The sequence below is a fragment of the Chanodichthys erythropterus genome, chromosome 21 (genome assembly GCF_024489055.1).
Source record: "Chanodichthys erythropterus isolate Z2021 chromosome 21, ASM2448905v1, whole genome shotgun sequence".
In the NCBI taxonomy this organism is placed as follows: Eukaryota; Metazoa; Chordata; class Actinopteri; order Cypriniformes; family Xenocyprididae; genus Chanodichthys; species Chanodichthys erythropterus.
In genome coordinates, this window is record NC_090241.1 from 13258959 (window position 1) to 13491275 (window position 232317).

At 37.3% G+C, this 232317-nt stretch overlaps 8 protein-coding genes across 21 annotated transcripts; 4 read left to right on the forward strand and 4 right to left on the reverse strand.

Annotated features, from left to right (window-relative positions):
* Positions 1–7339: 7339 nt before the first annotated feature.
* Positions 7340–59697, reverse strand: setd5 (SET domain containing 5). 11 transcript variants are annotated; one of them, XM_067372788.1, is made up of 26 exons: positions 59605–59697; positions 59239–59492; positions 44845–45079; positions 39101–39203; positions 37760–38043; positions 36001–36059; positions 34267–34454; positions 34098–34136; positions 33572–33817; positions 24951–25099; positions 24000–24117; positions 23778–23887; positions 23429–23675; positions 23231–23308; positions 22167–22382; positions 21723–22067; positions 21041–21286; positions 20725–20848; positions 17302–17564; positions 17108–17164; positions 14888–15373; positions 13289–13381; positions 12379–12638; positions 11097–11242; positions 10917–10999; positions 7341–10817 (listed from the first exon to the last, which is right to left on the reverse strand). In XM_067372788.1, exons 3-26 carry the CDS (start codon positions 44913–44915, stop codon positions 10272–10274), a joined length of 4557 nt encoding a protein of 1518 aa, XP_067228889.1. In that variant the 5' UTR covers positions 44916–45079; positions 59239–59492; positions 59605–59697; the 3' UTR covers positions 7341–10271. The 11 variants fall into 11 exon arrangements, with proteins under 11 accessions (XP_067228895.1, XP_067228891.1, XP_067228889.1 ...); XM_067372794.1 differs by having other exon boundaries at positions 7340–10817; positions 17302–17396; positions 59239–59673; XM_067372790.1 differs by having other exon boundaries at positions 7340–10814; positions 59239–59673.
* Positions 59698–64149: 4452 nt separating this feature from the next.
* On the reverse strand, positions 64150–76443 carry si:dkey-19e4.5 (UBA_like_SF and PTH2 domain-containing protein). The gene is made up of 7 exons (XM_067373189.1): positions 76038–76443; positions 75603–75685; positions 75335–75406; positions 73902–73976; positions 68183–68280; positions 66286–66400; positions 64150–66016 (listed from the first exon to the last, which is right to left on the reverse strand). Exons 2-7 carry the CDS (start codon positions 75681–75683, stop codon positions 65930–65932), a joined length of 528 nt encoding a protein of 175 aa, XP_067229290.1. The 5' UTR covers positions 75684–75685; positions 76038–76443; the 3' UTR covers positions 64150–65929.
* Positions 76444–80517: 4074 nt separating this feature from the next.
* On the reverse strand, positions 80518–146439 carry plxnb1b (plexin b1b). The gene is made up of 38 exons (XM_067373272.1): positions 146142–146439; positions 120171–120242; positions 116873–118019; positions 115117–115299; positions 113618–113746; positions 112017–112117; positions 111492–111624; positions 111113–111269; positions 109888–109996; positions 109481–109589; positions 107765–108685; positions 107390–107524; positions 107186–107308; positions 106214–106304; positions 105442–105599; positions 104017–104168; positions 103777–103882; positions 102790–102926; positions 102508–102684; positions 101661–101856; positions 100819–101061; positions 97090–97272; positions 96571–96719; positions 96202–96302; positions 95066–95283; positions 93659–93837; positions 93496–93562; positions 93052–93198; positions 90019–90184; positions 89768–89871; positions 88796–88880; positions 88125–88291; positions 87521–87681; positions 85342–85489; positions 85182–85246; positions 85020–85095; positions 84803–84877; positions 80518–82205 (listed from the first exon to the last, which is right to left on the reverse strand). The coding sequence occupies exons 3-38, from the start codon at positions 118007–118009 to the stop codon at positions 82101–82103; spliced, it is 6693 nt and encodes a 2230-aa protein (XP_067229373.1). The 5' UTR covers positions 118010–118019; positions 120171–120242; positions 146142–146439; the 3' UTR covers positions 80518–82100.
* Positions 146440–149595: 3156 nt separating this feature from the next.
* On the forward strand, positions 149596–157177 carry thumpd3 (THUMP domain containing 3). The gene is made up of 9 exons (XM_067373836.1): positions 149596–150005; positions 152301–152378; positions 152897–153349; positions 153668–153798; positions 155169–155238; positions 155353–155468; positions 156071–156175; positions 156304–156427; positions 156688–157177. Exons 1-9 carry the CDS (start codon positions 149844–149846, stop codon positions 156874–156876), a joined length of 1428 nt encoding a protein of 475 aa, XP_067229937.1. The 5' UTR covers positions 149596–149843; the 3' UTR covers positions 156877–157177.
* Positions 157178–157412: 235 nt separating this feature from the next.
* Positions 157413–170394, forward strand: si:dkey-156n14.3 (zinc finger protein ZXDC). Its single transcript, XM_067374759.1, has 9 exons — positions 157413–159824; positions 159914–160066; positions 160142–160220; positions 164887–165017; positions 165273–165443; positions 166248–167125; positions 167276–167530; positions 167614–167715; positions 169778–170394. Exons 1-9 carry the CDS (start codon positions 157955–157957, stop codon positions 169862–169864), a joined length of 3726 nt encoding a protein of 1241 aa, XP_067230860.1. The 5' UTR covers positions 157413–157954; the 3' UTR covers positions 169865–170394.
* A 173-nt stretch (positions 170395–170567) lies between these two features.
* cfap100 (cilia and flagella associated protein 100) lies at positions 170568–187917 on the reverse strand. Of its 2 annotated transcripts, none has more exons than XM_067374760.1 (14): positions 187777–187917; positions 186800–186888; positions 186013–186184; positions 185838–185905; positions 185493–185656; positions 185208–185288; positions 184914–185119; positions 184615–184711; positions 184502–184535; positions 184035–184189; positions 183807–183942; positions 171703–171905; positions 171384–171477; positions 170568–170793 (listed from the first exon to the last, which is right to left on the reverse strand). In XM_067374760.1, the coding sequence occupies exons 1-14, from the start codon at positions 187802–187804 to the stop codon at positions 170680–170682; spliced, it is 1641 nt and encodes a 546-aa protein (XP_067230861.1). In that variant the 5' UTR covers positions 187805–187917; the 3' UTR covers positions 170568–170679. The 2 variants fall into 2 exon arrangements, with proteins under 2 accessions (XP_067230861.1, XP_067230862.1); XM_067374761.1 differs by having other exon boundaries at positions 187732–187859.
* On the forward strand, positions 172175–180289 carry LOC137011689 (uncharacterized). 2 transcript variants are annotated; one of them, XR_010893510.1, is made up of 2 exons: positions 172175–179283; positions 179722–180289. XR_010893510.1 is itself a non-coding variant. In XM_067374758.1 (2 exons), exon 2 carries the CDS (start codon positions 172975–172977, stop codon positions 179068–179070), a length of 6096 nt encoding a protein of 2031 aa, XP_067230859.1. In that variant the 5' UTR covers positions 172175–172359; positions 172798–172974; the 3' UTR covers positions 179071–180289. The 2 variants fall into 2 exon arrangements, 1 of the variants encoding a protein (XP_067230859.1); XM_067374758.1 differs by having other exon boundaries at positions 172175–172359; positions 172798–180289.
* Positions 187918–191521: 3604 nt separating the features above from the next.
* On the forward strand, positions 191522–227378 carry aldh1l1 (aldehyde dehydrogenase 1 family, member L1). 2 transcript variants are annotated; one of them, XM_067372747.1, is made up of 23 exons: positions 191522–191647; positions 211293–211438; positions 211818–212052; positions 214070–214235; positions 214450–214551; positions 214663–214752; positions 214850–214990; positions 217616–217741; positions 218536–218627; positions 218751–218898; positions 222236–222355; positions 222453–222580; positions 222949–223099; positions 224273–224343; positions 224482–224587; positions 224696–224783; positions 224954–225047; positions 225369–225468; positions 225588–225686; positions 225851–226016; positions 226096–226201; positions 226395–226594; positions 226727–227377. In XM_067372747.1, exons 2-23 carry the CDS (start codon positions 211309–211311, stop codon positions 226780–226782), a joined length of 2715 nt encoding a protein of 904 aa, XP_067228848.1. In that variant the 5' UTR covers positions 191522–191647; positions 211293–211308; the 3' UTR covers positions 226783–227377. The 2 variants fall into 2 exon arrangements, with proteins under 2 accessions (XP_067228848.1, XP_067228849.1); XM_067372748.1 differs by lacking the exon at positions 191522–191647 and having other exon boundaries at positions 226727–227378.
* The last annotated feature ends 4939 nt before the right edge of the window (positions 227379–232317 follow it).

Genomic DNA, 232317 nt, shown 5'->3' on the forward strand with positions numbered 1-232317 from the left:
GAAGCCACTCCATTATTTTAGCTGTGAGCTTAGGGTCATTGTCTTGTTGGAAGGCAAACCTTCGGCCCAGTCTGAGGTCCTGAGCACTCTGGAGAAGGTTTTCATCCAGGATATCCCTGTACTTGGCCGCATTCATCTTTCCCTCAATTGCAACCAGTCGTCCTGTCCCTGCAGCTGAAAAACACCCCCACAGAATGATGCTGCCACCACCATGCTTCACTGTTGGGACGGTATTGGACAGGTGATGAGCAGTGCCTGGTTTTCTCCACACATACCGCTTAGAATTAAGGCCAAAAAGTTCTATCTTGGTCTCATCAGACCAGAGAATCTTATTTCTCACCATCTTGGCAAACTCCATGCAGGCTTTCATGTGTCTTGCACTGAGGAGAGGCTTCCGTCAGGCCACTCTGCCATAAAGCCCCGACTGGTGGAGGGCTGCAGTGATGGTTGACTTTCTACAACTTTCTCCCATCTCCAGACTGCATCTCTGTAGCTCAGCCACAGTGATATTTGGGTTCTTCTTTACCTCTCTCACCAAGGCTCTTCTCCCCCGATAGCTCAGTTTGGCCAGCTCTAGGAAGGGTTCTGGTCATCCCAAATGTCTTCCATTTAAGGATTATGGAGGCCACTGTGCTCTTAGGAAACTTAAGTGCAGCAGAATTTTTTTTGTGTGCCTTGCCACAATTCTGTCTCTGAGCTCTTCAGGCAGTTTTTTTGACCTCACGATTCTCATTTGCTCTGACATGCACTGTGAGCTGTAAGGTCTTATATAGACAGGTGTGTGGCATCCTTAATCAAGTCCAATCAGTATAATCAAACACAGCTGGACTCAAATGAAGGTGTAGAACCATCTCAAGGAAGATCAGAAGAAATGGACAGCACCTGAGTTAAATATATGAGTGTCACAGCAAAGGGTCTGAATACATAGGACCATGTGATATTTCAGTTTTTCTTTTTTAATAAATCTGCAAAAATGTCAACAATTCTGTGTTTTTCTGTCAATGTGGGGTGCTGTGTGTACATTAATGAGGGAAAAAATGAACTTAAATGATTTTAGCAAATGGCTGCAATATAACAAAGAGTGAAAAATTTAAGGGGGTCTGAATACTTTCCGTACCCACTGTACATTACTAGAATAGAATCTCTGAATTTTGATTTTATAATTTTTTCCTCAATTTGTAAAAAAAAAAAAAAAAAAAAAGTTTAGTAAGTGCACACGAGAAAACAAACCAAACTTTTTTTTTGTCAGTCCCTGTGGCTTATTAACTTGTGTTAAGTAATAGAAATCTTAAAAAATGAATAGCATTTCACATGCATGCAACATATTTTTGTTATTTTTATAATTACATTTCAATGAACAGCAAGAATGTATGCAGTACTAAGCCCTTTATTAGTGACTATCCTGAGCTGTGATGTCAAAGCCAGCAGACAGACAAATATATGTCCATTTCAGGCTTTAAAAAGCAATCGGTCACAACAAAATCATCTGCTATATTATCATGAAAATGTTGTGATTTAAATGTTGCTTGGAAAAATTTTCCCAGAATACATGGCTGTCTGGAAAATGAGAATGGTTTACTAAGAATGGTGCAGTTATGATATCTACCAGCAGGGGTTAACAGAGACACCATGGCACAGACCACTGCAAAAAGCAGCCTTGTGCTATTTGTCACTGTCCCAAAAAAATTTGAGAACAGACCGATGATAGTTGTTAGTGAGACTAGATAGGCCATTTTTCTGCTATTTACTGCTATTATAAAAAATACAATATTTTAAATTGGAAAGAATTCACAAAAAATATTTGAAATTTAAGACCTTGGGTGTTTGGAACCAACATACAAAACCACTGTAGATAGGAAGTTACTAAAATATATTTCTTGTGACAATTAGCCCCAGACTGCCCCATTTTAAATATAATTCTAATATAAATGTATGGATTAGTACACTTCCTAGCAATGCTGTGATGTTTTGATTGTTGCAACATATTGCACATATATTGCAGAGAACATGAGTAATGTTAATAATGTTAACAGACCATTTGCCTGCTTTCAGCTTGTTAGTTAGGATATAAATAAAGTATTTTCAGTATTGTGTGGCAGTTTACCTGTGCTTCATTATGGCCTGAAAGTGTTGACAGAGAAGGCATCTTTCCACAGTATAGATACTGTCAGAAACAGCTGAGTGCCACCAGAAAATCAATGCTCCCCCAGTGACTTTGACCCCATTATCCTGGAACACCCAGCTGTCAGAGCTGTTGAAGAAGCCATCAATATACAACATTTCACTTGAAGTTTGGTAGCAGCACATTGGTGAGCCAAATATGTTTGTCATTGTGACGAGCAGGGCGGGCGAGAGCCGTGAGGGAACGGCGCGAGGCCGGTGACGCGAGTGATAATGAGCGTCACCTGCGATGCGTGCCGGCCTCGAGTCTCTCACGGAGGAGCTCCGGAGGCATAGGAGGAGGAGCGACTACAGTGAAGGACGAGAGAGGACCAGGCCTGGACTTTATGTTATGTTTTATTATGTTTGTGTGGCCGGCAGACGTCCGCGAGGGTCTGCCGGCATTACTTTCGTTTTGTTGTTTGTTTATTTTGAGATTAAAGTTTTGTTGAATGTTCGCCGGTTCCCGCCTCCTTCTTCCCACATCTACTGACCTCGTTACAGTCATGTTTCTAAAGTCTCATTGTTGCGTTACTCATTAAACTAAAACATTGCATGATGAAATACACATGTAAATGGCCACCCAGATTCAGATTCCCTATTATAAAATGTCAATGACAAATTGTGTTTCTTTCCACCCAAATAAATAATGTACTGGCTAAAATAGTGTTGTTGGCTGTAATCGGACACAGGTGACACAGGCTTGTTCAACCACAAGATAATAGAGGGGGAGCTTGTTAATATTATTTATATATATGGGTGATTCTTCAATTAGGGGAACTTTTATGTCCCCAGATTATACATTCATGTTAAAAATAATATATTATAAAATAAATAGTTTAGTTATGTCAAATAATATTTATTGCACCACCAAAAAATGTTATACACAAAAATCAGTATGATTTCCATGTTTAAAAATGTTTTCATCACTAATATTTGGCTACTCAAGCCTTGTCCCCAACCCAGACTTTAAAACTTGTCTGCTCTGAAAATGTGATAAAATGTTATCAGTTCATTAAAAAATCACAATATATGTTTAAACAGTAACTTAAAAAGGCACTTGATGCATAATTTGGGTTCATATCTGTGCAATTTGTGAATATTTTTAACAATTTAGTATTGTCCACAACAATACTGTCATTACCGCGACAGTCTATGATTACAACAAGGATTTTTTTGAGGGTAAGACTTGTTTATGCCGTAACCATGGAAATGAAGACCAGCAAGGGAGCACATGTCAGCCATGGAAGAACAGTGACATTTGATGTCTGAAAAAGTAAGTAATTTAATCATGAATTCCTTCTGATCATTGAGTAGACTTATTCAGTGTCATTACCATTAATGCTGTAGCGGCAATATTGTGATAAATATATGTATATATTCACATGATTTATGTGTATTTAAAGTTCTTTTTGTACTAGCTGTTGAGTGATGTTAGCAAATCCATGACCTAGCATCTTTTTTTCCTGAAAAACAAAAAAAATGTCATTACCGCAACACGTCATTACCAACACACAACTTGTTGTGATGGTAATGACAAGTGATGGTGGTAATGACATGTTCTGTGTCACTATCTATATCATATTATGTGTTTATAAATTAAGTTAAAGAAGCATAATAGTGTTATTTTACAATGAAACTTAAATGAGATGCCTTACTTCCTAAAACTATTTTTTCTTATTTTTTAACTAGAATGGCTCCCAAGAAATCAGCTGAAATGTCTAGAGATTAAGGAAAAAAATTGAAGGAAGATCCTGTAAAATACATGTTTGAAAGCAAACACATTTCATTATACACTGTGTGCAGAATTATTAGGCAAGTTGATTTTATGTTCATAATTATTTTCCAAGAAAAGTTTACCAATTCCAATCCACATCAATCTTAATAACTACTATTAATATTGTTTTTAATAATTTATAAGTGATATATAATTGTTCATGAAGGCTGGAAATGAAAAATGCCTTATATTCAGGTGTGCAGAATTATTAGGCAGGTTTTCTTTTACAGATAAAATGAGCCAAAAAAGAGAGGGTCATACAAAAACAGCTGGAAAAGAAAAGACACATGTTAACTGCAAAATAATTAAGAATTAAGGTGAAGAATTAAGTGTGAAACCATTAGGAACCCTTTAGTCTCCAGCGCCACCATTTCCCAGTACTGAAACCTACCTGGAGTCTTCAGAAGTGTGAGGTGTCAGGATCTCAGAGACTTAGGTTAGGTGAAGAATCCTAAAAAATGACCCGCTCTTAATAAGAATCACAAGCTGAAGTGTTATAAAATACATGAAGACTGGGTTTTTATAGGCCTTATAGACAGACAGCTTGAGAGTGACTCCTGAAGGACCAGCACCACATCCTCTTGTACCACTGTTTGAAGAGTTTATCTTCCAGAATCTGGCAGTAAGGTGTGGGAGTTCACTTTTAGTCCATCTCTTATCCTGAAATGTCCATCTTGCAGAGATGGACTAAATGATCTTCCAAAACTTACTGCCAGATTCTGGAAGATAAATTCTTCAAACAGTGGTACAAGAGGATGTGGTGCTGGTCCTTCAGGAGTCACTCTCAAGCTGTCTGTCTATAAGGCCTATAAAAACCCAGTCTTCATGTATTTTATAACACTTCAGCTTGTGATTCTTATTAAGAGCAGGTCATTTTTTAGGATTCTTCACCTAACCTAAGTCTCTGAGATCCTGACACCTCACACTTCTGAAGACTCCAGGTAGGTTTCAGTACTGGGAAATGGTGACGCTGGAGACTAAGGGTTCCTGATGGTTTCACACTTAATTCTTCACCTTAATTCTTAATTATTTTGCAGTTAACGTGTCTTTTCTTCTCCACCTGTTTTTGTATGACCCCGCTGACCCAATGAGCATTTCACTGTCCAATGGTCATGCTTTAACTTTGCAATTTCTAGTATTACATTAGTATTGCGTCCTTCTCATGAGTATTTAATAATTTTTGACTTTTCAGTCTGAGTTAAATCTCTTTTTTGGCTCATTTTATCTGTAAAAGAAAACCTGCCTAATAATTCTGCACACCTGAATATAAGGCATTTTTCATTTCCAGCCTTCATGAACAATTATATATCACTTATAAATGATTAAAAACAATATTAATAGTAGTTATTAAGATTGATGTGGATTGGAATTTGTAAAATGTGCCTGGAAAAAAATATGATCAGAAAATCAACTTGCCTAATAATTCTGCACACAGTGTATGCATTGTTAGTTTTAACCCAATGCAACTTTTATGAGTTTGAAAACTTTTATGTTTTCTGTTAAAAACTTTTATGTTAAACGTTTATGTTAAAAACTTTATTTCACCTAATGGTAATAGTCATAGTTATGAAATGTTTCTGAAGGATATTTTTATGCTGTTTTATCCCATTGTGACAATTGATTCTCTAGAAAATATTGTATGGTTTCTTCATGATTGAAATAAACATGTTCAAGTTGATGGTTGTGTCATATTTATATATATATATATCCTCACATCTGTCCATTTCTTTCAACAACACTCATCAGAAGTCATTATTTAATCCTTTTTGCTTTATGTATCAGTGCACTTTTCATTTATGTCATTACCAAAACACTATGTCATTACCAGAACAGTATGTCATTACCGCCACGTTGCTTAATTTACAGAAATCATACCTTTAAAACCGTTTTATGTTCAATCTTGAGGTGCTACATGAAAAGCCTAATGAAATACTCATCCACCTATTCAAAGAAAAAACATCTCAAATTAATTTTCCAGAAATTAAACAAAAGTGTGCTTTGATGAACACAGAAAAACACATTTTGATGGTAAGAACAAGAAAATATATGTAATTCACTGAATGGAAACATTTTGTTTTTTATACGTATTGTTGAAGGTTAACAATGTTTACAAGATAAATGAGTTTAAATGATCTCCTTGATACATTTTTTGCATTATGATACTTTTTGATGTTGTGATGGTAATGACGTTTTGCAGTGCCAGTTGGCAAATAGATATAAAATACTCAAATTATATTTAAGCTCAGTCGTGGCCATTATTATATCTTTACATCAAAGCATGTAAACATTGTCATGACATAATTCTAACAAAATTCAACCAAATTTCATTCATCAAAATGGAAGATGGCAAAATAGCCCCCAATTGAAGAATCACCCATATATATATATATATATATAAGGTTGCTGTCAGTGCATTGTCAAATTGCATTTACCTCTGCAGCTTTCTAACAGTATATCCTAATCATATTCTCATATTCATATTCAAACACATTGGTTCTCATCTACAGTATGCAGACCTCTGTGTGGAAACAGCACCAGGGTCTCTTCTCATTTATAATCGGTTTCCTCCTGATGTAGTGTTTTCTGGAGAAGATGGCATTAGTTACCAATAACATGGGAGCAATTAATTTTTTACAAATAAATTGTTCATTTAAAGTTGACATGAAACAGAAGTTGCAATAGTCTTAATTTTCATTTTTGTATGAACCCTTTCTGTCATTTATTACTTACCCTCATGCCGTTCCACACCCTTCGTTAATCTTCGGAACACAAATTAAGATATGTTAATTGAAATCCAATGGCTCCATGAGGCCTGCATAGGGAGCAATGACACTTCCTCTCTCAAGATCTATAAAGGTACTAAAAACATATTTAAATCAGTTCATGTGAGCACAGTGGTTCAATATTAATATTATAAAGCGATGAGAATATTTTTGGTGCGGCAAAAAACAAAACAAAATAACGACTTTAGTGATGGCCGATTTCAAAACACTGCTTCATGAAGCATTGGAGCACAAATGAATCAGTGTATCAAATCATGATTCAGATCGCGTGTCAAACTGCCAACGGCTGAAATCACGTAACTTTGGCACTCCGAACAGCAGATTCGATACACTGCTTCAGGAAGCATCAGATCATAAATGAATCAGTGTTTTGAAATCGGCCATCACTAAAGTGGTTATTTTGTTTTTTTTTGGCGCACCAAAAATATTCTCGTCGCTTTATAATATTAATATTGAACCACTGTACTCACATGAACTGATTTAAATATGTTTTTAGTACCTTTATGGATCTTGAGAGAGGAAGTGTCATTGTTCCCTATGGAGGCCTCATGGAGCCATCGGATTTCAACAAAAATATCTTAATTTGTGTTCCGAAGATGAACAAAGGGTGTGGAATGGCATGAGGGCAAGTAATAAATGACAGAATTTTCATTTTTGGGTGAACTAACCCTTTAAACTTTCAGTGAAAATGTTTTTCAAAAACAAAGACTGAAAGAGTTGTCGAGTGGTGTAGTTATGACTTGACGCTGAAGTGTGAGCATGAGGTTCGTTTATAGCCTTTGTTTAGCTTTTTACTCTTGGTTGTATTTAGGCTTCAAAATTCATAAAAGTTGTGCTCATTTGTGAAGACTGTTACAATAAACAAAATGTGTAATAATAAGCTTTTGCTTGTCACAGACCTTATTTTCTGCAATAACCCAAAAGCCAATGAAAAAATCCTACAGGTTTTTTTTTTTGAAGGAACCAGGGTGATGCTAACTTCTGGGTTGGCCTTTAAAAACACGTCATCCCTGCACCATATTGTGATGTATATCTAAGTGGAAAAAACATAGGATAGGATTTGATTTCATCCTTCGGAAACTGATTTGATCATAGGAAGTTTGCTGTTGTGGCAGACATAAGCCCTTGTATTAGTGCAGATATTGACAGGTGAGTAGGTGGTACTTTGCTTCTGTTCAAACACATTTGACTACATGAGTATTTATACTGTGAATGCTATGAGATCACATTTTCTACCACCATTTTCTACCACCACCAAATTTAGTTGAAAGTACACAAACTTAGCATTCTGAACCCCATTTAGACCTGTAAATGTCCACTTGTGACTTAATTGCCCAACACACATCTTAATATCTGGCTTAAAAGGGGGCTTTCATGTACTACAAAGAGGCCATTTTTCTTCTATTTTTTAAGGCCAACTATAGACCTAATTTGAACTATTCGAAAGGGTGTTTTTCTTACGGCTACTTTCTCTCAATGCCAATATCTAATGAAAATTAGCTGTTATCATCACTCACTCTCAGCTCTCTTTTCATTCAGCAATGTTCAGCAAACGCTAAAACTAGTTATAAAAATGTTCACAAACATTTTATTTAAAAAGCAAAATGTGATGCATTTTATGTCATGAAAAGGGGAAGGGTTCAAATTAGGTAAAAAAAAAAAATACAACAAAAATATGTCTATGGATGCTAGAAAAGTGCCAAATGTTTGTGGGGTTAAGAAGAGGTGAATCTCAATCAAAACCGTATCCCAATAAACCCAACCCTAACTGTTACAATGACACATAAAAGAAATACCATGCATCAAATTTGGTGTACTATATTTCTCTGAGAACAGAATGACACTTCACCCAAGTACACATGATCATGTAGTTAAGGTGCTGGTAAATTTCAGATTACATAGTCTTTGTCTTTTTTTTTTTCCTTTTCAAGACCCTTCTTTGAAAGAGACATTCATATAAACCAGTGAACTAAGGCTGACCACATTAACCAATCATCTTTTCAAATTAGGGTAAAACAAAAACAGACATAGCCTAATCTTTTATATCGTTGTATTGTATAAATCCACCAAGCAGACAACTATGGTTCTCTAGATGCAACAGGGCATTGGTTTTGTTTGAAGTAGGGTCAATATCCCACTACTGTGGTCATCATGGCACATTAATTGGTGACCTCACTGTTTATAAAAGGTCCCATCCAAGGGAGATACAGCACTATGCCTATTTTGTTAAAAAAAAAAGGCTGTCCTGTGAGCAGCTTTTTGTAATTATAAAAAGGGGAAAACACTTCAATTTGAGAGACCACAGCAGCAGCACACTTGCTTTGTCTTTTTCACTGATCAAACCATTTGGCCACAGCATTTCTTTCCTCTCTTCCTTTCTAAAATGGTGGATGGAATGCAAGGACTGGTCAAAAAGGAAAGTAAATTAAATGAGAATGAAGTACATGAAGTGAGAGAAATGAAGTATACACTATACAGGATTGAAGGGCTTGGGAGGGTACACATACTTTTTAACGGAGTATAAACAAAAACATTTCTGCAAATTCTTTTCCGCAAAGTCTTTTGCTTTGCGAGTCACAAAGAGGGCCTTTTAACAATCATTGGAAACAAGTTAAAAAACAAAGTTTGAACTGACAAATGCATGTTTTTACCTAAAAAGGCAATCATGATCACATTGGGAAATAAAATAAACAATTCAAATGGACCAACTGAAGCACCATAAGATCTGCTTGTCAAGTATTATATATATATATATCAAGTGAGTAGTGATTTTATGACACTAACGAGAATTCAACAGGCCAGAGAACTGTCGGACCCTAACAATAGCTAGACACTGGAATGATTGAGAGTGAGGAAATAACTCACCGTTCATTAAGAATTGCTTTCATGTGCATTCAGAAACACTTTGCTCTGAGCCAAGCATGCCATCCATGAACGCACTACAAAACTGTGCTGATGACGACTACCGATAAAACTGAAAATCGGAGAATGTACTCCGAGTCAAGCGTGCAAAGCATCTCAAAGTAAGAGTTCCATTTCATATGGTCATTACACCATACATCAGACATGAAAGTTGAAAACTCATCTAAGATCAGCATGATCACTTTTACTCTTAGATAAGTCTTAAACATGAGAACCCTACTTTTATAGAAAGTTTTGTTTCACCACTGGTGCTTAACTTTCCTCTTAAATACTCGGCATGAACACATCATTGTAGCATTGGGTGATTTTTCAAAATACATTTAAATCTGGTTATATACTCCAAACTAGTTACTTTAATGTTCCATTGATTTGATTGTTATGAAGTCCACACTAAGTTACATGTAACTGCAGAAATTCAGTTTTTGGAAAAAGATAAAAGGAACTGGGAAAAGTAAAAAAAAAAAAAAAAAAAGTAGACCATCCATACAGAACTCAATACATCAATTTCCCGCTAACAACGCAGAGTTTCTCCACAGGTACAAGTGAGGAGGATATCACACACTTCTCTTTCTGACACACATACAAGCATACACACACACTCACAAGCACGCACGCTCACACGGTGGATCCTAAAAAGTCCCCGACTGTGTCCATACCCCTGAACCCTGTAAATTTCGTTGTGGATAGTGCTGTGCTCCAGAAGCTGTGAGATGTCTAGAGTTAGCCTGACTGGGTCTGTCTATTCTCTGGCTGTGCACTCTGGACGACTGGGCCAATCTGGAGCCATGAGCACCTTGTGTGTGTGGTACTGCAGTGCTGTCCATTTTTAGGTTGCCTAGACCTCTTGTGGGTAGAGAAAGAGCAGCTGACAGGGTGCTGTCCAACAGTTTAGTTTTAAGGCCTGAGGTGTCCATCCCACCTCCACTGCTGCTGTGAGGCTGTGGCGCACACATTGATGAGTCCACTGAGGAGATGGATACTGTAGAAGAGGGCGGGCTTTCTTGGGTGAGTGGGCTGTGTGTGGGCAGCTTTGAAGGATAGTAACTAGGCCCCCCAGAGCTGCAGCGGGGAGGGGAGGGACTTACAGAGGGACAGAATGGAGAAGAGGAGCTCTGCTGGTCGTAGGCGGGGCTTTCTGAGTGCTGATGGGATTCTGGCTGGAGAGGCAGCATCTGCTGGATGTTCATTAATGACAGATTTAACAAAGTTCAGACCAAACATTTGGAATAATTAAGTTTTTTTTTTTTCTCGGTTGTGCATTGTTAATTTCCTACCTGATGTGGGTGTACAGAAGGACTCTTTATGGGAGAGGCCAGAGATGAGCTCTGAAGATCATACCTGTCCATCTCAAGGGCATCTATCAAGACACAGATAAGTACTCAAACTCCACAGCTCACAGCATTCTCAGTTCAGTTATTGAAAACATGCAGGGAGGGGAAAAGTCCAATTCATACCAGAACTCTTGTCACGACTGCTGATTTGGTCATTCATTCCGGCATCTGCTCTTTTAAGGGCACGCTCTATGTTTAGATTACCCCTCAGGACACGTTCCAGAGCACCCTGTCCCTCCCTCAACCGCTCAACTGATGTAGGGACCATCCTGATAAACACACATAAAGTCACATTCACTACAACCGTTCACTAGGGATCTGTGAGAATGTGTATGAAGAGCTAATGTTAAGCAGGACCAAGGTTATTATCATCAAATAAAACAAAAAAAAACATTGAATTGAAATAAAGCTGAAATATAAATATTTGATAAACTTTTTGAAAATTAGAAATGTTGCCTTTGCAACTGAAATAAATTTAGATTGAAGCACTAAAATAAATGATTAGTTCACCCAAAAAGGAAAATTCTGTCATTAATGACTCATCCTCATGTTGCTCCACACCCGTAAGACCTTCGTTCATCTTCGGAACACAAATTAATATATTTTTGATAAAATCCAATGGCTCAGTGAGGCCTCAATTGACAGCAAGTTAATTTAGACATTCAAACGCCCAGCAAGGTAGTTCATGTGACTACAGTGGTTCAACCTTAATGGTTTGAAGCGGCGAGAATACTTTTTGTGTGCAAAAAAATAACGACTTTACTCAACATCTAGTGAAGGGTGATTTCAAAACACTGCTTCATGAAGCTTCAAAGCTTTACGAGGTTTTTAATCAGTGGTTCGGAGCATGTATCAAACGATCTCAAATTGCCAAAGTTACGTGATTTCAGTAAACAAGGCTTCTTTACGTAATAAGTGTTTCAAAATTTCAATGGTTCATGTGACTTTGGCAGTGCTCCAAACCACTGATTCGAAACAAAAGATTCATAAAGCTTCAAAGCTTCATTAAGCAGTGTTTTGATATCACCCTTCACTAGATATTGTTGAATAAAGTCGTTATTTTGTTTTTTGGCGCACAAAAAGTATTCTTGTCACTTCATAACATTAAGGTTGAACCATTGTAGTCACATGAACTGTTTTAAATATATCTTCAGTACCTTTCTGGGCGTTTGAAAGTCTAAATTAACTTGCTGTCACTGCAGGCCTCACGGGCCATCGGATTTTATCAAAAGTATCTTAATTTGTGTTCCAAAGATGAATGAAGGTATTATGGGTTTGGAATTACATGAGAGTGAGTAATTATAAAGACAGAATTTTCATTTTTGGGTGAACTAACCTTTAAATGACCTAAATCAAATTGACATAGGTTGGCTAGTGTGTCTGAATCTCTGTGTTATTTTCTCACCAGTGGTTGGACTCTGGTCCACCCAGTATTGTGGTCTGTGTGTGGCTCCCAGACCTGATGGCAGGAGGACTGACCTCCTCTATCTGTGGGAAAGTTTGCCTTTCTGGAGAGAACGAATTGTGCGGAGAGACTGAAGGCTGAAAATGAGCACGCGGCTGTCCTGGAGACTCTGCGCGAGGGGAAATGGAGCTGAGGTTTGTGACGAGGGGCGCTGGGTCCCGTGGCCCTTTCTTTCTTTCCCTGTACTCTAGCAGAGAGACCTACATGGAAAGAAGGTGTATAAGAGTGACTAAAAGATGCACATAGATTATGAACAGGCATGCAAGTTCTGTCCTTCAGTATAATTTCTTAGTTTACACATGCATTGTAACATTCACAGGTTCACATAAAGCAACACATGCAAGATCAATTGATGTATAATGACATCATCAATAATTTCAATGAGTATGTGAAAGATACAGCATGCAGTACCCAACGCTGCCATTTAGAAAAGCACCACAATAAATACCACCACATTAAATGCTCATATTAACCCATATTAACAAATGCTGTATAATAAAATAAATACATGTGCATTTTTTTCTTTCAGAGCAAGAACACTTGCAAATCTATCATCATACCATTAAAAAAACTAGGATAATAACTAGGATTATAGACTCTAGAACAAAAGCAAAGAAAAACCCACATACACATACAGACAAATCCACCATGAGAAATGTTTGTAGATTAGAAAATGAAAGCATCTGTGTCTTTGAATGAATACAATTGGCTCTGCAGCTGTTAACTTTTTTTTTTTTTTTTTTTTGTAAAGTTAAATTTGCTCAATACAGATGAGGGAGTACATCATCTGGAGATGCAAATGTTATGGACATGCACACTTCTAGATGGAGGCCACTTATTTCATATTCACCATGTTCTGCCCTGGCTTGAACTGGCCCCTTACAGCTAATGCCTGGTACCCAGACAAGCCAGCCAGCTGACTACCAGCACTCACCATGACCCTCTGCCTTGAGAAAAGGGTAAAAGAAAGATTTTGCAAGAATTTTAAGAGCGAAGAGAAGAGAGAAACAGGGAGCAAATCAAAGACAGAGCAAGAGTTTCATGCCAGATAGAGAACCACTATTCATGATTTAAATGTATGTGAGAAAAAGGAAGGTAAACAGCAGAGGTTTTCCCAAGATTTTAGATGAGTCCTATAGTACGGCAAGTCAAGAATTATCCTATCTGTTAATTGGATTTGTAACGGTAGAACCACATTGATAGGTAAACGGTAAGACGTTCGCCTGAATAACTGAACAGAACATCAAAATTTGTGAGATTTCATCTGAAAAATTTTGTATGGAAGCTTTTTTCCGCCACGGAATAAAAAGAAAATTAAAAAAGTTAAAAAGGTAAATATCTTGCATATCAAGCAATTCTGAGGGAAAAAAAAGTCAATTGTTAGAAGTCCCAATTACTTTTTTTTCTTTATTCAGTGGCGGAAACAAGTTCCATAGTTTTGAGGTAAAATAGTCTAATTTATTGTCATTGGATAACAGTAATGTGAGTGATCTGTTGGATATTAAATGTTTTAATGTCTGTTTGTGAATGGGTGATTTCTGAACAGAAGATGTCATTTAGATATGACATGGAAAAAAAAATGTTTTATATTTTCAAGTGAACAATTAAGTAGTTGGATACCCCCAACCCCCCAAATTACAAACAGATGACAGTTAGGATAAAGGCTCCAATATACTTTGAGCGAAATCACAGAAAAAAACTGATGTGATGTCAATTTGAACAAAATCAGACCAAAACGATGTTTGTTTCTGGAGCTTGAAACAGCTTGCCAAAGCAAACTTTATGGCAAAAAGTTTGAACTATCATCGATTCATGGCAATAATGCACTAGGTAGCTGTGCTTTGGGGTTTTTTGACGTGTAAATCTTCTCTAGTTCATTTCTGCAGTTCAGTCCATCAAGGTCAGACACGAGTAAAAACACACTGGAGAGTTTAATACTGTATGTTTAATACTGTAAAGCTGCTTGCATTAAAGCAATCTATTGTATAAACTGCTCTATAATAAATGTGATATGACTACTGGAGTGCCGAATTGCAGGGCTCGTGCAAACACGCACATCGCTATGATCAGATGCTTTCTTTACTGCCGTTTTCTCACCACTGTCATTTTTATTGTGCTTATTTTAGAGGAAAGCGCACAGCACATTTACATTTCCATCTAATCACTGCTCCTAGCAGTATGGGAGGGATCAGGATGTTTGCCATTTCTGCTCAGGTATTTTTATCCCTAAGCAAAGAGGGAGTATATCGGGGTCTTAAACTTACCCTTGGTGTCATATTACCACAGTGGTAGGTCAATAATATTGTGCTATAAGAACTTAAATTAAAAAAAAAACAATTTATTTCCATAATAATAGGAATATACAGGATGATACAATGTCATCCTGTAAATGATGAAGGAAAAACAAACAACTTGTAAATGGACAAACTGATGTGGCCGTAGGACTTGCCTTCTTCTTTTGTGGTGGATTGCTAGGGTGAGGGGATGTGCTGCTCTCTGAATATCCACCTCCAAACTGTGTGTCCAGATACAGTGAGAGAGAGCCGGACCCCGCCTCCATCAGCAGCCCCTGGCTGCTCATTGTGCTAAAATCAGAGTCAGCCGTGGAAAAGCCTCCCTCTGACTGTGGGAAGTGTCTGTCACTTACAGGACCAGTGGGTAGATTGGCATTGAGGGGAGAGCAGGTGTAAATGAGGTTAAACTCTGTCCTAAACGCCTGTTCTCGGGCCTGTGCCTCACTGGCATGTGAAACCAAGGAAGAGTCACATAGAGTGGACACAACAGCTGAGCTGCGGGGAGTCCCACCACCAGATCCACTGAGAGAGTCTGGAGCAGCAATTGAGAAGTCTTCTGACACAGGAGCCGGGCTTCCACGGCTTGTGGAAAAGTCAGGGAAGGCAGTAACCCGTGAAGTGAAGTCTGGTCGCAAACAGGGCTGAAATGAAAAATGAAAGAATGTGTCAAATCAGGAATATATTTCATTCTGTTCCAAGTATTTTAATGAAATATTTAATTCTAGATTTTTTTCAGGCCACAAGTGCCATATATTCCAAGAATGCAAAATATGTGGAAAGCACAAATTTAGATTCATGCCTAATAAAAGAGAGGTACATGAGCCCAAATTTATTTGTATAGTGCATTTCCCACATTCCAGTAGTCAGTTCCACTTTAAATACTCTTACTTAATCTTGCAGTTTATAATAAATTATAGTGGTATTTATTATAAACAACAATTATGTTTACTTCATACTTGCATTTTGCATTCCTGTTCTGGATACTATAGAGTTTATAATGTTTTTATCTACTGGTATTTTTACATTATTTCTGAATAAAACAATAAAATGTAATACACAGATGATACACAATGTTGTACAGCAATATATAAAACAATGCAGTTTTGAACTGGTTCGACTCTCAGTCAGGTGTGACTTATTTTCCAGACAAAAAATGTGCAGTCAAACCAAAATTTATTCAGAAACCTTGAACATTTCATTCATTAATACAGTTTATTCACTATGTTAAAAAAAAAAAAAAGGTAATAAAATCTCAGAGTTAAACTGTGTCAGAAAAAAATGTAGCTTAATTATGTCAGATAACACTTAAGCAAAACATGGTGTCTGAATAATTTTTGGTTCCGAATTATCATCAGTTTTCCTGGTAGTCCACTTTATGAAGAATTTTTGGGTATAATGTGTCACAGTTTACTTTAATTTGCTATCCGCACTTACATAAATGAACTTTAGTGTCCTGCACCCACTAGTAAAAATATAAAAAATGTCTGAATTTTTGGTTTGAATGTAGATACTACGCATTTTGGCACACCGTTTTCTTCATAAATAATCTAAACTTGGTAGTTTTCTTAGTCAAACTACTTTGTCAACACTTTCTGCACGACTCTCAGATAGGGATACAACAGTCTGTGCTATTTTTTTGTTGATGCGTGAATAAATAATTGTAGCACGCCTGCCGTCCAATAATAACAAAAAGCTTTGTTACTTTTAATATGAAGCAAAGTCTCAACTTTCAAATTCGAACAATAAATGTCATTTTGGTGCACTTTAACGCAGTGTGACAGATAACTGTAAAATCAGAACATCAGAACTTTCTGAACATCAGAAAGTATGTTGAAAGATACAACTTACCGAAATGAATCCTGTCTCATGTAATCACTCAGTGTTTCAACCAGGGAAAGACGTCAATAAAACGGCTTGTAGACTATACAATGTCAATTAACATTGCATTTACCTCAAGAAAGCTATTCAATTTCCATAAACTCATTAGTTAGCTATAAAAAAAAAAAAAAAACTCTAGAGAAGAGCACTTTGCTAAATATATGCACTGTGTTACATATTCATTATATTTTTACTTAACCTGTTAGTGATGTCTTCATTATACTGTATGGTTGCATAAATCTGTCATAAAAACAAGTTATTACAGTTTATTGTGGTTTTTAAAATTTATATTTCACCAACAAACTGGAGTAGAAACAATTCTGTTATTAAAAAATTGATATAAAAATTGCCTTATGTGCATTTAAATGTTTGCACAATTTTTGAATTAGCATTTCGGTGCATCCCTACTCTCAGAAATGGCCATTCAGCCATTAATCTTCCTATATTACAAGCAAGCATTAGCACATCCATGTGCATGTATGAGCATTGAAACTTACTTCTGGAGTCAGAGATTCTGATCTGTGCACAGGAGAAGCCTCAGGAGAAGAGATGTTCTGTGAAAAAGAATCAAGTCATATAAATAAATATTATATATATATATAGCTATTGTTTTCTATGACTACAGCAAATCACGACAAGCTGCTGTAATGAGATAGAGAAGTCAATTTTATATGTGTGTTTGTGTGTTCACCTCAAACTGTAAAGGTGTATTGCAGCGGCTGGTGGGCCGGGATGTGAGTGGCGAGTACGAATGCATGGTAGCATTTAGCTTCTCCACTTCCCCACCTAAATAAAGCGAGCAAGGATTTAGGAGCGAATGAAGAGGCGTCATTGGAAGTTCAGAGGGCAGAGGTGGGGTGATGGGGGACAATGGTCGTAACAAAAGTTCAGAAGGTGGAGCTGCTATTTCCGACGAACACTTCAATTTCCTCTTCTTAAATGGTCCTGTCAGCTCTGAACGAGAGAGGCAATATCAAAAAAAAAAAAAAAAAAAAAAAAAAAAAAACATTACTGATTGGTGTGAAACAGAATCTAAATCCTGTACAGCAACCTCTTTACAAGCTCAAGTAACATCTAGCTTACCTATTAAAATAACACAATATACATCAAATCTGGTTGTTCATTCCACTCTTAAAATATGGACTCTACGTCAGCATTTACAGTTAGAGAGTTAGTTCACCCCAAAATGAAAATTCTGTCATTAATTATTCACCCTCATGTCGTTCCAAACCCATAAGACTTTTGTTTCATCAAAAACATCTTCTTTTGAGTATTTGTGTTCCTGAAGATGAACAAAAGCCTTACGGGTTTGGAACGACATGAGGGTGAATAATTAATGACAGAATTTTCATTTTGGGGTGAACTAACCCTTTAAGACAAGCACTTAAATTTCAGAGCCCAATATGTAATAATCATGCATTCTTCCCTGCCAAACTAGACTCTGCACTTAAACAATGGTAAGTTAAGATTTTTTTTTTTTGTTGCTAGTTTTACTGATCTGCGTTCCAAATTAAACCTTACTCCAATTGATCTTTTTTGTCATTTTCAGATAGGTCATTTTGTGAAGGCCCAAAGCCTATCATTTCCATATATTCCCTCTAAGGCTCCTGCAGACTTTCTGTTAGGAGCTCCCCTCTATCTACAAGGCTTTATTTTAAAAAATATATACTATTTGCATGTCTTTAAAAAGTGTAGAAATGGACTAGAAATGGATGAGAGAAAGAGCTTGGAATAATAGTTTCAGAGGAATTTTGGAGCAGTGCCCTACATAGAATGGAATGGTAGTACCTCTTGTGCCCGATTGAGTTTAATACAGCTCAATGTTTTGCACTGTAAGCACCCAAGCAGAACACGGATTGCTTCTTTTAATCCTACTTTTGACAAGACCTGTATAAGATGTCACACAGGTGAAGCAGATCTGACTCGTGTTTTGGACGTGCACCACACTTAGTATTTACTGGTCAACCATATTCAATACACTTTCTAAAGTGTGTTGTGTGTTATTCTCCACATATAGCATGTTCTGAACCCTAAATACGTTTTGTCAGAAAAGCTTGTATTGTCCACTGTCAAGCATCGTGAGCTTTTGCTAAAAAACAAACTTTTAATATATACAGTGGGTACGGAAAGTATTCAGACCCCCTTAAATTTTTCACTCTTTGTTATATTACAGCCATTTGCTAAAATCATTTAAGTTCTTTTTTTTTTTTCTCATTAATGTACACACAGCACCCCATATTGACAGAAAAACACAGAACTGTTGACATTTTTGCAGATATATTAAAAAAGAAAAACTGAAATATCACATGGTCCTATGTATTCAGACCCTTTGCTGTGACACTCATATTTAACTCAGGTGCTGTCCATTTCTTCTGATCATCCCTTGAGATGGTTCTACACCTTCATTTGAGTCCAGCTGTGTTTGATTATACTGATTGGACTTGATTAGGAAAGCCACACACCTGTCTATATAAGACCTTACAGCTCACAGTGCATGTCAGAGCAAATGAGAATCATGAGGTCAAAGGAACTGCCTGAAGAGCTCAGAGACAGGGAAGACCAGAACCCTTACTAGAGCTGGCCGTCCGGCCAAACTGAGCTATTGGGGGAGAAGAGCCTTGGTGAGAGAGGTAAAGAAGAACCCAAAGATCACTGTGGCTGAGCTCCAGAGATGCAGTCGGGAGATGGGAGAAAGTTGTAGAAGGTCAACCATCACTGCAGCCCTCCACCAGTCGGGGCTTTATGGCAGAGTGGCCCGACGGAAGCAAGACACATGAAAGCCTGCATGGAGTTTGCCAAGATGGTGAGAAATAAGATTCTCTGGTCTGATGAGACCAATATAGAACTTTTTGGCCTTAATTCTCAGCGGTATGTGTGGAGAAAACCAGGCACTGCTCATCACCTGTCCAGTACAGTCCCAACAGTGAAGCATGGTGGTGGCAGCATGTGGGGGTGTTTTTCAGCTGCAGGGACAGGACGACTGGTTGCAATCGAGGGAAAGATGAATGCGGACAAGTACAGGGATATCCTGGAAGAAAACCTTCTCCAGAGTGCTCAGGACCTCAGACTGGGCCGAAGGTTTACCTTCTAACAAGACAATGACCCTAAGCTCACAGCTAAAATAATGAAAGAGTGGCTTCACAACAACTTCACAACAACTCAACAATTCTGTGTTTTTCTGTCAATATGGGGTGCTGTGTGTACATTAATGAGGAAAAAAAATGAACTTAAATGATTTTAGCAAATGGCTGCAATATAACAAAGAGTGAAAAATTTAAGCGGGTCTGAATACTTTCCGTACCCACTGTGTATAATGTGTGTGTATATATATATATTACACACTTTAATTTACTTTTTTTTTTTTGCTAGTTACCTGTATTTTTTGGAGTTATTAAATTGAATCGAATAGAGTCTGACTCAAAGACAACTTAACATCATTGCCTTATTGGCTTGCAGGCAGGTTTTATTACATTGGAAATCTACAAACCCAGCTAAAGCATCAGGTTTAATGTTATATCTACACTTGGAAAAGATTAAATATTCAATTAGAGGTTCTCATAAATTGTCTTATGTCTGGCAACCCTTATTATCATATTTCTCTGCCATAAATGTACTTCCTGGGGAGTAATGGGAGTCACATTGATATTTTCATTTTTGTCTTGTTTTGTTTGATGCTTAGGTACCTTTACGTATGTCAGTAAGTAGGGTTTATGTTGTTCATTGTTGTATCATTGTTGCACCTTTGATTGTGGTACCAAACTACTCTTCCCATTTTTTTATTTTTTATTTTACTATTATTAATTATTATTATTATTATTATTATTATTATTATTATTGTCATTATTTAACATTTGCATAATTTTTTATTTTATTTACATTTTCTTGTATCATTACTATTATTATTGTTTATTTTCATTATATTTTGTAATATTTCTGTTTAATTAACACCCTCTAAGGTAGTCAGTTCCGGGTTGGTTGGGGGGGGATTGAAAAAGTAAAAAAATACAGTCTTTGGAATAAACAGAGAGAGAGAGAAAAAGAAAAAAAAGAAAAAAAAAGAACCCAGAATACAATTCACATTCTACTGCCTCAACAGTGGAGAAAGAGCCATTACCAGGTTTAAACTGGAGAGAGCTGCTGGTGCTGCTGGTGTTACTTTTGTGTGAAGAATTGGACTCCGTTCCATCCTCCAACAGGCCAGATAACATGCTCTCATCCAGCGCTTGTTTCATCCACCTCTGCTCAGACAGACATACACAAAGGCATGCTATGTAGCCACAATAACAATAACATTGAGTCCACTAAGTCTTTGGGCAATTCAGCTACAATTCGATCTATGTCTAAAAAAACAAATATGAGCTGGAGATAAATTCATTTCCAGGGGAAATTCGAATGACACAATAATGCAATTCACTTGTTCAGTAACTAACCTTCTTACAAGAACCATATGCAGGGTCAATCATAAAGGGTCGTCGGCGTCTTTCAGGGTTAAAGGGTGAACCAAAACGAACATAGTGTTTGGGGGTAGTACAGATGAGAGGTGAATGAGATAGTCCTGGCAGCATGTTGAGGGTGGTGGCTAGAACTGTGGGGTCAGTGGTGATTCGTAAAGGGCGCTCCACAGACTCCTCCACCCGCTCTGGAACCTTGTCATTTAACCACTCCGTCACCAGGTACTTATAAAAAGAGAGAGAGAATCACTGTTAAATGACTACAATTATAGCTCGTAGCAATTTTTACCATGTTTGATTTGCTCTATGTATGAGTTAAAATGTGAATAAAAGTCTAAATTAAATCTGTTCATCATATTAAGTGACGCCTTTATGATCTTTTTGGATCTTATAAGTTTTGGTTACCTGGATTTTCAATGGAGGGATAGAATCCTCTGAGGTTTCAGTAAAAATATTTTAACTTGTATTTCAAAGATTAACCAAAGAGAGTTTGGAACAACACGAGGGTGAATAAATTACAAAATTTTAATTTTGGGTGAACTACCAATTAAAGCCACAACACTGCAGTTCTGAATAAGATTTATGACACCCACAGTAGAATGGCTGTAAGAAAAACATGTTCATTAACCCATAAAGGATTTAGCTTGTACAACGATCTTACCTTTTTGGTTTTTGGGTATCTGACATTTGTCTTATTACCCATCCCTGCTGCAGAGGCGGCTCCATATAGCTCTCCATCTTGAAGATGGCCATAGTTTGGAGCTCCCTCTCCCTGGCCCTGCTCCCTGAGGGCTGACCCCGCACTGCCCTCTTCACCTCCCACTAGAACTCCCTCTGCTGCTTGCTGGGAAAGAGCCTGCCGCTGTCTCCGAGCACGCTGGGCTGAACTGGAGCGGTACCTGGAGATACGGCTCTTAGGACGTGGTTTGGAACTGCGGGCAGGTTGCGCTTTAGGGGCAGGACTGGGTGTAGCAGGGGGCTTTTCAGAGTCAATGTCTGTTGTGTCCTAATGAAGAGACAAGTACAAATTTGTAAGAACATGCAGCCATTATGAGCACATGTGGCCATTATGAGCTAAAGTTGAAAAAAAAAAAAAAGTAACTACCACAGTGGCAAAGGAGGTACGCCGTGTGCTGACTCCTCCACCTGCTCCTGTATTTGGTACAACGTTTCCTGCTGTAAGTGAGGGCACTTCTGCCTCCACAGCTTCCAGTTTGGTTTCTTCGGCTGTAGCCTGCGCAGTAACCTGACCACGTTTCTTTCTCCTTTCAAGGTTCTCAAACATGTGCATTATGGCCTCTGCTTTGCGTTCATCACGAGACTGAGGGAGCAAAAGGGATGAGTGGTTATCAAAACCTGTTTTCCATTTACATTTTTCTGGATTCCATTTTAATAGTTTTAACAATTAAATAAATAAAATAAAAATCTGATCTAATTAATTAAAATCTTATACAATTTATCAACATCTCATTAAAGGTTTAACAAGAATTACTTTTATAGGTTCCTATGAAATCCATTTATTTTCTTCTCAAATTCAGTTTAATTCTTAACCAATTCCATGTTTTCCATTTTTAATTTCTGGATTGTGTTTTAAATGGTTTAATTCAATTTTAATAATCAAAAAGCATGTCTAATCTATGGAATTCTTAAAATTTATAATAATGGTATAATTTATTCAATTGAATACAATTATTATAATCTGTTAAAAGTCTTTACAATAATAGAAGCCTTTGAAATATGTAATTTTTTTGATGATTTATGAATTTATGATTCATAAATTCAGGAAAATGTAAACAAATTTATGAAAAATTGGTATTTATGAAAAATGGTAATCAAATGAAGGCATAAAACATTAACAATTGAATTAATCTTGTAAAAAAATTGTCAAATGAAAATGTAATTTATTTTATTTTATTTTTGAATAACACTCTCCAAGCGTCACTCATGCTTGAGTATGTGTAGTAGATAAAACTGACACTGGTCCACTATATCATTTTGATTAAGTGTACTGTCCTACTTTTGATTTATCCATCCAAAATTTGACAAATTCTGTGACATTTCACATTATACTGTAATTATAACTGGATTCCTATGTGAGACCACTGGCTTTGTGTTAGAATTAGAGAGTATGAACTGATTCATAACCGCTCTCCTCTGATGAAAGCTTACACGTCTGTTTGTTATTGGAGCTCCATTCTCATCTAACTCCTCTCCATTCTCCAACTTCACTCTGTCAATAAGAGCATCCTGTAGCACAGAAACAAGCTCAGCTTCATCATCATCATCATAATCATTATTATCATAATTTCTCAAAGTATCTGCAATAGAGAAGTAGATATTGAGGTCTATTTTTCCACAAACATGCACCTCTGTATCGCTAACTCCTTGTGTCTCATTTGAATCTTCCATCAGGTGGTTGCTTTCATCAGACACACCGGTTACGACCCTGTCCCCTTCCATCTCTCTGCGTCGGGCTCGTCTCCTCCTCGTTTCTGCTCCAGGCAGGGCAAAGTTTGAAGACTGAGGGGATGGTAGTTGGAGGGGGCGGAGATTGTGTCTCTGCACAGGACAGTCCTGATTGCCCTTATGACAGGCACAATCCACTTTATAATTACTGTGGGGAGAATCAGAGGAAAAGAGTCAATACAAACAACACTGAATCGAAGTTTATCTAAGACTCATACTAGATATTAAGAAACAAATTTAAGTGACTAACCAGCAGCTAAACTCGTAGTCAAAGCCAATAGTGACTTCAGAATCTTTTGAGATATGAGCAACAGCATAGATACACAGGTGAATCATCCCCTCTGCTATCATGTGCCGTACCTGTGTTAACATACACAGGACAAAAAGAACAAAATATGAATCAAATTTAGTCAGGCTGTCAAGCAACCCTACCACATCAGCAGTCATAAGACAACACCAGATTCATCCTCACCTCAGCATTGGGTGTGCATGATCTTCTGATAAACCGTGCATCATTGCCAAATGTCCGGGCATCCACGCACATCTCCACTTCGTTGAACTTGGAGTAGAACAGGACAAATGGATATGGCCTGGAGTGGAGATAATAGAAGGAATCAGGAAGGACAGTCAATTTGCGATAAACATTTTACAAATGCCCTATTAAAATGATATTCAACAAAAGTTTAGTTTAGTATAACTAAGATTTACAAAAATTAAAGGATTAGTTCACTTTAAAATGAAAATTACCCCATGATTTACTCACCCTCAAGCCATCCTAGGTGTATATGACTTTTTTTCTTTAAAAAGAATACAATTCCTATTAAATAAACACCCCGACACTATCAAGTTTTATAATGGCAGTGAACGAGGGTCACAAGTTTGACACTAAAATAAATAGCTTCCGGCCAAACTGCCATACGGATTTTACTTGTCTAAAGCATAACTTGCTAGATGCCATGACTTATAGCACATAGTACGTCATGGCATAGCGCAGTATGTACTATACATTATACGCGCAAGTTACGCTTTAGACATAAGTAGAAGCCGTATGGCCAGAAGCTAGTTATTTTACTTTACAATGTGTTAAATATGGATATTTTTCTTACACAAAACACGTTTCTTAACAGAAGGCCCCCCGGAGCTGTGTGGAGTACTTTTATGACAGATGGATGCACTTATTTGAGCTTTAAACTTGTGATCCCCGTTCACTGCCATTATAAAGATTGATAGCGTCAGGGTTTTTATTAATATTACTCTGATTGTATTAGTCTTAAAGAAGAAAGTCATATACACCTAGGATGGACTGAGGGTGAGTAAATCATGGGGAAATTTTCATTTTAATGTCAACTAATCCTTTAAGATAAGATCACGTAGATGTTGATAATATACAAACACACAGATACTCTCACACATACACACTTACTTTTTGAAAAAATGTCCGTTGACTTCAAACTGCTGTCTGAGCATGACTTTGCCTCTATACTCAATGATGAGTGTTTCAGGGTCTAAATTCCGTGCAGCTCTGAGAATCTTCCTATGTTTCTGCACACGTGTTACACGCCCCAGCTGTAACTATAAAAGAATTATATATACACAAAAAAAAAATTAACAAAACGGTACACTACATTTGGAAGCAAGTTTTCAATTCAGTAAATCAATTTTTTAAAGCAACACATTTTATATCACATTATCACAGATTAAAGGGACAATTCATTCAACAATGAAAATTCTGTCATTAAAGGTGCCCTAGAATTGAAAATTGAATTTATCTTGGCATAGTTAAATAACAAGAGTTCAGTACATGGAAATGACATACAGTGAGTCTCAAACTCCATTGTTTCCTCCTCTTTATATAAATCTCTTTTGTTTAAAAGACCTCAGAAGAACAGGTGAATCTCAGCATAACACAGACTCTTACGTAACAGTTGGGGTGTACGCCCCCAATATTTGCATATACCAGCCCATGTTCAAGCATTAGACAAGGGTAGGACGCCTGGATGTGCACAGCTGAATCAATCATCAGACTAGGTAAGCAAGCAAGGACAACAGCAAAAAATGGCAGATGGAGCAATAATAACTGACATGATCCATGATATCATGATATTTTTAGTGATATTTGTAAATTGTCTTTCTAAATGTTTTGTTAGCATGTTGCTAATGTACTGTTAAATGTGGTTAAAGTTACCATCGTTTCTTACTATATTCACGGAGGCAAGACTGTCGTTATTTTCATTTTTTTTAAACACTTGCAGTATAATTCATAAACAGCTTCATTCTTTATAAATCTCTCCAACAGTGTGTAATGTTAGCTTTAGCCACGGAGCACTGTCAAACTAAGTCAGAATCAAAATGTAAACATCCAAATAAATACCATAGTTACGCGATTAGACATGCTGCATGACTAACGCTTTGTAAAGAACAATTCTGTGAGCTCCGGGGGCAGGGAGCGTGAGCATTTAAAGGGGCCGCAGCCTAAATCGGCTCATATTTAATGATGCCCCAAAATAGGCAGTTAAAAAAAAAAATATATATAAAAAAAAAAATCTATGGGGTATTTTGAGCTGAAACTTCACAGACACTTTCAGGGGACCCCTTAGACTTATATTACATCTTTTAAAAAGACGTTTTATGTCACCTTTAATCAATCATCAAATCATCTTCTGAACACAAATGAAGACCTTTCTGTCCCTCCATAGACAGCTACGCAACTACCACTTTGATGCTTCAAAAAGTTCATAAAGAGATCGTAAAACTAATCTATATGAATTGAGTGGTTTAGTCCAAATTTTCTGATGAGACTCGATCACTTTATATGATGAACAGATTGAATTTAGGCTTTTATTCATATATAATCAATGACCATTACATTAACAGAAGCTCAACCGAACCTGCTTGACGCAAGAACAAACCTCTTGCGGAAGCTCAAACGTGCTGCATAACAAGAATGAACCTCACTGGTTCTCGCACGCGTCAAGCAAATTTGCTTGAGCTTCCGTTTAACACAACTGATGTGTTAGTTGATGAATGTTTATATGTGAATAACAGCCTAAATTCAATTTGTTCATCATATAAAGTGATCGAGTCTCATCAGAAAATTTGGACTCAACCGCTTTTTGAACCATCAAAGTGGTAGTTGTCTATGGAGGGCGAGTAATTAATGACAGAATTTTCATTTTGGGGTGAACTAACCCTTTAACAGACTGGGACACTTTTGTGGCCTTAACGCTGCTTATCAGTAAAACAGTATATATCCAAGTTTTCCACTAACAGTTTTTACACTATAAACTAAGTGAGATCATGGAAGATTAATTTTTAATTATAAATATATGGCATCTTATCTATACAATGGCTAGTTCTGGTCCTTGTATTTGATCGGCTGAGTGGCATTCCAACTAGTGTTAATTTCGTCAGACGAGACGAGACGAAATATGTTCGTCAACGACCTTTTTTTTCATGACTAAGACGAGACGATGACAAGACTGCACCACTGTGCAAAAACGCTGACTAAGACTAAATTAACATGCATTATTGTTGACAAAAAGACGAGACGAAAATGTTTTGTATAAAATAAAAACTAAGATAAAATCTCTCTCCATTTTCGCCTACAATCGTCTCTGCCATTTCATCAGCGGTTACGCCTTTAAAATATTCAGAACGAGTTCGCGGCTTCACGCTGTTGCTCAAGTTAAGCCTCGTTGAAGCCTTGTTTACACTGCATGTGTGTGCGGCTCGTTACGGCTCCGGCAAGGTGTTGTTCCGTCATCTGCGCGATGTCAACTCAAAGAAATTTCAAGTTTTTCAACTGCGAATCACTTGTCGTCAGTTTCTAGTGATGTAAAATATGAGCGGGAGTTTACACAGGGTGATTATTTTGACTTTGTTTTGTATTTGAGCTGCGCGTCTTGGAGGCGCCTATCTTTAGCAAAAGCGGCGCGTCGAGCCGCTTCTCAAATGCACCGCGGCGCGGCTGGTGTAAACACAAGCATTGACTAGAGTGGCCGTGTATCAGCTCCGGTAGCCGCGTCGCAGCCATAACGAGCCGCACACGCGTGCAGTGTAAACGAGGCTTTACAGGTTTTATACGCCTGTGGCTGCAACACGTGTGTTCAGCAGTTTCAACACCTAAGCGAACACGAATGGCGAGCGACGACGACATGCTAGCTTTTGAATTGTGTTGGTTAAAATAAAATACTCTTCAGAACAGGTTAATCATTTGTGAATGTGTCTCCTAAATCAGAAATTGAAAACCAGACACGTTTAACATTTGCATTCAACAAAAATCTTTCAACAAGTGTATTTTGTCAGGTAATTATGACATTTAACCAATGTTTGAGATATGTGAAACACTTTTTTACTGAAATGTTTAATAATCTCAGTAATAATGTGTTATTTAAAAAAAAAAAAAAATTTTTGACTAAAACTAGACTAAAATGACGAGACGTTTAGTCGACTAAAACTTGACTAACAAAAAAATATATGTGAATGACTAAATATTACTAAAACTAACAAGGACATTTGGCACAAGACTAAGACTAAGACTAAATTAAAAATAGGTGACGAAATTAACACTAATTCCAACAGTGCCGATATGACAGTCCAACAGCTCTGGGACTTTTGACTGTGTTCCAGATAAGCTGTCAGTATGTGCAGTAATGGTGACCATGTTTCAGTGACCCTTTCTGCAGGTTACATTGTTACACCAGTAGGTGGTGACTACCCATCTTTATAATCGAATCACTGACTCACTGCTTTATTCAAAAACACTCATTCATTCAGGAACAATACACCACTATGTTGTGTTGCTCATTCTGCACACAGGATGTGTGAGCCTCAACAGCGCAACAGTCAATAAATTATACAGTATGTTACTATTATCCACCATCAATCGCCACTTACACCAAATTAATGCATAATCATTCTCATGTTTTGATGATTCCATAGTTTGTTTGTGTTTGTGTGTGTGCACTGCTGCTGGATCTGAGCAAACGCAAGGTCCCCTATGCTGCAGATGGAGAACCAAGCTTCCTCGGTTTCCGGAAGAAACCTAGTGGAAAGCTGGACACTAGAGCCACGGGATTCGGAGTACGTTCGGATTGGCCAGATCTGAATGATTTGTGCAACAATAACAATATACAGCTGAATTGGGCACATACTGGCGGGGAGCAGGTGAATATCAGTCAGGGGCAGATTATGGATCCAAATGTGTATGTCGAGGCGACTATACATCACAATGGAACCAGCGAGAGGTTGAACAGCCGGACGTGCAGGTATGAAATTCTCCAATACTTTCAAGCACAACAGCGCGACTACTGGGTTAACTTGCGCCTTCAAGGAAAACTTGCATGCCTGCAGAGTGCGGATCATACGGTCTCACACTCTGCGTTACAAAATTCAGCAGTTAATGAAGATATCCTAAAATTTGTTTTTAAAGCTCGGCTGCAAACTCTCCCGACTAAATACAACCTCTCTTTGTGGTTCCCATAACACCATGAACCATTCTGTTTACTACACAGCGATAAGATAATGGAATCTACAGCGCACATACTGAACGGATGCCCCGCGTTTAAAGGACTTTACATTGCGTGTCATGATCGCATTGTAAACATAACGGCTCAAGAACTGCGCAAAGTGTCTGGACAAAGTGCAATACATACAAACAAAACTGTTAAAACTAGTTGGTTTTTAAACCTGAATGATAATAATATAAACTCCCTTAGAAGTTTTCTCAGAGAATACCCAAACACTCCAGACATCGTAGTTATCGATTAACTTTCTAAGAACATTTTGATTCTGGAAGTGGGCTGCTGTTTTGATCTTTACATGGACTTGTGTTTTTCTGAGAAAATGTTGAAGTATCAGGCATTAACCAATGCTTTGGCAGTGTGTGGTTACAGGACCAAACTGATTATTCTTATTTTTGGTAGCTTGGGATATGTGCACAGATTATGTGTCAGAAGCCTGCAGATTGCTGGACTGAGCAAAAAGATCTCTAAGCAAACAGCCAGATACTGTTCTGTGTCAGCAATTATAGGCAGTCTGCATGTCTGGAGAAGACGATGTCATCTTTATCCATAGTCTACTTATTAATGTGGTTGTGACTATTTGCATTGTCTGTATTGTCAGGAGAAACATAATAGGCTCTTTGTGAATATTTGGATGCTGTGTTGTTTTAATCAGTATTTGTCATTCCAAATAAAATAATCAAATGTGTGTGTGTGTGTAGGTGTTAGGGCTGCACGATTAATCGCATGAGATTGTCATGCGTGTCTCATCAGTAAAGCCGGTTCTGTGATTAGCGGTAAATGTCCATCACCTGCTTTCAAATGGAGCGGCACTTAATATACAGAGCCGTAGTTCGCGGACAAGCTACGCAATATCGTGTTCATAATCGAAGGCGATTCATCTGCGATTATGAACGCGATATTGCGTAGCTTTTCCGCGAACTACGGCTCTGTATATTAAGTGCCGCTCCATTTGAAAGCAGGTGATGGACATTTACCGCTAATCACAGAACCGGCTTTACTGATGAGACACGCATGACAATCGCATGCGATTAATTGTGCATCCCTAGTAGGTGTGTGTGTTTTTGACATTTAATCAGGCTATCGTCTGGTCGGGCAAGTAAAATTCTTTTTCACTTGATCCTTCAAAAATCCACTTGTCCTGGACAAGTCAATGTCGAGCCCTGTAAGTCCTACTTTTGATTTATTCATCCAAAAGTTTATAAATTCCATGACATTCCACATTATACAGTAAATTCCATTTTTTATGAATGGATTCTGTGATTCCGTACCCGTTTTCGACATCACGGAATTCACATGGCCTTGATTTCATGACATGATATTGAATTTAAGACTTTCTGCTCCAATTTAAGACATTTTTAAGGCCTTAAATTGTGGAAGGTCAAATTAAGAATGTTTCATACCTTTTTAAAACCCACAGAAACCCTGGGTTATATATGTTTAATAGTAAAAGGAGGATAGAGAATTAAGGAATTTAGGAATCGGATTGTTCATCATAACCCTAACCGAAGAAAATTTTTTAGAGAATTTATTTTTGCACTTAGCTCCTTTACTGAACACCATTACTACATAATTGAAGACTTTACACTGTTGTTGGATAGATCAAATTAAAATATCTTTTTAACGCATCTGACGGAGTTGACATGTTAAGTTCCTAAGTGAATAAGTATACTTTTTTAGAAAGAAAGAAAAAAATCAAATTTTCAGAAAAACATGTTCCATTACATGGTTTATTAGCTGAAACCTTTGTCTACAAATATATCAGTTAAAAATAATGTATTATAAAATAATAAAAACTAACTTCTAAAAACATGTTTTGTTTTTGTCAGTGTAAATGAGTTCACCCCCTTTGAAAAGTAACTTTTTAAACTATATCTCAATGAATACAAAAACTATTTCCAAAATGTTGACAAGACTAAGTTTAATATAACATCTGTTTAACTTATAACATGAAAGTAAGGTTAATAATATAACTTAGATTAAACGTTTTTCAGTTTTACTCAAATTAGGGTGATGCAAAAATGAGTACACCCCACAACAAAAACTACTACATTTAGTACTTTGTATGGCCTCCATGATTTTTAATGACAGCACCAAGCCATCTAGGCATGGAATGAACAAGTTGGCAACATTTTGCAACATTATCTTCTTCCATTCTTCAAGAATGACCTCTTTTAGAGACTGGAAGCTGGATGGAGAGAGATGCTCAACTTGTCTCTTCAGAATTCCCCATAGGTGTTCGACTGGGTTTAGATCAGGAGCCAATGAATCACTTTCACCCTGTTCTTCTTCAGAAATGTGTTTAGGATCATTGTCATGTTGGAAAAGTGCACGATGACCAAGGGCACAGGGTGATGGTAGCGTCTTCTCTTTCAGTATGCAGTACATCTGTGAATTCATGATGCCAACAATGAAATGCAGCTCCCTTAAAACCAGGCACCATGCATTTTTCTTTGTATTCCTCACCTTTGCGACGCCATACAGTTTTGAAGCAATCAGTTCCAAAAACATTTATCTTGGTCTCATTCCAGAGTATAGAGTCCCAATAGTCTTCATCTTTGTCAGCATGGGCCCTGGCAAGCTCTAGGTGGGCTTTTTTGTTCCTGGGCTTTAGGAAAGGCTTCTTTCGTGGACTGTACCCACACATGCCATTCCTCTGCAGTGTACGCCGTATTGTGTCACGGGAAATAGTCATCCCAGTTTGGCTTTCTACTTCTTTAGATCACTGCAGTGAACTTTTATGCTGATTTTCTTCAACCCTTCTCATCAGAAGACGCACCTGTCAAGGTGTTAACTTCCGTGGACGACCTGGACGTCTCTGTGAGATGGTTGCAGTTCCATCTTTTTAAAATTTTTGTACCACTTTTGCTACAGTATTCTAACTGATAAGTAAAGCTTTGCTGATTTTCTTGTAGCTTTCAACTTTCTGGTGTAAAGAAATTATTTTCTTCCTCAGGTCTTGTGACATTTCTCTTCCATGTGGTGCCATTGCTGACAGCATGAAATGGGAAGGGGTTTTAACACCCTTTTATAGTCAACTGTCTGCTGGACACCTGTGTAATGAATAATTAGGCCACATATACACTGCAAGTCTTAATGCACAGATCCGATCTTTTGACCATATCCAATTTTTTTGGACGACATGCTTACATTTCTTTTAAAAGTGACCTGTATCGGATGTCTCCTTTTTACACTGCACTTGGCGAAACGTACCAAAAATAGCCTATATGACATCACAAATCAATTTCAATGGTACATTGAGCTTTATTTATTGACATGAATTCATATAGAAACCCTTTTAATGCAATAGTTACACTCCCTACATAAAAATGGCCTAATACAAATTAGTATATGTATACGTACGCAGCTCCACTGGAAGCGTGCGAGTTGAAGAATACTCTGGTACGGGTAGATATTCACAGCTTCATGGGCTCGAATCCGCCATCCTATACTAGTTTTTTTGTCATTAAAACCAATGCGTTCATCATTGATTGTAATATCATATTGCAAGTTTGTGTGCTTTTTATTTTGTGGTTTCAATGGAACGAATAGTCATTAGTCTCCACAACTGGACTGAAGCGCGCGTCTGTGCACGAGCCGTCGTCACTGACAACAGCGGCAACGAGCACTCAGTGTGATTTCAAGAGCAACATTTCAACGTCAGATCGCCTTTTATTTAACACAAACAAATAAAATTAATAATCTACCAGTCAACTAGAGATGCTCTGTTTGTTATAGGTATGTCTGTACCGCGAAATGTAAAAAAAACTCACTTTTCAATGACGCAGGAGTCGCATTTACAGGGGAATATCCGATCTGTCCGCTTACACTGCAGGCGCAAACGCCCGTATCCGATTCATATCTGATTTATAACCACATATGAATGAGGCCTGAAACCGATCCATGAAAATCGGAATTCATGTGCTTTTTTCCTGCTTACACGGTCGTGACTCATATCCGATCTGTGCCACATGGGAGGAAAAAAAATCGGAATTGGGTCACTTGAACCGTGCAGTGTAAATGGGGCCTTAGACTACAAATGTCTCATTAAAGAAGAATTCAACCACAGGTGAGTCTAAAATTTAGCTTTGCTCCAGAGACTTTCAGTGGGGTGTACTCATTTTTGCATCACCCTAATTTGAGTAAAACTAGAAATTTTGTTCTCCAAGTTATATTATTAATCTTACTTTCAAGTTATAAGTTAAACAGATGTTATATAAAACTTAGCCTTGTCAACATTTTGGAAATAGTTTTTGTGTTCATTGAGATATTGTTTAAAATGTTACTTTTCAAAGGGGGTGTACTCATTTATGCTGAACACTAATATTATATATATATATATATATATATATATATATATATATATATATATATATATATATATATATATATATATATATATATATATATATATATATATAATATTATATCACAGCAGAGGCTGACTATATTATACTATTTATGATATTTATGACTTGACACAGTCTTAAGACTTAGATGATCCATGAAAACCCGTCTATACCTGCATTTGTGAGCCCAACACAGTGTTGTTGCAAGCCAGTTCTGTTCGGTTAATGGTGTCCATGGCGACAGTAGATGGGTTTGGGGAGGAGTTGCCATTGGCACAGTAGTGTTCAAGGAGGGTTTGTACATCAGCACTGTACTGGTTAGCCAGAGCTTCCTCATACTGGTCGGTCCACTGCCGAATTCGTGTCTCCCATCCTTCTGTTGTGTTCTCATCCAGAACACTGGCCTCAGATGCAGAGTTCTGCAACAATCAGAGGGTGAAATAGATTTAAGATTGATCTGATAACAAATGGAGGAAGATGATGATTTCAGTCTCTGGCAATTAATAGTACTGAAGTTAAATGCACAAGACTTAAGATTGTTTCACTGCACACAATTGCACACAATTAAAGACTCGCATGTAGATGCGCACACTTCACAACTGATCACCATCTATATGACATTGTCTATACTGTACATATCACATACAATAATATTTCCAAAGAAGATATACAAGTGGATTGTTAGATAACACTGCATACCTTCATTCTCATGGATTTTCTAGAACCCTCTCTGTAAGCCTGTAATGAGAACAGAAATGAGAACAGAGAGAATGGGAAAGCTCTGACAGATGTGACAATTAGTCAGTTACTGACTTTTCACATTCGTCATTTTTGTAGGCAAATATTGTGCAAATATTTGTTGTTGTACCTTAACTTTCTTGGCTTTAGGGGTAGTGCGCGTTTTCTCTGTGCTCTTCTTTCTCTTCTTGACTTTGTTGTGTTTGACTCTTTTGACAGTGAGTGTGATGCTAGTGGGTGTGTGTTGAGTGGCTGTGTACGACACAGCAGAGGCTGACATGTCCTCATCTCCACTCTCTGTAGCGCTGCTCTCGCCCACTGAAAAGGAAGATGCACATGAGAGCACAGTGACACTGGTGAGTTTGAGATTGAATAATTCCTCAGTGTGTAAATGTAGAGATATAAAAGAGAAATACCCAGAAAAACTCTTAAACTTCATTCCACATTGTGTCAGAAACGTCAAAATACAGGTATCACTGGGGAGGGAAGCGAGACATCTGAAACTAGCCACTGCTTTGATCATTATATTTAAAGAGTCACCCGTGAACATCTGTAACATTATTCTTAATGCTCCTTAATGCCTTGTTGGTGTAATTGTATCAATTTATGTATCATGTATAACTGCTCAACTATAATGTATTTGGTTTTACTCAATATTCACTCAATATTACTCAACATTCAACAGTCAAGACTCAACAGTGATTTGCCGACTAATGTTAACAAACCTAAAATCTGCTTTACAGTTTAAGAAGTTTTCTGGATTATGTACGGTTGATAAATGTTTCTATCCAATCTATTTTGGAATAGGAGGTTCTACAAGGGTTCTGTCGGTGTGCCAATCTTGGGAAGCCCTAACAGCACCTCAAGTATATTTAATTTTTACAGTGCATATAACTTTCATGTCACCTTTCTCTCTCTATCTTAACTATTTTAAAAACTTTGAGACAAGACTTTGTCAAGCAAACGTGAAATTTTTTCATGACAAAGTTTACCTATATAGTTTTACTGTCTTTACTGGTACCTTTTTTTTTAGCTTATTATTTATATATTTTTCCTGTCATTGTTTGTATCGTTTTTATTGATCATTTGGCAATATTGTAAATATAAAAAAAAACAATCTTGCTGATAAATACTTTGAAACTAAAACTGAGAATCAAAGTGATTCAAAGTAAATAAAAGTGTGTTGACTGTGGCCGTTTCTCATTCTTAAGCAATCTTGTGTGTTCTTGTACTACGTCATCATCAACTGTTGATGTTCAATTCCAATACTCAAGAACGCAAGTACAGAGGATGCATAAAAGTTCCCAGATGTGTTCTTGATATCAAGGATGCATTGAATGCAGACTTGAGAGAATCAAACGGAAGATGCTGCAGGGTACAAGGTATGGAAGCCTGTAAGCTTTAAACTTCTCGTTCTCACATAAGAGATTCCCCGTTGCAATTTTAATAAAAGTTATAAAGTCCTGCAGAAAGCCTGCGGTATTTTTATTGCCAAATATAAAAAGAATCTTAACATTCACAAAGCATGAAAGTAACATTAAACATACATACTCATTTTCACAAATACACGCGGTAAATTAAAACGATATAAAACACTATGGAAATAATGTCTATAATAATATGAAATGTTTTAATGTTATGACATTTGTTTGTGATGTTATGTTGTATTTACTGTGCATTGGCCACTACTTATAAGTTGGGACGGTCAGTTGAGCAACAAGATCGCAGCACATCTCAATTCTCACAAGGATGCGTTCTGTGTCCTTCCGAGTTCGTTCTTTCAAGGTAGCCTGGCAAGATGAGTCTCCACTAGAACGCATGTCCGTTCTTTGCGTTCTTGGAATTGAGAAACAGCCAGTTTTACCTGAAACATTCTCTGCTTTTCTGCGTTGCCCGTCTAGCCCTTTCTTCTTCTCCAGACCCCTGTAATAAGAACACAATCAGTACACATTCTCCAACCATTAGAGCAATAACTAATTGCCATGACTCGCAGAGAAGTTATTGGCCACAGTTCTTAGGAGGCCAATAAATGCTATGATGATTCAGCCCATTTACACAGAGCTGATTTAAGGTCTAGACATTTAAAGGTGCCCTAGATTCAAAAATTTAATTTACCTTGGCATAGTTAAATAACAAGAGTTCAGTACATGGAAAAGACATACAGTGAGTCTCAAACTCCATTGTTTCCTCCTTATATAAATCTCATTTGTTTAAAAGACCTCCGAAGAACAGGCGAATCTCAACATAACACTGACTGTTAAGTAACAGTCGGGGTGTACGCCCCCAATATTTGCATATGCCAGCCCATGTTCCCAACATTATGAAAGGGATTACACGTCTGGATCTCTGCAAAGCCGAATCATCAGACTAGGTAAGCAAGCAAGGACAATAGCGAAAAATGGCAGATGATGGAGCAATAATAACTGACATGATCGATGATAACATGATATTTTCAGTGATAATTGTGAATTGTCTTTCTAAATGTTTCGTTAGCATGTTGCTAATGTACTGTTAAATGTGGTTTCGTTTCTTACTGTATTCACAGAGACAAGAGAGCCATCGCTATTTTCATTTTTAAACACTTGCAGTCTGTATAATGCATAAACACAACTTCATTCTTTATCAAATCTCTCCAGTGTAGCATTAGCCGTTAGCCACGGAACACTATCAAACTCATTCATAAACAAATGTAAACATCCAAATAAACACTGTACTTGCACGATTAGACATGCTGCATGACGAACACTTTGTAAAGATCTATTTTGAAGGTTATATTAGCTGTTTGAACTTTTTTTATGTTGTTTTAGGCAAGCGTGAGCTCCTTGGGTGGGGAGCGTCAGCATTTAAAGGGCCACACACCCTGAATCGGCTCATTTATAATGATGCCCAGAAATAGGCAGTTAAAAAAATGAATTTAAAAAACTCTATGGGGTATGTTGAGCTGAAACTTCACAGACACATTCAGGGAACACCTTAGATTACATCTTTTAAAAAAAAAGTTCTAGGGCACCTTTAAGACTGGGTATGAACATGAAGAAGTCCAATAAAGTGAATCAAATTTTTGTCATTGGCAATTCATTTGTTTTTAAGGTAAAAACAACAACAAAAAACACAAAGCCTCACCAGCCAGCAAGATATAAGCTTAGGGGAACATGCTGACATTTTCCTATCACAACATTTCAATATATTGGTTATATTTCAGAAATGGACTCTGCTTCACATTAAATCAAGTGAAATCAGTATTTTAAATATTTATTTATTTATTATGATAGGACAGCATGTAGACAGGAAGCGAAGTGGGAGAGAGAGAGGAGGACGGGATCGGGAAAGGTCCACAAACTGGGAGTCAAACTCGGTTGCCTGAAGCGCAACAGTGCTATATGTCGGCGTGTTGCCCACGAGACTATTGGCATTAACAAAATCAGTGTTTTCATATGGCATACAGCATGTTCATGACTGAAGTGTACTTTAATTTTTTCAGGTATGTAAACTTTTCTAAGAGGGTGATAAAACTGCTTCATTCTCAGAGTAAATAGTTTTGATGAAAAAATGCTTGTCATTTACAGATACTACGAAAGTACAGTAGAATCTGAAATTAAATATTTGAAATATCGATCACTCACCTGCAGTTCTCACACTTAATGAGGAAGCCATCCTGCATTAGACAGCACTGACACCAGGGAGGTGGAACTGCGCCCTCCACAACCTCCTCCTCCTCCGATGAGCTCTCACTGTCGGCAGAGTTGTCTGGTTCATTGGTGGGGAAACAGGGTCGTGATCGTCCCAGAGTGCCATTGCGTTCCGTATGGGAGAAAATGGTCTGGGAGAGTGGGGAGGCAGGAGGGGTGGGAGGGGGTGGAGCTCCATAGTTATGATCCTGACAACACACAACGGAAGACTGTTGCATCTTCAAACAACGGTGTTCAGGCACAACAAAAGAGAAAAGGAAAGAGAGAGGGGGAAAGAGAATGAAAGGTGGGGAGCAGGGAAAAGGGGCAGGAAGAAAGAAGAAGTGGGAATGAAAAACTAAAAATGTGGCATTCAAAAGTGAACAATATTTAATGATGCTAAGAATGTTTGAGCTAAACTTTCTTAAAACTACAACCATAAAACAAAAGGAACTTCATGTAAGTAAACCTTAATTTTTGAAAAACTTATCCTGCATGATAAGACCCTAAACTCCTAGTGATGTTCCTCATTTGTGAGTTGCTTTGGAAGAAAGCATCTGCTAAATTAAATTGCAATTATAATATCTGCAGGTTGGTTTGTAGATATGTTCAAGTAAGAGGTATTCATTTTTTGGCTATAGGTGGTACAATAAACTTTTCATTGTAAAGTCACTTTAATTTAATCATGTGCACCAAAACAGGTGTAGCATTATACAAGAGGGTTTTTTTTTTTTTTTTTATATGATTCGGCACCAAGCATTAATGAGGTGCTAGTAGGTTACACCAGTGGTTCCCAAACTGTGGTGCGTGCCCAGCAGAGAAAAGAAAAAAAGAAAGAAAACATGAATATCTGTTGGTGCTCTGCTTTTTTAAAGCAGCACAGAATGCCAATTCTACTGAATTGTTCTTCAGACCGTTAATTTGTCACCATTATATATTGTTCATTAGAATATAACTTAATTATATTAGAATGTATCTTAAATGAAAAGTTATGTTCTCATTTATTATTCTCTTACTGATATAATTTTGCAGATTCAACAACATTACAAAGTGAAACTATCAGAACGTGTTTTTCATTGCACATTTTTCAGTTAAGAAATATTTAGTTAGTTTTTTTTGTGCAAATAATTTAGTTTTTTTTGTGATATTATTTAGTAGTCAGTAGGGTTGGGGGATGGGGGGTTGACCAGAAAAGTTTGAGAACCACTGGGTTACAAATGTATGCTAAAAATGACAATATAACTGACAATATAACAACATACATAAAATATAATAAAAAGAATAAAAACAACTTACAGCATAGGGCAGGCCACCATATCCATGATTCTGTGTGTTCCCACAGCTGCGACTTGAGTAATTTTTCTCGTTTACTGCTGGGCTTGCTTCAACTGACTCAGGACTGAGAGAAAGAGAGATTTTTTAAAAAGGTGTTGAAATAAAATGCTAGTTAGTTACATAATGTAACTGCTTCTGTAAACTCCAGATGACCACAAGAGGCAGTGTTTCTGTGTATTATTGCAGCACCTGTCAGATACATTGAGTGAAAACCAACAACAAGACATGTCACAAAATAGGCTGCACTCTGAGAATTTTAAAAAATGACAAAGATCTAAGGTGGTCACTTGGAATTCAGAGAGCCACTACTGTTTCACTCCTCCTGACTACCAGAGGCAGCTCTAAGCACTAGTAGATGACCCATACCAACACAAACACAAGGAATGCTTCTCAACTGAAAAGTTAAGGTCCACCATAGTGATCTGCTGAACTGAAAGAGTAAAATGAAATGGTGGAAGGAGAAGCCTAGTCTACCAAGAAAACTCCATAGAAGGTAGCCCAAGATAACGAGACAGTTCTAGTAGAATGACAAGTAATACCACAAGGTACGGCCACTAGGCCTTCCTGTAGATTAGCGTGATCAACACTTCAGAAAATGAAACTGGACAAGTGTGAATGCATCTGGTTATTGAAACCACATATGTAAATTCTACTCCTCCAAAAATAAAAAAAATACATTTAAGAGAATGTGAGTATCTCTTCAGCAAACCAAACCACAAACTGTCAAATTAAACAAGGTTCAGTGTCACATCTTGAAGCACAACACATTCATCATTAAAAAAGGTAGTGGGACTACATTATCTTACCAGTGCTGATGCTGCTTTCTCTCCTATTGTGGTCTATGATCTTGAAATTAGCTGATGATAAAATGCAGCTCATATCTGTTGCGTTCGTTGACATGAACTCGCACTCGCAATTTGCATTTAGCACAGGAATTGAAGATTGAATTTATGCTCATTTTACGGACACCCGTTTTTGTAGCCAAGTGTAAATGGAACCGTTTTACAAATCGGACAGCTATCCGATCAATAAAATCACATAAAATGACCAAGGTGTAAACAGGCCCATTGAAGGATAAGGACTTTTGGAAGGTAACCTGGATTAGGTAATGACACCTTACTCCAGTAACAAGCCTTCAAGCAACACTCAGTGTTTGCCATGGTCACACTAGACTTTGAGCATGCGGAATTTATATGGACATGAAGGTGTGAAGCAGGCCTTGTGGGATCACTGAGGAGGCAGCAGTCTGAATCACTATCAGTATAATCTGATCCATTCCGTGCTGTAAAGTCACTCTTAACCAGAATTAACAGGGTGGCAGACATTCCGAGAGAATCTGGAGGTTTCCCAATAAATATAATGGAATGGAACCAGGCGACTGTCTCGTTTACAGATAGACAAGCTTTTAAACATGTTCCAGAAATAGTCTGGTGCTGCAAATAGATGGCTGCATTGTACAGGCACATTTAACATCTCACATTGCTTCTGGTTAAACATTTAGGCAAAAAGAACCAAGAGACATCAAATTAAAACACCATATGTTCAATAAGTACTACAATCTAACAAGTGATTCTCTTTTGACTTTAAATTCAGATCACTGCCCTCTGCAGGTCAGGTTGAGTATCACAAAGCAGCCAAAGTGTGCATACACAAGAGAAATAACCACAGACTGAAGCTGCAACACATCAACATGGTTAACACTGGATATGTGTGAGATCAGATACTGCTGCTACTAGTTGACACTGAAAATGTGTGTGTGTGGGGGGGGGGGGTGGGGGGGTGGGGGGTGTTACACTTTACAATAAGGTTCATTTGTTAACATTAGTTAATGTTTTAACTAACCAAGGGCAATACATTTGTTATTGATGGACCTCAAAAACTAAAATTTCATTTGTATCTTTGTTCTACTGTATTACTGTACTGTGCTTGTAACTTGCTTTTTTATTTTATTACTGATTGTATATTATTACTTGTGTTAAATAATTGTGGGTTTTTTACTTAGCCTAATAAATAGTTTTTTTTCGGTGGCATCTAACATTATCATGGAATAAAGTGGCTCGTATAATGCAGCTCAGTCACAGAACATGTCTGCTTGATGTAAAACTCCAGACAAATCTTCTTGCGTGCCTCCGTCTTGACTGCCATACAGCCTGACATTAATGACAAACTGAGATCCAATAGTGTGACATGGCTTACAGTGAGGATCATGTTCATACAGTCTGACAAGCAACAGTCGTAAAGGACTACTCGTACAGTGTGCATCCAGCTTTAGCTGCAATCAACAGTAAGAAAAATCTCTACAAGGCATGAAAGTAAAAGAGTACTGAGCTACTGCATTTTATAATCTTTGGCAAGTCACCATGACGTTGTTGGCATATTTGATCTGGCTGGTGCCACAATGATCCACTAATGCTTAGCACTTCCTTTGGCAAACAGGAGTAATAAAACAGTACAGTGTTCAAAAGAAAAGAGGTAGTGGTTATGGAAACCATATTCAAATTGATCAGACCATAATCATGTCCTCTGACTGGATCAGTGGTCTCTCAATTCGGCCAATCACATAAACCAATCACAGTTTTTGTAAAATGTGTTGTAAAAAGATGAAAAAGGTGCTCCAAAAGCAATATAGTGTGGATGAACATCAGCCAAAGGTTCTAAGACCTGATTCAGGAGAGAAGAAAAATTCACTGAATAAATAAAAAAAAGCTTGTGTAACCCGCAACATCTCAGTTGTCTCCTTCATGCGCAAATACAAATAAAATAATCTGGGTTTTCACCCCAAAAGTAATTTTTAGTTTTGTTCCCTACAGTTTGTATGATGGTAGCAAGGTTGAATGTCTTAAGGCCGGGACACACCAAGCCGACGTGAAAGAACTAGCGGTGACAAAAGCTGACTGTGTTGTCGCCTCTTGTCAGCTGGTTCTCGGGCAAAAAGCTGTGCTTGAACACACCAAATAAACTAAAGGAAACGGTCAACTAGCATGTGCGTTCTGTGCCTGCGTGTAAGTAAATATCTGTTTATCAGCAAGTACCAATAGTCTATTTTCATTATTCAAAAGGGAGAACCAAAACTATAACTGCAGACATACAAATTGTAAAAAAGCAGCGTTTACATACCATTTTGAATAGAGATGCACCAATGTATCGGCCAACAATCGGTATCGGCTGATAAAAGCTATTTATCACCACTATCAGCCATCGGAGCCGATTATATCCTGTCAATCAAAAGGGTGTGGAAAAACGTGTTCAGTCTGCAACTCATACATACTGTGTGTGAAGAAAATCACTCGTGCTGAATTTTAATGCATTAACAGTTACACCGTAGGATCACGCGTAGTTCAAGCCAGGGTTGCCAGGTCTGTGTTTTTGTTTTTTTCTACATCAAATATTATTTGTAGTGCCTCCCATCCAATAAATCGCAAAAAGCTTTGTGCTTTGTTACTTCTGAAAAGAACAAAAGTTTCAGTTTTCAAATTCTGTCCATTTTATCATGAAATTCAAACAAATGCTGTTTTGACGCTCTTAAATGTGATGTGTCAGGTCGCTGTAATCCATCAGTTCAGGCAGCAGTGCAGATTGCGAGTCTTTTCTTCCTCTTCAATACAAGTTATATCTCGAAAAACATGCATGAACAAAGGTATGTTGAAAGATATAGCAGGCCTACAACTTACCAGAATGTATCATGTCTCATGTAATCACTTTATTTGTGTTTCAACCACGGAAAGACATGAATAAAACAGATTGTGAATAATGTCACATCATAAAGGTGGGACAAAATATTGATATGACGATATATTGTCGTCCTTCTCTGTGTGATACGAGAATCGTATCACTGCGCCAAATATTGATATATTTTTTTCTTTGATTTTTAAATTAGCTGATGGCCAATAAAATGCACCTCATATTTGTTGCTTCGGTGATGTGAACTTATCCGTTTTGCGGATAAAGTGAGAAAACCTTCACTGGCATTTTGTTTTCATAGTTAGACAGATATCGTACCTCAGGAATGTTTTCCACAGTTCCCTAGCTATCTATATATAAAAACACTAGAGAGAAGCTTATTTACTGTTAATTATATGTTTGTGTAAATTTGCCATGAAGACAACAAGTGCCAATGAAAACTACCTTTTGTGATACTAATACAAACATTTCAGTTTTTATTTGAGTGTAATTATTATATCTGAAAATAAAGAGCAGCTGAATATAATACCTCCGTTGTTAATTGTAACTTCTAATATTGTAGTGTACGAAATGAGAGGGTTCCCTGTATAGATTGCAGCATTATATGGGAGAGATTTTTCCTTAAGAAAAACCAATATCGGATATCATTCTTTATAATCGGCTATCGGTATCGGCAGAGAAATTTAGTATCGGTGAATCTCTCACTTTAAATATCAATCATGCTGATCACTTTCTTTATTCCAGTTGGCTCTTGTTATGAAAATATTTGTGCATTCGAATGCACAGGTAAGATGACGTAAAAATGATAACAGCCTTCTGTCTGTACCATCTTGACTTCTTAGCTCACTTTCACAACTAACGCTTTTATCTCTTGCCTTTATTGACTAATTTGCTAAGCTGAACAGCCAATCAGAGTTCTCTCTATCACATACGGACAGACGCCGATTGAACATGGTGAATCTGCCCAAAAACCCATATGGCATCCAATTAGAGCCAACAGTCCGTAACACCGAAAAAAACTAGTCCGACCAACACCCAAAAACAGCCCGACATTGCAGAAGACAGACTGTCGGCTTGGTGTGTCCCAGCCTTTAACAGAGAGAAATCAAATCTTGAGGGTTTGACATAGCACCTGTGAATTTGTAGCTTTGATTGATTGGCTTGTGATTGACCATTCAGGGCAAGTAATAATAATAAAAAAAGGTACATTTTATTGAAAAGAATGAAGTGTGTCCACTGCCCAGCTATATAGGTTAACATGCAAGACAAAATTATTCAGTCTATTTCTCTCAGTCTAAACTATTTTGTTTGCATTTGTCCACTGTAAATTTCACAATTCTCTCTGAATGAAATTGATACGCTTAACCATGGATAAACAAAATGCACTAAATAAGCAACCCTCATTACCCCTTTTCCATCAAAATGGTTCACATTCTGGTGCCAGATACCATTCTTGGCCAGTGCTCAGCCAGGCAAATTAAATCCTTTTTAAAATCCAGCCCTGTGTTCCCACACAGGGGCAGTCGTGGCCTAATGGCTAGAGAATCAGACTGGCAACCCAAAGGTTGCAGTTTCGAGTCTCAATACCAGCAAGAAATGACTGAGATGCCCTTGAGCAAGGCACCTAACCCCCAATTGCTCCTCAGACTCCACAGCAAAAATGTCTGCCTACTGCTCGGGGTGTCCACGGTTTGCAGTGTGTATGTGTTCAATGCTAACAACTAAGGAGTGTGCACTAACTGGATGGATTAAACAAGAGGACAAATTCTGAGTATGGGTTACCATACTTGGCATTTGTCCTGTCACTTTCCCAAACTTGACTTTTTTTGTTGTAGTATGTGACTGTCTAAAAACAAAGTGGCATGTTATGCAGTTATGTAGGCAGCAATTACACTTTTGTGTTGTCTTTGCTCGCAAGTTTTTTGGAGTGGGAGTGAAAAACTTTCTGCTGCGGAAACCTATGGAACAGTTTGACCCGTATCAGAACTACATTAGTGGAAAAAGTGCTCATAACTGAAACTTACTCTGATCCAGCGGCCATATCGGTGTAAGGTGTCTCAGGTGTGGTGACTCCCAGTGTGATTACTATGCTCATGACGTCGAGCGCAGCAACGCAGGGAAGGGGATGGGGGGGCAGGGAGGGGGTGAGGGGAGGGAGAGGAGAGGGGAGGGAAGAGAAGAATCAAGGGCTCCTAATGACAGCAGTGAAGCACTCCTCAGATGGGGAGCTGCTATACCACATCACGCACATCAGGAGACCTAAAAGACAACCACAAAAACAGAGAGAGAGGATTAAGTACATGTCCTATGTGTAAACGCAGCCTTAAAACTGTGCAAACTTTAGTCACTTTTCCATCTTTGGGAAGAACAGTTCTTAGAACAGTAAGGAACGGTTTCAGTTATATTTCCACTTGAGACTGGCACAGCACGGCACGATTAAAAATTCTTAGCATGGTTGGCTAACCGTGCTTGTAGAATGCGCATAGTGACGTCATTACTCAGGATTTGTCACTTGTCTGTTACCTGGCTACCAATTTCTCTGTAGCTGGCTAAGCATGCTATTTGAGCGAAGTAAACAAATAATAATAAAATTAAAAGAAATATCTGGTCATCCTCTATAACACTATTTACATCCAATATCGTCTGTTAACTATTCCGTTACCAAGGTAACAACAGACGCATTTGTATTACATTCCAAAGAGCGGCTGTTATCAGCCCCACAGTGGAAAATGAAACCATATCCGTACTGACTTTGCCTGATCAGCACGGAATGGAATGGTTAAGCAAAGAGAATTGTTTGGCCTGACGATGGAAAAGCAGAAAAGCACACAAAAATTAACAAAAATGCATCTAAATCGTGAAACACACAAAAATGTCAAAATGCACATCTAGGTGAATATTTATCTAAATCCCAGTAATGTCTTAAGTGAACAAACAGCTTGCACGTGGGTTGGGGTATCACATTTGTATAGTATATCGAATATGTACATTAGGTCTTAAAGTGACAGCAGCCTAATAAATTCTAGAAAAATCAGAAAAAGAGAAAAAAAAAAACAACTCACTGCTCTTGACTGAATATTTTTTGTAGCTGCAATAAGGATGTGTCTATATTTAATTCATACAGTGAAGATCAGTCAGTGTTTTATTTTATCTAACTTTAACTTTATTTTATCTAACTTGTTTAACTTTTTTAACTGTAGTATTAAATTTAAAACACTATTTTACTTAATTTGCATCTTTGTTCGGTTTTATTTATTTGTCCTAGTGCACATAATTTGTTCCTTGGCTCTTATTTTATTAGTGACCATTTACTTGTCTTTATTAATTGTTTGACAACTTTCCACTTACTAGTTAGCCAAGTATTAGTTTTTGCTGTAATATCGTAGAATTGTGAAATTTCACTGGTATCTAAAATTCTGGTATCATAACACAAATTGTCAGCAGAAAATACTATGTTGTGAGATATATATTAAACTTTAGATTTTGGTAATATTGCCCACTTCTAATAGGTCTTCAAAAGTGAGTGAAAAATCAGGTCATCAAATTTACTGAGAATTGAAGAAAAGCAGCAAGAGAAGGGAAACGAGCAATATAATAGGAAAGTGTTAAATAAAAAGCACAAACTAAAAGGTCTGAAAATATATCTCTTTTTTCATTCATATGACTCAAAACAATGATCATCACATTATAAGTAATTGTATATTCAAATATTAAGTGTACTACGTGCAAGTTAAGTAAAAGTGGGCCAGCTGAGTATTAGAAATGGCAAATAACATGAAAGATGTTGCCCTCAACTTATTAAAAAGCAACAATGTAGAAGTGAATATGGAATTACTTTATTATGTACAGGCAAAACAAAAAATCTCACAAAACATTTGTCCTTTGCTCATCCTGAATTATACATGAGATCAACAAATGTGCAACAAGCTATACATAGGATGAAATACACTTCTCTAATAATTTGAAGGAAACACTTTAGTCAAAACCGCAGTTAGCTGTTTTAAAAGGGAAAGTTGTTGAATGTCATCAATTATCCATTTTAAATTTTTTCATGACAGGAAAAAAAAAAAAAGAATTCTGTTGTACCCTGCTACACCAGCTTGAAAGAAAAATGCAACAATAATGGCAAGGTTTAATGCAGTAATGTTAATAAAATAATTTTCTATTTTCTTCTTATCAGGCATGTAATGCAATTGTTACTTACAGTATCATATTGGTATTGATACTAAGGTGTCAGCTTGGTATTGTACTGAAGGCAAAAATGCTGATGTTGAGCCAACTTTACAACAAATGCAGATCATTTATTAAGTAACAAGCCGTTTTGACACTCTTCAGCGTAATTAGGAATCTCCTCCATTGACTTTCATGTAAACAAAACCTTATCTTTTTAGGGTGTTTTCACACTTGTGGTCCTCTTTAAAGGGTCATGAAACATTTTGAGATGTGAACAGATATGTATAGGCTGCACATCAATGAAAACACTAAAAGGAAAAAAAAAAAAAAAAAAGTGGAAATTGGTTATTTTTGCAATTTTTTGAAAGTCAAAGCAACATCACAAAATCTGACATAGAAGCATGCCTCCGGAGTGTGTGAATGGCTGCTGGGGCTGGAGATGGATGATCTACGTCACCTGGTTCTGAGTGCTTCTCTGCATTTATTCATGAGAATGAACCAACTACTTATGTGAACCTTGTGTGTTTTTGACACTTTAAATGCAATAAGATGCTACAGATAATTCAGTTTAGTACATGCGTTGTGACAGCTGGTTTTCTGTGCATGCGCTTTAAGCGTGTTCATTCGTAAAACCGCATATAACATTTTTTAAACTGGCAAGGTGTGCAGCCACTTCTCTCTTACACAGTTTGGAAAGTGGTTGAAATTACAGTAAACAAGTGTACATTGTGAACAAATAATTTGATTTGAGAGAAGCAGCAGCCATGATGGACAGCCGATTACAAACTACATTGGAATTTGTGAATGGAAAAATCAAGTAAGCCCAGACTGATTGGTGTTCAAAGGTCATTTTTAGCAAACCGTACTGTTTTTTTAAACTTTGCTTTTAAGGGGTCTGAGGTCATTTGGAGTGTTCACATATGGGCCAAAAAAAACAAAAAAAACACAAGCCATGCTTCACTGATCATGTGTGAAGTTGGGAGAAACCTGCAAAAGGACAACCATCACAAAAAGACACCACTAATGTGGGCTTTATGGCAGAGTGGCCAGACAATAATGGAAAAAAATAAATATTATTATTAAATATGAATTTAAAAATCTGTTATGAGTACAATGCAGTCAGCATTTTTAGATGAAGTTAAATCTAAGATTTTTTAATATATATATATATATATATATATATATATATAAAAGATTGCATTTAATGCAATTTTTGTAGGACAAATTTTTTTGATACAAATTCTACAGTGACTGTCAGAAAGTAGCAACACGTGATCCCAAATAACAAGTACCGAACAGTCAATTGGCTCCAATTAAGTAAAACAACAGTGAAAAACATGCATTTTCTGTAAAAAAAAAAAAAAAAAAAAAAAAAAAAAAGGTCTCATGTTTTGTGTGCGTAACACACATTCGAAGCAGGCGCCCAGAAGCCACGACTCTGACAGGGCAGGAATACTGAACAGAGTTCTTGTTCATGTGTTCTTGCGCTTGAACAGACATATTCACACAAAATTGTGTCAAAAATGCTGTAAAATTCATAATGGCGCCCTGACTAAGGTCTATAACTTAAGGTTCCACGGTCTCTTAATAATTTAGAGGGAGTGGTTTAAATATTTAAAGTCATAAAAAAATATTTACTGTCCAAAACAAAAGACAGATTTTTAAAAGTCAACATTTTTAATTATTGTTATTGTTTCAGTAAAATATTGTAGTTATTGGTATTTGTAATGTGCTATTTATATCAAAATCTTTTTGTCTTACCAAGTGTTGTAGACTCTTGGATTTTTTTTTTTTTTTTTAGTGTTCTTCTAAACAACAACATACACTGATTTGCCTCGCGTTCTCAACAATATCTCATGAATTCTACGGGACTCTTTCAATTCTCTTGAATAAAAGTCTTTATTCATATCAACTTTTATTATCTCCATTTGCATCTTTTATAATGGTAATGTTTCTAAAGTAGAGAAACAAAATGGATCAGATACTTTTGTCAAATTGGTTGAATTTTTTTTCCCCCACTCAAACTTGTTTTTATAAAGTTGAAGTGATTGCTATAAACTTTAAGCTACTGTTGCTAAGATGTGGGACATGTTTGATACAGCCAGGAAATAAATCTTAATTTGGTACCTGCATTCTGTCTGACACGTACCTCCCCGTTTGTGCACTCTCTGAGACGGAGCAGAACGCCCAGCAAAACATACTTTGAGCTTAACTCGGGTGTGTGCCTAAATGATCAAAATACACACAAAGTGTGTGTATACCTCCCCCTTTCTGCATCTCTTTTGGACAGTTTTTTTTTTTTTTGTGGTATAAACATTTTTATATGAACTCTAAATCTTCAAAATCCATCGAATTATGTAATATATAAAATGCTTTCACACTACAATTTGAGAAGGAAAAAAAAAAAAAAAAAAAAATGCGTGCAATATCATTGATGAAAAAAAGATGAGACTGAAATGTGACTAAAAGACCAAAATCACTCTTTTGAAATCACTTTTTTGTCACAATACCTGCATAACTTCTGATGATTCTGCTGTGCAGCTCCAGACGTTAATACTGGCTTGTTTTGAACATGGGCTGGTATATGCAAAAGTTGGGGGCATATTAATTGATATAACATATTAATATAAAGATATTAACATATTAATGATTTCGACTGTTGTGTCGCAGTCGGTGTTATGTTGAGATTCGCCTGTTTATATGAAGGAGGAAACAATGGTGTTTGAGACTCCCTGTATGTCATTTCCATATACAGAACTCTTATTCAATTTCAATTTTAAATTCTAGGGCACCTTTAACCCTCTAATAACTTCCTAAAACATTTTTTGATACCTTGTGTAATTTTTGTGGGGGGTTTTTCCACATTGTAACACTTGTGATGCTATAAAAAAATTGCTTATAAATCTCTCATTATGCTACATCACCAAATATTGTATTCAATATTATTGTCAACTTGTTTTCTTTCAATTGGGACATGATCGATCATAGGCCTTATTTATCTGCGCTTATTTACCTCAGTTTGAGTTATTTGTGGATATTCTTACAAATTCATCAATTTTACATAAAATATGAAAACACTTGCACTGTTTATCACACTAGTGTGCTTTAATGTTTAACCAGTTTAACCATTTTGTACAAAATTGGATTCAATCCTTTTGTCAAATTTTTTTTCTTTAAATTAGGACAGGTTTTGTATTTATTTTTGAAACTGACTGATCGTAGGCCTCATTGATCGGAGCTTATATTGGTCAAAAATGACCGCCCATTGAAAATGAATGGGGGAAATCGAAAATCAGAGAAACAGTTAGCATAGTGTTCAGGAGCGCGATCATCATGTTCACATATGTACATGTGGGCTTACAAAAATAAAGGCCTTGGACCTGTGAATGTGTGGATACATGCATACTCGTGCATCCTTGTGCACACACACATTCATGTACACACAACCAAACTATTTTGAGTATTACAGGCTCTCTTTTTCAGAGATGAACTTTATCCTCAAATCAGTGAGGTTCAGATCAATGAGGCCTATATGATCAATAAGGTTGTTTATTTTTGAAACTGAACTGAAAGAAATCAAGTTGACGAAAAAAGATTTAATCCAATATTTGGTGATAAAATAACAAAACAAGTTATTTTCTGTAAGCTGGTTATTTTTGACCGGGAACACCATAAGTGTGACTTTGTGCCATTTTGTAATAAATAAAATAAAACCATTTCCTGGTTAAACATTAAAACACACTATTGTAATAAGCATAAAATGTATTAAAAGCTCACTGAGATTATACTGAGACAGGCATAAAGTTCCCACTCTATTCTTCATGCACAATCATAGTAGCAAAATATAAATTTCTCACTAGGACAAAAAAATTTGTAAAATCATTTAGTCACACTGAAAAGCAGACTACTGAGTAGATGAATTTTTCCTGTTAGGTGCTTTAATCACTGAAGTCTGTGAAGGTGTAGTCAGGACTCAGGACAGGCTATAAGACACGTTTGGGAGCAGACGTCACAGTTATGTACACACACTTGCAGCTGTGTGTGCATTGTGGTGTCAGAAAAACAGTGGTAACAAGTGGAGGACAATGGGCAAAGTCCACAGAATAAGAGGAAAAAAAAAAAAAAAAAAAAAGTATTGTTGTGCCTTTGGATGTCAGAATAGAAATGCAAAAAAAGATGGTCTTCATTTTATAGAATACTATCACCAAAAACACCATTTGAAGCTAAACGCAGACGTTTATGGTTACAAGCCATTAAACGGACAGACTAGAATGATAAAACCTGGGATGATTACCCAACTACTAATAGCATACATTTGATGTACATAATAGATCTACATAATATTTACATATGCGGTTCATATGGGACATAACGTATTAGTCATTCAGTTACAGCATGAAATAATATTCAAACCTATAACATTTATCTCACTATTCTGACTTCCTCGCAATTTCGAGTTTATATCTCCCAATTCAGACTTTGTAACTTGCAAGTTTATAGAAAAGAAAGAACTGACTGAACCGCTTAAACGAATAGTTAGGAATTCGAATCCCACTTCCGTGATGGCTACACATCACTGGGTAACATTTGCCTAATGCCCGCCTATGGTCTTCACTGGCTGCCCACGGTCTTCATTGGCTGCCCATGAACAATTAGCTGTCTACTTTGACCCGCCCTCAAACGCTGTAGATGGTGTGCGTTGTGTACATGTCAAGAAGAAGCCATTTTTGCTCTGCAAAAGCAAATTGTCTTTGTAAACACTTCCAAAGGATGAGGATGTGAAGAGTCAGTGGTTAAAATTACCACAGTGATACAAAAGCAGAATAACATTTTCACAATTGCTTCTCAAATCTCCATGAGGTCTAAATGGGACTAACAAAACAATTATTCATTAAAGATATACGGAGCCCCGGACATGACATACAGGGGGGAAGAAAAAAAAAAAAAAAATAGGCCAAATCGTCAGTACAATCCGTTCCCTTGATTTACTAAAACGTGCGTACGATTTACTATTGCGTTCCCTCGATTTACTAAAACGCACGCACGATTTACTATTTTGTATAAATCATGATTTGCATTGATAAAGCATGACTTATAAATCGAGGGAACGAAATAGTAAACTGTACGTACATTTTAAATCGTGCACATGCTTTAGTAAATCGAGTGAACGAATTAGTAAATCGCGCACACGATTTCATTTTTTTTCTTGCATGTCATGTGGGGGGCTCCGTAAAGATGGGACCGTACAGACTTTATTTGGACCAACTTGCTCCTCACAGCATGTAAGCATGATTAATTATTGATGTATACATTTTCTACTTTGTGCTCAAAATACGTAGTTTTGTGTTTTATATTGTGTATGTCTCCAGCTAACCGGCTAACTCACAATATTGCTGTCTTACTGAAATACTTCTGCAAATCAACTGTGGGCTCACTATTACCTAAGATTGTGTCCATTAATGCAGATTGTCTGTCGTTCTTACAAATCTAAGTAATGATAAAATATGGAGCAAGATTTGTTTTACAAACTTTAATGTTACATCAGTCACGTTAGTGCTTGGCTAACGTTAGCACTATTATTGATACAATTAAATGATACAGTTCCCACATGTGCACCGCAATAAATTAGAAAAATAGCTTACTCAGTTTGTTGGACATGCACTTCTTAATGCTGATGTAGAGGAATTAGTTGCAACATCTCACAATATACATCAAACTGAGAAGTGTATCACTGAGAAACTCATGCTCAAGTGGTTCTTGCAATGGAGGCTCGGGGTAAAATAACTAGTTCTTCCAAGGTTTCATCATCGGACTCGTGGTTGGATTGATATGGTAAAAATCAATATTATCCTGACTGTCTTTACAGTATAATCCCTTAGCTTTAGGAAGCCTTCGGAGCTGAATTAGTTATGGATTAGATTCCGCACACACTGTAAGTGATAGACCAATCACAACAGACTGGGCCTTCTGACCAATCAGAGCAGAGTAAGTTTGCGGAAAGGAGGGATTTAGAGAGACTGACACATCAGACGCTTCGTTTGAGAATCATTGAAAAATGCGTTGATGTTAGGGCTGGGGGATATATTGCATGCAATTGTCACGCGCATTTCGCTAAATCGCCATCACCTGCTTTCAAATTGAGCGGCATTTAATAGACAGAACCGTAGTTCACTGGCTACGTTTACATGCACCCAAATAATCCACTTGTAATCGGAATGACGGCTCAATCGGATTCAAAAACGTTCATGTAAACACCTAAATCGATCCGAATGAAATTTCGATCGGATTGGAAGGGGTGGTTTATTCCTTTTTTAATCCGATCCAACAGCAAAAAATGACCATGTAAACGCTTGAATCCGACTACTTTCTCAATCGTATTCAGAAGTCTCTGGAGCACATGCGCAATGCAGTGTTGACACGCATGCAGTGTGCAAGTTCACGTTCACTTCTTTAGTTGTAAAGATGTATCCCTTCGTCACAATATTGGAAATCTTTCGGTTTTAAAACAAGAAGGGGAGCCAATGGATATCACACAATAGTTATGCCGGTGAAAAAGTCTCTACCTCGGTCAGTATTCAAAGTGAAAGTAAAAAGTGAAGGAGCTGTCTGACGCTGCATTAACAGAGCATATCCTCTCAGACGAATTTCAGCATAAAATGCTGATAACGGTAACAGTCTTAATTTATTTCATTATTTTTCTTGTGTCCATACATATGGCTTGTAAAACAAATGAGAATAATAGTATTTCGTGTTAAACAGGTTGTTTTTTTAAGTCGGTGCTTGAAGTAAAGCTGCGCTAATTTTGATTGATGACTGCAGTGTTAGGAAATATTATAGCCTACACTCTTAATAATTTTAATTAGTTATAGGCCTATAATTCATTGTTTAATATATCTAAAAAATAGGGATGCTCCGATCAGGATTTTGGCAGCCGATACCGAGTACCGATTTCTTGTCATGGTGATCAGCCGATACAGAGTACCGATTTCAATGCTTCACTGATTTGTAAGCTCTTTGATCACCTTTTTTCCAGATAAAAAAATACTATAGATGTTGCCTTTATTATATTTTTGTTCCATTTTTATGGTAATGTATGTAATGCAACTATAGTTTTAACAGGGCACTAAATCACAACAATTATTAAAATATTCACTGTATAATGAATATGCCTTTAAAATGGTGTTTCTGCACAGAAAAAAAACAAACAAACAAAATGAAGCAGTCATACACTAGAGCATCTTGATTTGTGTTCTGAAGATGAATGAAGTATCAGTTGTGAAACTCACCGCAGTCACATTTTCGTGAAGGAGACTGTATGTGGCTGTAGACAATTTGATATAACTCTGGAAGAGCAACATCGGTAAAATATTTGCGCCGTGGCAGTTGATAATGGGGTTCAAGATGTGCTAAAATGCGTTTAAATCCAATGTCTTCTGTGACTGACAATGACTGATTGTCAATGCAAACAAATTCCATTATCTTCTTGGTTATATCCTTAGCTTTCTTGCTGTCTGGTGTGTAAAGTTCATGTTTTTTCAGAATGTCTGTAATGGATGGCTGAGTGAGAGTCGTATTACTAGTTGTTACCGTTGCCTTTTTTGCAGTTGCCAGTTTTTCATATTCAGCATAAGTCTCGCGGTGGCTTGTTCTCAGGTGCCGAATCAGGTTAGTCGTATTGAACATTTTGGACAATAACGTTACTCCTCCACGAGAGATTTCTTTAGAACATACACGGAAATTTGCGAATTTTTCATTGTTTCTCGCAACGTCATAGAAATTCCACACAGGTGACAACATGACTGCAGCGCTATGTTCCCGCGCGTCCTCACACTCACGCGCTGACGTCATCAAATTGCGATCGGTTCGTGAGATCGGCCAAGTTAGTGAGTACCGATCGAGTCCTAAAATATGATTATCTGCCGATACCGATCTCGGGCCGATCGATCGGAGCATCCCTACTAAAAAATGTTTAAAACATTTTCAAAGATAGCTAATAGCCTAATCTTTTATTACCCTCACAGCACGTAGTATAATATTAATTTAATAATACAAGAAACTGAACCTAATAGTAATAATAATAGACTAGAATGTAGCAGGCCTAGGCCTACATTAATTGGAAATACCAAATCCTCTTAATATTTCCAAGATTTGATGCCTTTGACAACATCTCTGGTTATCGTCGATACATGATCATCGTCTGTTGATGTAACCTGGGTTACCGCAAGTGCGATTGATATAACGTCACACACGCAGAGCGCGTGCGCAAAGGTTTTGATCGGAATGTATATAAAATACATATAAACGGATATATGAATCAGATTACAATGTTTAGAGTACATGTAAACAGATCTGCAATCGGATTCAATTCATTCGGATTGACGAAAATTGGTGCATGTAGGCGTAGCCATTGATAAACGACGCAATATCGCGTTCATTATCGAAATCGATATCTGCGATAATGAACGCAATATTACGTGGCTTGTCAGTGAACTACGGTTCTGTCTATTAAATGCTGCTCCATTTTTAAGCAGGTGATGGCGATTTAGCGGTAATCAGGGAACCGGCTTTACTGACGAAATGCGCGTGACAATTGCATGCGATATATCTCCCAGCCCTAGTTGATGTACAATGTATATTATGAGAAAATTAAAGCACCTTTGATGCATGTAAACCTGTTATAGGAGACCTCCAAAACAGAATTAAGAACCTTTAAAATAGTACTAACATTTTGTGCTTGTTAGCTAAAATGGAGGGAATTCAGTTCCACTTTCCCCAATAGCACAACGTCAAAGACAAATGTCTTGCTAATCTGGATGACAAGATTCACTCTTACAGCGGTCTACTACTAGTATCAGTCTTATAACTGCACAAAACAGGACATGACAGCATGACTAAATTTGGAAATACCCTGCTATCAGGAATACTGGAAATATCCTATGACGTCATAAGTTTTCAAAAAATAATTTTCAAATCCAATAGGATGTGTTATTTTTTTAAAGCCACATATACCCAGCAAAGTTAAAAAGCCATTTTTAGTGCAAAGGCTGATTGACAGGGGGGAGGTCGTTCTGTTGTCTGGGATGCAATGCATCAAGAAGCATTACTGTTCACAACACAAATTGGATTGTGGCCACGCACATTTCTGCCTACAATTTTTAAATGATTCAAACACAAGGATTTTTTTTATCTACAAAAGGCCGCTGGCTATTTGTGACACTATCACCAGAGAGTTTTATTTAAATACATTCTCTCTGCCAGCTCGTTTTCAAGATGACTGACCCACCCTTGCCAAATACCTGGAAGACTGTTCAGGAGATAAAATGGCCGCAAAGGGCGCACAGAAACAAGAGGCCAGAGAACCTTGACTGACAGAGTACATATGGATACCGCATTATGCTCTGCTCCCTTTCAGTTAGAAAACATTGTTTATGCTACTAAAAGCTGTTTTAAGACTGTGCTGCTAGTTGTTCCAAAGCACTGGTTAAGGAGGGGGAGGGGGGCAGAGAGAGAGAGAGAGAGAGAGAGAGAGAGAGAGAGAGAGAGAGAGAGAGAGAGAGAGAGAGAGAGAGAGAGAGAGAGAGAGAGAGAGAGAGAGAGAGAGAGAGAGAGACCAACAACACTCGAAAGCATTTGATTGGCTGAGGCTCTCTGTAACCATCCTATCAGGAAGCAGAAGAGGAGCAGGCATCACAGCAACTATTTTTTACTCCCATATAAGAGAACAAGAGCTGAAGGCCCCACAAAACTACACACAAACACTATTTTCTCCATGCATTTTCTACACTTAAACTTTTCTCTTTTTTTAATCAATACAAAAAGAAAGATTACACATATCCTTTCAAAAAGCATTGATCAGAATGAGCTATGATGTGTGCATGCACAGGTTTAGGTAAGAAATCACCCATCATGCCTAGAGAGGACAGAGCGCAGGTATCAACCAAACATCTTTTTGGAAGAAACAGACTGTCCTACCAGTTAACTAAAAAAAAGTGCAAATATAATAATAAAAAGTAGCCTATTTAACAAAATTATTCAAGTCACAACATTTAAAAACAATTTTGGCAAAGTCATTGGTAATATAAGGAATTGCATATAAAAAGATGAACAAACAAAACTAAATATTTAATGATTTTAATCAAAACAACAAGGACAGAACAGAAAAAAACAGTTGTGAAAATGCTTTGTCTCGATTTGTGGTACAGTTTCTCTTCATTCATATATTAGGCTAAATGGAAACCAGTAGTTTTGATACTAACATGCTTAAGGGCATTTATTTTATTTTCAAATCAGCTAAAAGTTAAGATTTTCCAAGCTTGTCTTTTGTCTCTGGACAAAGACACACGTTGACTTTAGATAACGAGTCGGGTGAGTCACAGAAAGATCAGGTTTCACATAGTTCAAGGCGGACGAAAATAAAACATGAAAACATACTGGGAAAATGTCGGACAAGCCCAATCATACACTTGCAGTTGCCATGAAGCTCTTCAAGAACTACAAAAAAGACGCTTCCTTTCTGTGGTCTTTAAAGCAAAGACATACATACAGCTGTTTGATTTTGAGAATAAAAATTTGTAGGTACATTGGCCAGTCATTATTTTTATTGAAGCTGTTAGACTATGTCCATTGGATAAGCATTAACAACAACACCACCACCACTATCTTGTATAGTTTAACAGTTTTCTTTAAAAAGTTTTAGTTTTACCTGATGCAGGCAATGCAAATAACATAACATTTCAATAAAATGTGAATTCTATCAGGCACTGTTATGGACACTCTTTGTTCAGGGTCCTGATGATATCAAATTTATCAGTGAACAGACAGTACAGTATACAGCCAGAGGACTGCTAAAATAATGTAATGTGTGAGTGTGTATGTATGTAAAATTAACCCCCAGTATGGAGTACGCGGCCTTGCCACAACAGCAGGCGTTTCCTCGCGGTTCATTTTACACGCTGGAAATAACAAAACAGCAAATGTTACTTATTTGAAGCATTCGAAAACCGCCACATTAGAAATTAATTACATATATATATATATATATACACATATACATATAATTTTATAGAGAGAGAGAGGGCGAAACTGGTTTAGTTCCATTCACTCTCAGTCTCCTTCTCTTCCTTGTCGTTTCCACTCACTTGTTGTTGAAATAAAAATGGAGGCTAAAAAAGGAAAGGCGAGTTCCCCTTAGAAATACCACCCATTTCTCATGGATCGAGTTGGGGGTTGGTTGATGGGGGAGGCGGAGGTGAAGAATGAGAAAAGCAAGTCACGGTTCTTGGGGTTCGCATTATTTTCGTTTCCCAAAGAAAACAGACCATAACAAGAAATAATAAATAAAGTTACCTCATAGTCAACAAGATGGAAGCAGGCTATATTAAAAATATAGATTTAGAAAGGCAGAGAGCAGAGCTCAACAGGATATCTGCTTTTCCCGACAAACTATCTTCTTTTAGAAAAGACAAAATAAATCTACTTTGTGACTAACAAAAGTACCTCCAAGTTATAGGAAGCTATGCAATACAGTTAAGCAACCGAATACATAATTTCCAATGTTTCCGGAAAACAGTCTATCAAATTCGATTCTGACAAGCACAAATGTTGTAAATACAAACTCTACCATGTCTGTTTTCACATATAAACTTGATTAACACAACAAGCCAACTAACACTAAAATGCCCATAGTCACAGTTTCTGCCACGAAACTCATTTCAAACATTTCTCCTCTTATTTACAAATCAAGATCCTTTGATTTTTAACACTTTAATGCATTTAAATCCTACTAGCTTTTAAGACAGCCTCTCTCAGCTAAGCTAACGGCTAACTAAAATGATACCTTTGCTCACTTTGATAATGTATTATGTTGAATGCCGTGAATGTGATATAGGTGCAAAAGGTAAGACAGGCAGCATAACAGTAGGCCGATCACTGAATGTTTACAGCAAAAAAACAGTTCTTAGCACGAGGTTCTTGGCAAAGTGAGATTGTGATTATGGCTACATCAAGCTAACATGCAAACCAACCAACACGGTGTTACATCATTTTAAAAAATATATATATTTTATTCATTAACGTGACAGCAGAAACATTCAACCAAGATGAGTTGAAAGAGGAAAGCTACAACTGGTGTTGATAAACAAGAGCTGATATACTGAGCTCCCAACTTCTGCATCAACTTTAACTAGTTCATTAAAAACATAAGCTATTGCCATCAAAACCTTCATAGAAATAACAAAATACCTTACCTACAGCGTCCTCCCAACGTATTTGAAATTCAAAAGCCTACAAAAGGTGTTTTGTGTTTTTAAAAAATCCAACATCAATGCGAGGCAGAACAGGAGGCCTTCTCTTGCAACCTCGGTGTTTCCTGTGAACTGTAGACCGCGAGGCACTCAGGCTATCTTCCAAACTTCTCAGTGTCCCTTACGCAAGAGTTGAAAGTTTCACATTTTCTCCCATTTACGACATTGTGCGGTCTTCAAATGTTCACGTTGAGTTGCTAAAGAATACATCAATATACAATGTTATTTCACAAAATTATAGTCGATATTTATATGGGTATGTACAGCACTTGGTGATTCAAGGCTGTGATTCAATCTCATGTCCTTTACATTTGCAGTATTGCCCATCCCCCTCTCTACACCGGCATCAACCGCGGCTCCCAGCGAAGCCTACACACAACCATAATACAGGGTTTCCTCCACAGCGGAGCAGGGGTTCATTATGAAGGCGGACTTTCAGCTTAGCTCGCGCCTTCTGGTTTGCTATAGGGCAAGAATGTGTCAATCGGTGTAACAAACAGGATCGCGCATATCCTGTTGGATCGTCGCGGAGCTTAATGTTGTCGTAGACGAAAAAGAGGCAGAACCTTGTTTTTTGGAGGTGCCTCACTTCTCTAGTCAGCATTCTGAAGCGTGAGATGGCGTTGAGAGGGCGGCAGGAGATGTAGGTTTCGGAGACGAACTCCTAATTAAACTGGATACTCTCGAAAGAAGTGACTAAGGATTTGGGAAAAGATGTTCCTAAATACACACGCTATGGAGTTCAATATTCTTTCATATAAGGGATTATTATTTTTCTTTTATCCGTGTAAAAAGGAATAACAGTGTTTTGTTATACAGCTGTAGCTGCACGGGGTCTCCTTGGTCGCTTTCGCAGGGACCGCGATACTAGAGCGTCAACAATACTGCGAGGGATATATGAGAGATCCGGGATTGGACTGGACGTATGATTTGGTGCAGGATTTTATTCCATCCAAAATTTTAACCTAGTTGGCGAACTGTGGTCCGCGATTTTAAAAAAAGAGGACTACAAGGGGACCAAACATATGCCAAAACAATAAACCACGCGTAGAAGACCGAAAACCAATTAAATCACTCCCACTGTAATGGTTGTGCGTGCGGTTTGCGTTGCTGATGATAAAAAAAAAAATTCATTTTAGGAATGATTTAAAACGGATTATTACAAAAAAAAAATGCACACTCGAGGTAGTAGTATATTTTAGAACTAACAAAGGCTTGAGCCGTTTCTGTGAAGAGAAAGCGTGACGGGTAACGTTACATGTCGTTTCTGTGAAGAGAGCGTGATTCATGCACGCCCTCCGCAGTTGGACGGCATATCTACAAAAGCGTAGTTACATTCCCATTAGTTAAAGAATATACATTTATTTTTAGTCACATAATTTATTAGTAGATTTTTTTGCCCATTTCAGGGTAGTCTGTTTAGTTCACAACGTCGTCTTTACCGACTTGTTAACCACAACATGTGACCGCAACATATGCAGGTACATTTGCCTTTAGATACACTACTAATAAATTTATTATATTTAATATATGCATAGACATATTTTTCAACAGGATTGGAAATGTCATTTAACAGCATGTGCCTTCCGTGTGCATTGCGCGCGCAACTGAAGAGGGCGGGCATCCAGGACGTGTATTATCCAGGATGTAAAATCAATTTATGTGAATACATGTTTGTCAGTGTCCATGTATCGTACGTGTTTTGATATTATTTTATATCTAGTCCTTTTTTATTAATACTGTGGTTTTGAAATACTTTTTAATAATATTTATTTGAAAGAATTTAAGGAATCATCAAACTACCTATCTAAAAGTGTAAGTGAATGCAATAGAAGACAACTTCAGAGGACAGCAACTGACATTAAATATTTCTGTGTATGCATTTTTTACTTTTAAGTAGTTTAATTACCATTTCTTTCTGGGACAAAGCCTTTGTCTACAAACGCTCTTGTTTAATGAATGTTTCTGAGGCCATTTTGATGATTCTTATATTGTAATAAAGTAACTTATTATATACCTTTTGAATCTGTTAAAATGAAATGAGCAAATATATATTTATGGTTTTACAAGCTAACCTTGTGGGGTACAAAACCCTAAAACACATTTTTGAGATGTTGAAATTAAACCACACATAATTTTGAATCAGCGGAAATGTTGTTTTTATTTTTTTATTGAGCCATTAAAAAAGTTTAAAGGAATGCACAGAATTTGACACTATATCCTGGTGTACAATTTGAAATGCAATTGACGGGCACAAATGTCATGTACAAGTAAGTTCTGTGGCCACTAGTTGTTTCTACTGTATCGTAATTTATTTTTTTTAAATAAATTAATTGAATTAATTATGAGTGCATTCACTATACTAACAGCTAAAATAGTTATGGGAAAACAAGCAAATTATCAAAAATTAGGATAGGCTGCAGAAATCCTTAAAAGTAAAAACACCAACACAAATATTAATCTACAACGTTACAAATATTAACTCACATTGTCACAAGTTGTGGCACCGAATCAAACAATTTAATTTTAAAGGTCTCGTCATAACACAAGCAGCTGTCTGCAAAAGATTGTTTATCAGACTGTTGCAGTTACATAACAGTCATGTATTATGGCTAGGGGAAAAAAGGATTTTTGAGATTTAGTGCTGATACAATTTTCTGTGTTTACGAATGTTTGTGTGTGAGTAGTCTTGATCGATGCCAGAAGTCTAGCATTGAATGTAGACAAGAGTAGGCAGCTGCGGTCAGTTGAGAAGACACCTCATTTATCATAGTAGACCAACAGGAAATCGAATGAGCATTCTTTGTTGCTAACAAAATGAATACATTTGAAATACAGACCAATACCAATGTTTGCAATCACTACATTGGTATGCGCATTAAATGGTGCCAGAAAACCATTTTAATGTTGCTGTTCTATGGAATAGACATGACATTTCTGTTACATGATTAAAATCACGTAATATCACAATGGAGGGAGTGTTCAGAATGGGGAGTGACGGATGAATATATAAGAATTAGGCCTGTGTGTCACCTCATACCATATACTGCAACAGGAAGTCACTCCCTGTGTCCAAATTAGTTACTTCCCTATTACAGTATGAAAAATGAGTAATATTCGCAGTATTTATAAACGGTAGGCTAAAATTAATCAAATAACCTACTGCTTCTGCCAAGAGAATATCCAATTAACACTTTATTCTTCCATGAAGTAAGAGTAGAGGAATTTTAATAAGTAACACAGCTGACTTTTTGGGTCAATAAAAACATGATTAATATGTCCCGATTTTTTTTAAAGGTACCACTTAGAAATTAGGTACAGGGATGAAATTAATTTAAGGGAAAAATGATAAACTGTACATTGGGTTTAAACTGATTTTATCATTGCAATAGATGTAAATGTTTAAATGTACAGTCATGTGAAAAAGTTAGGACATGCTATTGAATTTCAGGGTTTTCTGTATCAGGACATGAAAAAAAAATCATTGGTTTTTGGCAGGTCTTAAAATTTGGAAAATAAAACCTCAGATGAACAACACGACATATCACACCATGTAATTATTATTATTTTTTTTATTTTAAATAAAGCCAAGATGGAAAAGCCATGTGTGACAATTACAAACTTAGGACACCCTATGATTCAAATGCTTGCAGATCCATTTTTAGCAGCAATTACTTAAAGTAATAATTTTCTGTATGACTTTTTCAGCCTCTCGCATCATTCTGGAGGAATTTTGACCCTCTCTTCTTTACAACGTTGCTTTAGTTCAGGGGTGGGGAACGTTGATCCTGGATCCTGGGCCATTGTCCTGCAGAGTTTTGCTCCAACCCTAATTAAACACACCTGAAGCTAATCAAGGTCTTCAGGATTACTAAAGTTACATGCAGTTGAATGTTTTTTTTCAGGGTTGAAGCTAAGCTCTGCAGGACAATGGCCCTGGTTAATGCACAGCTCTCAACACAGCATTCCAGTCAGGATGAGGTCTGGACCTCGACTGGGCCATTGCAACACCTTGATCTTTTTCCTTTTTTAGCCATTTTTTAGATTTGCTGATATTCTTAAGATCATTGTCCAGTTGCATGACCAAATTTTGGCCAAGCTTTAGCTATCAGACAGATGGCCTCTCATTTGACTCTAGAATACTTTGGTATACAGAGTTCATGGTCGACTCAATAACTACAAGATGCCCAGGGCCCATGGCTACAAAACAAGCCCAAAATCATCAGCCCTCCACCAGCATGCTTGACTTTTGGTATGAGATGTTTTTGCTGATATGCTCTTTTGGTTTTCACCAAACTCTGTGCTGTGCATTATGGCCAAATATCTCCATTTTGGTCTCATCTGTCCAAAGGACATTGTTCCAGAAGTCGTATGGTTTGTTCAGATGCAACTTTGCAAACCTTCCTAATATGCCATACTTCTCCCATGTACTTGTCACATATGGCTTTTCCATTTTGGCTTTATTTTTGCTAAACAAATAATGACACGATGTGATGTGTTGTTCATCTGAGGTTTTATTTTTCAAATTTTAAGACCTGCCAAGCACTGGATGATTTTTATTATGTCCTAATAACAAAAAGACATTCTGAGGATACACACCAAATTGTCAAATTCCACCTAATAAGGGGAACTACAAAGAAAGAGAGAGAGAAATATGGAAATTGACATTTAGCATGTAATTTCTGCGAAGACTAGACAAAACCTGTGATTGAGGATTGAAAGGAATCGGTGCTTGGTTGCTAATAAGTTTAAATAGTATGTTATATAATAGTAATAGCGTTTATATAAATACTGTATCAGTATTTAGGCTTTGTCAAGCCAACATATTTACATAAATAGCTACACCCAGGCAGATTTTATCATCACAAAGGAATTGGGTACGTTTAATTGTAAACAATAAAAAATAACATTCACACAATAAAAAAGAAGAAACATGTTATACATTATACTTTTACAATGGCTATTTGATTTCACAAGCATCAAAACATTGGGTTCTACAGGCACATTAAGTATAACTTTTACATGTGATTATAATTCATTGTACATATTTTTATACACTGCTATTTAATTGACAACTCTCCTCTTTGAGAACTTTTTTTTAGCTCTATAGAAATTTAGGGACCTGTTGATAATATCAATTAGTTGTCTTCTCACATAATTTAAAAGCTTTAAAAATGCAATAATTTGAACATGTCTGTTGTTGTTAAACTATGTAGGTAGGTTTTTAATTTTTCCCCCACAGGTTCACTCAGTAATTTCTTCCTTCATAAAAAGGTATACAAAATAAATTAACTGTAATATTGAAAATATGTTTCAAATCACATACACTCACATAAGACTACAATAATTTCAGTGGCTTAATAAAAGCCGTTTTATTTTACATAGAGTGGGAGCCCTCATGTTGATTCGCATTAGCAGTCGAATACTACTCATTTAATCTCAGTAATCCACCTCCCTTTTGCTTAATGTGTATATTTCCACAAAGGTATTGATGGGGTGGGCGATACAAACAAAAATGTAACAATATCTAGACCAAATATATATGCATGCAAGTACATGTCAACTTATTCTACTACCCTGACAGTCCACTAATACTCTAATTAGAGTTAGTTGACATGTAGTTGCAAAGTTACTTAGAGTTAGTATATTGTCTAAAGTGAACTATCGAAATAAAGTCTAACCTCAAAAACTACAGAAAACAAGAGTCCTTATGAATCCAATTAATGTTAGATCTATCACAAATTTGATGAATTTAGATTTTTAATTTGAACAATATTTCAATGAAAGGTAATTAAAAATACTGTTTTCACTTCAAGCAATGAGTATGATGATACTTTCTTTTGAAGCCTCATCTCCATTTCACATTTTGGATAACCTTCCATGGCAATACTGACTAAATATAATTACCCAACATAATTTAATTTTAACTTTCCAACACAATTTCTGAAGTAAATTAATCTGTGTGATCGCTTCTCATAAGGGATTATGTGAAAGTTGTTTAAACATGCCTGGGTTTCTCTCAGAGATTGTGGCTTACGTGGTCATGTAAATGTATAAGAGACATTCTTAAATGGTTTAGGAGACCTGTGCATGGAAATATTACAAACATACAAAATGGTAACTACTAAATATGTGAGTTTTGTTGAGTGAGTCATTTGTTTGTGAATCTGACTATACCTCATTGTATGTTTGTTTTTGTGTGCAGCTTGCAATGACAACTCAATATCATTTTGCAGTTCACTTCCTTTTCACATCACATTCAATTCAAATTGCAAACTCACATTCATAATTGGGGTAAAATATAGTTTCTTTTATCGTAGTGCTGGAGATTCAGCACTGAAGAAAACATTGGCATAACCACAATAGAAACAATACTCAAATAGTTATACTGGTTGACAATATAATAGCGGAATAGCGGTATATCGCCCACCCCTAGGTATAAGTAACAGAAAACATTTGCTTTTGCGTGAAGATGCATTCACGTTGCTAGCTGTCAGTATAAGTCATCACAACATAAACAAAAAATTACTGAGTGCACCTTTATCTTGAGAACCATGCTACTGTGGGGAAACGCTGACCCCTGTTCTTTCTGTGGTACATCACACATCTACACTTGAAGAGTTTTTCCTTAGCATTACAGCAGTTTCAGACTGCCTGTGACGTTATTCACCATCTCCTCTTCTCCTATGATGGCAAGCACAGTGCATGAACCTGGCTCCACCTGAGCACACAAACACATACATTTCCAGGCTTCATCAATATAGTCACACAAAACTGCATCAGACAAAATACATCTTTAAAATGTCTTCCTCTCTGTATATTTTCCATTTTATGTCACATACATGTAAGAAATTAGCATATACAACCATAACCCTCTAATATTACTATTTTAGGTATTTTGTACTTATAAAAACAGAATAGTACAGTCCCACCATTTGCCACATTAAACAATAACCACAACTGTCATGAACGTTCGCATGTGCCGCTAACCTGTGTGTGTCCAGCATCCTGTACTAGCTTTGTAGGAAGACTGAGGCTCATAGCAAGAGCCTGCAATTCCAACAGGTGTGCCATGTTAGTGCCTTGTAACACAATCTTCTTAGATCTAAACAGCCACAAAAACATACAAATACATGCATCTTTTAACATAAATACTTTGATTCGGTGAGGATTCCTTTTTTTAATCTGAATACAGATTTGTTTAATAGGGCCTGTTTTACACCTGGTCACTTTGAAACACTTTCAAGATCACTCCATCCACTTAAGGGGGTGGTCCGAGACGCATTCCAAATGAAAATATATCTGGTTGTTGAAACCACTCATGTAAATTTTATTCCGCCCAAAATGGTAAAAATATAAACGTGCAAGAACATGTTATAGGCTATATGACATTTTACAGTCAGATATGAGAGCGCTACTGCAACACGCATCGCTACATATATGGCCCACCACAGTTGAGTATCTCTCTTTGCGATACGCAATCTGTCGAAAACGGAAGTGAAAATTCAGTTTCATTAAAAGTAGCAAAACTCAATTATCTTACTAGTGCTGATGCCGCTTTCTCTCCTATTGCGGTCTTTAATCTTGAAATTTGCTGATGATAAAATGCAGCTCATATCTGTTGCTTTCGTTGATGTGAACTCCTTAAATTTGCATACAGCGTGGGAATTGAAGATCAGATTTATATTAGTTTTGTGGAGACACATTTATGTGGCCAAGTGTAAATGGAAGTTTTAAAGGGGTCATCATGACACGAGAAATCAAATTTGCCTTGATCTTTTGACATACAGTACTTTGCAAAAGTCTTAGGCCCCCACCAGGTTTGTTGTTTTAGCAATGTTTTAATGACCATCCATATTTATTTTTTGGTCTTTATTACGACACAAATAGAAAATACAGGAAATATGTACACAAAATGTTGTTTTTTTAAATGGCTTCTTTAAGCAAAAAAAAAAAAAAAAATCAGTATTTAGTGACCTCCTGTACTACTTCCATTTTCTCAAAGAAGAAAATCTGAGAAACTTCTCATATTTTGAAAGTTTTCCTGGCCTTCCAGTCCTTTTCCATTCCATTTAGGTTTAAGAGGGCCAGGTTCCTGCTATTGCTCAAGTGTAAGGGGAGGTCACAAAAGACTTGCCACTTTAGTCTATAGAAGTTGTTTTTTTCCCCTGTCCATACAAATTTCCTGTATTTTCTGGTTATATTCTAATAAAGAGACTGAGAAATAATTATATATGGTCATTATACCATTGCTAAAACATCTAATGGTGGCCTACTGTATAAGAGGCCTTTGTACAATTAAAACATGGCAATTGTAATGTTACTTTGGAAAATATATTTTACATATTACCGTCATGGATGGCATCGGAGGATTATGTTTGTTCAGAGCATTTGTTTGTTTGGTAAATGTGGCACAGTGTAATGGAGAGTTTGCAAATAAACTTTTGTTGACAGATGAAGCAGCAGTAAAAACACATGAAGTGACTAAAAAAAAAAGTCAAAAACATTAATTCAGATATTTTTAAGATTTTAAGTCTCTTGTATTCAAAAAGGCTGCATTTATTTGAATATAGTAATATTGTGAAATATTATTACAATTTAAAATAACAGTTTAACTATTGTAATACATTTTAAAATGTAATTTATTTAGTAAGTTCAGATTTGCCACCACAAGAATAAATTACATTTTAAACATTATTAAAATAGAAAACAGCTCTTTTAAGCTGTAATATTTCACAATGTAATTTTGATCAACAACGCAACCTTGGTGTACATAAGAGACTTTTCAAAAACACTAAAAAATTTTAATTATTCCAACGTTTGACCAGTAATGTATTCTAAGAATCAGGCTAAGGCAGAAGGATGAAACAACAGTGATATCTCTTACCCAGCATGGTCCCATCTCCAGGCCATTTCCCTCCAGCTGTTTTTCTCCTGCAAGGCCTGATACAAACCCACTGCTGCATGACCCACCTGCGCCGCCACCTACAGGGACACACAGCTCATGTCAATTCTATTAAGGGACCATACACAGGACATTGTTCTCTAATAAATAATATTAGTTGCTAGATTGACAGTAGAATAAAGTATTCTATTCGGAATGCAACAGACTAGGAGGCAGAGATGGGAGAAGGCAGGCTTTTCAAAACTTCAAATCAATTGAAACCAGCTGCTTCAGAAAATAGCCATGTTTCCATCCACCAATTTTTATGCGAATTCTGGTACATAGCATAAAAAGGTTGGATGGAAACGCTACAAGCACTTAAAAAATGTGTGCTGAATTGAGACAGATAATTTTATATCTGATAAGACGACATGCGAATAAACTACGATAGAAACACATTTACTGAAATAAATCCCTTGATGCACAAAAAGAACAGAAAAAAAAAACTCACGTGACTTTGCCTCAACAGTGAATGTGACTGGATAACTGGACTAACCAACGGATTGTTTCATTGCACAGCATCTCAAATGTTGGTTTAGTTATTATGAAATGCCTGAGCTAAAGTCTGTCATCAAAATGACCTCCCAGATCTATCTCACATGATTGTGTTCACAAACATCAAAGCGCACTAGCCAGATGGGATTTAAAGGTGCCATAGAATGTTTTTTTAAAAGATGTAATATAAGTCTAAGGTGTCCCCTGAATGTGTCTGAAGTTTCAGCTCAAATTACCCCATAGATTTTTTTTTATTAATTTTTTTAATTGCCTATTTTGGGGCATCATTAAATATGCACTGATTCAGGCTGCGCGGCCCCTTTAAATCTCGTGTTCCCCTCCCCCGGAGCTTGCGCTTGCCTTAACCAGCATAAACAAAGTTTACTCAGCCAATATATAACCCTCAAAACGTCTAATCGCGCAAGTATGGTATTTATTTGGATGTTTACATTTGATTATGAATGAGTTTGATAGTATGCTCCATGGCTAAAGCTAACATTACACACTGTTGGAGATTTATAAAGAAAGTTTGTGTTTATGAATTATACAGACTGCAAGTGTTTAAAAAATGAAAATAACGACAGTCTTGTCTCTGTGAATATAGTAATAAACGATGGTAACTTTAACCACATTTAACAGTACATTAGCAACATGCTAACAAAACATTAAAAAGGCAATTTACAAATATCACTAAAAATATCATGTTATCATGGATCATATGGCAGTTATTATCGCTCCATCTGCCATTTTTCGCTATTGTTCTTGCTTGCTTTCCTAGTCTGATGATTCAGCTGTGCACAGATCCAGACGTTAATACTGGCTGCCCTTGTGTAATGCCTTGAACGTGAGCTGGCATATGCATATATTGGGGGCATACATATTAATGATCCCGACTGTTACGTAACAGTCGGTGTTATGTTGAGATTCGCCTGTTCTTTCCGAGGCCTTTTAAACAAATGAGATTTATATAAGAAGGAAACAATGGAGTTTGAGACTCACTCTATGCCATTTCCATGTACTGAACTCTTGTTATTTAACTATGCCAAGATAAACTCAATTTTTAATTCTAGGGCACCTTTAAGCTTTGTCGGCTAAAGACCCAAGTTTGGTTTGAAGATCAAAAACGTACCAAGCACACTGATCTCTCACCATTCCTGATTATTATGCCAAACTACAGGTTCAGGTTCAAACTACAGAATATTTTTGTCAGTCACGATAGTTACTGTGATTATATGATTTTGACTCCTAAAAATCTTGTGTCGTGGACAATAAAACATGTCAGACTACACGTTGCTACCTGAACATTCATCGCGTACTGTCTTTAACCGCATGCGTGCTGTCATCGAGAAGGCGAGACTATCGACTGACAGAAGGTGCTGTAAGCATAAACAAACAATGGCTAGCAGCATGTTTTGTTTTGTCATCAGAAAAGCCCAAAAGTGGACATCTGGATTGCATGGATATTTGGATTTTCTCCAAAGAGAAGGGAGGTAACATTTTTTCACTCTATCACGGTAACTTAGTCCCTTGAGGAAACATCATAAACGCAGAAGTATTGTTGCCATAGCTCCACAAACATTTCCTCCATTGTACATTCCACCTAGCAGGAACGATACCATTGTCTCTCTTTCGTTTCGGCATGTTTGCAAGCATGTAGGAAGGAGCTTCTGTGCTTCTGTTGGCCAGTGTCACACATGTGACGGAACTAGTTGTGGATGACCAAAAAAAATTAAACATGCTAGTGTTTCTGTCATGACATCGTAAAGCATCGCAGATGTGGCATCGGTTGTCGTCCACTATAACACACAACACAAGCTGAAACGATCCAATCTTGCGTCCCGACGCCCATTGTCGGTTACGAAATACGAATCCCCACGACACCCTACATCAAGGAGATCGTGGAAAAATCGGGCTAAAATTGTGTAGTATGAACCGGGCTCTCTGTATGTTTTCCCGTCGTCATGTGAGCATTCATATGTAAATTGTGCAAGCTTATTTTGTCCAATAGATCGAAAGATTAGGAAAAAAAAAAAACACCCATAGACCCTCCCCTCGAAGAAATCATAGTAGGTGTAAAATCAAAAGTGGACAAAAGAGACAGATTAAAGGTGCCCTAGATTCAAAAATTTAATTTACTTTGGCATAGTTAAATAACAAGAGTTCAGTACATGGAAAAGACATACAGTGAGTCTCAAACTCCATTGTTTCCTCCTTCTTATATAAATCTCATTTGTTTAAAAGACCTCCGAAGAACAGGCGAATCTCAACATAACACCGACTGCTACACAACAGTCGGGGGTGTACGCCACCAATATTTGCATATGCCAGATCATGATCAAGGCATTACACAAGGGCAGCCAGTATTAACGTCTGGATCTGTGCACAGCTGAATCATCAGACAAGGTAAGCAAGCAAGGACAATAGCAAAAAATGGCAGATGGAGCAATAATAACTGACATGATCCATGATTACATGATATTTTTAGTGATATTTGTAAATTGTCTTTCTAAATGTTTCGTTAGCATGTTGTTAATGTACTGTTAAATGTGGTTAAAGTTACCATCGTTTCTTACTGTATTCGCGGAGACAAGAGCCGTTGCTATTTTCATTTTTAAACACTTGCAGTCTGTATAATATATAAACACATTCTTTATAAATCTCTCCAACAGTGTAGCATTAGCCCTTAGCCACAGAGCATAGCCTCAAACTCATTCAGAATCAATGTAAACATCAAAATAAACACTGTACTTACGTGATTAGACGTGCTGCATGACGAACACTTTGTAAAGATCCATTTTGAGGGTTATATTAGCTGTTTGAACTTTTTTTATGTTGTTTAAGGCAAGCGCGAGCTCTTGGGGGCGTGGAGCACGAGATTTAAAGGGCCACACACCCTGAATCGGCTCATTTCTAATTATGCCCCAAAATAGGCAGTTAAAAAAAATTAATTAAAAAAAATCTATTATTTTGAGCTGAAACTTCACAGACACATTCAGGGGACACCTTAGACTTACCCTGCGTCTCAATCAGCTCCCTAGCTCCCTAGGTCGTGAATCAGTATATAATGAAAGTGAATGTGGCTGATACCCTGATCAGTGCCCTGACTACTGAACTAGGGAGCTGATTGAGACACACGGTTACATTACATCTTTTTAGAAAAAAGTGCTAGGGCACCTTTAAAATACCAGGCGTAAACGGGTATGTGTCTCCCTCCTCCGCTTGTGATCAGATTGACCAAAAAGCATCTTTAATACAAGATGGAAACAGGGCCTTGAACACATCAGATGGAAACTGTGTGTGCTTTTTAGAACTTATTCAGAGCAGCGCCATTGTGAGGGATAAACTTACCATATTTTCTTACTGAATTTCTTGGAAAGATATTTTTGCAGTGTTTCGTCTGCTGAACAATCCAAAAACACAGTAAATAACAGTACAACCCACTGAAGAGATATAGGACTATCCCTCGCAGCTTTCATTCCTGTTAAAAATCAAAGATGGCGCTGCTATGAATATAGTCTTTTCGCAGATGTTTTTTGTGATATTTCAATTTTGTGCAACTTTGGATGGAAGCATCAATTTCCTTTGGCTTGCAAATGAATCACTGTATCAAAGTGCTGAAAAATCGGCACACTGGCAACATCTGCTGGTCAAAGCCATGTAAATGCAACAAGAATACAAGGCACATTCTATAGATGCCTTTATTTACTTCAAAACCTTATAGTTTTCACATGGATTCACACATTTTAGGGAAAATAAATCCCATTATACATAAACCTAATAAAAAAAACATGTCATTTTATTTTGGTAATTCTGTTAGTTTCATTAGCTTTTACTTACATGCAACATAGAACACATTTATACCGTAATTGCCTTTCTCATTATTATGAGATGTTAAATCATTATTATTAGAAAGTTTTTATGAGATACCAAGTCATGATTATCAAATAAAATGTGATAATATTATTGGGGGGGGGGGGAATCTATGTCTTACAGAATCAAATTTTGAAACAATTTTGTGGCAGAAACAAGCTTCAATAATAAAACATAAGGCAAACCAAAATGTCTGCTTTGAATTTCAAAAAAGATATTCTGCAATCACTGAAGAAATGAAAATGTCTTGATGTTTATGGATGGATCGATTTTATTGATAACTAAGGACAAATTTAAAGGCTTGTGAAACCCTAAAACACATGTTGAGATGTTAATTATGTTTGAGCTGCATATTATTGAAAACAATACATTTTATGGTCACACTTTATATGATGTGTATTTAACTACTATGTACTTACATGAAAAAAATAAGTACAATGAACTTATTGTGCTGATGTATTGCAGAACACTTGTGCTGCTATAGAGGTGGGATAGAGGTACAGTTAGGGACAGGTTTGATGGTATAGTTAGGCTTAAGAGTGGGTTAAGGCGTAAGGGAAGGGTCAACAGTGTAATTGTTGATGTAATTAGAAATTATTTACAGCTGTATTTACATGCAGGTATTTTTTAATATAAGTACAATGTAAAAAATGTATGTACACAATAAGAGAATCATGTCAAAGGATTAATTTAAAGGTGCACTATGTAATATTTTCTGTCCACTAGAGGTCGCTAGAGGCCTATTCAAAACAAAGGCGTAGCTTGATGACGCCAAGTTTGAGTGCGGAATCTTGGGACGTGTGGTCTTAACATAACAGCCGGTGATTTGAGTGTGTTGAAAATGTTGTTATAACAGTACTCTGTGCGTTTGCTCTGTGGCTGCTGTGAGACACTTGTTGCACACTGCAGTAAGCTAGATCGATTTTAGAATATCACATTAATAAATGCTGGATGGCTTGTGTTGATGAATGGCATGCAATTATATATATGTATAATGTATTATATATATAATATATATATATATATATATATATATATATATATATATATATATATATATATATATATATATATATATATATATATATATATATATATATATATATATAATGTTTTTTTTTTTTTTGTTAAGTTATTTCATTCTGCTGGTTGTGAAATGTTAGTGTAAAGAGCACCCTCCTGATACATAAGATCACAAAACAAAGGAAAACTCAAACACACATACAAACACACACCTCCATCTCATTCATATAGGGAATGTGTTGTAAATTTGAAAATTGTAATAAATAATATCTACCTTCCCGACACCCATGGACAGCTCCATATTTACAACAAAAACCATTTTGAACATCAGGTCTTCATCACCTTCTTCCTGTAATTAAAAAAAAAAAAAAAAAAAAAAAAAAGGGTTGCACAATTAAAAAAAATAATAGTAATCAATTTATCATGGCTGCCTCAATTACACAATTACACAGCATTATATTTATACCTGTTGAGACAAAAGTTTCTATTTATTTATTTTCTTGCAACATTGAGAACTGTAACCAATGATTGCAGGAATACAATGGCCAATCAGAGATGTTTAAATCAGTCACTGCAACAAATTTGCTGAACTCTTTACAATTTTGTTCAGCTCAAGCTTAGAGTTCAGCACTCCTGAAAATGCTCTCATTATAACCAACAAATTGTAGACAGAATGTAAAAAAGAGATTTATTGTGTAGTGTAGACAACTTTACTGATTATTAATAGCTTCAGTTATTATAAAGGGAGTGCTCAGTGCTGTGCTATATTCTCACTTTCTGAATATATTATATTTACTTAAGTTTGAATAAAACCAGTTGCCATATATACACTGCAGTTTCAGGTATAGCAAAAGTGTTTATTTTCAGGATTAAATCTACTAAATAAGTGGTTCTTAACTAGTGGCCCAAAAAAAAAAAAAAAAAAAAAAATCACAGGGGCCCTTCCAGATATAAGGCTTAAAATGACTTAAAATTAGACAAAACGTGCTTTCAAAGAAGCTGAAACAACTAAAAATCAAGATCAAGATTTAAAATGGTCCCCTCAACAACTGTCTTTTTCTATATTTTACCCCCACAGCGCCCACAGTCTTGGAAAGCTGGATATATGAAGTGTGATTTCTAGACCTGGAAAGTTAGGAAAATCTTAAACCACAGGGGATTTATTTATATATTTACAATTATTATTTTTTGTATTGAACTTTTTTTTCTTTTTTTTGGGGGGGGGGGGGGTTAAATTGTGATTATTTTTTTTTATTATTTCTTATCCTATCTATATTCAGTACATTATGAACAACTTGTTGCACTCCTAGTTGCTGTAAATAAAACATTTGAAAGCAGATTTGTCTTTTGTCTTTACTAGAGGTGATATATTAGCCTATGAAATTTTTTTAAATCCAATGAAAATTGTCATGGACAATGGTGGGAACCACTACCATAAACTGTAACACGTACAATACTCAGAGTCAACCCCAAAACTGTAATGTCTGACAAAGTCATAATAACTGCAACATCACAACTGATTTATAAAACAGATGTTAACTAAAATATTAGTTAAGTATTTTATAGTAGATTCAATTAATCAACATTAATAATCACAATAATGAGGGTCAGTTGACAGTTATGATTTTGTCATATTTGTGCAGCGAGTCATACAGACAAATCTGTATTCAATGTAAAGTACTTTAAATATTGTATGCATGTATGTACCTCGTTCTCCAGTTTGTTGAAGTAATACATTGCAGCCTCCTCTGCAGACACATTCTGTGTGTGTAAGAGCGCCTGTAGCAGATAAATAAAAGCATCTCATTCCAAAAGACAGCAATCATGACCATAGAAGATTAGTCATAATCTAATATCCAGTATACAAACTGTTCTGGTGCTCAAAATGTGTTGAGCTTTGAGAAACAACCAATACTGCAAATGCACTGCCAGTTCATTTTAAGCAGGTTTGGTGTATGTGTAAGATTCTGTGTACCTGCTTGGCTGCCTCCTCAGGTATGTCCAACTCTCTGAGCTGCTGCAGGAAAACAGGGTTCACTTCCTGCTGGGACTCCATTTCTAAAATACACACATTATAAACGCCTTATACTGTTTTCTAACAGACTGTAAGTGATATACTGTCAGGTTTTAATTGAAGATAGCAGCCTCTTCTGCTGAAGCCTCTGACAGACGCATTTCAATTAGGTCAAAATGAACGCAATGCCTTTCACTGCCGACACATCCAGACTCATATAATATTAACTGAACGTCCGTTATATGCATTAATATTTTCATGCTACATCAAGTTTGTAGCTGCTAATGCTAATTCCAGTACTGCCACTCATTTTGGGAATTTTTGAACAATCTAAGTGAAAGCAGCTCAGGACATTTGTATTCTGTAATTTAGGGTGTTAACGATCGTGTCTCTTACCTGCTTTACTGAACTACTGAAAGCGATTATCCCCCAATGAGACTGTGAGCTTCTTAGCGAGCGATTGTTTCTTCTTCTCACTTCCAAATAGACATAGATTCATTTGTGTTATGCGCTTATTTTTAACCTCTCATTTCCATTAAACGCCGCTTATAGTTTTAAAAAATTGCTTCAACAATACCTTTCCATGCAAACGTGAACTACACATTACCGTATACACCAAGTTCATGGGTCATGTCGGTTACATTTCCGGGTCACCGACTCTACAAAGCCAAAGCTTCTCGGACAAACCTCCCTGTTTAAACGTAAATGTAAATTAATAAATGTACTCTTCGTTACGTTCTGAAGCTATCAAACGAAATTAAATTATTTCAGTTAATAAGACTATAGCTATCCGCACACCGCAGCTAAAATTGCTCACGCATTTATTCATTATTCCTACATAGTGGATGACACAAACAAATATTAAAAGAACTACAAACATGGCGGACATGCTAATAAGTGGACTGTAGAAACGATCATAGATAGACATATACATAGATGACAAGTTTGAGGTTGTATCAACCGTTTTTCCAAGAGAATCTTGGAAACCTCTGCCTATTAAATTATTATACTACTTATACTTTTATATTATTGTACAATTTACTGCTTCACTATTTTATTTAGCCTACTTTTTTTCATTTAATCACTATATTATTCTACAGTGTATATACTACATATACAATTTGTTATTATCATGAGTAATATTACTATTAAGCTATGTTATACTAACACAATTTTATACTCATACATTTAATTGTATTTATAGATACTTAATTGTATTTATTGTATTTACAATATTAATATTATTAGGCTAACTGTAGGCTAATTATTATTATTTATTTTAATTTTTTTTTTACCATACTGCATACATGCTCTACAGCTGTAAATGTTAAGGATTATTTAGCCTAGGTGTCCAAACACCAAAGGTGGGGTAACCCTATTGTGTTTGTACTGATTTTTTTTTATTGTAGGTCTATTTTTTTTTCTCCCCTAAAAGAGTATTGGCGACAGAGAACGTAAATTGTAGAGACCCCAAACTTGGCAGGAGGACGGTCCCAATAGTGCACCGTGACTCAGGTGCACAGACACACACCCTTATGACACTTGGTGGGGCTATAATAAGGTGATTTGCATTTTGTCATAACTTTGGACCCCTAGAGAAAAAATCCTTTTTTCCCCGTGAATCCTCGAGCCAAGTCAAATAGCCCTAATATCAAAATGTTTATATTTATAGTAATCCTAAACAGAGGTGTTAAAAGTACTCAAAAATGTTACTCAAGTGAAAGTACAAGTATTGAGTGAAAATTTTACTCAATTAAAAGTAAAAGTATCTGGCCAGAATCATACTTGAGTAAAAGTAAAAAAGTATCACATTAAAATTGTACTGAGTATTAAAAAAGTAAAAGTAACAGCAATAATGAAAACTAGAGATTCTTGTTTAAAGGTGCTAAGGAGGATGTTTTCTTTTATACATTTTTGCAATATTACTTGAAACTGTCTTTACTAACTGATAAAAGACTATTTATTAGGTGCACTGAAAGGAATAATATTAATATACATCATCTGTGCACGAGGTAGGGCCTTAAAAACATCAGCCAATCATCGCGTAAACGATTGGCCCTCCGGCTTGTCAATCACTGCCATGACGTTCCTTGTGAGAGATGAGCGCGGCTGCGCGCTCCAGTAACTTTCCACACTCCACAGGCGCTGCATGCAATGTTTTTGTCAGGAGATGGGAGTAACAACTGCAGATTATGAGTTACCTGCGGTGAGTCCGACAAAATGAATCCACTACACAACAGAGCGAATGCCGGTGGTAAACACTCGTGTTCCAGTACTTGTGCACGACTTTTGGGAGGCGTTCCCTCTAAATGAGCTGTGAAGGAGGGGGGCTGTTCTTACACATGCGCTGATTTCAAAAACTCAGTAACAGTCTTTTTTCTCAGTCGACGAAAAGATCCTCTTTATCACCTTTAAGCTTTTAATCTCTAAAAACATGAAGTGAATTAACCACATACAAAGTTTTATTCTCCTTTAGAACTGTTTAATTCTATTTAATTATCAAACTATAAGACTACTACCTAATGCCAGTAAGTAACATGCTACTCAAAGTTGTAAAACCTCGGATTTAACTTAAGCAGAAGATGATTTTTAAAATTGTGAGTGTCAAGCCTAGCTCTTTTGGGGCTAAAAATCAATCTGCAGTGCTGAAACACTGGTGTCTGAAACACAGGCCAGATATCCATCCAACTCTTTACTGGCTTCATGTGTTGTCTGTTTCAAAGAAGCGAAAAAATCTTCATCATCAGATGAACTGTTGGCCACGGGTGCTCTTGATTCTGTGGCTGATTTTTGATTTCCTCCATTTTCTTCCAATGACTGTTATAATTTCCAGGTCAACAAAGAGAACTTAGAACCCAAGAGACTTTTTAGGCAACAGTCAGTAACGTAGTTCGCCGACATTATTGAGTATTTTCTATTTAGGAAACTTTACACATTTATTAATAGTAAATTAATAATTGATACATTTAAAATCATCATATTTACAGCGATTCAGTATATTTCAGACCTAGTGGAGTAATAGTAATAATATCTAGGTCTGAATTGAAATAAGCTATATTGTACGTTTTAATGGATCATGCTAAAACATAATGATCTTATAATGATGCATTGTTGTGTCCGTTATTGCACAATTCCCACTTTTGCTTCAATGGACTTTAGACAACACTGCAAAATCAAGCTGTTATATTCATATATTTATTGTCCAACATTCCCAATTTTTCTGATGCATGTCATAATTTAATTTCATATGTCAGTATTAATTCAGTGTTTATAAGTCTAATACTAATACTAGATCTTTTAAAGAGTTTTAACCCAAACTGACTGAGAGCAAAAACTTTTTTTTTTTTTTAACAAAGCAGCTGATATTGCCATAGAAACTAGTGGACTGCCAAGTCGCCTTCACCCCAAAATGGCGAAAATGCAAGGCCGCTGCTAGGTGCAGGTGTTGCAATGGAACATTCTGTTGAGTGTCGCTTCTTGTTAGTGTATATTCTTGGAGGTCAAGGTGCTGTGCATTGTGGTAATTGATGCAACATGACGTCACTTCCAATGGACCAATGAACATTTCTGACCAATTTCATGGAATGTGAAAATGAATCTCATTGAATAAATAACCTTTAAATTAAACTGGTCATCAGCGCAATTCAACTGGTTTGGTAATAGCAAAGGAAAATTGAATGAAATAATCTCCAAAAAATAAGTACATTTTGACTGTAAATAAAACTGTAAGGAGTAAAAAGTATTCTTTTTTCTCAAAAAATGTAATCAAGTAAAAGTATTGATTTTTAAATGTACTCAAGTAAAGTAAAAATCCCCCAAAATAATACTTAAAGTAATCAAGTAAAACTACTCAAGTACTTTACACCTCTGATCCTAAACACACATCTAAGGCTACTGTTGGATTTCTGAAGAAGAACAGGGTGAAAGTGATTCAGTGGCTCCTGATCTGAACCCAGTCGAACACCTATGGGGAATTCTGAAGAGACAAGTTGAGCATCTCTCTCCATCCAGCTTCCAGTCTCTAAAAGAGGACATTCTTGAAGAAATGGAAAAAGAGAGATGTTGCAAAATGTCGCCAACTTGTTCATTCCATGCCTAGAAGATTTGGTGCTGTCATTAAAAATCATGGAGGCCATACAAAGTACTAGATGTAATAGTTTTTGTTGTGGGGTGTACTCATTTTTGCATCACCCTAATTTGAGCAAAACTGAAAAATGTGTAAGTTATCCAAGTTATATTATTAACCTTACTTTCATGTTATAAGTTAAACAGATGTTATTCTAAACTTAGTCTTGTCAACATTTTGTAAATTGTTTTTGTGTTCATTGAGATGTGAAAATGTTACTTTTCAAAGGGGATGTACTCATTTATACTGAGCACTGTAGTATATATTATTTTTTTTATAAAGACACTTGTTTATTGTTGTGGTCTGAATAATAAAACGAACACTAGTGTTGAACTGCAAGCCTAAGTAATCATACAGTCAGCACATTCTCATATAACCTGACACCAGCTCAGAAGCACCTGCAGCCCAATAATTATTCGATTTATTTACGTTTTCTAAATGGTGCCTTAATATGACAGTTTTTTCGGTTTAGTATTTCTGCATCATAATTTCTACCAAAATATTGCCAATGTTTACTTGGTTTTAGTTTCAGTTCTACAAAACATTTCAAAGAGCTTAAGCACAACAGCTACACACATACACTATTCAAAAGGTCACATTTTATGGGATAGTCTCCCCTCTCACAGTCTCAGAGGTAGACTGTAAATTAAATTACCCTTGACTGTGGGCTCCAGCCGTGTTCTAATAAATATCACTATTAACAAATGAGGTTTAAGCACCGAGAAAAACAGAGACTGGCAGAGACTTTCCAAATGTAAACTTTATTTATCCTAATTATTAAACGGATGCCATCATGTTCACCTCGAATGCCCAAAACAATGTACATAGTTTTAGTTTTCATGTGATATTACGGAAAAGACACCGGATCAACTGACCTTAAATTGTATTCCCACAAAAAGCGTACATTCAGAAACAAAAAACCTAAAGAACAGCTTAACACTAAAATTGCAAGCTTATCGTTAAACCTTTCTTTTAAAGAACTGTTTAAACGTTTTATAATAATTTACTCTCTGAACTTGCCAAGAAGCTACATAATTCAGTCATTATTTACAATATTATACTACACTAAAAAAATTAGTAAATATGACACAGCCGCATCTTTTTCTCTGACATATTACAGTGTTTGATCAGAAGAAGTAAAGTGCAACTGAGTGGCCTATTTACCTATGCAGTGGACCAGCACTATGAACACATTTGAACACAATGTTTACATACAGATCATATTTTCTCTCATGAAGGCTAAAATTTCACAATACAATCTTTTAAATGTACCTACATAAAATGATCAGTCTTTAAAATTCCTTAGTGAAGAAATGTTAGAGGATGTGGTAAAAGATGAGTAATTCATTTAATCCTATGTTGGCACCTCAAATAATAATAAAAATAAAATAAAAAATAAAAAAAAGATACCAACAGATCAATATTAAAATCAACAACAAAACAAAACAAAAATACACATACCAAACATGATTTGACCTGACAGGTTGAAACAATGACATTATATGTAACAGAACAGTGTCTGCTAGACTTGGTGTTACTTGTCAAGACTTACACATTTTAAAAAATTAACAAAAAGACTTTTACATACTGTATTTTTCCAGTGACACATACTAAACAATGTCAATTACAATTTACAATATCATAATAAACTAAAGATGTTCTATAACATTTTACTACAGTGTGTCAGTCGTAAGATGTTTTTGCTTCGACAGTTTTAGCAACTTTGCAAATGCTGAATCACATTCAAATTTTACTACCAGTGAACAAGAGCAAAATTACTACAGCCGTACTGAGGAGGATAAGAATGTGAGTGGAACAAGAACTTTTACATAAACACATACACACGGGTAGATACAGAAAGCGGAGGTAGACAAAGTACAGAACATCTAAAGTGTTCTGTGGTAAGGCAATGACCAAGCAAACGCTTGTGCATGTATGCGTTTTTCATGACAATCCCGCAAAAAAAAATATCTACACTTTGTATATAATGTATTCATGAATTCAACAAGTAATCCAGGCTTATAAAAATGCAAAGGGACTGAAATGGGAATACCATTTACCATAAAGTTTTAAGAGAAATCATCCCATGCCCATATTCAAATTTAAAACCACATCTTTCTATCCCAACACATCAGAATAGACTGTAGCTCTTAATTTATCTTCATTAGTAGATACCAAAATGAATACGACTGAGAGAACATGAGCGTTGTGTACACCTGCTACACATGGTAGCTTTTCAATTGATACTATACCTAAAGTTCCTGTACCATGTGTTCATACAGCCACCTATCAGTGTCTTTACACTTATTACTTTCACTTTACTTTGTCTATGATCACAAGTCTGTCACTTTATTTTCTACGGCTGCAGCGATCTGTTGAAGCCGGTAGCCGAGCTGCATCTTCTGAGCGGTGGAATCTTCCTCTAAGGCAGTGATAATCTAATACACAAACGCATACAGGAAAGATGAATTCAATTAGAGCATAAATACTCATAGCAGTAGAAAAAAAGAACGGTTACACTTTGCAGTAAGGTTTCATTAGTTAACTACGTTAGTTAACATGAATGAACAATACATCTTCAGCATTTATTAATTTCAACATTTACTAGTACATTATTAAAATCAAAAGTTGTATTTGTTAACATAAGTTAATACATTGTTAATGTTAATAAAAATACAGTCATTCATTATATTCATGTTAGTTCACAAAGATGAATAAATACTGTAAGAAATGTATTGCTCATTGTTGGTTCATGTTAGTTACATTAATGTTAAGAAATGACAACTTATTATAAAGTGTTACACACTTTACAATGTCTCATTTGTTAACATTAGTTAATGCATGAGCTAACATGAACTAATGAGCAAATGAGAAGTATACACTATGATTCAAACGTTTGAGGTTGATACAATATTATGTTATGCTTAGCCAAGCTGCATTTGTTAGATCAAAAATATAGCAAAACAGTATTTTTTAAAAATATATAATTTCAAAAATTTCATTTTATTTTATTTTAATATATTCTAAAATGTAATTTATTGGCAAAGCTTTGAGTGTCACATGAACAGTTGTGATGGTTAAACTTTTTGTTTTTGTGGAAACTACGATAAACTTTTTCAGGATTCTTTGATAAATACAAAGTTCAAAAGTTTTTATATAACAATATATTATCAATTTAATATATCCTACCTAAAAAAAAACAACTTTGAACAGTAGTGTATATTTTTTCCATCATTTATTAATCTTGGTTAATGTTAGTTAATAAAAATACATTCATGAATGCTGTAGAAGTACACAGATAGTTCATGTTAACTTAAAGTAGTTAAAGGGTTAGTTCACCCAAAAATGAAAATTCTGTCATTAATTACTCACCCTCATGTCGTTCCCACCTGTAAGACCTTTGTTCATCTTCGGAACACAAATTAAGATATTATTCATAAAATCCGATGGCTCAGTGAGGCCGGCATTGCCAGCAAGACAATTAACATTTTCAATGCCCAAAAAGCTACTAAAGACGTTTAAAACAGTTCATGTGACTACAGTGATTAAACCTTAATGTTATGAAGTGACGAGAATACTTTTTGTGCGCCAAAATAAAATTACGACTTTATTCAACAATATCTAGTGATGGGTGATTTCACAACACTGCTTCATGAAGCTTCAAAGCTTTACGAATCTTTTGTTTCGAATCTGTAGTATGGAGCACATATCAAACTGCCAAAGTCACGTGATTTCAGTAAACAAGGCTTCGTTACGTCATACTGTAAGGCTGTTTCTCAATTCCAAGAACGCAGAGAACGGACTTGCGTTCTCGTGGAGTCCGGTCTTGCCAGGCGACCTTGAAAGAACGATCTCGGAAGGACGCGAGGACAGAGAATGCATCATTTGAGAATTGAGATGTGCTGCGATCTTGTTGCTCAACTGACCAACTGACCGTCCCAGCATATTATAAGTGGCTAATGCACAGTAAATACAACATAACATCACAAACAAATGTCATAACCTGTTCAAAAAAAATATTTCATATAATTATAGACATTGTTTTCATATAATTATCTTTTTATTTCACCGCGTGTATTTCTGAAAATGAGTAGCCTTTGGCTGTTATGCTTTGTCAATGTTAAGATTATATGTCAATAAAAATACTGCAGGCTTTCTTCAGGTTATCATTTTATTCAAATTAAGCAAAACAAACGGTTTACTTTCACGAGCCGTCACGTATTTGCGAGCTTGTAGCTGGAATCTCACGAGAACTTCAAAGCTTACAGGCTTCCGTACGTCAACCGCCGCAGCATCTTCTGGGATTTTTAACGGTTCGATTCCCTCAAGTTTGCATTCGATGCATCCTCGATATCAAGAACACATCCGGGTACTTTCATGCGTCCTCCGTTCTTGCGTTCTTGAGTATTGGAATGAACTTCGACGGTTGATGATGACGTAAAGCAAGAACACAAGGACACAAGATCGCTGAAGAACGCATATTGAGAAACAGCTTAAGTGTTTCGAAATTTCAATGGTTCAACACTGGGGGGCGTGACTTTGGCAGTTTGATACATGCTCCGAACCACTGATTTGAAACAAAAGATTCATAAAGCTTTGAAGCTTCATGAAGCAGTGTTTTGAAATCACCCATCACTAGATATTGTTGAATGAAATCGTTATTTTGTTTTTTTGGCACACAAAAAATACTCTTGTCACTTCATAACATTAAGGTTGAACCACTGTAGTCACATAGTACTGTTTTAAATATGTCTTTAGTAGCTTTCTGGACATTGAAAGTGTTAATTGTCTTGCTGGCAATGTAGGCCTCTCTGAGACATCAAATTTTATCAAAAATATATTCATTTGTGTTCAAGATGAACAAAGGCCTTAGGGGTGTGGAAAGACATGAGGTTGAGTAATTAATGACAGAATTTTCATTTTTGTGTCAACTAACCCTTTAACTGATGTTAACAAATGAAACCTTTTTGTAAAGTGTTACCCCTAAAAGCTTACACATTGTCTTTGTGGTCAATCTCAGCTTCTCATGACTCACCTGGTCATAGTATTTGTTGATGTACTTATAGAGCTCATGCAGGGCCACCAGATAATTTAATTCTCCAGAATAATTCTGACAATTAAAGTAAATGTTATGAACAACATAAATCTTATGAACAACATTTGTATGTGCTGCAAAATATACTGCCTCTAACCCATAATACATTCACATTAGTCAATATGACTGAAAGGAAGTAAACTGATGATGGACATACTCTGGAGAGCTCAGCCAAAGCGGAGTTCATCTCCTGATCACTGGCAGAGATGGTCTGCTTGATGTCTGCATAATAACTGTGAAAGAAAAATAGTGAGATTCAGAACAAGATGACTTTCCAATATAGCATTCATAGTTTTAAAGTAGTCTGAGGTAATTTTACCGTTCAACCATCTGTTTATAGCGAGGGATATCTCTGGCATACAGCAACTTATTAATAGGTGAATCCTAGATAAATAATAGAAAAAAGAAAAAAAAATCAAGACTTTTCAATATTCAGCCTTTCTACTGGCTTCCAGCTCCTTTCTCTTTTAGTCTCTTACCCTGCCGAGTTTATGCTCTGTGGTAGTGCAGGAGTCCATAAAGGTTTGAGCAATTACTGACAGAACCGCGTCCACATTATCTGACACCTGCACATCGAAGATGAACTGAGGGTTCTTAACGATGTTGATCCAGAACCGCAGAGGCAAACTACAACCAAAAGATAGAACCAAATTAGATCATGAAAAAAACTGCATGTTTTACATTATTAGTCCACTCATGGGTGGATGCTTGAGTGTTTTAATCCTGTTAAGGCTTTCAATAGCCCCTTTCACACATACAGTCTTTACTAGTAAATTACCATAAAGAGATCATGTGTAAACAGAACCTTTTCAAAAATATTGGTAAATCAGTTATGGCATTTTTCCCAGTATGAGAAGTTGCGACATTACCAGTAAATTACTGGTATGATGCTTTTTTGTGAAAAAAGAATGAAGACTACCGATATGAGCATGTATGAAAGTAAGAAGTTTGCTTTGGGCCAATCACAGAGCCCTGAATGAGCAGTTTACGGTAAGCTCCGCTGCTTTTAATTGTTTTACTATGTAAACATGCACTAGACCAGTGATTCTCAAACTTGTCCTGGGGACCCCCACCACTGAACATTTTGTATGTGTCCCTCACCTAACACTCCTGATTCAAATAGTCAGTTCATTATTACAGACTGCTAGTGTCTCTGATGAGGGAGACATCCAAAATGTGCAGTGGTGGGGGTCCCCAGGACGGGTTTAGGAAGCACTGTGCTAGACCAGTGTTTCTCAGCCCTGGTCCTGGATGACCCCCGATACTGCACATTTTGAAAGTCTACTCTGTCTGACACACCCATTTCATGTCCTGGAGTTTCTTCTAAGTGTTCAATCAGCTGTGTTTGATTATGGAGACACTCAAAGGCTGTGTCTGAAATCGCCCCCTATATCCTTATTCACTATTCACTATAGAGTGGGCGAATTTGGACACTGCCGCTTTTGCATAGTTTGGGCTTGTTGTTTAATACTTATTTGAAACTTGGCAAACTTGCAGCTCAAGTAGTAAGATAAAAAGGTTTATCTTGAACTCTGTCATGGAAACTATGCATAAACCTTAATTAAACAATTTAATAATCAATTTAAAAAGAATTTATAGCAGTTTGGAAAATGGATGGATGAATCATCTGCAGGCGCCATCTTCTGGCGAGACGTGGGAATTCATTGGGCAAGACCCTCACAGAGCATTATGGGTATCCTCTAGAAGTCGAGTGTACATCGGCTCTACAATTGTTATTGCGGATGCATTGTGGGATTGAATGAGTGCACTTCATAATGTACATACATGGTTTCAGACACCACTTAAAATGGCTGTTCCCTCAAATAGTGCCCTATTTAAGGGTATAGGGGGCGATTTAAGACAGCCAAAATGTGCAGTGCTGGGGATCCTTCAGGACCAGTCACTCAGAAGAAAAAAAATTAAAATGAAACTAAAGCACTTATTTTGATACAGATATGTGAACAGTATCATACCTGTGCTGTTGCTTGTGTGAATAAAACATTTGTGTATTTACTGGAAAAGTCATCCTGGTAAATTTAAAGTAATTTACCGGGACTGTTCTGTGAAAGGGGCTAATATCTAATTCCAATCCATTCATCCATGAAGCCATCGCTAAGTAGCTTCATTAAATACTTAGGGGGAAAACTCTGTCATAATTTACTCACCCTCATCTCCAAACCCATAAGACTTCCACTCATCTTCAGAACAATAATGAAGATATTTTTAATATTTCCTTAACATTTTGCTTTATCTATTCAAAGTCCACACAAAAACACATCATAAAAGTAATCCATATGAATCAAGTGGTTTTATCTTCTGAAGGGACACAATCACCTTATTTGATGAACGAATGTAATTTAAAAATGATGATAAAATATTAAAAATATCTTAATTCGTGTTCTGAAAAAGTCTAATGGATTTGAAACATCATGAGGGCAAGTAAATTACTTGTTTTATTTTTGGGTGAACTGACCCTTCAACACAGACAGTGCAGGTTCTATATCAAAAAACATGACCAAGGAATACTGCTGATATGACAGTTATTTTTGTTTTGCATAAATTAACCCACAAGTTTCTGGAGCAGAAATCATTCCTTGATTGAATCTAATGTATTTTAGCATTTTATTTAGTTAAGGCGTTCACTAAGTTAATTAGTACCTGTTAGTTTTCCAGATGTGAATAGTTTCAGAGTCTGAAATGCCATGGCGCAATGCCTGATCATCAAGCAAGTCAAAGAAATATTTGATTGCCAGTGGAACTGGCTGACTAGTGCTGAGAATAACTGTGAACAGATCATCCACAAACTTCTGCAGTGTACCCTACAGAAAGACAAAGACAGAGCAAGTTAATGTGTGTGTATGTTTGTGATTTATCAGGACACAAATTTGTATAATGACATGGGTATTACACTGGTATTTTACGACAAACATGAAACATGAGAACATCCTCATATTTAAAATAGCGTTAAAAACATACTAAACAATGTTTTATTAAAAATGCAGAATGTTTTCTGTGATGGGCAGGTTTAGGGGTAGGGATAGTGTAGGGGGATAGAATGTACAGTTCGTACAGTATAAAAACCATTATGCCTATGGAATGTCCTCACTTTGATAGCAAAACAAACCTGTGTGTGTGTGTGTGCATGTGTGTGCGTGTGTTCGTTCATTTGTTTGTTTGTTTTTTTGTTTTATTCAGCCAGAGATGTACAGGAACTGTTTTTTATGTTTTTATCCTCTGGCTGTTTGAATATGTGTTGGGATACCTTCATTGACAGTAGCCGTGTTAGATAGATTTCTGGTATGGTTTTGGCTCTTTCTCGTTCTTTTAAACTGCCTCGTCTGTGTTTGGGTAACTCTGGCTCCTCACTGGCCTTCACTAGATGCCACAGCCTCACTCCTCCCTCATCTGCATCCTCTAGCATGGGCGTCTCTGCATAGTGAGAACAAACAAGGTTACAAAAAAAAAAAATATATATATATATATTCCATGATTAAATCTCATATACGTGTAGTATGTGCTATAGTAAAGGTACACATTTTCCCATGGAGTCAACTTGTGTTTTGTACATTTTGTTTTTTAGCTTATTTTTTGCATGAAAAGGCTGCAAGCCTGTTTTTCATTATTTTTTCCCCCCCATTTCAAATAGATATGGAATGAGTAGAAGATACAGAGACTTAGACTTAGACTACAATGCCTAACGCACAGATCTCATCATACATCAGATTCTTTTGTGCTGCCTGTTATATTTACTAAAGACATAAACATTATTGATCTGTGCCATGACACACTATGCTGTCAATTATTATTATTTTTTTTACACATTACTGTATTTTTTCACAATTAATCTAAACAATAATGAAAAAACAGACCCATGCTTTGTGTGTGTGGACATGAACATTATAGTCAGTCACATGTGCAATATACTATACTTACTCTCCCCTGCAATGTAATCATGGGTATCATGGTGAATATGTTTGCTATGGCGTGGCACCAAAGCAACGGTTGCTCCATCTGGAACCTAAAATCCCAAATATATGTGAAGAACAAAAGTTAAATAAAAAATAAAGTATACTTATATATACAATACTCTTCTAAAGGCCCATTACTTGGCCCAGACAGGACAGCCTTTGGGGTTTGTCCCTCCTCGAACCACTGTTAATAAATTCTCACCACTGCTGACCGGGATCAACCCACAAGCCTTGCCGTTTAAGAGAAACTATGACCCAATCGCCTTGCCAAAACAATTTGGCCCTGTCAAAGTCGCTCAGATCTTTATTCCTGCCCATTCCTCCTGCATCCAACACGATTATGAGAAGTGATTGCTTGCTTACCATCTAATTTACCCAGATCTTAATATGTGGCCTTGTTAGGAGATGATCAGCGATAACATAAGATAAAAATAAGATTTTTAATGTTTTTAAAAGAAGTCTCTTATGCTCGCCAAGGCTGCGGCTGTTATTCGGTTAACAATATGACAAAAATAGTAATACTGTGAAATATTATTACAATTAAAAAAAAATGTTTTCTATTTGAATATATTTTAAAAATGTATTTTATTCCTGTGATGCAAAGCTGAATTTTCTACATCTATACTCCAGTCTTCAGTATCACATGTTCCTTCAGAAATTATTTTAATATGCTGATTTGCTTGTTTCTTGAGAAGCAAATCCACTGGGCCACTGTCCTGCAGAGTTAAGCTCCAACCCTAATCAAAAACACCTTAACAAGCTAATAAATGTCTCAATGATTACTACAAAGCTACAGGCAGGTGAGTTTTTATCAGGGTTGGAGCTAAACTCTGCAGGACAGTGGTCCTTCAAGACCAAAGTTGCCCATCCGTGATACACATGAATAGCGTTTTTCACATACATTTAACAAAAACTTGACTGCTTGGTTGTGTTATACCTTATAATGTTGGAGCGTGTTGAGGCGTTTCCAGTTGCCCTGAACCACAGATGTTAGGTCTTCATCTGAGAGGATCAGGTGACCTGCTACACCAGAGCGCCATTCTGGAAATTTCCAAGGAACATTAAAAACAATGTGTAAATTTAAAGACAGGAAAAGTTTAAAAGAAACAAACAAAGAATGAATAAATGAATACAACTAGAGAGGGCACAGTTGATATGTAAGAACTTGTACAGAATGAATGTTCTCACCTAAGTCCACGGAGTCAGTATGTGGTCTATGAGAGTATGAGGTGCCTTTGTACACCTGGTCTAGTATCTTCTCTTTCACCTGGGTTATAGTGTCACAATCTAAAACTTTAGCTGCAACTGGCTGAGCTTCATTCACACCTATTCCCTGCATCAAGACATTCACTGTCTAAAGAGAAAAAGAAAGAGAGAGAGAATTAAGTATATTTTAATAAAAATCACATTTTTATTATCTAAATTTTATGCCAGCACCAATAAAATCTGCCTATAATTCTGTAATAAATCTTGTGAACTGGTATGTTTATTTTAAATGTCCCAGTCATTTTTCCCATTTTCTCTCTAAAACATCGGGTTCTGGTTGACTATGATCTGTTTAAACTGCACATCTGTGTTGATGTGTATGAGACAGCACTGTGTTGACACTCACAGATGGATAATTCAATGCATAATTCTTGCAAGTACTTAATTTATATAATCTTTTGCCTCCACCTGTCACAGTGGGTTCAGGCAAGGATGAGGAGATTCAGAGGATCTAATTGCAGTTTTACTTTAATCAAAATAACCAAGATAATTTAAGACAAAAGCATGGAGAAAGATCAAAGAACAAACACAACAGCTTTACATACTATGTAAAGACAATACTTGACAAGGAACTGAGGAAACATATGGTATTAAATAAATGAGGTAAATGAGGAAGTAAATGAGGAACTCAAGACACAGGTGAAGATAACTGGTAACCACAGAAACAAACTAGCAAAGGGAACCAATGAACAGGAATTTAAACACAGGAAAACAAGAACATACAGTGTTTTGGAGTGGTTTTTCTCCAATCTAAATGCAGACAGGCTCATCTGAGATGCTAAAACAGCTGAACCCTGTGTTTTTCCCTATTTGCAGTCAGTTTATCAGAACCAGAAAACTGGATACTACTAAAGAGCCTGACATTAATTAACAGTTCAGTGAAGACAACTGCAATCATCCTCCAATTATACAGTAAGGTTGAAAAAACAACAAAGACTTCTGCGCTCCTGTTCCAACCCCCTTTGTCTAACCGCAAGGGCTATTTGGAATACCTAAATGCTCAACAGGTGCTGATAGTGCAGTGCTAATTGTCACACCTTTAGTACGGTGGGGCAAGCGACTGGTCAGTTTGCATGTCCCATATTTGTTTTTAGTCACATGGTGACGGAAGGGATAAAAGAAGATTGTAAGTGTTGCACTGTCTCTTTCTTTGGCTCTTCTCTTATCTTGGGTCCTTCTCTTTGGCTCTCTTCTCTTCTGTAGCTCTAGTCTTGGGGTTCTGCTCCTAGACTCGTTCCATCTCTCTTTCTCTCTCTCTCTTTCTCCCAGATAACATTCTACATATATGCTGGGTATGATTAATACTGGGTACCAAATGCTGTTATTAAACCATTTCAGTTATAAATTATGTGTTGCTAACTAGTTTTGATTAAAGCTGCAGTTCATAAGTTTCTCCTCTTTGTCGCCATCTCTGTTTAAAACCTGCAATTGCAGTTATTTGTGGAATTATTATCTTTATGTAGGTTGTACATTGGCACGGCTCCTCACCGTGGATGAATCTAATGTTTGGTGTCAGTCACCACATCGGTGTGGATGCTGAACTTTGGAATCACAGATTGTAGTCTTAAAAGTGACCAAAATAAGAATTTTCACCAGAAAATGTCATCTGAACAAGTAACAAATCTGACACTTTTGTTATGAACAACTGCGACAAAAAAAGCATTTCAAGAAAACGCGCTGCCAATGGTGATTATATCTAACGATTGCTTGGCTCGGATCACTTAAAACTGTACAAATTATTATTATTGTTATACTTTGTTCTTAAATTGTTAATGTTAACAACATCAGAATTGCTTGACTACATGTACTTATTGTGTATTAGCCGTACATGTAGATTTCAATTTCTGTAGCCACTGTGCAGTCCGAAGTCTTTTGCTTTTGACTACGGGTGAATCTCCAGTTGTCACTGATGATTGCCATTTGAGAAAAGGCTATAAATGATCCGCCACCTGCACCTGCCCACATGCTATATAGCCTACTAGCTGGGTCTCCTTGTTTATGTAAGCAGACGTGATGTAATGACGCAAAGACGAGTGATGAATTTCCTGTGGAAACCCTCCAGTACCACTTATTAGAAAACATTATTACAAGCTTACAGTTGTGAATCGGGCTAAGGTAAGGAAGTAGTTTTGACCGGCTGGTTATGTACTTATGTAAAATTTTATGAACTGCAGCTTTAAGTATTAACTTTGAAGTGCTACCTATTGCAGTACAATATAGTCACAGTATAGCAATGCTCACCCACATATTTTGCTATTTTTGCTATTCTAACTGCTCTTATTTCCGTTGTTGGTATAAGTAGCAGAGGATGGTAAAAGACAAGAAATGTGCAGTTTTACACAATCATGCTGAAAATGTTTCTTTAGTCATTTGGCAATCCTGCAGCCTGAACCACTGTAATGAAACTGCCCATACAATACTTTGGGAACTTACTGGCAGAACTCTGTTAAATCTACATTAATATTTACACTTTATCTTACAGTGTCCATGTACTTACTATAGTAATAACAGTAAATTAAATGTAGCATTAGCTATATTTCCATCCATTTTTATGAGCATTTTGGGATATTGCATAAAAAAAGCCACTCAACTCAATCAAATAAAATACAATGAAAACACATTTACTGAATAAACAAGGAAACCAAGTAAAGTGTAACCAATAATAATTTCGAACATGGGATGGAAAGGGTAACTAATTCGTAAATGTTTTAATGCAAAATGTTTTATTGCGATTTTGTGCACAAGTTTGTGCGCAACTTTGGATGGAAACATAGTTAATGACACATTGAATTAAAATGTAAACGAACATTGTGAAGGGGAAAAAAGTGGACACAATTTGGAGCCAAGATGGAGAAAGTGTTTTTTACAGATGTTTTTTGGAAGAAACACTGATTACCAAATTAGACTAATGCACTAATACTGTATAAGAAAGACATTCAGTTCAAAAATTCTAACCAGAGTGTGGTATTCCAGATCCTCTCTCAGTAAGCGGTTATCATTCAAGGTGTATTTGGCTTTGCCCGTCACTGCATCCACAGGTCCTTTATCCACTTGGTGTTTAATCGCTCTGAAGAGCATGTACAGAGACTCACCAGCAGAATACTGAACACATGGAGCAGAAATACAATCATTTATGACAATATGACATATATAATCTACTCAATAAAACACTAAGAAATCATTTTAAAATTCTCTCAACTATCCATAACTCTCCTAGTTCAGTAAATTTCAATTAATGCATTCTGGGGTCTCAGGAGGATAATTACATTCTTGAAAAAGTATTTTACAAAACTGCATATTTGTGTTATCAAAATAAAATAATTCAAAAAGTCTCATCTACAAAATATCTAATTTTATCCACAGTAAATATATGTATTAAAAAACAATTTTCATACACACCCTTAAGAAAGCATAGAGGCAGATGGATATCCAATTTGTCAGAAGCTTTTCAACTACTGTCTCAGTTCTGAGAAGAGAATTAAAGCCTCAATCATACAGTCACTTTTGTTGATTCATAAATTAGTACCGTAATGTCTAATGTCAGTTAATCCATCAATCTTACCTTCGGAGCATGAGTTTAGGGTTCTTGGCAATATACTGTTCCACCAGATCGTTCAACAGGGTTTTGAGTATGTCAGTGAAGTACTCTAGTTTGCTGTGAAGAGCCACAGTGAGCAAAGATGCCACATATCCTCTGTCTCTGGGTGAAAATGTCCTCTGGCTTTCAAGAGTGTGGATAAACTGTAGGAAAGAAACATGAGAAAATTCATATAAAAAGATGGAAAGCAGTATTTAGTTATTATTGAACCCTGTATTTCAAAATCATTCACTGTTGGAAAGGGTTCAAATATGCAGAAGACAGTGGTAAACCAAAGAATGTGCAGGTCTTGGATTTTTTAATCAATTAGGGACAGTTGTGGGTCATCAAGGTAACGACAGACAGTATTAAAAATCAAGCGTATCTAAACTTTTGAATGGGGACATTTCTGTAAGTTCAGTTATTTTGTTATGTGGGCTATGTAAACATCTGTTTTGTGAAATAGCGGTTACACTGTATTTTAGGCATCTTTGTTACAGTGTAATTACACAAATAGGTACTGAGCAATATTAACAACATGTACTTACTATAGGCTTGGTTTAGGGTTAGTTGCTAGTAATTATCCATAATTTACTGTTATAACTATAGCAATAACATGTAACAGGACACTGTAAAATAAAGCATTACCGAAATAGCCTGTTCAGGACAGTACTAAAAAAAACAAAATGCAATTTTTATGATGCCTCTTATTTTATTAATATTACAAACATTTTTAATTCTTCCAAAACTTTCCTTTGAATCAAAGTTTTGTCTGCAGTAACGTGATTCAGGGGGCAGTTTTGGATCTACCGCCCTTCTCCGCCCCCTGATCTAAACCTACCCATCTCTACCCCGTGGATCTAGATCCAACTCCTCCCACTTTACATATCCTTAAACCTACCCTTCTCTGCCCCCTGGATCTAAACCTACCCATCTCCACCCCCTGGATCTAGATCCAACTCTTCCCACTTTACATATCCCTTAACCTACCCGTCTCCACCCATTGGATCTCGTGTGTTCTGCAGTGAGGGGCTACTAGACCACTGTGCAAAGTGCATTAAGTGTCAGTTTCCGCTATTTTAGTGGCATCTGTACAACGGTTGTTCTCGTTGTACAGTACACATGCATCAGATGGAAGTTTCCAGCCATTGTGTCAAGTCTCGCTGTGTTTTCAGAGTCTCACACTGCAACTTTACATTATAAGATGCTGTCAGGTTAAAAGATGTTCTGAGCTCAGATAATACACTCAATGTGGTGTGTTTCATCACGTTAAGAAATATGCCTGGTTTAAACATCTCTAAAATGTTTCCTGTTGGGAATAAATTAATGGATAAATTTAGGAGAGAACTCTAACAGGGCAAAACTGAGGGAAAAGGTATTAATTTCAGCTACCTTTGTGAGGAACAGTTTACTGTTGAGGAGATTAGATAACTGAATGAGTCCCTGCTCCACCGTGGCCCGCCGACACTCCTGCACGTCCAGGTCTCTATGAAGCGGGGACTCACGATGTCCAGGAAAGAAGATGCGTTCAGCATACATACGGTACTCCAAGAAAGGAATTCCTGATCCCACCAGATCACTCGACATATCCATCATTTCAGTCATCAGGTCTGAGAAAGTTTAAGAGTCAAAACAAAGGTCAGCTTTACATGAGGGACTGTTTTGGAAAATTAATGAATGGCATATACTGCAATGGTATTTGTGATTAGTTTAAATGTTTCAAAATTAAATCATTTCTAAGAAGCTGGGGAACAAGTGGACTATGTTTTTACTAATATCGCCACCTTGGAATTATAATGTTCGGTCTGCATTCTGAGCAGTTTTGAGATATTGAGCATCAAAGTTTTTGCATTCCATACTCCTTTATGGATAGACAGTTTTTGTTTTCTAATAAAAAATAAAAATAAATATTAAAAAAAAAATCACAATGTAAGTAAGTCACAGAATAAGAATATTTGAATAACTAAATTTTGACAAAAATGTCAGATAGAATTTTATAATTCCAAGGTGACGATATTTCCAAATGGAATCATTTTATTTGCTATTTTATTCACTGTGAAATAAACATAAATCATTGGAGCAGGTGTATATTTTCTTTTTATGAATGACACATTCGATTTTGGCCTCATCTGTGACTATTCTTTAACTTAAATATCAATAAAATCTTGTAACTATCCTTTGAGATTATCCTTTTGTGTAAATTTTAGCGGCATCTAGAGGTGAGGTTGAGAATTGCAATATAGAGAATCTACGGTGGCCAACACAGGACAAAGATGTCGTCGTCTGAGACAGCAGAGAGCAACCAGTTTGTCCATTTTTGGGCTACTGTAGAAACATGCCGGAGCAAAATGGGACCCGTGATGTATGTAGATAGAAATGGCTCATTCAAAGGTAATAAAAACATAACGGTTCATTGTGTAAGGTCTTTATGCACCACTGAAAACATATTTATGTATATTATATTGCATTACTGTCAATATATCCTCCTAAAATTTAGACATTGCACCTTTAATGTACCTATAAATTACCTGTAAACTCTTTTTTGCAGCGGTCTCTCACACTCGTCTCTAGATTCTCCAGCTGGATCTGAACTTTTTTATAATCTCTCAGAGCCTGTTTACTCTTTCTCCTGAGAAGAAGAATGAGACAACACAAAATCAATTCCATTAATACACCAATCCATAAATGTTTCCATAATGGTTTATTGCATTATTCTTGCATTCAGGGATGGACTGGCCATAGGTAGTGTGTTTCAAATGTACACCCTAAGAGTCAAAATTATATGTCCAATAACTTTATGTCGAAATATGTTGATAAAAAGCTACATTCTTTATAGGGTACTAACTTTTCCACAACACTGTATAAGCACATTCTCTCACAATATAAATAATACAAACCTGTATATAAACACGATGATAAGTACAATAAGAGCAACAAGAGAAGCAACTGCTCCAACCCCAATCTGTGCCACCAGTGGAAATATGGAGTGACTAAGAGAATCATACTGCACTTGTCCCAGTGAAAAGTTCAAGTTCCCCATATGCACCTGCATACAGACAGACACACTATTACACACAAATACAATATCCACAGCAAAAAAGCAAGTTACAACCACACCCCGCAATAATACGTTTTAGTAAGATAATATTTAAATGATTGGTTTTATGATCAAACCTCTGTGGTTTTTATTGTAGGGGTAAAATATATAATACAACATGGTACACCAATGATTGCGAGATGTACATATATAAGCATTCCTCAAAAGCCTGATGTATCATATTTGTCAGACTTTTTAAGCAAAGTTATCATGTTGATAATTTAGAGGCCTTAGAAATTTGCACATCAAATCTAATACAGTAGGCTTTATAGGGTTAAGCTCAGTCTGTGTTTTGAGAGTGTGTTGGCTTCATGCTTACTATAAATTCTGGAAAGGCCTCAGCTCCCTCTCGCTTGCGTCCATGCCTGAGGGAGAGCGGGGGCTGCTGGGGTGGTGGCTCACAATAAAGGTGATTATGTGTCAAAGTTTTAACAGTACAAACCCCCTCACCAATCAGTGCTACTACTTCCTCTTTAAAGATGGCCAAGTCTAAATTCTCACCCTGCGGAAATAATTAAAAAAAGGGAATGCAAGAAACAGTTAAAAGAAGAAACATGAGATTAAGCTTTTAAACATGAGTAATAAGTAATAAGTGTGTGATAATGTAAAGTGACCTAATCGTTATCAAAAAATAAATCCTGACAACAGTATTTACCACAGATCCTAGCATCACCCTGATGGCTTATATTTTACGAAAATTATCTGTATTATATTTGAAAGCAATGTACAAAACAATTAACCAAGCAAAGAGACAAAAACTCGAACAATATTACAGTCATATGAATTCTGATGTCCCCTGAGATCATTTTCAATACAACTGATAACTGAGATGCAAGATGGTGTGAGTTACATTTGGATGAAATGAGAGATCCAGCAGTGTGATACAAGAGACATGAAAGTAGCACCAGTTTCAGTTAACTGGATGAATGTTCTGATATACAGCATTGTGAATATTAGGAAATATCTGACTGCTGAATGCTGAGACTGAATAATTAAATTAATGGAAATGAGACAATTAGCCCAGTCCAATTAAGCAATATTGACAATATTGAGGGGGAAAAAAAAGGGAAAAAAAAGTGCCTTCGAATTTATAGTTTTCACGTGATATCCTTATAGGAACACCCACCTGGAGGGCAAACCAAGGCCCCATTGACCCCCATTAGTTTTTACCAGGTTTGTACTAAGTACCAATATAGTAAGACAGTGATATTAAAGGATAAGTTCAGAATTAATTTCCTGATAATTTACTCAGCCCCATGTCATCCAAGATGTTTATGTCTTTATTCAGTCAAAAATAAATTAAGGTTTTTGAGGAAAACATTCCAGGATTTTTCTCCATATAGTGGACTTGAACGGGTTCAGGGTCCACACTGCAGTTTAAATGCAGCTTCAAAGGGATCTACATGATCCTAGACGAGGAAAAAGTGTCTTATAAAAGCAAAACAATCTGTCATTTTCTTAAAAAAAAAAAAAAAAAAAAAATTATATACTTTTTAAGCACAAATGGTCATCTTGCACTAGCTCTGTGATGTGCTACGCATGACATGTGTGACATAGGCGGACCTTTACAAAAAAAAAAAAAAAAAAGAAGGTAAAATAATGATGTCTGCCAATTTTGAAGTTGGAGGACAGAATTAGTTTTTCACCCTACCACTTCCGCCTACATCAAGCATGACCTTTCCAACATGATTATGTAATGCAGAGCTAGTGCAAGATGAGCATTTGTGGTTAAAAAGTATATATATATATATATATATATATATATATATATATATATATATATATATATATATATATATATATATATATATATATATATATATATATATATATATATATATATATATATATTTTTTTTTTTTTTTAGAAAATGACCAATTGTTTCATTAGACAAGACCATTATTCCTCATCTGGGATCGTGTAGCACCCTTTGAAGCTGCATTGAAACTGCAATTTGGACCTTTGTGGACCTTTGTATCCCACTGAAGTCCACTATATGGAAAAAATGGTATGTTTGGTATGTTTTCCTCAAAAACCTTAATTTCTTTTCGACTGAAGAAAGAAAGACATGAACATCTTGGATGACATGGGGGTGAGTAAATTATCAGGAAATTTTAATTCTGGAGTCTCATCCTTTAAAAGACTAAATTTAGTATACACCCTATTGATGATGCATACTATTTACAGGAAAAGCAGATGAATCAAAAATATAAAACAACACGCAAAGTTTCATGTTAAGTGTTTCGCCAAAGAATTCTATTATAAAGAAAATGCTAAACCATATAGCACATTGAATTCATATTTTGGGCTCATCGGCTCACCTGTATATAGTAAGCATCATCAGTAAGCTGTATACCGAATTTGATCTTTCAAAAATCACTGTTTTAGTACATTAAGGCACTTTAAGGGGATAATTTACCCAAAAATGAAAATTCTGTCATTTACTCACCCTCAAGTTGTTAAAACCTGTGTGAATTTCTTCTGCTGAACACAAAAAATATTTTGAAGAATGTCAGTAACCAAACAGCTGATGGGGCCCCCATTGACTTCTATAGTATTTTTTTTCCCATACTATACAAGTCAATGGAGCCCATTAACTGTCTTGTGTTCAGCAGAAGAAAGAAATCTATACAGGTTTAGTACAACATGAGAATGAGTAAAGGACAGATTTTTCATTTTTGGGTGAACTATCCCTTTAAGCATTTTAAAATGTCCCGCTGTTTTAGTGATTGAAATACTGTAACACCAACTAAATTCCACAACAACCATCTTCACATAACAAAATGTTCCAATGCGCATCAGATGACAAACAAGAAATGGAGGGATAACAGAGAGAGCGAGGATGTAAGATATGACTTCAGGCATTTACAATGTTTTAGAATGTGGTGAAACCTTAGAGTCAACCTTTTAAACTGCATAAAAGCACAATATGCCATATGGTGTATAGAGTATTCCCACTGAAATTGAACCTTTAAATATGTTTATGAACTTCTTTAGGTTCAAAAGTCTCATGTTTGATGCACAGGGGCAAGTGATTTAAATTACTAAGTACAAAATTACTATTCATATTATATAAAGTGTTCAAAGAGATTATTTACTCATCATTTGTTCCAAACCTGTTTGACTTTCTTTTAAAAATGAGAAATTCTATGCAAAAAATGAATGAGGACTGGATTGTTCAAGCTTCAAAAAGGACACATAAGCACAATAAAAGTATTATAAACAACTGAAAAAAATAATCCATACATACAACTTTTGTGCTAATGTATATATCGAAGTCTTCTGAAGCAATGCGTTTTGTGACGATCAGGCCGAAATATAAGTCATTATATCTAATCATCACACAAAGCCTATCCTTTATGATATTCTTTTGTGCTTGTTGTTAAATTTTACTTTCATTATATTGAGTTATATATACAGTGGCTAGAATATTCCCCTGTTGTGTCCCATGGCAGACAAAGTACATTAAGGCACTTTAAGGGGATAATTTACCCAAAAATGAAAATTCTGTCATTTACTCACCCTCAAGTTGTTAAAACCTGTGTGAATTTCTTCTGCTGAACACAAAAAATATTTTGAAGAATGTCAGTAACCAAACAGCTGATGGGGCCCCCATTGACTTCTATAGTATTTTTTTTCCCATACTATACAAGTCAATGGAGCCCATTAACTGTCTTGTGTTCAGCAGAAGAAAGAAATCTATACAGGTTTAGTACAACATGAGAATGAGTAAAGGACAGATTTTTCATTTTTGGGTGAACTATCCCTTTAAGCATTTTAAAATGTCCCGCTGTTTTAGTGATTGAAATACTGTAGAGGGTGCTTTATATGCCCAAAACTTGAATTTTGTTCACATATCTTGTTTTTCTTCTTTTGAGAGGTGAGCTAAATATTTCTGGCTTGTAACAGACGAAAAATTGACATGCCTGTGCCGCAGTTTTATGAATGTTTTGTCCTCTAGGTCTCCACGTGTGACTAAAATCTATGAATAGTCATGGTGTTGCAAATGTTTAAAATGAAAAAATTACAACGGTAAAACCCTACTAACCTCCACAGATATGACTGATCCAGGTTTGTATCGATATGGTTTTGTGGGATCACGATGGTTCAGTGGGTGCAGGGTTGGGTTTGGCTCATAGGTGAAAGGTGATTGGCTGACAGAGTTGAAGTCAAAGCGCAAGTTATCCAACAAAAACTCAACCTGCATATGACCACCAACTAGTTGAGGGTCTACACCAGGGGTCCGACACAACAACAAAGAGGAGGTTTTCACCTCACAATGCTCCTCAAACTACAGAGAAAATGAAAACAAGAGACAACATTGTGTAAGCCAAAATATTTCAGACAAAATTATGCTATGTAGACTGTTCAACAAAGACCGTCTATAATACTAATAAAACACCTTCATGATCAAATAATGTATTGATTTAAATGATCTTAAACCCATTGTGAATCAAAGAGACTGATTTATTTTATAACAGGAAAAGTGTTTCTGAATTTCTATCTTCAAAGTCACTTGGGATAAAAGAGTCTGCTGAATGAATAAATGTGTAACAGTCAACAAAACTAACACCAATCTACGGAAGAGGATTAGGGCCAAGCAATAATAAAAAAATTAAATCATCTTGAGATTAAAGTTGTTAAATTTCGAGAAAAAAGTCGAAATAAAATGTTGAGAATAAAGTCATTAAATTACGAGAAAAAACTCGTTAAATTTCAAGAAAAAAGTTGAGATAAAATGTTGAGAATAAACATTAAATTATGAGAAAAATGTTCAATTTCGAGAAAAAAGTTGAGATAAAATGTTGAGAATAAACATTAAATTATGAGAAAAAAGTCGTTAAATTACAAGAACAAATTTGTTAAATTAAAATCAAATTGATTGCAGACCTTTTTGATAGAACAGTGTGTGTTTTCTGTACAGTCTGTTTCCTGCACTTCCATATCTGTTACATTCCTAGTTTTTCTCCTTCGTCTCCGTCTCCTCCAGGAGGAAATGGAATCTGGGGGGACCATCGTTACTCGCATCAGAGGCATCTGTACCACATCCAAGTTATGGCCAAAAACTTTAATAACACGCCCTCCACTGCATAAAGGAAGAAATTAAGTGATTTTAAAGAGCAGAGAAAAATCACTTACAAAAGTCCTTTTAAAAAAAGCCAGTTTTAAAGGAAAAGTTCCTTTTTGCAACATTTTAAGGTCAGCCAGGCAAATAAGTCTTAAAGAAAATAACAGCATGCCTCTACTCGAAAAGCCACACGTTTTTCCCTATTCTAGCCTTCTTAAAGGGATAGTTCACCCAAAAATGAAAATTCTGTCATTATTTATTCAGCCTCAAGTTGTTCTAAAGCTGTATGAATTTATTTCTTGTGCTAAACACAAAAGAAGATTTTTTTGAAGATTGTTGGATAACCATACAGTTTCTGGTTCCCATTGACTTCCATGGTATTTTATTTTCTATACTACAGAAGTCAATGGGGACCAGCAACTGTCTGGTTACCCACATTCTTCAAAATATCTTCTTTATGTTCAGCAGAAGAAAGAACTTCATGCAGGTATAGAACAACTTGAGGGTGAGTAAATGATGACAGAATTTTCATTTTTGGGTGAACTATCCCTTTAAGATGATTTGCTTTGTTGTATTCATTACTTGACACTTTATGTCACTTTGGATAAAAGCGTTTGCTAAATAAAAAAAATGTAAATGTAATAAGGCAGGTAAAAACCAAACACACACCTGATAAAGCTCTTAGATGGCATGGCTTGTGTGATGTTGGGGTCAGGCGTATAGTAGTAGCCATTGTCATGGAGATGTCGCTCATTGTTTCCATACCGCACAGTCACCCTATGCTCTCCTGTCTTGTTACTAGCACCAGTCAGACATTTGATAGTGTCCTCCTGAACACCTGATATTCTGCAGAGGGATAGAAAGGGATAAAAGAACTTCCTAATCACAGAAAATACTCATATTACACCAAATTACAGGAGACAGTTTTCCACAGTGACACGTAGCACTTACAATGAACAAGGCACATTTCCTAGTAAGACACTGATATCAGTATCACGACCAGTCAAAAGATTTCTGCCTGTGATTGTCAGAGTTGTTCCTCCTGCCTGTGGCCCTTTCTGAGGAGAAATTTCTATCAGCTTAGGGTCCTTAAGAGATGAGAGATGAGAGATACAATCAGAGGAAATTCTGCATCCAAGAAATAAAAAATTCCACAACAACCATCTTCACATAACAAAATGTTCCAATGCGCATCAGATGACAAACAAGAAATGGAGGGATAACAGAGAGAGGGAGGATGTAAGATATGACTTCAGGCATTTACAATGTTTTAGAATGTGGTGAAACCTTAGAGTCAACCTTTTAAACTGCATAAAAGCACAATATGCCATATGGTGTATAGAGTATTCCCACTGAAATTGAACCTTTAAATATGTTTATGAACTTCTTTAGGTTCAAAAGTCTCATGTTTGATGCACAGGGGCAAGTGATTTAAATTACTAAGTACAAAATTACTATTCATATTATATAAAGTGTTCAAAGAGATTATTTACTCATCATTTGTTCCAAACCTGTTTGACTTTCTTTTAAAAATGAGAAATTCTATGCAAAAAATGAATGAGGACTGGATTGTTCAAGCTTCAAAAAGGACACATAAGCACAATAAAAGTATTATAAACAACTGAAAAAAATAATCCATACATACAACTTTTGTGCTAATGTATATATCGAAGTCTTCTGAAGCAATGCGTTTTGTGACGATCAGGCCGAAATATAAGTCATTATATCTAATCATCACACAAAGCCTATCCTTTATGATATTCTTTTGTGCTTGTTGTTAAATTTTACTTTCATTATATTGAGTTATATATACAGTGGCTAGAATATTCCCCTGTTGTGTCCCATGGCAGACAAAGTCATATGTTTTTGGAACAAAATGAAGAAGAAAAAAAAAGAAGAAAAAAAGGGTTTTAATATTGCTAGTAAATGCAATTTAACCTGGTAGCTGAATCTCTGACTTGACAGGCCAAAGCCTCCACCAGAGACTTTCACTGAGATGTGACCAGACTTCTCCTCTCCACTGGCTGTAGTTGTACATATAATTCTAAAGAAAGGAGAGCCAGCATAAACACAAATGCACGTGACACAGGGAAAAAAAAAAAAAAAGAAAAAGAAAAAAAGACCAAATATTATTTAATCAGTTTAACACTTGCATTGCAAATACTCTATGGTGTTTACCTGGTGGATATTTCATAAAGATGTGGTATAACAGTGCAAGGAACACCCGCAACAGTCACAGACTGAAGGATATCCTGAGCTTTCTGTCCCAAGTTAGAACCAGAAACAGTTAAAGTAATGCCTCCTTCCACCAACCCTGACAAAGGCTCCACCTAGAGACAGAGATATAGATATAGATATATATATGCTGCTTTACATTTACACTTACACATTCAGAAGAGGCTTTTATCCAAGGTGACTTATACTGCTTTCAAGTTATACTGTACATTTAATCTGTAATCATGCATTCCCTGGGAATCAAAACCATGGCATTGCTAGCACTTGACTGCGTGACCTTAATTCAGAAGTAATTCGAAATTAACGATTACATTTGATGATTATGCATTAATTATTGCTTATACTAATCAATATAACACATTTAAGGCCAGATTTACTAACGTCTTGCACCAGTGCAAACCCTTCATTTGGCATTAAAAAACTACTGTCAAGATTTACTTAGTGAAAAATTAGAAAGAAAAGGCATGGACAGTTATTTTCTGCAGCTGACCTTATTGAATATGCATTTGTAGGAGTTTCCCTTATAGACGCAATAGTTATGGGATAAGAGTATTTAAATAAATCATACAACATGATTTATTAAGGTTTGCAGTATTCAATTTACTGGTATTTGCGGCATTATTTAATGCTAAAAAAAAAGCATGTTTTAAATTTTGTGCATGGCTGTGAAAGTTGCTGCTAGGAAGAGGCACAGCAGAGAACAGAGCGTGTGGCAGAAGAAATAATCTTCTCCAGTTGTGTTAATTTATTTGGAATGCCAGATGAAGATGTTATCTGAACAAGTTATTTTTAATTCACTGCGCCTGTATTGATAGTAGATTTGCTACCCTGCGCTAATTTGTGTTGCTCTTGGTAGATTGCATTAGCCACAATGGAAACTGGAAAATGGAAATCTGTTGTTGAATTTGCATATTGTCAATAGATCACCCTCAGAATGTTCCACTCTCACCTGCACTTTTATGGGACTACAGTCTCACATTAATTTGCCCTGTTTAATAAATCTGGCCTTTAATCTGTTAAATTTATTCATTAATATTTGATGTCCTTGGAAGGTACCAAATGGTAGAGCATTATATAACTATTGTCACAAAAGTCATTTACAGATATATACGCACACAGCTTCCACTCCCTCAGACACTGTGTGTGTGTGTTGTATGTTAATTGTAGGGTCAGAATGTTTGTCTTTGAGAGCAAGGTAGAAGGGGAATAACAGAACAGTAAAAAGACTAGGCCCCAAGTGGTCATACTGTGGTGTTATACTAAAGCAAAATTAATTTTGTTTATACTTGTCTTTCAGTTAAAGTTACAAACCGCATATATACCAAATAATGCTGCATTAAGTCAAGTTTGAGAAAAAGTTTAACAAACCAAATGAATGAGAGGAGCGGGACAGGTCATTTGGATGTGTTGGGAACAGGAACCTCTGTAAACGCAACCGGTCCCACACCACACACAGCTGTACCTCTGATCTGCAGTGTGACAACGGCTACAGTCTGAGTGTCCAACTGAACAGTTATATAACGTCACTGCAGTAGAGAAAGCACACAGAATATAATAATTACAAGACAGTTACGATAAACAGTAAAATTCAAATACATAAAAGTGAGATTCAGTAACTGGATTTTCAAAGAATTGTACAATTTTATTTAGCAACCTCAGAACACAAACAGATTATGAGGCCACAGGCATGCAGGCTAAACTGAGTTCCACAATGGAGTATTAAAGTAGGCGGGGGTGGGGGGTGAGGGGTGACAATAGGAGACAAATTAATGAAGAAAATAAAAGGAACATTCCATGAATACTGGTGTTCTATTACTTCTTTGTAAATTTCTTCTTTCAACCATTCAAGTTATTGTATGCAAGTCATTGTAAGAAAAACAAATCTAACAAACATTTTTCATTAATATATAGGAACATTAAATTATAATATATATATATATATATATATATATATATATATATATATATATATATATATATATATATATATATATATATATATATATATATATATATATATATATATATATATATATATATATATACACACACACACACACACACAGGGTAGCAAACTGCTTGTGTGTGTGTATTTTGCACAAACACAGCTCATCATGAGCATTTAAAGAATTATACTCACCATAAAGATCAGTGCTGTCAATATGAAAAGTGTCTTTTCTCTTTACATACACCATGGCATTATACTCTCTAACTGGGTCTGCATAGGAATACTATAGAACAGATAAAAGAGAAAGAAAGAGAGAAAATTTGAGAGAGCATCAATCTCATCTGCAAACTGCAGTCTTTTCTCACAGAAGCATGCATTTATAACTGCTACATTGTTATTGGTGTTGTTGTATGTTTAAATATTGCTGTTGGCATTTGCCTTAGACAGCATAGTAGGGAAGTGACAGGTTGGTTTAAACCAGGAGAGTAGAGGCAAGGATCTATTTGCAGCAGTCAGGATTAATAATATATAAAAAAAAATAATAATAGAGCACAGGAGAACCACAGAAACAATGGACACAACAGACCAAAGACTGAACTAAACAAGGGGTATAAATACTACACGGGACAATAGAAAAAAAGGAACAGGTGGGACTAATCAATTAACAAATCAGTAACTAATGCTGCATTCACGCCACTGCGTAATTACCGTAATCTTGAGATGACAACACGTCACATTATATTCGGAGCTGTTCATGTCCTCGGACTGGGAATTATGCATTTCTATGGCACCACTATCAATGCCTAAATGAATCTACAGCGGTCAGGTGGTACAGCAGCTACGTGGTACACGTGGGAGCTTTCAGAAAACTCCCAGCTTACAAACTGTAATTACGAGCTTTATGAGGACGTGAACGCTTTTTACGAGCCAGAATCTTGTAGTTACAGTAATTACGATATGGCGTGAATGCACCTTTAGGCAACTAAGAAAACAGGAACTAAACACAGAGAGTGAACAATAGGAACCAAAACGAGCAAATACATGACAACAGAAATCTAAAATGAGAAAAAGGGAGATGAGACCAACAATGACAAACACATTGGAGCATGCAACAAAACAGATAACCATTACAGAGTAGAGATTTTTAAAATTGTGTTGTGGTACCTGGTGAGCATGACAAGTGATGTCAAACAGTAAAGGGTTTGCCTCATTCAGCGTCACATCTGCATCAACCACCACAGTTTGCCCCTCGATCACCAATACACACTCATACGCCAGTTCTTGGTCCTAGGAACAAGTGTATTTTTAAATGTTTTTTAAATGCAGATGTATATTTTAAGAAAGAAGTGGGTGTTTGTTTGTTTTTACCTGATAAAGATGCAAGTTTCGGGCCAGCAGAGAGATTTTTCTCTGAGTTAGGACAGGAAGCAGAGAGGATCCTTGAATCTTCTCCACACACGGGCAGGCTGATGCCCCCAAATTGACAAATGTGCCTTCATCAGCCTGTTAAAAAAACCCAGGTCAGTTAATCAAAAAATATGGCAGTGAATGTTATCGCACTGTGTTGTGTCATCCTGTGAAAACGAGGAAGTAGTCAAGGTGTTTATTTATTTATTAAATATGTAAGTATTAAAATATGTAAGTATAAGTATAACTAAAGAAAGAAGTTTTTTTTTTTTTGCTTATAAAATGTAAAGAAAAGACAAATCTTGCTTGGTATCAATTCTAAATGTTTGGACTTACCGGTAAATCTGCTGAGTCATACTGGTAATCAGCATCCATGCCTGTACTCTGAAGATGGAGGTATACCGGGGGATCCCTGTCTGATTCTCCATCCCCTGATAAGATTGTAGCTGCCGAAAATGTTGCGTTGTCGTTTTCTACCAGTTCCACCTCCTCAGTTTCCTCTGGCACCAAACGAGCCTCTTCACGGTCAGTGATGATAATCCTATTCACTGAAGGCATGACAGGTGACACCCTCTCAGATATAGGCAAAAAGTCATTGGATTCTGAATCAGACACGTCTGGTTCTGGATTTGAAGGTAAAACTGTAGTTTGGGTTTCCTTTGTCAAATTCAAAGTTTCTGCTGAAATGTGAGGGGTGCTGGTGAGCAAAGTATCATGTGTGATTGGCTCCATTAATGGTGGCAATTCTGTAAGAGTGACTATCTCGGTTTCAACTGATGACGATGATATTCTTTGCTCCTCAGCAGCTTCGAAGACTGATGGCGACTCAGTTTTTACAACTGCTTCCAAACTGGAAAGAGTAACCACATCAGTGTCTGTCTCCCTCAGAGCCACTGATTCAATATCTGTAACAAGAAGCTCTTTTTCTGAGAGAATCTCCTCTAGCAGAGAGAGTGTGGAAGCTGGCTGTTCTGTGGTAGCCAAGGTCTCAGCTGTGGAAGAGGGGAGAAAGGCACTTGTGGGCGCAGCAGACAGCTTGAAAGTGGAAGAAATCTGAGTTGATGGTGTTGGTTTCACAAGTGCAGGAGAGGTTAATGATTCCAGTGTAGAGGTTATAGTTTCAGTTATTGAGGTGGCAGTAGTCTGAGTTTTAGTATGAGCCATGGTTTCAGGGACTTTGTGTGTTGTGACTGGTGAGGTCATGAATGCAACTCTAGAGGCTTTGGTTGCAGGAGGTAGGGTAGGGAGAGATTTCCACTAAGAGTGAGACATGCAGGAAAAACCAAGAGAGGCACAATAGTAAAATAACTAATTAAATAAATAAATAGGGAAATATTAATGGTTATAAAAGGAACTATTACAAATGATCTTGGTATTCAAGGTCCATGTCCATGTTTTCAAAACCATATTTTTACACTGCAAATAATTGCTTCATTTATATTCATGCATTTGGCTAATCCTATAATTGCTAGTGTAATCAGATTCATAAATGAAAGTGTCTTATATTCACAAAAAAAGTTATTGAAGATATATATTCTAAATAAAATATATTCTTAAAAATTCTCAAATATTTTCTTCATATTTTTTTTTCATAAGATGACAGGTGGTTTCGTCTGAAAGTGAGATTTGTCTAACACAACAAATTCAAAGATCTAAACTTGTGAATAATATATTTGTCCGCCTATAAACCCATTCTGAGGTAGCAAGCATCTTATGATGTAAAATATTGTGCAAGATGTGCAATGACGACATGTTGTGTAAGTAAAATTAAGACAATAACATTTTTAAAAAGCAATGTATTTGAGGAATACAAAATATCCTTATTTAATTCAGAAAATGGATGTGAAGAATAATTTGTATCTGCCTCCCAGTTCTTTTAATGAATTATTTACCATTAATACCAATTTTGTGTAGTTTGGACCAATTATTTGGAGGAACAGGGGTGGGGGTTAACATAATTCTATAGGAAACACTGTTTTCAAGTTTGAGACTAATTTTCACCATCCAACAAAGGCATAGAGAGAAAGCACTGCTGGTGATGTAATGACTTACATGTTCATTATAGATTATCAGTCCTTCATCGCACACAGCTTTGTGGGTACACATATGTTGCTTCACGCACCAATTGCATCCCCAGTGACTCTTCACACAACCATGGCACCTGTGGAAGGAAGGAAGGAAGGAAGGAAGGAAGGAAGGAAGGAAGGAAGGAAGGAAGGAAGGAAGGAAGGAAGGAAGGAAGGAAGGAAGGAAGGAAGGAAGGAAGGAAGGAAGGAAGGAAGGAAGGAAGGAAGGAAGGAAGGAAGGAAGGAAGGAAGGAAGGAAGGAAATAAAAATTCTTAGTTTGATTGACAAATTAAAACTTAGAGACTGTGCAACAGTGGATTTTACAAAGAATCTTTGACAAGGGTGGAATTCAGTTTGTTTGTGCCCACAATATGTGCGTGTTTGCAACTCACGGCATGCTTCCCGCAAGATGTTTGACTGCTGTACAATCATAAAAGGTGAATTCCCGAGAAGTCACAACAACATCATGGAACCGTAGAGAGAGAGTGACTGTAAAAAAATCTGATTCAGAAGAAAGAAGAAGAGTTTAGCATGTAGTGATCATGTAGAGTTCATTATTGTTACGAAGCAATGACTGTTTTTGCTTGTCACTTTCATCTTATTGTTTGTCTCACTGGTTGCTCTTTATAGACACGAATACTACAGCTAGGTTTGATCTTGCTTGGATTTCATCTAGCAGATTTGAAGGTTTCTTTGATGTCAGTTGAAAATCTTCATGGTGGTTTGTGAAATGAAATAGGAAAAATGACATTAAAGTGTCGCCCTCACGTTGTTCCATATCTGTATGACTTTGTCATTAAAGGGATAGTTAACCCTAAAATGAAAATTAAGTCTTAAATTACTCAACTTACTTTTTAAAAAAAATGCCCCACCATAAAAACTCATGACTCTTTATTAGTGCTGGAGTTCACTCTGCCTCACCCAGAATAAGCACACAAATTGTGAGAAATCAAGATTAATAAAAACGCCACATGAAATACAATCCATGTACTTTCTTCTCTGAGGTTAATATATCTGCTGTGCTCATCACAACAAGAAGTTATTGCATTCACATCTGTCAACTGTCGTTCTGACTGTCATCTACGGTGGCCGAGAGTGCAAAACTGAAGAAAACGCATGCAAATAGAAAAAACACCAGCCACTGAAGATGATGTTTTCTTAATCTGCTGGTGTTTCTTCTAATTAGCATGTGTTTTCTTCAGTTGCAGCACGCTGAGCTCTCTCGGCCACTGTAGTCATCAGACAAATGGAGTTATTCAACTGGAGAGATTTTTAAATAGTTGATATTTAAAAATTCCTTCGTTTGTGGTCTAAAAAAATAATAAAAATAACTGCATACTGCATTAGAACAATACAAGGGTAAATAAATGACTTAATCTTAAAACTTCTACCATCTGTCAAGAAGTGCTCCTCTCTCAGACTGGTTACACTGTCATGCTCAAAACGGAGTACTGAATCAAGTGTTTCTGTGTCAAAAGGAGGACACTCTTTCAATGGCTTATGAAAAACAATGTTTGTTTCTATATTATTATGTTTTTTCCAAACCAGGCCTCCTGTGTCAAAACAAAAGTGTTATAAATACATAAGAGACATGATTATTTCTGGAAATACCCTCACCTTGACCTGGTGGCACAGATGGCAATGTATATATGTGTGGAGAAGAGCAGGTGATACCAGTCTCTGTTACAACAGCCAAACTTGCCCTGTCGTTGAAGACACAAGAGTAAAACTCTCCTCGCTCCAGACTGGGAAGACCAGGGATGGATAAAGAGATCTAAAAGAAGAAAAAAATAAAGAGATGGAATATTTTTGGGATCTGTAAGGATTAAAATGATGCTTTTAAAGAAAGGAGGAGAAGTGGTTTTAGTTGTTTGTGTGCTCAATAATGGTCACTTCAGTGAATCAAGCTTATACAAATATATGTATCTTGTATTTTATTGTTATGCAGGGTGTGGTACTGGATTTATTAAAAAATGTGTTAATATTTGAAACACACATCTCTTCTCTCTTCTCGGCTGATGTTGGATGGATTGAGATACTTGATACTCAGGCATTGTTGCTCCATGTCAAAGCTCCAAAGCCACTGGTCTTTCAGATCCCCACGCACACACTCACTACTCAAACAACACCTGATGCACAAAGACACAATGTTCAAGTTCAAGTAACCAATTACTTAAATTAAGCATTCTGAATTAGTGTTGTCAAAAGTACCGACTTCGGTACCAAGTCGGTACTGAAATTTAAAAAATGTGACGCTTTGATCACTGTTGAGCGGATTTGTAAACACCTCTGCTGGCCATTGTTTTCACACGCTCATTAGATATGTCTGTGATTGGCTACATACATATGTCTGCCAATCATATCTGATGGGCATGTAAACACAATGGCCACTCAGGTGTTTACGAAACCGCTCAACAGTGATCAAAGCGTCACATTTTTAAATTTTCAGTGCCGACTTGGTACCGAAGTGCTTTTGACAACACTATAATGAATATGAGGTTGTTTTCAAATAGGAACTTACTTCCCCTCAAGAACACACCAGCCACAATATGGATCATGAGCCAACAGACAGGATTGACAATCCAAATGCTTTTCGCACTCTGCTACAGGCCTCTTCTCTAGCTGTGGGAGCAAAGTAAAAAAAAAAAAAAAAGTGTCAAATAAAACCAGCAGAGGTATACATACATACATTTAATATATTAACTTATTTGCTATTTCTGATCAAAGAAGCAGCATTTATATCATACAAATTAGTTGCACATTTGTGTTTATCAGTAATCTGATAAGATCAGTAAACAAGCTTACCTGTTTCTGAAATGAATAAGATGGGATATTTAACATTAACATTAAGTTTTTTTTTCTTTTTTTTTTTTCAGGAGTGTGCAAATTAAAGCAGCTTCACATACTATGTTTCTGTTCTGGAGTCTGGAGTCTTTAAGCAAGTGTCAATAAAATAGTTTTAGCATCACCAGTGGGTTGCTGAATTTTACAGTTTGGAAAATATGGCCAAAACTTCATCTCTTATTGACCAGTCAGTTTGTCATCCACATAGTTGCGAATACATTTCATTGCACTACTCTGCGGGCCTGACTCGTTTCTCTTAACAATTTTGGTTCCCATTGTCTTCCATTATATGTTTTGACCATAAAGTGGAAGTTAATGGGAACCAAAACTGTTTGGTTACCAACATTCCTCAAAATATCCTCTTTGTGTTACACAGAAGAAAGTCATACGGTTTTTTAAAAAAAAACAAAAAAACACGAGGATGAATAAATGATGACAATTTAAATTTTTGGGTAAACTATCCTTTTAATATAATGTTTTTGTCCATTCTTTTTTTACATTAAAGATATTTTACCCAAAACTGAAAATGATCCCATGATTTACTCACCCTCAAGCCATTCTAGGTATATATGACGTTTTATATGTCTTCTTTCAGATGAACACAGTCGGAGGTATATTTAAAAAAAATATATAAGATATAGATATATAACGAAGGATGTAGGAGTAGCGTAAGCTTAGACGCCTCTTGCAGCTCAAACAAATAGAGCTGGGCAACAAACTCAAGCTCCTCTTCTCTTACGTTGAAATCCTCAAATATTTCTCTTTAAAAATTCTCATTTTAGACTTCTAATTCGTGACTGGTGTTTTGTTTTGTTCTATCATCTGTGCTTTCAGGTTCTTCAATGCATCAGGTCAGAGATTACTCTTTTGGCGTACATCGATTTACGTAGGCCATCTGCCCGGAAGCTAGTTATTTTAGTTTATAAAGATTTCAATTTTTTTTTTTTACAAAAACCCATGGCTTCCCTTCAGAAGGCCTTTATTAACCTTTACTTTTATGATAGATGGATGCACTTTTTTGGACTTCAAAATCAGGAGTGCCATTCACTACCATTACAAAGCTGGGAAGAGCAAGGATATTTTTAATATAACTCCAATTGTGTTCGTCTGAAAGAAGAGTCATATACACCTAGGATGGCTTGAGGGTGAATAAATCATGGGATAATTTTCATTTTTGGTTGAACTATCCCTTTAATTATCCATTACTGACAAGAACTACTTTGTCAACAGATAACAACACTGACACTGCCAATTCCACTTCAATAATGTGATAGTTACCATGTTACTTGTCAAGATGTATAGATGCTTCTCTTGATGGTCAAGCCTGAGCTCTCTGCTTATTGGTGCATTGGGCTGGATGGAAATTACTGCATATTCTTCCACCTCGCCGTTTGGGCCAAGAAACACCTGAAAAAAATACACACACCCCTTCTGAACAATACTGAAGAGGAATTAAAAATGTTCCAAACCAGGTACATTAAATCAAAACTTCATAAGGTCCAATCTCTATCCCTTGGTTTCACAGACAAGGCTAGTCCCAGACTAAAATGTATTTTGACCTGCTTAAAGTAACTTGCACTGACATATCTCAAAATATGTCACTGCCATTGTTTTGTCTCACTCTCAAGATGCACAATATTAACATTTATTTCTAAGGCACATTTATAAAAGCTACTTAAATGTACTTAAATTGAACTAAGGTCTAATCCTGACTTAATCTAAGCTTTGTCTGTGAAACCAGGCCTATATTTTGTAGGGTTACATCCAGACAAGATGTGGACTACACTAGCGTGGCCACCACACTGTTCTTAAAAAATTCTCCCAACTGCACCTAAATGACTGTAACAAAAGGCACAACACTACCTAGTGGAGAAGATCCTCTGCCACTTTGTTCTTGTAGGGATAAAACATCAAGCAAAGATAATATACCATGAAAGAATATTAGGACCAGATCAGTTACTCCTCAAATTTCTGCCACTTCATAAAAACAATACAAAGACCTTGTGGAAACTGCTCTTTTTTTCCTTTTCACATTTTGAAATAGATCTACTGCAGTGCAGCAATTAGTGTTACTTTTAAAATAGCTTTTTTGAGAACTATTTATTAAAAGACTGAGAATTAAAATCTAAACTCTTTTTGGCGCGACACAGACCACAAGCTGTAATATATTCAAAAAATCATTTTTTTGTAGCATTATAGCAAAACAAACCAAATCTTACACAAGCATCAGGTTGGCCAGCAAACAGGGCTGGCCTAATAGTGGCTGAAATAGGGTTTTTTAATGGAGCGAAGAGCACACATCCCATAGTGAGGAATTTCATCCATGTTACTTCAGAAAAGTTGAGAAATTAAAGAGAGAAAATTGGTACAACCTGAGGCTGAAACAGTAGTCAGCATTTTATATGTTAATGAAATTAAATGCACTTGTGCATACCATTTTTAATGATGCATTGGTCACCACCTCTTTGAAAATGTAACATGATTTGAATAAGAAGATTCTGTTTTTTTTAAAAATAAAAAAATTACAAAAAGGGGCAATGCTGTAACAGGTAAAGAGATGTGTTTATAACCACACCACATCTGATCTTCATTAAATAAAAATTAATCCCATATCTTCAAGAGTTTTTCATTGCTCTGGAATTCTGCAAAACCTCCAATATAACCAACATTTTCTGAAACACTTCTGCTTCAGCGAAGAAGAGAGAACAATGGATAAATTGCATGAAATAAAATTAGAATTGAAGAAAAACACTCATTCCTTGAAAACTTTTTAATACCTTGTGTAAGTTTCCTTGGGAGTCTCCTAGAAAGGCAATAGTATGCTCCTCCCTTACACTCACAGTCACAGCAGTGAGCCGGACGGATGGGCTGTCAAATATTGGCTCAGCTTCCACAAGCACCCGGCTTGCCATTGGACTAGGGGTGTGATCAGAGCCACATGGGTAAGCATCCAAAGTGTTCTGTAGGGAGACGGAAGTCAAAAAGTAAAACAAGGCATTAGAGTTACAGAACAATATTTCTTGCCATACCTTTGAAGTTCAACATCAAAACAAAGTTTTGCAACAAGCTGCAGTGGTATAAGAGGAGGAGTAAAGACCATTTATATCTTTTTACATCTCTAATCAAAATGACCTACAAAATTTTATTACTGTTTTTTTGTTTGTTTTGTTTTTTTGTTTTTTTTATTGCTCATTCTATTTTGGCTGTTCTTCAAACTTTTTTCCTCAGACAATCCCGAAAAAACACTGTAATCACAATCTCCACACTTCATTAAGCAGCACACTTTTTCCAGTGACAATAAAAAAAGTTTTCCTGAGAACCAAATCAGCATATTAGAATGATTTCTTCATGTTAAACTGAAGACTGATTAATAACTGCTTAAAAAAATGTAGCTTTGTCATCACAATATTTTTTAAAAATATATTAAAACAGAAAACAGTTCTAAATCATGAAGATTTCACAATATTAAACTATTTTTTTTGCTATATTTCAACTTTTAAATGGTAGTGTTGTGTGCATAAACAACAACTGTTATACTCCCTTACACTTCATATAGACCAGTTTAGAATATTTATATATGGCCACACAACTGGGGTGGTGGAATGTGATGTCATCATAAAATGGAGCCATATTAAATGATAAGGATTGCTTTCCCTGAAATAACCAGAGGTTAAGTGCTATGTTCCAGGGACCAATGGTGAATAGTTCTGGGATAACACCTTGCGAGGTTTAAAACTACAACCTCAGTTACCCACCAAGATATTATATTATATTATATTATATTATATTATATTATATTATATTATATTATATTATATTATATTATATTATATTATATTATATTATATTATATTATATTATATATTATATTATATTATATTATATTATATTATATTATATTATATTATATTATATTATATTATATTATATTGTATTCATTTTAGTGGTCACAAGTGGTCAGGCAAGACACAGTTTACACCTGGTAGTAAAATGTGTTTTGTCTGAATATCGGGGATATCGGGGAGGCGAGGGGCTCTGATTTTAAGGCATTTTACTGGGAGATATAATGAGACAACTGATATTTATATGCATTTTATGTAAGCAGTCTGCTATACTGTTATATATTGTTATATATAGAATTTCTAATTTCTTTTTGGCCATATAAATAACAGCAACTGCACTTTGGGCTTCTAAATAAAATTTTCCTCCTCGATTATGTCCTCCATATTCTCACACTATATTATACTATATGGGCCATCCTGATGTATCAAAACATGATACTCAAATAAACAAAACAAATGCAGACTTTTAGATTTTTTATTTATCATCCATGACCAACAACTATTTTGTCAACAAAACTCAGTAGTCTGAATTTTTTAATATGTCAGGCTTTACAGCGTTATATTTTCACACCAGGCCAATGACTGTCTAGCTCTAAAAGTACTTTTAAATTTGTCACAGTGGAACTTGGAAGCTGTTCATACCTGTTAACTGAGGCAGTAAACTTACTGGTTTCCAGTTTTCAAAACTTACCGCTGGAAGATTGGCACAGTTTGATTTCACTTCATACTCAATGTATGCAGCCTCAAGTCCATCTGCACGGCCCATTTCAGTGTAGCATAGATCTCTTGTAGCACTGATACGTTTATCCACTTCCTCAAGTGAAAACACACATACTGCGGACTCTTCATTGGGTCGACTGGAGGAAGCGAAATGGCTCGAAAACACCCCCAACAGTACCTCTTGTTCCGAAGCAGCTGTACTTTCTATTCCCATAGTCTTCCTCAACTTTGGCAGGCCTACATGTAGAGCTTGTAGGAGGTTATAATTCTTTCCTCCAGCTGAACGGCAACTTAACGGAACTTCTACATATGAATAGTACGCAATATCGTCCAAACACATACGGGAAACATATGTGCGATATTCTCTCGACTGTGATTTTAAGTCTCTCCGATAGAACATGAAGTAGACATACGAGCGGTGGGTAAATGAGGTTACAAAATGATGGTCATACTCAGAAAGCCTCCCAGCTACCGCTAACTTTGAAGTTTCCTCATATGAGAAAACAGGCTCCATAACTAAGTTTCGAGTAGATATTGGAGGTTGGCTGTTGGTATAACCACGCCCCACAAACAGCACTGGCTGTTGTTTCCCACGCCCTCTTGTGAGTGCCACAAGTCCTACTGTAGAGACATTGGGGTCATTAGCCGCCACGTATTGGGTATCCACAGGCCTCTCTGCAGAGAAAAGTACTTTCCCCACTGCATCCAAACTTCGTTTCTGACATATTCCTTGATAAACACTTCCACAACTGATGAGCTCCTGACTGTAAGGATCCACAAGTAGTAGCTTGTTGTGGTTATTGGTCAACTGTGCCTGTGGGCAGTTTGCTTCACTAATTGGCGGCAGGCAGTCACGGCTGTCTATCACAGGGCCTGTCTTTTCCTCTTCCTCAAGCTGAAGTTCAGAAGAAAGCTGGTAAAGCCGATCACGGGCACCTAAATAGACCCGACCCAATGAAGGGTCAGGATGCAAAGCTAGGTGCTCAAAGTAGGTGTCATTGCGCAAGAAAATGGGGTGATGGCTGGAAGAAGCAGAGCTCTGGGTGACCACGAAGCTACATAGTATGGAGAAAAGAGAAGACAACACACACACCATCCCAGGTGGCATGTCAACTATTCTGAGAACAAAGAAAGAGAGAGAATGAGGGAACATTTAAAAAAAATAAATAAATAAAAATAAAAAATTGAAAAGTAAAAAAGAAGAAAAAAAGAAAAACTACATTATAACAATTCCAATCTTTAAAAACAGACTAGAGATATACAAAGCTTAAAGTGGGCATGAAACAGAAGTTGCAATAGCATTTTCTTCTCTATTGTTATGTATATATGAGTGAAATGGCTTCTTGAACAAGAAAAAACTGGGACTTGACTTTGTCCATAGGAAATTGATTGGATCATTTGAAGTGTTGTTGCTTCATTTCTCATGTAAATAACAGGTTAATTTGTCATCAGTAGGGTTGGGCATCGAGAACTGGTTCCATTTTAGAACCAGTTCCAAATTTCCAAGAACCAAGGATTTGATAAGATGTGATTCCGCTTATCAATTCCTGTGTGTGTGTGTGTGTGTGTTTTTTTTTTTTATTTAAGACAAAGATGATGTGAAAGAGAACTTAATTGCTAATCTGTGCTGCGCATACATCCAAAGCACACACACCACCTCTCATAAATTACGTGAATACTGAATTGAGTTCTCCTTTTTTGCACTTGAACGGACGAATACAAACAAAATTATGAAAAACTATCATTGTAAACACAGTCCGTTTAATCTTAAGTGAACGTTAACAGTTGAGAAAGAAAATGTGTATCAGTATATTAAATCCATGCATTCGGTCCTAAAGCAGGGGTCATCAACTATATTTGTCCAAGGGCCAGAATTTTTCTCTGCAGACACTGTACAGGCCACATACTCGTAATATAAAATAAAATTCGAATTGTATCCTGATATGTTATTTGATATACTAATTCCAATTCCAAATTTATGTTATTTTTTACATATTACCTGTACTGCAGCTAGCCACCAGGGGGCGATAGCGATATTTTAGGCTTCATATTTGTGAGGCTGTCAAGCTGTCCATCACTGTCACATGCAGGTTGGTGGGTTGGTATTCAATTTGAAAATTTGACATTCGAGTATTCGTTTTTTGGGGGTTTTTTTGCACACCTGGGATCCCCCGCGAAGCGGTTCTCATTCCCCCTTGAATAAGGCTGGCGACACACTGGCTGCGTGAGTGTCTCAGCTGCGTGGCGTGTCCGTTTTTATTTTGGCTCCCATATTTAACAGGTTGGAGTTTGCGCACTGAAACACGCGTCTCAGGCGCGCTCGAGCCATGCGGAAAAGGCGTGCATGCTAGAAATTGAACCGATGTTCAATTTACCGCTGGCCGCCAGTTGACTTTGCATGTCCTAAAGTGACAGCAGCCTAATATACCTGCTGCTGTCTATCATTAATCTTAAAATGAGAACAAAAGGCAAAGAAAATCACTCACTGATCTTGACTGAATAACTTTTGTAACTTTTATAAGTATGAATCAATTTTATTTATAAATAGAAAACTATGCAGCGTTATTTTACATTTGGTTGTATTTTATTTTAATTTATGTACCTGAACTTTGTTCAGCTTTATTTATCTGTGCTGTTGCTAATTTGTTTATTTGTTCTTATTTTATGACTGACTGTTTACTTGTCTGTAATAATGTTTGAAATTTATGTTAGTAAAAATTTTTGTTTTCACTGTGGTATTTTTTGTTAAAAACAAAGGCGAAAGTTCCATGTTTAAGTGTTCTGTAGGCTGCTGATTTTTTTTCATGGTATTCAGCTGCAACAGAATGTTTTGGAAACAGACACAAAATAAATGTGTTTAATATCTAAATGTTTGACTTCATTATTTATTTATTAAAATATTAAAATTATTAAAATATAAAATTCAAATGATACCAACCCTAGTCATCAGAGTCAGAGAAGAAAATAAATGCCATTGCAAGAAGGAGGGGAAGTTATTTTGATTACATATTATGACACATGAATTTCAAAAAATAATGACATGCATGAATAAATCAATTATAATAAATACTGCAATACTGCATAAAAAATAAGAATTATCGATTTTGATTTCATAATGACTTAAAATATAATTCACCCATACAAAATATTGTTAATGTTATTAAAACAGCATAATATTCCATTAGCACAAATCAAGATAGGATGCCACAAATGGACTGTCATGATATGTGAGAGAGACAAAAAGAGACAGCTGACAAAAGTTTTCTTACCAGGGTTTGATCTGCTGGGTCGACATGCATACACGCAACACACAGTCAAATATATGTCCCCATCGACTAAACCTAGGACACACATAAAAAGAGAGACAATTTTGTCAGGAACATTTTGAGGAGGTTTGACACTTAGGGACAATTAAAAAAATATATATCACACACAAGCATCAATGGAAATACATGTCTCTGGCTACATTTCTGCAAAATACGATTCACTGAACTTTTCAAGTGACATGTCAACAAGAGTTGCAGATGAGGACTTGCTAAACAGCCTAGGTTGATCCCCCCATAAGCACAGCAAAATATGATGTTGGGGGGAGGTCAAAGAAAGTAGTATTCCCATGATATGAAGCTTTATCGGTTAATGAAGATGCATTTCTAGCTCTGACTGATTTTACATACATATATACACCCCGAAATGGATCATACCATTAACATTACCTGAATTAAATACACTATAAAAATGTACTAATTCAGGGACGTGCTTTTCTTGCATAGACAAAGAACATAATCTGTTTACAATGCATATACACAGTGAATTTAGCCAGAACTAAAATAAAAGAATACCAGAAAACCAGTAGTGAGCCAAATAATAAAAAGAGATGTGGATCATATGTGAACCAAATGTTATTCTTGAATGGCTGAGTTCTGCAAAAGGCTGAGGCCCTTATGTGGCCCATACATGGCTGAACACACCAAAAGCCATAATTTAACCACATTTACCACATCTGTTTTTTATTTATTTATTTTTAATAAAAAAAAAAAAACAATCAGTAAATCAAACTGTCTTAAACACAAAAAATAATTAAGGTCATTTTTTATTTTTATTGAATAGATGTTAAACACAAAAGGAGTATGCTGATGTTGATAGTAATGTGGAAAGTGTCAAATGTATGTATGTCATGTTTCACCAATCTTTCTCAGTCACAATCCATAAGAAAAAGGAAGATAAAAAAAGAAATATGTTAGTATATCATAGTATCATACATCAGATATTATTTAAAGGGTTAGTTCACCCAAAAATGAAATTTCTGTCATTAATTACTCACCCTCATGTCGTTCCACACACGTAAGACCTTCATTCATCTTTGGAACACATATTAAGATATTTTTGATGAAATCTGAGTGGTATATGACTCATCCATAGACAGCAATATAATCACCTCTTTCAAGGTCCAGAAAGGTACTAAACACATTGTTAAAATAGTCGACATGACTGCAGTGGTTCAACCTTAATTTTATGAAGCAACGAGAATAAAACAAAACAAAAACAAAAAAAACAAAAAAATTATTCAACAATCTCTTCTCTCCCCTTTCATTATCCTTACGCAGTAAGGATAGTGAAGGCTTCCGTGTTTACGCCCGAATGCAGGCTCAAAGCGCTACACGTGAGCAGCACAACACATGCGTGTGATGCTGGAGACAGCCAATAATGAGTCAGCATTCTAACGTAGAACCTGGAAGCGTTGTACGTAACTATGAAAATGGCACAGAAGAGAAGATATTGTTGAATGAAGTCTTTATTTGTTTTGTGTACAAAAACTATTCGCCTTCCTTCATAAAATTAAGGTTGAACCACTGTAGTCACGTCAACTATTTTAACGATGTCTTTAGTACCTTTCTGGACCTTGAAAGTGATTGCTGTCTATGGACGTGTCATATACCGCTTAGATTTCATCAAAAATATCTTAATTTGTGTCCCGAAGATGAACAAAGGTCTTACGGGTGTGGAACGACATGAGGGTGAGTAATTAATGATTTTAGAATGTTCATTTTTGGGTGAACTAACACTTTAAATTAATATTTTAAAACAAGCACAAAGGCCCATTACAAATGACTGTAAATAAACATTACAAATAATTTCAGCAACTTCAATAAACTGCTAATTCACTGCTTATTAGTTGCTGTATCGTTTAAGTTTATGTATCAGGTATGATTAAGGGATGTAGAATATGGTCGTGCTGAACAAGGCATTAATATGTGCTTTGTAAGTACTGATAAATAGCCAATATGCAAGCTAATAAGCAGTTAAAAGTGAGGATTGTTCCCCATACAAGTGTTAGCCAATCTTTTGTTTCTACCACACAAGACGTACAGTAGCATGAAGAAAACATTAACTAAATTGGTTTCCTTGTCATTTAAAATGAGGAGCACTCTAGTAACAAGCTATTTTTAGAAATATAATACTTAATATTAATACTAACTTTTTAGACACCAAAACAGCTTATCTGAAGATAAGTGGAGCTTATGTGGGCAAAGGAATTTGATAAAATGAGAGCAGAGAGGGAAATAACTGAAATAACAGAAATATCTGCATTTTAATAGCTGCCAGTCACATGTTTAGAAATCCAATAGGAGTTGCAAAGATGCAAAGCAACCAATAACGCTTTTGAATAGGCTTGAGATGTGGACTGCCACAGACCTGCCGCACAGGTTATGTGTTTTTCCAAGTATGAGCCAAATGTTAAGCATAAGTTAAAATATTCCATGGTGTGCCATAACTAGGCCACATATGATCTGCAGTTGTGTGTGGTCATCTGGGCCATATACCTCAATACAAATAGTGAGGCAAAAGAAAATTCCCTCCAATTCTAAGGCCATGGTAAAACATATATGACGAACCTTTGGCCCACATGTGCTCAGCCATGCCATATCTAGGCCAGATGTGCCAGGTAACAGCCACATTTGGCCCAAATGTTCTTGCTATCTATGCCGTTAAACTGAATGCATGAAGCAAACTGCTGAAAATATTCAGAAGTTAACAACACTGAAATAGGTACATGTAGTTTATCTGTCAATTGCGCTTTAAAATTGCGTTCTTTACTATAATAGTAAATTATAATGTGTGTAGAGCTGTACGATTAATCGTTACAAACATCATAATCTTGATTCAAACACCCACGCAATATTATTTCTAAAATGACAACGATTTGCCTGTCTAATAAACCTTTGACAAAATCATGAATAGATTTGTCATGTTTAGGTAGGCTATGAAAGCTTTACAAACAGTCCTTTCAACCACACACAGAGCTTGATTTGAGGGGGGATGCAGGGGGATAGCATCCCTCTTGTTGGAAAAAATGACAAAAAGCATCCCTTCTGTAAAGCCACCATCCACCCTTAATCCCCTTTAATTAACAGTATAAATTATTATGTAAAACTTATGTAAACAAAACTTTTAAATTGTCAGAATGATAATTAAACTATAAATAACAGCAATTGATCAATCAGAACTCAGTATTGTAACACGCTGTGTACAATCATGCTAGAGTTCTGATTAAGCAAGCTTTCGTTATTTTTCGTGCTTGTTCAAATGGATCAGAAGAACGGTTAAAGCGCATATTTTGACATTCTTTAAAAAAAAAAAAAAAAAAAAAAAAGAGAACAGAAGGTATGATATTACTTTGATTAGAGTTCTAAGAACATTCCCCTGACATTAGAACGAATAACGAACATAGCTAAAGTGTGTTGACGCCATAAGGGATTGTTGTGGTGAATTATTGACAGTAAATGTCATCAGCGAGGCACACATGTATGTTAGCTATATGTACGCGTGTTTATTTTTTTAATTTAATTATTTATTTTAAATTATTTTATTTATTAACGTATCCTTGTTTCCCTGAGATAACAGGAACAAGTATTGCGTTTAAGACGCTATGGGGAAAACTTTGATTTTGAAGCTAAAATGTAACAACGCAGTGCAACTGCACAAGCCAGAAGCCGAGCAGAGTTCTGTACGAGCTGGTTGGCTGGTGAGCTGTAACTGCATGAACCTATGGTGATGCAGCGTAAGTGCACGAACCAATGGGTGCCCCCTACCACTGAATGGGTGCGGAATCTGCCTATATAAGTGGCTCGCTTACATCTAGACTGTAGAATTTGGCAAAGGTGGACAAAGAGGACCAGCCTGCCGCCACACAAATGTCATCAATAGACATACCGCCGGACCACGCCCAGGAAGAGGCCATGCCTCTGGTAGAGTGGGCTCTTACTCCGATGGGGCACTGAAGGCCCAACAAAGTCATAAGCTTAAAAAAATGTATAAGTTAAAATATGGTGCCTTGTGAAAAGTTCAGTATGAATTTCTCAATTTACGATAATTTTAATTAAAATAATTTGAATTTAATTATTAAAATACATAGGCTAGTCAAATTTAAACAGAACTAAGTTGTGTTGCTTTCTGGTGTAAAACTACTTCCTCCAATCCCTATATACAGTAATTTGCAGAGACAACGAGGCATTTAATACATTTTCCCCGGTATGAGCAGGGCAACTGACACGAATAAATCCACATATTATATATAATCACTCGAAATATAAAAAGAAAACAGAAAGACCCAAAAATTATTTGTTTGCACAACAAATGCACACATTTGTTACTGTCACATTTTCATTTATCTGATCAAATGTTCTTGAGTAATTTTGGGTAATGTGTTAATGACAGTGCCTGTAAAAGTCGCATCAAAACATTCATGTTTGAAATGCCCTTTCAAAAGAAGTTATTTTACTAGAATGTAGTGCTAATAGTGATTAAGTATTAATAAGAATTTTAAAATCAGGAGATTAATAAATCAAATGCAATGTGATACAATTTTTTCTTTGTATTTTAAGGAACATTCTGTAAAATAATAAATCAAAAAGACATGCACACAAAGATGCAGAATAAATAAGTAACAGTTGACAACCCACATTAAATGAAAATATTTAAGAATCTTCTTGAGACAAAATAAGATCTAGTTCACTGTTTGTAGTGCTGTATGTAATCCAGACATATTGTGGTCAGCATGGAATGCAGATGCAAATTATGAACAAATGAAAATGCAGATGCAAATTATGAACTTAAATTAAACTTTAAAGAAATAAGAAACAGCTCCTTTGACCTCTATTGTTCATCTCAGGCCCAACAATAAGAACTCATTTAACCTCAAATAAAACAGCATTTACTGAAATTTTAACAATATTAATCCATAAATGTTACTCGCATCATTTTCATTGTGAGGACAAAGTGAACACTCGGAGAAAAATAAAGGTAAGGACTGTACTTAAAAATAAAACGCAATGCGCATATATTTAATTAAAATCACAGCCAAATCATGATTTCGATTTAATTTTGGTTAGTCATGCAGTTAAGAGAACATAACAAGATTCAAGAAACAACCAGATAAAAAGACCATGCAGACTGACCAGTTATATAGATTTTGTTGAATTAATGCTGAAAAAATTATAAATATTAAAACTCCATATTTGTCCAGTTTGATCAACAGATCGTTAAGGCAGATCTTTTAAGCTGACCAATCAAAATTAATCTGACCAATCATTTTTGTGAAGTTCACTATATAGTGAATAAGTGAATTTCAGAAATACAAAAGAAACAGCATGTATATCTAATCACAAACAGATCTATAACTTGCCTAGTGTAAATGACAAAGCACTTAGAAGATAAAGCATAATAAAATGTAATAAAATTAGTTAAATTTTATAGGTCTATTTTATGTCACTTATCAAAGAAATCATGCAACAAATGATAGAATAGTATTATTTACTTTAAATTGTATAATTTATGAAAAAAAGCTGTCCGTTTACAATAAACTTAAGTTGTTCACTCTTCTAACAATCATTGGTTTACTTAAGTACATTTACTTCTACATTAACTTGTCTATAAGAAAAACCATAAAAGACAATTAATGAATGCCCTAAAAAATAAAAAAATAAATGCCCATTTGACCTATTTTCAATGATTAATATTTATCTGTTTCAGTTTTTTTTTTTTTTTTTTCGCTTATATGCCATATTTATGACCATATTTGGGACAAAGTAATGGCGGTGTCAAATCCGTGTCAAATCAACCAGAGGCCCCCGGCTCAAATTTTTGATTTTGGTAATATTTTTTCTGTTGAAAGACAAATATAAATAGTGATGAAAGCCAAAATATTAAATGTCACACATGTTTATTTACTGAGTAATCCACTATTTCCACATCCATTTTCTGTAAAGTTGCTTTGAAATGATATGTATCGTGAAAAGCGCTATACAAATAAATTTGAATTGAATTGAATTTCGTAGAGGGGGGTCAAAATGACAATTTTCACCTGAGATTTGGAGTCAGTTTACATGGGTGTAAAAATGACTTTAGAAAGATGGCAGCATCATTATTTTATTTGTACACAGAGATTGGTAGGTCTATACTTTAGAAATCTTTGTTTCATTATATGCCAACAGTGACAGTTCAAAAATGGTAAAAAGCACTTCTTGTGTTTTTTGCCTCAAGTTTGCATGCCTGTAACTCAAGAAGTATTAAAGATATCTTAATATTCTTTTAGATTCTGGTTCTTAACAAATTTTACTTTTGGTATATTCATTTTAAAAGGCCCTCAATGGTTCATTCCCAGAGATATGGAGATCTTAATGTGGCTCCATGAGTAAATTGTTAAAATGAACACATTTAGTGGTCAAAAACCAAATGTGGGTCACTTTGTATACAGCTGATATTTTCTTTTAAAGAGGAATATGTGAAGAACAAATAATGTTGAAACTAGAAATGTATATCATTTTTTTCTATCATCTCAATTGCATAGAACATACCTGCGTGCCATATACTCCTTTTCCAAAGTTTGCATGCCTAAATATACTGTGACATTTAATATTTTGTCTTTCATCACTATTTATGTTCATCTTTCAACAGAAAAAAACATTAACAAAATCAAAAATTTTAGCCGGGGACCTCTGGTTGATTTGACACAGAATGATCCATTTATATTTAACCCACAATCCTCTTTGTATACAAGTGCTATAAACTAAAGAGCACTAAAATCGTGCAATTCTGAATAGTTACCAGAATGAGTTTTACAGATTTTTTTCTAGAATCTTTGAGTGATAGGAGCTTTTAGATAAGTAAACACCACTTATATAACTAATTCTAACATAACATGTAGCGAAGAAAAGCAGCATTTACTTAAATATATTTAGCTACAAAAAGGGAACTTCTGGGCAGGGACTTTGTGAACTGTAACCATTCCTTTAAACTAAAGATGTATTATTGGTGAATACAATCACAGTTTAATCATTGCTTCAAAGACTGAAAATGTATGGAGCAGTTTTAACTGCTCTGACCCATTAAAAAAACATTTGATATTTAGAGGCAGGTGGGTATCAATAAAATATGATGCCTCAATAACAGGTCTGCAGTACCTCATTCAAATAGTGGCACAGCAGCCTCTATGAAAGGTTGCATAAATAAAAGTCTTTGAAGACTTTTCAATGTGCAACTAAAATGACTGTGAATGAACGGTCCATGAGGATACTTTCAGCACAGTAATGCTCTGACTCAGGAAAGAGTTCTGTAAACACAACATGTCCTGACCTGAGAAAAGGAAAATATTTTGTATTATATCTTAAGGAAATAATCGGCTAGACTCTTCAGAGAGAATTTGAGGTATAATGGGGTCATTCTGTGTCAAATCACCAAATTTTGGAAACTTTCCTGGCTTAAATTTTTGATTTTGTTAATATTTTTTTTCTGTAGAAAGACAAACTATTAAATGTCACAGATGTATATTTACAGAATAATCTTCTAATTTGGAGCCAAGTTACTGAGGTGTAAAAAATGACTTTAGAAAGATGACAGCATTATTTCATTTTACACAGAGATTGGTAGGTATATTAGTAAAATCTGTTGACTTTAGTCATTTTTGTTGCTCAAGAAGTATTAAAGATGTCTTAGTATCCTTTTAGATTCTCTTTCTAAAACCATCCTTTTGGTATCTTCATTTGAAAGGCCCTCGATGGTTCAGTCCCAGAGATATGGAGATCTTAATGCAGCTCCATGAGTAAATTGTCCTCATTTTCAGTGGTCAAAAACCAAATGTGGGTCACTTTGCATACAGCTAATACTTTTTTTCATTTAAAGAGGAACATGTGAAGAACAAATAATGTTGAAACTAGAAATGAATCGTGTTTTTTCGATCAACTCAATGGCATAGAACATACCTGTCTGAGTGCCATAAATATACTTTTTTGTTTTTCAAAGTTTGCATGCCTATAACTCTAAAAAAAAAAAAAAAAAAAAAAAAAAGTAGATAAGATATTTTAATATGCTTCTATATTCTCATTCTTAATAAACAATTCCCTTCTGAAATCTTAATTTTCAAGGCCCTATATAGTTCAGTCCCATAGATATGGGGACCTCAAAGCAGCTCCATATTCAAATTGTTGAATTTTACCCATTTTCAGTGATCAAAAACCAAATGTGGTTCACTTTGCACACAGCTGATACTTATTGCATTTAAAGATGAATGTCTGAAGAATAAATAATGTTTGAAATAGAAATGTATCTTGTTTCCCTCTATCAAAAGAATTGAGTACCAAAAATCTACTGAAAATGGTTAAAGGGTTAGTTCACCCAAAAATGAAAATTTCTGTCATTAATTAATCACCCTCATGTCGTTCCAAACCCGAAAGACATTTGTTCATCTTCGGAACACAAATTAAGATATTTTTGATGAGATCTGAGAGGTATATGACTCGCCCATAGACAGCAATTTAACCACCACTTTAAAGGTCCAGAAAGATACTAAAGACATTGTTAAAAGTCAACGTGACTGCAGTGGTTCAACCTCAATGTATATATATATATATATACATTGAGGTTGAACCACTGCAGTCACATTGACTTTTAACAAATTCTTTAGTATCTTTCTGGACCTTTAAAGTGGTGGTTAAATTGCTTTTTTTTTTTTTTTTTTAACTCTATTCAATCATTTGTAAGTGTGAACTCATGAAAACCATTGCCACAGGTAATCAGATATTATTTATTTATTAAAGGTTTTTTTTTTTTTTTGCCATCTCATCGTAGATTCAAATCTATAAATCAAAATGTATTGCATTTATAAAGAAAAAGTTCAGCACCCAAGGCTCAATCGCTATTGCCTCAATGGTGTAGTGTCTTTGGGTGGATTAGGACTGTTTGTGATTTGGTCTTAGAGACTTAGGAGTCCTCTTGACTACTCCTAACTTTTCACAGACTTAGGAGCTAGTTTTAGTGCTAAAATGCTTTGTGAAATACTCTTAGAGCAAAAATTTAGGACTCCTAAAATTAGGACTGACACGCCCATTATTTTTAAGAGTTTCTCCTAAATCAGCAAGTTAGGAGCTACTTTTAGCCTTAAGATGTTTTGTGAATATTGCCCCAGGGGCCATATTCACAAAACATTTTATCTTACCACTAAGAGTTCTCCTAAATGGCAGTAAAAGTTCTTAGCTAAGAGTTTTCTCTTAAAACCTATTCACAGAGCTGCTAAGACAAACTTTTACTAAGGAATAGAGAGAAGTCTTAAGCTAAGAGAAAGGGCGGGGTTGACCTCGTTGCTATGGACTATGCCCACAGTGATTGGCTGATGTGGGAGGAGTCTCTGTCAGGGATTTAATCATAGAAATATTGTAGAATGAGGTATCATGTTTCTATATTAAAATAAAGGTTTTAAAATAAAAATGCTGCCATATTCAATAAAAGGTTTTAAAATGTGGGCTAAGTGTCACTAATTAAACTAGTACATGTTCTGTTTGATCATTTGTAAGTGTGAACTAATTAAAACAACTTCCACAGGCAATCAGGCATTATTCATTTATTAATTTATTAAAGATTTATTTTTGGTGTTTTATCATAGATTCAAATCTATATGTAATATGTATTGCATTTATGAAGAAAAGGTTCAGCACCCAAGGCTCTATCGCTATTGCCTCAATGGTGTAGTGTCTTTAGGTGGATTAGGACTGTTTGTGATTTGGTCTTAGTGATTTAGGAGTCCTCTTGACTACTCCTAATGTTTCACAGACTTAGGAGCTAGTTTTAGTGCTAAAATGCTTTGTGAAATACTCTTAGAGCAAAAATGTAGGACTCCTAAAATTAGGACTGACACGCCCATTATTTTTAAGAGTTTCTCCTAAATTGACAAGTTAGGAGCTACTTTTAGCCTTAAGATGTTTTGTGAATATGGCCCCTGATCTAGAAGATTTTTTGAATATTTTAGAGTTACATGCATGCAAACTATATATACATGAATATATGTTTATTCATACATAATAATTATACACAAAACAAACAAACATATATTACGTAAACACAGACTCTAATTTTGTACACGATAATCACAATTATCGTTGAACAGCCCTAATGCAAACTTTGGAAAAAGAATATTTATGGAAGAGGTATGTTCTGCAATTGAGCTGATAGAATAAAAATGAGATACATTTTTCTAGTTTTAACATTATTTGTTCTTTAGATATTCCTCTTTAAAATAAAAAAAAGTATCAGCTGCATACAAAGTGACCCACATTTGGTTTTTGACCACTGAAAATGACCACTTTACTCATGGAGCTGCATTAATGTGTCCATATCTCAGGGATCGAACCATCGAGGGCGTTTAAAATGAAGATACCATAAGGAAAGTTTGTTAAGAACCAGAATCTAAAAGATATTAAGATATCTTTAATACTTCTTGAGTTAGGTGCTTTTTGCCATTTTTGAACTGTCACTGTTGGCATATAATGAAATAAAGATTGCTAAAGTCAACAGATTTTACTAATAGACCTACCAATCTCTGTGTAAAAATAAAATAATGATGCTGCCATCTTTCTTATGTCATTTTTACACCCCTCTAATTTGGCTTCAAATCTCAGGTGAAAATTGTCATTTTGACCCCCCTTTACAAAATAGTGGATTACTCAGTGACACATACATCTGTGACATTTAATATTTTGGCTTTCATCACTATTTATGTTTGTCTTTCTACAGGAAAAATATTAATAAATCAAAAATTTGAGCCAGGGAACTCTTGTTGAGTTGACACGGAATGACCTAATATCCCTTCCTGTCAGCTAAACATTCCTTAATAGTCAACATGAAATGGTGCTTGCAACACATTTTACTTCCTAAAGTGACGCATTCAAAAGTGAAACAAGATATTTAATGAGAAAATATCTTGAAGTGGTGGGTCTCAGTGCGGATATATACTTGTATAAGAGGTATTAAAACATAGCAGAAAAGTAAAATAAATTCCAAATTGTTTTTCTTCACTCTAATTAGAAAAAGAACACAAAAGATGGAAAAGAGAACAGCCCAGTCTCTAATACTATGAGTAACTCAAACACAAATTATTTGTTCCTCTGGCTAAAAACATGCACACACTTGCCCGACAGGCCCCTAGGGAAACATATACACTCAAGTCCTTCAAACAAATTCTCAGTCCAATTTAACATTGATGTCCCACTTTCCTAAACCTTAAAAATATCTAACTTTAAGACTTCATTAACAGTTTTTGGTGTGGTGACAGCAGTTTTTTAGATTGAATCAATTCATTAAATGTTAATAATATTTGGATTAATAAACTGGTAAATTAAATACAAATGTATCCTAATACAGATAATGTTTTGTGTAAGCATGCTAATGTTTATTAAGTCTACATTATTTTTGTCAACAAAAACTATAGATCTTTGGTATTCAGTTAACTAAGGCTGTGAGCAGAGAGTTTACATATAGTATAATCTGTTATGACAAGGTCCCTGAAGCTTAAAGAAAAGCTCAAAAACTTCACAAGCTCAAATAATATAATGTCATGAAGATGGCCGATCAAGAAATTGGTAATCGTATCAGCTATAAAAATCCTGAACTATGGTTACTATCAACACTACATTAACTGAAGTTCATGTATGTGCTTTATTTACATCCCACAGATGGGGTGGAAAAGTGGAAGAGACTTCACACACGGCTATCTAAATGGGGACATTTCATATACTTATATTGTTTTTATATACATCTAACCCTAACCTACATACTAAGCCTAACAGAAATTCCGCATTTAAAAAAATATTTATTTTATAGCTCACATTTTTATAGTTAGCTTAGCTCACTTCTAAGTACAAATTTGTCCCCAAAATATGGTCAAGCACAGGTACACACACAGTGATTCTTGACTAGCTAAATATTAACATAGACAAAAGCCAGACCAATGTGTGTGCACCTTTGAACCTAAACCACCCAATCTCTGGCTAATGATGTTGTTATATAAAGAAATAAACATGTCTACGTCAAAACTATAAACAAAACTATTTTAAGGCTTTAGTGGAGTGCACAGGTAGTGTATTGTAGTGCACAGGTTTTATGGACTACTTATATGAAGCTTTTTGGAGCTTTACAGACATGGTCACTTTATGACCTGTCAGTGTACAGAAAAGAGAGCATGAAGATTGTTCAAGACTCCCCTTTTGCACTTCACAGATCATACAAGTTTAAATCAAAATGATTCAGTTCTCTCCACACAGACTTAACTCTAGTTTTGGGGAACCTTTTATTATATAGAACTCTATCCACAAGCTTTGCTAACTTAAATCATGCAATTATTTATCCAAACAGACAGTCTCCTTTTACAAGTTTGGTTGTTCAAGCTAAATTTAACAATCAGTTCTGGCCATATTCCAGTTTGAGAAGATGTAACATTACTAGTAAATTCCCAGTATGATGCTATGTGTGAATAAAGCTTATGAGTACCGGTATGAGCACTTACAAGTTCAGAATGTGCTGAAGTCCACACAAAAGATTATATGTGAATAAAAGTCTAAATTCATAATCTGTTCATCACATAAAATGATCCAGTTTCTTCAGAAAATTTGCACCAAACCACTCGATTCATATAGATTAGTTTGAATGAACAGAAATCTCTCATATTTTATTTCAAATATCTTCAAATATCAATAGTGTTACCATTGTTTCACTTAATACCTAATTTTAGGATATCCAGCGATCATAAATAGCAGAAAGAGAAATTATGAGGTCTGAGATGGAGACTAAACTAAACTCAGGAGTTGCTCACACCTCATATTTGGCTTAAGAAAGACTCAAAAAAAAAATGTGCATAGAAAATTTTGGAAAGGTTGGAGAGAAGAGGAAGAGGGGAGATCATGGGAAAAAGGAAGGGGATCAAGCACAACAACCCACAACACAACAGACCAAAAGCACACTCATTATAGAGATGAATGAACATTAAAATGGGAGTGGAGACAAAGACAAAAGAGTTTGGGCACTCTGCTGTATCACTAGGACAAATGGTTCAACATGTGACAAGACAATAAGCCATTTGTAAATTGTATGGGATAATTGGGTCAAATTTAAGAATGAAGTGAAAACTGCACTCGGTACAGTCACTAAACACAGGACTGCATTGGGACACATCACATATTCAGAGACATTTATGAATAAATGTCTTTGGTTCCAAAATAGCTCATCACTGTCTAATCTTTAAAGATTAACTCCACATGTCTTCCTTATCATAAGAGAGATATACTCAACAACTATCATGAACACACACAACTATGGATAAAATATATTCACAAATATCAACAAATGAGCATTTTAACATTTCACTTCAGTGATACTGATATGTAATTAAGAGGAAGAAATAATGATATTTAAGACATGTTAGTTAGGGCCCAAGCCCTGAAACAGCGAAGGCCCTATTGTTTTCCTTGGGTCTAGGGCTGCAACTAACGATTATTTCAATAATCGATTAATCTGTCGATTATTTTTACGATTAATCGATGAATCGGTGGGGAAAAAAACATTAATTTCTAACCTTTTATTCAAAAACAGAAATGAAAAATCCTCAGAACGTGCAAAAACAGGTTGCTCTTTTAACATCCCTGAGCTGTTAAAGTAATAAAAAACAAAGGGACTAACACAAAAAACATACACATGTATGCTTTACATCTGCCAAATATATAGGGCTTTTTTTTTTTAAATAAATTGCACAAAAAGATGTATAATTTTGTTTAGCTTAAGATGACCAAGTGCTATAAAAAAACTTTAAAATGAAATTTAAAAAGTACAACAAACAAATATATTTGTCAACAATAACCGATATGGGACAAAGCACAGAATAAATACATGACAACAGATCAGTGTTAATTTTGACAGCAAATTTTGATTTAGTTTTAGTCATGGTCTTTTGGATTTTCATGTTCGCAATCGAAATGTACGCCACTGATAAGCATTGTAAATGCAGTATTACAGTACACATACCAATTAAACGCGCAGGTCTCCTCTCGTGCGTCCTCCTCACTGGATGAGGCAATATCACTTTTGTTTCGCTTTCAGATATCTATTTTATAGATGCCATCAATGCTTTTATCTTTCTAGATGTAATTACCAAAATCAAAACAGTCCATAAACCTTAAATCCTCACGAAAACTTCGGTCAAGCCAGCTCACGTGTCAACCTGAGAGATCAGCCTCCTTACCTTGTCAAGTGGTCAAATTCTCGGTTTATGAATGGACGGTTTGGCTTGATTGACATTCGGGCATGATTTATATACCATCGACCAGTCCTAAAACATTAGCACGCTTTGATCGATTGTTTGGAGATCGCGTGTTTCTCCGTTCGAAGCGCATTTCCTGTTCTTCACATCCGCGACAAAACAGTTGATTATTTATGAACAAAAGCGTGAAAAAAAAACGTGAAAATGGTCTCATTTGAAAGGAAATATCCAAAGCTAAAAGATGATATAGTGTGACTGATTGAAGCAGCCCGTATCAAAAGTGTGGGGGGCGATTTCTGTCTTTTCAAAACTGCGGGGGTCCTGACAACGGCACGCCTGTTCAGAACAACGTTACGGGTCTCTCCAATGGTCTTTCCTCTACCTCCGCTCTGCTATTTATTTATTTATTTTTGCTCCGCTCTGCTTCTCGCTCAACCACATGTTTTTATACTCAAACATCTCCGCGTCTCATTGAGGCGTAATAGTCGCGCGACACAACGAATCGATAATGAAATTCGTTGCAAACTCTTTTAATAATCGAATTTTATCGATTTTATCGATTTGTTGTTGCAGCCCTACTTGGGTCATTTATTTTTTCTAACTTTCGGGCACTTTTGGGTCCCTTAACATGTTCAAACTCTTGAAACTTTGCACACATGTAGGAATTGTCTGCCATCAGGGCCGGGCTCATGTTGTCATGGGGGCCTCCGTGGCACAGCCTTTTATATGCTTGTATTTGAGGGGCTCTGTAACGCACCCCTTTTCACCTACAGTAACCAAAATTCATACAGTTATAGATCTCATTGGGCCAAACAACTTTCAAAGAAAAAAGTCATATGCCAGTGTAACACAGTTCATAAATATGGGAAGAAGGAGGCGGGAACCGGCGAACATTCCACAAAACTTTAATATAAAATAAACAAAGAACAAAACGAAAGTAATACCGGCAGACCCTCGCGGACGTCTGCCGGCCACACAAACATAATAAAACATAAAATAATATCCAGGCCTGGTCCTCTCTCGTCCTCCACGGTCGTCGCTCCTCCTTTTATGCTCCCGGAGCTCCTCCGTGAGAGACTCAAGGCCGGTGCGCCTCCCAGGTGATGATTGTTATCACTTGCGTCACCGGCCTCGCGCCGTTCCCTCACGGCTCTCGCCCGGCGTTCCCTCACGGCTCTCGCCCGCCCTGGTCGCCACATAACCCCATCGCCCCTCGCAGGCCGGGGGGTACCTCCGAGACTGCGCTCTACTCCCCCCCGGGGCCTGTCTCGGCGGCCGCAGCACCTGGGGGTAAGGACAGACGAGACGAGAGAAAGGAGACGGAAGCAAGGGGAGCGACAGGACGAGAGAGGGGAGAGAGGAAAAAGAAAGAAAAAAAAAAATGCTGGGTCCGGCTCCCAGACACACTGCCGCTCGGTCCTCAGCCTGCCAAGAGGCTCTTTCTCGCGGTGCCATGCGGTGGCACTGGACGCTCGGTGGACGGCCCGATCCTCGACCGCCTCCTGGCGGCCGGCGATGGCTCCTCCGACTGAGGGCAGCTGGCAGCGAGTACCCCGTCCCCTGCGAGTCCCCTTCATGGCGGACGGCAGCAGGCTCCGGCCCACGGCAGACGGCGGCGACTCCTCCGCTCCCTCCAGGTCCAGGACGGCAGCCACCCCACCTCGTCCCAGGAGCACGGCATCCGGGTCTCCGTCCCACCTTTCACAAGGCTCCAGCACCACCGCCTCGGGCAGCCTCTCGCGGTCTTCACTTCCGCGCTGCCCGAACTCCGCAGCACCGCGATCCCCCTCAGCAGCGAGGGCTCTCCGACAGCACGTCCCTCCTTCCTCCCGGGTTTCGGCACCAATGTAACACGGTTCGTAAATGTGGGAAGAAGGAGGCGGGAACCGGCGAACATTCCACAAAACTTTAATAGAAAATAAACAAAGAACAAAACGAAAGTAATACCGGCAGACCCTCGCGGACGTCTGCAGGCCACACAAACATAATAAAACATAAAATAATATCCAGGCCTGGGGTCTCATTTATAAAGCGTGCATACGCACAAAACAGGGCTGGAAACGTGCGTACGCCAGTTCCCGCGCAAAGGTTGTGATCTATGAAAACAAACTTGATGGGAGAATGTGCGCACCCTTAAGCAAACTTTGAGCCGTGCGTACGCACATTCTGGAGACAAAGTGATATGAATTGAGATAGTTTCGATCACTTTTCCAGTGACACTCTGTTTTATGACAGCGAGGAGCGCTGGAAGCACAATAATTCCTCTTTAAACTAAAATGCAGATGTTATGACAAAATATTTTTTCAAAAATGACGATCAGTGATGCACACTTAACTTAGATATTATGAAAGACACTGCTGGATTCGGTGGTCGAACGGTCCGTTGTCCAGTTTGAATAGGTCAAAAGATAATATCTTACTGTACAACCACAGCTGCATGTCCTCTTCAAACAATTACCCGAAGGATATATTTTGAGGAAAACGGTAAGATTTGCATGTTTTCTTTTTAAAATACTTTGTCAGTGACGCGCTGAGTCAGACAATTGTATTTACACTGCAATAAATAAGTAGTCCGATCTGTTTCCACTAAAAATAGCATATAAACTTCATAAAAGATATGTTTACCTCATCAGCAAAACTGCATAAATTTGATTTGAATTGTTTAAAACTATTAAAATACTATCTGGCCAGTGGAAATGAATGAATCAACTCTATCCTAAAACCTTTATCTGAGGAATTTTTTACAATTTTGTTTTTATGGATACTTTGATATATTTATTCTAAAACAAAGAGGATATTGGATGATCTTTATCAATATAATGTGTGGCACAAATGGCATTTATAGTCCATATCTAATATTTTCCAATGTCTTGTACCTTTGACGGTGTTAACCGTGGATGTCACGTGGTTGGGAACGTGTATGGAAATGATATGCAGATGAGGTTATGCATAGTAAAACTAGGCGTCGTAAGCTCCATATATGGTGATTTCGGGGAGGAGACAGGGTGGAGATGCACGTACGCACAATCTTCCGCTGACTGGGATTTATAAAGGGATTTTTTCGCGGGTTCTGGCGTACGCATGGTTTTATAAATCTGATTTTTTTTTGTGCGTACGCAGAATCTAGCTTTTGTGCGTATGTACACTTTTAGTAGGATCCTACGCACAGTTTTATAAATGAGACCCCTGGTCCTCTCTCGTCCTCCACGGTCGTCGCTCCTCCTTTTATGCTCCCGGAGCTCCTCCGTGAGAGACTCAAGGCCGGTGCGCCTCCCAGGTGATGCTTGTTATCACTTGCGTCACTGGCCTCACGCCGTTCCCTCACGGCTCTCGCCCGCCCTGGTCGCCACAGCCAGCCAAACAGGAAGCTGGCTATTTAGGGTTGTTTGAGAAACACATGCTCTGGAATTTGATATACTCTTAGGGAATTCATCCAATCACCACCACACGCGGTCAGCAGAAGTCAAGACATTGAGGATGCTAAATTGCAAGCAGATTTTTGATATCTTGAACTGTTTGGCCATGGTGTTGAAACAAATTTATGGCAAGAAAAGGGAAACAGGAAGTGTGTTATAACTTCTGCATAGATTGACCGATTTGGATGAACTTCATCTGTGTGTTCGTTGAGGGAGGCCGATCACAAGGACGTGACTATTGTAAGTCAAAGTCATAGCACCACCAAATGGCAACAGGAAGTGTCACTTTCAAAATGCTTTGAAATCACCCTCTTATTTTTACCCAATTTGCTTCAGTCTTCATCAGAATAATGTCAAGACAGCAAATGCACACCTGTGAAAGGATTCTTGATATCTTGAACATTTGAACATTAAAGTCAGATCAAAGTCCTACTGCAAGATTTGTTGATGCTTCCAAACAAATACAATATTGTATATTGTTTATTCTTATCTATCTGTTACCATTTACTTTTATTGAGTTATTGTTAGGCTTAATGTTTCCTAACTTAATGTTAACAATAATTTACCTGTTTGGTAAGTTATTGAAATTGTATGTTTTTTGTTAAATAAATGATTACTCTGTCTCCTACTTTGTCTTTTCCTTATAGCATGGTCAGATTAGTCTGTAAGCATATTTTGGCATCTCTGTATAGTCTCACCCAACACAAATGTTTTTTTTTTTGTTTTGTTTTTTTGTTTGTTTTTTTAATTCTACAATTTTAACTTGTGATAAAATCTAAAAAACTTAAGAGGTTAAGTTTTTTACAACAATGGTTTATAGATTTCAGCCTATATGCAGCAATTGAGTACTACAGCCATATAGTGGTTATTGATATTTTTGCTATTTTGATATTTTTATACCATCATATGGTCATCAAAGTCACCAAATTTTTAGGTTTTGGCTGTCTGAAATTATTTGAATGTAAAAGAAATTTTAAATATTACATAAAATAAGCATATTTTACATGGTATATTTGGTATTTTTAAAGGTAATTCATAATTCAAAATTGCATAAATTTATAGTTTTTATTTTATCAAAGATAGTGATATGACATTTATTTAAAAAACATTTGGGATCACGCCGGAGAACTTTGTGTCCAAATTTGTCCACAAAGGACCAATTATGCTTGAGAGTTAACAGTGTTGTTTAATAAAACCCTATGATAACTTCCTTTTGATACATTATTTGAACAAATTATTATTGCCTAATTATTGTTATACCTATGTATTTTGAGTCATTTTAATGGTTATGGTCTACATTACCACACACACACAAAAATCTGATTACGCGATTAAACGTCAAAATAGTCATTAGTGGCAGCCCTAATCAGATGTATTGCTGTCATTACCATAAAATCATTTCATTTGGAGAAGAATGGGTGTGCATAAATGGTGCTGGTTTATGATTGAATCACTAGATGAACTATAGCCTGAAAAAGCTTAAACAGGAATGCTTTACCTGAATTTTTGTATAACATTTTAGAGTCAATAGCAATTTCTTATCTGAAGTGACTAATTTACCTGCATGTGTTCAGTGTTCAACATATTGCAAAATTTCACTCGACACAGATAACTTCAATTTCTGATGGAATTGAGCTCCAGTACTTCAAGGCTTTACAAATTTAATCAATAAAGTAAAAATTTGCCACCAAAACTGTACAACATCCAAAGGATTCTTTCAACATTATTTGTGTTGGTCATGTTGTCCAGACATGCTTGCACTCTATTTTCACTTTATTGTGCTTGATTGTTGCACACTATTTACTCATGGCACACCCAAAGACTTGTTCCTGGTTATGCTCCTGCTTTTATGATGTTTTTTTTTTAAGCTTGACAATCCCCAGTCACTGTATAAGGGTAAAATAAGGGTGAGGAAATTATGAAAGAATTCACATTGAGTGAACTACTCCTTTAGGACTCCTTTAAACTTATCTTCACTAATCTCTTTATGAGTATTTAATGGGATCATAAACCAAACTAAAGGGCGAATATGGGTGAATTGGGACAACTGATAAAGCTTTAAGTCCCTCTGTGGTGAAAATCAAGTTTTTAATGTTGTTTATATGTATGTGGTGTTTTTAATATGATTTAAGACAAAACGTGCAAATTCAACACCATTGCTGAGTATTTTCAGTTTCAAAAAAACTAACTTCACAAACTACCTTGTAACCAATCACGTCAACGTGCCAGCAGGCTCTGGCATATCATTATGACTGCTCTAAAGCAGAAGAGTCTCAAGAAGCCAGGTTATGCCCGTATATTTTTTTGGCAATATAAAAAAAAAAGGGTAGATTTAGCTATATAGCGGGTGTATGATGTATATTACAGTGTTATGATGAAATATATGCCTTTCTACACTGACGTTCTGTGTTGTTCAAAGTGTTTCTAAGGATACTGATATTTAAAAGGCAGACTCAGATGGCGAATGGGAACATGGTTTGTGTAACATTAGAAACACATTATAAGCAGCTGTTTGATAATGTAGTCAAGCAAAAGGATAATCATATTAATTATTAATCATATTAATCATGACATTGCCATTTTTATCATATTTTGTAAAAGGCAGTCACATCAAATTATGATAAAGCACTTCATCCAGTGTCTCTAACACTATCTTCATAGTTTAGGTATAAGTATGGTTTTTCTCCATGCAGCTTAGCAGCAGCTGAGAAGCGTTTTCCATAGTTTATGCCGTCACTATGGCGGGCATGTTTGATGACATAATCAAATACTATGGATAATGAGCTCTGGACAAATGAGACAAAAGCTTAATTGTTTATTTATAAAACTAAAAACAGCCTTTGACTAAAAAGAGATCCAAACTGTGCAGCATGAAGGAAGCATTATGGTTTGAGGCCAGACAGGCCCTGAGGAAATTATAGACTCAACCAAGAATTCCACAATGTACCAAAGTATTTGAGAATATAAGGCCATCTAAGAGGATCTTGTATAAACACTCAAACAAGTCCACAAAGGAATGTCTAAAGCAACATGAAATGGAGGGTTATGAAATGGCCGAGACAAAGCTCACTTCTAAAATCTATAGAAATTCTGTAGATGAACAGGTCTGCAGGTTTGTGTTGGATGTGACAAATGTACTATCCTTATGTAACAGCTATGTCCCTAAAAAGTATGTGTGTGAGGGAAGGGGGAGGTTAGTTCCCACTAATTCAGTGAGGGGAGAAAAAAAGAACAGAGGGGTAGTTCCCAGGACAACCAGAGACCCACCAGAGCTTTCCAAAAAAAGAGGCAAAGGGTTGCCAAGGGACTCCACTAACTACAGAGTTCTTCACACGTCCCCAAATGTATACTTAATTAAATAATCAGTGTATGTTCACTCTATTCTACTTTAGATACACATTAATTAAAGAATGCATCTTTTATAGCTTTTGCTTCCACAGCATTAAAAAAAACTATTGTAATATGGACCTTCATATATACCCACAAACAAAAAGACATTTCATATCTGTTATAACAAATAGCCAAGAGAATTTTGCACTATTAAAATAATGCTTTTTTAGTGGTTTAAGAATTTTCTTGCTTTAGCAGAGCTGCAACAGGGAATAAAAAGGAAAGAGATCTTTATTAAAGCCCTAAAAGACAAGAAGGTCTGGTCCAACATTCATGTTCTCTTCACCATGGCAACTCATTTTCCCAGGATACAGACAATCTCAAGGGTAGGCATGTTTATGAGTGTCCCAGGAAGAGTTTTGTGGAGTTCTGTGTGACTGCATCAAAGAATAGGAGAATTAGAATTTATCTTTCTGAATTAGAGGTAGTGGAGTTAATATCTGAATTTTATAATCTATGAAATTACTGTGAAGTTTACAGATAATTTTTTTTCCTATCCATACAGCACAGAGAAAAAGGTAAAATGAAAAAGAAATGTTATTGATAAAATAACAGTTTAATTTTTTTAAATTCTCCCACGATTCCGAATAGACAACTAAATAAAATAATGTACTAGAGGTTCTGGTAAAATGTTACTTGCTGCAGTCGATATAGATATATAGATATATATATAAATTTGACTTTTTTCTTTTTACAAAAATCGGTTTGAGTGAATGATTCAATGACTCACTTGTCATCAAGACTTGACTTGTTTCATTACTGGATGAATCAGCACTTTTGAACGAATCTCTCGAATCAAATACATTTCTTTAACAGTCATCTGTCACTACCTACTGCTGTAATGATGTAATTGATACTATCTTTATTTGAAGTGCCAAATTACTTTCAAAAGGTGATCGCATACCATAGACATCTCTGTTTACATTGCGAACTATAAACTTTTATCGCAGTACTTCTGTGATAATTAGAATGTTTATAAGTCAGAAATATTGATACTGTGTGGTTGAAAAGACTGTTGGTGAAGCTGCTTCATACCTATACATGACAACTGCAACTGCTCTTTCTGGGTCAGCGGCAGGTGGCAGAGCTAACGCACATGCGCAAGTGTTCACGAGGGCATCACAAGAGCATCACGACGCATACGTTTTGTGTTCACATAGGAGCTGACATTGCGTGAACACACTTTGGATAATATTATTGACAACTCTACCTTCAATATATACTGAATAGTTAATTATGCTAAATGAATATGCTAACTGTCAAGTAGAAATGAAGAAATGCATTACCAGTATATAAATGTATGCAGATTAATATATTTACATACATGCTATTCAGGTTATTAAAACAGGATACTCATACACACCTTACAGTCTTCAGAATTTCCATGCACTCATTCACATATTCAACAGTTACTCACTCACCCCTCCCCTCCATCTGCAACTCTCCCTCTTTCTCCAGTTCCCCCTCTTATTCACTGACCTTTTAAATCTCTACTCCAACAAAAGAGACAAAGGAAGCTGGACAGCTTTCCCTCTTTCCCCCCTGCTGAGGGGGAACAAACACACATACACAAGACTACAGCCCGTCATTCCACAGGGGCACAGGCCTGATGCAGACGTACAGATGATTCACACCACTATATGACAATCTCTTGTTTTATTCATCACTATTATTAGACCATTTTGGCACCAAAAATAAACAATTCTAAAATAAGAAATTATACAACAGAAAATTTCAATATGCTTTACTGAAACACTTACTATTAAATTATTAGTCAACCCAAAAATGAAAATTATTTGGTGAAAAAAATAATGTAATCATTTCTGTTATGATTTCTGCTGTTCCAAACACATAAGACTTTTCATCTTCAAAACACAAATGAAGATTTTCTAATGAAACCTGAGAAGTCTGCGCAACCAAAACTGACGTATAAAACATTTTCACTTCCGTAAGAATCAAGAGGTTTAAGCCATGCCTTCTGAAAAGACATAGTTGTTTATGATAAACAGATTTAATTTTCATAGACTTTCAATGGATGGACAAAAAATGATGAGAGAATATAAAAATGTCTTCATTTGTGCTCCGATGAGTCCCATATATGGACCGTCTGCTAAATTACTGGCACCCACAAAATGATTGACAGGTAGAAAGCGAATCAAAAACTGTTTGATTGGCTAAACAAAGAATCTGACAGTGGACTGTGGCCTCTTTTTATTTTACTGTTTACAAAGCTTTGGGCTGCCAGAGAGATCGATGTTATATCTCTTGACAGTTATTTCAGTGATATCCAAGTAGGATAATATTCTATTCCACAAAGACGTAGCAACCCTAAAAACAATATAGACCTTTGTCAGGTTAGACCATATTGAATTTAACGTGGATGAAAACGAGGGATAGACTTACAGTCTTTACAATGGCAAGCACTGTATAAAGGTCCTAAAAATAACACCATTTTCACAACTCACAACTTTCAAATCTATTTTATGGAGTTTTTGTATACTGAAAGTATTTTTGCCAGCTGAACAATGTATTTTGTTAAACAACAGTACAATCCACTGAACACACTTCTATCACTTGCAGCCTCGTTTTCATTTCTTTTAAATATGGCGCTACTCTGATTACGGTCTATAACACCCTGATAAATGCCTAGCAACTAGCCAGAACACCCTGATAAATGCCTAGCAACCATCCAGAATACCCTGGGAACAAAAATAGCAAAACACTCCAGGCATATTTCAAGAAACAAATATCATAGAGATATGGGGCTTGGCTCTCTTAAACTGAGGTATTGCACTGAGGCTCCATATATGACTCTAGAGGCCATGTTGCCACCAGAATGTCACCTGGGCCAGTGTGCACCCACGGAGGTCTTTCAAGGCCCCATCCTCTGCACTACAATATCATAGAGAAATGCAGATGGACTCTTTTGGCTTGAGACAGTGTACTGAGGCTGTGTATGAGGAATGTCATAAAAACATTCAAACACCTGGACAACAACTGTTAAGCTCAAAGAGAACAAAAATTTAAACATAAAGGTGCTTTTGTTTAAAAGGGTTGTATTTTTCTGGAGTTTATTAGTGAATCTGAATCTAAATTGGGTGTCTGTTAGATGAAAGCACTAGAGTAGCAGACTGAAAAAAAACTTGTCATTCACATGATGAAAAAGGCTCAGTAAACTGTTGAATACATGCAATACACTAGGTGCAGTGCACACACAATATCTCTTCTCTTTTTGCTCTAAACTTCTCATTATGGAGCAAGGTTCGCCTGTAACTCAAGAAAGTGATGCTGCTGTACAGCAATATCAAAAATCAGTATCGAGCCATCCCTAATTTATGTTTATTGAAGTTAAATACAAATCATTACAAAATGTCATTCCAAGTGTCATTTTTTAAAGATGCAATGAAACGAAAATAGCGACTTTTTTCCATATTGTGACGTATTCAAGTGCAATATTGAGTAGCTAGTTCACCCAAAAATAAAAATTCTGTCATCATTTACTCACCCTCAAGTTATTCCATCCAAACCTGTATGAATTTCTTTCTTCTTCTAAACACAAAGGAGATATTTTGAAGAATGTCGGTAATCAAACAGTTGATGCCCCATTGACTTCCATGGAACAACTTGAGGGTGAGTAAATGATGACAGAATTTTCATTTTGGATGAACTATCCCTTAAAAAAAAAAAATGTAGGGAGGGTTTAAAAAAAAAAAAAAACATAAACATAAACATGGATGAATCGTTCATAATAAGCTCCATACTGTGCATTTACAGAATGATTTGCAAATATTTCTTGCCAACTTTAAGTTACAATGTCTTTAATAAAATGACATCAGTGTGACATCATGATGGGAGCTTCACTTTCCATGGTGTGTACTCACTTTTTAACATACATTTCTACTCTCCACCCCAATACTGAAAATGGTATACTCACACAAGACAGGAAATTCAGTCTGTCATTATTTATTATTATCATTATTGACTATTCACAGAATTTTCACATAATTGCCCATCCCAATAAACAACAAAACAAAACAATATGGAAACACTGGAGTCTGTTTACACCTGTAAGTAGCACTTTAGTATCTACAGATCAGCTGAGATTAATGTTAATGTCAAATGCAAAGAGTACAAAAGAGTACATTGATTGGACATAAAAAAAAAATAGACCTGATGCATTAACACCACCAATTAGACTATAGCAAGAGCAAATAGGTCAAGACAGTAGACATGAAAATAAATCCTTATTCTCCAAAATGCCATAAGTGAATAGGTGTATAGGAATGCAATTTTAATTAAAAATCTTGGTATATATGCCTTATCAAAAACACTAGTAATAATAAATAAGAATAATTTATAATAAAATACATTCATTTCATGTTATGCATATTTTTATGATCTCACATCACTTCTTCATTTATATAGAATTTTAGCCTAAACATCAGAACACTAATCATCAAAACTGCATCTTCAAGGACAATGGTGCATTAAGTATGAAGTTTAATTACAATGTCTCCCAACTTAAAATTCACCTGTAGCTACTTGGCAGTTTATACCATATGATATCTGTGTTAATTTAAGTTAAATGCATGGACTGCTTTGAATCAATTTCGAGTAGGGGACATAATACGATTCGGTTAGAGTTAAATCATCTACGATTTAAAGTCTTTGAAGAGTCTCTTGGGCTTAGTGTCCCACTGCTATTTTGTTTAAAGTTCACAATCGGAGCGAGTCACTCTAAAACAAATCAACTTCACTTCAACATGAATATAACGACACGACGTACAAATCGTTGAAGTCTGTTTAAATAAAGCATTTACATAACCATTATTACAGCGAAAACATGTGTAACTTACTTACCTTCTAACCACGTTACTCTACTCTTGCGTTTGGAAAATGTTTATCCAACTTGGACGACTTTCAAACAACGCAAATTCACACGTTGACCGCAGTCTCCACTGTGTGATTTACTCGGTTTACGATAGAAAAAAAAAGAGATAAAAAATAAATAAAAATAAAACAATAATATTGATGATTATCACATTCCGATTCTTTTTTTCTGCACAGGTCAGTCGCTTGGTTTGTAGTTAAAATGATCCATTTAAAAAATAGTGCTTTGCAATTTACTGGCCCTTTTCACAGGTCGCATATCGCGCTTCAACAGCTTTTCAAAGTGAAAAGGTTTCGTATATAGAAATGAATGACTAGAAGGGAAACTACCGAAAAGCATCGGTTCCAGAAAAGGCAACCCGGAAGTGGTTTCTAATTGGTCAAATACGATGACTCTACCCCAAGAGAGTAGCCCATAGACATAATAAAATTATAAATGGAGTATGGCCCCGGTGGTCTCCCAAATTTGACAACTTTAAAAGTTGACTACTCTTTCACCCATTTGCTCTTTTTGTCATCACTTGAAGAAACAATTACCAATTTTGGAATTGTATTTGTTGCAAAGTGTTTTGGACTGACTTTTCTAAAAGAGAAGTAAAAACGTTTTTTCCAAGAAAGATGTTGATATATATATATATATATGAATTCTTTTAAGAATGCTTGTAAAACTGTTCTATGGCTAAGATGGCTTAACACTTATAAGGTAATATGATAGGTCTATATACTTTAGTTCATTTCACAATTTCATATATTGTAACCCAATGGGACACACTTACAAGTGTTGTAAAATTGCAAATTTTTACAGAGCTTTATTTACACATTTTCAATACACAGATTTCAATACTTTCCTCTTCAAATCAGTCCTTATGCAGGACAAAATTTAGTAGCCTAATTGGTATTATTTCTAATTAAGTGATAAAAATCAGTTGCAAATGATTTACAAAATACATACACATACTTATCTCTGCACCTATAAAATTTACAACACTATGTTTTGCTACCAAATTGTATTATTTAATAACATTGGAAGGTTTTCCTTTAAATCCTGCAATTTAAGTTCCTGAACATTATGACAATTAGGAAGTAGTGTGAATGTATTTTAGGGATGAAGGGATTGTTTCCTTTTGATTTATTGTAAACGAATCACTTAACACTATGCTGCTTATGATGTAGGCCACTTGAAGACCTCAGACAGTGGTCATATTATTCTTGCGCACTGTATTCCATTTTTCTATATGTTAAATATTATTACAATACTACCTTTAAAAACTGGTGATGGAAATATAAAAACAAAGAACATTATCATCATGTTGTTTTTTTGTTCCTGTTACTCTTAGTTGGTATTTTCTGTGTTTATGTTTACCTGGCTTGTTTAGTTCCTCATTTACCATTGTATTTAATGCCCTCTGTTCCTTATGTTCATTGTCAAGTCTTTGATTTGCATGCAAAGCTTTTACATTATTTTTTCTCCTGCTCCCATGTTCTGAGTTTTATTGTCTTCTTTGTTTTAGTTTGCTGTTTCCACCTATCGTCTTTATTGCCTGCGCCATGACAATAACATTTCACACAATTCACTGTAATACCACCAAATACGACCTATTCATGCAGACTAACTAAACCTCATTCTAATGTTGTCAGCATTGGTTGAAAACATGATTAAATAAACAAGCTGGTTTTAGGTGCAGCAGTACTATTTATTTATATATAAACAAAACATACAAGACACTCAGGTAAACAGTAACAGAACAACCAACTTAATAACAAGAACAAACTCAGGGTTTAAATAACACAAGTCAAACAAATCAATGAAAGAGAAAACAGGTGCAGATCATAATCAATCACTGAAAAACCAAGGAAATAACTCAAAACCAGGAAACTGAACTAAAACAAGTGCAAAACCTGCCCAAAATGACAAAAGACACGGATCACCCCGTGGGCCGTGTCAAATGGTCAATGCTGAGGAAGGACTGGTAGATTTAGGATGCAGCCTCATTAAGATGTTTGTAACATTGTAATAGATTTTAGGTCTTGGAGTCTCTACTAATGAGCTGATGACACAAAACAGACAGACATCCAAAATGTGCACTGTTGATGGGCCTCCAGGATGTTGCTTATGTTGCACAAGTGCCCACTACTGGTGGAACCCATGCAATGAGTTTGAAAAGAATGCACTATCCAAGGGCGTTCACTCCTGTTCATGGTGATCTACCTTTCTGCAAAGTTTCCAAATCTAATAAAACACACCTGATCCAGCGAATATAGAGTTTTTTAGGAACACTTGATAATTACAGACAGGTTTAGAACAGAATTCTGCAGCAAGGTCTCCAGGAACAGGAATAATCACCCCTGCTTTAAGCTCTTGATCACTTAGAACAGACTATGGAGTTGATTTATTATCTACATCTTGTTTTTCTTTTGGATTTGTTGTATGCACTATTCTATAGGCCTATAGGTGTGCTTGGGCTGTTGAGGAAAACCTTTAAAAATGACAAACAAAAATGATAACAATACAATAAATGATGACTGTGTAATAAACAATCAGTAAAATCTCAGTATAACTTTCTAGAGTTAAGCACAGTCGAGTTGTCACAATTGAGTTACTGCTACGTTCACTTGTTCAGAATGTAGTTTATTGAGAGACTGTGATGATGCGATTCCAGTTATCAACACTGTAAATCTAGCTACTTTTTTTTAATTAGCAAGGATTTATAACTCTACATTGTGTTCCTTGGTATGAAATTTCAGAAAACTGTTTAATGCTGCTGCTGTGTTTCTAGCACAAGAGCTAAGGGCATTTTACATCATTCTTTCTTTTGAAAAGTCATAACATCTCTATTGTGGTTATTTTCTTTTGCTAATGGAGTAAATGGGAATGTAAAAATATATATTTATTTTAGTTTCCAATCACCACTATTGAAGTGTACCCCACTATGATGACTTCCACTTCTAAGAATCCCAGAAATGTGAAAAGGGTCCAGTGAGGGGTTAAAGGTCCATCAGCAAAAAGTTCTCTCAACCACTAAATGAAGTGGAACACATTTCCATTATGGTTTCAGCAGGGATTGCTTGAGGGAAATGCTTGGAAAATGTTTAGTGAAACACAGCCACTCTCCACCACTCCATAGGTATTGATTTATACTCATGATGTAACATGTCATTTGCATTTGATCACGTGTGTCATTTGTATTGTGTTTTTGATTCAGTTTGAATGTTTGATGATGCTTTTAAGTGTTTGGATTGATTTTTAAAGTGAAATATCAAACAAAATTGTTATTTATTTTTGTTAGAGTTTATGCAACCCAATTATAAGTAAATTTGATTTATCATTTGAATTTTTATTAGATGGTCCATGTTCGCACTAGGTGGCGGTAATCCGCTATGTCAGTTTGCGATCCCCTATTTAACAAAACAAGAAGAAAGAAGAGATAACTTCTCTTGCTTGTGTATTTCCGGGATTTATATTGTCAGTGTACTGTTACAGTAGTGATCTGTTCTCCTGCACGAACGACTAAAGTTACAAAAATGCTTTGGCCTTCAAATGTTCACTAGCCGACAGTTTCTAATTTGTTCAACTCGATGTCAGTGAAATCATATTTCAGGAACACTGTACCAGAAGTGTCAGTTGTATTAGCAATTAATTTCCTCTATATTGCTTAAAACTGGGGGCTGATAATGCATGAGTTTGATCAGACTGCGACAATCGGAGCGACTGTTCCGACGGGATTCGAGCTCACTGCAGCGGAGGAGGTTCAGGAAAAGCTCGATGCTACTGCTAGAGTCAGCAAAAACAGAGGAAGAATTTATTTTGATATAACAACAGACAAACTTGCTAAGGTCAGTCCTCCTCTTGTTTGTTTCACATAACCTGTCATTTTGCAACGACAACGATACTCTGAGATCAGAAAGTGTGATTTGCATTAGACTATTATTAATGTAGTAGCATGGCGTACGTACAGACTAGAAGTCAGCGCAGCGGCACATCCGGTTTTCAGTAACACGTGCCGTATAGTGCTGTGCTGCCTGTCGGTAGTGAATGACACAGCTGTAAAACACGGACGGAAATCTTTCAATTAAAATTATTCAGTGTTTTTTATAAACATTTTCCCCATTTTTCCTAATGGGATTTTTTTTTTTTTTAAAGTCTTCCTTTTATATATTTACAAGTCATGAATCTAACCAACCAGCTATGAGGGAAATCACAACATTACAAACTTGAATTGGAAGAAAACAGACAAATGAAAAGTCCTTAACATATTTATAGAATGAATTAACTACAATTCTATACAACACTGCAAGCAACATAGTACAATTTAAATATGATAGAAAACAAAGTTTTTATTATATCTATAAAAACCTTGTAGTTTAAGTTTATTGCAAAATAACAAAATGTTTACATAATATAAGTAGTTTACAAGTGTTGGGAGACAAACTTTATTGTCATTCTTTGTCATATCTTCATCACAGTGCTTTATGGGAGTAGGTGGTCACTGCAGAGATCTGATTCTATGATTGATGGATATTTCTCTGCAGGATCCTTAGTATTATAGTTCTTGATTAGGAATTTCACTGTTAAACATTACTTTAAAAAATAAATAATAAGGTGAAATAATGTGGACTGATGGCTTCAGCAGAAGTATATATTTTTTATTGTTAATGCATCTATCACATTGGAGCTTATAGTATATATGTCTTTCCAGGCTTAGCGTTAAAAGTCAATTCCACTATGGAGAAAATGAATTGGATTTTTATGTCAGGAACTAACTGGACTGTTCTACTCCAGCATCTTGAGAGCATTATACGATCCATTGTTCTTCCTCAATGGTTCAATAATCTTGTTTGTTTTTGTTGTTTTTTTTTTGTTTTTTTTTTTTTAGATTTGTAATATCATTGCGCCTGCTGCACCCATGGTACGGCAGCAGACAGTTCCTTGATCATTACGCCGTAATGAGAGTATAGTTCCTAACCATATCGGCCTAGAAAATCGCAACTTTTCATTTTCCGTCGGTCTTAGTAAACGATGTAACTACAGAAGAGTCAGGTTTTAAATGGGAAAAATAGTGAAACTCTCTGAAGTGCTTTCAGAGGTTGCTGTGACTGATGGTGTCATGGAAAAAGTCTTTTAGATGCAGAACATCTAAAGTTGTCATTCAAAACTTCTCATTCTTATACAGTCTTTCCACTTGTTTACATTTTGCTTAAAGCAATTGTATCCAAAAATTAAATTTATCCCATAAGTTACTAACCCTCAAGCCATCCTAGGTGGATATGTCTTTCTTCTTTCAGCCGAACACAATCAGAGTTATATAAAATAATGTCCTGGCTCTTCCCAGCTTTGTAATGACATTGAGTGTTTTTGAAGCTCCAAAAAGCACATCCATCCATTATAATAGTAATCCATATGTCTTTTAGAGGGTTAATAAATGCCTTCTGAAGCGAAGCGATGTATTTGTGTAAGAAAAATGTCCATATTTAAAACTTTATTAACTATAATCACTGGCTTTCGGCAACGGTCGTACGCATCACAACAGAGTGGAGTTACAGCGAAAGGGTGACCTCTAACCCGACGTTCTTATGTTCAGTAAAATCACTTATTTAGAGGTTTTTTTTGGAACCTTGGTTAATTATGTTTCAAAATAAACAGCCTCATGGCTTGAAGACATTAATACATTTAGAATACATAACTACGGCACGCTCCCTTCATTTTTCATTCTGTCTTGCACATGAGCCGCACACACCTCAAAACTATGCATTCTAATGATGACCTTGCTTAATCAACCACTGATATGTTTTATAGATTAAATTATCAACAATTAATCAATCATCGCATCCTTAGTGTCTACACTGAATAGCTCCATAGGTAACGGTTGTTTCGATTTAAGAGCGTCATCACATCATACATTCGCTTCACTTAATCATGCTCAGTGTGAAAGGCCCTTTACAGTATATTTTTTATTATGGAATGAACTCTCATGGAAATCAATGACCATTAGAATTCTTTAAAATTTCTCCTTTTGTGTTTAATGAAAAAAGTCATATTGGAAAAACAACATGATAGTGAGTAAAGCAGCACTGTCTATTTACCTTCAAATTGCCATGTAATTTTTCATTTTCATTTATTTATTTCTAAAGGTTCATCACCTGAAGTCTTTAGACAATCTGTTTGTTGTGGTAAAAGAATATGACAACTATCAATTCAAAGCCACAAAGGTATGTCAATATTTTACTAGTTGTAGTTATTGTTGTTGAGTACTGAATGAGTACCAAAGTTTATATATCACCTTGCATACATGTGCAGGTGTTTTTTGTTTGGTAAAGGGTTGTTTCATTAATAAAACAATGCTTAAGTTTATATAATATCTTGGCTACATATGCAGGTGGTTTTTGTTTAGTAATTGGTGGTTTCATTAAAACAATGCTTTAAAACAAGGGTGTCAAATTCATGTTAAGTCATGTTATTTATAAAATCTTGAGGTACCAATAGAGAGAATATGATAAATTCCTCTGGCACTAATAAAACTTTTGCAATAATGTGCTTCTTAGTCAAACTCCACCAGCATAGATTCATAATTAATGCATTAGATCTACTTTTATAATCAATCAGTGGAGACTTGGAAACATTTATTACCCCAATATTAAATTTGGTAACACCTATAGTAATAACTATGCACAATTACATGCAACTAACCCTAAAGCATACCCTGGTTTTACTGTTTTTTGCTTAACAGGAGGAAGTGCAATTGGATTGGCAAGATCTGGCTGCCCAGCTGCCTTGGACCAATGCCTTAGAAGTCTGGAAGTTGAACAATTCTATAAGAAAGAAGAAAGGACGTCGGAAAAGAGCTAACCCGACAAAATCAGATCAGTGTGGCAATGTTAGCACCAAATGTACTGATGCTATCCCATCAGATCCTGAAGAGCTCTGGGTAGATCTTGAGGCTCTAGAGGTGAAGGAGAACCAAAGAGATGTTTCTCCTCAGCCAGAAAATGACTCTGAGGAAGAAAAGCTGTCTGAAATCCAGGATCAGGAGTCAGGGCTAATGCCTCTTAAGTTTCGAGTGACATGCAACAGAGCTGGAGACAAACACTGCTTCACCTCAAATGATGCGGCGCGAGACTTTGGAGGAGCTGTGCAGGAGTTCTTTCAGTGGAAAGCAGATATGACAAAATTTGATGTTGAGGTAAGGTTCAGAAATTCTGCAACAAAATGTAGACCTCCTTTTTTGTGTTTACCATATCAACCATTCTAAAAAAAAAATGGTTTGAAGAGGAAAGACGTACCTCATATTTCTCAAAAGTGCTTTCTTTGTGCAAAAAAGAAAGTGCTTACTGAGTGCATCTTTTAATTAGTGTAAATTTGTTCTTCTATAGAAAAGAACAATGGGAGCCTAAACCATTTCCAATGTGGTGTTGCGTAAAGTAGTAATAATAATAAATGTTCAATAAAACAAAGAAAGGATTTGTAACAATTATTATATGTGTTTCTCTTTTATTTATAGGTGCTGTTGAATATCCACAATAATGAAGTTGTTATTGGCATTGCTCTCACAGTGGAGAGTCTACATAGGAGAAACATCACTCACTTTGGCCCCACCACTCTACGGTCTACACTGGCTTATGGCATGCTTAGGTAAGCAGTAGATTAATCATTGCCCATCCCTAGTAAGCAGCATTCCTGTAAAGCATGGCTTCCGATCATTACAGTAAGGTGGTCATGATACCTTAATTTTGTCTCATGGTTCACACTTTGCATGTTTGGTTCAATTAAAACAGATTCTGGTGTGATTGCTCTGTTAGTGTGGTTCATTTGAATAAGTGTGAACTCTGCCATCTGAACCCTGGTGTGCACCAAACAAGTGGACCGAGAACTCTGAAAAGCCACAGGAGAGAAACAACCACTAACCAAAGACATACTAATAGATGTAAGAACAGACAAGGAACTGAACAAGGAGTATATATACACCGACTAAATGAGTGAATTAACAAGGGGCAGGTGGACATAATAGGTTGCTTTGGTAACTAACAGGCACACACTAGGAAACTAGGGCTGTGAAATCGCCCCCTATACCCTCATTCACCATTCCACTAATATAGCTCACTTGAGGGAGTGAATGAAAACGAGTGAGCGAATTTGACACCGAATATCCACATTGGACCAGCGGTTTGGAAAATGTATGGATGATTCATCTGTAGGCGCCATCATCTGGTCAGATGCAGGAATTAATTCGCCGCCCAACTCTCATAGTGCATTATGGGTATTCCCTAGCCGTTGAGCGTACATCAGTTGTACCCTCTTTTTATGGTGGTGCATTGTGGGATTGAATGAGTGCACTCAATAACATCCACTATGGTTTCAGACACTACTATAAATGGCTGTCACCTCATATAGTGCCCTTTTTAAGGTTATGAGGGCGATTTCAGACACAGCCTAGGTCAACTAAGGAAGACCGCAAATAAACACAGGAACTGGGACATGAACCTGACAAACGAACCAGGACTAAATGTATAATTTTCTTTTTTGGTCCGGAACAAAAGGACCAAGAGAACCAAACTGCAAGTGTAAACACACTTAAACATAAAGGTGCCAAAATGCCATAGAAAAACCATGTCTGGTTGCCCAAAAACCTTTCAGTTAACAATTCTTAAGAACCATGTTTTTCTTAGTGTGAAGACAAATTTAATAATCTAAAGAACTTTTTTCTAAAATAAAGAAAGAACCATTAGTTCAATGGTAAGTTTCCATAGATGTTAAACTGGGCACGAAATGGAAGTTGTAATAATAGTCTTTTCTTCCCTATTGTGACATATATGTGAAACGGCTTCTCGAACAAGAAAAAATGTAGGGCAGGACTTGATTTTGTCCATGGGGAATTGATTGGACTTTGATTTTGTTGTTTGTGCAATGTGAATTTGTATTGATTATACGTTGAAGAAAATGCACTTAAGAAAAACTAACAAACAATTATGTCTGACTGTAATGATTTTTTTTTTTTTTTTCAGACTTTGCAAGCCACAGGTGTCAGATGTGATTGTAGATCCCATGTGTGGAACTGGAGCTATACCTTTAGAGGTTTGTTGAATTAATACTAAGCTGCTAAATGAATTTGCAGTCTCTTCAGTTATTATATTTCCATGATGTAAGAGTGAATTGTTTTTAAAAACAGATGTTTTTTTGTTTTATCAGGGAGCCATGGAATGGCAGAATTCATTCTTTTTAGCTGGAGACAACAATGGCACAGCAGTCAGCCGATCAGTCAATAATATCAAGCACATTCTAAAGAGAACACATGATGGAGGGAGGTGAGGCTTTTGATAGTGTCCTGCCAACCTTTTTTGGAACCGTGTTATTTTAGTATTATTTATACTATTGAAGTATTTATTCAAATTTTGAATTTTAAACTTTTACTTTTATATTTTTCAAATTTTCAGTTTTCATTTTAATTTACTTTAAGTTTTATTAATTTATGTTTATTTATTACTTATCATTTTTTTTAAAAATGTATTTATGTATTAGATTATTTCTGTTTAGCTTTATTTTTATTTCAGTTTTAGTCATTTTTGAACTTCAACAAACCTTTAAGTTGAGTAACTTATTTTAGTTGCCAAGACAACATTACTATTTTTTTTTTATTAATTTAAATCATAAAAAATAACATTGAAAAACAATATTAACACATAAAAGATTTTAAAAATGCACTAATAATATTTTTGATTAACAAAAAACTGGAAATTGTGAGGGAACACTGGTGAACTGATATGTTTGGTTGCAGGTTAATTAACTCACCTAAACTCATATGAGATTAATGAAATATATAAACACCTTTTTTACGTTACAATACATGACTACAAAAATGACACCCTTTTCAAATGTACACTGTGTTCACTTATTGTTGTATTTGTAGATCTCCAGGCTTGCCCTTAGACATAGTTCAGTGGGACTTATGCAATCTACCCATGAGAAGCAGTTCAGTGGATATCATCATTACCGATATGCCTTTTGGAAAGAGGTACTGACAGAAATCTGAAGTTATAGAACTATTCTTATTTATTATTGCAATTAATAATCCTATTACAGTATATTTATATTATTAAATGTTTATGTATTTAAACTGTTTGTGTTGTGTATGTTTTGAAGAATGGGGTCCAGGAAGAAGAATTGGGAATTATACCCATCATGTCTTCGAGAAATGGCTCGAGTTTGTAAACCTGGCACAGGCAAAGCTGTGCTGCTGACTCAAGATAAAAAGTGTTTCTCAAAGGTGTGGCTACTTTGATTCTTCAAAAATATAATTTATATTTCTTAATGTATTTCATTAAAAAGCATTTTGGAATGTAGCAATGTAAATGTCATGTGAAATGGAACATTCAGCAATAAAATGGAACCCAGATATTTTGTTGTTGTTGTTGTTTAAATTATGAATCTAACATAGTTCCTTTTCATGTGTAATGTTTTAACTTGTTTTTTTTATTTATTTTTATGATATATCATTTCTCCCCATACTTTATCTGTTTTTTTCAGGCACTGTTGCAGATGGGGGCATTGTGGCGGAAATCGCATACTGTTTGGGTGAATGTGGGAGGATTGCATGCTGGTGTTTTTGTACTTAAAAGGACAGCAGTAGCTTTTGGCACCACTTCAGAAGATGTAACGGAGCCTCATACAGCAGCAGAATCACAAAAAGATAATATGGAGGACGCAAGTCTGTGAGAAGCCTGAATGACAAATTCCCTTGTGTCCCTTGTGGGCTTTTTTTGTGTGTGTGTGTGTGTGTGTGTGTGTGTGTGTGTGTGTGTGTGTGTGTGTGTGTGTGTGTGTGTGTGTGTGTGTGTGTGCGTGCATGTGTGTGAGCTTAACATGACCCCAAAGTTTGCTTTTTCTGATTAGTTGATCTGAGACATAATCTTTGGCTGTCCTGATTGAAGTTAATAAAATGTCCAAATGTTATTGTTCATTTTGAGGTGATTTATTTATTTATTTGAAAATAGACAATTATTATTTGCAACTCCACATAATTTGTTCACACAACATTGGACCTGCCATCGTTGTTTTTATTTCTTCAACTGCAAAGTGACTTTAGATTATACATTTCTATCCTTGCATAATTGTTGTAACTAGTAAGGATGTGCACAGGGTGTAAATTAAACAGGCATTCAGGAGGGTCTCCTGTTTTACAGTAATGGTCCATGTACACAGACATCCATAATGTTATATACATGCACATTCTTCAGTGAGATCAAGTCTTATCACTGTTTTTAAAAAAACAAAACCTATTACATTTACACATATTTCTGTGTACAAGCAACAGGAACATAAAGACGCTTTTAAGCAGAATAACTTGAAAGCTTTTTAGATCAAAATAATAAATTATTTTCAAAAAAAGAAAATAAATAAAATGACAAAAGAATCTCTTGGAAACATTTAACTGTACAACAAACAGAGTTTATACCAATTTACTCTTGCTTAATAGTTTAAGTGGAATGCTCCTTTATCAAACATGGTTTGTCAGAGCAAGGATTAATTAAAATGTAACATAATGTGTTAATAACTCTTATTGCATCATAAATGCCTTGTAAGTACTCCATCAAGTGGGTGTGTCCCCTTTTTAAGAATTTGAATTCAACAATACATTGCACCTAATGTAACTTTGCACATTGTTTTAGCTCCTGATTCACTTTATGCAGATTTTTGCACTGATACACTCTTAAAAAAAATGTTTTTTGGTATGACGTAATTTCTATACCGGCCTATCAGGATCAGGTACTCATATGTGAAGGGCGGAGCTTTCATGAGCTGCTGCTACAGGGACACCAAGATGGAAATCCAGGGGCTTTCTGACACAAAAAACACTCAGTACCAACATGGCGTCCCGCTTCACACGACATTCTCTCAGCAGACAACAGCTTCAGGAATTCATGCGAAAACACGTCTGACTGAAAATGCGATCTCGGATCTTTCGGGATCGCTGAACATAGAAAGTGACGACAACAACAACCGGGCCAGGTCGTCGCCGCTTCGGGTTGCGGAAAATGGCAGTGGCTGCGCTCTGTCTCTTCAAAACAGCCATCAGAAGACATATGATGTACCGTCCGCAGTTTCAGAGCTCGGTGACGTGAATGCGTCCAGGCAAAAGGTGTTTAATGAATTAGAGCTGCTGCCTTCCGAATTTGAGAGGGCCGATGAACATGAGGATAACGATCTGCAAATGGCGCTTCCCCTACTGGACTCTGAAAGCTGTGAACAAAGACACACGACAGAGAAAATTCTCAGCAACACCTCTACCTCTTTAGGCAAGAGCCCAGAGGAACTTTATGTGGTTTTTAATATAGTGCATAAAGAAGATGACAGCAAGGAACGACAATACAAACCGGAAGAGAATGAATCATCATCATCATCTAAGTCAAAGGCTCTCCGTTCCCCAGTAGATTCAGATGGAAACTTCAACAGAACTTCATTCAGATCTGGACATTTGTCAAGCCACAGTAGTTTAAATACCAGATCTGAGAGAACAGACCAAAATGCTAGACACGAGTTCTGTCTTGTGGCAGAGAATAGAGACCCAATATTATCAGAAGACTATGCTGGGAGCAGTCAAACGCCAAAGGTCTCTACCGTAGAAATGCTCAGCAATAATTTAGTTGAACATTCAACAGAAGAATTAATGCAGTGTGTGGCAAAAAATAACAGCCCTGTATTTGTACCAGAGAACAGGGTGGCACCAGAGATGGCTGAATTGAATATCATGGATTATGCAAACCAAGAGTCCAGCAGTAATGTGGACTGTGGTCCTGATGGGACTCCAATACCCGTGCATGAAGCATTCTCTGGGACCATCATGATTAACAATCAGAGTATCATTGTGACTATTGAAAATGGAATATTGACCCTAGCCACCCCGCCAGAGGGCTATGCTTACAAGGAGGATGGAATGATAAGCTTAAAAGAACATTTGGGAATGAAAGACAATGAGGATCTTGTGCTGCTCAACTATGACAGTGGAAGTAAGTCCATCGGGAAAATCAGCAATGTTAACTCAAGTGTACAAGATGAGCCTAAAGCCAGATTCGCCAACAGTGACTCAGAATTGACTCTTGCTGATGACTGTTTGCTATCTGAAATAGGTGTTACTCTGGACTCTTGTCTGCCAATTAAGCAAGAGGAAGGAACCATTTGTGCTATAGAAGAAAATTCTAAAAGCAAATCGGTTGCTTGTGAAGAACTACAGCCAATAAACCTATTAACTGTATCAGGATTGACCAAGAAAGGTTCAGTTGTAAAGTATAGATGTCCCCAACCAGGCTGTTCCAGCACCTTTGATACCCGGCAAAATCTCAAAATCCACTTGGTTCTACACACAGAGGACCAGCGTCCCTTCAAGTGCACAGTAGAGGGATGTGATTGGTCCTTCACAACGTCGTACAAACTGAAACGGCACTTGCAGTCTCATGACAAAGTGCGGCCTTATAAATGTGAATGGGAAAACTGTGGTCGGCGTTTCACCACAGTCTACAATCTAAAAGCTCATGTTCGAGCACATGACCAGGAAAATGCATTTATCTGTGAAGTATGCAGTGAGAGGTTTCGCACTGCCACGAGACTCACTAATCATCAAAGAACGCATTTTGAGCCTGAGAGACCACATAAGTGTGAGTTTCCAGGTGAGTTGATTTGATATCTTAACTAATATATCAAAGTTAACAATGACAGTATTGCAGATACTAATGGTGGTGTTTCTTTTCCTCCTCAGGATGTGAAAAGACCTTCATCACTTTCAGCGCCCTGTTCTCCCACAACAGAACCCACTTCAGAGAAATGGCTCAGTTCACATGCACCTATCCTGGCTGTGACAAGCGTTATGACAAGGCTTGCCGGCTAAAAATACACCTCCGCAGCCACACAGGTGAAAAAACGCATGGATACTTGGAATAAAGTCATATCACTTTTATGTTCTAACAGTACTAATTTTTTTCCCTAGGTGAAAGACCTTTTGTTTGTGATTCCGATTCCTGTGGCTGGACCTTCACAAGCATGTCCAAATTACTGCGGCACAAACGGTGAGAAGCAGAGTTTCGAACCTCTTATACCCATACATGCATGCACGATTATACTGTATATCCTATTGCACTACAAGTTTCTTGTAATTGTGAATAATATTGTTATAATGAAACCAAAATTCAGAGTGCACTTGGCCGAAAACCAAAAATAATCAATTGATAATTAATTAATCAAACTTATTTAATTACACTCAAATAGCTAAAACTGAGTTGTACAAACATTTAAATGCAAACAAGGCAGTTTTTTTTATTTTTAAATTTTAATAACGGAATTGTTTCTACTCCAGTTTGTTGATGAAATGTGAACATTTAAACAACAATAAACTGTAATAAATTGTTTTTTTTTTATTTAAGCATACATGCATCACTAACAGGTTGAATAAAAATATAATGAACATGTAATACAGGTAATATATTTTGCAAAGTGCTCTTCTTTTTGCAAGAGTTATTTTGTTCTAGCTTTAACTGAGTTTATGGATATTGAATAGCTCTTTAGAGGTAAATGTAACATTAAAGCAGAACTAAGCAAGATTTGTGAAGCTCCCCCTACAGTTTCCTTCAGTGAATGACACTGTCATAAATACTCCAAGCACAGCTCTGGACTACAACGACTACAACACTCGCCAGCGCAGTAGTTTTGCAAATACAGTACAAGAAAGAGGAGGTGGGTAATTTGCAAATACAGTACACTCGATGGAGGTGGGTAATTTTTGAAATTGTCTTATAAAGACATAATATATACATTGTTTTTGAATTACCGTAAAGCATTTTGTCACTCTCACGTAAACGTGAACATGAGGCGAGATTGTTACGGGTCGGTGCAGCTCAAGTTGCAAGTGCTGTATTCTGGCGTAGACGTGCCAGAAGGGGTTAGTGCTCGCCTCAAACACACCACTACAAGTCAATTAACCATCGTAAGGACTTAAACTATTTATGAAGGTAAAAAAAAGTTACTTGGTTCTGCTTTAAGTGACATTTTATTGACATCTTTCCCCAGTTGAAATGCTGATTGAGTGATTACTTAAGACAGGATTGTAATGTATCATTCAACACATCTTCTGATGTTCACCCATGTTTATTTCATGCTGTAACTTGTAAAGAGGAGATGAGATTGGTTCTGTGCATTTGATCTGTGCTGCTGCTTGAACTGAGGCACTCCATTGATAACATTGATAACATATTAAAGATCTCCAAAACAAAATTTATATTTATTTATAATTTATTTCTATAGCACACTTAAAGGGATAGTTCACCCAAAAATGAAAATTTGATGTTTATCTGCTTACCCCCAGCACATCCAAGATGTAGGTGACTTTGTTTCTTCAGTAGAACACAAATGATGATTTTTAACTCCAACCGTTGTCGTCTGTCAGTCAAATAATGCTAGTGGATGGGAACTTCTACTATAAGAGTAAATAAAACTTGCATAGACAAGTCCAAATTAAACCCCGCGGCTCGTGGTGACACATTGATGTCCTAAGACACGAAACGATCGGTTTGTGCGATAAACCGAACACTATTTATATAATTTTTTACTTCTAAAACACCACTATGTCCAACTGTGTTCAGCACTTGCTTAGTAAGGTCTGATCGCGCTAACAGCGGCAGGGATGTCTCATGCATATACTTCAATGAGAGCGAGACATCACTGCCGCTGTTAGAGCGCGATCAGACCTCACCAAGCGAGTGCTGAACACAGTTGGACATAGTGGTGTTTTAGAGATAAAAATGATTTAAATAATGTTCGGTTTATCGCACAAACCGATCGTTTCGTGTCTTAGGACATCATTGTGTCACCACGAGCCGCAGGGTTTAATTTGGACTTGTCTATGCAAGTTTTATTTACTCTTATAGTAGAAGTTCCCATCCACTCGCATTATTTGATTGACAGACGCCAACGGTTGGAGTTAAAAAATCATCATTTGTGTTCTACTGAAGAAACAAAGTCACCTACATCTTGGATGCGCTGGGGGTAAGCAGATAAATATCAAATTTAAATTTTTGGGTGAACTATCCCTTTAAAACAACTGTCGTTGACCAAAGAGCTTTCCAGCATAAGCATCACATCATTAAAATCGAGAAATTAATATCTTCAATCTATAGCTAGTGTCCACACAGCTGACATGTTTAACTGTTGTAGTTTATCCACGTTATGCGCACAAAAAATAGATGCTGAACCCAATCAAAACGTGCCATGGGAGAAGTGCTAATTAAACGTCTTGTTTCAGTTACTGATTTCAGCCCTCCAAAACCATTTTGGCCCGAAACCGAAAATAATTGTTTCGGCCGAAAATTTTTGGTAGCAGAAATTTGGGTGCATCCCTAATATCTCTATAAAAGTTTCATCATTATAATTTATTAAATGGTAAAACTGTCTTAGAAATAATCAGAATTAAATCCTTTAAAATGCTAAAATGTATATACTCTTTAAAGGGTTAGTTCACCCGAAAATGGAAATAATGTCATTTATTACTCGCCCTCATGTCGTTCCACTCCCATAAGACCTTCGTTCATCTTTGGAACACAAATTAAGATATTTTTGTTGAAATCCGATGGCTCAGTGAGGCCTGCATAGCCAGCAATGACATTTCCTCTCTCAAGATCCATTAATGTACTAAAAACGTATTTAACCTGTTAGCCAGCACCCCCGCTTTTGGAAAATCCCAAAAAATGACATACCCAAACTAAAACCGATACAGTTCATGAACCCTTTGCACTAAAAGCATAAGTAAGGTCTCATTTGAAAGCAGACACTTTGCAGTTTATTGTAATCTCATAATTATTGTCACAAAGAAGAAAATAGTTTAAAATAGCTTTGAAATTTTGAAAAGTTATTAGAAATTTATTTTTATGAAATATATTTATGAAAATGAAAGTGAAGTTGGCCTTGTGGCAATCTAGAAATGCACTGCAGCTAAAGCCACATGTCTGACCATGTTACATTTCAAATCTGAAGATGATAGGTTTAAAACTCTGAGTTTTATTACATGTTTTTCAAGACCATGTCATGAGACTTTATTTAGAAAGGACTCTAAAATGTTAAATGATGTTTATTGTCATCTATTCAAGGGTATTGTCGATATTGTGTTTGTGGTGCTAACAGCCCCATTCAGTTTCAGTCTCCCCTGAACACATTCACACCTCCAGCCAGCTTATGGCTCTTATTATTCTTTTCTTTTGTCTCTATTATAATTACTTATGTTCTATTCAAGATTTAATCCCTCATTTCATTCACCAAACTTCTCACTTGATGTGATGTGGCTTTGGATCAAAAATCAGACAGAAAATATATCATTTTAGGCTATTCTGCACAATGAGAAAAGCTATCTCGATTAGCATTGCATTATAAATATAATCTACTATTATGAATAGCTGATATGGCGTGAAGAACACAGATAAACCACATATCGTCACAATCGTGTATTTATTACTTTCAAAAGTAACGTTCTGTATGTTAATATCAATGATTATAGCGATGTCTGGTAGCCTCTGTTAGTTCTGTGTATGTCACATGACTGCCTCTTGTTCATGCTGTATAATTTGTGGACTAAAGGTGCACAGAGCGCCCTCCGGCTTCGAGTATGTGTTGGACACACAGTAGTCAGTGTATACAGCGCTCATATAATAACAACAGTGCGTTTTGGGTAAAAATTTAATAAATATGACTCCTCTGTATAGAAAATTGACATAAACGTATGACAGTCCATCAATATTTCTCCAAATGTGCATGCTTTTAAGCTAAAAGCCCCGAGGGATGTTATTTTGTGGAGTTTTTTCATGATGATCGTACAGAGTTTTTTTTCTCAATGGCTGAAGCTGACGCTCATATTTCAATGAAAAGGTAACGACTCCGTTTCTCATATTCATAACTCCCGATGCATATTAACAAATAACGGTCACTATACGATGTTGAGTATAAAATAAAGATTAAAAATTTAAGCTCGAGTCTTAGATCTTTTTAATGATGTATAGTTTGTCAAGGTAATTATATTAAATGTAACAGTAAATTTGAGCTAATTTAAACAAAGAAGCTTTGGTGCGTCGGCGTGACAGTGCGGGTTAACAGGTTAAATCCGTTCATGTGAGTACAGTGGCACAATATTGATATTATAAAGTGATGAATATTTTTGGTGCGCCAAAAAAAAACAAAATAACAACCTATATAGTGACTGCCGATTTCAAAACACTGCTTCAGGAAGCTTCGGAGCGTTATGAATCAGCATGTCGAATCATGATGCGGATCGTGTGTCAAACTGCTGAAATCATGTGTCTTTGGCACTCCGAACCGCTGATTCATAACACTCCGAAGCTTCATGAAGCAGTGTTTTGAAATCGGCCATCGGCCAACGAAAGGGTGTGGAACGACATGAGGGTGAGTAATAAATGACATTATTTTCATTTTTGGGTGAACTAACCCTTTAATGCACCAGTGTCGTCCACAATTTGGATAACATCTAAATAATTCTTAAATTGAAGTCACTTGTAACACTGAATAGATCTGTCTACTCCAGTGAACTGCATGCAGGTTTAAGACAGAAGTCGTACTATTTCAAGTCAATTTAATTTCATAATTTCTAAATGCATATTGTTTAAAAGCAGCATCAACATGTTGAAAGTCTGTCACAAGATTTGAAGTGATTCATTAGGTGTTGATCTTCATCTTCAGGAAGCACGATGATGACAGACGTTTTGCATGTCCAGAGGAAGGCTGCGGGAAGTCCTTTACACGGGCCGAGCACCTGAAGGGTCACAGTATTACACACCTGGGTACCAAGCCATTTGAATGCCCTGTTGAAGGTCAGCATCTTATCTGGACAAGAACAATAGAATGAAAAATTTTAATTTTTATGAAGAATTTAACAGCTACAGATCTTTAAAAGTTAGCATTAGTCAGTCAGCAGAAGTTGTTTTTGTATTGTACAGTGTGTTCTCTATCACTTACTATGTGAAATTTCTGACATTTTTCTTTTAATACTAATTTCAGATTGAATTTTGTAATTGTTGTTGTTTTATATTATTATTATATTATATTATTTGTATTTAAATCTGCAGGTTGTAATGCGAAGTTTTCAGCTCGCAGTAGTCTATACATCCATTCTAAGAAGCACAAGCAGGATGGAGTCAGTCTAAGGAGTCGCTGTCCTGTTGCTGGTTGCACTAAACACTTCTCATCGCGCAGCAGCCTCAAGACGCACATGCTTAAACACCACAACCTCAGCCCAGGTACACAGACACGCACACGACTTCAGGTCTGTGTACTGTGGAGCAAGACTTTTAGTTCACATAAAAATCAAAATTCCTGCACCACTTACCCTCTTGTCCTTGAAAACATATATTTTTTGATGGAACATAATAGTAGGACATTCATGCTGCTCATTTACATACAACAAAGTAAAAATTACTGCCCACTTTTATTGTATAATAATCAGCAGAATGGACATTGTAGAAGTTAATTATATACATAATGTATTAGTATATCTTGAGTTTAAAAAGCCTTATTTTTCCTCATAAAACCTACAGAAACCCTGTTATTTACATTCATCTCGCACTATTACCATGGGATTCTTATCTAATCTTGACACACTTTTGTGTCACGAGAAGGATTCAGGACTCTAGCTTTAATATTTTACCACTATTTATGATAACTGTGTCAGTGACCAATTTTTCTAATTTCTGTCAGGAGTGTAAAATAAGCATGTAAAATCAATCATTAGTTTGATATTTGATATATAATTGATATTTCAGCCATATAAACCTCCAACAAGTTAAATTCATTGATACAGATTTTTAGTCATACCCCCCAGCACTAATGAAAACCAAAATTAGCCAAAGATATATTTGGTATTAAGTTTTAGTATCATTGTTTATAGCTGGATAGACCTCTTAGGCTCATCAAAGTGATATCTTAAAATCCTGAATGTGTTTAAATTGATTGATTGTGTCACCATAACCTCTGTGTACTATCAGTTAAATGTATTTACTTGCTTTTGTTCCTCTCATGCTGATAATGTTCCGTTCTTCCCGCAGATGTGTTGAGTCAGTTGGATGACACAGCCACTCTAACCCCCAGCAGTGAGCTGACGAGTACTTCACAGGCTGTTAGTGCCCCCTCAGGACCTGCAGGAGCAGAACTCAGCAGTCTGGACCTATCCTCTCTCTTCTCTAGCATTCCTGCATGTCCTAGGGCCACCGCTGTCTCTGTAGGGAGTGAAAGCAGCTCTGGGGCAGGATCTTTCTCCATGGACATGCCTCTGGTCAACGCTGGAATCCTCACAATAGATCCAGCATCAGTTGGATCGGCTCTTAACGGGGCAAAAACTGTGGATCCTCTCATTTTAGCAGCTGGACAAGATATGGGCGTACATGTATTAGACACCGGATTGGGCACTGGAGGAGGTGGCGGGGTTTTGCCCCATGCCACACTGCATTTGGATGATGTGCAAACAGTCAACCCAGAAGAGCTGGGAACACTAACCGCTCTGGCAATTCAAAGTACTGCATCTTCTGAACAACTCCACCCTCTGAATTCCTGCAATCCCTTGACTGTAGAATCGCCATCTACTCTCACACCATCACTCTCTTCATCGCTCACTCAGTCTCTTTCCTCACTTACATCAGCTCTTCCTCCAGCACTCAGTTCATCTCTTGTTCCTTCTCTCTCCACCCCTCTCTCCTCCTCCATTGCTCTTGCAGCAAATCCTGTACCGGAGTTACTTTGTCCACAGGCCAAGGCTGACCTGGCAGGCAGTGAGACAGCCGTTGGGCCCTTGTTAAGCAGAGTGGAGATCATGGCTCAGTCAGATGGCAGTAAGGGGATGTGTCAGTTTGTGTTCCCTAGCCACAGTGGATCCTACAGTGGGCAGAAAATAACAGAATTGCCCTCGGTCACTCCCTGCCCTGTTATGGTTAGTTGGAAAGAGCATGTTGATCTTGAAATTGTTAGCCATAAAATAGAATTTAACATTTTTATTTGGTTAAATGTTCCTTTTTCAGTCATTTTAAAAGAAGTTAACCCAAATGTCTGACTGCACAGTGTTCTTTTGTTCTGCCATTAGGAGAGCAGTGGATCAGCACGCACAGACTACAGGGCCATTCAGCTCGCCAAGAGGAGGAAACAGAAATGCCCAGGCCCTTCCACTTGTGCCTCAGAGAATGGCCAAAGAAAGACTAAAGGATCAAAAGGCACCGGCTCTGCTCTGTCATCTAATTCAAGTGCTCATTTTGGAGAAGGAGCTGCTACAGGAAATGGTGAGCTACCAATCCGGGATCCGGTAACAGGCGCACAGTTTGTACAGATTCAGCTGCTGCAGGTGAGATGGTGGGAAAGAATTTGAAAGCATTCTCACTTCAGTTCAGTACATTGATTTGAGTGTTTTTTTTTTTTTTTTTGTAGGATGACCCTGCTGCTGATGGAGACTTGGCTTTCCAGTTGAGTTCACAGACCTCGTGTTCACACTCTCAGCTCACTGTGGATCTGCCTGTCAACATCCTACAGGTTCATACAGCAACAAAGCCTCATTCATTGCATTTTGTATCCTCTATTTTATTTGTAGTAGAGTTTTTTTTTGTTTGTTGTTGTTTTTTTTTGCTGTTTTTTAATCCAAATTTAGTCTTGAGGTTTTTAGAAAAAAAATAATCTTGAACATCTTATTTAGTTTTATTTTTGAATAACTAAACCTGGGTCTCACTATGAACACAGCCACAGAAGCTGGAATGGCAATCAATGAAAGAAAATTTAAAAAGCAGCACACGCTCCTTGTATGTTGCTTAAGTCACTGGCACTTGATATTGCACAAAAACGCTTGATGGAATCGTCAAGATGCATGCATATTCTAAAAATTCACATAAAAAAAACTTGTGCTCAATTAAGTCTTATAATTTTTTAATTATTCAATAAGAAGATATGCTCATAAACTATGATGGAAACACATTTACTGAATAAATTCTTTAATGCTCATCAAAAAAGTCGAAGTGACACTGCCACAACAGATCATGCAATAAGAAAAATGTTCACTTTAGGGTTGGGCTGATAGATGATGCCTTCGTCCATCGCCGATGCTGACAGAAATCACGATTTTGAGCCGGCATCGTGATTATCCCTTGCAACCCGCCCGCAAAAAAACACCTTAATTAATCACGCTATATCACCCAGTGCAATGCATGCATTCAATTTCTATGCAGTTACTTCAGATGTTTTTTTTTTTCTGATTAGGTAATAACTTAATGAAGTTGTTCCCGATCACAATACAAATTACATTCAAAACTACTAGATGTTTTACATGAACTAAACCACTGATATTCAAATGCCGGACCCCAGCATGTTTCCATCCAGACCATGAGATAAAACGGTAGCACCATTCTACTGTTTCTTGTTGAAGTGAGCAGCACATCAAAACAGCGGTGCGGATCACGCCATAAGCACTCAGGATCATTTGTGGTAATGATATTTCAGAGCAATATCCTCTAGTAGTTTTATCTAAAGCCAAACGTTCTTCATTCGCCCTTCCAACTCCATGCGCGTTCTCCTTCTCCAGACGCGTGCCACATTAACAAAGCATGTCCACTGGAGCGGAGCATAGCAAGCTTTTCTAATTCATTCCAATGAATCAAATCCCCCCCCCCACCTCGTCAGTGAAACATTGTCCATTGTGATGTTTCACTGTAGATATCGTCCGATGCCAATTTGGTAGACATCAGCCAACCCTAATTCATGTAATCCCTGTAACCCTCATTGGGGGTTCCATCCAGAGCTCCATATAATTGTGGTACATGTTGTGTGGTGTAGTTGCGTTCAGCTAGCATGTCAGCTAGCATAACTGGACTAAACGGCAGACCAATCTTGCTGCATAGCATCTGAAATTTTTTTTTTTTTTTTTTTTTTTTCTTCATTTTTAAATGCCTTAGCCAAAGTCTGTAAAAGTGTTCGGTATAATTACCTCCCAGAACTGTCTTACACAGCTGCGTTCCCATACAGCAGGCTTCCCATCCACCTCCGAAAACAAGATAACATGACAGCATTTATTGCGTTTCATCTGCGCTATCTTAGGTGCAAGTAATTTATTATATACAAAATAAGACCCACAGTAGTGGCTTCTCCTACTGGAGTGACTTCCATTTTTCTTAGTGATATTTGGTTACTGTTTATCAGTAAGTTATGATTTTCTTCTCTTTGATTCACTGGATTGAAATGGTGCTTTATTCAAAAATGTTTTATGTGATATTCCAATTTAAATTTACACAGTATTCCAAGTTATAGTGGCAACTTTGGATGGAAACATAGCTATTGAAAATGAATGAGATCATATCACAGAGAGTCACTGGCAGTGTGAACTTAGATCAAGATCAGGGTCATTGACCTTCTGAAAATATTTTATTTTTAGTATATCCTTTTAAAATGAGTCTTGTGGATTTATATAGGATCAGTTCTGGTAGGGAAAAGATGGATTACAATCCAATACATGATTGTGTGCCATAAAATTATCCTGTCGTGTATTGCAATTTGGAAATTGTTACTTTGTTACACATGCATCACACAAACTAAATATTCTCATTTGTAGGAACCCACAGTCATGGCCGAAGATGAAAATGGATCTGATAACTCCCAATTCACTGGTAGCACCATAAACCTACAAGATTTGGAGTGATAGTAGAAACAGGAAGTGCTACTCAAGAACCTTATGACCATACTCTCTCATTCTCTCTTTCTCAGATGTACTTTTTCTCAGTGCCTCCACTGGTTTTATCATTGTGTAGTTTATAAGCAAATCCCTGCATTCATGTTTAAAACAAGATATCAGAAGAGTACTGTGTTCCATACAAAAAGCTAATTTGACCAAATCAAAGCACATTTAGTTTGTTTAATTTTCATCATGTAACTGGTTTGATAAATGCTTGATTATTTAGTTTTTAGATCTGGTGACTTGTGAGCAAACAAAAGACACATGGCAGTGAACATAATCATTGATCTGTCTCTTAATCAGAATAAATACTATTGGTCTATGAAAACTTTAACTGTTTGTCATTAATCTAGTCAGTATAACTTATTTGCCTGGTTGACCATTAAGGAACAAAGTTGGTTTTTATGCCTATTTTTGTATGGCTTTGTAAAGTTCAGATGTAGTTATGTTCCATGTTTGTTATAAAAAAAAAAAAAAAAATTGTTCTACTTTTTATAAAATGATGCAGTTGAAATGTATTTATTAGCTTTGGTTTACTTTAAAACCGGTGAATAAAATTTTACATTCAAAATCAAACTTTTGACTAGTTTATATCAGCAAATATATGTCAAAGTTACATATTTGTTCTCAAAAGCATGATTCATTAATTCATATTCATGTCCATTTAAAATTTAAACCTTGCAAATACGGAAATAAGGAAAGATCTATATATACTTGATGCTATCTAGTTAGTTGTATATACATGTGATTAAAATGAAAACAACTATCAGCATACTTGTGATTTAACTAAAGAAATACAGATACTCTTCATTTTCTTGGTCCGTAGTTTCAGTGCTTTTATTTGTCTGACGTTTGCGGACAGGAGGTTGGGAGCGTGGCATCAGCTTCTTAACAGGCTAAAAGAATACAGAAAGCATGTTCTCACTTGTTTGAAAAGCAATGTCATTCATTTTATTAGAGGTCATATTTAACATTTGAGATAAAAGCCTGATGTATATAAAAACTTGTGTATAACTTTTTTCATTGTGAAGAAATTGTGACAGCTATACAAAATCATCGCACATTCTGCATTGCTTACACTGACTTTGTTACATTACAGAGGTAACATTTCAGTGATGTCAATTGGTTGATCAGAAACTTGACCCACACTGTCACAGTGAGGAATAGAGAAGGTTGGATAGATACTATTATTTCTAAACACTAAAAGAAAAGTTAGAATTGTTTTATGATCATGTCACAATGTACTGGAGGCTATACAAAGACAGATTGAATACGTTGCACATTTGTACACGACTGTAAACCTGTAGCTGGAGAGATAAAAAAAAAAAAAAACAGCTTTTCATACTGGAGAGAGGGTGATAAATGGTCGGAAAATTGTGGGAAAATAAATATGACCCCTTTAATGATGAAAAACAATTGTGATATATTTTTATTATAGCCAAAAGGTAAATTAGACATTTGTTGAGGTAAAAATTTAGTTTCTTACCGTTTTCTTAATCTCAGTCCGCGATCTTTCCAAGGCTTTTTTCTGTCTTTCCTCCTGTTGTTTAATCTGCAAATGTATCTTCTCATCACGCAGTCTAAACAGTAAAAGAAGTTAAGAAACAAACTAGAACTAGATGATTTTGTTCCTCATTTAATGTATATGTACACTGAAAAAAAACTCAGAAATTGCTAGTAATTTTCACTCTTAGATAGAAACGGCAAGTTTGAATTAAAGATGAAATTTTGAAGTACAAAAACTGAAATAGTATTGACGTAGTACAACTCAACAAAAACATTTTTTACAGTCTAGATGTGGTCACCTCATCCTCCTCTCTTTCTCTTTGGCACGTTCAGCTATACTCATTTGATCTTTTGGAATCATTTCGGCATTTTCCAGAAGCTGCCCCAATTTTTCCTCAATGGCCGTCAACATCTGCAAAATGGTCAGGTTCGCCTCAGTTTCCCCCACACAGCAGTGATACACCTCCTCCACCTTAGAGTTCAGTGTGTCAAGAATCTTGTCCTGAGGGCAAGGTACAAATACTCTAATTCTTAGGTCACTAGATACGTTTTTAAACAAGTCACTGTCCAATGATTTATCAATGATCTTATATCCTGTGCCCTCATTGCCTTTAATCGAATTGGACAATTGAGTGGTTCCCCCCTGTACAGTAGGGGAGATGAATCCCAACCTCTCTGAGTCTGCTTCAGTCCGGGAGCTATTCTTGGAGTCTGCACTCCCTAGCCTAGACCACCCAGTACTGGTGGTACCAAGTCCGGTGGACCCAGTATTCCCTAGCTCAATGTTCCCAAGTTGTGAGAAAGCCCTAACTCGCCCCCTAGTGGTATGTAATATACGCAGCTCATTCGGGGCGTGGACGTGCAGAATCGGCAGCTAAATCACGAATATGAATCAGGCTGGCTGGACTGTTTATTCCATTTTGTATATGTTTTCTCCTGTGCGTGAATGATTGCTGGTGAGTTTTCAACTGTATTCTAACTTTGTGATTGATATTGTCGTTCTGAATGTTGATATTAGCCCGTGGATTGAGCGCATTTGAAACTGCGTCACAAAGTGAAACCAGGGTGTTTTCATATCGGACTTTGATCTTGAAAATAAGTGTTTTTCCAGTGAAGTATGGATATTATGTTCACTTACTGGTTGCATATCGCCCAGTTTGTTCAGTGTTTTTTGAAAATGTTGAAATTGAAGACATTGCATAATTTCTTTGTAATATTGAGCATTCGCAACGATCATGCGATCTGTTTTTTCATTGTTTATTTAATTATTTATTAATATAATCAGCACGCAGTTAAACTATGTATGTTAATTAATATTACTTAATAACTGAATGTTTGTCAATTTTCTGATATATTTACAACTGTTTTCCTTATTTCTTTTCTGTTTATTATAGACCACATGTGTGAAGTAACATATACAAACCTCCTTGATTAAACAAGTTAAACTGGGATTCCCTCTCCTGTTTCTCTTACCGGAAACACACACCCCATCTTTGGTGCACTACACCTGAACCCCCTTGAGCGTCCCATACGCTCGTATATGGTCCTTCGAGCCGGAGGCGTGTATCAAGATGGATCCTGAAACTCCCAGTGCAACTCCCAGTGCAAATGAGCCTGTTGTTCGACCTCGTCCTCCAAGAGAGAGACACCTTCCTGTCCATCTGGCCGATTATGATGTCCAGCTCCCACCTAACCTACATCCAGAGCCACCTCCTGCTGATTCGTCTTCGCAGAGACCATCCAGACCATCACGACATGCGTCTAGATCCGTTTCTTCTGGCACGGTTTCCAGTACTTCATCCAGATCCCATCACAGTGCACAACGCAGATCTCCCAGACATGGACTCTCTGATCTTCAAACCGCCATGTTGGAGGAAAGGCTAAAGACTCTAGACTTGGAAGAACTTCAACAGCAGATTGAAGGGGATTCCATTGTTGATAAAGAGTGTGAGAGACTTGATGCTCAGGCTAGAGAAGCGCAGTATAAACAGGAACAAGCCACTAAGGCTAGAGAGTTACTCGCTAAGCAGGTAGAGACTCGGCGGCGTCTCAAAAAGGTTCAAAATGAGCTTGAGGCTGCTAAATATGTTTGTGCACTTCTTAAACAGGAATCTCCTGATTCACAGTCCAGCCATGCTGTTGATCCTCTGTTTGAGGTAAGCGCTCGACAGCACAGAGTTGCTGCTACCGATGATCTTAAATCATCCGACCATGTAATGCCTAGTCATTCTACCCCTTGCCATGTTAACTTTATACCTGTGACACCAGTAATGCCTTCCCCTGTGTTACCTGCTGCACACATTACTGCTTCAGTAGCTGAAACCCCGTTCATTTCTGTCCCCTCAGCTGCAGAAGTAACCCAGCCCAGCATAGTTACAAGGTCATCGGCTTCGCTAGTTACTGCACAGCCCATATTAATGTCTAGGCCAGATTATGCTGCTCCTTCACTCTTTAACCCAGCTGCGGTGGCCAGACCGCACCATTACTCAGACACCTCTGTCACCTATAGTCAGATACCCTTTGTTAGTGTTCTACCTACAGCCCCACCTACGGTTCCTGTGACGTTAGGGGCTCCCATACATACTCAGTCCTACCAAACCACGAATCCTAGCCCTCTTTGGACAGCATTACCATATCCTGTTCCCCCACCTGACGCCTCTCATAGTCAGGCAGCATTGTACCCCTCCCCAGCCCAACCACCTGGTCTGGAAATGCTAGCTGCCTCAGCTTATGGTGTCCCCAAGCCAGCTATCCCATACTTTGACACTGGCCGGGAAAGTGACTTTGCACTACTGAAGATGGCCTTAGATAATGTAATGAATAACCAGCCTCATTTGAGTGAACATTACAAATATCAGGTCCTTTTAAGTCACTTAAAACTTTCTAGCGCTCTCCAGTTGGCCAAAGCATACATGCATGACCCCAGGCCATACACAACCGCATTACAAGCACTCCAGGATAAATATGGCCAACCTCGTCAGCTGGTACAGTCCGAATTAGGTGTCATACTGAATGCACCAGCAGTCAAATTCGGTGATGCAGAAGCGTTTGACTCCTTTTCATTATCTATCCAAACACTAGTAGGGATGCTCAGAACGTTGGAGGGCCCAAATGGATACGAGCTGCGCTGTGGCTCTCATGTTGATCGCTTGTTAAGCAAGATGCCACCATCATATCGCGATGGGTTCGTCGAGTACTGTTTCAGCCGAGGTATTCTGCAAACCGGCACAGATCGCACCTATACATTACCTCATCTGTCTGCATGGCTGCAGATGAAGTCACAGGCGAAGCGCATCTCCAATAAAGCAGCTACCCTGTATCAGGCTGACAATGCCAGATCTGTCAAGAAAGATCAGCAAAGGTCAGTACCTTCTCGCCCAAAAGAGAGATCCACATCCATCTTGTATTCATCTGAGGCTAGTTCAGTTTCGCAGGGACAGACGAAATCGAAGACCCCTTCTAAGTTTCAACCCTTCTGCCCATACTGTAACAACAAAGACCACTTCCTTAATGCCTGTCCCAAGTTCAAGATACTGACCACAGAGCAAATAGTACAATGGATATCCAAAGAGAAGCGCTGTTGGAAATGTGGGCGAATGCATACTCCAGACAGTTGTACTCTGAAAAGAACCTGTACAAATTGTAAAGAGTTACATCTGACCATATTGCATGATGCAGCCTTACAGATCCACAAGAGTGTGCTGTTGGTCAATGTTCCGACCCCTCAGGTCTATTTAGACCGGCCCAACCGATCTCAAAGAGTAATGTTGAAGATAATCAAGGTCTTACTGCACAATCAAGAGAAAGTCATGGAAACATACGCGGTGCTGGATGATGGTTCAGAGCGTAGTATTGTTCTGTCACAGGCTGTAGACCAGCTGAATCTCCCTACTTCGCCTGAAACACTCACTCTACGCACTGTTCATCAGGATGTAGTTAATCTGCATGGAGCCACTGTTTCCCTTCATGTGTCACCCTTGCACAAACCAGGCCGGAAATATCTGATTCATCATGCTTTCACCGCAGATAACTTGAGACTTTCCGAACATTCTTACCCTGTATCTGCTCTTCAGCGCAAGTATGAGCATATTAGGTCCTTGCCATTGCCCTTGATAGACCGAGCCCAACCTCTGTTGCTCATCGGGTCTGACATGCCTCACCTGATTACTCCTGTTCAGCCAGTGTGCATGGGACCCGCCAAAGGACCGATTGCTGTCTGTACCAGACTTGGTTGGACCCTCCAAGGTCCCATTGGGCTCAGTCAAACCACTCTTTCCCCCACACAGTGTTTCCACATAACCACAACCACACAGAATACAGAGTTATTAAAGAACGTGGAACGCCTCTGGCAAATTGATACTCTGCCCTATGTTAATGAGAAGACAGCCACTCGTTCCAAACAAGACCAGTATGCCCTTGCTCTTCTCCAGACACATACAACAAGGGTAGAAGTCAGCGGAGTTATGCGTTATGCCACTCCCTTGCTTAGACGACCCAATGCTGAACTTCTTAAAGCCCCTAAAGAAGCAGTAATGGCGAACCTTCGAAGCACTGAGCGTAAACTTGTTAAAGACCCTAGGCGAGCTGAGTCTTACTGTTCCGAAATGAGGAAACTGCAAGAAGCTGGCTATGTGACAGAAATATCAACTCAAGAAGCCGAGCAGTCTCCTGAGTCATGGTACATCCCTCACCATATGGTGACGCATAACCACAAGGACAGAATAGTTTTCAACTGTTCCTTTTCATACCAAGGCCAAGCTCTAAATGACATCCTCCTGCCTGGGCCCATTCTTGGTCAGTCTTTACTTGGTGTCTTGCTGAGGTTCCGCGAATACCCTGTCGCCATCAGCGGAGATGTGAAAGGCATGTTCCACCAGGTTCGCCTCTTGCCAACTGACAAGCCTATCATGCGCTTTCTGTGGAGAGACATGCAGAGGACAGAACAGCCTAAGATCTACGAATGGCAAGTCTTGCCATTTGGCACAACGTGCAGTCCATGTTGTGCCATATATGCACTCCAGGAAATCGCTCAGACCCACCCACAAGTAGACCCAGCTCTAGTCAGAACAGTCAAAAGTTCCTTTTATGTAGACAACTGTCTACATAGCCTTCAAACAGTTGCTGAAGCTAGAGCATTAGTAGACGACCTACGGCAACTTTTGCTCACAGGTGGATTCGAGCTCCGCCAATGGGCCAGCAACAGACCCGAGGTAATCCAGCATCTTCCCTCTGAAGCAAGATCACAGAATAGTGAACTCTGGCTATCACAAAAGAGTACTGACCTTCTGGAAGGTACACTTGGGCTACTATGGAACTGCCTCAGAGACTCATTCAGCTACAAACCCAGTCAATCCGAATGCCTTGAACCCACTCTGCGTAATGTCTACAGAGTTTTGGCATCACAATATGACCCCCTGGGTTATCTAATTCCATTTACTACCCGAGCCAAAGTGCTGGTCCAGGATTTGTGGAAGAACAATCTTGGGTGGGATGACCCAATCACATCTGAGAGTCTGTTAACCAGATGGCAAGACTGGCAACAAGAGCTTCAAAGTTTGAATCAGATCGCAATCCCAAGATGTTACACTACATTTGAGGGGGATGGAGAAATCCTTAATCGGGATTTGCACATATTCTGCGATGCATCAGAGAGGGCTTATGGCTCAGTGGCCTACATGCGCACAGAAAACAATGAAGGACGTGTGCATGTCTCATTTGTGTTAGCCCGTTCACGAGTGGCACCTCGTAAGCAAATGACGATCCCTCGGCTGGAGCTTAGTGCGGCACTTACCGGCGCGCAGGTGGCTAATATCCTTCAAGCTGAACTAACTGTTGACATTAATCATGTCATTCTCTGGTCAGACTCATCGACCGTCCTCCAGTGGCTTAAATCGGACTCATGCAGATACAAAGTCTTTGTCGGGACACGGGTGGCCGAAATTCAGACACTTACCGATATTGATTCCTGGAGGTATGTTGATTCAGCGAACAACCCTGCTGATTTCATAACAAGAGGACAGTCGTTAAAGGATTTAACCCCACCTTGTCAATGGATTAATGGACCAAATTTCCTGCATCAGCAAGAATCATATTGGCCCACTTTGCCAGCAGATGAACCTGAACCAGAGGCAGAGTTGAAAAAGTCAGCAATTTGCCTGCATATATACACTAGTTCAGACATTCCCCTTCCTGATGTCGACCAATTTAGTACCTGGACTGAGCTACTAAAGGCTACAGTGACATCCCTTCATGGGGCGGCTACATCTTCCATGCAGCCAACAGATGATCCAGACAGTTACATCTCAGCAGAGAAGCTCCTACTACAAAAGGCTCAGAAAGATTCCTTTCCTGAGGAGTTTAAGGCTCTCGCCTCTGAACGACCATTACCATCCAACAGCAGATTAGCATCCTTATCCCCTGAGTACGACAAAGATAGTGGACTTATCAGGGTTGGAGGGAGACTAAGACATGCTAAGCATATGGAATTGGATGCAATACATCCTATTGTGCTTGATCCCCAACACAACCTAACCAAGCTTCTGATCAAGGACTATGATGCCTCCCTTTTACACCCTGGGCCAGAAAGAGTCTTTGCCGAGCTGAGAAGACGATACTGGATTCTGCGAGGAAGGGAAGCTATCAAGAAGCATCAATATATGTGTATGGACTGTCAGAAATGGCGTGCCAAGCCTAATATACCCAAAATGGCCGACCTCCCACCAGCACGTCTACGTCTGTACAAACCCCCATTCTATTCCACTGGAATGGATTGCTTTGGTCCATTCATAGTTAAGATTGGCCGACGAACAGAGAAAAGATGGGGAATAGTTTTCAAATGTTTGACCACCCGTTGTCTCCACCTTGATCTCTTAGAGAGCCTTGACACAGATGCATTCTTGATGTCTCTCCGCAGATTCATAGCTCGAAGAGGGAAACCATTTGAGCTTCTTTCCGATAATGGTACCAACTTTGTTGGTGGAGACAAAGAGTTGAGAGCAGCCTATGAAGCCATGATGCCTCAACTAAAGGAACAACTCACTGAACAACAGATTTCATTCAAATTTATTCCACCTGGTGCCCCTCATTTCGGGGGAGCTTGGGAACGGGAAGTTAAGTCAGTAAAGCAGGCCCTAAAGGTAGTACTGAAGGATCAAACAGTGACTGAAACTGTACTGCGTACTGTGCTCACTGAGGTAGAGGGCATCCTAAATGCCAAGCCTTTGGGATACGTGTCCTCAGATGTGTCGGATCTAGACCCAGTTACACCTAGCATTCTTCTAATGGGTCGACACGATTCCTCACTTCCACAAGTGCTCTATGATTCAAGTAATCTTTTAGGAACCAGAAGATGGAAACATAGCCAGGTACTTGCTGACCATTTCTGGTCTAGATTCATCCATTACTATCTCCCGAATCTGCAAGAAAGACAGAAGTGGCGTAAAGATGGAGGAGAAATTGGTCTAGACCAGGTGGTACTGATAGTGGACTCACAACTTCCACGTGCATGTTGGCCAGTAGGTAAAGTGACAAATATTTTCCCTGGACTTGATGGACGTATCAGAACAGTTGAAGTTCAGGTACACAATCGTACATATGTGAGACCTGTATCCCGTATAGTCCCACTCCCTAAGCTTTCTGATGATGACCCTGTTGAGCCTGCCAATTAGTTAGGGTTTCTCACTATTTCAAATGTCCTTACTCACATTTGGGGGCGGCTGTGTGAGAAAGCCCTAACTCGCCCCCTAGTGGTATGTAATATACGCAGCTCATTCGGGGCGTGGACGTGCAGAATCGGCAGCTAAATCACGAATATGAATCAGGCTGGCTGGACTGTTTATTCCATTTTGTATATGTTTTCTCCTGTGCGTGAATGATTGCTGGTGAGTTTTCAACTGTATTCTAACTTTGTGATTGATATTGTCGTTCTGAATGTTGATATTAGCCCGTGGATTGAGCGCATTTGAAACTGCGTCACAAAGTGAAACCAGGGTGTTTTCATATCGGACTTTGATCTTGAAAATAAGTGTTTTTCCAGTGAAGTATGGATATTATGTTCACTTACTGGTTGCATATCGCCCAGTTTGTTCAGTGTTTTTTGAAAATGTTGAAATTGAAGACATTGCATAATTTCTTTGTAATATTGAGCATTCGCAACGATCATGCGATCTGTTTTTTCATTGTTTATTTAATTATTTATTAATATAATCAGCACGCAGTTAAACTATGTATGTTAATTAATATTACTTAATAACTGAATGTTTGTCAATTTTCTGATATATTTACAACTGTTTTCCTTATTTCTTTTCTGTTTATTATAGACCACATGTGTGAAGTAACATATACAAACCTCCTTGATTAAACAAGTTAAACTGGGATTCCCTCTCCTGTTTCTCTTACCGGAAACACACACCCCATCTTTGGTGCACTACACCTGAACCCCCTTGAGCGTCCCATACGCTCGTATACAAGTCTTGTTTCTTCCTATGTTTTTGGTGCTTTTAACGATGGCTGCTGCCATCCTGTGTGTGTGGGCCATGCACACTTCTGTCAGACACCCCAGGCACCGAACTCTCTGCCAGTGCCGGGGAGGTCCTCCCAAAGTTCATCCCTGCCAGTTCTGTCACAGCCATGGAGGCTGTCCCTGAGTTCCCTGTGATCATGGTCTCGTCACTGTTATGGTGTTGTTTCACTACCTTGGATGATCTGTTTTGTTTTGCTATTTCCCAGGCTCTGAAATATTCCTTATGTTTTGTTTATTGGTTTCTTGATGTTTTAATTTTATTTTATTATGAAAAATATAAAAAAATATATATAATTTTAAATTTTATATGAAATATTTTCCAAAACATGTTTTACTCTAAAACTGTGAGAAAAGCAAAGAAAAAATAAATCTAAACAAGTTGTGTTCCAAATTTGAAGATATCTCAAAAAATTAAATTTCAGTAAGATTTTGTTTGGGCGCAGTAACAAATGTTTCCACTATGTTACTGTGGAAACTACAAACTACTACAAACACCTGTCTCTTGTTACAGTAATTGGCGTGGAGAGAGTACTTAACGCCAGGAGAAACAGGAGTGAGTGAGAGAGAGAAGGACTACTGGCTGCCACACTTCCATGGATTGACTGGAGCTGTTGGAGTGAATTCCACTGTTTATGTTGGACATTGTTTTGTGCCCGTTTGCACACCTTTTTGTTGAGTGTTTCAATAAAGCAGCCAGTAGTCACAGCCGACCCTCGTCTTCCTTCCTAAATATCTACGAACCTTGTTACACTGGTGCCGAAACCTGGGAAGGAAGACAGAAGTCGCCTCTATGCAGACGCCCTCTGCTACTGCACCATTTGCGGAGCTAATTACATCTCTCGCGGTCCAGGCCCTGCTGGACTTGCGTCAGGATCAAGAAAGGCGGTTCCAGGCCGTCCTCCGAGTCCAGCAGGAGGACCGCGAGACGTTCCGGAGCTGGGTTGACCGGGAGGTTCGGCCGGAAGCCCCGGTCCAACAAGCTGCGCCCGCCCACCTCCCTCTTAACAAAATGGGGCCTGAGGACAACCCGGAGGCATTTCTGGATTTATTTGAAAAGACGGCAGAAATCTGTGGATGGCCGTGGGACCAGTGGCCGATGCGCCTGGTCCCACTGCTCTCCGGGGAGACCCAGGTAGCGGCGCAGCAGCCTCCGGTGCAGAACCTCCTGGATTTCGACGACCTCAAGAGGGCCATCATCCAGCGGGTCGGCCGGAGCCCTGAACAACATCGCCAGCAGTTCCGGTCCTTGGAGCTGGCAGAGGCCGGTCGGCCCTTCGTGATGGCCCAACAGCTCCGGGACTCCTGCCGCAAATGGTTGCTGGCCGATGGAAGTGACGTGGAGAGCATCATCGATCGTGTGGTACTGGAGCAGTTTATCACTCGGCTTCCCAGAAGAACGGCCGAGTGGGTCCAGTGCCACCGCCCCACGTCGCTGGAGTTGGCCTGAGTCGAGCGGTAGGGGTATGTGGCAAGGGGGGTGTGGTTCAGCGAACGCTGCAGCGGGGCAGAGCGTCAGGAGTGAGTGCGAAAGAGAAGGACTACTGGCTGCCACACTTTCACGGATTGAATGGAGCTGTTGGAGTGAATTCCACTGTTTATGTTGGACATTGTTTTGTGCCCGTTTGCACACCTTTTTGTTGAGTGTTTCAATAAAGCAGCCAGTAGTCACAGCCGACCCTCGTCTTCCTTCCTAAATATCTACGAACCTTGTTACAGTTACATTTTGGTTCATGTTTGTTTTCATGTGTTTTATTTTGATGTTTTTTTCCTGGTTTCTTGTCATGTAACTTTCTTGCCCTTATGTGATAGTCCTGTTTGAGATGCATTGGCGCTGCGCAGACTGATCGGTGTATGACATCAAAGTACCACGAGAGCATTTGGAGAGTATACGACTGCTTTTGAATCACTCTCACGGTACTTTGACGTCATATGCCTATCGGTCTGCCTCGTGACTTGTGCTTCCCTAGTCTCATGTATCATGTTCTAATTGCTTCCCTTGTCTACAGTGGCATGAAAAAGTATGTGAACCCCTTGCAGAATCTTTGAAAATGAGAATTATTTTAATAAAATAAGGATAATAAATGCATGTTATTTTTTGTTTAGTACTGTCCTGAGTAAGATATTTTACATAGAAGATATTTGCATTTAGTTCACAAGACAAAACAATAGCTGAATTTATTCAAATAACCCCATTCATAAGTTTGTGAACCATTGATTCTCAGTATTGTGTGTGGTTACCTGATGATCCACGACAGTTTTTTTTGTTTTCTGATGGTTGTTCATGAGTCTCTTGTTTGTCCTGAGCAGGTAAACTGAGCTTTGTTCTTCAGAAAAATCCTCCAGCTCCTGCAGATTCATCAGTTGTCAAGCATTTTTGCATATTTGAACCCTTTCCAGCAGTGACTGTAGGATTTTGAGATCTGTGTTTTTTATACTGAGGGCAACTGAGGGACTCGAACACAACTATTAAAAAAGGTTAAAACATTCACTGATGCTCCAGAAGGAAACATGATGCATTAAGAGTCGGGGGTGTGAAAACTTTTGAACAGGATGAAGATGTCACAATTTTCCTTATTTTGTTTAAATATCATTGTTTTTCATTTAGTACTGCCCTCCGGAACCAACAGAAGGTACTTGCATCTTTCCCAGCAGAAAAATTAAGTACAATTTACCTTGATATTAGAATTCAAAAGTTTTAACCCCTTGGCTCTTAATGGGGTTATTTTAATAAATTCAGCTGCTGTTTTGTCTTGTGAACTAATTGCAAACATCTTTTATGTAAAATATCTTACTCAGGACAGCACTAAACAAAAAATAACATGCATTTTTATTATCCCTCTTATTTTATTAAAATAATTCTCATTTTTACAGATTCTGCAAGGGGTTCACATACTTTTTCATGCCACTGTGTCACATTTTCATTGGTTCATTGTTCATTGCTTTCAGGTGTATCTTAAAGGGATACTCCACCGTTTTTTCATATTAAACTGTTATTCCCTTAACTAACTTTGACTTGGCGCAGTAATATCTTCACTCGTGAAAAGTCCTCTCACCGGCCCCCGCTCCCTCTCCTGTAAAAGTCATGTTGGTTCTATTGACGGAAATGAGAGGGAGGAGGAGAGGGAGCGGGGGACGGTGAGAGGACTTTTCTTGAGTGAAGATATTACTGCGTCAAGTCAAAGTGCTCCCGAGCACTTGCTATGGTATTCCGCCATACAATATAGTTATCCATTTTACATGCTTAGAAAAGCACAACGTTTTGTTTTATGTCACCGTCCTAGGTCGAGTTACACTATTCGAGTTACTGTATTTAAACAGGGAAAACGTGAAGGTGTTTGGTAGCTTCTCTGCTTGGTCCCTATTGAATGAACTGGGCTAAGCTAAGTGCTAACAAAGTTTCGCCGCAAGACAGAGTGATTTAGTGCATGCACTGAGATGAGAGAGGTATGTATCAACTCGTCTTAGTTAAGGGAATAACATAGTTTAATATGAAAAAACGGTGGAGTATCCCTTTAAGTCATTAGTCTTTGTATATATAGCACTCATGTTTCTATTGTTCCTTGTCTAGTTTTGATGTTGTAACCTACTGTTTGAGAGTGTTTATGTTCATGCCAAGTTGTTTTTTGTCACATTAATATCAAGTCAATCCTTATTTGGATTAGGTTTTTGTCACTTTGTTGATCTTTAAATAAACTGCACATGGGTCCTGCTTCATCGCCTTCAGTGGACTTAAACGTTACACACTAGATGAAATTTTGCTTTCCATTCGTTTCAAATGCGGTCATTTTTGACTGTGAATATCAAGAAAGCTTGGAAAGAAAATGACGAAGTAGCACAACAGAAGACAAATATGAAACCCCCCATATTTTTTTTTTTTCTTACCTGGTCCTCTGGTTTGTACTGTCCAAAGCTGAAGTATTTGGCTTTCAGTTCCAAATCTGTTGCTCTCTCTCTCTCCTTTTGAATGGTGTCAGCCATAATATCAGTCTGCTCTTTCAGTTGCTTTGACTCAGACTCCCTGCAAATACACAACCAAATATAAACATTTATCTACTGGAATAAATCAATAAAAAACATATTAGTGCAATTCTAAGGCATGCAAGTACCCACATGTTTTTGTGAATCAGTTCAGCATTCTGTCTGAACTCCTCCAAAGCCTCTTCTGTCTCTCTAGTGTTCTGGATGAGAGAAAGGTTCTGCTCTTCTAGCTCAGTCATCAGGTTTAACAGATCCTGAGGATCTTTGAAGAAGATTTCTGGGTCCTCCTAATGGAGATAAAGGAGGAATCTTTTAGCATTCCCATTCATCTCATTGGCAGTTGGCAAAAGAAAGTACTGAAAAAAATATACTTTAATGAACTATTAGCAAATATCAACATATACATATGTTGCCTTAGTGGCCATCAATGGAAAAAGTTACATTTTGCTGCCACATGGTGTTTTAACAGCATCTATCCAGCCAAACCCTGACACCTCAATTTTCAGGTTACGTTTAGGCATATTGTTACACTTTACTGCTATAAACATAAATGTAATAATTAGACTGCATAATTGAAAAGAATGTTAGTGGATATTAACCTCACAATCTGAACTGTCAGTCCCAGGTGCAGATCTGAAGTGAAAACAAAGCATTATTAATGAGTCATGCTAACACACAAAGCTATGTACTCAATACTATGGTTTGTACATACATATTGCTGCTCTGACGGCCGGACTTCACACTTTGTGTAGATGAAGCCCTGACCCCCCGAGACAATGAAAAACCATGAGTCACTTGTCTTTCTTCACCTATATGTGTTTGAGTACATTTGTTTTACAGAAAACAAGGAACAAATACATACATTTGAAGAAACAGAAACACATTTGTTAAAAACACATAGCAAATATATGACAGAATGTCATATTTAAAACTGAATGTCATAAATTGAACGGTTTGCACTATGCTTTTAAACAAATGTCAGTTTGAAAGCTTGTAAAATTGCCAACATACGCTTGCTGTCTGGAGGGCCTGTCTTTCTCTCTCTGTTCTTCTTGATTTTCTCTGTCTGCTTTCCATCACTCTTAGTATTGGTGGAGTCAGTAGAGTGCCTGCTCTTGGATCTCTGTTTCTCTTGCCACTCTGGGGGTGACAGCATCAGCAGAAACTCTTTATACTTTTTATACTCCTTCAGGATGTCCTCATACTTCGAGATGTCACTAAAATAAAAGGGTAAGCAGAGAAAAAAGATAAACAAACCAGATGAAATAATTATGGAAAGCATCTAACCATACAATTTGTTTATACCTCTTGATTGCCACCATTTTGGAAGTAATCTTCTTGATCTCAGCTACTTTCTCCAGCTTCATCTTGGTCTCCTGCTCAGCACTGAACAGTATTTCATGGTTTTAATCATAAGATTTAGAACACATATTCTGCTGTGTTAATGCATGCCCATGTAAAAAAGAAATAATTTGCTATTCATGCCAATCTTTTAAACATTGAGTTTCTTCAAGCATTAAACTTCAAGATATCAACAGGACTGTAATGACTGTACTTCTAATACTAAGTACAAATTAGTATGACTGGTACATTTTGATAGCCTCCACAGAATTCTTATCATTTTCCTTCAGAAATTCTTCAAATAAGATGGCATCGTCTTCCAAGAGCTTTTCGGCTCTTGTCAATTTTCCCTCTTCTTCTGCAGCCATTTGCTCTAGTAGCTGAATCTCTTCTCTCTTTACTGCCAGAGAATACTAAAAAAAAGTAATAGTAAACCATTATACAAAAACAATCGGACACAGAAGAACAGAGAACCAAGCACAGAGGTTGAGTTAAGAAAGGCCATTCAAAAACACAGTGAATAAAACTAAGACACTTGAGCAAATGTCTACCTGGCTAGTGGCTGAGAACTAGAAACACAAAATACCATCTTACCTCAAGTAAGAACAGCTCACGTCTCTTAGTGATATATTCATTCATGCTTCCTTTATCAGTATTGGGGTCTAAGAAAATGAGAATAACAATGGTACTTTTAGGCTAAAATGTAATGTTACTTGCTGTGGGTTTATATGTTTGATGCAGACGGTGTGTGTGGTGTGGTGTGGCTCACCTTTTATAGATACCCTCCATGCAGGTGTAATTTGGAGCTGTCCATGAGTGTGTGTGACTGATGTACTCTCCCCTTCTTTCAGTTCCTTCCTCAGTCTGGCTTGTCTTGACTTTGTTCTGCCTGCAAATGTCATCTTCTCATGGACAGGTAGAGCCAACTTACTTTGATGCTCCTGCCATGACAGAATGCACAGTTTCAACTTTAGCACACCTTCAGACTTCAAGCAAATGCTTGAATCACATGCTTTGTATCACATGTCTTAAAACTATTCTCTATCCATCTGAAAACTTTTTTCCCCCCAAGGGAACATTCTCATAAACTTGGTTAACTTTCTGGCAAGGTCTTCTCAAAGTTGATGACAATATTATTCCAGTTACATTAATGGAATATTTTTTAAAAGGTATCTGGTCTTTAATGTTCTCAAAACAGTAGCATAAAAACATTTATAATGCATTGTTCATGGAACTTTTTTATGTGTAGCATTTTGTTTTTTGTTTGTTTGTTAATATTAGGCTACTGCTTGTTTCAGAATTTTCAGAGAACATTCAAAAGTAATGTTTGCAAAATTATAAAATGCAATGTTCCCTATGTTTGAATAACTAAAAACATTTTTAAAACAGTGAACATTCAGAAAATGTTTTCATAACAGAATGGAAACATTAGCGAAACATTCTTAGAAAATATTTTGTTAGCTGGGTTAGGAAGTTCCAACCTTGATGTATTTTTGGTGCTGGCTTTGTTCTTTAAAGGGTATCAGATAAAATTAAATGTATTAAATTATACAAACCAGCTTCTCTCGAGTTTTTTCTTTGTTCCTCATTTGGAAAAGATCCTTGTGTTCAGGGATTTTGAAAGGATTCGCATAATCGCTGCTTTCTAAATCAAACAAACATACACACATATACTGTACTCACAAGGACATTTCATTGACAAATAAAATCTCATAGGCCGTAGACCTATACAGTACCTATATTGCGGCCTTTACATAGAGTTAGAAACCATATTTACAAATTCAGAGTAGGCCTGAAAGGCCAAATGAAGTCGTAGCCATTAGTTTTTGCATTAATTTTCTGACTTGTATAGCCTAACGTTACATGACATGTTGTAATAATGCCCAACTAGCAGCCAGGTGCACTAAAAGGCATAGTTCATGCAAAAATGAAAATTCTGTCATTTACTCACCCTCAAGTTGTTCCAAACCTGTATATTTTATTTTTCCCTCTGCTGAACTAAAAAATAAAGATATTTTGAAGAATGTCAATAACCAAACAGTTGATGGGCCCTATTGACTACAGTATTTTTTTTTTCTCTCTCCATTCTATGGAAGTCATTTGGGCCCATTAACTGTTTGGTTACCCATTCTTCAAAATTCTTCTTTTGTGTTCAGCAGAATAAAAAAAAAAAAAAAAAATCATACAGGTTTGGAACAATTTGAGCAGGGTGAGTAAATGACAGAATTTCCATTTTTGGGTGAACTATCCCTTTACGACAGCTTAAACCATCACAGAAAACTGCATTATTACATTTACTATGAATGTGGGGACATTTGGTCCAGGACCACACACACACATTCAACAGCGAACACGCATCCATCTTAACCGAATATATGGCATAATATAAGATATGCAGATATAGTTCCATTAAATTAGAATTATGTTACAGATATAGAGAAAATCACATGACATACACAGCAATAATTTATATTGTTTTCTATCTTACTGCTTGCTCATAAGTGAATCACCCATGTATAATTCCACGTCTTACTGTGTGCTGATGATGCAGATGAGGACATGCTGCTCCAACGGTAAATAGGTAATAAGATCAATCAAAATCAGCGCTCTCTAAACCTGCAAATGGATCAGAGAGAGAGACCCAGTTCGAGGAGACCTTCTCCTTGTTGCGTTTTTGGTTGCCCTGACAACTTTATATTGGGCACACTCTTTCCAGGAAAAGTAGGTGGCGGTATTTCACAACCTCCAGATCATTCTACTTAGGAGATTCATATAAAACCATATTTTTTTTAGTCTATGTATAAAACGCTTCAAGTTTTATATACAGGCTATATTCTTCTCTATATAAAATTTTAGAACACATATACCATACCAGCCATTTAAAATCCTTTAGAATATAGCCACCATTTTACAAGGATTTTATTTGTTGTGGTATCATTTCTTCAGACTTATTTCTCCATAAATAGAAAAAGAATGTAGGCTAATAGGTCTGACACATTTCTACATGCTCATCAGTTTAAATTTTGTAGCTATGTGCATTTATTTTATAAATTGTTTTTATACTAATATTTAAGCATTTTAATAATATATATATATATATATATATATATATATATATATATATATATATATATATATATATATATATATATATATATATACATTAAATTTTATTCTAAAACCAAGTTGTTTTTGAGTTTTTACAAGCATTTCCATTCTTCCCATCGGCTTGCATATTGTAGGGGTACCTGAAAAGGAAAAATTGGGAAGGGTAAAGAATGGGTTTAGGCTAATTTAACAAGACATCTATAGCCAACCAGGGTAAGAAAAAACACAGGAGTACCCTAAATAGTTCAAAGCAATATCTTTTTTGTTCTATTAAACTCAGCACCTATTTAGTTTTAATGATTACACTGCTGGGTTTGTGATATGATCCATATGCAGAACCATTAATAAAATAGATCGCAAATAACAGATCAGCTTAACAGATTTGCTGCATTCTGCTGATGGTTATTCGATTAATAGATTTACAGGTCAATAGTCTAATATAGTAGTACACATATTTTAGACTAATTTTTACCTCACTTAAAAAGGGTTTCAAAATTAAAGAGTTTGTGGATTAGGAAATTTTACTTTAGTTCTTGCTGATTCATTCACTTCTCTGAAATAAGGGTCAATAGACAATTTAGATGTCAATCATTAACTCTAGTTTGATAATGATTATAGGCTGACTGAGGTCCAGTGGGAACTGGATTAAACCAGGACCAAAAGGAACACACCATTCAATTCACCATTCAACATTACATTTTTATGTAAAATATGCATTATAGCAATAAATAGGATTTGAATAGTATTCTGAATAGGGCTGTTCTGTTTGTCAATGCTGTTTGTATATTGCTTTTGTAGAGAACAGTATAAAAACAGCAACTTTTCAATAAAAGTAAAATCTTCATTTTAGTTTTGGACATGGTAACATGGCATGGTATTTTTTGAACTATGGTTTATTTTGTTATATGGTATGTAAATACTGTACATTGCTTTTGTACAAAACAGCAAGTATTTCAGTAAAAATAAAATTTTCATTTTAGTTTTAGTATACGTTAAGTGTTGTACTAGCAAAAGTGCTGTATGCTGGCATTTTTAGTATTTACCTATTGTGCTTTTTGAAATGGTATAATATTAATACTATGGCTTTTCTGACATGGTAACATGACATGGTATGAACTATGGTTTATTTGGTTATATGGTATGTAAATAAGTAATTTTTTCATACCTTAAGTGCCATTGTATTATTATCTGATACTAAAAATGCACTATAGTACCACTACAGCACTCTTCAATGAGTGTGATGCAGAATGTGAAGTATCTGAAGTCTGTAAGTAAAGGCTCTGCATTTCATATGTGTTTCAAAATCTGTTGATTATACTAGAAGTTCTAGTGGGTTCAGTGCTTAAATCAATTGTTAGTACTATATATAATTTATTTCAAATGTAGTTCACACGCTTACATTGTGGCTAACAAAATTGTATGTATTCTCACATTTTTTATAATATAATTTATAATATAATATAATATAATATAATATAATATAATATAATATAATATAAAAACAGTAATCATGCATATATTGGCATATACTGGCTTAATTGACCTTGTATTGAAACCAGTCCTAGACCATACTGGAGATAAATGCACTACTTTTTGCAGACACACCTCTAAATCAGCAGATCTATAGCATTTAGGATGGAATTAAAAAGGTTTATTCCTTGGCAGTGGACTCTGTAATAAATTTATAAACTTATATAACTTCTTATGCAAGATCGCTCAAATTATCTAAAGTGTCCATTGTGTCACTGCATCATCTGCACACTGATGCAGTGCAAATGCAATGTATACTGCAAATATTGTACTTCACAAATATATACTTCACAAATATAGTCTTTTTCATTCAAAAATTTACTCACAAAAATCTAATCTTAGTAACATTTTATTTTACAGTTTCCTTGTTACATGTTGTTACTATAGTAAATTACTATAAATTGTGCATGATTGCATAAATGCATAATTGCATAAATGCATGCAAGTAAACCTAAACCACACCCTAATCCCAACCTTAAAGGTGTCGTAGAACGTGTTTTCTAAAGATGTAATATAAGTCTAAGGTGTCCCCTTGAATGTGTCTGTGAAGTTTCAGCTCAAAATACCCCATAGATTTTTTTTAATTCATTTTTTAAACTGCCTATTTTGGGGCATCATTAAATATTTGCTGATTCAGGCTGCAGCCCCTTTAAATTCTCGTTCTCCCCGCCCCCGGAGCTTGCGCTTGCCTTAAACAGCATAAACAAAGTTCACACAGCTAATATAACCCTCAAAATGGATCTTTACAAAGTGTTCGTCATGCAACATGTCTAATCGCGCAAGTATGGTATTTATTTGGATGTTTACATTTTATTCTGAATGAGTTTGATAGTGCTCCGTAGCTAAAGCTAACATTACACACTGTTGAAGAGATTTATAAAGAATGAAGTTGTGTTTATGAATTATACAGACTGCAAGAGTTTAAAAAATGAAAATAAAGACAGTCTTGTCTCCGTAAATACAGAAAGAAACGATGGTAACTTTAACCACATTTAACAGTACATTAGCAACATGCTAATGAAACATGTACTTACGTGTATAATTACAATGTAACACGGACACCTTAAAATAAATTGTAATCCCCCCATCTGTGCCATCTGATCGTGTATGGGGCTCATAAACACTTGGCCCCATATATACTGTGTATCCGGCCAATATAACCGATTGTTATCATCTCATTTGATTTGATATATCTAATCACTCAGGTGAACTTAAATGGCAAGGTTAATGACAATATTGCAGAAATATTGAATGCAAAAAATATTTAAACTAACTTCTAGGTAATTTGATGATTTTGCACCTCAGTGGACATATTATGCAATATTTGACTAAAATACAGAATCAAAAATTCCCTCGCCTCATCCAAGGCTTGTTAAATTGCCAAGTCTGAATCACTGCCCACTGCCAGACAAAGTCAGGTCAATAAACTTTATACAATAGTCAAGTTTAATTAGGCTATTTTGGCCCTTACATTCTTAGCATAGGCTATATTATTGATATTATAAGCTAGCTTATTCTTATAAAAACTTATAAAAACACACACAAGCTTGCATCCCTATTAATTTGTAATGTTTTTGCACTATGATTTCAACATCCTTCTAAAACTGTGGAAGCGGAAACTTTTGGTTCCACCCCTTGCGGTTGTAGTAACGCTATTGGTAGTCTGATCGCTGGCCTGCAATACAGTTGTGGTAAAATAAATAGCAACAGTGTCTGCTGAATCCTTCTTTCCTGCAGAGGAACAGTTCTGATCTGGACGTGCAAAGGTATGATACGATTAATATCTAGATTGTACAGGTAGACGGCTAAAAATGCAAGCGTAATAGGCACTATTAATGTTTGCATTGACAAAATTCCCTTGACAAAGGACACACTCGCATTTCGTAAAGCAACGTTAGTTTTGTTAGCAAAAACTAATAATAGCCTAATAAATGTGTTGTGCAGTCTTTGCACGATCGCTTAAAGTGAAATTCGTGACACAAATTTGACTGTATTGGTGAAATTTGATTCTTGTTTATTTCATTGAAATAGTAACTTAACTTTAATTGTGGCATGCTAGCTGATGAATGAATCTGAACGAATTGGCTTCATGTTATCTGCAGTAAAAGCCAGGTTAAATATTTAAATTGTTGTGGGCGTTGATCTCGTTGATCGAACTTTGTTTGACCCTGGCCCTCACTACGGTTGAGCAACTATCCTTAGCTTTTCCCTTGGTCACTAAACGTTACGCTTTAATATATATTTAGTTATTTTATTTTTGCCTTGACTCATTTTGAAATACTTGTCCTGCCTGCTTGGAATGTTGCCTTCATCGTGTAGCGATTTGGATTGTGAAAGAATCGAATCTTTCTTTTGAATCTCTTTTCAGTAACGTACACCATTCGAACCGGTTCGCCAATTCGAACTGATTCGTTTTGAAGAGTTCGCGTCTCTCGGGTCGAGTATGATAGGACGTGGGACACTCTCGGACGTGTCCGACATTCCAACTCAAGTTGGATCGAGTAGCTGTTGTCCTGTAACTATAGCAATTTCTGCATCTGCAATCTGCGTTTTTCGAATCGCCAATACAATGATGCGATTGTACACTTCAAAATGTTATGCCCTACAATCTTTTGAACTGCCTTCTAGTCGTCTAAGGACACGGGTTACATTGCTTCGATTGCGCGATTGCAAGCTGTTGTATTGTACAGTACAACAGGTGAAAATTAATAATTGTATTAAATAAATCAAATTATAATAAAACAAATTATATGAAATGAATATAAAATGTTGTTTTGTATTTTATTATTTGCATGTTTTTAAGAAGCGACCAAAAACATCAAAGATGATCGAAATAATAATGTATGTTAAATAAGGTGTGCTATATATATGATTGCATGAAGAAACAAATGAAACTGAGACAGACTAAATCCAGAAGAACTGTGGCCGTGTCTCCAAGATGCTTTAAGAAACCGACCTGCAAAGCTACCTGAAAAATGATGCCCAAGTGTACCTGGACAAAAGTTGTTTTAAATGCAAATGGTGGTCACACCAAATATTGATTTTATTTAGTTAATAGAAGTTAATTGATAAATAAAATCTATTTATGACAGTATTTTTAAAACCATCCTCACTTTACAGCATTTTTACACAAGCGCCTAAAAGTCTTCACAGTACTATATATTTGTAGGTCGATTTCTTCAAGCGTCTTGGAGACACAGCCACAGTTCTTCTGGATTTAGTTTGTCTCAGTTTCATCAGTTTCTTCACGTAATCACAGACAGATTTGATGATGGTGAGATCAGATCTCTGTTTGAAGCACCGGCTGTTGTCAGACTCTTTGTGTATTCACTTTGTGTATTGTCAACTGGCTTATATAGAAAAAGTTATAGAAAGTATGTAAAAAAAAAAGTAATATTCTTAATGAAATTAAGGGTTTCAATAATGTTCTTACATCAGTCCTGTATGGCCATTAGAGTTTTTATGCATTAATAATTTAGAATCATTCTTCTGCCACCCTATTTCTTCTTGATGCACAAAATTGATTAACATGCTGAACTGAATGATCCCTTTATCCAGTTACTGTTTCAGTCAGCAGGTTGTCATTCACAAACAAATGCTATTTGTTTGCCCTAAATTAGGTCTTTGAAGGCAGAAAAAAAGTCACACAGAATCAATTACATTTTTTCCTTGCTGTGTTGTTTGTGGTTGCATAACAAATTGATGAGCAATGCTGATGAACAAAACTTGAATACTTCTACTTAGAAGAAATATGGTTTAAGCACAACAAATGACGGCAACAAAGCAGATGTAATTTTTTTTTTTTACTTTTATTTCTAAAGTGCTACATTAGACCACTCATAGTGATTTTTTTTATTTTTATTAAACATTTGAAAAATATACAAAACAAGGTGTCATCACTGGGTGAGGGAACAGTAATAATAATGGCAAAGTATACAGAAAGATTGAAAAAAAAAAAAAAAACAGTACCACAAAAAGAAAAAAAAGATAAGTAGGCACAATAGTACGCACTGGGTGCACAGTGTAATTGCAACAGTGATAATATATATATACATATATATATACAAATACATATACACATTAATTAAAAAAAAAAAAAAAAAAGAAAGGGGGGGGGGGGGTTTGTTGAGATAGGGATAGCATTAAGACCTGTTTTCCTCCTTAAAGTAGTCCAAAAAAGGGTTCCAAACTCTAAAAAAGAGTTTATGCTTCTGTCCCATTGTGAACCTGATCTTTTCCATTTTAAGTGCATGTAGCAAATCAAAAACCCATTGGCGATAGGTAGGTGGAACTGCAGACTTCCAATTCATGAGAATCAATCGCCTAGCCAATAAAGTTGCAAAGGCTACACTATCAGCCTGTAGATTAGTTACTTTGATGTTGTCTGGCTAACCCCAAACACTGCCAATAGAGGGTTAGGGTCTACTTGTAAAGATAGAACCACTGAAAAACACCTAAACACTCTCTCCCAGAAGTCAAAAAGTTTAGGGCATGACCAAAAGGAGTGCAGTAGGGTGGCTGGTTCACTTGAACATCGAAGGCATATTGGATCAAGATTAGGGAATATTTTATTAAGTTTAGTTCTGGACCAATGAGTTCTATGCACTACCTTAAATTGGATCAGTGTGTGCCTAGCATTAATTGATGAGGAATGTATTCGGTCAAGAATCAAGCTCCAAACATGATCCTCAAATACTAGGTTTAGTTCCTCTCCCCAGAGCTTCCTCAATGGACCTGTTGAAGGGGACTGTTTTGTGTTAATTATCTTATAAATCTTAGAGATTGCCCCTTTTGTGGATTTGTATTGCTCTAATATGTCTTCAAGAATATTTTGAGACATGCGCAAGGGGAAGCTAGGGAACTGCTTATGAATAAAGCTACGTATCTGAAAATATCTAAATAAGTGAGAAGAGGGTAAATTAAATTTCTCTTGAAGTTGGGTAAAGGAAGCAAAAGTGTTGTTTATATATAACTGACCAATTGTAATTAAACCATGGTCTCTCCAAATATTAAAGGCCCCATCCAGTAAGGAAGGTGGAAAAGATATATTGCAGAGAATAGGAACAGTAAGACTAGGATCTTTAAGGCCTAATGATAGTCGGAACTGAGACCAAATTCTAAATGAATGTTTAACAACAGGATTTTTGACTACAGTAGTATGTTTGGAGGGGATGGATGTACCCAAAATTGATGTTAAAGTTGCTGGGCAGCAAGAGAAAGCTTCCAGTTGTACCCACTGAAATTTCTGAAAATGCAAGTCATGTTGAACCCAAAATAGCATATTTCTTATGTTAGCTGACCAGTAATATGTTTGAAAATTAGGCAAAGCCAGGCCCCCCAAGCATTTTGGTTTCATAAGATGATTTTGACTAATCCGTCTAGACTTATTGTTCCATATAAAAGACAAGATATTACGCTGCAGCATCATGAAGAAGGATTTAGGAATAAAAATCGGAAGGCACTGGAATAAATACAAAAATTTAGGGAGAACACTCATCTTAATGGCATTAACCCTTCTTATGAGAGAGAGGGGAAGACAATTCCAGGACAGGAACAGAGATTTGACATAATTGTGGAGAGGGCTAAAATTGGCTTTAAACAAATCTGAATGCTTGCGTGTGACCAGGACTCCCAGGTATTTAAAACGATTTCTAACAACTTTGAAAGGAAAGTCTGAGTATGAAGTCTGAAGTCTGAAGAGACACATCATTCAATGGGAACAGCTCACTTTTAGAAAAATTTAACTTATATCCTGAGAAGTTACTAAAAGATTCTAGAATAGAGAGAGTATGAGGAATTGAGGTAAGAGGGTTGGATAGAAATAAAAGAAGATCATCCGCATAAAGGGAAACCTTTTGTACAATACCTGCACGAACAATACCACAGACCTGAGGGCTTGACCGTAGGGCAATAGGAAGAGGCTCAATAGCAACAGCAAATAAAAGTGGCGAGAGGGGACAACCCTGTCTTGTGCCCCTCTGTAAATTGAAACAGTCTGATGTAACATTATTAGTGCGTACAGAGGCTTTAGGAGCAGCATATAAAATTTTAATCCAAGAAATAAATATAGGGCCAAATCCAAATTTTTCTAAAACTCTAAATAAATAAATCCATTCAACACGGTCAAACGCTTTTTCGGCGTCAACTGAGAGTACCACCTCGGGACTGTTAGAATGTGGAGAGTACAGAATATTAAAAAGGCGCCTAATGTTAATAAATGAATATCTATCACGAATGAAACCAGTTTGATCGGGCAAAATTATTTGGCACATAGAGCTCTCCAAACGGGTAGACAGCAGTTTGGCTAAAATCTTATAATCACAGTTCAACAGTGATATGGGTCGGTATGAACCACATTCTAGTGGATTCTTATCCTTCTTTAAAATTAAAGAACTAATTGCCTGATACATGCTTAATGGTAAAGAATGATTCTGGAGACTCTCTGAAAATACTAAGAGCAGAATTGGACAGAGAGAATTAGAAAAAGCCTTGTAAAATTCAGCCGAAAAGCCATCTGGCCCCGGGGCCTTGCCAGATTTTAGAGAGGCAATGGATTCCCCAATATCTTCAATTTGAATGCCCCTCTCTAGCGCTTCGCGTGACATTTCGCTAATGGTAGGAAACTCAACATCATATAAGAAAGTTTCCAATTGGGATGTGTCCGATGACGATTCTGAAGTGTATAAATCAGTATAAAACTGCTTAAATTGGGAATTTATTTCTTTATGGTTGACCGTAATGGTTCCTGTTTGTAACCTAATCTGAGGTATCATGCGGGATGCCTCAGCTTGACGAATTTGGTGAGCAAGTAATCTCCCCATCTTATCACTTTGCTCATAGACCTGGTGCTGTGCGCGTATAATCATTTTTTCTGCCTCTTCCGTTGATAGTATATCATATTCAGTTTGTAGCAGTTGACGGTCTTCATAAAGTTTAGGAGAGGGGTCGGAAGCATATTGGGTGTCAATATTTGCAATAAAATCAGACAATTTTTCAAGGTGTCTTTTCCTCTTTCGATTTTTATAAGAAGAATAAGAAATTATTAGACCACGTAAGTAGCACTTCAGGGTTTCCCAAATAGTAGAATATGACATGCCTCGTGTTGAATTAATTTCCATAAAGCTAGAAATGCTAGAAGAAATCAAGTTAATAAAATCTTGGTCACTAAGCAAAGATGGATTAAAATGCCACTGACAGTATTTGGGTGGTTGTTGTGGAATCTGAAGTTCGAGCACAACTGGTGCATGATCAGAGATTACAATGCCTTTATAAGAACAGTCATGTAAGTATGGAAGAAGTTTATGATCCAAAAAGAAATAGTCAATTCGAGAGTATGTCTGATGTACATGGGAGAAGAAAGAGTATTTCCGTTCTGAGGGTTTCAAATATCTAAATGCATCGCATAGACCATATTTTTGCATAAGTGTATGAATGACTGAAGCGCATTTTGATAGTGCAATAATCTTTTTGGAAGATCTATCAAGATGGGGAGACATCACGCAATTAAAATCTCCACCCAATATGAGTGGGTGTGAGTGAATATTGGGGATACAAGTGAAAAAAGAGGAGATAAATGATGGGTCATCATAATTAGGAGCATAAACATTTGCAAGAGTAAGGGGGGCTGAGAATAGCGTTCCCGTTACAATAATGTATCTCCCTTTATGATCCACAATAGTGTCAGAAGCAACAAATGGAACAGATTTATGCACTAAGATTGCGCAGCCTCTAGATTTAGAATGAAAAATAGAATGAAAAACTTGTCCGACCCAGCCCTTTTTTAATCTAAAGTGGTCAGTGGAGCGAAGATGCGTTTCCTGTAAGAAGGCGAAATCTGCCTTTAAACTCTTCAAATGGTTCAACACTCGATTACGCTTAACTGGATTATTAACAGCCTTACAGTTCCAACTAATGCATCTCAAAGGAGGGGCCCCATCACTGTTTGTCAAACTACTCATAAGAATAAATATTCAACAAATGGGACAATCTTCTGGAAGAAAAGAAGGTGGAGGAAAATAACAAAACAAAATAGAAAAGAGAGAAAAAAAGAATAAAGGAAGAAAAACAAAAACAAAAAAAAACGACGACACCCTGAAGGATATATAACTAAACCTGGAAACAAACACCGCATCAAAGTAACAACCCCTCCCTCCCATCCCACCCCATCACTTACCCTCTTGACCACTCCACACTTACGAAACGAGCTAACACTTCCATCGAAGGAGTGTACGCTACACTGGGTTAACACCCAACAGCACAAACAAGTCACTTTTAAACAGAACTCGATAGTGACTCTGTAAATAATATACTCAAATCAAGAAGTTACAGAAAAAAATATAGCCTGTATTATATGTTAGCCGAAAAAGGGCAGAATTTCAGAGCACTTTGATATAGACTGTACAAAACGTTTACAGTTATGCATGGTTCAATAAGATTTCCGAAAAAGTCGTTGACAATAACAAAAAATGTTAGATCTACAGTCTATAGTTAGATCAGACAGGTGACTATAACAATAACAAATGATCATACTGTTAAAGAAGAAAACGGCAACAAACTATCAGACAGCATCCAAGTTAACTCAAATGGGCAGCCAAAACTATAGAAGTTAACAGTTGAGGCAGTTCACAGTTCAAATGTCATACCTTTCAGGAAGACATTATGTGTTGTTTAACAAAGCTCATCGCTTCAGCTGGCGTATCAAATTTATGTTCAATGTCTTGGTAGGTAATCCGAAAGCCGGTTAAGCCCCGCAGTCCGTATCTTACATCAGGATGTGACCTCAGCACCCGTTTCACATCGTAGTATGCAGCTCGTTTTTTGGCGATCTCGGCAGGAAAGTCCGGAAAAATGTGGACATCCTTGCCCTTGAATTTAAGCTGCTTAGCTTGGATGGCTTTCTGCAGAATAGCTTCTTTAACGTTGAATCGGTGAAAACAGATCACGAACGCACGCGGTCTCTGACCCTCAGCCGGTTTCGCCGCCAGTGTGCGGTGGGCGCGGGCAAGGAACGGCGGTTCGTCGAGACCAAAAATGTCTTTCAACGTCTCCGCCACAAATTTTGTAGGCTGTGGGCCTTCCATGCCCTCGGGAATTCCCAAGAGGCACAGGTTGCTGCGTCAGGAGCGACATTCCAGATCCGTACATTTGGCACGAAGAGTAGCGATTTCCTTCTGCAAGGATGCTACCGTTGGCTCAAGTGCCTGCAAGCTTGTCGTCCATTCTGAACTTCTGAAGTTGCACTTTCAAGGCTGGTCAGTCTCTCCTCGTGCGCTCTCACATCCGAAGTCACCGATACTAGCGAGTTTTGCATTTCCTCACGCAGAGATGATATTTCTCTTCGGAATTCAGCAGCATGTAAGTCAAACTTTTGATGTATTCCGGTTTCCAATGACTTAATTGCTGACATAATTGCTGCACCATCAATTGTGCTAGCATCGTCCTTAACTAGCTCTGAAGTAGATCCGTTGGAGCTCGCTGAATCTGCCTTTTTCTGTCTTTGAGCTTTGGTCGACTTTATCACGAAAGGCAAAAAATGTCTAGCTATATAGTTTAGTAAGTGCTAGAGATGTTTAAAATTGCGGTGTATCAAGTATATAAAGTAATTATAGATTTATTTGCAGAGCTCCCGAACTTGCGACCTTACATGATGAACGCCAGACCGGAAGTCCCCCACTCATAGTGATTTTAATTGTGTTTGGTATAATGTATGATGGACACGGCCATTTTCAACGTGTTTCATTGCGCTGCTGCTGGTATCCCCTTCATCAAATTTGTTGATTCATTATACAATATTGGTTTGGTTTATCGAAAAGCTTTTGATAACCTTTTTGCCTAAAATATGTGTTAATTTAAATTTGGTAAAGATCTGATGATCACTCTAGGAGGGTTTTGAAAATTCAAAATAGTGGAAAATCTTGTCAGGTGGAAATTGATAGCATTGACTACCTCCAAGGAAATAAGGAAGAATTACATTTTTTTTAAGGATTAAAAGTTACAAGAAGAGACATAAGTGAAATGTTGAGCTGTTGGTGGAACTAGAGGGTTTGAGGTAGAGACCCCATATTTGCCATTAAGGAATGTGAAGACTATCCTCTACAAGTGTGCCAAATTTCACAACTTTAAGTTAAATTTGTTCTTTGGGCTGCAGTACTCCAATAGCATAATAATAATATATAGCTGAAAACAGCGACCATTCAGATCCAAGCACGTGTGGGGTACATGACCAAAACAGACAATTTGAAAAGAAAGCTTGTGTACTCTGTTTAAATTTTACAGATACCAGCCCAAGCCTCTGTAGACCAAAGTCTCCCAGTCTTATCAGTGGCAAACACTCCGGCAAACAAGGACCACTCCAAAAAGTGGGTGATATGACCAAAATCTTATCACACTCATTTGTTTGCTGGAAATAAGGCTGTTACAATACCAACATTTTAGATACTAGTAAAATTTCACATTTCTATGTAGTGTAATAGCTGGACATTTTAGTGCTATATAATATATAGCTTATACTAGCTTTCAAAAAAATACATTATATAGTTGTAACAAAGTTCATTGATAAGGGAAGAAGGACTTTTAACACAATTTTAGTCACAAAATAAACACAACAACAAAATGAAAGTAAGGTGGCAGCCCCTCACAGACGACTGCCACATAAACTAAAACAAAACAAAAAAACATGGTCTGGTCCTCTCGTCCTTCACTGTCGTCACTCCTCCTTTTATGCTTCTGGAGCTCCTCTGTGGGATTTGAGACCGGTGTGGCGCACAGGTGATGCTCACCCCCGCCACCTTGCTCTGTTCCCAAACCTCTGTGCCCCACCCTGCTTCCCACAGTAGTATATAATGTATTTTTGTGAAAGCTGGTAACATCATAAACATCTTTACTGGAAAATAATGGCATACAGTGTAAAACAAAATATTTACATTTGCAAGGCATAAAAACAGATGCACATAATCAGTGAAACAGATGTACATAATCACTGTAAGATCGTTGTAGTGTACGTACGTAAGCACTGGACCAAAAGGGCAGGTGACAGTTCTGTTAACTAGCTTGATACACTCACATTGGCCTATATATGTGCCTAGTCCATCTTTACTTTTGTGCCTTGGTGAAGTTAAGTGCCCAAAGGCACAATCATAGGGTTTGCTAAGTGAATTTCCTGTTCACACCTTGCTCATTATTACCAACACAAACACTGATTGACTAAGCAACAGTTTTGGAAGGTTCTGTCAGTGGTAGGCCGGACTACCTGACTTTGCCTTGAATGTGGTCTTGCATAAGAAGTATAGGCTTGTGAAGCACTCAAACATTTACATTTAGTCATTCCAAAGTGACAAGCAATTCATCATAACACAAGCAATTCATCATAAGAACGTCTCGGTTACATAGGTAACCCTCGTTCCCTGAAGCAGGGAACGGAGACGTACGTCGGACAGACCGACGAATAGGAATCTCGCTAGAGAGGCCAATTTACTTTGAGTGTAACTAAACGAGCCAATGCACATTGGCATGCAATCATATGCATCAGCTGCTTGCCTCGCAGCGCGGGTATATAATGAGCAGCAGGTGCGTTGCATCTTCAGGTTTTCGCTGAGGAGCCGAACCCAGCAGGCGGCAGCATCAGCAGGACAACGCCTGTGGCGACGGGACGTACGTCTCAATTCCCTCCTTCAGGGAACGAGGGTTACCTATGTAACCGAGACGTTCCCATTCAGTCGGTCACGTTCGACGTACGTTGGACAGACCGACGAATAGGAATCCCTACCAAAGCGCCACAGGAGCTGCCCTCTTCCAGCGCTCTGTCGTGAGCCACCTGAACCCCCTTGCCTAAGGACGGTGGGACCAGGCTCACGCAGAGAGGGTCGATCACTGTTGTTCCCAAAACCCACTCAGTGCGACAATTGGATAACGCTGGGAAAGCGTAGCCTTACATGCGATAAGGAACGCTGCGGAAGCCATATCCTTCCCCGAAGGAGTTATATGGATAAGTACATATGGACTAACCTTGTAGGTTGTACAACATATGGAAGAACTGGGGTGACTCCACTCGGTGAGAGATGGGTTCTCCCAGAGGGAAAGACACGGGCTTTGTTTAGGAGCAGCCGCGGAAAAAGCCATATGGGATCCCCGTAGGGTCACACATATGGAACCCAGCCTAAATCCGGTTCTCAAGGATACAACGGAGTATAGGCCTGGCGCCAGACGCTCCGCCACGTCGGCTGCCGAAGGGTAACCGGAGGACTCAACAGGGTCTGCCCGTAGGGACTCTCTGGAGAATAGAATGCGCATGTAGCGCAGCAAGCCGACACTAAGCCGGGGCCTCTCCGTGCCTCTGACCTGAGGCGAGAACACGGGAGGAGACCGGCTCGACACGAAGGCTATAGTATCTAGCGAACGTGTTAGGTGTCGCCCAGCCCGCAGCTCTACAAATGTCTGTTAGCGAGGCGCCACGAGCCAGCGCCCAGGAGGATGCCACACCTCTCGTGGAGTGGGCATGCAACCTGAGCGGGCAGGGCACGCCCTGAGCTTGGTAAGCCAGGGCGATGGCATCCACTATCCAGTGGGCCATCCTCTGCTTGGAGACAGCCTTTCCCTTCTGCTGGCCTCCGTAACAGACAAAGAGCTGGTCTGAGGTCCTGAAGCTTCGAGTTCTGTCTAAGTACAGTCGCAAGGCACGAACTGGACAGAGCAAAGCCAGGGCTGGGTCTGCCTCCTCCGAGGGCAGCGCTTGCAGGCTCACTACCTGGTCCCTGAAGGGAGTGGTAGGAACCTTGGGCACGTAGCCAGGCCGGGGTCTCAGTACCACGTGGCTGTCACCCGGCCCGAACTCCAGGCACGATTCGTCGACCGAAAATGACTGCAGGTCCCCTACCCTCTTGATGGAGGCCAATGCCACCAGCAGCAAAGTCTTCATAGAGAGAATCTTTAAGTCTGCTGACAGCAAAGGCTCAAAGGGAGCAATCTGGAGTGCTCTGAGCACCAGAGTAAGGTCCCAAGAGGGTATGGAGGGGGGACGAGGAGGATTTAACCGTCTCGCCCCCTAAGGAACCTGATGACCAGGTCGTGCTGACCAACAGATTTGCCATCTATGTGGTCGTGGTAAGCGGATATGGCAGCAGTATGGACTTTGAGGGTGGAGGGGGACAGCCTACGCTCCAACCCTTGCTGCAAGAAGGAAAGCACGACTCCGATCGAGCATCTTCGGGGGTCTTCTCGACGAGAAGAACACCACTCGACGAACAGGTTCCACTTCGAGGCGTAAGCACGTCTCGTAGACAGTGCACGTGCCGAAGTGATGGTGTTAAGTACCTCAGGGGGTAAGTCACCTAGAACCTCCGCGTCCCGTCCAGGGACCAGACATGGAGTTTCCAGAGGTCTGGACGCGGGTGCCAAAGAGTGCCCCGTCTCTGAGAGAGGAGGTCCTTCCTCAGAGGGATGGGCCAGGGAGGGGCTGTCGCGAGGAGTGAGAGTTCTGGGAACTAACAAGACCTGCTCCTCGTCCTCCCTGACTTTGCACAGGGTCTGTGCAAGTAGGCTCACTGGGGGAAACGCATATTTGCGCAGGCCCCGGGGCCAGCTGTGAGCCAGTGCATCTGTCCCGAGTGTTCCCTCGGTCAGAGAGTAAAACAACTGGCAGTGGGAGGTTTCTGTTGAGGCAAACAGGTCTACCTGAGCCTCTCCGAACTCTCTCCAGATCAGCTGAACCACCTGGGGGTGGAGTCGCCACTCTCCGGGCAGTGCAGCTCGTGATAGCTCGTCGGCCACACGGTTGAGCACACCGGGGACATGAATGGCGCGAAGCGACCTCAGATGCTTCCGACTCCACAGGAGGAGATGGCGGGCGAGTTGCGACATGCGACGGGAGCGTAGACCACCTTGACGGTTGATGTACGCAACGGTCGCAGTGTTGTCCGTACGGACCAGTACATGCTTGTCGCGAAGCAGGCCTTTGAGGCTGCTCAGCGCAAGGCGTACTGCCAGCAACTCGAGGCAATTGATGTGCCAATGCAGATGGGGTCCCGTCCAAACCCCTGAGACTGCATGCCCGTTGTACGTGGCACCCCAGCCGGTGGTAGAAGCATCTGTGAAGACCACAGCATGCCGGGACACCTGTTCTAGAGGGACTCCTGCCTGAAGAAACAAGGGGTCCGACCACGGGCTGAAGGTACGGCGGCACTCCTGAGTGATTGGCACCCGGAACGTGCCGCGTTGCCACGCCCATCTCGGGACTCGGCCGTGAAGCCAGTGCTGAAGCGGTGTCATATGAAGCAGACCGAGCGGTGTTACAGCCGCTGCAGCCGCCATATGCCCCAGGAGCCTCTGAAAAAACTTCAGTGGGACCGCTGTCCTGCCATTGAACGTATTCAGGCAGTTCAACACCGACCGAGCACGTTCCTCTGTGAGGCGTGCTACCCGTTCGACCGAATCCAACTCCATACCGAGAAAAGAGATCCTCTGCACTGGGGCGAGTTTGCTCTTCTCCCAGTTGACCTGAAGCCCCAACTGGCTGAGGTGCCTGAGCACTAAGTCCCTGTGTTCGCACAACTGATCCCGAGACTGTGCTAGAATGAGCCAGTCGTCCAGGTAGTTGAGAATGCGAACACCCTGTTCTCTCATGGGAACAAGGGCTCCCTCCACGACTTTCGTGAAGACGCGGGGAGACAGGGCCAGCCCGAAGGGTAAGACTCTGTACTGATATGCTCGACCTTCGAACGCGAATCTCAGGAATGGCCTGTGTCGCGGAAGAATCGAAACATGAAAGTACGCATCCTTCAGGTCGATCGCTGCAAACCAATCTTGGGGACGGATGCACTCGAAAATGCGTTTCTGCGTAAGCATTTTGAACGGTAGCTTGTGAAGGCTCCGATTCAAAACTCGCAGGTCCAAGATCGGTCGTAACCCACCGCTTTTCTTGGGTACAATGAAGTAGGGGCTGTAGAACCCTGACCTCAAATCGGCTGGAGGGACCGGCTCTATCGCGTCCTTCGCCAGTAGGACTGCGATCTCCGCACGCAGAACAGGGGCATCGACATCTTTCACTGAAGTGAAGAGGACGCCCCTGAACTTGGGGGGACGCCGGGCGAACTGAATCGCATAGCCGAGCCTGATGGTCCGGAGGAGCCAGCGAGACGGACTGGGGAGCGCTAGCCAGGCTCCCAGAGACCGCACCAGCGGCACCAAGGGGACCACCGGCGTACCCGCCGCGGGGCAGCGAGGTGGAACGCAGGGACGCGGCCCGGGAGGCTCTCTGTGTGAGGCGGCCCGAAGCTGGGTCAAAGTGTGCTGTGCAACACTTACCTGCTTCCACGGGTGGACAGAGGGAGCAGTCGAGGATTTGCTTACCTGCTGCTCGCTGCTGTCCGCTGGCGACAGAAGAGGTGGATGAGAGTGGTGAGGTTCTAGCCCTCCCACTGCTCTCCGAGCCCTCATCGGACCCGGAGATAAAGGAAACTGCTCTTTTATTGAAAATTTGGGTACCACTGGTCGTTGAGCCAGCGGCGGAACAAAAGGAAACAACAAAAGATTCTCCACCCAGCCCTCCTCCGGGGGAAGGAGCGGTGCAGTCACCACCTCCTGAAGAGCAGTCCCCTCCATCTCCGGGTCGCCCGTCCTAGGGCCGCTTGGACTTGGCCTTGCCACCCTTCTTCTTGGGGGGTGGCTGGACGGGCTGGGCACCCCGGCCGCGACCGGCTCCACGGCGCCGCTTGGATGGAGGCTGCTGCTGCTGGGGCGCGGGAGCGGGGGCGGCTGCAGGGGGCGCCCTCGGCGACGGGTAGTCTGAGGTGCCGCCGGCGGTGGAGGTGCAGCAGCTGACCGCCTCGGCAGGATGTGACTGATGGCCTCAGACTGCCTTTGAACAGCCGAGAACTGTTGGGCAAAGTTCTCGACCGCGTCGCCGAAAAGGCCGGTCTGGGACACGGGGGAATTAAGAAACCTGACCTTGTCGGTATCCCTCATGTCCGCAAGACACAGCCAGAGATGGCGTTCCTGGACCACCATAGTGGACATCGCACGACCCACTGACCGCGCCGTAACCTTCGTCGCTCGAAGCACGAAGTTCCTGGAGAACTTGTGGATCATGACCACCCTCGTGCAGGTCCCTCAGTGCCTTGGCCTGATGGACCTGCAACAACGCCATAGCGTGTAAGGCAGAGGCAGCTTCCCCACAGGCCTGATAAGCCTTGCCGGTAAGATCCGACGAGTACTTACAGGCCCGGGAAGGGAGAGACGGCTCCCCCCGCCAGGTGGAGTTAGGGCACAGTTGCATAGCAACGGCCCGTTCCACAGGGGGTATGCGCGTGTAACCCTTCGCTGCCCCGCCATCAAGGGTGGTGAGGGAGGAGGACCCACCGACACGGTTTCGGGCAGTAAAAGGTGCCGTCCACGTGCCCGTGAGCTCTTCATGCACCTCCGGGAAGAAGGGCACTGGGGTGGGGGGCTGAGAACCAGCCCTGGCCAACCCGAGATACCAGTCATCCAACCTCGAGGGTTCGGGACACGGTGGAGGATTCCACACGAGCTCGACCCTGTTGGCGGCCCGGGAAAGCATAGCCATCATTTCCGGGTCCGTGTCGGGCACAGTTGTCACCCCCGAAGGAGGCAACTGCGCCGACTCATCCTCCCCAGAAGTATCAGGCTCACCCTCCGATGCAGCGATCGACATCCGGTCGTCTGGGGGAGCTCCGAAGGAAACGGATGGTACACACCTCTGGGGTGGTCCACCACGTTCCGCGGGCAGCTCTACTGGCTGCGGAGCGCACGAGGGGGGAGGGTTCCTAGGGGGTTGGTTCCCCGAAGGAAGCGCGCTCACCGTTATCCTCAAGTCACCAGCCCCGCCGCTCGCAGCAACCCTCTGAGGAGGATTGGAGCGAGGCGTCGGGACCGGGACTCCACCCCTTTGCAGAAAGTGGAGTCTCGACCACAACTCCGCGATGGTCATCTTCCCACAATGGGTACATGACTCATCCACAAACGCTGCCTCAGCGTGCCTTAAGCCCAAGCACGCGATACAGCGCTGGTGACCATCCCGAGGCACCAGGTAACGACCGCATCCAGAAACACACAAGTAGAACGACATCTTTATAAAGACGCGAACTACTCGTGTTAGCTCTTTCAAGGACTGACTCTTTTAGGTGCTGAAGCACGCAGGGGAATAGCCGCTGCAGCACAGACAGGGAATGTGCAGCCTGTCGTGTGCACTCTCCTTGAAGGCGCTCCTCTTACCAGCTGTAACAACAGCTTTATAGCGCTCTAGGGGCACCGTTTCACCAGCCGTGAAAACGGCCTTCACGCTGATTACAGCTTTGCTCAATCAAACCAAAGGCAAAAAACAACAAAAGGAGAATCGGCCCCGCTGCTGCGCTGTCCGCCTGCACCTCGCAACAAAGAGACGTCTTGAAGAGAGACTCGTTCACCACACTCGCTTCCAGTAGCTGTCTTCATGGAAGGTTTGGCTCCGAAGCGAAAAGCTGAAGATGCAACGCACCTGCTGCTCATTATATACCCGCGCTGCGAGGCAAGCAGCTGATGCATATGATTGCATGCCAATGTGCATTGGCTCGTTTAGTTACACTCGAAGTAGATTGGCCTCTCTAGCGAGATTCCTATTCGTCGGTCTGTCCGACGTACGTCGAACGTGACCGACTAAATGGGAACCAACAATATTTGCAGTACTAAATTCCAAGTTTTAATATTAAAGGGTTAGTTCAATTAAAAATGTAATTCCTGTCATTAATTACTTACCCTCATGACCTTAGTTCATCTTCAGAACACAAATTAAGATATTTTTGTTTTTTTAATCCCCCATAGAAAGCAACTTAATTACCACATTCAAGGTCCATTATAGTAGTAAAGACATTGTTAAAATAGTCAGTGTGACTACAGTGGTTCAACTGTAATGTTATGAAGCGACGAGAATGCTTTTTGTGCGCAAAACAAAACAATTTTGTCTATTCCCTGTCATTCTCCTACACTGTTTACGTTGTATTGACAGTGCAGTTTTTTTTATTTTTTTAAATACATTGTAATTACGTATTTACATTGCTTTCTATCCTTTCTTATTTTTGGGTGAACTAACCCTTTAAAAGAACACTCAACTTTTTTTGAAAATAGGCTCATTTTCCAACTCTCCTAGAGTTAAACAGTTGAGTTTAACCGTTTTCGAATCCATTCAGCTGTTCTCTGCGTCTGGTGGTACCACTTTTAGCATAGATTAGCATAGTTCATTGAATCTGATTAGACCGTTAGCATCTCGCTCAAAAATGACCAAAGATTTTCAATATTTTTCCTATTTAAAACTTGACTCTTCTGTAGTTACATTGTGTACTAAGACCGACGGAAAATGAAAAGTTGCGATTTTCCAGGCAGATATGGCTAGGAACTCAATTCAATTCACATTTATTTGTATAGTGCTTTTCAGAATACATATCGTTTCAAAGCAGCTTTACAGAGAATGCATGTCAACATTACAATTTAGAGAATCTGGTATTGGAGGTTACTGTCCAATGTATGTGGTTTCAGAAATGTACATATAATCATGCAGTTAGCTAACAAAGTAATAATTTAGGCAATTTAATTTACAATCACTGTTAGCAGTTTAATTTTAAGGTAGAAGCAATGAGCTCCTGGAAATAATGAATTACATATTAACAAAAATTAGGATATTTTGAAATTTGGGAATGTGCATGTTGATCCAGATGTTGCGTCATCTGAAGTCCTTGCAAGTGCCGTCTCTTCAAAGGTGTTGGTCAGAGGTCTTCTTAAGAGGCTGGATCCAAACTGTACTCTCTAGTCACCTCGGGACAGGTGTCCTGAGATAAAACAGAAAAGCAAATGGAAAATTAAAGCTGCAAGCAGCGATGAAAGGGCCCTCGCACCCGGGCTCACCGCCACCCGTTGGCCTTAGGAAAACAGCGAACAGTGGGCGACATGCATGTGAGCAAGTAAATACAGGAGAATTATGGCAAAATCATGTAAAAGTGCCACATTTCCTGCTGCCAACTGGTGGCGCTATAGCTAACTGAATATAGTCATATAGATGTCTTTAGGCCAGGACTCTTATCACTCATGTGAAGTTTGGAGCAGATCAGACATAGTATGCCTGAGTTACAACAGCTTCCTCTTTCATGGCGAAACATCAGACTTTGTCAGTCCGCCACGGACACGCCCTTCAGCAGAAACTCAAGATCTTTGATATTTAACATCTCAAAGGCCTTAAGATAAGACTGGCCATATATTATGTGCTTCTGGTTTAATCTCTATGAGGAGTTGATCACAGTGTAAAACATGTAATTTCCTGTTGCCTCCAGGTGGCGCTATGACTGTAACTGAATATTGTCATATAAATGTCTTCAGGTCAGGACTCTAATAAAACATGTGAAGTTTGGGGCAGATCAGACATTGTATGCCCGAGATACAACATCTTCCTGTTTCATGGCGAAACATCGAACTTTGCCAGGCCGCCACGGACACGCCCTTCAGCGAAAACTCTAGATCTTCGCAATTTAACGTCTCAAAGGCCTTTAGATTAGACTGACCAAATATTATGTTGATCTGATTAAATCTCTAGGAGGAGTTCGTTAAAGTACAACGTCTGGAAATGGCAAAAACTGCACAAATTTTGCAAAGAAAATTCAAAATATCTCACTTCCTGTTGGTTTTCAGATTTCACTCCAAGAGACTTTTTTGTAGGTATTTGGCTGTTACATCTGTCTACCGAATTTCATAACTGTACGTGAAACGTAGCACGAAGGGCGCTTAATTGAAATTTTGTAGGTGGCGCTATCGAGCCATTTTGCCACACTTAATTCTGAAACCCATATCAGACATAAATTTTCACCACTTTTGACGCATCTGCAAAGTTTCATGAATTTTCGAGTATGTTTTGGCCCTCAAAAAAGTGATTCACCTTACATGGCGAAACATCAGACTTTGTCGGTCACCACGGACACGCCCTTCAACGAAAACTCTAGATCTTCGCAATTTAACGTCTCAAAGGCCTTTAGATTAGACTGACTAAATATGATGTTGATCTGATTAAAGCTCTAGGAGGAGTTCGTTAAAGTACAACATGTGGAAATGGCAAAAACTGCCAAATTTTTGCAGAGAAAATTCAAAATATCTCACTTCCTGTTGGGTTTACAAACTTTGCACCCAGGGGCTTTTTTGTAGGTATTTGGCTGTTACATCTGTCTACCGAATTTCATAACTGTACGTGAAACGTAGCACGAAGGGCGCTTAATTGAAATTTTGTAGGTGGCGCTATCGAGCCATTTTGCCACACCTAATTCTGAAACCCATATCAGATGTAAATTTTCACCACTTCTGACGCTTGTGCAAAGTTTCATGAGTCTTTGATAATGTTTAGGCCTTCAAAATTGCAATTCATTTTGGAGAAGAAGAATAATTGGCTGAGCAATTCCAATAGGGTCCTCACACCATCGGTGCTCGGGCCCTAATAATTAGCGTAGCTGCTGTTCATAACATTAAGCAAAGATAGTCATGTGCAAGTGATCTGATATGAGAAGCATTATGTGAATGCTTGGTTAAAGAGATGCATCTTTAATCTAGATTTAAACTGGGTGAGCGAGTCTGAGCCCTGAACATTATCAGGAAGGCTATTCCAGAGTTTAGGAGTCCAATGTGAAAAAGTTCTCCCTCCTTTAGTGGACTTAGATATCCTAGGTACAACCAGAAGTCCAGAGTTTTGTGATCTTAAAGAGCATGAAGAATTGTAGGGCAATAGAAGGTCGGTTAAGTACACAAGAGCTAAGCCATTTAGGGCCTTATACGTCAGCAGCAATACTTTATAATCGATACGGAACATAATAGGTAACCATTGTAGAGATGACAAAATTGGTGTTATATGATCATATTTTCTTGACCTGGTAAGAACTCTAGCAGCTGCATTTTGGACTAATTGTAGCTTGTTTATTAAGGACGCAGGACAACCAGGAACTAGACTCTTATTCTGGTGTAATAATCAAGGAACTTTGCTGCCGTACCATGGGTGCAGCAGGCGCAATGATATTACGCAGCGTCTCTCACAAATGTCTCCATGGTTGCAAGGCATGCTCCCTGTGCAAGCAGGGGGTCACAGGCGCTGCATAATATCATTGTGCCTGCTGTTTAACTCTAGGGGAGTTGGAAAATTAGCCTATTTTCAAAAAAAGTAGAGTGTTCCTTTAAGACAGAGAGGTAAACAAGTTAGAGAAGTGGAATGCAGAAAGCAGAGGTTTCTCTAAAAAAAAAAAAGTTATAGGAAGTGCATTTGTTTACGGTTAAAAAATTGGTGGTAAAAGAGGTCTTCAAAATATTTTTTATAATATATTCTAATATGCTGTCATGTAAAGTAATGATAGTAGTTTATAATAGTAGTGTGTAGTCATATAATGTGCGTTACTTTTATTTTAGACATCAGTGAATATCTATGATGAAGATTGCTGTGATTGGCCAGAGTCTCTTTGGACAGGAAGTGTATAAAGAATTGAAGAAGGAGGGCCACACTATTGTTGGTGTGTTCACCATTCCTGACAAAGATGGAAAAGTGGATCCACTTGGTAAGTTTCTTTCATGTAAATTCATGTGACTATTAAGGACTGTTCACCCCAACACAAACTTCGGCATGAGAATTTGTTCAGATGACAAAAAAAAAACAGTAACAGCACTCTTATGCTGTTGCACCAAATGTTCTTCTTGGTGTGAAATATACACAATGAATTAAGGAATCAGGGAAAATTATTAACATAATGCCAAATAGGTGTCGGTTGGTATGTTTTTAATTTGACCTTTTTATGACAAGACAGGGTTATTTTAGGTCATGTTGGAGATATTTATGAATTAAAGCAAGGCTATGGAACTTTGGCCTCTCTATCGCCATCTAACTTCATGGTTGCACAAATTACACAGAATTAATCTAAATCTTTTAACTTTCCCCAGCGACCGAGGCAGAGAAGGATGGCGTGCCAGTGTTCAAGTTTCCCCGCTGGAGGCTGAAGGGAAAGGCCATTACCGAAGTAGTGGATCAGTACAAGGCAGTTGGTGCTGAACTGAATGTTCTACCTTTCTGCTCTCAGTTCATCCCTATGGAAGTGATAGATCACCCAACACACGGCTCCATTATTTATCATCCCTCTTTGCTGCCCAGACACAGAGGTGCCTCTGCCATTAACTGGTCAGTATGTGTGTGTTTTTCTCTCTATGTTTTTATTAGAGAGTGTGTCCATATGTGTGGTGACTCTAATTAGAATTATGCTAGTAAGATAAATGATATATGAGAGGCAGGTGGTTATCATAAGTAGGTCATTGGTGTGTCTTTACTAGTGTGACCATATTTTGATTACTGAAACCAGGACACTTGGCCCAGCAATGAGATACTCAAATGATGCTCGAAGTTTACTCAAAGATGCCTTATAATTTCAATACATTTAAAGTATAGAAAATTGTTATATTACAAAATGCTATCCATAACCAAAGACACAAATTTAGATAGGCTTCTCAGTTACTCAACATGTTTTATTATGACAAGTTTAAAAAATAATGAATTAAATAATGAAAGAAATAATGTCTCTTCTTTATTAGAAAAATAAATACCTAAAAAAATACCTCTGCAATCCAAATTTAACAAAAATAGCTCTCACAAACTTACAAAAACTAACAAAAAAAATCTTTAGTTTTCTTCATCCTTGTTTTCCTCTTCATCCTGTTTTTCTTCCTCATCCTCCTTGTTTGCCCATTTATATTTTGCTGTAGAGCTGATCTTTCCCAGCAGTTTTGGTTGCTTAACAAATAAGCATGAAAGTTATAACGAAATGTATATAGGCCTGTCAGCTTTTACATCGCAAGGTACAAAGGAAGAGCACAACGAGCTGAACTCATTGTAGACGATAGCTGAAGGTTGCTCTGCTGTTACACAAAGTATCTGTTATTCAGACGACTGCACAAATCATGCATAATAATGAAAACATTATAAACTGTTACCTAGAAGTAGTAAACAACTGTAGTTTGGGCATAAGTCAGCCGCGACACTGAGAATATAGTTACCTTTATGGAATAATCCACTAATGTTTTGAGATACAATGTGAACTAATATTCTCAGTTGCACGTGCAATCACGCATGTCTGCGAAACTCATTTATAATAATGTATGCTCCGCCTTCGGAAACCAAAAATCTCAGAAACTGAAAATCTCCTAACACCGGTCAATTTAATTGCCCAATGAAAAACAATGAAAACCAGGACATTTTCATCACTTTATAAAAAACAACCAGGACGGCCAGGACAGGACGTGAAAACAGGACATGTCCTGGGAAAACAGGACGTTTGGTCACCCTATACTTTACTGTCTGCTAGATGTTGTAGCTGTTAGCATCAACAATACTAGCATTACAATTGCAAATGTCTATTATTTTTATACATTCTTGTTCTTGAAAGAATTTATTTGACATTTCTCCAGTACACTGTATCATCATCATCACTTTTTCTGGACTATATTCCTGGGAAAAAAAGAGTGAAAATTCTAAAAACATCTTTCGAACGTTAACTTTGTAGTCTCTAACCCCTGGTTTCACAGACAAGGCTTAAGCTCGTAGACTAAAATGCATGTTTGAGCTGGTTTAACTGCAAGCAACTTGTACTGACATATACTAAAATATGTCATTGCCAGTGTTTTGTCTCAAGATGTACACCAGTACTGTTTTTTCTAGTTATAAAAGCTACTTAAATGCCCTAATTGAACTAAGGCCTAACCCTGGTTTAGGCTAAGCCCTGTCTGTGTAACCAGGCCATAGAACAGGGATGGACAACTCCGGTCCTGGAGGGCCAATGTCCAGCAGAGTTTAGCTCCAACCCTAATCAAACACACCTGAACCAGCTAATCAAGGTCTTTAGGATTAGTAGAAAGTTATAGGCAAGTGAGTTTTTATCAGGGATGGAGATAAACTTTGCAGGACACTGGCCCTACAGGACCGGAGTTGTCCATTCCTGCCATAGAATATTTAGACTTTTATGTTTGTTTTTTAAAAGTATCATATTTTATCTTTTGTCCTTTTGGAGTTTGGCAATATATTATGTTTTACTAAAAGAAACAGCTTGAGGATTAGTAAATTATGCCAGATTTTTTGTTGTTGTGTGTGTAAATTATGTTCGTTTAACAGAATTTCTGCTTTGTTATTTTGCATGTATTTCTCTAAGGACTTTGATTCATGGTGATAAGAAGGGTGGGTTTACTGTGTTCTGGGCAGACGATGGACTGGACACAGGACCAATTCTTTTGCAAAGAGAATGCGATGTTGAGCCGAATGACAACGTAAACACCATCTACAAGCGCTTTCTGTTTCCAGAGGGAGTCAAAGGCATGGTGTGGATTACTGCAGAAACATTTACAGCTACATTATATTGCAAAATATAGTTTGCTATCCATAAAGTTAACAGCATATCAGTTATTGGATTAATGTAGAAACAATAGGATTTGAAGTCCAGAAAGTAGTCTGATGCAGTTGTTGTATAGGAGGGCACCTTTGGATTCTTGTGTGTGTGTGTGTGTGTGTGTGTGTGTTTTTGTTTTACTGTAGGTGGAGGCAGTCAGGCTAATTTCAGTGGGTAAAGCACCGAGAATCAAGCAGCCGGAGGAAGGAGCCACATATGAGTGTATTCAGAAGAAAGAAAATTCAAAGGTGGAGTATCTTCGGCACAGCACAGCAGCCAATTTATAGATGTATAGCTTGTTTGATGGTTATTGTTGAAATGTTGTGTACAACAATTACAGTCTATGATTGGTTGCATAGATTGAATGGAACCAGCCAGCAGAAGCCATTCATAACTGGATTAGAGGGAATGACAGAGTACCTGGAGCCTGGGCAGAGATTGACGGCAAAGTGAGTGTTTTAACTAACTGTTAAACACACAACAGCACACTAAACATGTAGACACTCTTAGTCAAATGCAACAGTGTTATTTTCGTTCTTCTGGTAGAATGTGTCATTTTATGGATCAACACTGTTGGAAAATGACCATTCTTCCAGCAATGGTCAACCTCTGGAAATCCCTGGAGCAAGTCGACCCGGTCTGGTTACCAAAAGTGGCCTTGTTCTTTTTGGGAATGATGGCAAGACGGTAAGGACTTTGAGAAACGTTGTGCTATTATATTTGCTAAACTTTATATAAATTTGCCTGTAACTGTAAAAATGTCATCGTGAAAGGACTGACAAAAACTTACATAATATGGCAAAAATGAAAATTCTGTCATCGTTTACTCATGCATTTCTTCAACTGTGCACAAAAAAAGATATTTTGAAGAATGTTGGTAGCCAAAAAGTTTTGGTGACATTTGCCTTCCATTGAATGGACAAAAACAACAAAAGTCTTTTCTCAAAATATATTTTTTCATGTTCTACTCAAGAAAAAAAGTCATACAGTTTTGAAATCAGTTATTTATTTTTGGAATATTTATTTTTGTTTTGTTTTTCTTCATTTTTGGGTAAACTGTATCTTTTAAGTGCAAGCTTCAGTCATCACACTCCAAGCACATGTGAAGAGATGGTTATCAAAATATACAAATTCAAAAGAATATATCTTGTTGATGCTGTGGCTTCTGTGTTGTTACGGATGCTGGTACACCAAGCGCACGACAAGGAGATATAGTTCATAATAAGACTTTACTAGGGGATAACCAGGAATCCACAGGAACATATACCAACATGACATCAACGATACCAGACAACAAAGGGCTTATATACAAGGGATAGCAAGGAGGGTGATTAGGAACAGCTGGGTGTGATAATAGTGGTGATCAGTTGCCATGGTGACTAACAGGTGGCGGGAAATGGAACAACAACAAGTCCAACAATGAGTCCAGGGGCCCGTTCTTCGTACGTCGCTTATTACATCCGAGATCAAATGACACATCCAAGATGATATCATCGTGCTAATCATGATCCGGCTAATTGGGTTCTTCGAACACACCTGTTGTGTATGATTAGTATCGCTGGACTGAGTTATCTGAGATAATTGCGCGTTCATGTGTTGGCTTAAAAGGGGATATGTATCGATAGTAGAAACATTGATCAGCAAAGCAGCGATTGGCTGTAGTCAAGACGGCAACGTAATGACATCATAGAATGAGAAAAGACACCTGTCGAAAAACTTGACGAATTTCTAGACATTTATAAGGAAACAGCCAAGCGAATAAATGACAGAAGAACGACATAAATGTTAGAGAAATTAAATGTGCACTATTTTTTTTTTACATGATTACCCAATTATTTAGGCTATATTCACAATTTCTATTATTTGTACATAAAATTTTTTATTTCAATGTTGTAATTAGCAACTAATTTACCTTTGAAGCATATTTGACAGCATTAATTAAAGTTTCTTAAGGGTCAAGATCAAGTTATCTGCATCTCCTGCGCTTCATCAAGCCACTCCCATAATATATGTCGTGGTTCAAATGCACAAATGCATGTATGTCATAGACATCTGTACATTGTGTAAAACTCCAATAAAAAATATTACGTAATTATTCCCTCACGAATGAATCTCTCACAGAGTAAAACTGTCGGTGTCTATATTATGACACTACACGGCATTATAGTGTTATTTGCACATTTATTTTTAAATCATTATTATTGTACCTGGTTTACATTAGGGTACTCCTGTGGGAAAGTAGCAGAGGCTGGGACAGACTTTAAACATCACCTCCGCATAAAAAAATGCAATCTAATCCTGTTTACATGAAATAAGCCTGCTCCCGAGCACATTTGAGCTTACGGACCTGTTGCTATGACAGCAAGTCTAGGATGAGCTTCGAAGAACCAAACAATCCAAGATCATGCCAAATCGTCAACAATCAAATCCAGCTAACTGAGTTAGCGACGTACGAAGAACGGGCCCCAGAACAGAGTGCACATGTGACATGTGTCAGATGTCAACTTCTTTGATCAGAGTTTCACAAATAGGTTATTTTTAATATATAGCCCCTAGCATCAGAAGCATTTTCAATGTAAACATGCTAGACAGAAGTCTCAATGTTTCAGCATGTCACCATAAAAAATTGTCACCACAGCCAGAAAATGAATTAGATCACATCTTAGAAATTATGTACCAATTCAAAATGCTTTAGGTAATTTAGGTAAGTTTTTGTCATGAGAGTCTCTAGAAGATCTGAAATTTAGTGTGAACTGGACAAGCTGCCTAGGAATACTTTGTAAAAGTAATTTTTGTGGGGTTAATATAAAAATATATACAGAATATATTTTATAGATGAGAATAAAATCTGAGCTATACATTTCTTTTCGTCTTAACTCAAGGATTCAGCAGAATTCTAGCCCTTATGATAAAAAATGACAATTTTTTTGACAATACCATGCAAGTCAGTGAGGTCCAAAACAATATTGGACCCCACTGACTTTCATTGTATAGACAAAAAACACAGAGACATTTTTAAAATTGCTTCTTTTGTTTAACACAAATGTCTACAGAATGACATCAGGGTAAGTAAATCATGATAGAATTTGATTATTGAGTTTGCACATTTTACCCAATAAAATGTGTAATTTAATGTTGTTTTATTAAAAGTGTTTTACAACTTTGAAAGTGAACCAATGCACTATGTGTGAATAGTGTGACTCGATGTACATACTGTATGTTAAACACCATTTATTCGATGTTTTCCCTGAGGTTTTAGATACGTTTGTGTACATGTATTTATACATAAAGTGTGTTTGTACTTGTGTGTAGTTGCTTGTGAAGAACCTGCAGTTTGAGGATGGGAAGATGATTGCTGCGTCTCAGTATTTTAAAGCTGGTGTCAGTTCCACTGTGGAGCTTTCTGAGGATGAAAAACAGTTTGCTGAGCAGATGAGGGTAAAAAAACCCATCTGAATAAGTTCATTAATAGTCACCATAATATTTGTGTGTGTTAATATGTACCCATATTAAAGGGTTAGTTCACACAAAAAAGAAATTTCTGTCAATAGGTACTCACCCTGTTGTCGTCGCAAACCTGGACGACCTTCGTTCATATTCGTTCATAACACAAATTAAGATATTTTTTGTAGAAATCTGAGGGTTTATGAACCACACTTAGGCACCTTTTGAGGTCCATAAAGGTTGTAAAAACAAGGTTGTTAAAATAGTCAATGTGACTACAGACAGTGGTTCAACCTTAATGTTATGAAGCGACGAGAATACATTTTATGTGCAAAAACAAAACAAAAATAACAACTTTATTTAACAATTTAAACTGTTGTCCTACGTAGTTTACATAGTGAACGCAGTGAAAGCTTCCATGTTCTATGTCAGAACTGTTGCGTATGAATTCAAATTGTTAAATAAAGTCTTTATTTTTGTTTTGTTTTTGCACACAAAAAGTATTCTCATCATTTCATAACATTAAGGTTGAACCACTGTCAAAAGCTGCAATGACGTTGCTGCCTATGTGTGGATCAGATACCCTCAGATTTCATCAAAAATATCTTAATTTGTGTTCCAAAGATGAACAAAGGTCTTACAGGTTTGGGACGACACGAGGGTAAGTACTTAATGACAGAAATTTTATTTTTGGGTAACTAACCCTTTAAAAACATTTTTTTTTTTTTTTACATTCTGAAAGATAAAATGTGTTGAAGCTAGAAGACTCATGTAGTATTTTTGTTCAGGTGGTGTGGAAGAGTATTTTGACTAATGTAGAGAAGATTGAAGACACTACTGACTACTTTAAGTCTGGTGCTGCTTCGATGGATGTAGTCAGGTAATTGTGTGTGCATGTATAATTTTCTAATTCTCATGATATATAATACATGTAAATATACAGTAATTCCTCACTTTTCCCTTTATTTAATTCAAAGATTTTTTTCCTATTTTCAAACTGTAGACTGGTGGAAGAGGTAAAGTTGAGGGCAGTACAGTTGCAGTTGCAGAATGAGGACGTTTACATGGCAACAACATTTCAAGAGTTCATACAAATGTGTGTGAGGAAGCTGCGAGGAGAGGATGAGGAAGAAGAGTTCAACGTAGACTATGTTAGTATTGCTCCTGTTAAATGGATAGTAGCTTATTATTATGTTTATTTTTGCACTGGCTTGAAAAGTACATTTCATATATGTGCTGAAGCTAGAAAACTATCATCTGCCTCATATGTAAAAAAAATACATATATAATTCATATACAAAAATACAATGCTGTTTCAGCATTTTGCAGATTATTACTTATACAACATGTCCATCAAGTCTGTAGGTATTTTAAAGTTCCATATGCTACGTGCAATTATTTTGTAAAAATACAATATATAAGATATAGTATGTGAATCAAAGTTTAGGCTGGAGTGATCAAAAGAACCATAAGTGATTTATTGAGTCAATCACAGTTTCACTGTTTTTCACTGTTTTTATAACACGTTAAAGGTGATAAAGAGGATTGTTTCGGTGACTGAGAAACCAAAGACTGTTACTGAGTTTTTTAAATGAGCGCATGCATAAGAATACCCCCCCTCCTTTTGAGTGAACGCTTCCCAAAACTCGTGCCACGAGTATTGGAACACTAGTGTTTACCACCGGAATTCGCTGTATCATGTTAGTGGATTCATTATGTCGGACTCACCGCAGGTAACTCATAATCTGCAGTTGTTACTCCTGTCTCCGGACAAAAACATCGCATGCGGCGCCTGTGGAGTGTGGAAAGTTACTGGAGCACGCAGCCGTGCACGTCTCTCACAAGGAACGTCATGGCAGTGATTGACAAGCCATAGGGCCATTCGTTTATGCGATGATCACGTAAACGATTGGCTGATGTTTTTAAGGCTCTATGATGTATATTAATATTATTCCTTTCAGTGCACCTAATAAATAGTCTTTTATCAGTTAGTAAAGACAGTTTCAAGTAATATTGCAAAAATGTATAAAATAAAACATCCTCTTTAGCACCTTTAAATAGCCCACATTCCAAGTCCAAATATACACTCATTCTAAGTTTGATTCTGGTGATACATTCCAAAAAAGTTGGGAAAGAAGCTTATTGTAACAGAGGGAGGCAAGGAAGGCAGGCAGCTATAGGTATGGAACTAAGTGCGTTCACATGACATCGATGCGTATATATCTATGACAATGAAATGTTTTTCCTTTGCGTTTTTTGCGTACAGACATCAACATTGTCAAAACAATGCCTGTTCACACGGATCCATGAAAACGATTAAAAGCGCTGTATTATACTGCCAGCCAGGCCAGTAGCTGGCGAGCTCACTCAGAAAAACTATAGACTGAACACATAATACACATGCACAAGATGTCACCGTTTATACAAATACGTGTTTTTGTAGTTTACATGGAAACGATAACGTTATAATTTTCAAAAACGTGCACTTTGAATCCCGTTTTTATAAGTTTACATTTTCAGGCCCCCTAAAGGCCGTTGTAAACGAACACTCAAAACGCATAAGAAGTTTTCTATGTTTAGTTGAAAACGGTGTCATGTAAACGGCCCCTTACATAGGGCTATACTGTATATACTGACAGAGCTAACGAGGGTAACAAGAAAACAAGGCACACCTGAGAGACAGTCAAGGAAAACCATCAACAAAGGGACAACAAAACATGGCACAAGAAACAGGAAACAAGAAAAGAACAGGGGTCCGTTCTTCGTACCTCGCTTAATACATCTGAGATGATTTGACAGATGCCAGATCTTCTAATCGTGATAACTGAACTCGGGCTAATTTGGTTCTTCAAACGAATTTGCGGACTGGATTAAAATATCTGGATTAAATTGTCTGAGATTACTGCGTGTTCTTTTGTTCCAAGGGCAGAAGTATCAATCAGCAGTGCAGCGAATGGCTGGCATCAAGACAGCAACGTAGTGACAAAAATGTCTAATTGTCTTTCGAAAGTTTTATTTCTTGCAAGAAATGTCAGACAGTCATACAGAAACGCAAGTAGCTGCAGAGTGTGAGACAAAGAATGAAAGCTTCCCCTCACTTTTATATCTCTAACCTTCAAGGCTGAAGCCTCTGTCCTTTTACCATATTAGGAACATGTTTACCACTTCAGTGTTTTTCCCGTCACCCAAAAAATGCATACTTAAAGGATTAGTTCACTTTCAAATGAAAATTTCCTGATAATTTACTCACCCCCATGTGTTCCAAGATGTTCATGTCTTTCTTTCTTCAGTCGAAAAGAAATTAAGGTTTTTGATGAAAACATTCAAGGATTTTTCTCCATATAGTGGACTTCAATGGAGCCCAAATGATTGAAGGTCAAAATTACAGTTTCATTGCAGCTTCAAAACATTCTACACAATCCCAGACGATGAATAAGGGTCTTATCTAGAGAAACCATCGCTCATTTTCTAAAAAAAAACAAAAACGTTTTAACAATAAATGCTCATCTTGAACTAGCTCTCTTCTTCTTCTTCTTCTCTATTAGAATTGCAGCAGTGTAGACACTGCTACGTGTATTACTGCCCTCCACAGATTAAAGTTTGAACTAATTGTTATATACTTGCACTAGCATATTGTATGACAATTTAGTTCAAACTTTAATGTGACAGCATTAATTTGTTTCTTAAGTGTCAAAATCAAGTTATCTGCATAGACAATCTGGCATAGACTATCTGTACCATCTGTATCATGTGTGTAAGACTCCAATAAAATTATCAGGTAATTATTCCCTCACAAATAAAATTCTCAACGAGTAAAACTGGCTGTGTCTATATTATGATAGACTACACAACATAACATTTGCAAATTTATTTTTAAATTGTTATTATTGTCCCTGGTTCACATATAAGAAAGTAGTAGCTGGGACATCACCTCCGCTTAAAAAGATGCAATCTAAAGTTTACATGAAATAAGCCTGTTCCTGAGCAGGTTTGATCTTACGGACCTGTTGCTATTACAGCAACTTTGGGATAAGCTTCAAAGAACCTAACAATCCTGGATCATGTCAAATCATCACTGATGAGATCCTGCTCATTGAGTAATCCACGTATGGAGAACGGTCCTGGGCAAGATGCAAACTAAAAAACCATGTAACAAATACACAAGAAACACAAAACAGGGAACCAGTGTTTACCAGTGGTACCTCACCATTCCTTTTAACAACATTTTAACAACATCTCAATTGTCATATTTTATGCTTCATAATGCATCACACATTTTTAATCAGAGATACTGTAGGACTGGATTTCAAACACAGTGGTTTTACATGCTAAATATGTGGAACGTATTGCTGGCATCTGACTGAATGTTTATGAACAAACAAAGTTGATTAGTTAAATTGTCATTAATACTGTTGTTTTTTTTTTTGTTGTTAAAGATGTATTTTAAATGTTGTACTTCCTATTTAAGTATCTGCATGTCTGTTGTAGGTAGAAAAGAAACTGAACAATATGACAATCAGAATCCCCCACCAGCTTTTCATAAATGGGGAGTTTGTAGATGCTGAAGGGGGAAAGACCTATAAGACCATTAACCCCACCGATGGACAGGTACACAATGGACACAAACTTTTCCACTCTCAGTCTATCTGCTTTATCTTTTTTGTCCATTTTCACATGCTCAATTCCAGCTTGTGTTTGTGTGTAGGCAATCTGTGATGTGTCCTTAGCTCAGATCCCTGATGTGGAAAAGGCAGTGGCTGCAGCTAAAGAAGCATTTGAGGAGGGAGAATGGGGCAAGATGAACCCCAGAGACAGAGGCAAACTACTCTACAAGTACATGATTAATTGCATTTTATATTTAAATACTGCAGGTTATACATGGGTTTCGTTACCCAAAAAGTTAATTAAAATTTACCTGATTTAAGTAATAAAATTACAAATAATACTGTTTTTCATTTTAACACAAATGGTAAACACATGGTAAACATTTAGGCTTAGCACATCAAAATATGTGTTTGTTTGTTTCTTCATTCATGTTTTTATGTCCAAACCAATGAGTTCTGCGGCACTTAATTTGATTATTAACTAGATGATTATTTGTAGAACAGTCCCTGCAGTAATACACATATTATTTCTTCAACAGATTGGTTTGAACATTGTTATGGACTGAAAATAACTGTGTGTATGTGTCCATTCTCCAGACTGGCTGATCTGATGGAGCAGCATCAGGAAGAGCTGGCCACTATTGAAGCCATAGACTCAGGAGCAGTCTATACTCTTGCCCTCAAAACACACGTCGGCATGTCTGTCCAGACATTCAGATACTTTGCTGGTTGGTGTGACAAGATACAGGTTTGATTGTGTCTGTTTATATTATTTATTAGAATATTTAATTATCAGCTATGAGTTGTGTTGTAGGCCCAGTGTCATATTTAGGATATTCTGTGTTTTTTCAAGCTTTGGTTACCTTGTTTAAAGAGTTTTGAAAAGGAGAATAAGAGGGGGCTTAAAGCTTTAAAGGAATATTCTGGGTTCAATGTCCTTTATTTTCTTTATTTTCCTTTATTTGTGCCTCATTTTCTTTAAAAAAAAGCAAAAATATGGTTTACAGTGAGGCACTTACAATGAAAGTGAATGGAGCCAATATTAAAATACTCATTCAAAAATATAGCAACCAAATGGCTCTTTCCACCGAGCGGTATGGTTCAGTTCAGTACAATACAATTCGGGACGGTAAACCCCGATCCGACTTGTGTTTCCACCGGCAACAGTACCCTCACTTGTTAGGCGAGGTGTATGCCTGAAAGTAGTAATCGACATCATTCTCGTGTGAAGAATAAAGTGACAGTAAACAACAATGGAGTACATATAGCAGCTTTGTTTAAACAAAGGCTGCGGGGCTGCAAGGAAAAACAACCAAAAAATACACATTGTGTTGCAATGGTATTGCCATTCCCCTTGTAGCATGCGCAAGTGATGGTTCTTTGTCAACCAATCAACATTATGTAGTGAGTGTAGCTCCACCCTTGTGGTACCGGTACTATTGTGCTAGGTGCCCCAAGGGAAGGGTCCCAAAAAAGTGGTATGGTGCGGTTCTGTATTTTGGTACCATTCACAACTTCTGACAATGGAAACGGAAATAAACGCGTACCATACTGTACTGAACTGTACTGCTCGGTGGAAACGAGCCATTAGTGCCTCACCATAACCTCAATTTTTACTTTTTTTTTAGAAGAAAATTAGGGTTGAAATATATATATTTTTTGTGATCATTATGCACTGAATGCTTGTATTGATCCCAGAGGATTCCTTAATATGAGGAAGCTACTTTGACTGCATTCCAAAAAAAAAAAAAAAAAAAAAAATTATATATATATATATATATATATTACTGTTATTATGACAGTTGCTGGTGAAGTTGTTATACAGTATTTACGGTATATAAAAACTACTGTTTTAGTAAGATAATAATAATGAACCTATCCCTGTCTGTGTCTCTGAAAGATATAAAATTATTCTTCACAGGGCTACACTATTCCTATCAACCAGGCTCGGCCTAATCGAAACCTTACCTTCACCAGGAAAGAGCCAATTGGGTAAAATCAACCCTCTCCATAAAAAAGAATCCTCCAGATATCTTTTAATCTCACCGTGAAAAGTCACTGTAATTTCTATGTATTTTGTATATCTGGACAGAATGCAGAGAATGTTTAGCTCTTGCTTGTTTATTTCAGTGTGTGTGCCATTGTCATTCCATGGAATTATCCATTGATGATGTTGGCATGGAAGACTGCAGCCTGCCTGGCAGCTGGAAACACTGTAGTGCTCAAACCTGCACAGGTAAAAATTGCAGTTAATGCAATGCAAACATATACCAGGCATCTTTATCCTAAACAACGTACACACAGAAATTAAGGATTACGTGAGTGTTTCTGTGTTGTATTTTAGGTCACACCTTTGACTGCTCTCAAGTTTGCCGAATTAACTGCACTGGCAAAGTTTCCAAAGGGCGTGGTGAACATATTACCAGGATCCGGTGCATATACATGCAAAGCCTACACAATAAAGTTCATATACTGATATACTTTTTTTGTTTACAATTCAGTATCGCTACTGTGAATGTTTTGCACTTTTAATAAATTTGTCTGTTTTTAAGGTTGTCTGCTAATATATGAATTGAATATTTATTGAATATGTCCATTTTAGGGGCTCTGGTTGGTCAGCGGATGTCTGACCACCCTGATGTTCGAAAACTGGGCTTCACCGGCTCCACTGAGATTGGCAAACAGATCATGAAAAGGTGAACGAGTATCTCTTTTTAAAAGGCTTTGACTGTTTTCTTTTTCTTTTCTTTACTTTTTTAAGTTTTTGTTGTATACAGATTTTATCTTGATGTTAAATTTGGGCCACAAATCGAAAATAGTGGCACATATTTTAATCAAATTATTCTAATCATATTTTAATCTTAATAAATAAATAATATCTGCATAAATTATACAAACATTTTAATTATTATTTTGTTCAGTACATTTTTGTATGCTTACAGCATTTCTTTCAAGTTAATTACAAATATGGTTTAAATAAAAGTTGGGAATCATAAAAATACTTGTCTGTCTTGTAGTTGTGCAGTCAGCAATGTGAAGAAGGTTTCTCTTGAGCTAGGAGGGAAATCTCCTCTCATCATCTTTAATGACTGTGATCTGGACAAGGCTGTCAGAATGGTTTGTTCACCTTCAGTAATATAAAATTAAAAATACATTCTTTGTTTGTCAAAGTTAATAATGTTTGGTTGTAATCTCAGACATGTTATGTACCTTCCACACACACTTTTTGTCTGCAGGGTATGAGCTCTGTGTTCTTTAATAAGGGAGAGAACTGCATTGCAGCAGGGAGACTGTTCATTGAAGAATCTATCCATGACACTTTTGTGGAGAGAGTGGTAAAAAATCAACATACATGATAGTTTCTTATGCTGAATGCCTATTGTCACATATAAACATTTTGATTCCTTGCCTCCATCTCAATCCCAGATCATTTTGTAATAATTTCATAACTCACAATTTCATAATTCTTAACTCATATCATGTAACTATATCTATGTAGGTTAGTGAAATAAAAAAGATGAAAATTGGTGATCCACTAGACCGTTCCACAGACCATGGCCCCCAGAACCACAAAGCCCATCTGGACAAACTAGTGGAATACTGTGAAAATGGGGTCAAAGAAGGAGCAAGATTAGTGTGTGGAGGAAAACAAGTGAACCGTCCAGGTGAGGGGAGTATGAGTATATGCATGAGTCTTAGTGGGGGAAAAAAGTGCAATGTTGTTTACGCTTTCCATCTCTATAGGTTTCTTCTTTGAACCCACTGTTTTCAGTGATGTGCAGGATCACATGTATATTGCTGTTGAGGAGTCCTTTGGGCCCGTCATGATAATCTCTAAATTCAACAATGGGTTGGTAGAAATAAGCTACTTTTATCTCTAAAATGTTGATTTTCTCACACCAGTCAATTTATACAAACTTAGCTTCCAGCAATGATGAATGATTTGTAATTGATTTACCTATACATCATACTCATTTTTCAAAATTGTAACATGACAAAAAGCAACATTGTAAACTGCCTTTTCCTCAATCTCCCTCATTTAGAGATGTTGACAACGTGCTGCAGAGGGCTAATGCTACAGAATATGGTTTAGCATCAGGTGTGTTTACACGTGACATCAGCAAGGCTCTGTATGTGAGTGAAAAACTTCAGGCTGGCACTGTGTTTATTAACACTTACAACAAGACTGACGTGGCAGCTCCTTTTGGTGGCTTCAAACAGTCTGGCTTTGGCAAAGATTTGGGTAAGACATGAATAGGATTAATTTTTTTGATACATTTTTTTGAGTAGTCATTGCACTACATTTCTGTCATTATTTATATTTCGTGAAATACATCTGTATGTTGTTTTAACTCTGTGTATTTCTCCTCAACAGGTCAAGAAGCTCTGAATGAGTATCTGAAGACTAAGTGTGTCACCGTTGAATACTAACTGATCAAATACTGGACATTTAGTGCACAACAATAGACGATTGCATTTTAGTGCTCTAAAGTGGCAGCTAAGGACCATTTCAGTTCAAGCTTCAAGTAAATTGTCATTACATTTGTTTTGTTTGTATTAATGGATGGATTGCATTACAGTTCAGGCAATTAGGAAAATGAAATCAAATCATTAGGTAAATTTAGTTATTCTGAAGTCTTAATTTTTAGTCTCCTAGTTTAAATGGTCCTGTAAAGGTCTAACTGTACATAAGCTCAGAGAAAATCATGTTCCATATAGCAGACTTTTTATCAATTATGATCTATCAAAATATGTCATTTGTTTTAAAATAGTTGGTAATAGGTTAAGAGACTGTGAAATAATGCTTGACTAGCCATCAAAACAATTTTAGGTATTATGTTATATACTGCACTGAGACTGTTTGATTGTTTTAAAGATTTGACATTGAACTAAAGAAGTAACAAAATTGTATTTTATGCTTTAGAAACCAGACCTCCACAAATGTCTTCTTCATGGACATTATCCAAGTATATGCCACAAAAGAATAAAATTTGTCCAGTATTGTCTAGAATGTTTTATTCATGTGCATTTGCAACTGTGTAAAAAAAAAAAAAAAAAAATACCTGACTATATGAAGAAAAAAAAAGTACTACAACACAGAGCCAGGTCCAATAGGAGGATCTTTGTTGACATCTTTGTACGCATGCGCGGAGTGGTTGTGTGGCAACAAAACAAACAGTATGGCGGGCTGTAAAGACGCGACGAGCACTTTCAAGAGAGTTAGTGGGCGAAATCCACAATATATAAGCACTTTAACATCTGAAGACCGGAGGAGGTTTGGAGAGAAGCTCAAAATTTGTATTGGTGACAAAATTTAAGTTATTCAAAGCCCATATGAGATCTGGGATAACAAAAAACGTTGGTCCGACTCGCCCGTGTCTCTCGCCCCTGGACCCTTCACTCATGAAAGATTAAAGGCTTTCAAAAGTCTGGAGGCCTATGATTATTTTGTTTCTCGCAAAGTTGGACCGATCTTTTCTGCCAAACAGAAAGCAGTGATCGTGCTAAAAGCAGAGGTTAGACCTGGCCAAGCAGAATCACAGCGTGATTCGCATCTCCCGTGGGCGATCGCCAAAGAGAACGGCGAAATAATCACTGCTTACTGCGACTGCAAAGCCGGGTAAGTCTTCATTGATCAGTGTTCTTATTTACTTATTTATTGAAAATGTAGTGACTGTTGTACCAATTCAATTGATTCACCTGAATCAGAACGAGTAAACATATGACTCGGTTGATTTGACTCTTTTATTTATTTTTATTTAATCTTCTATAAATACATAGTCACTAAGACTTACCATGAACAAAATGTGCCTCACAAACTCGATCAGAAGCTGCAGGAATCCAGGTTTATTCGGAGCGTCCAGGTTCAGTCACCTAATTGCACGCAACCATTTCTTTCGTTTTTCGCTATCCTTTTCGGAGGGAATTCAAAAACTTTTTATCAGGTCCCCAACGAGCCGTACAATCGACCACACAGCAAGAGTGAACCATCCTCTTCTCTAAATCCTCCTCCAAACGTGCAAAACAATCAAATTACAGGTATCTAGCGGTGTTTCTTGCCACACGACTCCCATGATGCAACGCGACAAACATAAACAATGACGTCACAAAAGATCCGCCTATATCACAACGACATAGGTTTTCATTTTAATATGAGTATTTGAGCTGTAGAATTGTTTAAAGATTCATTATTATTCTTATTATTCTTATTTTAGTTAATTAAGGTGAAATTTATTACATTGTCACAAAGTTGTGGTTATGTTAATTTTTTTTTTTTTTTATAATTGTTCAGAAGTTATTTGAGAATTGACAGTTTATCTCTAATTTTTTTTCACACTAGAATAAATGTATAGTGGTAAACAGAATTTAGAGTGTACTCACGGGGCTAACATACAGTCACAAACACATTTGCACTCACATTTACACCTATATACAATTTAGCATTTCCGTTACACCCTATGCTGCATGTCTTGGTATTGTTGGGGAAATTGGAGCGTAACAGAGGTAACCCACACAGACATGCAAACTCCACACAGAATGTCCTTCTGGCTCAGCCCTGACTTAAAACAAAGATCCTTATTGTTATGAGGCAGTAGTGCTACTCACTGAGCCACAGTTCTGTCAAAATCCTGCTGCAGTTTTTAGCTAAATTCTTAGGGGAAGGTCTATGCCATGGGTTGGGGGTCCGTGTACGTTTTGATAGTTTGTTTTCCAATTTGAAATGAAATATGCAGAAACGAGAAAACGGTCGTTTCCCGTTTTTTCGTTTGTTAAAAAAAACGGAAAAACGAGATTTTTACTCGATTTTCGTTTTTTTCGGGTCACGGATAGAAAACGGAAACACGACTTCAAAACTCGTTTTCCACATGTGGGCGGTCATTACACGCCCCTTTCAGCCGATTGGTCAATCAAATCTGAGCCAGTGACGTCATCTTCAGTTCATTCAACAAAATAACAGTCCTCTGCCGCTACATCAGTAGATGTCATAAATCGGCTTTCTTCTGTGCAACCTAACGCGTATTTCACAGAAATATGCATGCACAGATAAAATTTTTTTTTAAAAAACCTACAGTAAATTTAATTAAGTCTGTTTTTAAGCTGTCAATGTGTTTTTAAAATGTAAATGCCTCTACATCTGTTATCAAGCGCATGACATCCTTTGGGCTACTACCACCAATCAATAGGCTATAATGATAGACTATTCTCTATAGATCAGTGGCTTCTGCGCTCTCTTTTTTTCTTTTTCTTTTTTTTTCGTATTTTAATGTTTTGCTTACATTTTACACATTTAAATTCAATCATTTAGCAGACGCATTCCTTGCAGTAGGCCATAGAGTAGATGCAGTCATATAGGCTATCCACTAGGTGGCGCACATGACCACAATTACCTCCGTGCTGGGTTTCGTCTTTTTTACAGTCTATGGTTTCGTCGAAAGACGATGGTGATCCTTTACCCCGCAGTAGATATTTTATATTTTCAGTGTTATTCATGCACAGCAATACTAATGCGCTGTGAAGTCATCAATAAAAAAATTAAGAGCAGCTTCAACAAAAAAAAAAGTTGTTGTTGGTGGTGGTGGTGTGTGTGTGTGTTGCATTTCTTTTCACGATATGTAGCCTATGGACAAAAAGACAAATATGAAATATAATAAATATAGGCTAATAAAACTGTTATTCCTATTTGACATGTGACAACACCTAATAACGGTAGTCACCGTGGGGGGGCTTTTTAGTTTTCCTTCGCTTATAGGCTAAATGGCCATGCTTTATCTCTTAAATTAAACATAGCACTAGAACTTTTATGAACACAGTGAACATAATTATATGTCACAGTTTACTTGCTATCCTCACTTTTTCTGTCTTTCCTTCACTTTTGAATGAATGAGCTATAAATGGCCATTTTACTTTCAATTTCGATTTAACGGCAACTTGCGATTCTGCGTCAATTGCTTCAATGGACAACAGCAAAACAAAAACTCTCGTATATTAAACATAGAACTTTTATTATCTTTGTAATTATTTCATTATCTTTTATTATCTTTGTAAATATTCGTGGCTTAAACAGCTGGAAAATTTACTGTAATGCAGTTCTGTGGATGTTTTGAAAAACTTAAACTAAACGAAAATTATTGTTGCCTTGTCAATATAATTTCTGTTTTTCCCCCTGACTTTCAACTGATGCGATCATCGTTTCATTAACCGACAAGATTATATTAAATTGGAATTAAACGAAATTAGAATTGATAAATGTCTGTGAATCATTTAAAAATCCCAGGGGTTTAGTTTTAGCCTACATGAACAAATAGCAGAATAAACAACAGAACATGAGGATTCATCATCATCACGCACCTATCTGGAACGTCCTTGGTTTTCTTATAACGTTAGGAGATCGTACTGACAACGTTGTGATATGGTAATTTGATAGTAATAATATTACGGGCATACAACGTTGTAGTTACGTTACTAGTAAGTCATGGAATTACCAATATATTAGAGTACGTATCTGGAACGTCCTTGGTAATCTTATAACGTTAGGGGGTCGTACTGACGACGTTGTGAGATGGTAATTTGATGGTAATAATATTACGGGCATACAACGTTGTAGTTACGTTACTAGTAAGTCATGGAATTACCAATATATTACGAATAGAGTACGTATCTGGAACGTCCTTGGTAATCTTATAACGTTAGGGGGTCGTACTGACGACGTTGTGAGATGGTAATCTGAAGGTAATGAAATTACTGGCATGCGACGTCGTAGTTACGTTGTCAGTTAGTAAGTCATGAAATTACCAAAAAGTACGAATACATTACGTAACTGTTACGTCGTGTGTTAGCTGCTGCCGCGCTTCTGTGAACGGAGAAAAAAAGGATTAAATTATGTAAAAGGAATAGCCTATGTCTATGCGCGAAATTTATTTCACTTAAATAATTAACATATTACCAAAATGAAAGGGGGAAAAATGCGACAATATGAGTGTCGGTTCATTTATGAGAAGTACACAGAAAGGAAACCGAGACGGCAGAAAATGTCTTTGTTTATTTTACGAGCAATGTTTTGTTTTTATTGTGAGTGTACAAAAATAATAGGCCTATTTAACCCTTCACAGATTCTAATGGTGTTACATATATTTGACCATAAATGTCTGAGTATTTTAAGTTGTTTCCGCTTTTATAAGACAATTCAAGTGAATGCGTCGGCGCCTCACACACACACAACATCAGTTTTAGTAACTTGACATCACAGCCTGTTAACTGTCAAAATAACATACATTCAACCAAATATATAAAAAGTTATACTGCTCATTTTAATTAGTCTGTGTAGGCTACAATAAAATCGTTTAAATAAAAAATAAATATAGTTTAGCCTCCAAATCGTGAATATTGAAACATTTGGATTTGTGTCAAATTAGAGAGGTAGCCTAGGTTATAACGCTGGTTTCAGTTTCAGTTCAGCTTTAAATTAATTCGTTTTGGCTTAACATTTAATATATTATTTTTTGTCATAACTAAAATAGCCAGCTAACCAAAATACGTGACTGTTACGTAACTGCAACGTAATTTGGTGACCAAACTTTCGTCGTGGCGACGTAACTAGTTACGTCGTGGCAACCGGAAAAGTGAAAGGTGCCTATACGTCGCCACAACGTAACTTTGTGACGTTGCCAGTTGGTAACTGCGACGTCGTGGCAACGTTGTGTATCAATAGTTGTGTGTTGGTCATCAGTTGGTAATTCTTATATTTATTTATTTTTCTATGGGCGGACATGCAGTAGTTTAACCTAATTTATGTCCTCATTTGCCCAAACTAATGTAAAGGCTATTCCAACAGCTGTGAACGATGAATGCAGACTCGAAATGAATTCAATTCATTTATTTTGAAAAACACACAGAACATGAACAAAACTCCAAATAAAAATAATGAAATACACTCAAACTATAAATAAAAACATATAGCCTACAGCG

Coding starts and splice junctions, on each gene's coding strand:
- setd5 (XM_067372788.1), bottom strand. CDS start 44,915: ATGAGCATAGTAATCACACTGGGAGTCACCACACCTGAGACACCTTAC. Junction 17,565..20,724: donor CTCTCTCCAGTTTAAACCTG/GTAATGGCTCTT, acceptor TCTCTCGTTCAG/AGCTGACAGGACCATTTAAG. Junction 11,000..11,096: donor CAGTCGTGACAAGAGTTCTG/GTATGAATTGGA, acceptor GTGTCTTGATAG/ATGCCCTTGAGATGGACAGG.
- si:dkey-19e4.5 (XM_067373189.1), bottom strand. CDS start 75,683: ATGGAGTCCCAGCAGGAAGTGAACCCTGTTTTCCTGCAGCAGCTCAGA. Junction 75,407..75,602: donor CTGAGGAGGCAGCCAAGCAG/GTACACAGAATC, acceptor TATCTGCTACAG/GCGCTCTTACACACACAGAA. Junction 73,977..75,334: donor TCAACAAACTGGAGAACGAG/GTACATACATGC, acceptor TTTTAATTACAG/GAAGAAGGTGATGAAGACCT.
- plxnb1b (XM_067373272.1), bottom strand. CDS start 118,009: ATGCCACCTGGGATGGTGTGTGTGTTGTCTTCTCTTTTCTCCATACTA. Junction 115,300..116,872: donor ACTGTGCCAATCTTCCAGCG/GTAAGTTTTGAA, acceptor GTCTCCCTACAG/AACACTTTGGATGCTTACCC. Junction 108,686..109,480: donor TGATAATCTATAATGAACAT/GTAAGTCATTAC, acceptor TCTCACTCTTAG/TGGAAATCTCTCCCTACCCT.
- thumpd3 (XM_067373836.1), top strand. CDS start 149,844: ATGCATGAGTTTGATCAGACTGCGACAATCGGAGCGACTGTTCCGACG. Junction 152,379..152,896: donor ATCAATTCAAAGCCACAAAG/GTATGTCAATAT, acceptor TTTGCTTAACAG/GAGGAAGTGCAATTGGATTG. Junction 156,428..156,687: donor ATAAAAAGTGTTTCTCAAAG/GTGTGGCTACTT, acceptor TGTTTTTTTCAG/GCACTGTTGCAGATGGGGGC.
- si:dkey-156n14.3 (XM_067374759.1), top strand. CDS start 157,955: ATGAGCTGCTGCTACAGGGACACCAAGATGGAAATCCAGGGGCTTTCT. Junction 160,221..164,886: donor AAATTACTGCGGCACAAACG/GTGAGAAGCAGA, acceptor CTTCATCTTCAG/GAAGCACGATGATGACAGAC. Junction 165,444..166,247: donor ACACCACAACCTCAGCCCAG/GTACACAGACAC, acceptor TTCTTCCCGCAG/ATGTGTTGAGTCAGTTGGAT.
- LOC137011689 (XM_067374758.1), top strand. CDS start 172,975: ATGGATCCTGAAACTCCCAGTGCAACTCCCAGTGCAAATGAGCCTGTT.
- cfap100 (XM_067374760.1), bottom strand. CDS start 187,804: ATGTCCTCATCTGCATCATCAGCACACA. Junction 183,943..184,034: donor GAACTGATTCACAAAAACAT/GTGGGTACTTGC, acceptor GTGTATTTGCAG/GGAGTCTGAGTCAAAGCAAC. Junction 170,794..171,383: donor GGACTGAGATTAAGAAAACG/GTAAGAAACTAA, acceptor GTATTCTTTTAG/CCTGTTAAGAAGCTGATGCC.
- aldh1l1 (XM_067372747.1), top strand. CDS start 211,309: ATGATGAAGATTGCTGTGATTGGCCAGAGTCTCTTTGGACAGGAAGTG. Junction 218,899..222,235: donor AAGAGTTCAACGTAGACTAT/GTTAGTATTGCT, acceptor TGTCTGTTGTAG/GTAGAAAAGAAACTGAACAA. Junction 222,581..222,948: donor AGAGGCAAACTACTCTACAA/GTACATGATTAA, acceptor TCCATTCTCCAG/ACTGGCTGATCTGATGGAGC.